This window comes from Myiozetetes cayanensis, unplaced genomic scaffold (assembly GCF_022539395.1).
Source record: "Myiozetetes cayanensis isolate MyiCay16 unplaced genomic scaffold, myiCay2020 scf9, whole genome shotgun sequence".
Classification (NCBI taxonomy): Eukaryota; Metazoa; Chordata; class Aves; order Passeriformes; family Tyrannidae; genus Myiozetetes; species Myiozetetes cayanensis.
The window spans coordinates 7,733,299-8,021,656 of record NW_026088185.1 but is presented as its reverse complement, the minus strand read 5'-3'; the positions used below and the strand labels follow the sequence as shown (position 1 = coordinate 8,021,656).

At 42.2% G+C, this 288,358-nt stretch overlaps 2 protein-coding genes and 1 long non-coding RNA gene across 3 annotated transcripts; 2 read left to right on the top strand and 1 right to left on the bottom strand.

The window, feature by feature from the left end:
- Positions 1-19,636: 19,636 nt before the first annotated feature.
- On the bottom strand, positions 19,637-71,615 carry LOC126652904 (uncharacterized). The gene is made up of 3 exons (XR_007632069.1): positions 71,522-71,615; positions 21,573-21,671; positions 19,637-19,769 (listed from the first exon to the last, which is right to left on the bottom strand). It is a non-coding gene; the product is annotated as an uncharacterized LOC126652904 (long non-coding RNA).
- A 23,521-nt stretch (positions 71,616-95,136) lies between these two features.
- TMEFF2 (transmembrane protein with EGF like and two follistatin like domains 2) lies at positions 95,137-221,844 on the top strand. Its single transcript, XM_050340121.1, has 11 exons — positions 95,137-95,575; positions 97,014-97,123; positions 103,110-103,239; positions 106,013-106,039; positions 169,271-169,367; positions 189,000-189,148; positions 190,271-190,330; positions 213,374-213,497; positions 215,050-215,208; positions 220,085-220,171; positions 220,574-221,844. Exons 1-11 carry the CDS (start codon positions 95,398-95,400, stop codon positions 220,668-220,670), a joined length of 1,218 nt encoding a protein of 405 aa, XP_050196078.1. The 5' UTR covers positions 95,137-95,397; the 3' UTR covers positions 220,671-221,844.
- Positions 221,845-248,455: 26,611 nt separating this feature from the next.
- CAVIN2 (caveolae associated protein 2) lies at positions 248,456-259,084 on the top strand. The gene is made up of 2 exons (XM_050340122.1): positions 248,456-248,885; positions 256,489-259,084. Exons 1-2 carry the CDS (start codon positions 248,493-248,495, stop codon positions 257,281-257,283), a joined length of 1,188 nt encoding a protein of 395 aa, XP_050196079.1. The 5' UTR covers positions 248,456-248,492; the 3' UTR covers positions 257,284-259,084.
- The last annotated feature ends 29,274 nt before the right edge of the window (positions 259,085-288,358 follow it).

The following is a 288,358-nucleotide window of genomic DNA, read 5'->3' as shown; positions in this document are numbered from 1 at the left end:
GGAATTCATCTGTGGTAGCAGACGACTCACTTTATAACTACCTGCCTATGCCTCTTGCTTTTTAAGCAAGTCTACCTTAGATCCACTTTCTAGCAGCTCTTAGCAAACACCACAACATCTACTGCTACTCTTATTTTACTCAGGACTTTGTAATTCTTATCATACCCAGATTGTGCTTCTGTTGGCAGTGTCATCCAAACCCATCAGAACCACCTCGGTCTGCGACCCAGGGTGAAAGGTGCTGTGCAGCAACTGAATACAGCTGCCCCACAAATTAAACACGTTTTTGGTTATGGGCAGCAACAAGAAATTGATTCTCATTTGCTCCTTTTTTCTGGATACTCTGTAAGCTTGAGGCTCTCACCAAGTTCCTTTGGGCAATCAAGAGAGCCTATAGATATGCTGTTGCTTATTGGGGCTATCTGGAAGCAATGCAGACCTCTGTTGTCCAGGAAGTTGAAAATGAAGAATTTTCTATCCCTACTGAAGGCAGAAATGTGGCAGAAATTGAAGGCAAACAATGTCTCCTGCTATTTCGTACTCTTTGTTTCCGTTCCCTATCAGGACTGGAATAAAGAACCAAGCTATAATTATAAATTTGCAGATCAAAAGTGATTTCAGTTATTAGTCATTAAAAAAAATTTCAGTTTAGTTTTGGGAAAATGTCAGCATCAGCTGTCACTTTGGCTGCTCGATCTCCTCCTTACAGCTGGAAGCTGAAGGAACAGCACAGTACAGTGCCTTCTGCAGCATTGCCACAGCAGGCAAACATTACCAGGCAGTTATTCTCCAATATTTTTTTTTGACATTAAGTTCAGTACAATAAAGTAGTACAAGGTTAAAGGCATCATAGGTGTGATGGACTTGTGAAACCCTGTAAGGAATTTGTATAATTCTGCATCTCGCCCATCTCGTGAGGATGTAGCAAACCTGCCAGTTCCACAGCAGGGATTCAGTGGGCTGGAGTCCACTCTTATTAAAATTCTCATTGTACTTTTATCTCAGATTTTTTTCTATTTTGACTGTTTTTTGTTTTGGCCACTCAGGAAAGGCAAACTTTAAGTGGTAGTATGTATATTGGCTTGGACACCAAATTCTGACTATGTCAGAAATTATGCATTCAGAATTTGGACAAAATGTCAAACCCACTTTGAATTTAACAGAAATCTCAGGGTGTTTTGTTATAGTAACCATCTTCTCCAGATCCTCAGGCTGCAGCAGACCTGGCGAAGATGCTCACTCAGCTGACTGAGCTCTTTGCCATGGCCGCCCGCTCTCGAATTGCAGCTGTGTCTCAAGCCAAAGTCCTGTCAAGTCAACAAGTCAGTGCCATCACTTTCTTCACAGATTTTAGGTAGAGGAAGAATATCAGGCAAAACTGAGGCTAGTGGAGGTGGTTGAAATTGTCCCATGAAACAAAGGGACATGCAAGTCATGTGTGGAGGGGGTGAGTTCGGTGGTATGTATTTTTTAATGAGGTTTGAAAAGAAGTTGGGTAACCAGCTACAAAGGCAGGTTTCTAAAGCAGATGGGTATTGAACTGAAGCAAATACAGAGCAGCTGTAGGCATTTTCAGTGATCTGACTTTCAAAAAGCTAGAATTAAACATCAATTGCTAAGGCAAGAACCATAGTGATGATCCACTATTGCTGGGAAAATGTCACTCTGTCTTCTCTCTGCCTTAAATAATGGCTAAAGGGAGTTTGGAGGGTGGAAGTGTGGAGTTCTCCACCCTTGCTATAAATGATTCCTATCTGTAGCAGAATGCCTTTGCTTTTGTAGCTTTCATTTGAGAAAAAAAAGGTGCTTTTTTGCTACAGGTTACATTTTTTAAAATAAAACTACTAACGTACCCGAAATGTCTGCTTACAGTCTCACACAGCTGACATCCAGAGATGCTTAAAAGACACAGTCTTCAAAACTTAAGATGCCCCTGATGTAGACATGAAGTTTACATTTCTCCATTTTGCTGTGTAAAACAGCCCCTTTAAATGAGAGCAGATAGTTCTTGATGCAGTGGTACTGTAGATGCTGGCAGCTGAAACAAAGAAGCTGCCCAAGGAATAAGGTTAAGATATAGTTTGCTGCCATTGTGTAATTCCTTCAGGCAGATGTAGACTGGAAGAAGGAAACTGCAGTGGTAGTGCCAGGCCAGGACCACGCTGGGCAAAAGGAGCCTGAGTCTCAGCCAAAGCCCTTTGCCAATTGCTTCATTCTAGGGAGTGGAAACAGACTTTATAAAAGAGAAAATTGTCTTCTATGTTGCTGAGCTATCAATAATGACAGTAATTGCTATGCAAACAAGCTGAGAAGCACTTGTTTCCAAAAGTATTTTTTCCTATTTTGAAAGTTATTTGATGATCTCTACAAACAGAGAAATGCTTTTCTCCACCTGAAGTTTCTTAAGATGCTAGCCATGCTTGAAGCTGTTTAATGTAATGCTTGAGGGGGAGAAAAAGTAAATCAATGTAACTATTTGAAATCTGACATAGAATTCAGTTCATGATTTACTTGCTGTAGTAACCACTCCTAAAGGGCATTCTTTCATTTTGACCACCTGTTTCTGTTCAGAGCTATGAACTCTGGCATTAGAGTTCAGTCATCTTTATTAATGCTTTCTGAACCATACTGGAAGACATCCTCATGCTCAAAATATGACCAAGCTGTGTCCTACCCTATTGCAGCTGTTGCTGGAAACACCACCCTGTTAGATCTTCCTGTGTTGTGATTGCCTAATATGACTATGTCAAAACACTTCGGGTTAGTAAAAACTCCTGTTTGGAGGATTAATGCCATCTTGATTGTTATGACAGTATGGAAAGGGGAGGGCAGCAGTAACAAGCCTGGTAGGCTGTAAACTCTGCTGGGATGGTGATTTGTAGCTAGAGGCAGTCATTTCTTCACAGAATCACAGAACATTCTTGGTGTTGCTCAGCTGAAACAAAGCCATGGGACCATAGTCTGAGGCACCCTGTGAATACATTTCCATGTGCATCAGCCTGTAAGTTTTCCCCTGAAGGTTAAGGTTCATACCAGCTCCTCTTACAGCCAAAAGGAATTTTGACCTTTCTGATAAGAATATCCTTGGATGCTTTGCACCGATGAGTAGTTGCATGTGCATATCCAGAAGACTGTTGCAATTGCATTGTAAGTGCAAATACCTCCTCAATATATCCTGTACATTTTCAAAACTCGAAAGACAAAAATACAGCCCAGAGGATTTTGCCCTCTGTCTCGTTTATGGATGTAGATTTTTCTTTTACTATGTTAAAGAAAGTCTCTAACCCTTCCAGCTGGCTTTAGCTCATTGCTTTCTGCTGCCTTTCTTACTGTAGATGTTCTTCTGCTCACTTCTTCCTGGCATACACTTTCTCTTAGGCTGAGTTTTAATTCTTAATCATATGTCTTTTACCTTAATTATAGTAGGAGAAATCATGTCTCCAGATCGACACACAGAAGGAACCTTCCATACACCAGTGATCTTTTCTTATGTTCAAGGCTCAGCTCTTCCCGCAGCACTACCAAGATCTCTGCTTCCTGCAGGCTCATGGGAGTGTCTGTGTTGGGAAGGCAGGGAAAAAACTGCCAGGCAGCAAGCAAGGAGGAGACAACAAGCTTGTGAAGAAAAGAGAGTGAAACCTGCCTAGTTTTTTCTCTGAGGGAGTCTTAATTTTGCCAAAATAAGAGTAGGTTTTAGTTCATTACTACATATGGCTGTGCATTTGTATGTATTTAAATATACATGCATACTCCCAACAAGTACATACACACTCTCAATATATATGAATATGTGTGTATGTGCATTTGTGTGTGTATATGTGAGAGCTCTCCTGTAGGCTTCATGGTGTTGCTTCCTGTCCATTGCTTTCTAAACTTTCCCATCTTACCCCAGAAAAGCTGCAGGTAACAGCTAAGGAGACCTGTAGTTAGAAATAGCTTCTTTAGAGAAATAGTTGCATTGTACAATATGGTGTAATATAAAGACCACTAAAACAATATTCTGTGAGCTTTGTGTTGAAAGCTGGTAGAAAAAAGCTCTTGTTGACATCTAGAAATCTTGAATCAATCCATTTTTGGAGGCAGAGAGATGAATCTCTGCCTGCTTTCCTTCTGGGCTGTGTACTTGTTTCGTTTTTAATTTCATCTATGCTTGTGTTTTTTAAGCAAATCTGCCTGTCAGAGCTTTAAATCAATACCATTACAGCCTTACTTGAAGGTAAACTATTTCAAGAGGCTGGCCTGCTCTACCATGCAATTATATCATGTGCTAAGTGAGTGAAACTTTCAAAGGTATTGAAGGCTTCTGGGTTTGTGTTTTTCTCTTCCATTTCACTAGACGACATCCACTGATAATGGCCTTACCGTGATGGGAAATTAATTGAGAGAGCGTTTCTACACTGCCATAATTTTATCATCCATCCTATTGCTGCTATTAGCAGGAATCCATAACCCCATGGGTGTTTTGAGAGAATCTCTTAGCAGAAGTCACGGTGTAGAGGTTACATGCTTAGCTCCTTCCATCGGCTGGGTGTCAAATCACTGTCGGAAAGAAATTACTGGTGTATTCATTTTTTTAGCTTCTAACCTTGTGCTGTGGGGCAGGAGATGATTTGTAGCGAGCCACTGGGGAGAGAAGAGTGCTCATGGCCACCGAAGGCTTCTCTCACAAAGGTACTTAGCAGAATCGTTGTGCATTAACAGGGATGCACGCGGCAGCATTTTTGATCTAATGCCTGTTATAAAGCGGTGTAAGGAAATTATACCTTCTGACTCATCGTGTTGTATGTATCAGGATAGTAAAATAATCATGTTCCAGTGGATTTGTTGATTAAATTGTGTTCGCTGAATTTCCCCATGCTGACTACTACAAAGCAGGTTTTCTTAAATCCCCAGCAGCAAACTAGACTTTCTGAGTTCATAATACTGACGATGTAAAATAATTCAATTTTCCTCAAAGCCTGTTGTTTCTTCTTTCACATTCTTGAATTACTTTAATAAATCTTAAGCTACTTTATAAAGCATACTGTTACTTAGAAGAATGGGTTTGGAAATGGTTGATGTAGGCTCTAAAGCTTCTCCACTTATCTTGTGACTTTCTCAGGTATTTTGCTCATTTTCTGAATGAAGTGCCCCTTTACCCATTCTCCTTCTCCATGGTAGGCCAGTAAATTGAGGTAAAATAGTTTTGCTCTTTTTTTCCCTTGTCACCTGTAGCAAAACAGTAATAACTCTGTGAAACGGATCATAGCCAAGATTGTGGCACGCTCCTCAGCAGCTATGAATGCTGGGACTTACATTTATGCTCACTGAAATGTTATAATTACCGTAATGTGAACTTAGGTGAAAGGTGAACTGTTGTGAAAATTTCCCTTTTTTTCCTTGAAACCTACTGCTTTTAAATACATACTGAAGAACATTGAACTTTGGATTTTCTTTCCTTTTCCAATTACTTTCTCCTCTTTTCTACTTTGCCATTAATTGGGAAAAAGAAGACAGGTGGGAAAACTGCAAAAGAATAGGTTTTTTATTATCTGAAAAACACCTGGTTTTTTCATTATTATTATTTTTTCCCCTTAAAAATCATTCCTGACCCTTTAATCCTTAGTTGGCATTTTTGATGCATCAGGTGGGATTATTGCTGATCTCTAGCTGCAGAGATCTCATGATAATTAAGCAGTAATCACGTTTAATTTTTCCTGTGCAACCAGTTGACGTGACTGAGTGCACGGAGGATGCAAATGACTTGTGTGAAAGTGAGATTTTGCCAGCTCTTGTCTTCGAAGTGGAATCACAGTTTAAATACAACCCTAAAGATGACGCTTCCTCCTCTCCCCTTTCTTCTGCGTGACATTTTCTCTCCAGAAAATACTTACCTCTGTTCAGATTCCCCCGTGGGATTCCTTTTGATGGCTGCTGTAGCAGCAGGAGTCAGTGTGATGAGGAATTCAGGGACCCAGAACGAGCAGCAGGAGGTGTGCTCCTTTACTGTGTAGAAAGAGAGCTCAGGGTGCTGCGTTTGCAAGCGAGGAACTGCCTCTGCCACCATTTGCAGCTCTCCCGAGGTTTTCCCCTCCGTGGGCATCAGGGGGCAGCTGCAGGGCACCGAGAGAGAGAGAGCAAGGCTGCGAGCAGACCCCGACCTGGGCAACCCGACTGTGCAGATCAGCAGTTGGTCACTGGCAGGAGCAGTGCTTGCCTCTTCTCTTGTATCATTCCTCACCTGGGTTAAAAAAATGTTCTTCAAGATCCCTCCCCGAGCAACCTCAAGGATGTGCTGTGACTGTGTGTACAACAGAGTAGTCCTGTGCCTTACTGAGGCTGACCAAAATTCAAATAACTATTGCAGGGCTAGCATAAATGCAAGGGAAGAAGTGGCCTAGAGCTACCTAAAAACTTAATCTTCTGGACCACATTTTGCAGTAATACTTTTATCAGAGGGAAAATACTCTTGCAAAATGTTGGAGTGCATCTTTTAGAAAGGAAAAATAAATCAAAGAAAACCAGAGATGAATCATCCCTACTGTTATTTTCCCTATAAGGTTACCAGATCTTCTGGGATTTTGATGACTTTTTTAAAAGGAGATTGCAGGCAACTTTTTCTTATGTCACCTGTGCCATAGGCTAAATGCAGTACATAAGAAGAGCAACATCTTGTTGACTAAAACATACCAAAAAAACCCCAAACAAATAAATGCCATCTTGCCTTTTGTAAGCACTGCAAACAAATGCTTACAGAAGCAGAGGGTACATACTTCCCTCTGGTTTCCTTTACAAGAACATAGTGTAACCACCTCATAGGTTTGGTTCAGAGAGCTCCTGCCCTGTTGTTGCTATCAGAGAAGCTACAATTACTCAGCACCTTGCAAGCTTTGCGAGTGTGTGAGGACATCAGAGCTGTTACTGGGCTTGGAACCACAAACATTTCACCACCTGAGTAAAGTAACGTGATAAACTATTTGTGGGACAAAAAGGGAACTGAAACCTTCCAGGACATGAGCCCTGGAAACGTATCAGTGTGGTGGTGCTCTCTTCATTACTTAAATGATAACTTTCCAGTGAAGTATCTTTGAAAGGAAAGGAAACTTGCATTTTGTTTTAGGGATAAAAAAAATATGCCTAAATCCCCATGTTCTTTATTTGCATCGTATTTATTAGATTTTTACTTTGTTACTCTTGAAATTGTTCGTTGCTCTGTCAACTGTTTGCTACAAGGTTTCCCTTAAGGGAAGATGGAGATTCATTTCCATGATCGCGTATCATAGTATGAATAAGAGTTGCTACACTCCAGTTGGCAGGTAGGGAATATTAGTCAGTAATGCTGGAATATAATTGGCTTTAGCTTCTCATGTTATGTCACTAGATACAGCTTCATTCTTGGGGAGCTTGACCTGAGAAACAAGGACGTATTTCAAATTTCAACAGGATTAACTCACTGCATTAAGGGGCTTTGATAGAGTTCAAATGTTGCTATTAACCTAAAACTACCATTTTTTTTTTCTCCGAATAATCAGTGGTTTCAGTGGTGACGGTTATTTTTGTTGCTGTTTTGTCTTAAGACATTTAAATGTTGACAGTTTTGATGGGCACAGTTGGTTTACAAATATCCCTTAAGTTTTATGCCAACCAACACCTGGACTGCGTAGTTCAGGGGTAGTTACTGTAGCTCTTAAAATAAATAAATAAATAAGAAGCAACACCCTTTTAGTCCTCCTTTCGTAGCAGGAGTTATTATTGCCTTCATTGTTGCTGCATTAAACATATGTTTGAATATGATCTTCTAACTTTCATTGCTGTTGGGTTAAGAACACAAAGAGCATGCCCCCGTCCTGATTAGCTGCTCTTGTAAAGCAGTACAAAAAAAAGCAGCAATGGTAATTTCTCAGCTCATTAGGTGCATATTCATCTTAATGGGGCATCAAAGTTGAAAACTATAATGCCTTCCTCTCATTTAATACTCCAGAGAACATTCACAGTAACCACATGAAAGCAAAAAGGATTTGAACATTGGAGCTGCAAAAGTAGGTGCCTTCATTCCCTCCAGGCAGATAGAGAAGAGAGAGAAAACTACTTTTTATCCTCATCCCTGCCTAACTTGCCTTGCTGTGCTAGCCACTGGTCACTAGGGCTGTGTGAATAAAATGTTGACTTCTGATAGTTTTCCTGGTAGGTCCGATTTTAAACCCCCAGTTTGCAAAGGTTTGGTATCAGCTGAAGAGCAGAGTGTACTGAAACAACCGCCAGAACTTATTTTATTGGTTGTGGGTGTGTAGACCCTGATACAAAAACCCTTCATTACAGTGGAAAACTCTCGGTACCTTGAAACATTTAGGTAAAAAGCCCCCGTCTTTAAAAATATTATCTTTGCATGAAATAGTTGTGCCAGGTTAAGCTCCAAGCTTTAAAAAGACACCGCTTGCTGTGGTGTAGGTAATAACTGTGCCCAATTCATGCTATTTACTGAAACAACAGCTTTTCCAGAAGTGACTTCTAAACGTTGTTTCAGAGCTCGTGCCCAGCATGAGTTTTTTGGGGGTGTGTACAGATGTCACACTGAGCCTGTGTGAATGCCACACTTCCTGACTTGACTGTGTGCGTGTGTGTGTTTGGTGGGGGATGCTCTATTGGCATCCCACTCACAATGCACCAGCATATGCCATTAAATTTGCTCCTGGATGTAGAAGTGTTCTGCAGTGTGCTGGTTTGAGAGGCACTGGTGTTCTACCTCTGGCAGAGCCACAGAACAGCATATAATCTGTATTATGTGGTCAGTGATGTAGGATGCAGTGTATTGAAACGTTACTGCATGCAGCCACTATCTCCCAAACCCCAAACTGTGAGTAGATTTTGTTAGCTTCTCCTAGCCCTGAAGTGGTGGGCTAGGTAAAAATAACTGCTGGTACCATGTGTGTTCATTCAGGATGGCAAACAAGCTTTTTTTCCCAGATTGGTGAAGTTCTTGCTTTCTCTCAGTTCTACCTCCCACATTAAGAATGGAGAAAGGCTGTTTCTTCTCCAATACCTCTTCTGGAACTAAAGGAAACATTCAATATAGGGCTATATTTCATTAGTGTGTTTTATTTAAAAGGTAACTTTTATGCATGTAATTCCTACAATGCATTTATGAAATTATATTAATTTAGTGAAATTTTAAAAATAAACTGATTACATAATTTAGAATATTTTTGGTAGGTTATTAGTAGAATAGAGGATTGAAAAAAAATGAAGAGTCTTAAGAGGTTTTGAAGTAGATGAAAAACTACTACTGAAACAGAAATACCAGGAAGTTCCTTCAAAAACAGAATGGGAGAAGACAGGGTGGATCCATCCACTCCAAAAATATGAATCAACTGGACAGAGCAGAAGCAGCAGACAGAAAGCATAAGTTCCTTGTCTGATTAAGATTCTCTGATTTCAGTGAAGTTTTAGGTGTTTATGTCAGCTGGGAGGATTTATACTTAAAGGGGGTCAGAGATTAGTGTTGATTTTACAGGGGATGGAGCAAAATAATATGAATGAGGGGGCAAAGCAAGCTCTGAAATGCCTGTGGGTAGGATATTCCAGTTTGGGTGTGGGTTAAGGAAAAGAAGGGCTGATGGAAGTGAAGGAGCCTCTCTTTGAGAGTGGCTATGAGGCAACCTCCTGTTCGTATACAGAGCTTGGACCTCGGTGGACTAGGTTTTGTTTTTGAAGTCTTGGTGTCTTCATTTTCTCAACAGTATTTGGCTATGGAGGCCTTTGAATAACAAATATTTTGAGAAAGCAAGCTCTTAGCTCTAAATTATTGAAGAGTGAGGGAGAACTGCTGTGTTCAGGTAGAGAAACTCTATTCTGTGAACAACAGCAGAATGTACATGTACAGTTATGTTGCACATGTCTGGTGTTTTTCTTCTCTTTCAGCTTGGCTTATTGTCTAGTTTAAATTTTTTCTGCATTGCTTGTGCATTATATTTTTTATTAGTAAAATTGCAAAATAACCTATTGGTTGGTGCATCACTATGCTTTAGAGAAATCCAATGATCTGGCAGCTGTGTTCTGGTCATCATGCATGGTCGTCATGCATGTTTGTTATATTAGCAAAGTCTGCCATATTTCAAGGTTCTGTACTGGGTTTCAGAAAACAACGATTGGTCTGCATCAAAACAGTTGGCATTTGAGCAGGATTCAGCTTGGTCACTACTATCAGGATGCTTTATTTTTCATGAAGTAATTTTTCAAGCTGCACTGAAACAAATTCTGCTGGATTCATCTCTCGTGGAGGGATTCCTGGGGGCAGTTAATCTACAGTGTTATGGAAGAAGTAGGGAGACCTACATATTGGTTCATTTTGGCCTCAAAATGATAAAAATTTAAACTTAGTGGCAGGTTGTTCTGCTCAAATCATTAGTGCTGTACTGATTTAAACACTAATAAGCAATTAGTCTGTGTACTTGATGAATTTTGAAGTCTAGTTAAAAAATTTTAGCTTAGGTACATGAACCTGTTTTTTGTAATAATAGCTTGGCTTCTGGCAATGGATGTGTGTGGATCTGAGCACAGAGAATGCCAGCAGCACAGTGGTGGTACAAGGTATAGAGACTTGCAGTCTTGGGAGTCACAGGCCTTTCTTTTAGGACGAGAATACCAAAACTTGAAAGAATCATTTCCTATCTAAAACCCAAACACAGGTTCCTCCATGAAACCTACTAGAGGAGATGGAGTGTTCCAGTCCTCCTTTAATAAATAAGGGATATTCCATAACTCACACTGCAAAATACATTTTCTCATGAAAACAGGAGTCTATAAACAAGCAGCCACCTGCTCTGTATGACCTTGCAGAGGGTCTGTTCTTTCCCATCTGCTACCCTGTCTGAGTAGTTGCTACAGCTTTTCCTTCCTTTCCCTGTGCAGTATTTTTTAAAAATTGAGCTGTAATTAGGCAAGAACAGTGCTTAAACATTCTCCCTCTCACAGCACCGGCTGTGGCATTGGGGTACTAGAACATGAGTTGTTCTTGACATCAAGGGCATGGGTGGCAAAGGCTTGCATCTCATTTATAGGTCAGGCAGAAGCAAATGTCAATCCCAGTTATATTTATCAGCTGGAGGACAGTAAGGGCAGCTTTTTTAAAGGAAGGTGAGCACTACTGGTGTGGCACACGCACCAGAAATGGCAGACTTTGATGGCTCAGCAGCACTCAGTGTTTCTGGCAGAACCAGCAGTTTCTTTGGACAAGCACAGCACACAGGTGTCCCTAAGCTGTGACTTATAAACTCCCTGTGAGGTTTCACTAGTTCTTCTTTCCTAAATGGCTGGAAGAAGTTAAATGGAGAAAGGCCCATCAGAGGAGATGAAGATAAATCTTTGTTTTAATGAATCTGATGGTGAATCTCCCATTTTTTTTAACACAATGAGACCACAGTTTGGGTGAGCTGGTAGGTAGGGTAATGACTAATGTCTGCATGCATCACTACCAGTGTAAATGTATTCCCTTCCTTCTAAGTAAAATGCTTATTTTCACAAATTAGCACATTGTTGTGTTTCATTAATGTTTCCCAAGTATTCTGAAGGCAGAGTGATGACAAGCCACTGACAAAAAAATCAGAATTGTAGGAATTTAAGCAGGCTAACTTGTAATGGAGAGAAGGAAAAGCAGAAAACCATTTGTACACTTCAGCTGGGAAAGCAGTAAAATACTGACAGAAAAAAATGCCCATGCTGGTACTGCAGGCAAACCTGCTAACTGAGCTCCTAGCACCAGAGGCTTGGCAGGCCAGGCTGCTGTGCTAAGTACATGTCATTCCTACTAGAAGGTGTCATTTTTGTGGCTAGTCTCCGTTTTTGTGGAGGCTTTTTTTGGCCAGTGCTTGCGTTCAATGGCAAAAATCATCCGTGCGAGAACTCTACAACCAACAGTGACTGCTGCTTTCAGGGGAGCCCTGTTCTCATGAGGCCTCTACATTTCAGCAAAAACAGAGCAAAAAGGCACACACAGTCCTGTCAGGATGGCAGCAGAAAATCAGGTAACAGGACCGAGCCCTCACAAAAAGGCCCGTTACTTGTCAGTAGGCATCCATAGTAAGACATCAAAGTCAGCAAGTCCGTAAGTGTGGAGCTTCCATCCATGCAAGCAGGTCACGAGACTTCTAGCTCTGGGGTTTTTTTGGTGTGGGTTTTTTTGTTTCTGGGTTTTGTGGTGTTCTTTGTAGGGTGTTTTATTCCTAAGAAATTAAAACATGTAAGAAAATGGAATTCCATGTTTTAACTGCTGGGTACACTTTAAATGTGACTTCTGCTTTGACTTGATTGTCTGACAAAGCAGTTCTAAATCCTTAAGGATAAATGGTCCTTGGTCCAAGGACCCTTCTCTGAAACAATACAAATCAGTCATTTCTATATTTCTGAAAATTACTCTAGACACTATTAGATGCCCAAATAAATAAGGGCTTTACTTTAGGTTTGTATTTTATTAACATAGAACTATAAAGGTTCCATATATGTTTGCAGAAATTATTTTTCTATTTTTACATTTCTACAGTACAAATCATGAAGGTCTTCAGTTTGCCTTCATTTCATGAGACAAAATACATAAATGCTTTTTGAGACTGTATTTAATCTGAGTCAGCACTAATTGTGTTGTCTGAATCAATATAGTCTGGAGAGAGTATTGTGAGAAAGGGAAGGACACACTGTTTAATAAAACTGGAGCTGGTCCTCTGGCTTGCTAAATCTGCATAAAATGCTGAGGCAAATATTTAGACTACAAGTGGGTGCCTGCTGAATGAAGACACTGCACTCAACTTCTTTTCAGAGATTTATTTCTCTGATTTTCTTTATCTCCTTCACAAACAAAAGTTTATCAGATAAAGAGAAGCATAAAACTAAGGATGAGTGAGTAGACTGTACACCCTCAGTCTGGTAAGCCCAAGGTGATGTCCTTCCTACCTGCCTCTTCTCTTTATGCCTGGCTTGTTAAAACATTTGTGAATTAAGACAATAGAGAACCTGCTTTTGTGGCTAATCAAAAATCTTCAACTGAGAAAGAGGAGGTATCTGACAGCCAGCTGGAGAATACTTGCTGTTCACAATTTTTGTGGTAGGGGAAGACACGACACAGAAGGAAGGGAATTGGGAATTGGAACTAGATGATCTTTAAGGTCCCTTCCAACCCAAGTCTTTCTTCTATGAGCTACATATCAGCAAGGAGCTTCATGAGCTTTTCTCCTTCACTGCTTTCTCCTTTCTTTTTTTTTTTTTTTCTTTGTTTTTCCATCTCCCTTCAACCTGCTCCTCTGCAAAGGCAGAGCGAGGGTTATAGGCAAGGCTCCAACCCTGCCATGTCCTGAACTGCTCGTGGGGAAGAGGCTGTGATTGGCTCTATGCAAATTTGTGCTTTGCAGGCCTGCATGTGTGTGTGCACTAACGAGCATCCCTGCCTGGCTAATACCTTCCTGACCAGCCCACACTGCTCATCAGGTGCTGTGACCACTCAGAGTGGCTTTCCTTCACAGAATCTTTTCGTGGTAAGGCTGTTTGCCAAAATGTCACACCATGTCTAGCTCTGTTCTGGCCTGTTGAACTTTTTCCTGTGCTACTCCACCCCACTTCTCATGTCTCCTGTGAGCCATGGCTGAGACAATACAGGAGACATCTGGCATCAGCTGCCCATGCCACAGCTCAAGCATGGACCATTCCTGTGCCCACACAGCAGCAACTGTGGATGCTTTCCATGGAATAAAGAAAAACTCAAAGAATATATTCCAGTTGTCTCCTAAAGCTCTTCTCCAGCTGAACATTCTTCTGTAATTATCTTCCTTATATAATAACTATGGGCTCCTTAATTCAATCTACAATTAAAAAAAGAAGTGGAAATGCTTTTTTTTAAAAAAAGAATACTCTTCAGCTAGTTTTATTAAGGCTTTGTTCTTCCTTTAGATTTAATTTCATCATACTTCTTTCCTAATTAAAATCCAGTTTATTTTCCCCAAGTTGTAAAAGACAAAAGATCACTTTTCTCATTCACTAGACTAAATTGGATTTCAAAAACAGAACACTCTGACTTTTTTGTCTAATAGGATTTATTATACTATTTTGTATAATCATTGTAATTAGGAATTGTGTACCACTGTTTTAACAAAGCTTCCAGTCAGAAACACTGAAAATCTTACGGTTCTTACTCATTATGACTGAACCTTACTCTGAGCCGCTTTACTTTACTTAGACATAGCAAATCTTTCATGTTACCTTTTTTCCCCCCAGTTACTTGTAAGCAATTTATTGGGCAGCCCTCTCTAAAAGAACATCCTATCACATTTTTTTTAAGATATAAACCAAAGTTCTCAATCCCTTTTTCCCCTAGTCTGTCCTGATGTTGGGGATTGCTCCCAGTGCAGGATCTAAATGCAGGACTTTGCCCGTGGCCTTGCTGAAGTTCAGGAGGTTTGCACAGGCCCTCTCCTCAAGCGTGATCCCTCTCTGGATGGCATCCCTTGCCTCTGGAGGACCTGCTGTACCACTTGGCTTGATTGGAAGGACAGAGGAGACCACCATCTGTGCTCCTGCTCCTTTTAACATTGCTGTGAGGAATACCTTGTCTCTTTTGGTGGTTCTGAGCTGTCTTGTTGCAGTATCACTAGCCACAGTCTCCCCAGAAAAAAACAACCTGCTTACAAATCTGGAATTCTTCTGAAATATGTCACCTGAGCCCCCAGGCTGCTGAGTGGGCATTCACAGCCACCAGCTGTGACCACTGGGGCTCCAGACCCACAACCAGCAGCGAAAAGAGGGGCCTGGTGTGGCACTTCCCACCTTTGGCTGTGGCTGCAGCTGCCTGCAGGTTGCTGACCCGGCTTTGTTCCTCTGGAGAGAGCTGCAGGCCCTAAGCAGTGTCTGAAGCCCCCGGAGCCACGGGTACAGTGGAGGCTCAGACTGTTTCTTTATTACCACATGAACGAACCCAGCCTGCTTGGTCTCCCATAATCATCCCCAGGTCCCAGCCATGACACCAGTGGCACCAGCAGTGCGTGCTGTGGTGACATGTACCAACCCCACAGCCGTGAGGAAATTCCTCCTTCAGGGCTGAAAATGTTGCGTTCCTTCCTAAAAACATGATGGTTAAAGTTCAACATGTGTGCGATGCCCAGCTGTCCCTTGCCATGCAGGCATGCACAGCACAGGCATGCTTCGGCTTTGTTTGAAACAAGAAAATGCACAATGTGGTCATTTTCTCTCTCCCTGGGACACTTTGAATGCAGCCTGCATGTATAGTACAGATGTGTGAACTCACTGTTCTGAACTTCCACAGCTGAAACGAGAGTCTAGACACCTTATTACTATCTAAAGAGGCACTTATTCGTGCAGGTCAAATTGATTTGAAGTGTCCACTCCTCATTTGCAAGGCATTATTTCTGAAGGGATAGTTTGGGTTATTTTTGTGTGCTGTGTTAATTTCACACGGATTCGCTACTGAGTAGGTAACTTCAGGGTTTGTTGCTGCAAACCTGCTCAGTGCTGGGAGCAGCAGCTGGGAAGTCAGCACAGAATCCTCGTCCCCTTAGCAAGGATTAATGCTTTTGTGTAACACCCGGCTTCCGCTTACAGAAGCCTGTATGTAATGAGATGGTGGAACCTTTTCTAAAACCTTGTTTCTGATGGATTGCGACTGGGGTTTTGTCATAAGACCTCAGCAGGCATTGTTAGTAATTAGTATCTTTATATATAATCCTTAATGATTTCCATATACTGTTGTAGAAACTGTGTGTTGGAGGCTGGTGAGTAATCCGTGTTATTGAAGATGCATATGCACTATAATTACACTGTTCTCTCTAATGCTGCAGGCAGAAAAACATATCAGGTAATGACATATGCGGATCCTGGTTCCAGTTTGAAAATGAAGAGTGCACCATCAGCCTGTTATTTATGATACTTGAAACTGGTTTTCCAAAGTGTTAAATGTGCTGGTGACTTCCTCCTTTTGAAGATCTAATACTCTTATCTTTGTTAACTATATCTTTTGGATGCTGGGTGTTCCTGCCAAAGAAGACATTTCAGAAAAGTTGTACTGGATGCTAAAAGTCAGAATTTCTGAAATCTAAATGACCAAGAAGGCTTGTAAAAGTTGTCCTTGCTTCAGCTCAACGTATCTTGACATAACCCTAAGGAGAAAAAGAGATTCTCATTCATTTAATTTGTGTAGTTTCAAAGGATGAAAGATATCAATAAGTAATATTTCAAAGTCACACAGTTTTTCTTACTGGCCTGATTTTTGGCTAAAAGCAAGAAGCTATCTGATTGAATTTTGAACTTTTTTAATAAAGTGGGAGGATATGAGAGTGGTGACCGCAATGCATTTGGTTCTGGGAACACATTCCCCAGAATGCTGATAATAAAAAAAATGAGAAGTCATGGAGATGAGCAATGGAAAAAAATAAACCAGAACAAACCAACCCAAAGTGGAAGAATTAAAGGGGAAAAAAAAGGTAAAGTTTAAAATAGCCAAATATATAACATCTAGATAATGACAATTTTGGTTCTAATTCAAGAAAGCACTTAAAGTTACTTAAGTGTTGCACTGAATGAGAATGCACTCCTGAGTTGAAAAGCAAAGGAACTGGTAGCAGTTTAAGTGTCTAGCATCCTGTCCCTGAGGTGGGGAGAGAATAACTTGGGGACATGTAAATATCGAAATCTACATTTCATCTTTGTAGAATAAGATTTTTGCTGTTTCAAGTGAAACATTTCTTTCTTGGGACTGTCTAAGGTAACAGAATATGATAGTACTAAACATTTTCTTGGGAATAATTCTGACCTAGCAGGGAAATCAATTTATTGACCCCAGAGATTTCCCTGTGTTGTTTGCTCAATTGGAACACTAAAAAAATAAAACTGGGAAAGCAAACTGGCATTTGCAGAAATGTGAACTCACTGCTATTTCAGTGTTAATTTTCACTAATGATTTTTGAAGGCTGTTGGGTGAGAACCCTCCCTCTTCCCTTCCCCCTTCCAATTGCCCTTAATATATTATTATCCAATTTAGCTCCCCTGTCAAGGGAATCTTTTGCTCTCTGATCTCTGCTGTAAAAGGAATGAAAAAGCACAAGTAAGCTGACAAAGTCTAAAGGACCAAACTACACTAGGTTCATGCATAATGTAGTCATCACATCTTCTTTTAATATTACTGAGTTCATATGATATTCAATGCTCACACTCAGAAGAGATAGAGACATATCTATTCCTTACTTATGGATATTATTTCTATGTTAATGAATTCTCTTTCCATCAACAGATAAAAACTCGGGAGATGGAGAATTCCTCTCAAGCTCTCTTGATTCTAAAACATTTTATGTAATTACCAATATATTTAGTATTTAGTTTTCTCAGAATGGAAATTTTAACATAGCTCTTGCATACTGTATTATAATACTCTTTAAAACTTCAACTTCCACATGCAAATGTAAGCTAAGTAGCATTCTGGATTAACAATTAAAAAAAAAAAAGACAAGTGAAAATAAATTTAATTACAAAGCCAATTCACTTCAATAGCATAAAAAATTGATCTTATGTAACTTTAAAATGTACATCTACTGCACTAAGTCCCAAGGTGGTACAGTACTGGTAAGTATGAAGTAGGCTTATTTCAGCCATGAAGGAACAGGCCATGCAAACTTCCTAAAGCACTTACTGCTATAAGTAATATGAAGTGTTTTCTGGAATACCACTGGAAGTGTTTCCTTTGGATAGATGCATTTATAAACAATTAACAGTGGGGAGTCTGCAAAGAGATTCCTTCTGTTCCTTTAAAAGTGAAGTGGCTGTGAAGGAAGGGTAGTGATCATATATATATAAAACCAACAAAAAAACTGAACTAAGAGCAGTGAAGGGGAAAAATGCTTCTGTTCCTCACTTCAGTTAAAGTCCATGTTGAGAGGAACATAGCTACTCTTTGTTTGCCATTGCCGACTGCCACGCTATCAGACTGTGATTTCTTTTTAATCAGCATCATTTAAAAGGAAACAAATCACCATGTACGAGCTAATTCAGTTTGATGAGAAACCCAGGATGACAGAAGGGGATGGAAGCGTTACAGAAGGATGTACTTCTGAGTGACAATTAAGTTTAGTGCTCAGATTAGCCAAAAGCAGCCTAGTCATCAGCTGATGCACTGCAAAGCAAGAAGACTGAAAACATTAAACAGCAATTTGCTTCTATGGAAAAATAAGCTGCAAGTGGCTCCAGCCTTGTTTTTAAATACCCAAATGGAATTGTGCAGATAATAAGGGGATGTGCAAAGACTGGAAAAACTGTGGAGGTTCTTTGCTCAGCTGTGGGTGGGTTGGTGTGAGCGAGGAAGAAACTACGAAATAAAATTTTAAAAAGATGATACTTAATGCATAAGTCTCGGCCAGTAACTCCTTGTTCTGAAAAGTACAAATTAGTGCTTTTCCTTCCATCTAGCTTTGCTAGAAATCCCTAATTTGATGTATTGAAATTGACACAGAAATTATGAGGTGGCTCAGAATGGGGCGAAATCCTCCCACATGATGCAATATGCTCCAGGCTCAGCGGTGACTCTCTCAGAAGCCAGGAAAAAAAATATCTGAGTGCTTGTGTGTGAGAGGATTTGCTCTAAAGGGGGATTCTGTGCTGTAACACTTCTGTACGAACCTGATGTTGAGAAATGTAGCAGCCAGCTCTAACCCATACCACCAGTTAGTGCTTTTCAGCATGAGGAAACACGAGTGGGAGCTGTGCACTCCAGCTGCGCTGCCAGGAAGGAGCTGGAGATGCCTGTTTCCACACCCTGGGGATTGTCACTCCAAAAACTCTCAGAGATCGATCACAGGCACTTCATCTTTGAAGGCTTTTGAGAACAGGTCAGACAAATGTGCCACAGATGGCCCTTTTGAGATGGGGTAGATTAGATGACCTCTCAAATTTCTTTTCACCCTGTTTTCTGTGGCTCTTCAATCGATCTTTTGAGGAATAGCTGGTGCCAGTTTCAAATCCTAAATAGCCTAGAATGAATGAATCTTCTTGATAAAATGTTATTCCTCAGTCCTGCTCCATGTCTTCCAGCCTTTTCTGTGAACAGGGTGTATTACCAGTTTGGCAGGCAAAGCACAGGGACCAGAGAGACAGCTGGTGAAGACAACTATCTTGTGGGTGCAACTTCTTAGGGAAACTGATATGGGGCAATAGAGTGGATTTGGTCTGAAGCACTGCAAAGTGAGGGGATTAACTCTTCCCTTCTCACTAGCTGCAATCCGCTTTCCAAGCACACATTAGAAGACTGGGATTTGGAAGGAAGGTGGACAGAATTTGGGACTCTTTTCTCACACCCACTCAGCACAAGAGTTATCTTGATCAGAGGAAAAGGACCAGTCACCCGTGATATCGCACAATCCCTTTTTATGAAAGCAAATGCGGCAATTTTATGAACTTTCTCTGCAGGCTCTCTTGGAAGCCCACAAAGTGTTCCCCAGGGGAAGGCTTGCTGGAAGAGATGGTTTAGTCCTGGGGCGTGCATAAATGCACATGCAGGTTTGGACTGCAGTGCTTATGCACTGCCTCTCCCCACCTGGTGAGGCAATCCATGGTCTTGGTAGGGTCCAGGTGGAGAAATAAGGGCTAGATAAACATGCCAGATGTGCTTGGAAGGAGTATTTGTTCATGGAAGGGGTAGGTGAAAAGATTGAGCTCTGGGACCGCACTTCCAAGGGAAGGTGGCATGTAGCGGCATAAGCCGAGAGTCCAGCGAGTAGCAGACACCAGTGGAGCGAAGTGGTGTGGCAAAGCTGCAGGAAAAACAGCAAAGAAGTTCTTATACAACCATGATGTAGCCAAATGTAGTCTAAGAAATGTTGCGTCTGGGTGTGAACAGAGTAAAAGCTGCCCAGAGATATGCCAGTTGGCTTGGCTGTGACAAGCTGCTTGTAGTGAATTCAGATGGCTTCATAACCAGCATCTGGGTTACACTGCCCATGTATTTTTAAGCATTAAAAAAACTACTTATAATTTACAGAAACAATCTCCTATTTTGTCAGTAATGCTTCCTCAATATTACTCATTACTCTGTGCCATGTTGAGTTCCTAGCAATTATCCTGGAGCATCAACCAAGGCACTCAACCCATCTCACTGAATAATCTCATTACTGTTTTATTTTTCTTTTGGTTCTCCAGCATGTCCCAAAAGATAGGATGTGCTGTTTTTACAACTACCGTATGCATCTGAATTAGATATCAGAACCATGTGTCTTATTTCTCACTGTAGTCAATAGAAAGGGAGTGCCCATTCCACAGCAGAATACAGAAAAGGGACTTGGCTGTGGCAGGCACCCCAAAGGAACTGCCTCATCCCCTATTGCAAGCAGTGGTGGACAGGTGGAGTGAAATGATGATTAGGCTTTAGGGAAAACTGTGGCCCTCTGACTGGAAAAGCAAAACTGCTGTTCTGGAAGGAAGATGGTGTAGAGCAGGAGCAACTTGAGGACTTGCCTAGAGCAGAGCAGAATGCAAACAGCTCAAGTAAAGTTACTGGGCATAAATAAAAGCCTTTAAACTCCAGTGTGTATGCCTTTGTTTGGGGTAAAGTACTCTTAGGTTAATGTAGTTTGAAGGTTGCCTTACTCCCAGATGAGAAGCACCTACATGGTGGTTTAACAGGCTTCGATATATGCTCATTAACTTTACACTCTTAGTTGGCTCTTCATAAATTTCTGATGTATTGACTCTGTTGGGAGTTCTGTTGCGTTTCTTTTAGTTCTTTGTTGTAGCTTTACTGGAAAACAACAATCTCTGTGATTTCCTAGTGAAAAAGTGAAAAGCCACCCTCAACCCCATTCTAAAAAACAAATAAACAAACAAGAAACCCCCCACAAGCAAAAACAAACAAACAAAAAACCACCCCAAAATAGATTTTTTTTTTTAAGGCAGAAAAGTTAGCAATAGCAGCAGAGACAGCTGTTCACTGGGGACCCAGTGTACCTGTCACAGGAAACGCTGATAGCACCAAAAGAGTGAGGCAGGGTCAGTTGCTAGAATGTGATTTGTATGAAAATACATTGTGTAATTTAAAGGTGCAGTTTTGACGATCTTTATTATTACTTTATGGGGTCTTACATAAAAAGTTGAACTTAGTACTGTGCTAGTAATATTCATGAAATGCTGTTATGAAATGTGATAAAAGTTTATAGGGAAGTCATTACTGTAACCAGGAAGCACTGCCTCTTCCCAAATACCACCGGTGGGAAGGTAATCTCCCTGCATCAGATGAGTCAAGTGACTTCAGGGAGCTGATGCCAACCCAGATACAGCCGTGCTCGCCACCTGAACACTTGAGACTGCGCGGGTCTGGGAGAAATAAAGCAATGGCTTTACCAGGACCCATCAGGAAGTGTCTTCTGCCCCTCTCCCCGGTGGTTGCAGAACAGCGCCGTTGGTGCTGCAGGGAGATGGGGATGCAGAGCCCCGGCCTGGGCAGGGGGGGCTCAGCCGCCCTGAAGCCGGTGTCGGTAATTATTAGCTGCTAATGGCGAGAAAAACCATTACATTACACAATAGGCTTTCCTTTCACACCGCTAATTGTGTGATGAACTTACTTTGGCAGTAAATTGTCGCATCTGCTGTGTAGAGAGATTACACTTAGGGAAATAAAATAAATGCAGTTGCCGTTCCTTTATCCCTGCATGATTGAAGCACTGAAAAAAAAGAAAAAAAAAAAACTTGGCAGATGGAACATAGTATTTGTTAGACAAGGCTTTAGGGGGAGGTGATAACGTTTTTTTAGACAACTGATATAGTAGGAAAACAGGCGAGCTTTCACAAGACCTCTTCAATTTGTACTTTCTGCTCTGATTGCACTTACGGGAGAAGCAACACCAAAGGCCCCAATCGAGGTACATTTTTTGGTGTCAGTGCTAGCTGGAGATTTTTTCTGCCCATGCGCTTCCATTTGCTCCTACTTCAGTAGCTTGATCCCCCCTTGTCCTGATCCTTCAGCCGTGACGAGGCAGCTGTCTGGATCTAGAAATAAATAGGCTGGCAGAGCGGAATGTGGTGTCAGTGATGGGTTGAGCTGCTGCTCACTTTTTCACCGGTGTTTGAGGTGAACTCATTGTCACCCGGGTCGTGGAACCGATCCCGCTGAAATACTACTCTGGCAGCAAAATCAACAAATAAAGAAACGCGGTGTTTGGAATAAAAAGATGGATAGTGTGGAATAGAAGAATTGATAGTGTTAAGTTTTTTCTTCCAGAGAGGGAGGCAACTTTCAGACACTAAGGGACATGAGGGCCTGTGGGGAAAAACGTGTCACCAAGGTAGAATTACTGTGGACACTGTGAGTTTTTGTTCCTGTTTCTAGCCTGTAGCTAGTAATTATTAAATGACTGCTAGCTCTTTCATCTGCTCTGTCCTGAAATGTTCTAGAATTTAACACCCCTAGTCATTTAATCAGTGAAACAGTATTTGGAAAGCAGAACAATGCTTTTTGAATGCATTGCAATATGATTTTTATTGTTTTTCTGTCTTAAGTCTGTCACTGGTCTTCAGCTCTTTTAAATACTAGTTCTCATGATTACCTGCTTCTACATGTTAATTCTAAATAACAGTGCCCTAGCAAGTATTCTGTAAAATTATTCTGGGCTCCAGAAAATGTTCGTTCTTTTCCTTCACTTCTAGAAACTGTTCTGTACTTATTAATTATTTACACTGCAAGATGGATGACACTTTAACAGACCAAAATCTGTTAAAAGGCAGCAGAAAATTTTGTTTCATGTGTCCTTCAGTGCATTAGGAATAAAAGGGAAGGTAAGAAGGAGTAAATTTTGTAGAGAGATATTTATTTATTATTTTGTTGTTCTAAGTAATCTGTACACAGAAATTGGATATTTATGTCTTTATTTAGCTACAAAATGAAGAAGATAATGTTACAATGGTACTTGTTGCATCTTTGGAGATACATTTCTATGGTAATGATGTATCATGTCATAAAGAAAAGAGACAACACAAATAAAATTATACTTCTATTTTTTTAAAATAAATATAAAAGTAAAGGCTGTTTTGGATCTGTATTGCCCTGTTCAAACCAAGCCTTATAATCCTCAATCCAGAATTTCAGTGAACGGAAATGGAAATTTTGACTGAGACATGGACAACAGTATTACCAAAACATTGTTCCTAACGATCCAGAACAGTATTTCTAAAACTTTCAGTAGTATTTTCCTGTGAGCCTACAGTTCCATTGTCTCTATTCAATAGGGGAATTTGCTTTTTCTGGTGCTTAGTCTGATGCTGTCTCTGATATGTGCAGGCTGATTGTCAAAAAATCACAGCGGTCTTTGGGGTGCCTTAGCAATAATCACGAATTGCTTGAGAGGAACGACAAATCTTTTATTTAAATGTCCTCTAGCAAGAGTCCTACTTTCAAACATATGTCTATGTCATGTCAGCCTCTCCTTTCAATACCAACTGCCTGTTTATAAGTCAGGTCCGTAACACTGGGTTTGTGTTGCCCAAAGTCATATTTACACAATGCCTTTGTCAGTTTGATTGAGACAAATGCAGAAAGTGACAGATGGGTTAATGGTCCTACCACAGTGTCATCACATCACTTCAGGAAATGACATCAACATGCAATCATGGTGTGATGTGCTATTACAGTTCATTTGTCTTGAGAACAATTCTGGAGAATCAATGAATGTCCCTTGGTTCACAATCAGCCATAAAACTGCACATCCTGCTCCTCTGAGTTGTTGATGCATTATTCCATGCCTTGGTTCCTGCAATTGATTCCTGAGCCTTAACACTGTCTCTGGAGATGGACAAAAGTCAGACCTACATCTTTTCAGGAAACGTTCCTTTAGTTTCAGTTCAGGAGAAACAAACAAACAAACAAACCAACCAACCAACCAAAAGAATACTCCCCATCCCCTCCCCCACAAACCTTCATCATGAGTCCCAAACCAAATTTGTGCAGGAACCAGACACACCTTTGCAATTACCATTGCAGGTGCCTACTGGAATTAATATTTTTGTACCTTTCTGTGCTCCCAGTGTCCACGGGTTCAGTGAATATTAAAGGTCAGTCATATGAGGAGCAGCTGAGGGAGCTGGGGGTGTTTAGCCTGGAGAAAAGGAGGCTCATGGGTGACCTTGTCATTCTCTACAACTGAACCTCAAAGGAGGTTGTAGCCAAGGGGCAGTCGGCCTCTTCTCCCAAGCAACTGGTGACAGGACAAGAGGACATAGTCTTAAACCGTGCCAGAGGAGGTTCAGGTTGGACATCAGGAAGAATTTCTTCATGGAAAGGGTTGCCAAGCATTGGGATGAACTGCTCAAGGAAGTGGTGGAGTTACCATCCGAGGAGATGTTCAATCTGTGGAGGACTGGATGTGGCACTTGGTGCTGTGGTCTAGTTGAGAAGGTGGTGATCAGTCACAGGTTAGACTTAAGGATCTTGGAGGTCTTTTCCAGCCTAAATGGTTCTGTGATTCCACTCTTCTCTCTCTGCTGTTTACAGTAGTTCCCCCTCACCCTGCCAGACTTTGCATTTCTCTGCCTCCCATCCACTTTAAAGATGCATTAAGAAAGTTTAAGTTCCTTGTGCTGTCTGCAGTAGATGAGTTTCTATTCATTGCCTACTCCCAGCTTGAGACCAGTACCTTCAGTACTAACATACAAGTTTTTTAGCTCAGTTTTTCATCTGTCTGCATTTATACCACTTCCCTCTCATTGAACCACTCCACAATTGAACACTCTGGTATTACATAACTTCTGCAAATAGCAAGGTATTTCTGTGAAAGTGCATTGTGAAATAAATTGTATTGCATTGTAGCGGAGACATAATATGACATTCTCTGGAGGAAACAATTATTTGCTCAATAATGTCCATCACATTCAGCTCTTCAGCTTATGGGACATTCTTGTAAGGTCAGAAGGGTATGTTTCTTGGTAAAATGATTGTGTTCTAACTTAGAATATGCTCTTTCACTAAACACGAAAACTACATAAAACTACAGAAAAGCAGTCTTATCATGCCCATAATAGAAGCGGACTTTTCTCATTTAATTTATTTTGAGAAAATACATTTCCTGCTTATTTTCAAAATTGTTATTTCTAGATGTGGATGTCCACATAAATTAGGTTTCTCCCTGTCTGAATCACAGATGCAACACAGTATTAGGAGACCACAAATTGCAGAAGTTATATTGTGGAAGAGTATCTGTGACAGTCCATTCTTTAAAATTTTTCTTAAATTCTTTGTTTCAGGTCTTCTGTGCATTTACTTGTAAATAAAAATCTGCTATTATTTTATGGAGCCAGTTTCAGCCTTCTTTTTTCTCCAAACAACAAGTGTCATCAAATTGACAAGATTTAAATGGCACGCAGCGAGAGTTTTGTGTTGCCCTGATAAGTTTTGTCAGCTGATCTCATTCAAAAAAACCCCAAAAAACAAAAAACAAACCAAACTTGAGAATATTAGAAGTTGGTCAGTAAAAGGCTCCTTAGTTGTGGCCTCTTTATTAATAGCCTTGAACTTTTCCTGAGCATTAGCTTTGATCGCTAACTGTGTGTAATCACCTACTGGCAGGGGGCACAGTAGGCTCTCGTCTTTGGGTAATGCAACCTTACTGATGTGCCAGGTCAGCCAATAAATAAAAGTAAATTGAAACTGGATTGTGGCCTTCTATCAAAATGCACAGTTGTGTTTAGACTTTCAAGGACAAGGTACATTACATGTAATCAAAAGAATCTGAAAGCACCAAAGGAGTGCTTACCGTCCAGGTGAGCCTTAGGAGTTTCCAGCCTTAGCACTCATTTAAACAGGATTGATGGGATGTTACTGAAGGCAGATGAGAGAAGCTGTGCTGGAAACCCTTACAAAACAACTTGTAAAACTTTGTGCCTCCTTAGCAATGTGTGAAGTATTAAATACTTTTGCAGCACAAATGTTGTGCTTGTTTGCTCAGCTTAAATAACAGAAGAGTACAAACATGAGACAACAAAAATGTCTGTGAGTGGCTTTACAGATTTTTTTTTAATAAATTCTAAAGTCTCTATTAAGCAACTCTTATTTCCAAGGCAAGAATAGTCCTTAGGAACTTAACTTTGACATGTACTTATGTACATAACATCTTCTGTGTAGAACTGAATAGGCTTTTTTTTTCTTTTCTCCCTTCTTTTAATTAATTTGTTAATCCAAAATGGGTCTTAATTAAATCTGGTTGTGAGTAATCTTAGGCACCCTTGCTCCTGCTTCTGTAGGATGGATTTAGGTAAGATCGATGGATTCAGCTTGTGACTTCTCTTCTGTCAGAAGTGGAGATAAAATTAGGTATAAAAATATTTCCCTCTCAGTAAAGTAGTGGCAATCTAACAGGATCTGCTTGGAGCTTTCCTTTGGCAGGGTCAGTTAGATGTTTTAAGAGTCTGTCAGATGATCCCTGATTAACGGACACAAAAAAGATCAATACCTACGTTAAGTAAATGATAGTTGGCAAGTAGATGGGAAAATATCCAAAGTTTAATGTAATTGACCCATATAACATACAAATGGGGAAAAAAACCCTCAAACCTGTGAGCAAGGAGTAGCTTGCTGTGGGCCATACTCAAATACTCTTCCTGCTTACCTGTCTCATCTTTCCTGATGAATCATCCTACTGTGGGCTGTGGAAGCCCCTCCTCAGCACAGAGTGCTTTTCACTTCACATTAATGCAGTGCCTGTCACATATAACAATACCTCTTTGAAATTCTTTTTTACTTGAGATGAGCTCAAGTACCCTGAGCAAAGAAATGTACCTCTTCAATCCTATCTTACGAAGAATTTTCATATAGGCTAATCTAGTCCAAATATGTATATATAATTCATATGGGTTTTATATGCACATTGTACATATCTGAATCTTCTTATCCAGAACTACCCTTCAGTTAAGACCCCGGATTTATAAAGATTGGTTCTGTTGAAATGTTTGTTGTACATTTTCTTGTTATGAAGAAAATGCATTATTAATTGTTAACTGTTGGAAGGAATAAATATTTCTTCATAGGTTCATCACAGACATCCCTAGCATAGGGGTCAGGAGAACCAAGGAAGGTTGATGTAAGGTTAAAAAGAGCAAAATTTTTACTGCAAATGTTTCAATTGGTGTGTATAAGAGTAAATGTTGGAGAAAGCTAAATAGTAATACTGATGGAAGACTCAGCTCCCTTCTGACTCTTATGGACATGTCCCCTGAAAAGAAGTGTAACAAACAATCAAACAATTCAAAACCAGAAATGGAAAATGGTCTGTTACTAAAACTTCACTGGATGTGACCTTCTGCTAAGAGCACTCAAAGTGTTTACACTACCAGATCTAAAAATAAGTGATGGACAGAAAATTGGCAGGATGCTCCCTGAGGTCTAAATGGTGTAATGTCATGTAGTTTGTAACTGCATGGATATTTGTCACTGCAATCCTGCATGAAGGACACACACTGTGCAAACTCTCATTAATGTGTTACATTGCTTTTCAGTTATGGTTGGTGAGTTGAGTCTGATATTTTCCCTTGTCTTCCCTGAATTCATTGTGGAAAGCTGTATGATGCTTTATGAATTACACAATAGTGTCTTCTGTGAAATATGCAAGTACCTGATTATAGCATCCGCCTGTGCTTGACAGCTCCATTGACAAATTTGTTAAAATTATTTTCTCTTTGTGCCCCCTCCAGAATATTATGAGCTGCTTGTGCCAGAGGAGGTCACCCAGGAAGGCCTGTGTGCTGAAGAGGAGCACTTCATTTGCCATCTCATTCATACCTCTCAAGATTTTTAAGATTAATTATTTATCAAAGCAGCTTCTGTCAGGAGTTTGGACAGCACATGTCTTCTTTAATTATTCCTGACATTTTTTCTCCAGTGAAGCACATGGTGAGTTTCTTGAAGAAAAAGATGCTTTGTCTTCAGGATACCAAACAACAGACTGGAGAAAAATGTTTCTCTATTTGCTTGTGTGCTAGCAGTGACTAAAGACGGCAATGTCCTAATATCAGTGCCACAGATCCCTGCTCAGATATTCAGATCCCTACACGTGAGAGACTCCCAACAGCATCAGCAGGAGCTGAAATGTGCTGGATTGACAGTTCTGGATGCTGAAGGTCTTTTTGTCATGTAATATACATTTTAATAGACTAGACAAGACACCATCCAATATAATCACAGTCTTGGTAATGAGAGGGAAGATCTGCTGAGAGGACATGGAATTAGTTTCACCCACCACTGAGATCAGGCATGTGCAAGAGGGGAGGATTCTAGCGGGAAGGCTTCATGTCATCCTGTCTGTGGACTGAATGTGCCTGTTTGAAATCAGCCAAAGTTTTTTCTTTTATTTACTTTAATTTTCAAAAGAAGAATTCAGTGATGCTTCAAATACCTCTCTGCAGAGGAGTCAGACAGCCTGCTTTTACAAAGCAACTACATGCTTTATAATAAGAGATTAATAAGAAATACCAGAACACAGTAATTTGTTTTATTCAATTTTACATTACTTATGACTTTCTGTGAACATTTGCATCGGGAATATGTTTGCAGGGACGTTTCTGTTAGGACCTTAACATAACATAAAAACTCAAATAAACACACATCTGAAGAAGCCCTGGCATCCAAAGGCTGCCATAAACATCCTAAAATACCTTTGTGAGAAACCAACACTAAGGAACATGCTCTTGTAGCAGGTAAGGGTTGCAGCCTCTAAATAGGGAAAGGCAATTTCCTAACTGCTAATTCCTGGGCTTGTTCCCCAAACAACCTAATAATGTCTGTCAGTGAGCAGGGCTAGTGAGGTGGGCCAGGTTGGACTACAGCTCTGCTACAGTAGGAGCTGCCATGATTCATGATATAGGACCACACCAATGAGAAGATTCTCCTGTTAGCTCATAAGCAAAAGCTCATTTCAGTGAATCTTCTGTGAAAGACAATTGGCAAAATACCAACAGTTCTTGGATATGGGTTTTAATTTACCCAAATAAACCATGCATTTTTCACTTAGGTCTAGAATACACATTTAGGTTTTCATTTAAGCTTATTCCTATTCTGGAAATTTAAGCCATTTAAATGCTTGATGTAAAAAGGAAAGCAGGTTGCGAGATAACAAAAGTTGAAAGGGGGGAACCCTAAGGAAGGGCATATGAGAGTAAGGGGAAGGAAAAGAAAACAGCTAAATTAAGAGGGAATATTTCTCCTTTCCACCATAAAATGAGCAATTAAGGTTTTACCGCAAAGTTCCCTTTTACAGCTGAGTTATCCATCCAACCTCCACCTGCCTCGTTAGCTTTGTGTCACGGTTGAGACTATAAATTAGCCTCAGGTGGGCTGGGCAGGCCCTAATAGCAGGCAGCTCTCAGTGAGTAGAAGGCAGGGTTGGTTTCTTGTCTGTGAAAGAAAATGGCATCGAAAAAGGGCAAGAAGAGAGAGCTCCTTCTTTGTCACCTGAAAACCGGTAAGAAACTTTGTTCTTTATGGAATTATATGGTTAAAACAAGTTATACTGATATGTCCAGTTTAGTATGGAGCGTGTGTCTTCCTTCTTGGAATTAGCTGAGGTCCTCCTTCTCTTGCTCACCCTTGTTTGTTTGGAGTGTTACACGATTAGCCAAAGGGAAGAGAAACAAGTGGGTATCTGTGTGCTGTCTATATGGTATGTTTTTGGAGAAGATGGTGCTTCTAGTGTAAAGAGTGAGCTCTGAAGGTGCAGGAATTACTCTGAGCCTTGTCAGAGGGGTATTTTTAGGTCTGCTCCTAAAGGTCCTCTCTGATGTGATCTTCTGAGCATAGTGTGTGTTGTGGTCTCAGGTACAAGGGTGGTGTTCAGTCATTTGTGTGGTGACTGTCTTGGTTGTGTTAGTCAGTGGGATTCCTTGAGCTGCAGGTGAGAATGTCTCATTTTCTGTGTGCTAGAAAAATAAATGTCTTTCTATACTCTTAGTTTACGATGTTTGCAGGCTGTTGGCTCATCTTATTTCCTTGGGTGGTCTGTGGTCCAAAAAAAAGAAAAAAAAAATTAGTTTTGGGAAAAGAATTTTGTTCCCAACAGACTTATGCCCTGCACTCCACCCCACCATTGCCATACCTGAGGTAAACTTAATCTGTAGGTGTTGAGTAGGCTACAGATCAGCTTTATGGTCAGCCTGGGAATGAGGTGTTAATAAAGAGGCTATCAAAACCACTGAAGGCACTGTATTTTCAAGAATCGTGTTTCTTGTGCTGCAGAGCACAGGCATCAGTTGCTGGGAGTGAGGTGTTTTTCAATCGGCCCCTAGGAAGTTATCTGCTCCTCCTGTTGGCTAGAAGCTTTAGTGGTGGGCTGGGGCTCACTTTGCTCTTCTGGGGTTGTCATGGGAAAACCAAGGCTGAATACCCACAGAACAATTCCCTTTCATGCTCCACTGGGGTTACTGAGAACTGCAGGCTGCTGGCAGTAAAAATATCGAGGTATCCTCATTAGAATATGAACCCAATACTTCTGTAGGTATCAAGTCTAAGGTACCCCACTAGTTTTTTTTTGTTTACTTTGGCAAAACCTAGTTTCTCTTTTATAACTATAAGCTACTGTAAAGCTTAGGGCTTTTGTCCATTTTTATAGGTTTACTCCGTATTTCTCCTTGCTTAATCATACAAGTAGATTTTTTTTTTTGAATTCTTCCTCTTGTTATGTTGCGACCAACAGACTCCTTTAATCTGTAGCTCTTCTTCCATATAGGTTGTGTCTGTCGCACCATACACATACGGTTTCTCTAAACCTTTTCCAATATTTTTCTTAGTCACCTCTCTGATAGCCTTAAATTACTGCCCCCTGTTTTAGGGCACTGTCATTAGTTCTTTCTTGGATGAGTTAAACTGTAGACTTGGAAACAGAATTGTTTGAATGTGGTTTCAAAATCTCTCTATCTGTGTGATGGAAAAAGGAAACTTCAGTTCTTCAGAGACTTTTTTCTTTTTTTCTAAAGTACTGATGGAAAAACTCTGTTATACTCTGCTTCTGCTGAAACTAGTTGCAGTGTGAGTAACTAAAGAATCTCCTTTAGCTACCTATTTTAATAGCAAATATTTGACCTTTCTTTTTCCTGTGGGTTTTGTGCAGTTTCTGCACATCTGCGTTCTGGTTCTTTATGATCTTGTGGTGTTTCTTGTGTTGCTTTTTTTATTTTCTTATTTTATTTCCATATATAAAGTGTCTGAATTTGTTTTAGGCTGCACTGTAACAGAACTCTGTTATCTATACCAATAGAGCCCTGCAACAGTGCTTTCCTGCCGAACCATGTTTATCTTGCATACTGTATTTTTCAACAGCAAAATACTTATTTTGAGTAGAAAAAACAAACTCATTTTCTTAATTAACTTTTTTATTGAGGGTTTAATGCATGTTCATTATAGAAATTGCAGCTCTCCTCTGAAAATTGACTGTAAAAGAAAGTTCTTTGTGGGATTCTGTATTTACTGTGCCTTAGCGATCTTCAGATCAAATACACACAGTTTGGTTGTGAAAAGATGCTTTTGTTTCTCTACCTGGCAGCCTTGTGCATTCAACTGGGGCTCTGGCTCAAGCTGGGTTTTGTGCCTTCCCATGCATCAGCCACAGCAGGACTAATTACAGCTTCTGTTTACACCTGCCTCTTCAGTGCGGTTGTGCAGGTGTGACAAAATACAGCTTAGCAACCAGTTCTCCTTGTTAGATGAGGGAACTCAAACCTGCCTTGCCTGCTGTTGTGTTGGCTTTGTAAAACTAACGGGGCTTATCAAGGGGGAACGTATTTTTATTTTTTGTTGTGGTCATAAATATATTTACACTTTAGGAACACATCTGCTAGGCAGACAAATAAGTAGTTGACGCAGTTCACACAGTCACTTTCTGAAAAGCAGCTGTGCAGGGAAATAAACCCTTTTGAATGAGACAGCTGATTGTCTTCTTATCAACTTCTGTAGGTGCTTGCTTTTGGGAGACTGTAGCATGGAGTTGGTCCCTAATTCCCAAACTAAATTCTTTGCATTTTGGAATGCAGAGCTGTATCACAGACCAGGGTTGTTCTGTATTCAACTTCTGTTTGGTGAATACTGTGTGGATAGGCAGACCCAAGTTCCTGCAGTGGTGCAGGGAAGGGAAATACCTTACCAAAAAATACTGGTGGGCTCCAGTAGGAGATGTATGTCATTGAGGCAAACAAGTCTGAGGCACCTGTGAAGGATTTGCTCCTTGGAGGACAAACGGTCCTCTAGCATCTGTGAAGATTTTGGTGGGTGGTCTTTTGGACACAATTGCCTACTCTGTGGGTTAATGTTAATCCAAAGTGGAGATGGGTCAAAGTAAGTCTGTCACAGGGTACAAATTCAAACCTATGTTTACTAAAGTTTTGGTAGACCAAGTAAAGCTTCCATTTCTGAGCTAGCACTGGAACACCATTCTCTTGCAGCCACCGAGACCTTCAGTCATGCCTCTCCAGAGCTGCCACTTGCACCAGCAGACTTCTCTTTCTAAACCAGTGTGTTCAGAGGCTGGACCAGACCCTGTAATGCTCAAGTGCCTGGAGGATTTTTGTACCACTTTGAAATCTGCTATCTACAAAGTAAAGTGAACAGAAAAGAAATCCATTGGTCACTGTTCATCTTTTAAGAAATCTCAATTGTTACAAAAACAGTTGCATCTCCCCACTTCACTCCCTTGAAAATACTGCTGAATCAATTGGGAGGAGAGGGACAAGTGGATTTCTTGAATTCTTCCAAGATGAAATTTGCAAGATTTTTTTCTAATTACATTATAACTACACTTAAATAGAAGACAGAAGTACTGATCATTTTAACGACAGGTTCCTACATGGTTGTTTTAATTGAGGTTACAGTAGAGTCCCAATCTGTGGCCACAATGATTTTGTTTCAAACCCATGGCTTTTTTCCTCCCATACGCTTTTTGCCTTATTTTCTTCTTATAACGTTGTCACGTGTTCACCCTACCTGAGGTTGCAGCTTTATTAAACACCCTCATAGTCCTTCTTGTCAGAACATCTATGTATTATTATTTTCAGTGAAAAACCTGTGTGTATTTTTTATTTAAAGAGGTTGTATTTTTTTTTCTTTTGATTATGAAATTGTAAGTAGAAAGACCAGCATAAAAACACTGACAGGTAATTAATTACAAATGGGTTTCTTGGCACATAAGGAAAGGTTTTAATTTTGCTGGTATTATAAGGAAAATATGATTAAAATACATCAAGAAAAAAAAGCTTATATAGTTCATTTGAACTGTATTGGGTATGAACAGCAGTTTCACACTTCTGTGGAAGATGCTTACCTAGAATTTAAAATGTGTGTCCCTTAACACATGGCTCCTAATGATTTTCTATAACATCTTATGAAATAAACTGCTGTGTAGACTGGGGAGAATGGTTTTGCTACTCAGTTTTTTATCCCAACAGCAGTAATAGGTGGGCATCCACTGAAGTATTAAAGTGTCTCTGTATGGCCCATTTCTCTAGCTCTCTCAGTTGCCAGAAATGCTGGGGAGGGAAAAAAAGAGAAGAGAGAGAAAATAGAGGAACAGTTTTCCATATGGAGACCACCCTTGCGTCCAGCAGTCTGAACTGATGGTTCAGTGCCAGGGCTTTATGTTTAAGAACACAGATCCGTGTCTTTTAAGCAGGTGTCAAATTTAGAAGTCGCTGTGTGTATTTGCACTTCATACCCCTTTATGGGTAACGTCAAGTTCCTCAGGGCCCAGTGAATTTATTATCTTTACTTTTGTCTCTTTTTTGAAGCACAGGGAAGGAAAACTCTTTGCCTTTGTCCTCATCCTCCAAGTTTTCTTCTAGGGCCATGAGCCCTGCTTCTGTAGATGTGTTTGTAAGGGCAAGACCTCTATCATGACTTAATGCTGACAATGAGACAATATGATCAGAAGAAGCCTTTTGTGTGGTTGTTAACTGAGACTGTGTGTTCTGCTGTCCAGGGAGTAGATTAATTCCCAGGCAGTGGTCTTGTTTTCTTCCTTTTGTGGTGTGAAAATATTGTTTTTGTGGGTTAATTATCTGCATGTAGGAAGGAACAAAGGTCAGAAATCTGTACTGATATTCTGAATAAAAGGGAATTTTCTAAGTAATTGCTGAGAAAAGTCAGGAGTTAAGAAAACAAGCTGGACTTCAGGCTCATGCTCACCCTAGTCGCTCTTATTCTGCCTTCTGAGATACTGCTTGTGTAAAGGTCATTAAAAAAAAAAACAAACTAGTAGTGATAAACACAGTCTCCTTGATGTCAGGAGACATGAAAGTACCGTGAAGAACATTTTCTTTGCATTCCTGCTGCTGGAGCTGAAGTTGTTTGTTGTGACTAGGAGTGAGCCACAAAATGAATGAGCTACTGCCTTAAACATGGTAGAATTTAATGGAGATGTGTTCTTAATTTCTCGTACCATGTTTTTTACTTCCTTTCTTATACTTAAGGAGTTAATTTCTAACTTGCTAGTCCCACAGGGGTGCACTGTAGAAGAGGGGAGGGAGATGTCTGAAGAAGGACACAGGTTCGATGTCTCCGTGTTTACAATGGGGATTTTTCCATGCCCGTATCCTGTTCCAGTGTATTTGCTACTTAGAAGCAAATATGCAACATGTTATTTTGGTTTGCTTCTTACATTGTTGTGCACAGCCCTTCATGTCAGAGTATATGGGTTGGAGTCTTTAGAGAATTGACCTTTCCATTACCAATTAAGACCAGAAATTATAGTACTTTTGCTCTGGTTTAAGGTGGCACTTCTGAGAAGTGATTTTGCAAACACTGTCTTAAACAACTCAATCTTTTGATGAAAACTCTAAGACTGAAAGCACTATGTTAATTAGTAGAGCAGCAAATCAGTAAACGTGTCATTGTTGCCTTATCTACTGTCCACCTAAATGAGTTCAGTATTTTACATCTGCATTTCCCTTCTTTACCCCTCAGCCCACCAAGATAAAGAATTTAAGGTCTTCACTGCACTTGCAGCTGTGTGAAGGACAAATTAGAAACTGCTACTTTCTGTGAATACAACAGACTCACGTATTAGAGACTTTTTTTTTTTGAAAATAGCTTTCAGTGGTACACTCAGATAAAGTAATCTATTTTAGATCCATCTTTGCAAATAGGCCCTGCTGAAAAGGCTGACTGCTAAGACTTGTTTGGCTCTCTGAATGAATCTTGCTTTTGAAAAGTGTTTAAAGATTTAAGTTTAGCCCTAGACATCAATTTCCAAAAAGCTTTTGGACTTCAAACAATGAGCTTAACTAGTCTCTAGAATAACATGAAAGGTTGCACAATGTCTAGAATATCTATTGTAAAAGCCTCTAATATCTATAAGTGCCCAATTTATCTCTGGATTTAACACTAAAACTGATGGAATTTTTAAATGAGGAAAAAGTTCTTCTAAAATATAATCATAAGCTACTCTAAAACACTGTTCTGAACCGACTGGGACAGATTTAGTTTCTTACATACCTACTTGCAGTAAGATATGCTACTTGAGGGGATGATTTACTGTTTCTGTCAAAAGGAGCTGCAGTTCCTGTTGCAAAATTGTTAGAGTCTGAGTCTAAAGGGATTAGAAGATTTTAAGTTTAAGCTTTTTAGTGTGTCATTTGGTTAATTTATGGTACCTCTTTTAGTGGCTGTGGAAACGGTCTGCTTTCTAATATGGTACCACTGGTAGTTTTATAGAGAATTTTAATTGTCTCACAGTTAGCATTTTTAACTCTCTTCAAACCCCCTCCTTTGCTCATTCTTTTCCAGAAGTGAGGACTCCAGCTGTTTTACTCTGAAATATCTACTTAATCCTTACTACCATTCCTCATTGTAACACAAGTACATTTTAGATGCAGGGATGAAAACAAGCAGATTTGTCTGCAAATGTCCTCCTTAAATGTTTCCAGTACCATAATAATAAGGAGGCCATAGAGGACTTACCAAGAAGTGGCCGTGTCCCCACCAATGTGGCAATTGCCAGGTTTTCAGATAATTTTAATTTGCATTAATAGAAAACAGAAAGAAACAATTTTTTCCTTGTTTATTGCCACAGCTCTTCGGTCAAATTTGCTCTTCTGTGATGATTGTTCAATCTTAGATGCGATTTAAATGTTTCTCAGCTTCTGGATTTGTCTTCTGAATTAAAGTTATTTCATAACCTGGCACAAGACACCAGGGACTATCAAAATCCTAACCTGTCTTCCTTTCCCTGTAGTTTCTTAAAATACAGACCCTTTGGGTGCCCAGTGCTTCCCGTGGTGGGCTGTTCTGGGTTTGTGACGTGAGTGTGTGTAAAAGGGAGTGATATATTACAGCCTTTCACTGGCTTTCATTTAATTCTTTACATAGGTGTGCTTTCTATGATTCCGTTCTATGAGACTGGGGTTTTTTTAAGCCTTATTAAGATATGACCATTACATCTACATAGGATCACTGACAGAAAAAAAACGTACCTTTGAAAAATGAGTTAAACTTTTTCAAGGCAGTTTGAAATAGAAATTTTTTCACTACTTTTACTTCTGTCATAATCTGCTTTGGTAGACAAAATCTGGATCTGTCACCTTTTCAGCTCTAACATCCACATACAAACATGACTCTCCGTGACATCTCCGAATGGAATTTTTTCCAATAATTATTTGATGGTGTCCATCATGAATTCTGCCAGCTGTGTATCAGTCACTGTACAAAAAAGAGAGCCCTTCTGGAAAGGGTTGTGAGCTTTTATAACCCTCTTGCCCCTCACAGTACTTTGAGATATTGTTCATTGCTGGAGAGGTGGTACTTTGAGGAGCTAATTACTATTTTACATGCTTATCACATGCTTCTCAGGCCCAACATACCTAGTCCCTTTCTAGACTTACAAATCATGGTGTTTTGCATCAGTTTTCCTTGGGAAGTTACTGTTACAAGACCAAGCTGGCATCAAATTACCTATGTGTCTCCTTATCACAGAAGGTTATTGGTGAAATTAATTTCCTTCTCATAGTCTCCAATTAAAATGTAGTTTATCATGATGTACTTTATTGTGACTCACATGAAAAGACTTTAATGGATTATTTTTCAGCAGTGAAAATGCTATTTGTAAGGCTTTGGGTGATTTCATGTGGCACTGCTTATACATATGGGAGGAGGAAGGAAATTCTTGATCAGTTGATGGATTATTTCTAAATTGGCTTTGTTCTTAATGGTACAGTTGCTAATAATGATTTATAATGCTTGGCCATTTTCTCTTCCTTTAGGAACAGATTATAAAAATTGCTGTATTTGAATGTTCTTTTCCAAAAAAAGTTGGATTTGGTTTTTTTAGCACTTGGATTGTCTTTTTCTGTTCAACATATAGATACAGTTTTGTGCTATGAAGGATAACCTTGAAAGCTGCAGTGTCACTGGTTACTGTGAATATATTTGTGAAACCTGAGGAAAGCTCAGGGTAATTATTAGCTATCAGGGAATAATGCTCTGATACTAATAGCAATTTCATAAGTAATAAAGTTTCAAGGGATAATAGGGGCTGTCTTCTATTGGGATTTTTAATCGGCTAAAATAAAAAACAAGTATGCCCTTCATAAGCACTTAAATATGATTGAATCTATTCTTTCAAGAAAAATAATGAAATAACTTTGTATGTTTGAGAATATTCTCAAGAGTTACAGATATAAAATTATCTAAGTTTTAGTATTAGGAGAATTGCTGGGGTTTTGAAGAACATTTGATGCTAGTTTGATGGATGCACTTGATAATCCCAAATCAATTTCTGTCAGATTAAAATAATTTGACAGGTTTAGGTGTTGATGGGGTGGGCGGGACCATTTTGCTTCAGTTGTTCTGCCCAGCTATTCTAATTAATCTCCACTTAATTTAAAGAAATTACTTACTGTATCTGGTAATGAGTTAATTTGTAATTCAATTAGCAGCACCATTTGCAAGCCTTTAATGTGAACAGAAACACCTGCTGAACTGCTCAGCCTGTGTGATAACTGGGAGATGAGAAGAGGAATCTTCCTGCCCTGGCACACCGGGGCGGGTGAGACCAGGCCAGGTCACACCACTACCCACAAAGATGGACTGGCACCACCTGTCCCCGGTACAGCAAAATTTTACTCCTTACCAGTAGCTGTCAGGTGGTGTGGCTGGGATGGGCTCTTTCCTGCAGAGCTCCCTTATCTGGGTCATACTGTAAGTTGATGGAACTCTATGGTATAGGACACCTCATTCCTTGTGCAAGGGTTGTTTTGCCCCAGCTGTTGGCAAGGGAGTGCTCTCTCACTCTCCTGCAACACTAAAATATCGTGTTGCTTCTCCTCACCCCTCAGGTGCTGTGGAGATTTCCAGTAGCCATTTAGTATAGACTTGGGCTTTTGCTTGATTTTGTTTTCTCTAGTGCTCCTGAAAAGGGAAGTTTGGATTTTTAAAAATGTCCTGAGAGCCTTTTGTGGTTTTGGAAAAACTTAAATGATGAATAGATCTCTTCTGCTGTAATCTTGGCCAGAATGGAAGAAAAACTGTGTTGTATTAACTGCTCTCCCTAATACATAACTTATACAGTATGTGTTACTAATAATTTTTGTTACTTTTATCAGAAAGGAGAGGTTTTGTTTTGGAAAGTTTTTAATGAGTCATCATCATCATGGCAAGGCTTCACAAACGAAGATTTGAGAGGGGCTCTACCCAGGTATAATGACAAATAAATAACAGCTCCATTTTAAAACAACAAAACCCTCCAAACAAACAACCCTCTCCCAAACAACCTAATAAGACTAAAACCCCCCACCAAATAGTCTACATATCAGTCACTTTCTAAAACTGTTTTACACCTGGTTGCTCTAATTAATTGAGAAGTGGAAATATGTTCCTTAGCTTTGTGAACCTATAATGGAGTCAAAAAGGTGGCTGTAAAGCCATCTGCTCAAAATGCTTACACAGAGGACCTGGCCCTTGGTAAATATAAATTTTTTGGGTAGGTATGATAAGATGATCTAAAATATGAATAATGACATAATCAGAGTAGGAAAAAAGCAGGTCTTCAGAAAACTGGCACAACAGGAAGGGTGACAGAGGGTGTCATAACACTTAGCTCGCTGGGAAAGGAAAGGACAGTGGAGGGAAAAGAGATCAAGTGTCTGTATTTCCTACTAGACTGTGACTCAGGATGGGATTTAAGCCAAATGACCAGATTTAATGCTTCTAATCACTTTTTTATTCTAAGGTTCTTTTTTTTCCCCTTCATGACTAGCACCATTTAAGAAAAGACCTAACAGGCCAACGTTCATCTTAATTATGCTCTTTCAGGTTTGTGCACGCTCACAATGCCAAGCATTCAAGGCAATCCAAATTTTTCTGCCTTTGGCAAAGGGAATTAAATGCTTGCCCTTAACACTTATATCCTATGTGCTGTATGTCACAGCCCCATTGAAGTAAGAATTGCAATGTTAAAATTGAGGCTTTAGCTTCAGAATATTTTAGATGTTCAGAATCACAAACAAAGGAAGGTAGAGCTCAACCGGCAGTTGAAGGCTAGTAATATATGTATCAAATATAAGAAGTTGCTGATTCCTGCTCTAGTGGGTACACAACTGTAGTGAGTTGTAAACACACACACCTGTGGTATCTGCAGTCAGAATTGCACCAGTTGCCTCTTAGAAAATTATTTTCAATTGAGCATCAGTATGAAATGACAGCCAGCTGGCTGTTGTTATTTTTTGTTTGGTTTTGGAGTGTTGTAGGGACTTGGATGTTTTTGTTGTAAAGTGTTTCCCAGGAATTAAAGCTGCTGTTAGGCCAGTCAGTGGCCCTTGTTATTCCTTTGTCTGATTGATTGGAAGATCTTACTCTGTGATGTGCCTTGGGAGCTCTGTATTTGTTGCTTTTGCAAACAGCAAACATAAAAATCATAAAATTTTACCTCTAAAGTTTACACTGAATTAATTAAATACCTTGGGCAATGTAATTCAAATATCTCAGTATAGTGGGGTATTTTGGTTTGTTATTTGTTTTGGGTTTTTTACCACTGACTTTTATGACTTACTGTTATTTCCATATTCCTAAAATATAGGTTCCTGAACTGGAATGCAGTATTTAGAAATATATTTCCCTTAGTGTGCAACTCAAGGACGTTAGCGCTGCTATAACTTCTTGTCAGCTAAGAGCTCCTCTTGTACAATTTAACTCTGATCCTTAAACAGTCTCTAACTACTTTAATAATTAACCATTTAATATGTTTTTTTCCCATATGGCTGTATTAAACACATGTTCTTGGATTATTGCCAGTTTACCAGGTCAGTGAACCATCACCAGTTTGCCAACTCACTTTTTCATCTTACTGCCAAAATAATCTTTGTCCCCTCAGCAGTTTCATAAGTGTTTCTTGCTATACATGCTTTGTTACTGAACTACATCAAACCTGATCCCTTCAGGAGTCAAGTAACTCAAGTCTGGTTTGTTGATTTTGGCTGTATCTGGTAGTACCTGTACAAGTCTAAGTCTTTAAGTTCAGAAGGCAATTGTTTAGGCTGTTGTGTAGTTCATTAATGTGTCCATTATAAAGATCTTTAATTATGTTGTGAACATCCAAGCTGTGATAATACTGTGGTAAAATACTCACTTGTATCATTATTGTTGCCCTTACTGGTCAGGTCTTTGGCCTTCTGCACTTGAAAAGCAGAGGGAGATTTTTCTCCAACTCAAATGTACTTGCTATCAAATACTTTGATAATCCCATACTAACTTTGAAGTTATTTTGTCTTGTGTTTGTCAGACAATTGCTTCCACAGGATCGTGGGATAATTCAGGTTCAAAGGGACCTGTACTCCAAGCAGTGTTAGATGTGAGACAAGGCTGCAGAGTTATTAATGCTGCAGGGCATTAACCAGTCAGACCTTGAAAACTTTCAAGTGTGGAGACTGCACAGCCTGTCTGGGTCCCTGTTCCTCTGCCTTCATGGTGAAAAGACTTCTCCTATCCCTTTCACCTTCACACAGTTTTTATGAATATCCGAGTGTTTGAAGTTAAAGGAGTTTTTCATAGCCTTTATTCAGCTGGCCTAGCTTATTACTTTGTAATGTTAGTAAGTGATGGGACAACATATAGTTATTCAATCAATGCACAACACTATTGCAAACCTGAACAGGAAGGATTTCGTACAATTTTTCTGCTCTGACACAGAAAGGGGGTTTGTTGTGAAAACATTTTCCATTCAAAAGTGAAGAACTGTAATGTTTTTCAGACAAATGAAATGTTATAATGAAACGTTGTTTTGTTCTGTAACAAGACAGTGTTCTGTATCTTCAGAACAGACATCAGAATGGCTGCAAGTTGATACTGCTGAACACAGTTGTCACTATGCAGTGAGTAGATGCACCAAGCCTAGTTATCACAGAAAGCATGCTGGGTTAGACAACATCAGTTTGCGCTTCAGTTGGCAGAAAAGCTGTGCTGTCCCTGGGGAGTCTGATCCAAGGCAGGAGGAAAGCTTTTCCAGAGCTGAGCTCTTTTCTGGTAGAGGAAATGACATCTGCTTGCATTGTTTTATACCTGTTTTGAGAGTCTCTGCTGAATAGCCGTGTGTGTTGGCGTCCGAGGCTGCCAAACCAACGTACCTCACAAGCACTCCAATTTTACTGTAATCCCTCCCATGTGAGTTAAGGCATAGTCTCTGACTGAATTACTGGGAAGAAAGATGGAAATGGTGTTGTCCTAGCAGGAGCGCTTTAGGAACAGGCAGTCAGTGTGGGGGGTGATACCTGCACTGATCGTAACACACTGTTCTGAAGAGCAGTCCCTTTGTCTCCCTTTGCAGACTTAAGGGGGTGTTTTGGTTTATCAAATATCATTTATCCCTCAACTCTTTCTTTAGTTCTTCTCAATCTCCTCTTCCTTCTAGTGCTGAAAAAAAGCAGAAGTCCACACAGGAAAATACTTGGTGGGTCGTTTCCTAAGTAAAAATCCAACTATGTCACTAAATGAAGGGAGCTAAATTCCAAATAGCAGATAAGTGTTTATAACAATGGACTTTAAGCTATTCAAGCTTCAAATTGCAATTGCTATTTTATAGCAACCTTAAAATAGTGGTGTCCACATTTAAAATATCAGCCCCACTCTAGGGTAGACATGAGGTGTTTTAATGTTAGTGTTTCAGCGTGGACCTTTGTTAGGATATATGAAGTCATAGAGGATGGGTGAAATGGGCCTATAGATTTGCTAGCTTTAATACCTTAAAAATCTTGGTATAAAGCTCAAAGTCTTTGTTCTAAAGCATGTGATTCAATGCACTGTTGCTGCACCAGGTTGTGTGAAACGTGCATCCAACTTGTGTCTTATTTCAAACAGGCACTCAAAGATACTTAAGACACTTAAAAAGTTGAGAAGCAGAGGATGATATTTTTCCTAGTACATCTCCAATTTAAAGGCTTCCTGGGGCAGTATGAGTTTTTAAGTGTTCTGGAAAGTGTCAGGATGGTGTGGTGAGGTTTCTAGGCTTTTTTTGATCACTAGTTAGATAAATACAGTGTTAAAACTGAACTAGTGTTTGTCATCTCTTCTAACCTAATAATTTCTTTCAAAGTTTATCGGATAAATTACATTCTACCTGGGAAATTCAGACTGATAGTGAAACTGCAAAAGTCTCAAGAATGAGACAGCTAAGGTACATGCAACCTAAACTCAGTCCTTTGCCAATAATACACATTAATTATGATTTAACTATTTCAATGTTTTCTTAATTTGAATTAGCTGAAAAAAATGCAGCTTGTTTTTGGAAGACTCATCCAATTGTTCTTTTGTATTGTTTTCATCAGTATAGGACAGAGTTAAGGCTGTTTGGATGCCCTCAACTGTAATTATGCTATTGCAAGCAATTTATGCAGTGTTTACATGCATATAATACATTGTATATTAACTTCATTAACCCTAATGCGCATTGGATCATGTCCAACATTGATGTGTTGCTGAATTTGTAAAATGCTTTGGGATACTTCAGATAAAAGGCACTGTGATAAAGAGGGAGTTAGTAATTACTGTAAGCATGAGGAAGTGGTTATATTTGACTCTAGCCATTGACCCATAACTCTTGGAAAGAAATTGAAAACTAAATGATAGATACTGCAGAGTAGCATCCCATCAGAAAAGCTATGCAATTTCATAGTCTCTAATCTAACTACACAGTTCCAAAGGCAGAAGGTGAAACATTTTTGTCTGGTTACAGTTAAACAAAATGCCGAGTATTTCTTTTTCCAACTTGCTCTTTGTGTGCTGAGCTGTGGGCTCATCTGAAGTGTGTCGCAGACTCCAAAGCATCAGTATGGCCAGCTGCACTGTCTTAAAGACAATTCCATTCTGCAGTGTCCTCTTTCAGCTGTCGTGGCCATCCTTTCTTTGTACTGCCTTGGCACACTGATACACAACACACGTGAAGCACAGTCTTTGTAATCCTTCTAGTGATTTAGTATTGGCATTTATCTTCGTGAAATTACTCATCTAGGTGTTGGCAAGGCTGCAGATTGAAATGGTCAGATACCCAGCAAAACATGAATTTGCAGTGCTCCAGATCTCATGAAATCTGGGCATCATCCATTTGGCTGCCAGCAGTGAAACTTGATGAGCACGAGACAAGCAGAATGTATCTGAATTTTCAGTACAATGTGTCTCAGAAAAACCAAAGCAGGAGGAATGCAAGTGGTTCTGTTAAATGTGTACTGGCTACAACTGAGAGGAGACCTCATTGTGGTCTACAGCTTCCTCATGAGGGAAAGCACAGAAGCAGGCCCTGATCTCTTCTCTGTTGTGACCAGTGACAGGACCAGAATGGCCTGAAGTTGAAGTTGTGTCACTGGAAGTTTAGGCTGCATGTTAGGAAAAGGTCCTTCACCCAGAGGGTGACTGAGCACTGGAACAGACTCCCCAGGAAGTGGTCACAGCACCAAACCTGACAGAGTTCAGGAAGTGTTTGGACAACACTCTCAGGCACGTGGTGTGATTCTTGGGGTGTCCTGTGCAGGGCCAGGAGTTGCACTTTGATGATCCTTGTTGGTCACTTGCAACTCAGAATATTCTGCATTTCTCTGATGTTAAGTGTAAGGGAAGTAAGTGCATTCCCTCTGAGGTGAGGAAGTGAGAACTCGCCTGTCTAATTTGTACAGATAGCAACTATGAAGTAAATCTTACCAGTTTCTTGGTATTTATATTTGGTTTTTTAAGTAATCTTTTTTGCTTTTTAATTGAAGGTTGTTCAAACGCTATATCTTTGTATAGAAAATTCTATGGGAGATGATCCCAGTGCTAACTGTCAGTCACTGAATGTCATGATAGCACAGCCAAGAGCTTTCTGGACAGTAGAAAAAACATAGGAACACTTTGTCTTACATGGAAAAAAGAAGGGGGAAGAGGACATGTCTTCCAAAGACTTGAGGGAGACGATGCTTTTTCAAATGTCAAGTGAAGAATGCTACTCTAATCAACCTGTTTCTGCAAATTCTGAAAATAGGGTCCTGGCATGATGTTTTGTTCTCATCCCTTGAAAGGATCACACTTTCTGTGGCTTAGGAACAAGAATTCTTTAGCAGTGTATTCCTTGTCCCACTGAGGGGTGGTGGGTGCCCTTTGGATGGTAGTTCAGCTGTGGTGCTGTGCAGGGGCCTGAAGGCACCACAGACCAAAAGGGTTGAACTTCCTCTTCCTGGTATTTAATGACTTTGCCATTGTATTGGAAATATTATTTATTATATTTCCTATATTACATAGCAAACATTTGTCATTGTGAGTAATTAACATGTAATAACAAACGTCACAACAAATATATAGTTCAACCACAGAAATATAAACCGTCTCTTTCTTATGGTCCCAGTTTTTTGTGTGCAAAAGCTACTCCTCACTGCTGCAGAGATCACGGTGCAAGTCTCTAAAATGCAAATACCCTTAGTTAGAAGACGATGGATGTCAGAACCATCCCCATAATTTACAGGGCAGTTGTGTTTCTGGACAGAAAATGTCCTTGATGTATTTAAAAACAAAATAAGAAACTCCTCACAGCAAGGAGTTTGAATACTCCTTTCCCAATGAGAAAGAAGTTAAGTGTGCTGTGTGGCACTAAATATAATCTGCTTACAGAGAGGGCATACTTTTGCCAGTAAAGCAATTTATTTAGAAAAACAGACATATCAATCTAAGGTAATTACAAATTGCAACAGGAAAATTAAAGTACGTACCTCAGAGGCACTCTGTGGAAGGAATTTTCAAATAGAAACATACTGGGGAGAAAAATAGAATATGTATTGTTTCTGTCCACAGTGTAGATTAGTTGCTGTATTAATATGCGCTAATGTACATTTATGCACTCCTGCTAATCATATCCAGAGCATTTCTGAAGTAAATAGACTTGCTGTGTTCCAGCTAGTCCTGTTGTACAAAACATAGCACTAATCAAGCAAGTTATCTGTGCAATTAGGGAATAGAAATCACTAGGGACATCATGTATTATGATTTGTCTGCTCTGTTTTTAAGATCCTGAAATGCAAATAGGTAATAAATTGTGTTAGTGATAATTTTTTATTATTTTATCTTGAAATTAGTGTGAGACAGGCACTCAAATGGCACATATTGATAGAAATGGCTGGCTTCTTTCATCCCTTTCCCCCTCCCACTCCCACATGCATGATGTGTTTTTGAAGCACCTAACCCTCCTTCCTTGCCAGAAATACAAGAATGGGGCTACTGTTGGGTCCTGAGCTATCCTAGAGGCAGATGCTTTTCTCTGCTTGCAGCCCAGGGAAGGGAGGGACAGAGAGGAGAAATTGGAGGGAGTTAGGAAAGCAAGTGTGATGATCTGAGCAAAACGCTCTGAAATGCCCTCTCTGGCAGAGTATCTGAGTCTGGGAGAGGGAGAGTGTTCTCAGCCTGGATACCAGGAAGCAAAAATTTGCTCATTTTATTGGACAAATGGCCAGCAGGAAATCTGTGGCAGGAGCTTGAGCGTTGTCTTTCTCTCTGGAGCTCTAAAATTAGTGTAGAATAAAGTGTGCAACAGCAGAGGCCATCAGTGCAAACTGAGTAGCCACGTGTGCTGGATTGGGTGGCCCAGGAGAGTGACAGTGGCAAAACTAACTGAGTTTAAAGAAGTAGGAGATTCTTTGCACATGGGCAACAATCACCTCTTCCACATCTGTTTGCCTGAACCATTCATATTTTGGCTAGAGCACAGGCTTACATTCCCAAAATTACATATTGTGGTTTCTTCTGTGTTTCCATTTCTAACCTCAGAAAACTCTTGTTATAAAACCGCTTCTGCATCCTCCCTAAGGACATAAATTAGGAATTCTAGAACACATTCTGGAAATTGGTAACCAAAGATGGTCCAATCACGTAGGAACAGAGGAGATGCTCACATAGGTAATCCTTTTTTCAAGCAGAAATTACTTAACAGAGAAATTTAATCAAATATCCTTAGTCTTTCAAACAAGTCTGTGCAAAACTGTGATGAAAAGATGGCACACAGGAGGATAGAAGGTCCCTTGTCGAAGTCCTGGAAGTAGGTAATTGTACAAGCAGAGAAGGATCTGGCCTGCAATATTTGTGACCTCAGGTTTTCTTTATCATAGCATATAATTTGTTTTCCATAAAGTAATGAAAATTGTACCAAGAGATAGGTGACCACTAGTAGTTTTGAATCCAAATATTGATATGAGCATGCTGAGTGAATAAATAGTGAACTATTTCATCCCTCTGGAGAGAGGGGAAATTTCTTCTCTAAAGGTGAATAATTTCAAAGACTGAACACATCCCATTTGCTTTTACAAGTAGGAAAATAACCTAAATGTATTTGAATGCACTTTATTTTCCCCGAATTCTTTGCTTACGTTCAAGTGATATAAGCCAAGCATATGTGAGGTCTTTCTGGGGGGGGTAGAGGAGCAATGCCAGTGTGACACAGAGCTCTCAAATATCCAGTTCTAGGAGCTCTGAATAAAGAGCAGTTGTTAAGAGGGTACACAGGTGGATGTGGACAGCAGGAATTTATCCATAGCTCAGAAAGAAAATGCTCTTTTCACATGTGTATTGACCAGTGCATCCCAGGAGTACTTTCTGTCAGGTAATCTATAGATTGCAGACAGATGGTTGCAGGAAATAGAAGTTATCAGTCAAAATATGGTTCTCTTATAGCAAGGTAGAAGCAACTGGAGGTGACCAACTGCTAAAAAATTAGCTGACATGTTTGGTCATCTCCCTCCACTCTTTCCTCAGATGGCCCCGGATTCCTGAAAATATGTGGTGTTCAGATCTGGTTTCTTTGGTGTTTGAACAAAGTGGGATTTTTTTCCCAGCTTTGCAGTAGTAGATAAATCAATAATTGTGATCCTGAGGGGAAATGAGGTAACACTGCCAACCAGCTGTAGCTCTTGATGTGGGAAACATCTGTTGAGAAAGGGATGTGCAGGTAAAATATATTCAGGCTGCAGAGAAAGGGAAAAGTAAGTAAAGAAATAAACTTAGCAAAGAAGTTAGTCAAAACCAGAAAGGAATAAGAGCTGCAGATGTTGGGCAGACTGAACAAGCTGAAGAATGCTGTCTGTTCAGAGCTTCTCTGCCTCCATATTTCTTGTGTCTGCTGGTCTTTGGAATTCTATGGGAGGTCTGCATTTGTTTTCTTATAAGGTTATTTTCAAAATTAAAATTCTGTGATTTTTTTAAAGTGAAAAGAAGCAAAAATATTACTGCAGCTTTAAATATTGCAATGTTTTTGCTATTGGGATGCTATAGTTTATAATTGGTAACTTCACTGTTTAATGTTAGCTAAATGAAAAATTCAAATTGCAAATATTAATCTGAATTATATGTTTTTATTTTTTTAAAAGAGAAAAGATATTTCCACTTGCCACATAAACACTTTATAAGAAGAATATCTTTTGAACTGCTGTGGAACATGCTTAGTTTCCATGAGCAGTCTGTCTTTCAGCATCAGTAACAGAGCACTTAGAGCACTGATCAAGCAACTTGCTCATCAGAGACAAGATTAGCTTCAGTTGATCATATCTCTTGCAGCTTCTGTCTCCTCTCCACTCCTCTGAACAGAAAACAAAAAGAAGGTGTGTTTATACCTCCGAGAAAAATGGATTTCTGCTTCTCTGGAAATGTTACACTTTTGTTTATATAGGATCTGCTTGCAGATGGGGTAATCAACAGTGTCTTCATGTGTGCTGTTCTAGTCATCAGTGTCAGAAGGTCATATTCTCCTTTTCTCTTAATTAGAAACGGAGGGAGAGAGTTACTAAAAATTCTAAAAAAGCTACTTTTTGAAACACCTACCAACCAGTGCTTTATTATACAATCCAGTATGCCCCTACAAAACTCTAGTGCCAGAGAAAAAATGAGACGACAAGATCCTCTCAGTCCAGAAACACAGCTGAACTGCAGCTCTAGTGCTATACAGAGAACTTCAGCTCCCTGTAATATGTGCTGCTGTTGCAGTGATGACCATGTAGTCCCAACTGCATACCTTGGATATGTACCATAGCTCCCTTTGATGGAATAAACTTGGTAATTTTGGGTGAGGACATGGTGTCATCTGAGTGCTTGCTTGGATAGCTTCTGCTTTGTCAAGAGTATCCTGCAAAACCTGGCTGGGTTTTGGTGACACCAGTGTTTCAGCACTCTGTCAGAAGAATATTAGGTCACATCAGAGTCCTCTGGGTCCTATTTTTGTGAATAGAATAACTTCTCGCTGCCTTTAATCTTCTACCCAAATCCTCTTCCAAGCCAAGACCAAGATGTAAGGCTAATGAAGCATCGCTTTTCATGCTGCACCCTCACTGGTTTCTGTAGGTTGCAGTTTTAATGGGTGACAGAGAATAGAGGTCAGTGGAAGAATTCAGGGCCCAAGTTTGCACCAGGATCACTGTCAGTGTACTGCTAGTTGAACAAAATTACATTTTAAAAAAGGAGGGGAGGGAGCATTGTTGTGAGTGGCTTATAGCAGCCCATTTTCGCTGAAAAAAATGTCAAGTTCAGGCAAGGAAATCAGATGAAGAAAATGAAAGTTTACAGGTGCCATGGTTGAGGAAGTATTTCTTTCCATCTGAATCCAAAGAATGTGGAGCCCCATGTTCACAAGCATGAAATGCAGTTGTGGCTAATGCTCACATAAAATTTTGGATGCAGAAGGACAGCAAACTTTAGATTCCAAGACACTTTAAGAAGCTGGTTTTGTCCCTGTAGTTGCTGAAGTTGTCTGTCTTATTTCTTGGATCCTCCCAGTGCAGCATTTCTGAACAGAAACCACAGGATTTGCAAGGCAGTGCAAAATGACACTGGAGATACCAGTCCCAAACAAAGACAGGTGAATGTATGATAGATACCAAAAGGTCAAATTCTGCTCTGACATTTACAAAGATGTCTCTGTAGGTCTTGGTATTTTTTTCTATTATCCCTGTGCTTACGTTTTATATTCATGTTGTCTAGATTCTACAGTTCTCATTTCTGAGTACACCTCTGATTTTAACCATCTGTTTATACTCCTCTCCCCCATGCATGTCTATATGTTAAAATAATTACTATGTACCTTGCTATACCTTTTACCTTTATGTGAAATTATTTAAGGGTGGTAAATTGGAGCACCATGAAAGCATTAATATGTTTATAGAATATTAGGTAAAACCTGGTTTTCTTAGAAATCAAATCCAGTAAAATTCTTGTAGATAACTTGGAAAAACTTGAAAAAGGAAGCTGGTGGAACAACCCTGCTTTCCAGGCACAGCAGCCAGCCAAGCACTAACAGTCATAGCTGTGGAGACCAACATGCAAGGAGACTTGATGTGATGAGTTTAGGGTGCAATAGAAAGCACGAGAAGATGGAGAACCTGTAAGCCCAGGCTGTATGGGAGAAATTTATAAGTTCCTTGCAGGACTTATTTTAATTAAAGATGAACAACAGAGACAGAAGTATGTAGTCTCATAAGTCCCAAGGTATGGCCCTTTGTGGATATCATGGAGTTAAAAATTTTGTCTCATTTCCTAATGGTAGTTAGATAAAACCAAGATACTAACTGCAAAATAAGCAGAAGACCAAGCCTATCCTTAAATGAGAAGTTTTCTCTTTGTATTTGTGAAGGCATCAGTAACTTACACTTCTTACTACTGGCTAAAAATCATGGGATGTGACAGCTTTGAGAGTCTGCATGTTGGGTGTGCTGTCATTTTGACTGTAATTCAAAAGGTGATGTTTGAAGAACTTAAAGATGACAAAGTTAATGCCTAATTTGTTTGGAAATAGTAAAGTTCTTTGTGCCCCCTCAGTTCAATGTCCTTGTTCATGCTCTAAAATATGCTGTTTTAAAGTACTTGATAACATGAAATAATGTGCTGCTTCTCTTTCTCCCTGAATTTAAATCTCGGCCATGGGTTGTAAAAAGATTTTGCAAAATAGAGGGAATTTCAGACTTAAAACTTGGTGCTGTTAAAGGTGGTGGAGGGGCACTCACCTTGTCACAGCTTCCTAAGTGATGGGCAATTGCTTAACAGGGTCTTTTGTGCAGGCAGTATGTTGAAGGCGTTACTGTCACCTCGTATATCTTCCCTTAAGTTAAATTGGAAGGACACATCTGGCTATTAAAATCTAACATCTAAAAAAATGGTGTGAACTGCTAGTGAAGTTCCATGTGAAACAACTTCAGCTGAAGGTATTTCTCAGCTTTTTTTTTCTTCTATGGCAAGCCACAACCCCTTACCTTTAAATGCATTCATAGATGCTGCAAGACAAGACTATGCAACTGAAGTGGGAATAATCCTGTAGTAATTGCCCTGCTCATACCAAGAAACTCAATTTTTTTTCTTTTTCTTTTATTTCCTACCCTTTTGTGGTTTAGTGGTTTTAGGTTCTTTAGCAAAAGCTGGGTCACACAGTATTCATGGCTTTCTTAAAAAAACATTCTAGAGTTAACAGAACCATAGAAACATGAGGCATTCTTATTGTAGTAATATTACTAATCATAAAATAATGTGATTAAGTGCAAATTAAGTAGTAAAACAAAATAACTGAGTGAATAAAAAGATCATTAAGCTGAACAGAAGGTGATATTAGGAGCGTGAAACTACTGAGAAAGAAATGTTATATCAGAGTAACAAATAGGTTCTCTAATCTGAGATCTGTATCTCAGCTTGTACTCAAAAAGCAGTTCTTCACTTGTAAGGGACGCAGGTCTTTAAGTACTCAGAATGCTGTAGCAAGTTCCCCTTCTTGTCTGTGTGAGGCAAACAAGACTGGGAAAGATTACAAAGAAATAAAGGGATATTTGAAGTGTCAGTGATGACAAAGTATGATCCAATTCTGCTGCTGGTCTTTTTAAGTGGAGTGGTAAAACTGAATTTGTATGTAAAGTGACTTTCCCCTTTGGGTTCATCTCCCTTTTTAAAGTGTATATGGAGAATAACTTGTTCCACTGCTGCTGCCTCCTTCCACAGGTGAGTTTTGATCAGAACTCACCTATTGATGTCAGATAACATTTATTCTATTCCACTGGAAATGGCTACGTGATCTCTGCCAAAGAGCAAGTGCTTTTCTTATCCTCAGTCTGTAACCTTACTTTCAGAATTAGCCCCGGGCACTCACAAATCAGATCTCTGAACTGGTGCATCCCAACATGTTTTTTGTTTCACCTGTGAATTGTGAAAGTGCAAACCTTTGTGTGCGTAGAACAGTTTTGTAGTTTTTGTCTCTGACTGTGAGTTCTTTGTGCCATTCCCATGTTGCCTACCTTTTTTTGCTTTTGTGTACAATGCAACTTGCTTCACTTGTGATGTACTGGAGTTTGTGTGTGTTTCCTGCTGGATGAGAGGCTCAACATTTCTCTGATTTTAGTTTTCCATGAAAAGTTAATGACTTCAGGTCATTCTTAAATAAGACTTTATTTGTCTTGACACTGCATTTACTGTAAAAGAAAGAATAGAATATATAACACTTTTCACAATTTGAAACAACAAAATATAATATAGAAAAGGAAAAAATGCAAGTTTGCATAGGTATTTCATTGAAGACAACAATAGAGTAGTTATACAACTATCTGAATCAGATGAAACTTTCTGACTGATAACATATCAAACATGGAAGTTGTAGACCAACACTTTAGAGGAAAAGATGTATTTTAGATTTCAAGACACTAAAGAATATAATTGCTGAGGATTAGATTTGTAACCGAAAGGTGCTATAGTCTTGATGATAGGAAGCAAACCATTGACACAATTACAGAGCTCAAGTAGCTGTACATAACTGCAACCCAGATGCTACAGCACACTTCTAACCACTCAGCCAACATCCACATTGAAAATGAAAATAGCTTTCAGGAGAGGAATGAGGTTCATCCATTCTCTCTGAATAAATACAGTTGTCTTTGCTTGTCTGTCTCATTGTTCTCATCCTATGAACTTATACATATGAGGGCCAGATTTCTTTTCTGTGCAGAGAAGCAAGGCTTGTTCCTGGCTTCTCTAACTCAGAAGTGTCTGTAACAATTTCACCAACAATGAGGAGGTTTATTGAGTAGATACCCACTAGAGGTTGGGCATTTCAATTAGAGAACATCACTCCTTGCCAGAGCCTACCATAACAGATGTCTCATTTTTCTAATACAGTACTGAATTCTCCCTGACATCTGAATTTTCTTCCTGGAAATGCCCTTTTGCAGATATGGAGGCAAAATAAATTAATCTGCTGTGATTTACAGGGAGGAGAAAGGGTCTGAGCCTTTTTGTGTCTAAGTATATAGCATGGCAAATAACAAACCTCTTGATGTCTCTGTTATGGCTGTTGTTTGTTTTTTAAGTAGTAGAAAAGTATTCTGAAGACATATGGAAATGCAAAGCAGTCAGAGCAATGAGAACTATCTGATGGGATATGTGATGAAAAGCAGGTGTACTGTGTAGGAGGACAATGGAATAGCCTCCAGCACTTTATTTATGAGAATGTCCTTCATCTCTTTCCCTACAGCAGACATGTGGCAAAGCTGTCTTTTCAAAAAGTGGATCAAAGAATGCTACCAAGACATTGTTCTCATCTCCCATTTATCCTTCCATGTCCATCATACTACTCATTTATTTTAGACTCTGAGGAAAGTTGAAAATTAATTTTTCTGCCAACTTGATTTCAATACCATCTTCTTTTGCTTCAGATTAATTGGGGCACAGTGTGATGTTCTTAAATAAGATGTTCTATAGTGCAGTGAAAGCAATGGAAAGGCAAGGGGAGATATCCTTTAGTGACAGTACAGCTGGTATGAGTGCCATGGACTATCAAATGGGACTTCTGGTCTTCAGGTTCCCTTCAGTAAAGATCTATTGGTGATGGTCTGTTGGGGATTGTGATCAGCTGGATGAGTCAAAACCTGGAAAATCACCACCTGGGACTTTAATACTGTGATTTATGTTAAGTGAGATAAACCTACACGTAGGTTTGTTCTCCATCTTATGTTCCTTTTTCATGGACTTCTTGCCAAGCAGGCATAGCAACAGTTTTCCCTCTGGTTGAACTGCTGTGAGGTAACAACCAATCAAAGTGTTTGGCGGGCTCTAGCCCAAAGCCACTCCCCAGTTACCACCCTGTTCAACCCCTTCGTGATTATGTATAACCTGTTACCCTATTATTGTAAGAGGATTTGTATGCTCCTTCCTTCCTCCACCCAAGTTCTCGTCCCTTTCATCCCAAACCCTATTTAAACCCTCCATTTTCTTAATAAAGTTGGATCAGCCCTGCCTGTTGCTCGCCCTGCGCCTGCGTCATACCTCCTCCTTACGTAGTGAGATACGGTGTGCTTGCCGCGCAGCCTGTTGCACTCTCTATTTTAGATCACAAGAGAGCAACGAACCCCGAGCTGGTCAGCTCCCCTCCCTGACGACAAACTGCGACAATGGTCCTAAGACAAATAAGTTCAACAGATGTAGGCACAGAAACATAATGTCACTTTATAGTGAAATACTCTTCCCAGAGTCACTAGACTACAGTTTGCCAAGTATTATTTTAGGTGTCCTGTGCACCCTGGAGTTATTTTCTCATGTCATGAGTATGCTGAGATTCATCTGGCAACTGAGTTGAGACCTGGGTTGTCCTTTCCTGATCCCATTCAAATATAAATTTTCCCTGTCCAACCTCTTTTTTTTTTTTTTTAATAGAAGCATGTTAGAGAAGTATCAGCTTCAGAGAAACAACCACTAGTTGGACATTTTCCCTCTAAAAAATAGTCTCTTGTTTAAAAACACAATGAAACCAGCCTTGCTATTATTAGATTCTTTTGGCAAAACCTCAGCTGCCATGTCTCTATGAGGAACAATAGGAGAGTGCGGGGGGAGAATAGGGAAAGTAATGATGAGAGAATAACTAGAAATTGAAGTCCACAGAAATGTAGGAGTTTGGGCTCCTCCAACTCTGCTTTTGGATCCATCTCTGTTCTTGCTGAAATCAGTGGCATGGCTCCCACTTGCTGCAAGGGAATGAGAAGCAATGCTGAACCTACAGTGCTGTCTGCTTTCTGGGGATAGATTTTGGAGACGAAGAGAAATGGAAAATCATCAAACACGCTGTCAGCAATTGTATAATTGACTGTTTGACTGCTGCTGGCTGATAGCTGCAGACAAGAGCATCAGACCTCAACCTGTTGTGCTTCTGCACACCCCTTTGTAAAGATGTGGAACACTCTCCAAGACAAATGCACTAAAAGAAACAGAGTAGCTGGGATCAGCTGTAACCATGGATTTTATGAATGGTTTGTTGGAAAGAGCATTAAATGCTTACATGAGTCCAAATATGAGGTCTGCATTGTTCTTGTTCCAAGCCCACAGATGGATAATTCTCTGAGCAAGAGATTTTCATGACCAACGTTTCAAGCAGTCCTGTTTGCCTTGGACTAACTTTCTTTAAAAAGAGGGGGGGAAAGTATTCAATTTTGTATCTGGAATTTTTTTTATTTCTCTTGGATTGAGCATAAAGAGAGGAACCAAAAAAAAATAAACCAAAAAAGCAACAACAACAAAAAACAAACAAACAAAACCCAAAAAAAAAAAAGAAAACCCCAAGAAAAACCCCAAAAAACCACAAAGTTGCCTGAAGATTCCACCACACCACCCCAGCTCCTTAAAAGAGTGAAATAACACAGGAACCTTTGTTAAATTCAGTTAAACTGGAAAGTGGCAATTGAAGGTTAGGTGGCAATGATTCTTTCATAAAGTGTGTGATTGTCTATGGAAGTCAATGCCACAAGATGTCATTCTAGCTAGAAATGTAATTAAGAACCATGAAAGTGGCTGAAGTATTAATAATATTTGAAATACTTACTTAAAAAAGAAAGCTTTAAGAGACATCCAAGGCTCTGTGATATGAACTCATTCTTAGACAGTAGTGAAAGAACTTCTTGGTTTATCCTTACTTCTCTCCTCTCTACCTCTATTCCTTCCATCACTGGCTGTTGTCCAGCTTGCATACTGAATCACAAAACTCTCAGTCAAAGCAGTCTTTGCCGTTTGCCATTGCCAAAGTAGTTTTCTTTCCCATTTTGGGAAATGGAGCCTGCTCATCATGAACAATAGTCTCAAACACATTGCTCATGAGACAGTATTAAAGTACTTCTCTATGTTTGCCAAGCAATGAGCTATGAGTTAGTGTTCCTAGGTGTTCAATCCTCTATTTTCATTTGACTTCTGATTGCGTTTAGTAGACAATGAAAGCGGTGTGTTGGTGAGGATCCTTTTGGTAAAATCCATTGCACTGACCTGTGGCAACTGCCTGGCTAGACAGATTCTACCTTAGAATGCTTGCCTATGCTTCCCTCACTGTATTTTGGCTTGTTTTGTAATTGGACAAATGAGCCTTCCTAAAGGAAGGTACCTCTCCTGATACTTAAATGACTGTGAAGCTGATGAGCACTTCTCATGAGCATGTTTGATATCTGCCTGCATGCACACTCAGATAGGTACTTTTTAGATCTTAAAATGCAATCCCACTCTAGTGAGTGTTTCACTTTCTCCCAATGGGAAGCTTTTAAATATCAGTATTTAAATAAATGTAAAAACTTCTGCTCATTAATACGCAGTAATAAATTTTAAATGTTCATTTTCTCACTCATGTCCACTTATCACTGTGGATAATGAAGACAGGTGATGTGAGCAGCACTAAAATTTCTGTCTAACCAAAACCAACATGAGGCGTGTGGTTGTAACACTTAGGTGACACAGTGCAACCGTGCACAAGATACCCTAAGCATTTTTTCCCCAGAACTGCAAATGTTGTCTCAACAAAAAAGCTGATATTTTTGCCTGATATTTTGTTGCAGAAGCATCACTGGTAAAGTTTAGAGGTTGCTTGCCCCTTTCAACTGTAGCCTCGAAATACAAAAATGCAACATTGCTATGGTAACAAGCTGCGTCTACTGTCTATAAAAGTAAAGGGCCAGATATTTGTTTCCAAGGATAACATCTTATGTTTAACTGCCTTGAGCACTGCTGACAGGGTCAATCCTTGTTACAATAGTTGGATCTCCTTGGTCAAACAAATAAAAACACTACCTGCTGAAGCTGACTGTGATGCACACAATCATAAATTCTTAACATTGACTGATATTTAATGCTGTAGACAAATGGATGCAGTATCCTTCTGCCCCATCTCCCATGTGAGGTGCAGAGCATTTGTGTTGGTTTCTTATTTGGAGTAATACAGGATGGTGAATTCCAAGTGTCTTGTTGTTTGGTTTTTTAAAATAAAGTTTCACTCCAAAGTCCTTTACCGTTTAAGATGGAAATACCTGAGTGAGACCCAGTCTGGTAAGGATTACCAGGGCTGCCATCTAAGACACTTCACAGGAGTAAAAATAAAATACAGTCATTAAAAAAATGTACACAGTCCTCTGGCCTAAAAGCTCACTGCATTGTGTCCTCTACTAGGATTCCTGGCAACCTTCTGCTTGACCTTCCTGCTGCTGTACCCAAATGCTTCATTTGTGCTGTTGAAGGACAACACATACTTGAAAAAAGAAACATAGGTGGCAAATAGGAATATTTTTGCTCAAATGTATTTTCAGGTATTTAGACCAGACACTATCAAATTACCTGGTTGAGTTGCTGAGTTCAGTCAAAGGTGTGGAGCTGAAAGTCCAAGTGTCTCTCGTCATAACTCTAAGTACTTAAGTATACTAAGCTGGGGAGAAGGATGTTAAGACCTGAGCTAAAGTGACTTGGGCAATAGCCCAAGTTATCCTATAGCAGTGAGATGGGCAAGGAATGCAAATTCCTCTCAGAAAAGGACAGAGGACAATGGAGGAAAGGCATGGAATGGGCATCCAGGGACTCAGAAGTTTTGGAGGGTTTTCCTTTTCACTGGGTGAAAGGGTCACAGTCCTCCTTCCTGTGATGCTACCACTGCTTTTGTGACTTGTAGGTATGCACAGACATGCCTGGGGCTAGGCTGCGTTTCCTGGTGCGGAGAGTTCAAAGGGATATGTAGTGGGAGAGGGGGTTCTCCACTCCCAGGGTGCTGCCCCCCAGAAGGACCTTACAGCAGTACTGGCTCTGACAGTCCACCTTCTCCATCCCTGCAAAGGATGGAAATCCTTCCATCTTGAACAGAGCAACCAAGCACAGAAGGTGTTATTTGATTTCATAAGTGAAGGAAATTAATAGCTGAGGGGGCCAGAACAATGGTAGGTAAAGCAGGATAAAGGCTACCCCTGTGTTTGATGGACTGTTTTGAGAATGAACAATATCAGGACACTGCCATAAGGTCTGACTTTAGGAACATTCCCCTGTGAGCTCCTGGTGGTAAAACTGTGTGTAGCTGCCATTGAGACATTACTCCTACAGTCAGTAAATGCAGTCTTATGACTAGTGCAATGAGGCATTCTATTCTGCTGGGGTTTTTAGCATTATCATTTTATTCCATGTTATTCAGATTTCAAGTTCCTAGTGCTCAAGTTTTCCTTATTCTGAAGTGTTTTCTAGTTATTCTGTCTGTTATTCAGGTGATCTTGAGTACAGCAGGCTTAAAACTTGGTCCTCCCCAGCAGAGATGCTGTTTGGGACAGACTCCATAAAAGAAAGTAATTACACTCAATGCTAAGTATGCACTACAGGGCTTGCTACTATGGCAAAATGTAAAGAACTTATACGTTTGAAGTGTACCGGATGTTTCAGTAATGTTTTAAAATGCACTTGTTGCCAGTATGTCCCTATTTCACAGTGAAAACTAATCCCTGCCTAAGGTCTGAGGGGCATGAAACCATGTTACTCATTGGCTAATAGCAGGCTTCATCCACTGACAACTCAGCCCGTTGATACACAGCATGAAGTGGTAGCTGTTACTGCAAATGGACAAAAAAATATAGGTTTAAGTAACTTATATGGCTCTCTGCGCTCTTGGCGTGCAAGCATTATCTTGTGCAAAGGTTATTCAGGGCTGCTTCATCCCTTTCTGTACTTTGCTTAATTGGAGTCCAAAAGCATTTGATGGATAAAAAGATGCTTCTGCAAGCACATTTCAATTGAGGTCTTTCAGATTTCAGAGAGTTTTCTCCTCCCTTCACCAGTTTATAACAGAAGGCACCTGGGGAGCACTTTTCATTCCTCCAGCCGTCGCTTGTGGGCTGGATCAGCGGTGGGAGGATAAGTCAGACAGCGTTTCTTCGTGTTCCTGAGCAGTTCCCTTTGAAGCAATGATGTGATGCCATTCTGGGGTGATGGAAGTCCTTAGGAAGCCTATCTTCCTATCCCTTTTAACAGACCAAAGGAAATAATTGGTTTGTAATGGTTGCCAACAGCGCAAACACTGTGAGAGAGCTGTTATGTGTTTCTCTGCTAAGTAATCACTCAGTGGGACCTCTTTACCAATTTTGAATGCACCCAGGGCAGCTTCAGGCTCCTTTGTGGCACCCCTCTGTATGTACTCTGTTCAAGCTAGCAGAGTCCATATCACTGCTAAAAAAATAGAATAACCATTGTAATGTCTTAGGCAGCAGCACTGCAGGTGTGTAATGTAGGTCCATGCTTGGTGTATGTGATCTGTGCGTCTCCTCTACACTGACCAAGGGATTGTCAGGGGATTCTTAATCATTAATACTGGCGGAAGTTTTCTTCAATGGTGGTTCAAATGGCAAATTCCACTGAACATCATCTTATCTCAACGTGAACTTTTGAATTAACGCTGGTTACCTTCTGCCTTTCTTACCTTACTAAGTAAAAGTCTCTTCTCCAGTAGTCAACATTGAAGCACTGTATCTAGATAGAATTTTTGCCTTTGAGTGCCACAACTAGTTAAAGAAAATTGTCCACTCTTCTGTGTGCTACTTCCTGAGACTTTGCCATCATTATCAGTGTGGAATATAATGTTTCTTCTGGGTTTTTTTTTTTGAGAGGAAAAGAGGCATGCAGAAGTTTCATCAAGTAGTGTAAGATCTGGGTGTTTATTCTTGGTGTCCTCTATTTCATTTCCACTCAGCAGTAATAGGACGGATGACACTCTCCAACATGACACTGAATGCTCTCAGCTGATCAGTTTCTGGTGACAAAATACATGGTGAGCTTACTTGGTAAGCAGCATGTGGGACACGTGAGGCTTTTGTCTCTGGCAGCTAGATTTTTGGGTGCTACTTAGTTCAAAATCAAGGTTTGGTGCTGTAAAATTAGTCCTCCTCTACCTACTCCTACTTTTTACTCCCCTACCTATTTTAATTGTTTGTTTGGGTGTTTTTGTTTTGTTTTTAAAGTAGCAGCAAAATTTCTGAAGTGGCCAAACAATACAAACTACCTGAAGAAAGCTCTTAATCTTTTTAGATCAGTCTTGGGAATTTGTGGTAGATTTTATCACTCTTTAAATGAAAATGTTCTTCACTTCTGTGTGTTTCTTGCTCTTGAAGTTTCAGTGTGAAACCCCAACAGACTTCAGTGGGTGAATTCAAGCTGAGTACAACGGGTAGAAAGGGGTGTGCTTATTTTGGAACATTTCTCATTGTGGAGGAGAAGAGAAAGGAGAAGGGAGAATGACCTTTCCAATCCTGGCTTTACTTCTTGGAGACAGAGTGGGGGGGGAAAGTGGGGGGGAGAGGGAGAGGATGACATCTAGGTTTGCCAAAGAGCATTATTACAATGAAAATAGGCAAAACTCAATACACAAATGATCTTCCTGTAACTAGTCAGCTACAGGTGTAAATTTAGATTAAATCATGCTTCTCTCGGGGCAGCAACATAGTTTGTGACAGTACAAAGTAATTTTCGTATTTAGATAATTTTACTGAAAATAGAGGGGTTTTGAGACTACGAGCAAAGCCTTGGGGGATTCACTTTATGCTTCTGGGACATGGTGGCTTTTTGCCTGGGGGTCATGTTCCTCTGCTTTAGAATCACAGGACTGTGCAGATTTCCCATCCCTGCCTGGCATTGCTGCATTAAAATGCTAAGGTGAAAAAAGGATAATGAAAGAGCTTGATTTTATTTATTTATTTATTTTTGGGGGTGTGGAGGGTGGTGCAGAAGACAGATACAGAAACAGCATTCCTGTTCATGTGAAATAAGTAATAATTTATGGACTTGTAACTGGGTGGACTTCATTACATAGTAGTAAACGTTGATTCTAATATCTTAGTTGGCTTATGTTATAAAGCCATGCATGTTTAATTGTAGGGTATCATTAAAAGGGAAACTCTCTTCAAAGACTGCACAGGCATTACTGGAAAGGATATTGTGATGTGGGAGAGATCCAGTGGTAGGCATCCAATGGTTTGCTTCTACCTGAACTTAATGGCCGATAATGCATCTTTTATGTCATGTGTAATGATAAATTTACTCCACTAATAGGTCCATATGCCATAACAATAGACCACTGCTCCTGTAAATTCCTCTCTTATGAAAAATTGCTTGTGTATTGCAAAGAGGTTGACAGATAAATTGCTGGATGTTACCATCTTTGGTACAGTGATGAACTATGTCTCCAATAGAAACTGCTAAATCAAAATCTGTTAATGAAGGAAGGAGGGGAAAATAAGAAATTAGGTAAGGAAGAGAATAATTTCCATTTTCTGCTATAAAGAATGGCTCTGCTGGACTGATGATATGTGAAACAATTTTTAAAGATATTCAAATATTAATTTCAAGCAATACACCTCCAAGACAACTGCTAATCCTTTTGTTTTTCCTAATATATGTGCAACGAGCTATTCAAAATATATTGACTATAATCAAAGAAGATATTCAAATAGTTTAGTTTTTTTACAAATTCAGAATTAATTGGAAGAAATCTATCCCATCTCTAAGATCACTGTGAGTCCCTCCTTTCTTACCCCCACTTCCGTTTCTCCTACCTACTTTCATCCTTCCTCTAATTTCCACCCCCAGCATGCAGTGTGGCCTCAGCTCAGTGATGAAATATATTCCAGAAGAAGCTAAACTGGCCTCTTTAGACCCTAGATGCAGATGGCCTTCCATATTTTTTCTTTTAATTAGCTATTATTTAATAATAGAAATTGTGTGCAACCCAAAGCAATGTTGTTTTCAGAGCTTCTGGAAAAATACATTCAGTGAATATTGGCATTGCATTTTGTCCAGATAATTTTTCTGGCAAACGATGGAGAAGGTAGATGGAAAGTGGTGGTTGGACCACTCAGTTGCATTAAAAAACCACTGGTGTAAGAATCCAAGGCTGTTTAAAAAGATGAGAGCAAATCTTGTGAAATTTTCTCTTAGTGTTACTGAAGGTAAAGTGCCCACAGGTGGGGTATTGTGAGGGTAGGGGAAGGAGTGGAATAACAGAGTATTCCAAAATGCCCATTTCTGAATGTGCATTTATTGTTAGCATTTCTCCCATGATTGTAAGTTATCTTTGAAACCTATACTTAGCTGCTGCCATCCATGTATAATATGTACATATATATAGCTTTTCCAGAAACATCTTTTTTGCTTCAGTTTTTTTTCTTCTTTTAGTATTAAAATGATTTAAAATTTCCAGAAGAATTTTGCAATAGATGTCAGAGAGTGGCTATCTACAGTTTGCAAGAAGTTAAAAATATATAATATTTTAAAAACCCTTTCTCTCCCTGTTAAATATTTCCCTTTGTCTTCTGAGATAAATTATTTACTGATAGGTCATCTGACACGGTCTTAAGTAACAATTCTATCCTACTTCCTTAGTTTCAATGAAATTCAGTGGAAATTTGTATTGACAGTGTGTAGTTCACTGAATTTCTGTAGAAGGACACTTGCATATAAGATCTTGGCATACAAGAATCCCCAGACAGTTCTGGGGATCTAATTTTTCCACCATAAATTTACACAAGAGACAGCTGCTGCCCCACACAACTCATGATCTGAATGTCAAACATTTCTTGAGGGACCTGGAAGAACGGAGTGATGTGACGGAAATTGATCATAAATGTTTTGGGCTTAAATCAGCACCTGAGCTTCTGGATTACCTAATCAGTTCCTTAATAATTCAGAGGTCCTGTTTTGTTTCAGGTTGGTCAGAAACAGACAGTGCATCACTATTGGTTAGTGTTAGGGCCACAAGCCATTCACAAATCCAGGCATAACTTCCCAAATAGGGTTAGTTATAGAAGAACGGAGCTTTCTGAAAGAGCATTGCAAAGGGCTACTCGTGGGTGCTGCTGAATTGCAAAATCCAAACTCTGAAAAGTTCATATTTAAGAAAAAAACCTCTTATAAACAACAGTTAAAAATAAAATTTAAAAATCTGACTTCAGGAACAAGAATTGCATGGGACGCTCCCTTCAAATGGGGCAATAGGGCAGCTGGAGGAGGGGAGAGTGCTGGCAAACAGGTGTGTTTATTTTTTGAGGGCAGTTCTCCATGGAGTAGGTGAAGGACCTCTGTAACAGACACAAGGTAATCCTCTGCAGTGGGACAGTATTAAGTGCATCATTAGCACCCGTTATTTTGACTTATCTTTAACTGAAATATTTTAAAACAAATTAAAGATAATGTTTCTTACAGGAGATCTCAGCAGTGAGAAAAGCATAGAAAAAAAAATTGATTGTCATATTTCAGCAGATGGTTGTAAATTTGGGCCAGGCGGAACTTTGTCCGCTATTCCTATTGGGGGCCATGGCTCAGGCCCTGGCACAATGGGACTGGATGGAAAATGGATGACATTTGTCCAGAAGCAAAAATAAAGACAATTATCATCATCATTACAGTCTCATTGTTTTCTGCACCAAAGAAAGAATGTCACAACTGTGGGGTTTTTTGTAAGGGTTGTTATTAGAATTCGACCCTGAGAATATGTGCCAGAACTCTGCTTAAAAAAAAAAAAAAAAAAAAATTGAAAGATATTCATTCTCTGTAAGCAAAATAAAAGCATGAATTTAAAACTCAGCTATCGTCTTTGAAAAGGCACAGTAGAGTTTCTTTTCTGTGAATAACAAGAGAAAGCGGACAATTGCGAGCCAGCTTCTGCTCTGGGGGCTTAAAATCATCTCTGCTAGTGTCATAGAAAAAATCCAATTAACTCCAGTAAGTGTTGGGTCAGGCCCATATTTTATAGGGTATCTTTTACCAGTGGAGTCTATCCCAACAGTTCCAAACACACGGGGCAAAACAATTATCAGTGTCAGGCTGCAGTCTATAAGGGCCACATATGCTTGCCTCAAAACTAAATATGATCTCTCCTTTACTAGTGCAGAAACATATGTCAGCCTTCACTGGGCTGCTTTCCTACACATTGGTTCAAGATTTATATAAAGTGAAGCTGGTTGAAAAAAACACATGGTACTTGAAGGATTTCAGATTTTATAATTATTAGTTTATCACGCTTTGTAGGTAACAGAGAGAAAAGCTGTGATCAGAGCTGTGTGCAATCCTGGTTTTCCTTTCAAAGGAATTTCAGACAATGCTACTGAACTGCATTAGCACTGATTTCTTCTCTTCTGGGGCCAAGGAAATGAAACCTTCAATGGGCTCGAGGGCTGGCAAACCAGTAACCCAAATGTCTTCATTGATTGAAAAGTTCTATAAGCAGAATGAGTAGATTTATTTTTTCATTGCTATTGACAATATAGTAGTAGTAAGGCTACAACACAACAGATCTTATGCAAACAGCCCTTTGGAGGCATAGCTCATAGTGATGATGAGTAAAGGCTTCTTCAGTTGCAGAGCACATGTAGCACTGAGATTCCTGAGTAAGCTCTAACCGAGATAACCTAGATACCACAAAAAAAAAAAAATGGTTTAGTGACCATAGTGTGAAGTCACCTAGCTTTTTTACTTTGGGTTTGAAGCCTATTTTATTAGCCTACTTTCCCGTTACTCTGGCAATAGAATAAACATATAAAAATAAATGTAAGACTTTGAGACAGACGTTGTACTCAGATTATTGTGAACAGTAGAGACCTGCTAGAGGCTACTTAAGCACAGAATGTCTTCTGGAGTGTATTTCTGGTCTTGGTAGCCAGTTCTTTCAGTGCCCAGACTATCCCAATCAACTCCACATGTTTAGCCTTTGCTTTTCCATCCATTGCCCTAACCTTTTGATGACCAAAATGGCTAGCACTGCCCTTCAAAACCCGGGCAAGTATACCCATTTCACCTGTAGCCGGGTTCTCACTCTGATATGTTATTTATCATTTTGGATAATACAAAAGCCAGGAATTCATTACTTGCTTTTAAACCCTGTTTAAATAACAGGGACATGATTCCCAGTCATAACTAATGTTTTATGCTTATTGTGGTTATCCACTCCTACAGAGTGCTGGAACAGTAGCCAATGCACGTATTATTAAATGCATAGCTATTTTCCAGACATTTTTTGGCAAGTCCCACTAAAATACTCTTGAGAATAAAAAGCTTAATTAATTACGCTGAATGTTCAGGCGTTGGATCCAAAATACCACAATAGAGAATTTAGGGTAGGAAAAATATTTGAAAAGAAATCTTGTTATGTTCCTGTTTATGCCAAAAGCCATATAATTGTTGAGCTTTATTTGTGAATATAAAAACAGAAGTTTTATCCCCAAGATCATTTTTGCAAGGAAAATACAGATAATATTTGTCAACCGTAAACAACTAATTCTAATGGGAAGTAAAGACTCTAAATTGATGAAGACATGAGCATGAGATAGGAGTTTATCAAGGAATTGCAGGAGATTCTGCCTGGGACAACACAGAGAAATAATTAATTTCACAGTATCATTGTCAGCCAAAACAAACTGATGATATAAAGAGAACACACTAAAGAAACCCCCAAAAAACAACCACAAAGAATAATTCTAACATCAAAATGTCTTACCAGTATTTCCTTGACTGTCTTGCTTTCAAGAAAATACTGTCCTCTTTTTTTCCTTTTGCTTGTACTCAGCTTCAGGACTTTTTGTCATATTCTCTTAGTTCTCTGCCCGTGGCCTAATGCTAATGGAACTGATGGTCACCAATATTCACCAATGTCCTGGCAAGTGGTTTTGGGTTCAGGTGGCCATTCCCTCTGCAATCCTTCCTTCTTTAAAAGCTGCTTTTTATGTAAGCAAAGAAATGTAATTGAAGTACAGGGGATCCCATTTCATGCTGCCTTCTATTTTATCTAGAACTTTTACAACCTGCTTGAGAAATGTAATAGTCATTTAGTAGTTGTTCAGGTTTTATTTTAAAAGATTTAAATGTTATACCAGAATGGAAGCTTATGTATTGGTGGTATGAAAAACACCAAGTCTCTAGTGTTTCCCATTGATTTCTTCTGGAAAGAACTTAGATTGGATGCAGCTACTACAATGACTCTCATCTACTGTACTGCATATAGAGAAGACCTGGGTGCTGCACCTACCTTATATGATTCAGGCATCCAAACTTGGAGACAGGGAGGAAAAAGAAAAAAATAGGGAGACTTGCTATTAAAAAGAGACTGACTTTTGTGTTTCCTGGCCCAGCTCAGGAACAAACGTGTCACGGAACTGCAGAATTGTGAGACGCATTTTTGTGAGCTAAAGTTCAAACCCATTCTTGAAAACAAACAGCTTCTAAATTTAGCATGCTTTATCTACTCTTTTTCAAGCTCTCTCATTGCCACTTTTCACCCATTAGGCTGTGACATCCATCATACCCTCGGCACAAAGAGGCGAGATATCTGATCGCTTCAGCTGGAGGTGAGGAGGGAGAGCCTGACATCACCAGTGAGTGCCCACCCAGGCAGAGCGCTCTGATCTCACTCCACTTTGAAATATTCAATTAAAATAGGTGTAAAGGATTGACAAGACCCAATGAAAGTGGCTCAATATTTCAAAGAGAAGAACTTGTCACGCTGGGCTGCAGGGTGTGAGAATCTACATAGGAGGGCAAAGAGAAAAAGATTTTTAGTTATAAAATATTCAGGAATATCTTGTCTCATCTGGGGAAAGAGGATAGGAATCTGCTGCTGGAAGATAAAGCTCACACGAAGAGTATTTTAAATTTAAACATATCTGTATTATTCATCCTAACTTGAAAGAAATCAGGCAGTCCCACTGCTTGGAAAGTTGATTTTTTGGTTTTTTGGGGTTTTTTTCAAATCCTGGGTTTAAATCATGGTCACTGTGGCCAGCTTGACACCTCTGGTTGGACTGTTGTGAAGTGAGTGCAAAGCCTCTTGAGTTTGAAAAGGTGAATTTGCATCCTTTACACTCAGGGCTAATTGCTGGCTTTTCAATTAGCAATAAAGCAACCTGAGTTGTTTTTGAAATCTGGTCTACTCAGGCAAAAGGAGGAATATTTCCTCCTCCTTTCTCAGTAGAACTGGCTCCAGGCTGCTGGCTGTTTTCATGCTCCCCTGTTCCCTTCCTCTAATAGTTAAACTGGGTTGATAGCAAGCTTTTAGTTACTCTTGTCATAAAATTATGCCTAATTCTCTCCATGCCCACTAAAAATGCATTTAAAGTTTTGCAGCTTCTGAGTAGGCGATGACAATTTCCTGAAATGACAAGAATCATGAATTTACAATCAACTTGGTATTCAGATGAACAGCCACGAGCTGCACTTGCTCTTGTGAAACGTAAGCAACAGTGTTGTGGGGATTCCCTTCAAATCTCAGTCCTCCTGGTGGTACTTGAGCATCCTTAAGTAGCTGTCTATTTGTTATTTCCAGCAGCAGCTACTCTTTTCTTACATGCTGTAAAGGATGTGTAAGAAGTTATTATGAGAGAGGAACGAGGAATAACTGGAGAATCTTTCTGGATCCGTGGGTAAGGGGATCCAGGAATGCAGCTCAGAAACATCAGCAAGAGATCAGTGAGGATATGCTGTAGCTTCAATGTGCTCCTTCATCACTGGCACAGTTCATAATCAGAATAGACGTAGACCCAGAGAGAAATCTCAGCAAATGCTGGCAGCTCTTCCTCACATCCCCAACAAATGCAAGGCTTGTTTCCTCCATAATTTTGCTGTCTAGTCCTATATGCAAAGCTCTACTATATTTACAGGATGTATAAGTTCCCTTTTTTCCACCCAGCTGTATTGTAGGCCCCACCTCAAATGCTAACCCAGGGATGTGAAATGTGGTTTCCTGATTACTTGCTCACAGACAGCATGTCCGTGTCCTGCTGTATAAATGATTTGCGGGAATTTTTTGAAAATGTCATACACACATAAATCTTGAGATGATTCCTACTCGTGCTGGTTTGTGGGGCTTGTCTTTGTGAATTTATGGTTTACAGGAAACCAAATGTGCATCCTACTGGAAATTACTGGAAGAAAATGCTAGTCTTATTTAACTGGAATTCGGAAAGCAGTTTTTCTAGCACCTTTGCAGATGCTCCTAAAAAAAAGCAGTAGAAAAATTATTGGTACTGCATTTCTCTCTTTCTCCCTCTGTAGGTGGAGCACACCGCCTGCAACCTCTGGAATTCTGTGATTTCTCTTGTGAGAAGTGTTGGTCATTTCCAGCTTGAGTATCTTTATGTGGGCTTGCATTTCAGGGTCTTCTCCAGTGCATAATTCAGGTACCCTCCTCTGTCCAGTGGCGGTAGCTGTCAGGAAATCACACACCTGTGGGTGTTCCTGTCACTTCTTGGGGTCTTTGTGGCTGTTTAGGATCACTCTCTAGGGCATCTTCTCTTGAGATGCCCATCAGGTGCTCTATGTGAGTAGTGGGACAGAGAATCTCCTGACTAAGGCATGAGAGCACAGGTCTCCTCTGTGCACCTCCTCACATGCAGAGCATGGCCTGCAGCCTCACCACTGCACCCTGAAAGAGCTAAGGGGCTTCTCTGACCCAGTGCCTGCTCTGGGTTGAAGCCTGTACCTTGGGGAAGAGAGGGGAATCAGGAAGGGGGGCTGCCCACAAGTGAACTGAGCCCTACCTGCAAGAGAACGGGAGCTCATCAGACCTCATGCTCTGTGCCAGAGACCTGTAAAACAGGCAACAGTGTCTACTGAGAGGTTGCTTTGTAGCCATGGCTGTAACTGTCAAAGCTTTGTGTAATTTTTTTGAGATTTCTCAGTATGTTCCCATTAGAGGGAAGAGCGTAGTGATTCACTGTTACCGTATGCACCAAGAGCAGTTTGCCAAAACCACAGTGGCTGGAAGCTGCTGCCTCCTTCAGGAGGGCTGCACTCTAGTCAGAGCAGTGTTCCACACTTCCACTGGCACCAGACAGCGTCTCTTAAGGTTGCGTAATTCAAGTTGCAGTGTGGAAACGAGGGAGGAATCTGTGGACACATCCACTAAGAGGACTATTAAGGATGTGCTGGTCTGAGCTTTCTCCCCAGACACATTTTTTGGCTGTGCTCCACATTAGGCTTAGCTGAGCTTAACTGAGTTGTTTGTGACAGCTCTCCAATGTTCTCCTTCCTTTATCCTAGCATGAGGGTCAAAGGAAGCTCTCTTCCCCATGTTGGGAAGAAACAGGGTGAGGGGATCAGTTGGTAAAATGCTGCAACCCCTTCAACTCTGGGAACAGTTAGCAGTTCAAGAAGGGGTTGAGATGAGAGCTGAGGGTACTGTTTGGAGGGCAGAAGTTAGTTTTTGCCCATGTTTCTATCCAACTCACAAACCATCAAGTAACTGCATCTTTCCTTTAATAAATGCTTTTTCTCTTCAGAAACTGCATGCTGTTTCACTGTTGAAATCCTTGCTTTTGAAGAATGTGTTCCTGCTATTTCTACAACAGTAGTTTTTTGGCACTCCAATAGTCTTTAGGATGTCGCTACCACTGTGCTGGGTGGGTCTGAGTGGTTTGGTGTTCATACACAGATCTGTGCCTGGCTTCCTCTCCTTATGGTTAGTTCATATGATGGACACAAGGCATAGCTAAACTCTTGTTTTCTGTGGTATTTCAGAACAGCTTTATTCTTGACTATCCAGAGGAATTTGCAAATAAATGAGTCTTACCCACCTTTACAACATAAAACTTCTGTATTTTCTAATATTAAGTGGAAGGCTTTGGTTTGTTTTGCTGTTTAAAGAACAGAGGGGGTCTGGCATTCTGTTAAGTGACCACTGATTATTCATTCTGGACACATTTCCTTGTGTTTCAGGATGGAAACCAAGCAGCATGATTTGAACTGTGTGCTCACCCTCTCTATTGAGTGTACACCCCAAAACATGTGGTGTGCCAGTATTGTCTAGTGCAGCTTGGCAGTAGGGTTGTGGCTACTTCAGGGTCTAGAAAGGGTCTGTGCTTTTGTTATTGTGAGGGAAAGCAGATCCTGGTGTTCTGAAAGCACTGGTAAAAACTGACATAATGGGAGAAGCAATTGTGTCATAGCAACTTCCTTGTCCAGCAATTAAGAGTGGGTGTTCACACTCCTCAGCTTGTCCCTGAGGCAGGGACAGGAGGAGATGAACTTCAGAATATGACCAGCTGTCAAGATGGAATTTATTAGAGACTACTGTTATTAGCTCTGGTATTTCTGTTGACAAACAAGCGTGAGAATCTCTCTTACCACCTCACTCTGTCACAGGAGAGCATTAAAAGTAATTAAGTCTTGAAGATAATCGTTAATTACAGCTCTGCCATATCTCAGAAACTGCTGGTTACTCATCTGTCACAGAGCTGGTGTGTGCTCTGAACGCTCTGCCTTGTTGCCTGAGATGAATAAGGCTGTGCTCTGAGCCAGTGTAGCTGGGTTAGCTCCACTAAAGCAAGCAGAATAAGGTGAGACACATCCAACAGTGTTCTGACTTTTAGACATTGTGTCTACTCCTGAATGTTCCAGCTTCAGTGGACTTTGACTTGGGCCATATATCTACGAGAACGTTGCTCTATAACACCCAGCAGTTTCCATAATGGTAAATTCCCAGGGAAGAAACAAGTTCTTTTTTTTGTTAAATGCACTGTTGGGTTTCAGTTCCAACAGCAAACTAGAAAGGTCTCAGAAATATTCCAGTCAATCTCACAGCATCTTAAAATATCTCTCCCTAATTAAACAATATCCAATTCATTTCTTGTGTTGAAACAGAATGAAGCAATTCATCTATGTTGTGGTTTTGAGCCCATTATGGACAGTGTTTTTTACAGTGTGGATTGAATAAAGACCTACAAAATAAATTATTTCAATTCTTCAAGCTTCATCCTGGCTAGCCTCTCAAAACACAAAATTGAATACAGTATTAAATATTGAACCCTTGTTGAAACTGCTGCATTTGCTATCAAGCTGCTTTATTTTAAGGGCTTTCAATGTAATCTTGAGTAACTTTCAGAAATTTTTACTATTGTTTGACATGTGATCTAATTTGACCCAGCAGATACATATTCAACAATATAAATTCCACCAGGACAAACAGTATATTGGTACTGAATAAGGTTTGATCAGTGTTCTGCTGCTGAATTTAAGGATATTCTCTAGAATTAGATGAAGCTGGCAGCATGGAGTAGTTGGCTGAAGTTACACGCAACTCTACCAGAATGGATTCATGGTGTAACAGTCTGTGTTGCAATATTAATTACTTATTTTACAATTGTTGGAAAGGATCATAAATCAGAAAAGTATGAGCAAAAGTAGTGGAATTCCACATAACTGCCCTTTGCTAACTTTTCTTCAAGACCTTTCCCCATCCTACTTGGTTCTGTAGGCAGTGTCCTAAAGTGAGCTTAGATTGCTGTTGTACTCTCAGCACTCCCCAGCTCTTATTGAAGCCAAATTTATCTTATTTTTTAAAATGTGTTCCATAGTGTGCTCTTAGATCAGGACAATGGTGTTAAATTAGGCAAAACATAATATTTGAAAAGCCTTATTAGGTATGTACAAGTGCTCAAGGAAATGCCAGGTGCAAAGATGCAGTCTGGGGAAGCTGCCATCTACACTCAGAAGTGATGTGAGCAGTGAAGGTTGTGAACGCAGCAAGGAAGAAGCACTGAAGTTACTCCCTAACTCCATGATCCTTCAAAACTTAAGTTTTCCAGAAAAATTCAATTGAGCAGTACTGTTAAATATAGTGTTCTGCTTCAGCTTTTCATTTTGGCTGTGTCTGTTTGAATTCTCATCCAGCCTCCTCCACTCTGTCTGTCTTGGTAGTTTTCCTGCTTCCTTTCCCTGCTTTTGGCGCTCTGCTCCCTGGCTCCCTTGCCAGCCTTCCCCCATACCCTTCCTGCCACAGAGCATGAGAAGGGACTTGCCCACCACAGTGGTCCAGTGAAATGGGGCACTTCTTCCTGGGAGGAGGGGTCAGGCACCACGCAGGCTGCATCAGGTGCTTTCTCTTCGGATGGTTAAAGAGCAGCTATTTCTCAGCCTGTTTCCTAGATTTGGGAAAGAGATCAGGGAATTATAAGGGCTTCTTCTTTTTTCACTTTTTCCCATCCTTCATCTCACAATGCACCCACCTCCTATTTCTTTAAATCTGCATCAGGAAGATAGGCAGGAGGCTGGGGGGAAAAAAAAAAAAAAAAAAAAAAAAGAGTTTTAAAATCATAACAACAGGTGTCTAAGAAAAAGGCAACTTCAGCTGAGGCAGCCTGTGAGTTAAGTTCTGCCAGATTCTTTGTCCATCTCACTTTGCAGCAATGCCCTTGTCTGCCCTGAGTGCAGTCCTCAGCTACTCTTTTCTTTGACTATCCCCACATGTTGGAGGAATTCATGTTCTCATTTAAAATGCTAGTGTTACTGGTTCTGACTTGTCATCTTTTCTTCAGACACTTTTGATACTTGGATGTTTTTTTTCTAGACAGCTCAAGAATCTCACAGTTATGTGAGAAGCTGTTTTTGTTTAAAGATGGTATTTCTCTGGACTTTTTGAAGATGAAGAAAAGTTTGCAAAATAACTTAAATGTTCTCTACAGACAGCAAGGGGGGCAAATCTCTGCTTATTAATATCCTGGAGTTTGATCAACCTTGTTGTTTTAGGCAATGTGACACATACTGGTTTATAGCTGGAGGTTGGGAAAGCTGAGTGCCCAGGCTATTGTCTATATCTGTAAAGAGAAAAATCAAGATCTGACACCCAAACACACTGTGAATTCACTTCCCTGTGCAGAGTCACCTCTCACCTCAGTATCTATATGATCTGAGATACCTTATAAAATATGCACCTAGTTAAGAACTTCAGCAAAATGATCTCCTAAGGTGCATTCAGGTCTGAGGAATGTATTCACACAGCAAGGCTCATGCTTTCTCCCTTAATGCTGCTGGTGACTCTGATGGGAGGGGACTGCTGACCTTTGCAGGTGGAGGAGTTGGACTCTCTTGTCTGTGATGCTGGGAAGTGTAAGCAATGCACCTCACTGACATGGACAGCCTCCCTGGTTCATGCTGTTCCTGGTGATGGCTGAATAGCAGAGCTTTGCAAAGCCCTGCCTTCAGCTGTTCAAGCACAGCAAAGAGGTGACTGTGCCAGTGCCAGGAAAGAGAAACTGCTCCTTACAGGGAATAATTGTCCAGCTGGGAAGCAAGGGGCAACAGGACAGGAACTCCTTGTCCTAAGTCTCATCAGGGCCAGGTGAACTGAGGGAGAGCACATGTTCACTGTCTCATGCCAAAACCCAGAAGAGGCCAAAAAGATAATATTCTTAGTAGCAATGTTCCCTTCCCATAGCAGTGCATTAACTCTGTAGAAACAAGGACTGAGAGAAAGTAACCACCATAATATTAATTCCTTTCTCTAGTGAGAACCAAAAGCTCTAACTCATAGAACAACCACCTTGCTGCTATCTAAGAGAGAAGTAGGAATATGGTGTGTCATGACACTTGTGCTGGGGACACTTTGAACTGAGTAAAGGCAGTATTCTCATTTTTATTGCCCTGATAATTCTATGTCAGTGGACTATATGAATACATATTAAGCAGTGTTATTAAAAAATCCAGCACTTTCTCTCCTGGTAGAATTTATTGTGCTTTGTTTATAGATTCTAACCTGTATGTCTTCAGAGGTCATGTAACATAATCCCAAAGATTTATGTGTCTCTGCCCTCTTTGTGCTGGGTGGGAAATAGAAATCTCTAGGCAAAGACCCTTATGCTTAGGATAAAGAAAGATCCAGTTTCATTATGCCACTGCAGCAGCTGAAAGACCAGAGTCACCGCTGTTCTTCCCGAGCACTATCACTAGTCCATAGACTCTGTCCACTTGTAGTTAAAATGCACTTTGATCCCAGGTCATTCAGGTGGAGAGGGGACACACAGTGTTTTACCTTCACATGCTCCAGCACTTTTTTGCAGAATGGCAAAAACACATTGCTCTAGACCTGTGCAGGCCCCTTCACATCACCAGGACCTTCACCCTAGAAGGGAAACTCAGCGACAGTTCAGCCAGTACTGTTGAAGGGGACTGTGTGTTTATTCTCCTTTATAGGGTTTGTGATGTTCGTGGGCCTACAGTTTTGAGCACTAGCCAGCAACATATTAAGCAATCTAACTAATGATTGTTACAGTTACCCAATATTTTTGCCTCAAAGCAGAGGCTGTATATTTCTTTTTAATAACAGACTTGTGTAGTCCCTAGAAAATGGAGCCCAGATCCTTAGATGCACTAATTCGGTGACTGACATGATTCGTTTCTTTTAAATTATGAGTACTCATGTGGTAGTTTGATGTACTAAGTCAGTCCAATGTTTATTAATAGCTTTCATTTTGTATTTGCTTCCTTATCTTTTTAATAAAGTGAGCATATTACTGAATAAATGTGGTACAGTTTCTCTGATATCACCAAAAACGGATGTGATGACTGAATCATGGCCACAATTAAAATAGAACAGATAAATCCGGAGACTCAACTGAGCAAATCATGAGATTAATATGGCCGATAACTTGTTAAGGGTTATTCAAAAGGTATTTGCTTTGTGGTGCTTTGGCATGAGACAAAGCTGAAGGAGACTATTTCATTTCAGTCCAGGGCTTGAGCTTGTCCTAGGCAGCATGGTGTGGTGACCTAGACAGTAAAGATAACACCAGTTCCTTCTGGTCTTAGGCCCTTGCCAAGTGAGACTGCCCCAAACAGATGGCAATCCATCCTGGTTCATTTAATTTGCCCCTCAGCAGCTTTCTGTGAATCCTCTCTCGTTAAATCTTACTGTTGTTGCAAGTTTCTAGTTTATGGTTCGTTTTTGTTACTTGCCCCTTCCACACAGTAATACAGAATCTGTCAACACAAAGATGCTATTTAAATCCTACACATTAGCATTTTAAATGACATTCCTTGCTGACTGCGGACCATGTGCAGCTGACCGTGGCAAACCCAAAGAGGGGGGAGGAGTAGAAGGAGTTGCTTTTGGGAAATGGTAACAGCTAAGAAGTGAACATAATTAAAAGTTCCCTAAAATGCATGGAGCTTGAAGACACACTTTCATCATGATAAAATGTCATTTAATTTTCTTTGTTTAATTTGGTTTTGGTGTATTAATGTCCTGCGGTTCCCAGGACCCCTGTGATGTGCCCCAGCTGGAGGAGGCAGCATAGCCAGTCTCTGCTGGAAGCTGTCTGTCAGGTTTTTGGGTGGCCTGACCAGGCAGGAGAGGAGAGGCAGTGACACTGATGCTCGCCAGAGAACTGGTGCTTTCCTTCCTTCTGTCCTGCAGTTTTACACAGACATTTCCCAATGAAGTGGCTTTGGAATCCTTGGTGTCCTAAGCACAGTGTGGGGAGGAGGGGACACACTCCCATCACACCGATCACTAGTAGACTCCATATTACAGTGGAAAATCCCATAGTCAAAGAATTTTGTTTGCTGCTTTCCTGCTTAGGTTTTGGTTTGGTTTGGTTTTTTTTTCTTGGAATTGGCTCATTCTGTTGTAGCCAGGTGTTCTTCCAGAAATGCAGATTATGGGGAGGCGATGGGTCCATGCCAGGAAGAAGGGTGTTAATGCCACCACTTAGGTTAATGGACATTAGTTCTGCTGACTGTGAGTCTAATGATCTAATCTGCACAGTCACTGCCTTTTCCTTACAGTTGTTATTCCTCGATCTAAATTAGGAAACTAATAGTTGTAAGATCATAACTTGCTCTAATGACTTTTCACCTAGAATCAGAAGTTGCTTTTGCATGTCTCCAAATAGACTGCTCTTCTAACCAAACAATTAAAATTTTCCCAGCTCAGCTAGAAGCTGAGCCTGTGTCCCTCATGTGAGGCCTAAACTGTATGTAATTAGCTCTTTAATTTCTATTAGAGTATGGAACAGCAATCTAAGGTTCATCAAAGAGAGGACAAATCCTGTAACCTTTACAGGAGCAGTGTTAGTTCCGTGTTAGTGTGATATCAGATTGTGGTCACAGTGGCAATTTACTCAGTAGTAGTTTTGCTGCTTTTTGCAAGGACTCTAACTTCTGATTTTCCTCCAAAATAAATCCCTTTTTCAGAGAGTCGATTCTTGGTGATGATGTAGAGAAAAAAAAACTAACAGTGTGTGTCAGAGTAGAAACCATTCTGAAAGCAGGCAGGAGCCGAGCATGTACCCATCTGTAACATGTGGCTTTCTGTCACTGGAAAAATCTTTTTCTCTTAAGGACAAACCCTTCTTCTGCCCTCATCTCCTTTACCTCACCTCCTTACCAGGAGCAGCACTTCAAAGTGCCACAGGGCAGGTGGGCAGACAGGCTGCAGGGACAGTGGGTCACCAGCCTATTTCTCATTTGTGGAGGCCGAGCCCAGGGAAGGGGCAAAGACGTTCATAAGGCCATGTGAAACTTCTTAGAAATACTTTCCTGTTAACATCTTTTATCGAGAACAGCTGATTGCCAGTGCCCTGGGGAAAGGGTCGATTTAGCTTCAGTAGCTGTTGTGCTTGCCCAATGTTATATTAATGTTTGTCCCTCTCCTTAACATAGGGGGATTGAGGAATGGCACGTGTTGGCTTCTGTATTCAGCTTCTTACTGCAATTAAGTGTTTAAAATATTTTCTTATCCCCTGGTACTATAAATATTTAGACAGCTTATTGTGTGATTATATTTGTGCATGCCTCTTGTGGTACAGGCTGATGAGGATTTAAAAAAAATGTCAAGAAATTGGGGAAAACTGAAAAGGTCCATGAGCTTTTTGCACACTTCCAGGCACATGTTTGTATTGTGTGTAGCACTCTAGGCAGTTACTATACAGCTAGAACATTTCAGAGTTTTCTCTTCCTGCAACAAAATTACGTACTAGTAGTCATTTTTCATTAGACCGCAGTAACCCAGGTGTGCTCTCCATGTTCCAGAGACAAGAGGTGAGTCTCAGTCAGATAAAATCTAGAAAAAATGTAGGCACAGAAACACAAGAGTGGGGGTGATGAGCATGTAGAATCAAATGATCATGGCAAAGGCTGTGAAAAATCCCATCATTTTAGATGCTTGGTTTTCTGTATTAAATTCATTTCTTTTCACCTTTTGTCATTGTGTAAAATCAAATCAGATAAATATACTGCCAATTCATGCAGACTTATTAAACAGGCCTTTAACTAATGACAGCAAAGATATCTTTTCATCTCTCATAGGGAAAAATCCTAGTAAAAATTTAGTTTAAAAAATATAAATGGTGTTTTGGGGTTTCTTTTTTTGCCATTCACCATTGTCATGCCAAGATCAAAGTCAGCCCTTCGTTTCACAGTAGACAGCATCTTTATTTTACTCTAAACATGGATATTGTATGTGTCATGTATATTTAAAAAGGTTCCATCCCAGTAGCCTGTGTTATGCTGTTTCAAGATGTTGGCCTTTGTTTTGTCCCTGTTCTTCAGGGGACATCCAGAGTCATTTGACTGCAATGAGAAGAAATATACTGATACCAAGACAGTCTAAATGGCAGATGAATCAAACCTCATACCTAACTCAGATGAAGTTTATTCACTGCTTGAGTTGGGTATAGATTTTTTTTCTGATCTCTGTGCACACAGATGACTTTTGTTTCCAACAGTCATCTGCTGGGAAAATAGAGATATGCCGTATTTAGCGCTGTCTAACTCAAAGTGCAGTGAAGTGTGTAGAGACATTCCTGTTGATAACCGAGATTTAGGTTGGACCCATACAGTTTTGAACAAAACTCACATTATATTGATTAATCAAACTTGCAAAAGCAAGAACATTGTAACACCTTCAAAATTGCATGACAGCTGTTTGCAGAGGTGGCCTTCCAACATATGGGAAAAGCAGTATCCATCCAACAAATGAACCTGTATTACAAAGCCAAAAAATTGCCTCTAGTGAGCATCCTCTAACCAAGGAGAAGGTAGCTAACTACCAGCTGTTTTCCAGCTGACTCAGAGAAAACAGCTGCTACCAAAACAGCAGTGTAACACTCATCATAACCACAGCCAGGGTTTTTGAAGTGCCTTCTAGGTATAAAGCCAGAACTTAGCAGCACAGCATTTGTAATTTGCAGGCATTGTAAGGAATGGAGCCAACAGGAAAGAAAAAACAAAACAAAAACAAACAAACAAACAAAACCACCAAGGCCAACAAAATAAAACAAAATCAAAAAAAAAACACCCCACATAAACCCCAACAACAACAAAATGTCAAATTCTGCTTGCAGTAGATGCAAAGAAGTGAGTTTATGGGGAAGAAACAGAATGCCACTTCTCGCTTTTCAGTGAGCATATATACAACCAACAGCTGTTGTCTCTGCATAACTTTGTGAAAGATGGGGCTACTTTTCAGAAAGCAACTTATACCAGATGTCCTCAAGGAGTGAGCAATTCAGAGGTGTGATTGGAACCAAACTTTGTGAGCAGAGGAATGATCAGTATTTTTTGCTGGTTTGGTCTTCACTAGTTTGGCTCTGTAGTAGACAATGTTGCCCAGCTATAACAGCGGGGGACGTTCTGCTCCCTTAAGATCCACTTAGCTATTTGCAATCTGCGTATCCTGTTGACCTGCTTAGATATGAGACTGTGGGTAGTTATATCATTAAGTATGTATTTTAAGCAGAAGATGAGTGATCTGGTAATAGGGGAGTGCTTTTGTTACTTTTCACTATCCTCTGCACAACAGTAAGATGAACCATGACTAGATACAGAGATCTCTGGGAAGCCAGTTTATATTCTTTGTCCTGGGCTGCCTACTATATATAAAATGGATAATTCTTTCATTTCATCTAGATAAACAAAAGTGACATTGCTTAAGCATTTGACATGTCAGATTCGGGAGTTCTGAGGTGGGGTGGGTTTTGGTCATTTTTGGTGGGTTGTTTTTTTTTTCTGGAAAGGAAGATGCTTTGAGAATAGGAAAAAATGAAGAGAAAATGAAAAAGATGATCCTAAGTAGAGCAGAATTTCCACTAATTAAAAGATGTTGAACTTTAAAGATAAAATAATTAATTGGGATGGGAAATGAACAAAACCTGTACACTATACTTATGAAGATAATATGTTTGTAGTGTGTGTGCCCAATCAGAAAAGCCAGCTCTGTTCTGCTATTACATCTCACCCCTGAAAACACAGTGCATGAAAAGTGAGTGTAACTCTGAAAGTACGATCTGTGCTTCTCTGCAAGTAATAACTTTTCTCAAGCTGTTGTGGATTAGTGGATAAGGTGCCATTCCCTATGTCTGTGGCTCTTAATAGGTAATTGCCACATATCATTTTGTTTGGAGACCTATTCAAATTTCTTAAATTTGGGAAGTTAATTTCATAATGAGGAAGTCTCGAGAGAAAAGTTACTGTGGATATACCATGGTAATCAAGAGTAGATGTAAATCAAACTGCAGGCAGAGTAATGGTTCTCTGAAAATCCCAGATATCCTGGGATGCTGCCTCTTCAGATGCTTTAGACTCTTTTCCTAAAACCTCATTCTGCAGCTATGAGCTGTTTCTCTAGTGCTTCTCAGGTTTATTATGTATATTGGATCACCTGGAAGGAAACAACTGTTGTCAGAGGATAGCTGGTCAGGAAAAAAAAATTAAAAAAAAATGAAAAACAAGATATGTAAAAATAATGGGGCTAAAATCTAGAAGACTATACCTAAGTGGGAGAAAAGGAGGCCTGTAATAATAATTTCCTAGTTTTTACCAGGCTTAGGCATCTTATTTTTGGTTTTTAGATTCCCTCTTTGTGTGCCTGCATAGTGTATCTTACTATCTGCAGTGTATTTCTTCATACAGGCAGCATCATTGTTCAAATCCTCATCCATAATCACACAAGTGTGTGGAAGAGCACTAACGTATCTCCAAATTTTAGGACAGTGTTCTAACTTTGGACTACCCTCTCAACACATTGTGCATTCATGCAAAAATGCAAGGTGTATACAGCAGCTGATGGCAGCTGGTACAGATTCATCAGTAGGAGGTTTGTCTACTGGTGTTTGGTTTGTGTCTAAAGACCCTTGACAAGGGTCAAAGTTTCACATGGATTTCATTTGTAGTTGGTATCATTAGTTGAATCTCCTCTTGAGGTCCTTTGGTGTTTATTAAAAAGGAGCTTAGTTCAGACCATGGCTAGGGTCTCTGTCCTTTTCCTATTTGTCTACTTCAATGAAACTTCTAGGAATTTAATTACTTTTGAGAAATCTGTGATTCTCTAGTTTGGTTGAAAAGCAGCCAATTAAATAAATAATGTATGAAGGAGAAAAGAGTTGCATGCTTGTAATCAATGTGATCCCATAAGCCCTGTTTCCACTGGAAAGAAGGCTAAGACCTGACCTCCTCACCATACTACAAAGCTGTTTCATGTCTCTAGCAGTGAGGATGTAGCAGGAGCTATCTGTACTAAAAATGAGCAGTAGCTGAAAATGATTAATGGTGCTACAAAGAAAGCACACATAAGAATTTAATACTTGTTTGTTTGAAGTCTGTATGAAGCTTTTTTTCCCTAATGTTTTCACAGTGCACTTGTATGAAATTATTTAGCCCAAATGGGTACATACACTCAAAATACTCAAAGGTTGCAGTGCAGCATTTCTCATGACAAGTTAGTTTTCTTGTGGCTTTTCTTCTCATTAGACGTAAAACAACTGTAATTCCATTAATAGCTTGCAGTCTTGTAGTACCAGTGGAAGTCTTGATTTGAGTGACTTAGCTTTTCTAGCAATAGAGAGATGATCTCATTATCATTCAATGAGCCAAGTAACTTCTGCTGGTTAGAACTGCTAAAATTAATGGGACAATGATGGTCACCATTTTGAGCGCTCCTGTGATTGCTTCCTGAGGGTATTACCTGGGAAGACTTTCTTAACATTAAACACCAGTTACTCTTTTGTCCACTGTTGCATGATAAATAACAGCAAAGTCTGTAATCTTGCTAATCCACTCTTTGCCAAACTGCACATTATATAAATAGGGCAAGGGGAAGACAAACCACTCCTTCCCATTTCTCAGCATAGATCAAGTGAGAGAGTGGGAAGTGATTTCCTCTGTATTCCAAAGGCTTCATTACTTTTTATAAAATGCATCATAGCCTGTTAAGAGGAATGATAAATTATTAAATCTAAATTACAATTCTCTAAATCAATACACAATATACATTCTGGTCACAGTATTTTTCTCTCTTTCTTTACTTACTTAGTAATTAACAAAATTCTGTAATGTGCTATGGCTCTCCTAGGTATTACAAACAGAGAAAGTACGTGGTAATTGCAGTTGAGAACCCCAAGCTAGCTATTTACTTAATGCTGATGTATCTCCATGCTTTGTCACTACCTACAGCAGTGCTGTAATTTTGCTTTCATTTTGTACATTTTCCAGAAATCTTTCTTCTAAGCTGCTTTGTGGTCTTTAACAAACATATCGTTTACAGAATGCAAGAGAGCATTTGCCTCTGGAGCACTGTCCCTCACGGGTGGGGGTTCTTTAGTCTTGGCTCAGTCGCTCCTCCGCAGGTCCTGCTTGCCCTTGGTTGCTGCTGGGCTGGGAATACAGCCAGGGCACAGCACCAGCCTTCATGGCCCTTACATTGCGCTTGCTGCAGAACCTCCTGGCATGGGGGAGGGACAGGCCACATGCTCAATTCCTCCCCCATTGTGAAGTCAGAAATACGCTTGAACTTGGATTTGGGAAGCGTTCCTGAGTTTAGATCCAGCCATGGCTTCCCCACTTCTCTGGGTCAGCTGTAGCCAGCAGAAGTGCCTCGGGGGAGCAATGGTGGGCAGCTCAGGTCTGCCATGGGCAGCTTTTCTAATGAGGCAGGGAGACATCTTTTAAGTCTGTACTGGGTCTGCTTTCTAGCACAGAACAAATTTCTGCAATAAAATGCTGCTTTGCTGTCTTTAGGTACCATACAGAAAGGTAGTGGTGCAGACATACTGTCACTTTTAAGAAACTGTTTTCTCTATATTTCAAGTTGGTTAAAAGTGCTCTTGAAGGTCACACAAGAAAACAGTTCATTTTGATTCTGCAAAATAACCCAGATATGCTTATAACAATAGTCACGAGGATCTCACTAGACCATCCTGACTTCACTCCCCACATCTTTTGGGCCATTTTACGTTCTCTGAATGATATGTGCAAAAGTCATATGTGTATGTAGAACAGATAAATATGATTGGGAGGAGGTCCCGGAGACTGGATCTGCCTCATTCCTCTTACAGAAAAATACTGTGTTATGGCAACAAACTCTTCGCAATGGTTAAGCCTAAGAGAAAAGAATTTGTGTTACGTACAAATAACCTTTGCTCAAAATAAATATTATTGACACAAAAAAGGGCGACTTTCTCCTCTGGGGAAAAAAGTTAATAGTTCTAAATAAAACTTGCTGCTTCAGGTGTGGAAAATCCCCAGTGCTGCCAGGTCTGTTGTACAACACATAGTACATCACCTGTCCCTGCCTAGAGTTAGTCTCTGTTACTGCAAGACTACAGAAAAAAATACTCCATCTGGGTTCGTGAGCCCTTGAGCATTCATGTTACACCACCACATTTAACAAGCGGTGTGAGAGCAGCACTGCTGCTACCGATCGTTCCGCCTTTTGTGCTCCTGAAAGCCTCAAATCCAGGATTATTTTGCTTCATTTGCTGAAGCCATTGGCACTAACCTCAACTCTGAAGATGTGAGATGCTCAGGAATTTCGTATGCAACGTTCACGTCCAATCCAGATTGTTTTATCTTTGTATTTGGACAGAGTTTAGAAGGTGCTAGTCACCTTTCTATCTCCCAAATACGGTTTTTGCCACCATCTAGCATTAACCAGTGTCTTAGATTTGATTGTGCACAGTTGGAAAGCATTTTGCCTCAGTGTTGAAGAATATTTCAGGCAGTAAGCTATTAAGGCAGCCATAATTTAAATTAAAAGAGATGCTTTGGCTTGAGTTTAGGTAATAGACACTGTTCTCAAAACAAGGGCTGAAACCTCCTATTGCCACCTGGCACCTAAAATGGGGACAATGTTGGGGAGTTCAAACCACTCTGATCCCTAAATGTTGTTCAGACAATCTTTTTCAGTTAGTCTTGTGTGTGGAATTTCTGCTTTCTGGTCACTCAGAAAGTACTTGGGGGTTTTTTTTCTCATGGTCCCGTATCTGTTCAGAGGTGGATTCAGGAAGTACCAAGATAAATGGAAGGGTTTTACTTAACTGCTAAGTAGGCTTTTCTAAATCTCCTATGCTGTACAGTTTGCATTAGTTTTAGATTAAGTTTATTTTTTAGATTATCCACACTGGTTCAGCAATCCCTTCTAAAGCCCAAACGATGTAATAAATAATGGCTGAGAAAACTGGGAGCCAGGCTCCATGTGAAAGAATCTTTTTAAGGCACACCAGATGTTCAGAATGGGAGATTGAATCAGGGCATGGGTCCACAAAAGGAGAAGCATAATAAGTGAAACTTATTTTATCAAATTTCTCTTCAAAAATTCCCATCATGCCTCACCACTATTAGAACAGTTCTGTAGGTGAAGCCATGAATTCATTAGATAGCCCATATTTGCTGAACCACCACCTTGTCTTCTACACTTCAAGGTGAGCTTTTCTTTAATGGTTTCTAGTGCTGTAATAAAAAGAAATGAGCATGAGATTCTCTAAAGTTCATAGGGAGACAATAGCATGTAAATCAAGGAGTAACTATATTAGTCATAAAAGCTGGTGGGGAAAAAAAAAAACCACAACAACTAACTAAAATAACTAACTCACATTGATTTCAGTGGGATCAGAATGTCAGCCAGCTTCCTGCCAATGCTAGTACCAGTCTCTGCCTCCTTATATGGGAGGAATTTGGAGGAGGAGGGAATAAGAGAAATTATGGCCTTGTAGGAAAATGAAATCTTTTTTTACATGACTAAGAACTTCTGGTACCCCTACTAAGATGGGAAAGGCTACTGTTCATTGCTGTAATTTACACTAACATACTTGAAGTTCAATAGTTCTTTCTTAAACCTGAAAGCAGCTTGATGCAAGGCTTTGGAGAGTATCATGGGTTGAGTGATCTTCATCTTCTATAAAAATCACAGGTGATGAAACCAAAAGAAAGCAGTTTGATTCTAGCTCAACCCAGCTCAACTTCTCAACTAAGGTTCGTTCTCTTTTTTTTAAGTCTGAAATACAAGACATACCTTCATTCAGAACAGGTGGGAGACCTAACTCATCTGACAAAACTTACTCCACTACTTTCCTTAAATTCCCTCTGTAGCCTGTGGTAAAACTAGAGTAGGAGGAAGCAAGAGGAAAGACATGGACACACAGAAACTTGGGAGCAGGACCTGAAATTAGGAAGTATTGTTCCTCTGGAGGATGCAGAAGGAAGGCAGGTCACTCGGAACAAACACTGGCTGGTGTCAGTACATGCCTCATGCCTTCACCCTTATTTGTCCTGTGGTGGTACATGGTTTTGGCACACAGTGTAGGACAATAATACTATATCATGTTATCTTACTCTACTATATTTTATAATACTGTACTATTGTACATACACTACTGTTTGATGGGGGTAAAATACTACAAGCCTGCATTTCTCTTCCTATTTTAATGGGAAGCAGCAGCTCTACACGTTCACTTCTATAGATGCCTTTATCAGGCAAGACTGAGAGAAAAAGGTATCATTAGTCTAATAATGAGTGTGTGAGCTTTTAGCAATTAGGTTTTCTCCCTACCTTGCTCCTGGAAAGTGCCAGGTACCTATAGGGAAAGAGATTATGAAAGTAAGTTGTATTTTCTCACTAACCTAATGAGTACAGAAACATACAGAGATGGAGTTCCCTTGGCTAATTATTTAGTGAGCAATCACTCTGGTTGTCCCTGCAATGAAACCAAGAAACAAAGCGAGTATAATAAATATAAACTGGTGTTGCTGACCAGGAAAACACGTCACAGTTGGATGGCATAGGCCTCAGGACATGGTATGTGGAAAAATGCATTTAAAGCAGTGGCAAAACCAAATTTAATTAAAATTTTAATAAAATTTCAAGCAGAATTTCTACTTTATTTACTATACGGCAAAGTCTCTGAGTAAATTCATGTTGTAAAAATCCTCTTCCTTATTTTAAGAGTTATTAAATAACTAGATGAATTTGATTGCTTTTGGTTTTGTTATGTATCTTTATTAATTCATAAAATTTAGGCTTGGGATATAATCTCTATCCAGACTGAGAATGAGATTCTCTTTCTCTCTCTCCCTCTTCTCTCTCTCTCTCCCTCTTCTCTCTCTCTCCCTCTTCTCTCTCTCTCCCTCTTCTCTCTCTCTCCCTCTTCTCTCTCTCTCCCTCTTCTCTCTCTCTCCCTCTTCTCTCTCTCTCCCTCTTCTCTCTCTCTCCCTCTTCTCTCTCTCTCCCTCCTCTCTCTCTCCCTCTTCTCTCTCTCTCCCTCTTCTCTCTCTCTTCTCTCTCTCTCTCCCTCTTCTCTCTCTCCCTCTTCTCTCTCTCTCTCCCTCTTCTCTCTCTCTCCCTCTTCTCTCTCTCCCCCTCTTCTCTCTCTCTCCCTCTTCTCTCTCTCTCCCTCTTCTCCTCTCTCTCCCTCTTCTCTCTCTCCCTCTTCTCTCTCTCTCCCTCTTCTCTCTCTCTCCCTCTTCTCTCTCTCTCCCTCTTCTCTCTCTCTCCCTCTTCTCTCTCTCTCCCTCTTCTCTCTCTCTCCCTCTTCTCTCCCCTCTCTTGCAATTAAATGTTATCTACTGTAGTTATACAGTACTAAAAATTCATTTCAATCCTCTATAGAATTTCTAACTGTGAGCATCCCTCCTGGACCCCCTCCCCTTAGGGGTGTTAGTTCATGTGTGCTTGAGAAAATCAACTCTAAATAGACATAGCTCAACTGTTTAGTTAAGAAAATTCGACGACTTAACTACATAACCCCACTGGGACTGGCAGTACCTCTTCTTGCACAATAACAGGAGTACTGCAGAAGCATTATCTCAGCTTTTTCCAGTCTGCTTAAACAGCCCTTAAATCTCACTAAAAGAATTAAAGGGGAATTTCAAACATGCTTTACTGAAAAGGGGTTGCATTTCAGACTTCACTTATCAAAAATAATTAAGCTAAGAACTTTTATATTTTTGGGCAGGTCTGGAGAGACGATACCCCAGTTTCATGCAATCCCTGTCCTGTCACCTTCCCAAAATAAAGTTTGAGTGGTTATTTTGTTCCCGGCATGCAGTGGAAGCAGCTCTTGCTCACTAACCAAGGTGCCTCAGCCCTGTGAAAGCCATAGGCCTCATATCTTGAGAGCCATCTACTGGCACCTTGTCTGTTATCAGCATATTGCATATCCACACACCCTGCTCGGTTACAGAGCTGGCATGTAGCAGATTTTACATCTTCCTGCTACGATGGGAATAAGAACTATTCAGAGAGTCTAAGCTCAGAAATCATCTGCAGGGGATCTTCTTGCACCAGACTCCTCCATGCGCTGTCTGCTGGTGTACAGTGAGTCAGGGGCTAATGCAGGACAGGGGTGGATGACAGAGAACTTCTCATAACTACTGTGTATTTCTCTTGCCCGGCATCCAATAGTAATTGCCTTGCTCCAAAGTTGTGGTACGATTTAGGAAGCAAAGGAAAAACAAGTGACAAGGCTGTACTCTGGTCAGAGTGTGCTATTTCCATAGGAAGCAGAAGCCTTTGCCAGTTCTAATCTGGTTCTTCCATACTCACCAAGCTGGGACTGAGACCCTCCACTAGGGCTGCAGCAGGAGGGGAGTAGACACTTTACGGAGACAACTAGTGCCAGAAGGTCCTGCTTCTCCCAGCAGCGTGGGACCATTGGATAATGATTGGATCAGGGTGCATACTGTGTGCCTCCAAACCTTATAGGATGGGGTCTGGGAGTGGAGTGGGGTCAGCAAAGACACAGAACACCAGCATAAGAAAAAAGGGGTTGAGAGGTTGCAGAGAGGGCTGAGTAACTTTGTGGATGTCACAAGGGCAGAGATATCTTGTTCACCTGAAGTTTGGGCCTCTCAGTATTAGTAGGTGCAAAATTCACTTTTCACATGTTGGGCAGTGAGTACCCAGGATGCTTTCTGGTTTTGTGTCACAGACCTATGAAAAACTACTTTGTCACTATTTTCGAGTACATATGAGTGGTGTCTAGGGCGGCACTCTGCCTTTAATTCTTCTTCTTTTAAATGCAAGCTATTGCTTTGGGGTTTTTTTCATAAGTTACCTTTTATATGTATCGTTTGACATCAATGTTTTAGTTACTGAAGCATCTTCATTTGTATTTTTTACTGTTTTGAGCTGGTATGCCTTCAAATAAAAGTAACTATTATTTAGAAATTGCCTGACTGATCACAAAAAGTGTTTCTATCATACACAAGCAATGACATTTTGAATAAAAATTTAATTACATGGAGTGAGCTGTTTTCAGATTTCAACAATATTTTTCTGTACTACTGGTTTGTTTCATTTAAGGTAAAGTTAAATACATGTGTGACAGCTTGGAAATCAGATGGGAGATTAGTGTGGCTTGGTAGAGTATTATACCTGGCTAAGCATTGGTGCCATACACTAAATTAGAAACAAGATTCGTTTTCATTAGAACATCATCTCTGTGCTTGCTGTTGGTAGTTTGTTGTGTACAATGTCAGTATTGACAAAGCATCCCTTTCAGATCCTGAGATAGAAAATGTCAAATGTGTAACTCTTCTGGGCCTCTCAGATGTGGAATCTACTTTCATAATACATAAATCATTAGTTTTTATGCATGTGTGTGTGTGTGTAAAAATTTCTAAGGGTGCTGGTTTCTGATCCTTGTGCAAATCCTTTTAATGAAATCCTTCAAGAGTCTTAGCACTTTTTCTGTTAGACTTAATTTTTGTTGATGTCCTAATCCCAAGGACAATCAAAAATGCTCCTGCAACCCTTCATTCTCTGACTTGAGACAGGCCCTGTGAAGGCTGCCCATCAGGCTTTCACTGCTTAGTGCATAGGACCACACCACCACTCTGGCATAGCCACTTCGGCACAAGTAGAGTAGTTGAATTTATCTTAATATTCAGCTGGGCTGTACAAGTGCTCTTTATGCCCAAAAGCCTCGTGTGGGACAGGTAAAAGTGTCTTTGGGTGCACACTGGCACCCACACCACGTGCTCAGAAAATATGTTGGGAACATTCACAGTGGCAGTGCATGAAATGCTTAGACATTGCCCATTGATGCTTCTCATAAGTAGGGGCAGTGATGTCATATCTTTATCCCTACACAGAAGGATACACATAGGCAGGCTGTTGTCTGTTAAAATGATTTAGCAATATATCAGGAGACATGGAGCAGGGCTTACAGATATGGGCTGGCACAAGGTGCTGAATACAAAATGATTGTTTATTGTTTCATAATGCATAAAGGAGGAGTGTCAAATGATGTTAGCAGGTGCCAAGTTTAAGAAAATTGTCTTCTCGCACAGTACGTGAAGCTCATGACCACAGGTCCTCCTGGCTGTCATATGTTTTTTGTGGTTCATGGAAATAAAACCTATCGGGAGCTAATAACCACAGGGACACTAACTCTTGTCCCTGAGCAGTCACAGCCTCCATCTGCATGTGAGAGTAAAAACACCACTGTAACCTTGCTCTGATCTCCTACTCTTAGCTAGGTGTCAGAGGGCCCATATGAGATATCTCAATGTGTAGTGCCTTCCATGGGCCTTCAGCAATGCTGCCTGTTGTGTGAAATGACTCTTGTGCTTCACTACACCTGTTGAACAGCTGAGTGGTACCATCTCCCTGTCCTCAAGGGTCTGCTGGAAACAAGCAGAAATGGCTCATACAGCTCCATGATGAGCAGTACCACATCTCTCTCTGGTTGGGCTTTCTTCTGTGCAGATGGACACAGTCCAGAGGTTTCTGCTGACAGCATTGCCACACAGAGACAGGAGGGATAAGTGGGACTACTTGGGATTTGTTCAGTTAAACTATTACTTCCCCTTGGAGCTTTGCAGGAATTATATTTACATAGAAGGATACTCTGCAGTCAGCTGAGGCGAGCTAAATGTAACTTCTGCAAGCTCCACCTTAATGGAAGATGAACCTAAAAGTTAACTCTGAAATGCCATTTGAAAGTGGTGGTTTGCGTCTCTGGGTTGTTTTTCTTTTTCATCAAAACAGATTTACTACCTGCTAGGAAGAAAAGCAACCTCTACAATTCCAATGAGGTAAAGTAGGTAGGAAGACCAGTGGTATGCTAAGGCTGCATTTACTTTCAGATTATAATCCTTTCATGCTCTTTGTCTTAAAAACGACTCTGAGCCCAAAGATAGAAAAAGAAATAATAGATGGATGTTACATTGCATTGGACATCAGTTTCTTTGCCATGTGAACAATTTCTGACGTCGCACAGAAACTGTATTGGTGAGTAGGTGCTGTAGGTTTTCTCCTTGCAGGCCAGTTGTGCATTTCCATTTAATGATGTCCTGGAAAAAGAGCTGCAAAAGTAAAGCTCAAATATCTCCACAACAGTAAAGGTTCCCACAACCACCTCTTTCTGTATCTGACTCTTTGAAGGGCTGTCAAGCCATTTAATCTGCTGCAATGCTGTCTGTCCTGGGAGATGGAGGTGATTTCTACTGCTGGTAACAAAATGTCCAGTGCTACAAAAGTACCTGAAAGAGCAAAGCTAAATCAGTCATGGAAAAACACTGTTAAGTTGGTTAACCCTGGTAGTAAAACAGAGTTATGAATTTCTTTTTCCCCCCAAAGATGTTTTGTTGCTCTTCAAAAATAAACACTGCTGAATAACCATGACTTTATATAAATAATACATTCCCTCCTACAAGCTGCATGGAATGTTAAAATTCCAGAATGGACTATAAAGAGATATATAAATCTTTAGGATCCATGCATTTCACTCCATCTATTAAAACTGAAGGTAAAAGGATCACAGTATTTATTTGCATTTTCCATGCCCTTTGTGCAATTTTTTCTGACATCAATTTCATGTGAGGAGCAGCACAAAATAGTGTTCCAGTATATATTGTAATACTTTGTTCTGTTTCTTTGCATGTGCTGGCATATTCAGTTGAAAGCAAAGTGTAACACAAGACAGCTTTTTTGGCAAAACAGGTCACCAAAGTAGTGGAATGTTTCAGTCAAAACTCAAAGTGTGAGACACATTGCTTTAAGGCAAGTTGTCTTTCAGGCAAAGCTGAGACCTTTCTTCATCTTTATACATGAGAAGTCTTGCTCTGAAGCAGTTAATTACAATGAAAAATATGGCACTCTTTTGTCATTACTAGCCATGAATTGTACTTGGATTATATACTAGTTCAAGTGAAGAACAAGAGCCATATTTCTCTCACAAGTAAGGGAGGGAAGAGAGTCTGTCAGTATGTAGATGAATGCAATCTACTTGTTGTTTATAGACCCAAAGGATCCCTCAGAGCATTAAAAATCCATGTGATATCCAAGAGTGGTATACTTTGCATTGAGATATGTGATTTAGCTGAAAGCTGTATAAAATCTGTAAAACTGCATGTAGGCAAAGAGCTCCCTACTGCCTGTGCATTCGAGTGAAGCCATGTCTGCTTTTCCTGCACACATGAAAAATAGATGATTGTAAAATCTGCTTGAGATTCACAAACTTCTGACAAAAACACGTGTCTAGGCTAAGTGTGCCAACTCTTGGTCAACCCAGACCTGAAATAAGCATTGTTCTTCCATACTGAGGGGAGAAACTTCAGCTTCATACCTAGCAAGTCCATACAGGTTGTGTCCTTTGCTGGTCTTCTGCTGGCATAGTTAACATCCTTTTCTTCTGGGTTGGGTCTTTCAATAGGCAACTGATCTCACAAGACTTTTCTGTTGGGGTCTTTTAAACCAGACTCATTCTAAGTGACCCCAACACTCCATTCTCTTTAGTATTGGCTGGGACCTTATTTGGGCAAGTCAGTTGTAGGTTAAATAGATTTTTTTTTTTTTTTTTCCTAGGAACTAAGACTAGTGGTGGTACCTGCAGCAGCTCACACACAGTGTAACTCTCACTTTCTCAAGACTTGTGCAGAGTGGGATTTGGGATTCTTTTCAGTTCTGTACAGGTGTTTTTCGTAAGCATGCTGCAATATTGTGTCAGCAGGGAAGAGGCTAACTCAAATGTCCCTAGTACTTTGGGTAGGATTTGTTCTTAGCAGCTGTGGAACCTTACTGCATCCTTTTAGTGCTGGCTCAAGGAAAACATTGTTTGTAAATATTAGCTGAGCTGTAAGCCTTTTTTCCTTGATATTCTTGACAGGGTTACCTTCCTAGGGCCTTTAAAGATTTCAGACATGAGCTATAAGGTGTTTTAAAGGTAAGGATCCATGAACTTAGCTTTATAATCTTTGGATAGACAGAGAAGAAAGAGAACGGATGTTGTGTACCCATAGCTTGTGTTGCTGAGGGGGTTTTGGTACACTCATCTGTACCATTTGGCTTCTCCCAAGTTCTGGGAGAACTAACTTTTTGGAATCTGCAGACTTCCAAGAGCAGAACAGCCAAGATAAAATACAAGTGTGAATTACTAAGGTTGCATAATTCATCGCCAGTACACCATCTCCTAGCCAAGCACAGCAGCAGAAGGCATTACTCACAGACGTGGCTACGTGGGATTGGGATCAGGTGCAGTCTGGCCCCAGGCCTCTGCTGCCGGCTGCTGCTGCCCAGACCCAGCTTAAGGAGCACAGTGCACAGCCAGGACAGACCCTGCCCTTGTTTTGAGATCTCTGAGAATCTGAAACATCTTAAACAGCTGCTTTTTGTCTGGGAGCTGATCTCCTCTGAACGGTGGTACACATGGCTTGACCACGTGTATTGGATAAAACTGTATCAGTATCAGCTGCCCTTGAGGCCTCTCATCTGCCTGTTTCTTGTAGTATAAGCATCTCAAAACTGCACAGAAAACTCTGCAAATTGGGTTTAATACTCAAGAGATATAGTCTGCCCTCATCACTTACTAGAAGGGCTCTTCCAAGAAGGGTTGAGATTACTTTTGCTGCTTATCTGGCGTTGGAGCCAAACATGCAGCCACAAGGAACCGCACCAGTGGCTCAATATCATGACCTAAGTATTTCACTGATGTGATGCTAGTCGCAATTTGTACCTCACACTAGCATAACACTGCCTGTGTGGTTTACCAGTAGTAGTTTTATTTTAGTGGTGAAATGGGATGAGTATGTCAGGGAGCACAAGAATGCAGATATCAACTAGCCTAAGTGTTGAAGTATAGCTGGGAATAACATGTTACTCAGAGACTGTGTGTGCGGTGTTGCATTAAGAGGGTAGAATCCTTTGGAGCTAGGAACTACATGAAAAAAATTATTGTACCTCAGTCTATAATTCAAAAGAAATTGCTAGAGAGAATAATTGAGGAGAGGGGCCTCTGGGTCTAGCTGTACAGCCCTTTTGGAACAGACAGATGTATTTTTATCATAAAAATGTTTTTTATAAGTGAAGTTTTCATATCAACAATGAAAACATTTATAAGGAAAATACCAGTGCTAGTCAAAGTAAAAACCATACTACCATGCCTTAAGCAGATTTCCCTTCAGACAGTTTTAGGTTCATAGTTCAAGCATCATGTTGTGGCAATTACAGGACCTCTGGTGGAGCTTGCATATACCAAAGTCTGAGAACAAGTATACAAATAGAGGGGCTCCTTTGTCTCCCCAGGCAGTGCCTGTTGTGTGAGTGGCTGAAAATAAAGCAGGGCAAATTTTAGTCAGAACTGTGTGCCTGAAACTCGGTTGCTGCAGTGTTATACAGCACTCTGGGGAGAACAGGGGCCATAGCTGGGCTTCTGCTGCTGTGTTTAATGATACTCTGTGAATGCTGGATACACTTGTGGTATCATCTTGGGCATGAGTTATTGTGACAGGAGGGACACATCAGAGAGGGTCTAGCTGCTAGTCTGGGAAACACTGACCTAGCAGTTTTATTCCCTACATGGTCTGGTTAAACTGGTTTAAAGATAAGGCCAGTGATGTCTGTAGCTATGTGGAAATGAAGGGGGGTTGGGGTGGAAGAGAGGAGAATGGAGAAAAAGAAGAAAAAGATAATAGAAACTGTGAGACATGGTAATTGCAACCAGGGGAATGTAGAGCAGTGAGACCACATAGAAGAACCAGGGAAGAGGGAAGAAGAAGCAAGAGGGGAGCAAAAAGATAGGAAGGGAGAAGAGGACAATCCCCTGGTGAAGCTGCGTGACTGTGGTACTTGGCCAGTCAGGACATTCTTTCTTTTTAAACACCTCAGTGAACTGTCAGGCAGAGAGCTGAGTTTTAGCAAGCAACAATGGATACGGAAAAAAAGAAACAAAATAAAAAGGAATAGGGGAGAGGGGAAATGTGAAGAAGGAATATGATAGTATACGGAATAACAGAGTGACATGGAAAAGTGAAGTAAAGAGCTGAAGGGGAAGAAAAAAATTGATCTGGCACCAGGTGCTCAGCTGGCAGAGGATCTACAAAGCCCATAGAAGATGAAGGATAAGATTCAGTGCAACCACTAGCAGGCAGTAAAAATTAGTATTTCTTTTTTGCTAGGTGCTGCTTAGGGCATGATTAGTAAATAGGAAACAGCAGGCACAGACTTGTGTGGATCTTCATCAGAGCTTTAGTACATATTGGAACGTGCAAATTGATACCCTTTAATTGTAGCAAAGTCTTCTGGAGGTGCAGGTAGATGAGGTCAATACAGATAGCGGCAGGTGGGCAGAGAGGGAAGCGGATTTAGTTTCATGGGGAAGAAAGGAGGCAGAAGAAAACCTGTTCTAGAGCTTATGGAGAATCTATATGGGAATTAACTGAGCATGAAGTATTCCTTGGCTCCCGTGTAGTGCACCCCCATATGAAGGGACACTAAGCAGTAGTACTGTTGTGTGGATTTGCGTGGACTCCTCAAAGCGTGGTTGCATCGAATATGTCAGCCAGTATTTTTAAAGAGCAAGTTCTAAATCTATAACTTAGGGATCGAAAAGAAGGAGGTCATACTTTCGGGAACAGCAAACTTCCAGCAGGTCCTCCTAGCACGCATTCGGGGGTCTCAAGGCCGGCGAGGGAACCGCGGCTATTCCGGCCCGCTCGGCCGTGCTGCCCCGGAGATGCTGAGCATCGCCCCGCGGGCGGAGGAGGGGCAGGGCCAGCCCAGCCCGCCCACTGAACGCAGCGCGCCGCGGTCCTGCCCGACCCGGCTGCTCCGCGGCCGCTCCCAGCGCGGGGTGCAGCGCCCGTGTCTAGAAAGCGCTTCCCTGCTGCCGTCTGCAGAAATCGATACGATTTTTTTATTATTATTATTATCATTATTTTCCGATCTAACGCGTCCTTGTCGCCGCAGCCTCCCCATCCCGCCGGCGGCACGGCCGCACGCTGAGCACCGGCCGGGAGCGAGGTGTTCCCGTTTACCTGGCAGGTGTCTGTCGGCTGCGCTACGCCCGGGCGGCGGCGAGCCCGGAGATGCACAGAGGAGGGGGCGAAGTTGGGCCGCCCCGAGCCCTGCGCTGAGGCCAGGGCAGGGGCTGGGGCCGGCGGCCCCGAGCACCGACCGGGGAGGGAGGGTGTGGAGGACACTGTGGCTGTGCCCCCGCCGCCCGGGGAGCGAGGGGAGTACCCGCCGACCGTCCTGGCAGCCGCCTCCTAAAACTGAAGCTCCGGAGGGGAGGAGGATCCGCGGCGCAGGGCGCAGCGGGGGAGGCGGCTCCCGCAGCCCCGTGGCACATCGCCGGCTGGAGGCGGCGGGATGCTGCTGCGGGGCTGCGCTCCGCGAGCGTGCCTTAGGTGGGGGGAGCAGAGCAGCCCTCCGTGCCGCCGTGATGGTGCATTTTTCTCCGGCTCCGTCGCGGGGATGGTGGGATGTTGCTGCAGCCCGAGGAGACCTTGGCCGCTGCCTGCCGAGGCTGGGCAAGATCTCCCTCTCTCTCTCTTCTCCCTGCTTTCCCCGCCGTGTTCGTTTCTTACACTCTTCACCTCGCCGGCCCCGTGCCCGCTCCAGACCCCCCAAGCCGCGATGGTGTTTTATTTCCCTAACGTCGCATCCGCGCGTGATTAAACACACCCGCGTGAGCGGCCGGCAACTTCGGCTGCGCCCGGGCGTGTGCGGCGGGGTTGTCACGGCTCTGGCATGCCCGTGCTCCCGGGCGAGCCCTGCCACCTGCAGCTCGGCGCCGGGCGCGGAGAAGCGCGGCGCTGCTGCCCGGCCCGCCACCCGTCGGGGCTGCCCCGTATCTCCGCAGCCGGCGGGGCAGGACGGTGCGCCGGTGTCCCCGTGCCCAAGAGGGGTGGGGTGCGGGCCGCGCTACCCCCGACCCCCTCTCGCCTGTCTCCCCCCTCTCCCCGCGCTGCCCCGGGCGCTGCCGCGGGGGCGCAGCGGCCCCGCCCGCCGGGCCCCGCATCCCGCGCGGCCAATGGGGGCGGCGCGGCGGCGGCACGTGACGCGGCGGGCCGGGACCTGCTGCTTCCCCCGCGCAGAGGGATGCGGGCGGCAGAGCGGGGCAGGCGGCGGCGGCGGCGGCTGCGCGGCGGCGGCCCCTCCGCGCCCTCCCCGCTCCCCGCCGCCCGGCCCCTATGGCAGCCGCTCCCCGCCCCGCCGCCGCCCGCACCCCCGCGCCGCCCCGCCGGGCTCCGCCGCTCGCCCCAGCGTAGCGCCCGGCCGCCGCTCGCCGACCCGCTGCCGCCGCCGGCCGGGGCCCCAGGATGCCCAGCGGCCCCGCCGCCCGTCCCTGCCGCCCGCCGCGCCGCCCGGGGGGCACGCCGCCGCCGCCGGAGAGTTGAGTTAGGAAGTCATGGTGCCCTGGGAGCCCTCCCCGCCCCGGCAGTGCGGCGGCGGCTGGACGCTCTGCGACTGCTGCTGCTGGCTGCTGCTGCCCGCCGTGCTGCTCGTCCTCGCCCGCCCCGACAAGCTGGCGGCCTTCCCTACCTCCTTAAGCGACTGCCAGACGCCCACCGGCTGGAACTGCTCCGGTAAGCACCGGAGCACCCCGCGCCCGGCCCCGCAGCGAGCGTCCCGGCAGCCGCGCCGGGCGCTCGGAGTTGCGCCGGCGAGCCCGGGGTGGGAGCCAACTTCAGCGGGTGATGATGTCGCGTCCCGTTGCGTACAGGGGAATAGCGAAGACGAAAAGTTCCGGGTGTCGGGGCTCGCCGCCGTTCCCGGTGCAACCGCAGACCCGGGGCTCCGCTTTTTCTCGCTCCGCGGCGCCGGGCGCGACAAGCCGCGCCCTCCGCCGGTGCGCAGCGCCGCGGCTGCGGGCGGCTCCCCGGACACAGAGACAGAGAGCTCCGGCTCCGCTGGAGCGCGGCTCTGCGCTGAAACGGGGCACCCCAGCGTGTAACTGCGGGAGTGGGGCGCGGGGAAATGGGGCCCCGTGTGCGCATCCTGCGGGCGGCTGTTCCCGTGCGCACGAACGGAGAGCAGGTCGGGGGATGGACACCGCGACACTGGGAACCCACTGCCTGTTCCTTAAAGTCGGGCTGACCTTTATAATGAGTTTCCTATATAGGTCAGCAGCCGGTCCTTCTCCGATACACCGAATAATTGGGAAATTAGATTGTAGTAGCCTTTTTCGGGAAAGAGTGTTATTTGGGGTACTCTGTGCATCGTATATAATGTGTTAGATCGGAGGGAATTTGCACTGTGAGCTCTTCATTTTAAACATGTAGTGATATGGTTAAGAGCACTCGGATGTTTTTTAAAAAACTCAATGGATTCAGATCTTAATGGGTTTGGAGTTTGATATAGCTGTTTTGTTTAATACCTTGCTGCACACTGTTGGAGTGGGAAGTCAGCAAGCAAAATCTGAGATTCATGCTTGTATTCGTGAACTGAATCTTCAGTCAGATCTGTTGGTTTTTCCTGGAGAAAATGAAGGCAAAGAGCTAGGTTCACTCAGCGGCTTGTGGGGAACCTGGCACTTCTCCTGTTAACTTAGAGGTCATCAATCTTCATTGGAATCAGGCAGACCATCACGGAAAACACACAACCTGTTTGTCTTTATTATTGGGGGCTTTGTTGTGTCACGGGCTGGAGAAATTCCAATTTGGACTTTTGTCCAGCAGATTTGTGATCGGATGGGGATAAGTTGATGACATTTCCAACCTAGAGCCATGAAATAGTATAATTACCGGGTGACTTTTGAAGAAACCAAGTCTCTGAAATAGAAAAAGAAAAAAAAAAAAAAAAGTGTGTGAGGTACTGGGGAATAAGGACTGAGAGAAACACTGAGGGAGAAATAAGAGAAAAAGTGAAAAACTGAGGACAGGGAAGGACAAAATAAAATCTGGACTCTGTAATTTCATCAACAAGGTTATTGTGCTGTGTGCATTAAAATGCAATCATCCCATATTATTCCTCTTGCTAGACCAAAGCTGACTTTTTTTTTTTTTTCCCCTCTTTACATTTGAGGTTACGATGACAGAGAAAATGATCTCTTTCTCTGCGACACCAATACCTGTAAATTTGATGGGGAGTGTTTAAGGATTGGAGACAGTGTGACTTGTGTCTGTCAGTTCAAGGTAAGAAGATTGATATTTCGTTCTCTAATTCGCTAATGAGAATACAAATCAAGGATCTCCCTTTATTACCTATCACTTGGCAATTTATTTCTCTATGTGCAGAGAAGTTAGAGGGAAAACCTGGCAGCGTGTATAAAATGCTGGCAGGAGAACCAACTGGTGTCAAGAAGACGTAAGTTTCTCTTGGAAAACGCAGATGCTGTGGCTTTAAATGTCCCTTCGGGTCTGCAGTTTCAGGTTGTGCATTTCTGATTTCTCGTCTCTACCCTTTTAACAAGGATTTAGAGTCCTTTCTAAATTCATTTCTGATACAGATCATGGCTTATTGTATTCGGAGTTCTGATCTAGTTAAAGAAATGGATCTGTAATGTGCTTATGCAATATTTTCAGGAAGGGCTGCATAGTGACAATGCTTCTGCCTGTTTATCTGCCCAGCTGATCAGATTAAGGAGCAATCCCTCTGTTCCAAAATGATGAACTTCCTTTAGGTTTTATATAGTTTTAGGAGAGCTATTACTGAGCAGTAGGGATTTTTCCTTCTAGTTCTTCTCTCTTCCTCTCATAGCTACGTCTAAACCTGAGGCGTTCTTAAAGTCAGACTATTTCATTATGAAGGATTCCACTTAATATGTTTTAGCCAACTCTCAAAACAGCTGGGCTTTAAACAATGACCTGAATAAACGCTGAACAAATTAAAGGAGTTTTAAGCATGTACCAGCACAGGGTTGTATGTTTGTTTATGCCCCAGTGGTCTTTTGCATTTTAATGTGGATTTGTGAAGTTGTGAAACTTATAATGCTGATTTGAGTATTTACAGTAGAGCAGGCCAAAGAGTGCACAGTTCAAGATCGTGCACATCTGTAATGATTATGTTAATATTGAGCTTTGATAGACTATTCACTTTGAAGCATGACATGTACTGTGTATATTTCTAGAGCCAAATATGTCTTCAGAGAAAAATCCCAAGTGATAAATTCCTTTAAAACAAAGAAGGATTTTTCTCTAATAAGAGCAAAACAGTTGTTTTCTGAAGCACTTGTGTTTTCCATGTGGGGAGAAAATTCTTATTGACCATGGGAGGTTTTTATTCTGTTTGGAGTTTGCATGCAGTTAGAGATTCAATGTGAGAATGCTGTTGTGAGCATTTGCCTTGGCTCAGCATGTGCAGTGAACTAAGGGTTGCTCTATTTTCTCTTTCTAAGAAAAATCTGTAAGGCAGTGAGATGCCTGTGGCTTGTCCCATTGCTTGGTGGTAAGCGAGGACAGATGTTGTGCCATGAGCATCGCTGACTTGGAGCAGCTGCTGAGAGTTATCGGGGCTTGTCTTTGGTCCCGGTTTGGTGTTACCATTTGGCATAAAGCAGTGGACTCATAGCCTGGAAGGAGTGAACTCAGAGTGTCCTTCCTGTTGGCATGGAAGAAGGCACTGGAAGCACTGTTTTCCCAAGGCAAGGTGCTGGTCCCTGGTGATTTTGGATAAATGAAGCTAAGTAAAACCTCTCTGGGCTGTGTCATCTCCTCTTTAAGAGGTGAACACTATAGGTCTCCTGAGTTGAGCAGTTCTATAGGGAGGAGTTGAAACCAATTTCAGGAAATCAGATAATCAGTGTATGAATATGTTAAAAAGATCAAAAGACTGAGTTGGGCCTGCCTGATCACTAGAAAATGGGTTGAAATCAACCGTAATCTTTGGTTCCAGTGGCCTTTGGATCAGGCCCTGTGAACACTTGATGCTCTTTGTCTTGATATGAGCCCTCTGTGGAGCCGCAGGGCTGACTGTGACCTTGGAGGGCAAATTACCTGTGGCTGATCCTGTGCCAGCGCTGCGAAGGACGATGTGGTGCGGGGGGCTTCTGTAGTCGAACGCGAGTGCTTTGATACAGGCAGAGCTTGGGGGGATGTTAGCTTCTCTTGTAACATCAGTGGACAACGTGACAAGCCAGAAAGATATGCCACCCGAGTAGAAAATTAATTTGTAGCACAGTGTCTGAGGCTGGTTAAGTAAGGCAGAGCTGGCCAGGTAATTTATGTCACAAGTAAGGGGGTCCTCCATCAGAACTCAAGTCCCCATTTCAGTGACAACTCTTTGGGGTGATAGTGAACAAATCAAGAGCAGGATCCTCATCGTTATAACTATGTTTTATGTTTTCTTCAGAATTTGCCAGGGACTTTAACTGCAGCTTGAGAGAATAGAGAAGGATGAAAAGCTAATTTTGCCTCCGTACTGATGAAGAGTCCTGGGCTGGTGAAGGCAAAAATGGATAGCAGGGCTGCTGCAATCTTGATTCGGGCTTTTTCAGACCAGAATCACAGATGCATCATGTCTGTCCAAGTGGAGTTAAAATCAATTTATTTTTATTTGAAAGGCTGAATACGATCAGACTGCTATGGAACACCTGAGTTAGGCTTCCATCCCTCGAGAGCCAGCAGGCATGTACTGAGAAAGTGGTTCATATCAGCTGGTTTTCTTGTCGTAGTCTACTGTCTCAGAATGAGACATGTATTGAATCTGAAAACAACATGTTGCACTCTGGTCAGGAAATTCAGACCTGTCCCCAACTCAAGGCAAGCACAGCACAGACCTTGGTGCTGGCAGGGAGGGAAGGCACTGGGACAGTGCTGGCTCCAGCAGTGGGGCTGAGCATAGGGGAAGTCACCACCTCTTCCTTTCCTCGGACTCAGCATGTCCAACAGAAGGGGTAGAGCTGTGCCAGCAGGCGTGTGGTTGGAGACATGGCTTGCTGGGGTCTGCACCTGTCTGCCCAAAGCCATGGGTCTGGTAGCCCGGGCTCTCTCCCCTCTTATATTTCATGAACATATCAAAAAATATACCAGGGTATTTCCATCAGTGTCTTTTCTCTTTAGCCACCAGGACTGTGGACAGTCACTGTTTTTTATGTGAGTAAGGAGTCCTTTTTTTCATGCATGTTGAATCTCTCATGCATGTTGAATGTGTTCAGTGTTTATGGAGCTGGAACATCACCTGTCCAGCTTGCAGCTTTGTTGTATTTCTGGAATATATTTTTGTGCTACTTGGTTCCAGATGTAGGTGCCATTTTAGGGGTAGTTAATCCAGGAGAGCGTAAGGAGGTCAAACTTTTAACAGCATTACCAGGAGGAGGAGCTATACAGGTTACCCTTTTCTTTAAAAAACAAACCACCTACTTTCAGTGCCCAGCACTGACCCAAACACTTGCAAAGCTGGTTTGTCTCTGGCTGTGACAGTGGGCACTTGAGGCTGCAAGTGCTGAGGAAGGCAGCCTTTGACTGACACTTGATGTATTGGTTGCATCCATTTCCCTGTTTTACAACTGTATTTTAACAACTTACATGTATGAGAGAGAAGTGGGCAGTGTGGCACTATGCTGCGAGGTTTAGTGAGAGTTTTGACGTGGATTTTCCTGAGTGCTCCATCAGTCCTTATTTGGGGCATGAAGAATCATTCCTACATCCAGGGCTTAGTCTATTGAGCCCTAAACTAATGGCAGTTCCCAGACTGAGGAAACTGACTTTCAACATCTGATATTCTCCAGTAACAGCAAGAAGTATTTTATGACGGTGAAGAGCTGCGAGTTCAGGATTCAGCACGGTCAAGTGTAAGAGTCTAGCTCTGGTGGGTTGGGAACAACCTGGTGACTAACATCACAACCTTCTCATCAGTGGTCTTGTCTTCTTTCCTGGGTAACTTCCACTACAGTTTCCAGCTCAAAGCCAAGGCAGGATGCATCTGGGAAGATACCATTTCCTTTGTTCCTTGTGGCTCTCACCTTTTTCATCTGAATGCTAGTTTGTCAAAGGTGGTGGTGGGAAGAGTGAGCGAAGAGTGAGCAGCAGATGAAGAAATACACCTTTGACCAGCACAGTTGGATAAAGAACAGGCTTCATCACCTGTACTCACCATGGAGTATACTCTACCTCCACTGGCCAAAGCCAAGCCTGAGTCCGGCAGAAGCCATAGGAGAGATGGGAAAGTTTCTCCCAGGAGAGTTGATACTTCCTGGACTCCTGGTGTCTCTCAATTACATTTTAAAATTGCCAAGCTTTAGAATAAGTTCCAGCCTAGCTCATAGCACCCCTTTCTGTGGATCAGGGCTTCACCACTGATGAAGGGCCATCTGGCCTTTCAGATCTGCAGCTGAGTCAGTGTGAAAGATCGTCCCTTGCTCTGGGTGAAATCAGTGGAGAAGTTGCCCCTGTTTCTTTATTTTTTGGGCAAAGAACCCAACATTGTTTCTACATGTAACAAAGCCTGTTGAGATACTTCAGGCCAAATTCCACACAAATCCGTAGGTGACAAGCAGATAGTGCATCCAAAGCAAGCACAATTTGATGCTTCATGCTTAAAAAAATGTGCACGATTGTGTTAATTGTCCTGGTTATGTATTCCAGATCAGCCTCCAGCAATTGCTGTTGAGCTTCTGGATGAAGTTGGCATTTTATGCTTGAAACATTGCTCAGATTTGGAACATAATGGTAAAAATAGCTTAGAAACACTTTTAATCAACTGTTCGAAATCTCTACAAGGAGGAACCCTTTGTTAAGAGCAGGAAGAGAGAATTTTTAGTATTGTGGCTGCTGGCTTTCTTCTTTATTCCAAGGGAAGAAGGTGCTGGGGGTGGGCAGCAGATTGGGAAGATTTAAGAGAATACAATGCAAAAGGAAAATGTCATTTGTTTTGGCCCAATCAAAATGTCACTCTGACCGGCTATGAATAATTTCTTGGCAGCTGTTTTGCGTGGAGGCCTGCAATTAATGCAATCTATGCAATTGTTTGTGTTAATCACTTCTGTAGTCATTCAGTTCAAAGCATTTTTGATGTTAATATCCCTGAAATTTCTGTTCTACCTTTTACATTGTACCCGACAAACACACCTCAGATACTTTGTGGCATAGTACAGCTAAGTAGCATGTATGATTTCTTTTAAATTTTTATTCGGATTTGGGTAGAGGTGAGCATTCGTAAATAATAATTGTGATAATTCCATTTGTTCTAATTAAACAATGAGGCATACCAGGAGTACGGTAATCACGAGATAATCATATCCCTGGTATAATTACCACGTACAGGGCACATCCAAGTATTTCTAAGCCACTGAGTGTGATTATCTTATGATAACTGCACCCGGTAGGTTGCCCAATTTTTAATATAAAAAGAAATTATTACTTTTTTTAAAATGAAAAAGAGAGGACAAAGCTGTCTCTCAGTGGTAGAGGGAACCAAGAAGATAGTTTGCAGAGCTCAGCAGGACTTTGAGCCAAGGGAGGGATGTGTGGTGTGAGAAACTTCTGCTCTGAGCTCGCTGCAGTGCTGCCACTCCTTCCCACTGGCCACCGTGGGGAGAGCTTGGACCTTTGTGGAGCATCCCAGCCACAGCTCGCTGGGAACAGAAATGTCTCGGCAGAAAGAGGGATGGATTTTGGTCGTAGGTGTCTCGGAAATAGTTTCCCTCTGTCCAGTTAGTTCTAATTATAGATAAGTACTTAAATAGTCACAGATGCACAGGTGGACACTTGCGTGTGTGTAAACAGCCGTCTCCGTGGCAGTGAGGGTGTGTGTGTGCAGGAAGAGGGAAAAGTGAGCCTGTTCCTTACAGTTTGTCTGTAGCCAAATTCAATGGAAAAACATGAGCTGCCATTGCAGATGCAAAGAGCCCTTTGCCTTGCCAATGTTCCATCCCCAGGAAAGCCCCCTGCTCATTCTGGCAGGAAGGGGCCTCTCTGGGGCACTTATTGACCACTTTGCCCACTCAGATTACCTTTTCCCTCGCCTGTTCAAGTCTGATTTGTCCTTTTAAAAATCCCCCCTCCCTCTCCTCTGGCAGCTATAAAGGTGAAGAGAGGAGGGTCAGTGTCTCCCTCTCTGTTGTTTTCTTAGGGTTTCAATACTGGAAGGGTGTGTGGGGAGGAGAGGCGGTGGGCACCCAAATGGGTGCTGTGCCACCTGCTCGTGTGCCTAACGCTGCTGCTCTGTGTCCCTTCCCACCAGTGTAACAATGACTACGTGCCCGTGTGCGGCTCCAACGGTGACACCTACCAGAACGAATGCTACTTGAAACAGGCTGCCTGCAAGCAGCAGAGCGAGATACTCCTCGTGTCCGAAGGGTCATGTGCGACGGGTACGTACAACGCGCTCCAGGCTGCCCATGGACCCCGCTGTGCCCCCGAGTAAAATAACCTCTGGACGGCAAAAGCCATTTGGATTCCTGCTTTGAGTCCATTACGGGTTAATTCTTTGCAATCTTGGGTATGATAACTTCGTATAGGCTCAGGATGGATGATACACTACACCAGTGCCGCTGTTTTGAAGAGTTCAGCGCACAAGTTGATTTGTTGTCTTTTTTTAATATGTATCTTGTGCTCCTGATCATCCTATGCCCTGTGTAGACTTCTGAGTTGTTACAACAAGTTACTGGAAGCGGATTAAGTGAGCAGATGTCTGATAAATGGGCATCTGGATTACCACAAACCTCTCCTTAATCTGGAGAGAGAGAACTGGAGCATTATTGCCTGCAATCCAGTTTCTTAGGTTTTTCCTTATCCTTGTAGGTCCAGATTCCCAGCTTTTATGATTCAACAGACAGGTTGTAATGAGTCATACCAATTTACACTAGCTGATGATTTGGTCCAAAACGCACTTAATGAACAGGTCTGTGCAACAGGTGTTTTGTTCTGGACTCGTGAAAACTGACTGGCATGTGAGATACCTTTGCTTCACTCTGAGCATCATGACCTGTTTATATCTCTGCTTTTATGAAACAGCTAGAAAGGTGAATGAGCAAAACCTGTCAGGAAAACTGAGTTGCTTATGTGCAGGAGTTCTTGATGTTTTTCTTTCGTGTTCAGTATCTGCTAGAGGTGGGCAGTGAAGTTAACTTGAAAAGAGCAGGAGGAGTAAGTCTTTGTTCTTGAGAGAGTTCTTTAAACTTAAAGCAGAATTTTTCCTTGGCTGAGGATGGAGGAGTCAATAAAAAGTACATTAGACAAACTTTTTTCAGTGCTGTAATTTTGTGTTTCATACACCTGAGAGAAAATAAACTTCTTCCCCTTGAAATGCTGTTCTCCTCTGAAGCTGTTACCTGACAATTTTCCAGAAGAAAAAAACATATGCTGCAATTTTTTTGTCTACAAATTGGTATTAAATGGAGCTCAGGCTGACAAAGCCTACTGTGGTGTAGGATTTGTTCAACTTAGTAAATTCTCTCAGCACAGCAACTGGTCTTTTTTTGGTTCAAAGTTTCAGATTAAAGGGATAATTTCAGTGCATTGCTACAACTTTGCTAACACTTGCTTGCCTACTGGCAATGACTGTGTTGGAAGCATTCTCTTTGAAACATATTGCGAATTTCAGAAACAGAGAAGGGATAAAAAAAAAAAAAAAAGGAGGGTTTTCTAAAGTCTTGATCAAGGTCTTTGGCCTCTTTTCTTTCTCCCAAGGAGGAGGCTTAATGGAGAAGGGAGCAGCCATGTGCTAATTTTCCCTATGGGATGGGGCAGAGAGTTGGTGCTCAAGTAACCCCAGCAGAGTCCTGGGCTTCTGGGAGAACTGGCATTGAGCAACCCTCCTGAGGGATCTGGGCACTGAAGGGTAGAGCAGGAGAGAGAGACAAAAGGTCTTTTCCCTCCAAAGAGACAGATAATGCGGTAGCTCAGTGTGGGAGGCAGGTGATAGCAGGCATTCATTTCTTCTTCTGTGCTGGGCAGACTTGGCACACCTGTAAAAGCAGTGCTTCCCAGACCCAGGAGGGCACTCTAGTGAAGACATCTTTCTTTCCTCTTTCCTCAGTAGGTCATTTGGGAAAGAGCATCAGGACAAAAGATGAAATCGGGAAGATTCAGGACATGGTCACAGAGAAAAAATTTCTATTTCCTTTTTCAGCCACCTTTTGCATCTGTCCTATGCAGCCTTGCTGTATAAGTCTACCATTTTAAGGAGTTCTTGCAACCAATTATTTAAACAAAGATTTTTCTTTTTTAATTTTGAGCAGTGATGGCATGTACAAGCCAGTTCAGATCCACGAGACCTTGCTGTCAGTAAATGAGATCTAAGAGTTCATAGGGTAATTGGATCCTAAAGCAGCCTTTCCAAACTCTTTCTATTAATCTTGATGCTGGTAAATGCATGTTCCACTAAGGGGGAGGATAGCATGGCAACCTCACTCCCTTCCCTACAGAAGAAACTCCTCTTATGCATTATTTTTGGTAACCCTACATGTGTGTATTTCTATACTTTGCCTTGCTTAGGAAGTTTCTTAATGAAGCTCTGGGTTTGGCAGTTTTATGATGTTGCACTTTCTAAATTTGTGACTCTCATCGTTCCAGCCAACAAAATGTTGATAAGAGGAAAAATAATGTTGAAACTCAGCAACAACCTTGAGAAAAATGGCATTTTAATAATTTATCTGAAGAGTTTGAATAATAGTCATTTAATGGTTTATTCCAGCTAGTTATGATCTGATGAGATGTCACTGTTTTGCAAAGATAATGACATGAAAATACAATTGGTCTGTCCTCAAACAAATGGGGTTTAAAATTTCTCCTTGGTGCTGAGGACTTAGTAGTGACCAAGTGAAGTAACTTTGCCCAGCTGTTGGGAACAAAGCTTCATCTGTCTTAGTACAACAAAACGAGGCAGAGACTTATGAGGGCGTTGCAGCATTCCATGGCTTATGTTATTTTCGTCTGATATAGAGACTTCAGAAAAAAAAAAAAATGGAGACATGAAAAAGATGGCTTGAGTTAGCTACATTCAGATTAGATCTCTATAATTTTCTCAGGGATGACATCAAAAGTAAGGTATGCTGTAGCCCACTTAACTGAAGCCTTGCTTTGCATGCATGCGGGACATACTGTAGCACATGAATATAAATTTCTTTCTGTTTTTTTTCTCAGATGCCGGCTCAGGATCTGGGGATGGAGGTAAGAGCCGTATTTTAGTATCTCTGTGCTTCTGTGTACACACATTGTCTTTCACAATTTCAGATTTTAAGTGGATATGCTTTGCAATTTACTTGTCGCACTACATATTGTCTTTTGTTCAGCTCTTTCTTTGAAAAAAGTAGTATTTTGCATTTCAGTCAAGTTGGAATCTAATCATGACATGCTGTTTTCTAGGGAAATTCAGAAAGCTGTGTTACTTCTAATAGGACCTGGAATTATTCATAGGTTGTGCTAGGAGCTCTATCTCCATCTACTGTTACAGTTGCACTCATTTGTTTTATGTTTAGGGTAATATTTCTTTTGTTTTTAAAACATGAGCCAAACCCTTGGCTCCTCCTCACTGGAGGATTCAAGCCAAACATTTTGTGGCAACTGAGAGCATTCTTTCAAAGACATGAAGAAATGTCACAGGGAAAGAACAATGTGTTTTTATAAGGACAGCGACAGCAAAACAGAACGGAGAAATAGTCCAAGCCCTTTGTGGCATACAGAGGATACTGTAAAATGTAGGCAAACTAGCCTTTAATTGGGGGTTGTTGTTTGTTTTTTTGTTGGTGTGGTGTTTGTTTGGGTTTTTGTTGGTTTTGTTTGTTTGTTTTTATGTTTTTATTTCTTCACTGCAGTAATTAATGGATTTGATTGTTTGACAGCAATCCTTGGAAGTATAAGTGTTGGGTGTGGCTCATGCCCTGCCGTGGGGTTGGGAATGTGACTTCTGGGTGCTACTTGCTTGGTGAGGCTGGGGGTCAGGCTTCTCTGTGAGGGCCAGGGTTAGTTTGGATAGCTGTGGAAGGTTGTCCTTAAGAGTTACCCTCGTTTCTGCGCAAGCTCCTTAAGTAAGCTCTAGGACCCCAATGGCAGTGGAAGGGCAAGACCAGCACTGGGCTGGGATGCTGCTGGACTCCTCCAGCTGGGGCAGGCATCTGACCTGAGCCAGTTTCTGCTTAAGACACAGACAGCAGGTCTGGGCTCTTACCCAGTTTTATGGCTGGTCCTGATTGGATTCAGGTTTTTTAAACACAATCACGTTATTTGGCAAAATACCACCTGGTCCTTGTTTAATTTTGGTACCCGGTCTATTAGAGAGTGCCATGTGTACATAAAGTATTATTTTTACCTATGAAGTGGTCAACAACGTGAGCATGAGGCACCTGCAAGGGACCTGATTTTCAGATATTGGACTCAGACTGCTTTCTGGAAGTCAGGACACTTTAAAACGCTTCAGGTCTGCCTCACCAAAGACCACAACATAAAATACTGCTAATAATTTTCAAAAAACTTTTTCCAGCTACTCCTATTTTACTCTAAGGTCCTTTTAGGTTGTCTTTCTAAACCATTACACCAGAGAAATTCCTTATTCAGTGCTTATCAGAAATCTGCAGTTTGATTTATATGAATGACAGTGTTTTCATACTAAGGTCGCTTAAGTTTTTTAATGAAGCCATGCAAAACTGTTCATGCATGTACCAAGGACAATAGATAAGATTTCCAGTTTGTTTTATAACGTGAGATTAGCTCAGTTGGTTAGAGCATGGTGCTAGTAACACCAATATTGTAGGTTTGATCCCCATATGGGCCTTTCACTTAAGTGTTGGACCCAAGGATCCTTGTGGGTCCATTCCAATTCAGAATATTCTGTTAAATCTGTGTACTGAGAAGGTGGGAAAACAAACCTGACCACTTTCTGAAAGTAATGAATTCCATTCTCAAAAAGCATAGGAATTTAAAAGGAAGGTTTCCAAACAGTTTCGTTTTAGAAGCTAAGGTTGGCAGAATTCTGATGAGCAGAACAGGACCTGGGGTCTGACTGGGCAGGTAGTAAGGAAGCAGATTCCTGAAGGAGAAAGAACCAAGTTGGTACATGTGTTTAAAGGTCTACAAAGCTGCCTTGTATTATTCAAGATTTAGTAGGTAGCTATGGTGGTTCTTAAAGTACAAAAGTATATTTATGTGCCCTAAGAAGCTAAATCCAGCCAAGTAAATATTGACACTACATCACTCTTTATTAGACATGGTCTTGTTGTAAAAGCTGTAATAAATTTTGGATGTCATCACAGAAAGTCTTGTAAAATCCACTCCAGCAATCATGAGTGGGATATGTTTCTATGAGAAGCCTGAGGTATTAGGCAGTCTTTTGTGACTTCTGCTTTTCTGAAAAATTTCCTTTCTTATGCTTCTCTAACCAGTAGCTGTTAAAAAAGCATTTTTTAGCAAAACTGCAACCATAGGGACCCTCCGAGCCAGCCATACCTCTACCTAATTCAGCAGAGTGGGGCTGTGCTGGAGGCTGTAGGTGTCAGAGGTGCTGGGTATATCTGCAGTGAGGCACCTGAGATACCGTGAGCGCTGGGAGCCCTTAGGAACAGTCGTTCTCTGCCTGATTTGCCTGGTTTCTTGTTCTATTGGAGTGCTGACAAGTCACAGGGTAGCGCAACACTTCATCATTGCTCAGGTGGTTTCCCCTGTGACTGACACCAGTTCAGCTTCCATTGCTGCTGTTCCCTTACCAGAGCTCATCACATGAAATTAGAATTGCTAAAGGGTTCAGAAATAACTGGAGAGGGGTTGGTGCAGTGGACAAATGTAGACAAGCACACCATGTGGTCACACAGACCTCCTCAGGAAACCAGGCAGAGCTTGAACAATACAGCCAGAGGCTGTGTTTTGCTGCTGTGTTTTCCTTCCACATATTTCTACCTGAGTCTGCAGAGAAATCTTCTCAATTTATTGTGTAGGATTTGTGTTTTTTTGCTTTCCTGTCAGGCACACTGTGATCAGAGAGGTCCCAGCTTCTTAGCACTTCAATGATCTTAAGGGCTTTTCCTGAGTTGATTTAATTCTCCTTTATGCAGCGCTAACATACAGAAGTTCCCTAATTTGTGAAGTGATGGGGGAAACCTTAATCTCATTCGATTACTGAGCCTTCAGCATGCACTTTTGGGGCTATCCAGTAGATGGGTAAGACAGTAGGTGTTCAAGTTTCTTTCTGCAGAAGACGTTTTTCCCTGTAAATGAAGACAAAAAATGCAGAATCAAGAGCCATTTCTGTGTTTTGATTGCAGAAACTGGGAGTATGCTGTGGAATTACTTAAAAACCCACATCCCAGAAAGATACTAATCAGAAACGCAGAAAGGATGAATGTGAGAGAGTTTATACAGAGAGTAATTTAAAGAGATTCCATTCATTTTCATCTATGCTGTTCTCTAGACAACAGGGTTTTTTTAGAACCCAATGATTCATGTTTTGGTCTTGAGCAGCTTTATAATGAATTCTTGCTCGTTTCCTAGCTTCCTTCTAAGAGCGACAAACTTGAGATGCAGTATTTCATTATAGCTTTTAATGGGCTGAGGACATCTCTTCTTGGTTTCATTTTCACACTGAACACATCTTTCTCCTCCCTGCATTGTCTGTACTCTCAGCCCTGCTGATTGGCTTTCATTCACAGTCCAATGGATTTACTGTGGGTGACTGTCACACCATGTGTTGCTGTGATCACCAGCAAGGCAGTGCATGAGCACCTACCTGGAATTAGTTTCAGAGCCTCATTCGATTTCCATTCAAGTCCTACTGACTTCAGTGGGAATTGTATGGGCCCCTGGGTACACAGATCTTATCCCAGTTTGATTTTTATGTTAATTCTTTATGATCTATACTAAAGCAGAATGAAAAAAGCAAGTCATAATTCATTAATATCATCATCACCATTTATTTTACAGTAGAATCTAGAGGTCCTAATTATAAGATTAGGACTCCAGTGTGGTACACCCTGATACAGTGAGGCACTTCACAGTGAGGGAGAGAATAAAATCTGTGAAGCAGAGTCTGGATATCCAAGTAAGGCAAAAACTGTGCATCACACTTCAGTGTCCGAATTGGGAATAACCCTTGCCAATTCAGAGCCAAGCCAGTGCTGGGTCTTTTGAACCACAGTGTTTGTCAGCAGACCCATATGCCATCCAGAAAGAATCAGAGATTATGCTACTTTAAACTGAAAATCAACAACCTCCCAAACCATCATTTCTCCCTCTCTCTGCCTCTCTTGTTTTGTGTGTGTATTTTAAGGATAAGCATGTCTTGTTTGTTTGTTCATTCTTTCAATTTATCCCTTCAATCTTATCCTGAAAAAATTGAAGTCCTGCAGCTCTTTGTAGGTGCCAACATGTAGATTTAATGATAGATTTGGTATTCTGGTCTACTTTTCATGTTGACTTAGAGATGTGTGAGTAAACACATACGTATTATAAATCTATATGGGGCAGCAGTCATCTTGGAACACTAACCCAGAGAAAACAGGGAGGAAAAAATTAACACTTTGAATCCTATGCTTTTCTTTTAAGGCAAACCATAATTCAGCATGTATATCTTTTTTTCTTTAATCAACAGGCAAATGACTACTTTGACCCAATTGCATTTGCATTTGTCTCCATGCTGGTTTTGTATGAGTAACTTGAATTCAGCAGCTCTGCTGCATTTCCAGTGATTTCCCTTTCCACTTTATTACAATGTTGATTGATGGGCAGGGCTATGCAGAACACAGTGAATATTGCTGTAAACACTGTCCTAGCAATCACACTTCAGCCAAAATGCACCATAAGGCCTGGAGTGTATATTGGTTTGAATGAAGCAGTGTATAAAATGCAGTGCTGATAAACACACATATATACACATGTTCTTAATACATGGGAGAATACTCTGACTGTTCCAGTTTAACCTCAGAAAGAAAGGGAATTGATATTTTGAGCTACAGATCCCACCCCTTCTTTGCCTGGGTGTAACAGGCTTCTCTCATGTGAATTTAGAATAGATGCTGACCCCAGATACTATCGTCAACTGCAATAAGGCAATAGCAAAGCTTTTCTACTCTAATTTAATTTGGGAGATATAATTTAAAGCAGCATCAGAAGGTACAGAATCACCTATAAGCAACGTGAACTGAGTTGGTAAATACCTCTGGAGGAAATGTTTAAATCTTAAATGATTGACCTGACGGTGGATGGTCAAATATATGTCTCCTTTGTTAAACGGGTTTTTACCTTGTTAACCTCAGCATGGCACTGAGCCCAAACCAATAAGCTCCTTGAAAGGCTGGGTTTATTAGCTCAGGCTCTTCACTGTCCTAACATGATTACATGACTTCTAGTTCAGGGCTGGTGCACATCTGACCTATATAAGAGTTAGGTCAGGAAAAGGCAGTTAATGTCTCTTTGTGGCCTTTAAAACTTAAGAAAGGATGAAGTTCCCATGTGTTTTTGTTGACTACATGAGAAGCACTTGGGCATTCACAAATGCCAGGCTTCTAGGCCCCTGCCTAGAAGGCATTTTGTGCCGGGTAGGATGCATTAGCAGTTTTGGAAATCCTAGGAAGGTATGGAGTTGATGGGAATACCAGCTTTTGGATTCCCCTTAATCTCTCATTTGAGCTAAGTACTGATCTCATCAACCCCGCTTGACAGGTGTTCAGGCAAATCCCCACAGCTCCTGTGAACTTGAAGCTCTCCATGGTTATAGATGAAGTATGAGTCTGGAAGATGCTGGTTTGAGATTTAGTTGCCTGGGTTCTGCCTGCATTTCCCTTGCTGCATCTGAAGTTAGCATGCAAAAATCCAATGAAAAAGGATGTGTTTTGTAACTGGTTACACTGTTATTAATGGGCTGAAGTCTTTCCTCTGTTCTTGGTGTGAGTGCGCAGGTCCCACCCATCAAGCAGGGTATCAACACTGAGAAATACCATGGGAAAGAGTTGACCGGTAGTGAATGATCTGTGGCTCCTTTTCAGCCATTAATGCGAAAAAAAAAAAAAAAAAAAAAAAAGAAGAATAGATGCAGAAGATCCAGACTTCTGTAGGCGAGAAGTATGAATTACGTTCATTCATAGCCTCTTCCCTACATTATGCAATTCTTTATGATTTTTAGCACTTCATGTAAGTAGTTCAGAGCTGCACAAGGAGGTTGTGAATGAAAGATGTTCACCTACATCAAAAAATACTGAGGATGCTCTGGTTTTGCTTGAAGAGTAAAAGCGGCTTTTATGCATCAAAATGGAACAAAAAAAAAATCCAAAATGTGCTGTCTAATCATGTGCAATCTGTAAAGCCACAAATAACTAAGTCATCAAACCATCAAACAAATCCAGTGATACTCCAGCAAACAGATTAAAACGGGTGCGTCCAATCGCAAATACTCATTTACTGGTGTGTTATTGTAAACACAGCAAGAGAGATGTAGTGGTCTAGATTTGTCTGCTACATCTCTGTAAACCTGGATTAATTTTTCTTTTGACTACTGTGGAGTCACTAGAGATTTGCTGTGATGACAGTGAGAGGCAAATCTAGCCCACTGTTTCGCTTTTCTGTGCAGCGAGTTCTTCCATAGGGAAAAAATGGATTTTAAGCTTTCAGATGGCTCTACCATACTTACTACAAACACTACCATACTTACTAAAAACCCCCTTACTTCATGGAGTAAGAGCATGTGTTCAAGCACATGCTTAATTTTTATCACATCCTTAAATGCCATTTAAGGTTTTTTTCTGAATGTGGATGTCTTACTCAAGTGGGATCTGAGGCAGCCTTGGAGTGACCAGAACTACTTCAGATCCTCATTCATCTCTTCATAATATATTCTGTGGTTTAGTGATTGAAGAAGCTGATTCACTGTGAGCTTGCTTTGAACTGTTTTTGGCGTGACATAGGATTTTGTTAGATGCTCTCATGAGATCTTTAAAAGAACAAATGGGATGGAAACTGCCAAGTCTCTCTAAAGGTTCATGTACTTGCTTTTCTTTAACTCCTGCATTTCAGACCTCAGCTGCATCTGGCAAATTTAATATATTCTGCACTGAATATTTAAATTCCCTTTTGTCTAAGAGGCTTTCTTTCCTTTCAAAGGTTGGGAAATAAAACCAGAAATTTTGCCTGCTGTTTTTGAAGTCAGTGTGAACTTATCTTCAGGAAGGGCATGACTGATTACCAGAGACTTATCAAACTGGGCATTGCCACCTACTTTATGTAATTGCACATACAGAACAAGTTTAATGAGTGTGGTGTTAGCCCAGGATTCCAGAACAATTCATAATCAAATCCAGATGAGTTAAAATTTTATGGTACAGCACTACGAGTTCTTAAAATATTGCCCCTAGTCTTTTAGCCCAGGTTTTTTTAATAGTGTTATAGAAAGTGCTTAGTTTTTCACTTAAACCCATAAAATGTTTTTAGGCCTTGTTGCTCAGGAGAATACTTGAACAGAAGCCCAAAATGTTCTACAATAGGGAGATGTCTAAATTGCATTCTGAAAGTATCATTATTCAAGAAAGAAGAAGTCAAAACCATTCCATGTTATTTCACATGAATTTTTTAATTCCTTGGACTTCTTGATCTCATTTGTTCTAGCTGCATGGGAGTTAGATAATGATGGTGCCCTGAAGCAAGGCTCTTTTTACCTTTACAGCCCCAAAAATCTTGCAGGTAGGAGTTTAAAGAGAGCTAGTTAAGGGCCTTTAGTGTTGGTTTTCGGTAAGTCTGAGAACATGGGGAAGTTCTAAAGGTCTGAGAGAATGTAGGTGCGTGGGTATTCCAAAGAGTAAGGTGGGAAAAATCCAGGTATTTATAGGCCTGCCAATCTGACATTGATTGAGGTAGAGCAGGACATTCAGTCCTGGACCTGCTCAATAAAGAAATAAAAGAGAACTAATGCTGAGCAATGTGGGCTGATGTAATAGATCCTGTCAACTAATTGAAATGTTATTTATGAAGCTACAAGTTTACTTGATACACTGTATGTAGATGTCAGTGAAGTATTTGGCATGCTGCTCTATGAAACTATGATTAAGGGACAAAAACCGTGCGAAATTGACATAGTACACAATTAGTGGAATAAAAACTGCCTCTCATGATGTAATTATAAGTGGATTTATTGTTGTGAGATGGACAGCACAGGGATCAGCCTTATGCTATTTATTTGTTTGTTTGCTTTGCCAGTGACATACATGGGCACATACTTTCTTCATCCATCAAGTGCTCAACAGATATAACTGGGGAATAAGAAACGAGTGGTTCAAGGTTGCAGCTAGGTACACTGGTGCAAGAGCAGGCCTTCTGATGTGGCCAAACGCAAAGCCACAACCACAGAGCAAAGACAAGAAAGGAGTGAGTGGGGAAAGGCCACTGGAAACAGTGGTGCCACAAAGAAAGCTGGAGTTTTGATGGTTAGTGGGCTTGTGTGAGTCCTCTGTGAACACACGGGGCAAAGGGCCACCATTAGCCTGGTATATTTTAGAATCAGACTCATGAGCAGGGTTAAGGATGTCAGATTACCTCCACCGTTACCAGAGGTGGTGGCAGTAGCTCCAAAAGTACTGAGAAGCAGGGGAGAGGGCTGTGAGCTGCCAAGGGTGACAAACACTGCTGTGAAAGCTTCGATGCCTTTGGCTTTGTCGAGGGAAAGGCAAGGGCTGTATAGGTCATGATCAGTAAGTACCAGTGTGGGGAACACAAATGAGCAGCAGGGCTCTTTATGCTGACAGACAAAGGTCTAATGAGATGCTGGGCTGGCAATTAAAGCTAGACAAACTCCGAGGGAAGTTTAGATGTGTGTTTGTAAATGAAGGCAATAGCACAATGAAGTAAGTGATTAAAAGTTTTGTAGGATGCTGCATCACTTGAGGTTTTGACACTTGGGTGTCTGAATTGCTCTGCTCAAATGAGGATGAATTTTAAAGTCCGGGGCCTCTGTCGCGTGGGAGATTGCAACATATGCTTAGCAGGCCCTTAATTCTAGGTACTATAAATTAGTTTACACATGAAATAGGCAGAGTTTAGTCTATTTTGTTCAGCAAGATTGCTGTGTTAAGCAGTCTAGAAAGGGACTGATTTTGTGGATATGTTTGTTCATTTCAGAATCCACACAAGTGTTTCTCTCTGCCCTCTCCCATCTCACTGTGTGCATTTACATATGCAGGTAGGGGAAGCAATGTGGGCTTTAGTAACAAGTGGAAAACCTCATGCATAACGCTCTGCTAATTGCTGTGTATTTAGAGATAGGCCACACCATGCTGCCTTTCATCCTAGGACTTCTTTATCTTGCCTGGCACTGGATAACTTCAGTAGCTCCCTATCTCACCTGAGTCATGACAGGCCCCTTTGGGGTTCTCCCTGTCCTGCAGTATTTCTCTGACTCCTGGTGTATTTACTGGTCTACCCTGAGCTGGTGCTTGGAGGGAGTCCTGAAGAGGAGGATCACCAGCTGCCTCTGGAGGATCTGTCCAGTATTCTTTTCCTCCTCATTTCTCCTGGTGTAAAGGGGCAAGATCAAGGGGAGGATCTGCACCCAAAGAGCTCTGAAGTTGCAACCAGTATTGATCATGACTAAATATAATTTGATTTTTATCTGTTACTACAAAGAGCCTCCCTGCATTTGATGTGGTGTGTATGATGTGTTTGGGAGGCGAGAGAGAAGGTACCAGAGCAGACTGGAATTGCTTTGGCTCATACACGTTGTCCGGTAGATTTAGATAGAGAGTCATCTTCATATTTGTTATAATAGGGCCTTGATAAATAAATAACTTATTCTTTTGTACAGTGCCCGAAGTTTTCATCAAAAGAGGAGGGAGCCTGTTATATGAATCACAAGGCCAGTGCAGGACAAGTCTATGCTGTAATTCATTTAGACAAATGTTGAAGTGAATTGATGGACTCAGGTTTTAGATCAGTGGCCTTTTGAAAAATGAGTTGTCCTGTGTGTACAATTTTTCAATCTGTTTACATCTAATTAGCAGTTCAGATTGGCTAAAATTAAGCGGTGTCACTTGTAATGTGTTCAGAGGTGAGGATATGATAAAATAGGCTCTTTTATAATCTCTTCAGAAAGTGGCCTGGAGCACTAGCATAGTGTGAACCAAGGGTGTATGGAAGATCAGTCTGTAATGTGGAAGCAAATATAATCAAGCTGCAATCTCACAAATGTGGTGAATTGTCTAATCATCTTTCTGGTACTGATTCAAAGAGGGAGCAAGTTTTTCCATCATCCTCTCTCATGACTCGTTTTTGGCAGATATACCTGGCTGTCTGGGGCATGGTATTGGGGTGGCCGCCCCTGTGCACTGACATCTTTACCTGCTTCACTATTGATTCCTGCATGCTAGATATTCCTCCCTGGAGAGAAGTCATTTGAACAGCTTGAAATCTAAAAACTCATTGCTGCAATGTCAGGTTTCTAATTCTGCAGCTCAGCTGACAGCTCTGGAAAGTCCCTTTCAAAGGCAGAAAATACAACACTCTTCAGCAGACTTTGTTCTGTCACCATACGGCCCCAATTCTATTTTACTGCTCCAAAGCCTACAGGCTTTCACATGTTTCTGACCGAAAATTCTGCTATTAATATGTAAGCTTCTTGGCAATTAAGCTGTGCTTGTTGCTGCACCAGTGCTTTTAGACTGTGACAAGCAAGCAGCACCCTCTGCATGGCAGAAGCAATTGGGTTCTCGTGCTTAGTCATGGATACACGTCTTAAGGAGATTTTGGCACAGGTTTTCTCAAATATTTTTGAAAGTTTTTGTTAGTCTTTTCTTTTTTTCCTTGGCATTTTCTAGTAATGTGTGGAACAATCTGCTGCCCTTGTGTAGCCAACCCCAAGAAATACAGCATTTGAGTATTTGCAAAACTGCGAGCTTTTCCATGGTGAGTATAATGTGCTGCCTCCAGTTCCCTGTGGCACAGCACAGCAGTGCTGTCCCCTCTCAGCTGGCCACTCAGCCCTGTAGTACAGGACATCATAGTGTGTTGTACCCCCTGCCCCATTTGTGGAAGGAGCTTCAGTGGGGCCGTGACCCACCTTCTTGGTGTCCTGTCTCTCTTCTTAGGACCTGGTGGTGGGTGGTGCACCTGTGTATCTGTACTGGAAATGAAAGCTCAGCCAAGTGGCTGAGAAATTCAGTGGCAGGGTCCTGCCATTCACTCAGGTGCCACAGAAAGAGCAGGAGGGGACCTTTAAAAGCTGGCAGGAGCATTACCCTGTGAAGCCTTTGCAGGCAGCACTGGGGAACCATTTTTTAATTGACAATAGTATGTGTGAAGTGAAAAGTTCTGGTTTTTAGGCATTCGTTCTTACTTGAAAACAGGCATGAGCTGGTACTGGGCAGTATTCCAGAGGATTTTCCATGTTTTCTTTGTGCATATCCATCTACCCTCTACCTGAAGTTTAAGTACCTCCTTTCCATCTCAACTCCTGTGCTACAATTTATAAAGTAGCTTTCTAGACTGTTATATATATATTTGCAAACAATTACAAAAACAGAACACAAGAAGGTTCAGAGTTGATTAAAAAAATGGTAAGAAACCTCTACACATAGTAGCCTGGAAATTCATCAGACCTCTTCATCGTATTTTCCTGTCTTTATCTTTAGGTCTTTGTGCTTTGTTCCTTTTCAGGTTAATTCATAGGAAGGAGAGATTTTGCTTTGTCTTAAATAAGGAATTGAACAGCTGCTAGGGGCAGGGAAAATCTTTCATCATATTTCATTAGATATATTAGAAGTCTTTATTGAAGAGATTATTAGTGCAATGTGTATAATTAGAAATACGCATGCCTGTTTGTTTTAGGGGATACATTGTGGTGAGGCATATAATCTGCATTTTCTCCCTTCCTGTAGAAGTGCTGTGACTTCAGGATCAGGGCCTCATACAGTCATCTCTGCTGTTTCTGTGTTTAATGGCATTGTGCAACTAACTGATGAAATGCTATTAATTTGAAGGGACATAGAGGGAACATAAGATCCTCAAGAGACTCTGATCTGACAGCAGTGAACAGCATGGGAAGCTGTCAGATTGCACAAGTTAGTAAGGTCAGGTTAAATTAGTGCCCCACTACTTATACAGTGGTGGTAGGTGCTAGCATATATGATACAAGTGTCACTGTGTAAATCCCTGCAAATTCCAGTCTTAAATTAGTGGCACAGAGAATTCATTTAGCCGTGTCACTTGTCAAATGGTAGTGTCTCAGAGTAGGACAGGCAGTGAGAATTTTTTGCATTTTTTAGGACTTCGTGTCACTTCTACTGTTTTTCATAAGGGGTTAGACTGGTTCAGCTTGATGTCTCAGCTGGGCTTATGAGCATGCTGAAAGTTCTAGCAACCCTCATCTTCATTACCTCCCATGAGGGGGAAAAATGGTGATGAAGGTGTCATCACGCTGTGGAGACAAAAGTAAGCATACTGTCTGGGTCATGTATGTACATAAAGAGGAGAAGGAGTAGACATTTCAGAGCACCCTGGCCTGGTGACCCTTTGGAGCACGTGCAGGGTATGTCCAACAGAGGTGTCGAAGAAACACAAGGGAGCACAGAAGAAATAATCAGCAGTGAGGAAGGGAAAGTTCCTCTGTTACCTCATGCCCCTGGGTATGATTGCATTGCTATTGTCTGGAAAGATTTAGTGCCAGAGGATTTCATAAAAGACAGTAATCCTAAGGCTGAGTTACAGAACTTCTTTCTTTAAGGTAAGCAGTCACACAAGGCTGGTGTAATGTGGCTCTTAGCAACAGCAGACAGTTATGCCATAAACACCATCGAGATAAATGTAATGTTTACCAGAGGCAGCCATCAGATGATTTATCTAAACCTCAGACTGCTGCTGGCCAGATTAATTTTTGGTATGTTTTACATTGTACTGTCATTAAACAAATACGTTTAGAATAATAATCCCCTCCTAGCCTGAGTTTCTTCAAAGTTCTCAACAGATTCTCCTCTGTTTGAAAGAAAGGCAAAATATGTGTTTTTCAAGAGCTCCTTTGTAATGGCCAATTCACTGTACAGTTTCCAGGCATTGTAGAGGATTAGCTAGAGAGTACTCCAAAGGTGCTCTTCCATTGTCATCCTACAGCTGACAATGTCAACCGAGAGAGAAGAATGTAGGTAAGAAATGCAAATATGCCGGAGTGAAAATGTTGCTTTCTCCTTTGGCTTGTCTTTCAAAAACAGAAGGTATAATTTCTGATCCTTTAAACCTACCCATGAATGAAAGCATGTCAGGGCGTGCTCCAAAACATTTGCCTACCCATGTCTACTCTGTAGAAACTATTCTGAATATCAAAAGTTCTGCCTCTGCTTTTACACTCAGAATTGTAATTAAAAAAAAAAAAAAAAATTCAAGCTTTTAAACCAACCACAGTATCCTTGTGAGAAAAAGAAGAGAAAGGTCAGTGAAGCTTGTCCTTGATGAGAAGCAATCCCAACTGATGTCCAGAAAACTGAAATGGTAAACTGATCCCGGCTTAAGTAGGGCAAGCATGATCAAGCTTTTCACTCATTTCTGGTGCTTCTTGACAATTGCTTTCAACTAGATCTAGTCTTCAGCTAGACTTAATTGAGGTCTTGCTAATGAATTTGTAGGAGTTTACTGGCCCTGGAAGTTTTTGCTGTAACGCACTCAGTATATTGTATTAAAAATGTATATCACAACTGAAGCAGTTTTGTATAACAAGCTTTAATGCAGCATCTGCTTATTTGTGCCTTGGGGATGTGAGACAGCAGCAAACTGCTTACTACTTGAGAAATCAGCACAGCACCACAGGCGTTGCTCTGGTGTTAGAAGTCAGGGCAGTGCCTTAATCTGGATGCAGATCAAATTGCTATGTTGATAATTAGAAGACAATAAACCTGCATGAAATTGAACCAAGATGTATTGAAATCAGGTAGTAATTCTCCTCAATGCTGACTGGAAGTAAGCCATGTCAGAAGGTAACCAGAATGCATTATTGTTTGGCATTATAAAAAGGTCCATTTAAATAGCTGTCTCTCACCTACGGCTATTTAACCTTTTGTAGGTAGGAGCATTACAAGGGAGCCTAATACATATTTTGTGTGCATTATTCTGCATAAATGCGTGCCCACAATTTTTATGTTTCTATGTGCATATTCATCATGAATCAGACTGGGGTCAGTGTATTTCCAAATCATGTCACTGGAGATGACCAGGAGCAGCTGTTTCCAAAGAAGGTGAAAGAAGCTTCATCCTTGAGCTACCCTAGTGGGAAATGGCTCACTGAAACCTACCAATGAATGCTTGGCTCATGAAACAAGATGAGAGTGTAAATGTGAACATGAATGGTCTCATGTAAAGAATTATGTTTGTGTGTGAGAACCAGCTGTGAAGAAACCTAAATGCTGGGGTCTGACGATATGATAATGAGCTTAATATGATAGTGATCCCTTTGCTGAAATGCATCCTATTTCACTGTATGTCCTCTTTTCCTTGGATTCTGAAAACTGAACACGAGACCCTTCGGGATGTTGAGGACCTTTTCCTGTGCTAGCCCTTACCTTGTTTGCCTCTGTCTACTCCTTTCAGCTTCAACTCTTTTGTAAAAGATGCATGTTGTTTTAGGGAAGCACTGCTACTCTTGAAAACATTTTATCTCCCAGCATTTCGACTTGTCCATTTCCTCCCTGTGCTTTTTGTACACAATTTTCTGTGCTAATAGGACATCATTAGTTTTATTTATATTGAGTACTGTTACTAATTTTTAGGTGATTGACTGTGGTGCATTCCCATAACCTCACATAATTGGCTGCAGTTTGCTGTATTTTTTCGTAATGCATCCTTCAAAACAGATGAACTTGTGCTTCTGTTGATCAGTAACTAAAAGGAAGAAGCTAAGGCAGCATTTGGAAGCTCAGAGATACAGTACATCTATGAGCTCTCGCTTGGTCTGATCAACAGCCTTATGGTGGGTTTAATTTGGAAATCATTATTTGGACAAAACTGGGGCAGCGCTACATCTCAGCTGGTCCTGAATAACCTCGCAAACATCAGCCTCTCAGTGTCTGTGCAGCCCAGGCAGCAGATGCACTGTTTATTTACAGACAGATGTAACTGGAATCTCAGATCTGTGCCTAATTTTGCATTGCCACGGTGAACAGTTTTAAAAATACTGTGTGGGCACCTTGCCACCACTCAGGCAGCAGGACAGGAGATACATCCTGTGGAGCTCAGCCAAGGTAACAGCCAAGAAACTTCCCATTGACTCTATTCCTGTTCCCAGCTCCAGAGCACCACTTCAAGTGGTGGTGGCAATACAGAGCAGAGTATTATTAAGAGGAAGTGTCATTTTTGTTTATGGTGTTAATTCAACTATCAAAACCATCAGCAGAAGCCCTTGCTGCAACTGAAGGCATTACTGTGCTGTCCACCTAACCAGACGCATAGGGAGGAGTTTTAATACCCTTTATGCACTCCATGCCAGAGCAGTCTGGGTGTAGGCAAATAGACATGACCAGTGACATTGGCTGCGGATTTATAACTTCCAAGGCTGCAACTGTAGGGCTGAATGTGGTGATGTAGCTCTGCCTGAAACCTAATAGCTAAATTAATCTATCTACCCAGCCACAGGGGTATGTAGGCACTTAATGCTTCCCCTAATCACGTTAATAGTGCAAAAGGAAGTACAAGGGATCCAAAACTTTGATCCCTGAAGTCTGATGCCTCGGGAAATGCCTTTGTTTCTGAATTTATTCAAGCGCTGATGGATCATTTGGTCAGGTGCTCACACAACAAATGAATTCTTGAAAATATGTTAAATGTTTTTCATCCATAATGTCTTGAAAATGAGTGGTGTAGCCCCATCAGATATAATGGTTTGTGCTATTCCTCAAGGGGTTCAGGATTCAAAGAAGAGTTGAACTTTGTGCCTTCAGCTTAAAGGCATTTAAATAGCTGATCATTTTCCTGCTTTGTTCTTTTGGAAGCTCGCTTTCTTTAAATCTAAGGCATTTTATGGCTATTCCTCGGACCAGTACCAGAAGGAGAGAAGAGCTGTGTGAGTGTCAGTGTTTGTATATGTATCACATAATATATGGACACGTAATAAGTAAGACCACGTTATTTATATTTTTTTAAAAAATATAATTTTTAAAAACCAAAACAATTGGTTCATTTATTTTTAAAGCTATGGAAAGCAGGATTGTTCTTTTTCCTTTTTTTTTTTTTTTTTTTGTAAAGGCCTGCAGCAGGCGCAGAGTATGAAAACCCGCATTATTAAAATTGACAATCACAATAATGCTCTAAAATCCACAGGAAGAGGCTCTGATGATTGAAAAGCCAAGGAAATAATCAGTAGTCAAGGGCAGACAGGGTTCCTAAAGGGATTCCAGCTTGTAGAGAAGAAATAATACACCAGGAAGTAACAAATGGAATTAATTGGTTCTTCAAGTAGAACAGTTACAGGAGGAAGGAGGATTATACATATGTATTATTATTTAAATAATGTGAATGAATAGAGGACTCCAGACCTGCGGGTAGCACATAAACACTACTAAGAGACCTTGGGCTGCTGAAATAAATCTGCATTACAACTGGGCAAGGAAAGAGGAGAATAAGGTGCAGCAGCTTCACTTGAACCTATCTTGGCTGATGATGAATTTGTTAAAATGTTAGATGTTCAGGTTTTAAAATCACATTTTTGAACACTGAAAAGTTCCATTAGCTTTTCATTTGTTTGTTTATTCATGGGTCCTTGGTTGCTCAGAAATAAGCAGCTTCAGAGTTGGAATTCCGCAAGCCTGACATTTAAATGGCAGTTTCAGTTGTGTGTAATTTTCTTCTTCGGTCCTTTTGAGAGTATTTTAGTGTCCTATTATGCAGTGACTGTACTAGAAACTGAAGTTGTCTGTGTACAGTGGATTGCACATCCTCTTCCATTTCATCCCTGGCTCAGGGTGCGAGTTCAGTGTGGGAAGCTTGTAAGAACTGAGAGATGTTGTTTGTAGTTGGGCTGTGTGCTCTTTAAGCAAGAAGGTACTGGACAAACATAAAATACTGTTCTAATTGTGAAGTGGAAAATCTTCAGCAAATCTAAAGTCAGAAACTTGTCATAGCAGCTCTACTATTTCCAATAGAGGAAATCCCTATAGCGTCTTTCAAATCGACTCTGTGTGTTTCTCCTAAAAGGCATAAACCAACTTTTTGCTTTTCCCAGCTCTTATAATTAGCAAGGATAAAAATGTTCAGGATTTCAACAAGCCTTTCTGCGGGAGTGCAGATGTGACTCTTGGTGACTCAAACATGTCCCAGAACTTAAGTTACCCTCTATATAATTATTCCAAAGAATTATCCTTCCAAAATTAGAAGGAAAAAAGCATGCAATTACAACTGTAATATTAACATACTTAATGTCTGCCTAATGTCTGAGCATCAAGTCAGAGGCTATATTTTCAAGCAAAATGAATTGGGCCACACAATGTCTTGAACAAAGATGCTAAATATATGAGCTCTGCATCATTTATGCCGTGATTGACCATGGAACTTGAAGAGAAACTGAGGAAAGTTATGTTTCGTTCTAATTACTCTTTCTCTACCCTCTTTCTCCTTTACATATCGATCCAGCTGTTTTGTCAGGCGCAGCAATCTCAGCTCAGCTCACTGTGGGCTGCCGAGGTCCTGCCCTGCCTTTTGCTGGCCTTGCGCTTTTCCCGGCCCCTCGCCGCACGCTCTCCGTGCACCACCCTTCAGAAAACACCTTCGTCCTCTGCTGACTGTTGCAGTGCAGTGCCTCAGCACAGGACCAGGCATGGCCTAAAAGTGCCTCAGGAAGGGGCTGAGGAAGGGCAGCCCTCTACTTTCTCCGGAGGGGCATCAGGGGAGCTGGAGAGGATGGGTGTGCCTGTGTGTGATGCCGCATGGTTAGAGCGGTCTGCCAGCATCGTGCTTGTCAGGCCCACTGCTCTCTCCCTTATGGAAGAATTCACTTCCTAATCAGAGTGAGTGTTGCACCCACCAGACCTGAAGTGTCGTGGGAAATGGGGACCAGGACACAGATCAACACAGAGGTGTATATGTGAGGAACAGCAGTGGAAGAAGAGATGCTGTTGAAAGCCCCGGAGATGCATTTTCTTTAAGGAGTTGGTCAAATAGAAACATCAGAGCCTTTGATAAACTCAGGTTGCATAAAATGAGCATCATTTATGAGTTTTGTGTTGTTTTGGTTTTTTTTTTTAAATATAACACCTTTCTGACTTCCTCCTATTTTTTCCCCGAAAATTTTGTTTTGTGCTTTAGTAGCCAGTTTGACTCCACCTGTTTAAAAAATGAGTTTTCAGATTGCTCAGCCTGATTAGATCTTGCTGGACTTTTGTCACAAGGAGCTGTGAGAGCTGGAGTAAGTGGAGAGGAAGGCATATACGTGGTAGAAAATGTACCTTGCAGAACGGTGCAACATTTATGTGACATGACATGCTCATGTGAATCAAATGTGCTATTTTTACAGCATGTATTAAATGTGAAATTGTGACTGGTGTTAGAGCAGTGCCAGAATTCCTGCCAATGTACCATGTAATTTTATTTTAAGAATGAAAGGTCTTGAATGAGAACCCTGTGTTTCCAGCAAATTTATTCCATTTGTCTAGGGTCAGCTGTGTCCCTAGGTCATTGCCCCCTTTGTGTTTGATTTCTTCCTTATATGACATTTGATTTCATCTCAGAATATGAGCAGAGAAACCTAGGTGGCTTCTGCAGCTGTAAAATCATGTACAGTGCATGAGAATGTCCCCTCTGTGTGTGGTGTGCTCCACATCTCCAGCCAACGTTGACTGAAGTCGCTGGAGCTGTGTTAGCATAAACAGAGGAAGAGCCAAACCCAAGAGGTGTAGTTGGTCAACAGCACCCTTGGCTGTGAAACAATGCCTTCCAAAAGTGGGGTATGAGTTGGGTTGGAACCAATGGTTCTGTGTCCAGTGCAGACCTGGGCCAGGGCTGCCTTCTTAATGCAAGTGTTAGTCTCAGAGCATGGAAAGTAGTTTTTGGATGCCTAACTTGAGACGTTGTGAAGGGACCTGTTTTGCCACAAAAAATGTGAGGCTTCAGAGGAATCATTTCCTTAAAGTCATATCATGCTGTGCTAAGGAAAATGCCTGTCTGTTTTTAAAACATAAGCATGGCTTTGATCCTCCTGCATCAGAATGAGGTGATTAATGCCAGGGACAGACTGACACTGGAGGAAAGGAGAGTCATGATGCCCGTTAGACTCCTGAGGGCCCCCACCAGCTGCCACTGTGTGCTGCTGCGGGGCCAGGTCAGGCAGCAGAGGAGCATCAGTGAGTCACTGCCTTGGCTAATTGGGGTCTGTAAAGTTCAAGTACAAGATGGGATCACTGGGGACGAAAGGAGGCAATACACAGATGATCTCAGCAAAAATAAAGAGTTAGGGGTTTTAGTATTTACTTCCAAAGTGTTTCTTGTTCTCATAATATTCACCTGAGTTCATATCTCTAAAATAAAATTAAAAAAAAAAGTCCCACAAATATAACATGGTTTCAAGAAATTATTTTATTGTAATTATAGCTAATCCAATTAAAGGTGATTTGTAATGACTGCAAATTAATTACAGAAATACTGGATTTAATGAGTGGATTACTATTTGTTTTGATAAAAGAGAAAATGCAAATCCCATGCTAGAGTATTTAGTTCACTTAGATCATGCTGAGCTCAATACTGCTGCATTTACAGCACCATTTGTTTCCACAACTAGGGAGAGCATAGTCCCAGCTGAACGAATCGAGCCAAATATCAAACTCTTTTCCTTTCAAAGAGTGTATCTGTATGAAGGGTCAGACTTGCATGATTTTCGTATAATGGAAATCAGATGCTATATCTGAGATCAGAACTTGGTGTGATGAATTGGGAAGTACAGAAGTATCTCTTTTTCTCTTTTTTTTTATTTTTTTTTTAAGTTTTCAGCTAGTTTTCAGTATAAGCTCACAAGCTTGTACATAGGTTGCTGCTTGACAAGATGCTCCCACATACACACAAGATACACACCCCGTGCCTGCTCTCCCATTCAGCAGCAAGCTGAATCTTTGCTGGCTTGGCTGATCCTGTTTTGACCTGATCCTGCAGCTGGGAGGCTCTGATGGGGGAGTTTCCAAGTTACCAAGCATTGCACAAGTAAAAATGCAGAGTCTTGTTCCAGAGAGGTGCACAGACTTTGGTCAGGTGGTTCCTTAGCAGACATGCCACCTCCATAGCTTTAGATAATTCATCTCCTGCCTTTTTCTTGTCTCATCAAACCTGTCACTTAATTGTGACTGTCCATGAGCTTGTTTTGTTGGTGCCACCACCTCACCATCCACGTGATCCCCTGCACGTCGCTTGGACTCGCTTCATCCTCAAAGTCTTTGCAGCTCTAGTTCAGTCTTTAAGTCTTGATCACACAGCTGTATTAATAGAATTTTTCCAAGCAGCCATCGCTTTGGTTTTGTTATCAAAGGTGATTGACTAAGTAAATGGAAATGAACTTCCTTCCCAGCCGCTCTTGCAACAAATTAGCAATGGTTCCTAAGGAAGTCAGAAACTACTGAGCAACCTGTAATCAAGGTTCTCCTAATGTTGTGTTTTAAGTAGACCCATTATCATAGCAATGTCTTCCTGAAAGCATTTAGACTTCATTACCCCATTAGAGAAATTAACATATTTTAGCTGATAAGCTTCTGGCACATTCAAAAAATTGCAATAACACTGGTTACTCTAAAACATGCTTGCTTTAAAGGGGGCTTGTGCCACACAGGAAATATATAAATAGAAAACCTATAATTAAAATGCCACATTATCTTGTTCTAAACTTAGTGTGTCTTGAAATTTAAATATACAGCACTACTTTAGGATTTTCCAGCAGAATTTTTCCAATTTTATGAACATAGCAGGAAAGAAACTGCATGTGGTTGTATTTCTTCTGTTCTTTGGTTGGTTTTTTTTTTAGAAAAAGAACAGAATTTCAAATAGGACTGTAATAACTGTCTTTTTAATTAAAGGTGTAATACAACTTTTTAAACCAGCCACTGATTCTGCAAGGTAACTGATCATCATCGTAGTGTTCAGAGGAGAGATTGCACAGGAGAACGTCAGGAGGAAATTACAAGGAGAATCAGCAGGGTCAATGCAGAGTCAGTGTAAGCGTGGGTGATTGCAAAGTCAACAGAGAAGAGCGGGTTTATGTCAGAATTTGATCTTGAACAAAAATGAAAAATAACAGAGTCCATAAATATGGATGTAAGGAGACCTTCTTTTTTTGCTTTTTGCAAAAATAGCCAAAATTCAGATTTCTGAATGCTTTCATGGTCAGAAGAATGTATAAAACCAGTTCCTGTGGTTTGGTTCACAGCAGCTCTCTCCTCCAAAGGTCCTTAATGCTGCAAGTACAGCATGATTTCTGGTACAGCCTTTCCATCAGTGGGGGCTCCGGCTGGGGTTTCTCATCTGAATAAAGCTGCTTATTCTCATGAGGCTTGTAGGGAATTAGTATTCTTTTAAAATCTGATCCTAAAGTTGTGAGAGTCATGCAGAGACTGACAGAAAGAGAAAATCAAAAAGTTATTGTGCTTCTCTAACAGTGATAGAAGTGGCATGTGATCTCTGGAGGACAGATTTAACTACAGAAGAGCTCAAACATTTTTGTGTTTGTGGGTATTTGTGGTGCAGGGCTGCCCCACTCTGTTCCAAATCATATTCAATGCCTTGCTGTAATGGAGTTGTGAAAGCTCAAGCTGCAGCCCATATGTCGAGTACTGCACGGGCCCTGGGGTAAAAAGGAAAGCATCCAAGGAGAGGGGATCAATACAACCACTTGATTAACAAAAGGGTGACGTAGAGCATAAGGCTGTATCATTGGACAACTTCTGATTGTAATTACTGTCACCCCTTCCAGGTCATTTCACGGTCTCCCCACGGGAAGAGATTTTACAAGTTTTGTCTTTTGAAGTAGTCTGTAAGTGTTTAAAATTTAAAAACAAACAAACAAACAAAAAAAAAAAAAAAGAAAGCCCATCCTTGTTCCTCATTCATGCACAGAAATCTTGGACCCATCATTCTTTGCACACTTCCATAAGTTAGATATTTTTCTGGTTTTTAAGAGGGACTGCAACAGGCAGAGGGAGGCATGCAAACATGTTCCTGTCTGCATGGGGCATTGGGCAATCTCACACGTGCAGGTGCAGGTTTGAGTGCTTGTGCTACTTAATGGGCCCTGGGTAATTGGCTGCCTTATTAGGCAATAAATGACCTTCGATATGCTTCTGGAAAATTGCATCTTGATTGATTGTAGGCATGCTGTGTGTTTTTGTTTGTTTGTTTCTGCTGATAGGGAACACCCCAGAAGCGTGGTCAGAGGCAATCTAGGTGCCATTCCCTGGGCACAGCTGTGTGATATATTGGCCGAGCTCAACACAAAAGCAGCAAGTTCCCATTCATCAGACTGAGCTTCAAAAGCGTGGCAGGGAGAGAGGGTTGTCTCTGTACTAATGATCTAATATACACTGTTTGTATCAAAACTGTCATAGCGAGGACACTGGTGGGAGTAAGAATGCAGTCAACTCAAAGCTGTGCTTCTGGCGTTATCTGGCACATTTGCAAAATACATCCTCAAAAATGTAATTATACAGAATTCACAGAGGTCTTATGAAAAATATGTAAAGTTGGATGTTTATTCTGATGGTAAACCAACTTTGACATTCCTCTCTATGATGAAATGTGATCATGTGTGGGTGTGTAATGATATGTATTCATACACACATAGGTATTTGCATATTATATACAGACAGAACGTGTATGGAAGTGTATCGGTGCATATTTATATATTTGCTCTCTCACAGATGCAGCAGAGGGGTGATTAGACGCCAAGGATGGTAAATTTTCACTATAACTTTGTAAGGCCAATTGTAATTATCTGGTATTATATCTTAACATAAAAGCTGCCATGTAGCTTAGGCTGAAACCTGCCTTCCTCCTCTGCTCTAAAACTTTGTTAAATTCTGTATTTCAAGAGGGGTTTTGAGGTCATGGGGGCCACCTCACAAATGCACCACCACTGGGTTACCTGCTGTGGGAAGGCCGGTGGTTGGGAAGGGGTCATCTCCTGTCTGTGCTGGCTGTGCTGGGCACAGGACAGCCTGGGAACGTGCTAGGCTGGAGAAAAGACCCAGGTATGGGTAGTACAGCAACCAGAGAGTGCTTCCAAATGCTGCCTTTGGCCTCTCTAGGCTTGACTTTTAGCACAGCATTTAACTTTCGTGGCCTCTGCTGAATTTATAGATGTGGTTATGCCAGGAAACTCTGCTCTGAAAACGCTTACGGGCTCCGCAGAGAAGACAAGCAAGCGGGCAAGGAAAAAGTAGTAGCTCTCCTTCCATTTTACTGCTAAAGAAGTGAGATGCAAGAGATTAATGGATGTGCCCAAGGTCATATTGGAAATCTGCAGCAGAGCCAGGCGCTGAATCCAGATACTCTGCATCCCAGCTCAGTGCTGTAGCCATATTTTTTTCCTGCTAGTATTTAAAAGAAATACTGTTCCTGGAGAGTGGAACAAATCAGAAAAATAAGCTGGTAGTGTGCGAATGAGAAAAGGTCATTTGTCCTATTTCATCACTTTGTTGTCCAAAGATCTAATTACTTTGGGAATTACCTCAATGGCTTTCAATCAGTGCCTGTCTGTCTTAGGTCATTGCACACACCTCACCTTGTCAGTTTAAGATGCTTTTTAAAGACTTTTTTTTCCCCTCTTAATTAAAAAATAATGCTCCTGGCCAGCTCTTCTGCACGTGTTTTTCAAACCTATGCATGAGGCTGAATACTGGCAGAACCAAGCACTTGTACTCCTGACATCTGGTGATTGCTGTGTAAGAAGTGAAGCACTTTTACCTGTAATATATCAGAGCTTTCCACAGATTAGAGATGACTTATAAATTACACTGTGGAACTTCTTCACCCGCAATTGAAAAGTAATCGCCGACGTGCTGGGAGGTGTGGGCCATTTAAGAACACAGAATTTCTACACTGTGCAGTCCCTCATAGCACGTTTTAAAATCAGGAATTACTCTAAATTAGCTTCTTTTAAGATAATGTGTTTCAATTCTGCTATTGCCTTTCACTTTCAGGATCTTTAGGGGTGCATTTATATTTTTGGGGTTTTTTTCTCTGCAGTCACAGAGCTGGGCAAGACTTCTCAGTCCTTCCCCCACCTTCTCCGTTTGTCTGTGTTTTTGGTCCCAGCACCGAAGGCCTTCACAAAACCAGCAGGTATCATGCATATCACAGCAGAACCATGACAATAAGTGGTTCTCAGTGTACAGCAGGTTATGCAGACAGCTGACCTGGAAGAAATAGAAAATCAAAAATAATGGGCTCATTCTCAGTGAAAAGCTCTTTCAGCCTGAAAGATACTTGGGATCATTCCACAAGAGGTCCTATCCCCCTCAGCTTTGTAACTCTTCCAATTCTTTTTTTACACTGACCCAAATTCTGGATGACTGATTTTGGGTAGGACTGTGTGTACGCCCCTGAGTTCTCAGGAAAAGCTTTTCCTGGCCTGGCTCCTGACTCATGCTGATCTCTGCATGGAGAGGACCGTTACCTACTCTAATGCCAGAGATACTGAGGTTTCATGGAAAGACCAGTTACTAGACTGAACAGTCTCTCTTATCTTTTCACTGTACTGCACAAATCTTAAACCACATTTTGCCTTGCCAGCTGTTAATTCCAAGGGAGAGCTCCAGAGGTCCTTCAGCAGCAGGCACAGCTGCTGGCACGTGGCTAGCCAAGGCTGGCTGACCTTCATGGCATGGGGAATTAACATACTGTGGCCCAGGAACTCTGGTCAGGGGCACAGTCTGCATTTTGCAAGATGGGCAAGTACTGAGAAGAACATGTCTTTGCCCCTAGAAGTTTACAATGTAAGTAGGCCAAATCTCAGTTAATGGATTGAAAATAATTTTTACAAAGCTATAATTAGGTTAGATTGTACCTTACCCTCCTTTCTTTCCCCGTTCTGTGAATGGAGTCAGTGACCTAAAAGCTTTGTGCCTGACTCCATCCCTTTGTTTCTATAATTAACAGTGTTTACTTAGTATTTTCCTTACTGCTGAGAGGGACAAAAGCTTCTTCTGTTCCCCTTAGATGCAATTTGTATGATACTGTAGTTATTTAGAATTAATGACAATAACCGTGTCCATTCTAGACCCTTATGCAATTAATCAATCTCCCTCAAACTCTGCACGCATTAATGAGCTCACTTGGGTGGCAGGGAAAACACAAGAGTGAAACTGCCTCATTTCACAACTTTCCCAAAAATGCACCCTCATTTTCTCTTCTCCCCTTCCTTCTTCTCTCTGCCTTCTCTTACTCCTTGTCTGTGCATTCTGCTGAACCTGATCAGTGTAGTGCAACCTGATCTAAGAGCATAGTTGCGAATTCAACCCAGAACAAGCTTAAAGTGGCTTCTGAAAGGAAGGTAGAGAACAAGACACTTTCAGATACAGCTTACAGCATTTATTCAGCTGGGGACATAGAGATAAAAACTCTTCAAGGGAAGAAGTTTGGCTGTTTTCTCAGACTTTTTGCTTGTGTAGTGTTAGGGCGTTAGCTTTCATCAAAGGTCTTAAAAGCTATGGAGAAGCCAGTTCAGTGGTGACTAAGCAGAAGAGCAGCAGGTGAAAGTCCAGCAGTTTTGTGACAGTTCTGTGGCTGGGAGAGGTCGCAGATCTTTATTGTAAGTAAAGTAGCATGGGCTTGGTTTTGTAAGACAGCACCCAGTTCACCTGAGCAAAAGAAACAAAAAAAAAAAGTTCAGCCAGTGAAATCCAGAGATCCAGTCTTTACAGAGCTCTGCAGGGTGCCAAACACCACTTGTCACCCCAGTGGGAGTGACGGTGAAATGCTGACACTGTTGAGGATGAAAGGTGTAAGGGATTTCAGTAGTGCTCTGCTGAGGTCCTCTTCCTTGTTGGCAATTCTGAATCAGATTTACATCAAGTCCTAGACTAGCAAGCCCCAAATTGAATACAGCTGTGTTACTCTGCGTTTCCTTTTTTATGTCAGCAGCTAATTCAAGTTACTGTTGACCAAAGGTCCTTTCACAGTCACCTGGCAACTTCTACTGTATCACATTAATCATCCTCATAAAGATGTGCAGAGGTGAAAGAGCTTTTACCAATTTCAGACTGAAAGTGTCCTTTGAAAGAATAAATGGAATAATTTTGTGGCATTTAAAATGCCACAGTGCCACGCTTCGGTCTGCACATCCTTGGGTGAGTTTAAAATTGTCCTTGCATTAAGCACAGTTAAAGGGTCTCTTCAATGTGCCTGTAACAGTCTGCTGCAATTCACATAAAGGATTGCTTTTTTTTTTTTTCCCCAGTGGGACAAGAGCAGCAATATCAGTTTTGAAACTTCTGGACTGATATGTCAGCTTAGTCCTTTACTCAGCATGACCTTTATCATCCCATATCTCATTAGAGCCACAGATTAGTGATTTGTCTTTTGAAAGATCAAAATCATCATTTCTAGATGCTGTTTCATATCTGTATATTTATATCATACTCTTCCTTGGCATTTCAGTACATGGTATGAAGCATTGGTTTTTAGGTCTAACAATTCTGAGAAAGGAAGAGCAAAACACTAGTAAAATGTCAACATTATTACGGCTTAAAGAAGAATATTACAGTGTTCACAGTCTGTGTGTCTTGTGATGAAGCTAAGTTCCTCTCTGAGAAGAGTACAGTTATTTTCGTTTTACAAATAAGCAATTGAGATATAAATAAGTATAATAGTTTTACTGAGATTGTAGAAGGAGCTTTGAGAGAGCCAGTTCATCCCTTGTAAATCTGACCATATCAGCTAATGGAGGAAGAAGATTTATGCAAGAACAAAGAAAATGGAAATCACGGGTTGTGTGTAAGAAAAGGTCCATAACTGCCCCAGATTGGTGCTTTCAGAAGCGTCATTCTTGGTACCTGAAATTTGGTTTCTTGAGTACTTCCTACAGTGGAGCAGAAAGCATTTTTGTTTCTTAATACTCTTCCTTGATCAAAACTATGTAATAAGAAGTATTATTTGTTTGTGATCACCATAAATACTGATGCATACATGCATTTTCACATAGGCATAGCGGCAGAATTATATTCTGCCATCCGAAGGGATTGTGTATGGTTAACCAAAAAGCACAGAGAATCACAGCTTCTCTCTTGATAATGTGTGACTTTTGATATAATACTGAGATAAGTGAGATGACCTGGTTCTACATTAAGGTGCCTGAAGAGGGAGGAAGCTCCGTGTCTCTGGTCACCCCTGTGCACAGAGCAAGCAGGACTGGCTGGACCAGAGGACATACAGAGCACTGAAATTAGGCTGTTCCTCTGAACTGCAGTGTGCCCTCCAAAGTCTCTTTGTCTTTCTTCGCTGTTGCTACATGGACTTTAGAGATAACAGGTATCAAAGCTGGAGTGCCTGAGGGAGAGAAGTATTTGTGAACACCTATTGCTGTGTCTCTACTGGCAGCTTCATGGGGAGAGGGCATCAAGGCCTGGCCCCTCTCACCATTCTGGACCTTCCTGCCCAGAGCAAACATCTCCCTCACCTCCCCTGTGCAGAATGCCACCTGGGGCCAGCAGATGGGATAGTTTATCCTCCACTGGTCTCCCATATGGTGGTGTGGGGAAAGTTTTGACCTTCTCAGTGCTGCTGTCAGGAGGTTCATGTGGAAATGACTCTCAAGGACTTTGTGATGCGTCTGGGGTTGCCCATGGGACACAATGAGCAGGGAAACGCAAGTTGACATGCGTTAAAGTCAATTTACCGTGTCTGGTAATTATTACTGTACATCAGTGGTACCCAGGGAAATTGAATACAGCTGAAATAGCTAAAACATACCTGTTTGTACAGTGCCAGGCACAGCTGAACTATGGACCTCAAAACATAGCAGGAACCTCCCACATCATCTTTGCCTTAGTCCTGTGTAGGGCATGGTGCAGTCTTATTTAGTAGTGAAGCATCAGCCCATAAATCAGATTACCAATATTGGGTTGTGTATGTAGCAGTTCCCTTTTTCTTGCAACTGATCATAACCAAAGTTGGACAGAAAATAATGGGGTTCATATATTAAATATGACATTTTATAAATGTTCAGCACATTAATTCTCATAGTACAGTGGGTCGTATTTTGGTCAAGCGATAAACGTAAAGGCTGATAGGGAAAACCTATTTTGTTTTTCCTTTTTGAAATTAGATTATTTAGCAAGAACCAAACTTTGTAGTATTTGTCGAACAAAATGCATGGAAGTTTATTAAGCAAAATAAATAGAGGAAAATCAAAATATTTAATCACACAACTACAAAGGAAGGAATGAAACAGCTTGGCAAATTGCATTTGCAGCATGGTAAAATGTGTACTGTGTCTGCATAAATAGTAAATCAGCATTTTTATAGCAATACTTTGTGAAGCCTCGAACTTGATATGTGTAAATATTACAAAGTACAGATATATTTGAATATAAGAAGGTAAATACACCAAACCAAAGTCCAAAATTAGGCAGTCGCCTCCTAATAATTATTTGTAAACATCCTGTTAATCTCAGAACACTCTATTTGATGTTTCAATACTCTGTTCAGCAATGATACATTGCAAGGCTGCATTCAAATAGTCATTAGTTTGGAAGTTTCCGTTGTTAGCAGGATACTGAGAAGATAAATGATGAATTGTGGTTTCCTGATTCCATCTTTTCTTTGCTCCCCGTAGGCCTGCTGCTGTCTCCCCTTGATTTATGCCGGAATCAGAGCTTGCTTTCAGTCTGACTGGTCTAGTCCGAGCGCAGACTTGCTTCCGGGTCTGCGAGCGCCAGGGAAATCAAACCTTTTGGGAGCTGCCACACATCTTGCCTCTAGGGCCTGAGAAAACCTCCATCTCAACACCACTAGTTTTCTCTTCCATGGCTCACAGGCTCAGCTGTCTCTAGAGGCCTGCTCTGGAGATCATTAAAAGCACTGGGAATGCTGATAGTGGCTTAATGGGTCCTTAAAAGGTGTAGGTCCGTTATTATTGAGAGAGTTGTAAATAAATGCTTTGGGAAGGTGGCTTCCATCCCAGCTTCCATCCATAGCAAGGGGTGGCACTTGCTGCCAAGTTTTGTGGTTTCATGGTGGGCTCTGTGGCCTTTTGAATTTATACACAAGCTTAGGATCCTCTACATGTGATTTATTGAAGATCTGAGCTTTCTTTGATTGCTTTTAAGGAGTTTCTCTTACCCCTCCGTGGGAGGAAGCAAGCTGGCAATGTAGTCTAGAAACCCAAGGGGAAAAGAGGTGTGCCTTGGATTTACTATTTTTGATGAAAGGCATTTTTTAAGCTGGATTCATGGTTCCTGGATCCTCTCTCATCAGTTTGAGTGCTTGTCCTTGTCCACTGAGCCCTTGCTCTGCAACCACGCTGCTTTGCTTTCTCGCTCCTCTTAACAGTGCTGGGTATTAAGGTGTTTTATCCTGTGTTCACGCGGTTTACAGTCATCCGAGGTAACTACAAAGAGTGAAAACACAAATAAAAGCCTAAAGGAAGCCTATGATTAAAATGGAGAGAAGCATCTGTGGAAAGGCAAGTCCAGGATTCTCTCCAAATGTCCAGCTTGACAGGAATCTTTTAATTGCAGATCAGACCCTGAATACAGATGTCCTATTCTCTTTCTCTGAGTCTGAACCTTGATAAAGCACTTTGACATGAATGGGTCTTTGGGAATATACAGCAGGTTCACAGTACAAGGCAGCAGTTCCAGCACTGCCTGAGCAGTGGAGGAGCTGATTATTGCTCAGGGCCTCTGCCAGCATTTTGACTGAAGGAGTACAGGGGAGGTGAAGGAGGGTGGAACCTAAAGAGGAGCTTGCTCCAATTAGCAGAAGGCACCTCATCAGGCTGAGCTAAGCACTGAGCACTTGGGGTTAGCTCCAGTCTTGCCTTTCCCCCTGAACAGTTACATAATAAGTGTTCGGAAAAATAACTTTGCTTGACAGAACACGGTGTGTGGGAAATGAACTCATTTCTCATGATGATTTAGATGCCACAGATATTACGATGTTAAGGTTCTTGTTTTGAAGGGTTGCAGGCTTTTAACAGAGATCACAAGGAACATCACGCTTTGGGATTTAACATTTATTCATTCAGTTCGTCAAGTACTGATATGCACATAGTACTTTGTTGCAGGCATCACAGTGCTGATAGTAGCCTGAGGTTATGAACAAGAGATCTCTAGACAGTACAGAAAAGGTTGGCCTTGCGTAGTTCTAACCCAGTTGTCATATAATTTTTCCTTAGATCTGACTTGCACGTTTTGTACTTTGAACAAATACAAGCAGTGCTTTTGTTCACCTCCCCTGCTTTCTGTTGATAAAGGGCTTTACCAATTGATTCTTGAAGCAGCAGTGAAATGGGTGATTTTTCTTTCCAGTGAGTTTCAGCCATGCCAGGACTGTGATAAAATCACCAGAGCCTATCTGTTCTGAACACTGAAGCAATCAAAATGAACTTACTACTAATTTCAGCAGCAGTCTTTGAGTTAAAATTATTAAACACCTTCCATTCCTTTGAAAACATTAACCCAGCCTGGATCTCGTTATTGCAGAGATCGTGCAGTAATCAGAGCAGGGTTTCATCTGAGTTCATAATGTCAGGATTTCACTGGCCCCATTCAGGAGGAGGAGGGGACATGATAAATACGGTGTAACGTTAACAAAACCAGTATCCATTGATTTCAGTAAGCAACAGTATTTCCATGTGCATTTCCTTTTCCCTTGTGGTCTCTTTTTTCCTCCACTTTGAAAGATGTTATAGCAGGTTTTAAAACCTTACAAAAATTCTGTATTTTTTTTCCAGAGAGGTGAAAGTTTAATGTATAAATTTAAACAGAAAAGTTGAATCTCATGCTAATTCCTGGGTGTGGATCTTCTATCAGGAAAAAAGTTGTCTGAGTTGACATTCTAGATTATCCTCTGACAAGAACCAGCTGAGTAGGATCATACAGAGGTGGAAGAGACCAAAGGGCTCGTTATTCTCTGTTCATTCCAGTTCCTGACATGTGTCCTCTCTCTCCACACCCACAGTATCCTATGATAGCTGTTACACTTCTTGTTGGCCTCTGTCTTAGGTCAAACAGGCCACAGTCTTGTGTAATTTTTCTGTTTCCCCTTATCTTCAGTCACTTAGATTGAGAAATTGGAATTCCTTGAGCATGGCTAACTAGAGCTTAGGACAGCACTCCAATAACAGTAGTGATGCTTCTTTGTTTCTCCTGATGGTGAAAACATGTCATCTCAGAAATATTTTTTCACCTGTCTCAGAGTGGCGTCACACACAGATGTCTCATGATCTATCCATCACTGCCTCATTACCCCTGTGCTGTTGCTATATCTGCAGTGTCTCTCATGACTAAAGGAGTTCTCGTCGTTGTTGCTGCCATCTAAATTTGACTCTAAAGTCTAGATGCTCAGGTATCACTGGAAGTTACTTGATACTGGAAGTGACTTTCCTATGGACTTCCACTTTGTTAGTTCTTAGCAAGTCTGTTAACGTCCATCCACCACTTCAGCTAGTGGCAATTGTTCTTCTGTGTCACTCATCTCCAAGGAGGCAAGGAATGCAGGTCAGGCATAGGGTTGCACATGAAGGTTTCTTAATTTTGTCACAGATACTTCCTGATGGATAACATGAACAGTGTCTGTGCTTTGACGTGCACTGTGGCTGTTGCTCATAGGAGCTTTTTCAGCAGTTTGCTGAGTTGAAGGATGGAGCTGATATTGGTTTTTGTAGTCAAGAAGCTGATGATGGTTGATCAGCTGGATCTCATCAGGCTTGTTCTCCATTAATGCCCTTTGTAACTGTACAACACAGTGCCAGGAGCTGCTGTACATGATGTGTTTTCATTTGCACTAAGCTGTTTGGTTTGTTGTTTGTTTTTTTTTTCTCAGAGCTCAGCTCTCTCTATACTCACAGCAACTATTATCCTAAAAATTTTCATGAAAGGTTATTGCAGTTCTAAGATAATTTGATGAAGCAGCACTCTTAATGAAATTATTCACGATAACAATGATCACAGAAATGAAGAAAGTACACGTTGAAAAAATTTATTAGAGAACGGGTAAAAGCAATATTGCTCACATTGTTGCTTAACAGCATTCAATTGCTTTTCATTGCTCGTTACAATGAAATCAATGGCCTTGTTCTCTATCACCTTTTTTTTTTTCTATTTGTGTAAATACAATCTATGTTAATGAATATGATATTTGAGCACATCCAAACTGGTTTGTCTTGGAGACTACAAGTAACAGTTTATTTATAACCTCATCGGAATCAGATCAACATCCAGGCCAAGCTTTTTTCTCTCTCTTTATTAAGAGAATGGAATAACTTTCATACGGTTATATGTATTTTGCTAGAGTAGAAATCATGTAGTGCTGGGAAGCTGATAGCACTGGATTATTTGCTGTGTCACTAATATTTTCAGTAGTGCTGCAAGCTAACCCTTTAGAAATCAGTCAATACTTTTAGTAAAGGGTAACATCTAATTTTTGAGTGCTTTTACAAAATCCACACAGTTGATGAAAGCAGATTAAAGGAGCATGAAATTAGTGGGGCTTACAGCTCTTTATGGTTTGTGAGCTGAACTATTATTGGTCTCCAGACCTGATTCAGAATCCCAATAAATAAAGGCCAAAGTTTCTTATATTTAGATTTTCTAAATAGAAGAGCTTTTAAATTACCTTCTTCACACTAGATGAACACCAAATCTCTTGTACATTTGTGTATGAAATTATCCTCTGTTCTTCTCTTTAAGCTGTAACAAAAAAGAGCAAAATGTTGAATGAACTAACACTTTGGCATGAATTTAAGGGCCAATAGTGATTATTAGGGCCTAGGGAGAAGCGTTCCCCGGGGCCACATTATTGCCTTGATGTCTAATGATGGGCTGGCACTGACTGCATTTGGAAATCAAATAATGCATCAGACTGTTAAACTCCCATTAAAACGGTGGTTTCTAATATGTCTGTGGATTGGAGCTTGCACTACTGTATAAATCCCAGCCCAGAGTTAAAGAAGCAGCGCTTTGCAGGAGCACCTAGGAAAGATAAAGGCTTGTCTACTGATGCAGATGACTGTATTCTATGACTGTTATTTATTATGGTAATATCCATATTGTGTTAAAATCCCTCTGGCTGAAAAAGAAGACCCAGAGAGTTCAAACTCTTAAAGCAGAAAGATGAGCAAGTGGAGGCTGGTATTACAGAAAGGCTTCAGGATGCAAGCAAAGCTGTAAAAATTGTTTGTGGTCATACCTTAATGTAGTAACTTCCCTCTTTCTGCATTGCTGATTTTGTTTCTCTTTTTGAGTATGATTCGTGTCAGAAAATGATGCTCAGAAAGGTGTCATGAGGGTTTATTGACTTTATAGGCCTTCTTGGGAAGCAACAAAGCAATGGACGTAAGGGTTTGTAATATTTGTAAGAGCCAGAGAGATGGGATGGACACCAGATGACCAGGAAGGTGCCAGGTATTCAAACACATGGCAGGGGAGCGAGGAAAAGTGTCATGCTGCCGCAGGAGGTGTAATGTTAAGGCAGTATTGCACTCCTGAAAAAGAGGGGACTGGTAAAAACACTGGTTGGAGAATGCTTTTACTGGCAGAGAGCCTTGTGTGTGTTTGCAGGGTTAGAGAGTTAGGCTGTAAGACAGCATGGAAAGTACTCAAATCCCAAACAAGCAGACGACTTCTAGAAGCAAGAAATGGCAGGTGGTAGAAGATCCCCACTGCTCCCCCACAGCAGGAACTCCAAAAAGTTCTGATCATCAGTGGCCTTGTGCAGGTGGTTTCTGTCTTCTGGGAAAGTGAGAGGTCTCTGGGATTTATTTAATTATCAGGAATATTATTCTTTTCCTAAAGCTGGTGTCTGAAGAACTCTTTAACAAACTGACAGCAATGCATGGTCTTGTCACACACACTTTATACACAAGAATATAAGGTACACACATTTTAGCCTCTTCAAATGAGTGTTCAGGATGTAAAAGGCAGGGTCACGTTAATTCGAGCCATGTGTCTGAAAGGAGGTGCAGTGACAAAAATGTTTTGTTTGCTATAAGGTTTAAAACTCATGCTGCCAAAACCCCTTCAGTGTTTAGATTATCTGCTCTCATGCCAAAATTAAAAAAAAAAAAAAAAGTGTTTCTGATACAATTAGAAGCAGAATAATCTGTGATTCCTAGACGGCTTTGCTAAGCAAGGTTTCCACAAATATGAGAGGATATTGCTTAGGAAAAAAAAAAAAAAAGAAAAGGAAAAGAACATTTTCCAGATGTGAAGTTACACTTACACTTTGACTTCTGATATTGTTTTCATTTAAAAAAAAAAAAATGCTTCCAGAGGCTTTATCACAAAAAAAACTCATTTTACATTTGACGCTCTTAACGAACATGGATTCTCAGTCATCCCTAGATAATTTTAGCTTTTAAATACAATGACTTTTATTCTTCTACCTTGCTCTATTTACAGGTCTGTAATTATTTTCTTTTAGGAAAATAAATAATGCTTCATCTTCACAGTCTGTAGAGATACACAACTGCAATGCCCTACTGGCATTGTCACACTAAGATAAAATATAGCACAGAATTGGATTCCAGAATATGTCTAATATAAGGAAAATGCCCAGTGAATTGCAGCTTATGCCCATTCACTTTCTCTTGCATGGTGGCAGAATAGCTGAGTTGTAGCAGCTAGAGATGGCAGGGTCTGCTGCCATTGAGAAGAGACCCCGTAAAAATCAGGTGTTTGCAGTGAGCCTGCACCACTGGGTAATATACAGTTTGAATCACCAAAATGAAAATAGTTTTGAGTTCTTGCACAGAAGAAATATCTGAAAGTTTTCATTTGCGGCCAAAGTTTTTGCATTGAAAGCCACCCTGGGGTTAAAAAGGACGTTTTTTATTGAAGAAATGTTAAATACTCAGTCAAATTTAGTTTCTTATGGTTTCATTTTTCGTCTCTTCACCAAGAACATTAGATGTGGCTATGCTGCCTTTGGTTGCTGTTTCCATGTTTCGGTTTGAGTACAGGGAGCCAAATGTCTGAAGGCAGCTGTCGGTGCTGCTTTTAATGGGCAAAGCCAGAGTGTGATCTGTTCCATCTCCCAGACCTAAAGCTGCCTTTGTGGAGAGCTGGAGGGTGAACCAGCAAAGCAGACAAGCAATCTGCACAGCAGAGAGTTTCACCTGAAGCCTTTTGTATGCTCCTTTTTTATGTGCTGGGTTATTGCTGAGTTATTGCACTCATACCAAGGTACATAAACGTTGTGGGGTGGTGTTTTTTTTTTTTTCTTCTCCAAATGCACAGCTGTAAAACCCTCCTTGCTGGGAGAAAAGGCAGTCTTAACAACTACATTTTCTTCAATCTCTTTTTGTTTCTGTTTGGTGTCTCTAGCTGAAAAATATTTTAATCATCAAAGGCTTGATCCAAGCTAAGAGAATATGCACATCCCTCTGTTTTCAGCAGGAGCTTACATTCATAAACCGTTTTTGATTAATATTAACACCGGGTTTTAGATTCTCAGTTTGGATGACAGAAGAGACCTTTGAATATAGCTTGGCTGCATTGCCTGCATACTTAAATATCTTCATATATTTCAAGACTTTGAGCAAAATCAACTGTGGGCCCACCGTGGTACTTTTGAGGACTCAGAGAAGGGCCAAGAAGTGACCTCTGATGAGATCTCACGAAAGAGGCAGGGCACCATGATATTATGCAATATCACAGGGAAAGAAATCAGAATGAATCCTTTTAATCAAATAAAGATCAGAGTATTAGGAACAGAAGATAGGAATTTTTATCTACAGGAAATGAATTCCCATATGAAAAATTCTCTCCAGATAGTCACAAATGTATGCTCACTTCCAGCTAGCATGAGAGCAAAGAGCAGATTTGCCACTTCACCTGTAAACAATTAAACAATTGAGAACTCAAAGAACCATTTACCTTACAATGTGTCAAAACCTGAAATTGCTGGCAAACCATGTAAATCTCAGTCCTATTAAGTTCTCACTAGGGCTTCAAGTTTAATGTTGGCACCAAGAAAAAGTAACTGTTGGCAAATGATGGTTCAATATGCTAAGTGTTAAAAGTAACAATGAAGCTATTGTACAGTTTGCTTAGAATTTAATGAATTAACACAAGATAGATCCTGTAGGATAGCTACTCAGTTCACTGATGGCAGTTGAGGTCTTCATGGCTGAGAAAGTGCCCCAGCTTCTCTGAGCTTGATTCATTTTGCCTTTGTTTGATTTAGAATAGTAGCCTTTTTTGAGGCCACGCTACCACAGGCTCTTATGATTTCTTTATCTAATATCCTGCACAAGAAAAGCATAGCCCAAGACTTTCTAGAAGGTCAGTCATAATACCTCATTTACCTAATCAGATCAACACTCAACAAAGGGGCATGAGACAATGAGCTGTGTAAATACTGTTCTGCAGCTGGTAAGCTGTTGTAATCTGCTGTGCGAGGGTCAAAGCACAGAGAAATCAACATAAAAACCAATGTTGATCTTGGTAGATCATACTCTAAGGCTTACTGACACATGCAGTTTTTATATCTGGTAGGGAAGAATGTTGTAGATGTTCACCAATAAGTATTATCTGAAGGTTTGGTCTACGTGAGCAATACTCAAGATCTGAATGGAAGATTATAAAGGCCTTTGGGATTTCTAGTTTTTCCATTTCTCGTTTTTAAAGTACCATTTGTTATCACAATTAAATTCTACATTTTGTTTGTAATGATTTTTCTAGCAAGCAACTGAAAACACGGGCCATCTCTTAACTGAGGGAATGTTCTAAAAGTCCATTTAAAAAAAAAAATGAGTGGCCAAGAGAAATCCAAAGGCATGTGTGGCAATATAAAAATTGTATATAACTTGTTTGCCATTTTTTTCAGCTGGAGATTTGTACACCAATATGAATATTTGAAGATAGAGAAATTGGTGCAGAGAACTTAAAGTATCTGTCGTGTTAATGATTGTATTTAATTTGATTTGCCATGTGTGTTTTTTTGACTTACATGAGATTTTTTCTTTGTGTCACACAGGGATATGTTCTTTCTAGTTATAATTATTGGTAGGATGTCTGATTTTCTCCACTAGAGAATGGCTTGCCAGAGTCCCTTTATTACTTGAGTAGTCCACATAACTATTCCTACTACAGTCCATAGGAGTCGACTGTCATAACTGTGTATTTAGTCTCAATCCTTCTGTTGCACAGTCCAAGGATATATATGTACTGCAAGAGACCATAAAGTTCACGATACATGTTATACTTTAAAGTGATGAAGGTTGCTACTTAGCTGAATTTATCACAGGTCTGTGTAACTCCTTTTGTGATAGTTTATGGTGTTCATAACTTTGAAGTGAATCTGGAAGGTGTACTGATGTTTCTAGACTCAATATAGGTGATGTGATTGTATGTGTGATCTTTCTTGGGATTCTAGAGAACTGAACCTAGTGACTCACTTGGTCCCTTCCAAACACGTTTTTCCTAAGAGAAACAAATTTCTGAGATGGTGGGAATGGAGATTTGGGATTTTCTCATTGGATCTGGTATCAGACTGTTGCTATTAAATGATTGTAAAGGCCACTGTAAGGGGAGAGGTGCTGACTTTCAGACATAACATCATTAACTTGTGGTCATTAGAAAAATCCCATGATACTTTTGAAAAAGTAGAGTAGTTAACCTTGGTGGCTTGGCCAAACTCCAGCTTTTGTAATTGCATCCTGCCTAACTAAAATTACATTGCATACATTCAACTGGATGTAGTATTCTTCACCTTTTACCCCAAGCTGCTGAGTAGTTCTGTTCAATATATTCTGTATTTCAACCCAGAAATGTCTTAATTCAGCGTTATTTGTTTTGAATGATAGTTCGTAAAGTGCTTTGAAATCCTCCTTGCTGAAAGTTGCTGTCTACTGTAAATGTAAATTTTCTTTGTTGCCAGCTGTAAAATCATACAGGATTTGACATCAAAAGATCTATGCCTTGCCCCATTATGATTTGGCTTGAAGAGCTCCTGAAAAACATGGGCAGAACATGCATAACACAGTCATTTTTGCAAGGATGCCGGGCAGAGAGCGTGTATCTTCCAAAGCCAAGCGAGTAACATAATCTACCTACGGATCAATAGAATGCCCTTCAGGGACACTGATACTCTGAGGCAGTTGGGGAATTAGCAACGTGGTGTGCAAATGCTGTGCTGGTAATGACGGTCCTAGCTTTAAAAGAGCATGGCTACGCTTGGAATACTGCAAGAGGTTAAAATTCACCACCCTGGTAGACAACAGGCTTGTCTGAAATGTAACTTTTGTAGGCAGCCAAGGGAAGCTTTTGCTTGTTTGCACTGAAATCTGTCAGGGGAGTTTAGAGTGGACTGTGGTCTAAATATAGTGGAGATTGTTTTCTAAGCAAATCTTACATTTTTTTGACAAAAGTCTTCCATCCATGCATCAAAGCAAGTGCACTTCAAGGGACTTTATCTCTGTAGATAAGGCTATGTGATACAGGAATTAGGAAAGGAATAAAGCTGGAATTAGTGCTAAATCCACAGTAATATTCTGCTGTGAGATACTTCGACCCACAGTTCTTTTCAAGTTGCACTGTGTGCACTGCCAGCCAGCTGTGTGTGCTTGTAATGAAACATTAAAGAAAGTTTCAGGCACCTGAAGGTGAAAATCACCTGTTTATTGTTCTCTGTGTAATATCTACTGTGAGAGTCAAAACCTGCCCATGTCCCCAGAAAGCAAGCAGGGAATTCAAGGGTGAACGTGAAAGAGGAAAGAAAAAAATCTGCCTAGGGAAAGGGGTAATAAAGACAAAGCTTTGTGCTTTGCCCAAGAGTAAATCCGGGATTATTTTCCCTTCAGGTAATTCTCTGTACTTCTCCTTGATTTTTTTCTTGTGGGACACAGGCAGACTGCACCAGCACAAGCAGTGCTGCTCTTGGGATAACTTTCCCTGGCATCTGTGACTTGATCCAAAGCTGACCAAAGCCAACACAGTGCTCCCCGTGGACTTCAGGGAATTTGAGAGTAGAAAGCTCAAGTGCTCCGACAGTGGCTTTATTCTGCTTTATCTCTTTAGAGGAAAGATGCTTAAAGCCACCTTTCATCCAAAAAGTCTGAAAGTTTTCAGGCTTTCATGTGCTCAGACTGGGGAAGGTTTTTTTTCCCTTTTCCTACCTTGAGCCTGTGCCCCCTCCTCATAGGCTCATAACCTGCTCAGTGTTTGATGTATCCAAGTGGTGCATCTTTCTGTAGGTCTTATGTGGAGCCCAGCAGAGCTGCTGCCTACGGAAACGGGGGAGGCATTTTCCAGACAGTGCTGTCTCCTGTCTCGTGGAGCATTGCCACTCGACAGGCAGTATTCTGTTATGTGAGGCACAGCTTATAAATGGCATTAGAGGACTGTCGGGTGTAACAATTATGGCCCAAGGAGCAAGGATAACGATGGCTTTGTGCTGAATGTGGAGCTAATCTCAGGGACCCTTGGCATCAGGGACCCTCGGCACCAAGCATAGTTTGTAGTTCCTTGCCCTGGCAGGAGTGACAGACAGAGGTGACAGCCTGTCTGCAGCCTCCATTGCAGGGGTTTTCGGGAGCAGGGAGTCCCTCTCCCATTCATCATGCTGCTTTCTGGTGAGAGTGGAGCAGGCAGGGAGAGGGGAAGACATGGGCAGTTTATAAAACAAACAGCTTGACCTCTTCAGTCTCTCAGCAGCATGACTGCAAATCTGATTTTAGATCATGTTCCTATATAAGTAGTGGCAGCCAAGTTTATTCCCACAGAGCCAAACCCCTTCTTTAATGGGATGACTTTCCTTCCCTACCCATGGAAGCGTGGTACCCACCCTTCTTCATTTCTACAAATGGTTCAAATTGAACCCACAATGCTTGTTTACTCAACTATGTGCCTAGCTTCGTGAAACAGTGAAATCTGTGAAATGAATCATAGGCAGAGGTGGTTTTGTTTCTTAAATACCATAATTAACCCTTGCTCTTGGCTCTCTTAATAGCCACTTGTATTCAGAGCATGCAAAACTGCTACCCAGATATTGTTGTTGCAGTAGGCCTGGATGTACTTATTATAAACTTATTAAATTGCTGGCAGTATCCTGTATTGTCTTAGAAATGCAAAATTCATAGAAATATGAACTTTATAGTTGAACTTAGTAAGCCAGTAGTTTTAACAGGTGAAGATATATGACCTTATTTAGGTGGGCAAGACATAAATCTTGGTGTAGTTTGCATTGTTCCTCCAAAGCCTGGTGATGGGGGCTCTGGTATTCTTTGTCATTTTATGCTGTGCTTTCCATATGCTCTGGGAGTATAGACCAATTTTCTAGTTACCTACACACCCACCTATTTTTCTCAGGTATTCTCCAACTGCAGCCATGAAGATAAGTTTACATTAGACCTCATAGAATATATTACCCTCCTGAAAAGAGCTCTTCCACATCTAATGAAGTCATGTGGTGTTGCCGTAGTAATTTCTTCTTACCTGTCTGTAGAATGCCTGCCCTGTTTCATCACTGCAAGCCCTATCTCCTTCAAAGCCTTCTGCTCCACACTGGGATGCTAATTTTCCAGAGGAATGCTGGCCAGCAGTGAGAGCATTAACCTGGACTTTTGCAAAGTTGAGTTCAGAGTTTTATTCCCAAAGACTGTGACTGAAACTCCGTGTTCTAGCCCTCTGTAAGGATGACATATGGTGCATAGTCCCATCTCCTACTCTCAGTATGTGCAAAGTGAGAAAATCCAGGTTTGTGGCCCCAGAAAGAAGCCAAGTCTGCCGGGCTCTGGCTGGGCCATGGGAACACACGGCACTGCAGTGTCCACACCATGGGCAGCCTTGGTATGGCCTCCCTGCTTAGTTAGGTCTCTTCATGTGAAATGTGGATAATGATTCTCTTCTCTCTAGGAAATGTTCCATGTAGATACATTCAAATGTAGATACCTTGCAAAAGAAAGCTAGGAACCAAAAGGACAATTAAGAGCCAATGAGACACTGTAAATGGTCTTCAAAACTATCCTCTGTCCATTGCCTTCAGCTTTCCACAACCATTGTTCTCCTGTGTGAAGTTTTTCTTTAGCTCAGGACTCACCTGTCTGCCCCTTCAAGTTAATGTGTGCTTGAGGGTAGGTGTTTCCATGATGATATTGCTGAGTCCTTCTCTGGCATTCAACAGCTTTGAGAGCAGGTGACAGGTAAATGAGAATGTGGTAGCTACATTTTGGTTACTGTAGTCATTCCGGCAGAACAAATATCCTTGTGTTCAAGGGACACATCATGAGAGGATGAGCTCTTTGGTTGTGGATCTGTGGCACTTGTCTTCTGTATAATAATGGTGGGATCTGCTATCATGTAATCAACAGGTGACATCTTTATTTCTCTTCTGAGTTTTTTCTAGCAGATTCTTCATCTGGTAACAGAGAGGTTAGCTTTGAAGCTTACAGATGGCTGCCTAGGAACCATAACTTTAGCACCTAAAATCCCAAACCCAATTAAGACATGAGGATGGGTGATAGAGTATGTAGAGAGAACAAAATGTATTAGCAATAGCCTGAGAACGTTATCTGCACCCCTCAGCCTGTTCTGTGAATCAAGGTACAAAATTACTATGAATCAAGTGTACATAAGAGGTCTGAAAAAAACAGATCTGCAACAATATTGCATGCTCAGTAGATGGTAGGGGTTGTGGTTCACTCCTTCCCATCTAACTCCAAAGTATGAGGCCATAGTGATGTTTCAAATTTGTGGAAGCAATTAAGGAAAAGGCTGTGGTGTCATGGGGCCTGCTCAGGATTTCAGGACTGGTTTATGGGCTAGCTGGAGAGCGTGAGCAGACAGCACGGAAAAGGAGAGTATCAAGAAGGTTTGGCCTTTCACAAAGTATGCACCAGCAAACTATGCATTGAAACATTTTATAGGTGCTGGGGAATGTCTGCTGGCACGAGCCCAGTTATATAAAAGTTATATAAAAAATGGGAACGATGTGGCCAAAGACTCTCTGGGAATAAATCATTGAACTCTGGTCAAGTCTCTGGGATCTCAAGCCAAAATAGTGTGAAGAAGGAATACAGATAGGCTACAGGAAATTGAATGTCTCCTAGAATGACCTGCATCATTTTTTCCATTTGTTAACAATACCTTTGATGTGATTTAGAGCTCAGCTGGTTGGACTATATAGAACCACCCATTTGGATATTGGTAGCAAGAGAGAAGAGTAGCTCGCAGAGACATGGTGTTTATGGCCTGGCAAGGATTTTTGAAACTAAAATGTTTTTCAATGGCTTAATGTCCTCATTGGCTTTGAGAGGTTTCTGAACCAAGTATTAGAGAAACAAGCAGGTGCACTGTTTTACCTTGGCAATGGTGAAAGACCAGAAATTGTTTGGAATGGCAGTTACTCAGATGCCTAGGTTTGCTACTGTTTTAGAAGGATCGGAAATAACGGGATTCAAAGCAAAAGTTAAAGTAATAGTATACTACTGGGTAAGTAGTAATACGTTTCAGTGTCAGTATTTGAATGGGAATTGGTTCAGAGCAAAAATAGCCTATTCCAGATCTGTTAGAGAGGCAGTGACGATCAGTAGGTATAGATGGTGCTGTACAAAATGCAGAAAAGACAGGTACCTATCCCACAGGCACTGGTGACCCCAGACTGAGATGAAGATTTCTGATACTGAGTAATTTCTGTTAATCTATTTAGATTGTAAATAAAAAGTAATCATTAAAAAGACTGTAGTGGTTTAACCCCAACCAGCCAAAACATAGCCCTGTACCAGCCACTGTGAAAAAAATTAACTTTGCCTCAGCCAAAACCTCCACAAAATCTTATGCTTCCAGAGGGAATATAGATGCTCTGTAAATGTTAATATCCAGTCAAGTCCAAATATGGACTTCTGTTTGTAAATACATTTTGTAAAGGGCAAGAATAAAGTAAGTTAGAAAAAAAATGTAGAAGCTGATAGAAAAACATAATGTATTTTTAATTTTTTTTTCTTCATTTCAAATAGCGGTAGTGTGGTAGAATAGCTTAATGGATGTTTTTCCTTTGGTCGGATGCAAGTCCAAGAGCAAAATGGAATCCACTTAAGTAGGATGTGCATATATGTCTTATAGGTCACACACTGCAGGGGGTATTTTAGTAAACCTGACCACAAGACCCCAGGCACTACTTCCAATAGCAGAGAGTGTCTAATGCACACTGTTCTTGAGGGTAATTACCAGGAAATGCAGAGGGATCAATCATACTTGATGCACTGAGCAATTATATTTATTCCCTGAAAAGTCTTTAATGTTCATGGGATGCAAAGTGTGTGAATTTCATTTTAGCACAGAAATATTGTTAGGAAAACAGCAGCACTAATGAAGCAGAGAGGCACAGTGAAAGACCGTGAAGCTGCTCAGACATTAGGGAGATGCTCTCCATAAAATAATCCCATTTTAGATATATGAACTAAGAAAGAAATATTAGTGGGAATTTGTAAGTTGTGAGGAGGTCTTTGGAAAGAACCACCCCTTACATACAGACCTAAACCCTAGAGGGGCAGGTGTTGTGCTTCTGTCAGTGAGGACTCTGAGATGGGAAACAGTGAAGAAAGTGAGCCTAGATCCAGATAAGAAGGTGGGATGCAATGGAGATAGGCTGTGCCTGATTTAAGACTGTTAAGTGCCATGTTCTTTGAGAGAAGAGCGAACCTCGTTTTGTGCTCTGCTTCAGGGTTTGGATATGCTGCTGGGGACTTGAAACTCTTTGCAGGCTTAGCTCCTGCTAAGTGGTTCATTGTGGTTCATTGTGTTGGCAGAACTGTTTTACAGCCATCTCAACCACCAACTGTCAGGGCACTGGAGGTTTCAGTTCCCCTAAAACATCTTTCTTGAAACTAGCACAACGCATGGCTGTGTTTTCCCCCCTTGCTTCGTTAGCTCTTTGATTAAACTACCTGTGATAGTAAGACTGGAAGAGGAGATCTGTGTTTTTGTTAATAAAGTGGTAATGTGGAGCTAGGCAGAGCATCCGGTAGATGCTGGTTTGTGGTGCAGCTGGGATCCTCTCAGGTCCTGCTACCCACCAATCCTCCCCTGACTTCTTCAGCTGTCTGTCGCAGGCTAGTGATGTTCTCACCAAAATGTTGGAGGGTAGAGGATGAGTTCTGCTCTACTTAAAAGCGAGGCCATTAGCAAACTTCATACAACGACAGTTATCATAGAAAAGAAAGGGCCACCAGCTCTGGTTTGAGTGGCTGGGATTTTGTGGCCTGTCCAGATTCCGGGCAGTGACGCAAAAGCCTGTGCTGTCCTCCATGGGTGCTCCAGTTCAAAAGAAACCTGGAAGTGTAGATGAAACCTGATGATTTGTTTCTGATTGGTTTGACCAGTGCGATCAGAAAGGTGGTGCTGCTGAGAGCTGAGGGCAGCCGGAGCTGACATCGGGTGGTGTGGGTTTGCTGCCGCCTTCCCGTGGTGCTGCTGCCAGCACCGCCCTGCCACCCACCACTGGGAAACTGGGGCAGGAGGAGCCACCACCTGTTTGAAATCTTCAAAATCCCCCAATAAGAGATGTGGTGCAGACACCAAATTTTGTTAAGGAAGAGAGAGAACGTCTTATCAGACGGTGGTGGATCAGGAGATTCATGTGGGTTTTATGAATCACCTCTGTCTGGAGGTGCTGGCATTTCTAGTAGTGATATTTAACCAATGTTTTTCCTTCTTTTCTCTTCTTTTTTTTTCCTTTCATTTTTCCTCTTTGAAGTGTCTTTCTGAGATTTTTGATAAGGTATACCAGAAGTTCATCCTCCCACTCAGCCAGGCCAGACTGGGGGGCTTCTGTAGCCTCTCCTGGTGCAAAATGATGAGAAAATTCACGACTCCCATGGCAGGAGCTCATTGCAGTATGTCTGCAAAACATGCAGGTGCTAAGGAATTAGGCAGGCACAGAGCCCATGGGAGTAATGTTAAGGGAAGAGTCGTGCCTGGGGGAGGTATATGAACTAGATCACATACACCACATAAAGTCCAAAGCTCTGTTTGCACTTCACCCTGTCAGTCCATTAATATGATTCCACTTGCAACCTAAAATGGAAAAGCAGCTTAAAAAAAGCATTTTGAAAATAAAGCAGGCAAATAATTAGGCTACAGAGAAGATGTGTCTTTTTTTTTTAAGGTGTATTCACAAGTTAATTCAGGTAGGAAATTATTCTGACAGGTAAAGAGTAAAGTTTACTCCCATGGGCTATTTGTGCTTTATTTAGGGCTTAAATGAAGTGCAAAACCTCACGAAAGACAGAAAATCCTTCAATGTGGAAGGAAACTGTGGAGGTGAAATGTGGCTAATCCAAGGCCACCTTCCCCCTAACGTTTGCGATTGCTGTGCAAGAGGTTGGCAGCCCCCGTTAATCCCAGCCCATGGCACGCTCTGGGACCCGCGTCAGAAAGCTGATTTCTCCAGTACCTCTAGAGCTCCACATATAAATGGACTCATTTAAGCTTGCCTGTGTATGCTTCAGGGGTGCCAGGCTCCCAAGGAAGATAAAATGCCCCTTGGAGACACATGTGGTTGTTTCTAAAACCATGCATTGCTGTCAGTGGGGTTATGAGCAGAGGCAGGCACCCAGCCTGAATTGGGACAGCACCGGACCACTGGAAGCTGCCAGAAGGCTTTTTAATGTGCTATTTCCCCCTCAAATGAGTAGCTTTCTGTTCTTCCGGTGGTTAAAACACGGATACGAGCTATGCACCTTGCACTTACATTTTAATGTGTAAATGTTATTGCAGAGACTGAGGTAATTACCTGGTTGTTCCTTTTACTGCATGTAATTACAACAAAATTCTACGGGGATAGTTTATAGCAACTCAGTGTGAAAATAAGGTACTTGAAAGCAGCGGTTAGGTTAGGTGATGTTTACGCTTCTTTCGCTCTGAACAGGCTTTGCAAAGAAACGCACCCACATCTGCCATATGCTAATTAACATTTTCCTAAGAAATTTTCATGGTGAACACCCAGGGCTTGGTCCTAACCTGTTAGGAGAGAGCTCTGCTCTGCTGAAGTCTAGTGAGCACCCACCTGATAGGAGCTGAAAGCTGACCCCCCCTCCATGAGCTAAGAGGCACATCCTTTTCCCTCACTGGGCTGTATGTCTGAGACCACAGCAGTTCTTGCATTTTAGGCTGGCACATAACGGGTAGAATTTATCCCCAGGGGTTTTCCTGAAGCCAAATTTACACAATGTTGTGAGTGAGAACAACATTGGATCTGCTATTGCAAATAGTTAATATGTGATAACTTAAGACTTTTCCCTACTACACTGGGCAACACCCTTTTTTTCTGTCTCTAGACATGGGATTGCACTGCTTAGCTGTGTTTATATTTCTTAGTTATGTTTGGAGAATCTGGCTGCCTTCTGTCTGATTTATTTTTTGGTCCAGATCCCCTCATCCCATGTCTGGGGGGAAGACACGAGGGGTTTGCTGTCTGCTGAAATAGCATTCATACCATCTGTATGTATTCTGTATGTATTCATACACACAGCTTTACAGCATAAGGGTGATTTCAGGTGGCTTACCTGATCCTTAGCTGCCATTTCAGGACTGAGCTTTCTTGCTTCTTACCTCTATGCTCTATCTACTCAACCAAACATAAAGGGTTTAGTGTTTTTTTTTTTAGCAGAGGTAATAGAGAGAGTCCCATTGATTAGAAGAGGACCTGAATCAGACCTTTCATTTTTCCCAGCTGTCGCATGGGACACATTTATTATTTTGACCTTTCTTCCCTTTTTTTTTTTTTCTTTTTTTCATCAGAATTCACTGTGGACATTTTTTTCCATCATTATCTAAGAGTTTGTGGAAGGAAAAGTTGCATTTTAAAGAGAGCCTGCCTTGCTGCAATTTATTCAGCTGTTTCCTGATTCCAGCTATGTCCTCTTGCTCTAACAGGGTTAAAGAGGTTGAGTTTCCCCAACACTAAGTAGAGAGAAAATCTCAAGATGATCAGGAACCGTGCATGTAATATTCTTAATTGTTCTGTGCATCATTAAAATGTTCATGCATTTCATGTACTTCAGGCTGAAAATTGCCCATTCAGCTTTAACAGGTAATTACAGAAGTGACCAGGCATTCAGATGGCACCCACATGCTTATTGAATATGACAGAAGGATATGCCCACACCTGATTCATTATTTTGTATTTCCTTTCTGAAAGGCTATGTTTTCACTGTGCAAATAGATTGGAATTCTGCCCTGGACCTGACTTCTCACAAAGGAAAAGGGAGAGGACCAAAGCACACCCCACGTGCACCTGGTCAAACATGCAGCACAGGCACTGGCTGCAAGCACTGGAGGCTGAGGAACTTCTGAAGACTGGCTTTGCTGTAAAAGGGCTGCTCACTCCTTGGAAACAGGAGCAGAGGGGACAGACTCTGTGCTGTGTCCCTGGTAGATGAGGCACAGAAAGTGCAGCTCTGGGGGATGCAGAACAACGGTGGCTGCGAGCCCTCTGTGCTGTGTGGCTCTCTGCTGCCACGCGGGCCACCGAGGCTCCTGACACACATTCAGTCGGTCACAGGCTGCTCTGGTTGAAAGTAGGGCTCCCTGAGGTTCCTGGCTTTGCCATCCGCAGATCTGGAGCTGGCATTTGGAGCTTTGTTCCTTCCACCACCTTCTGCCCTTTTCATCAGGGCGCAGTAGCCACAGGTAGCATCATTTTGGCATGAGGATAACAGGCTGCTGGACGATGAGCTGAGTGATAACACTGGAAAGTCATTGCTGACTCTTCTGGGAAATGCAGTGCGTTACCTGCATTTCTGTATTAACATAGATTTTACAACCCAATTAAGAATTAATTTTTTTTTAAGTGTTTTCCCTTTAAAGAGGGAAATGCCTTTTCTCTGAAAGGTATTTTATTGTAATGGAACAAAACTTTGGTAAGTTGGAAGAGATATATTCAAACCACCGTGTCTAAAAAAATAAACTTCTTTCCTGAGGGAAGAAGAAAATGCGTTTGGCTCCCCTACCTCTTCAGGATCAGAAGAGCTGAAGTCTTGTCCACAAGGTCTTAGGTGTGACCAAATCCTTCAGATTTGCAGGAGTCAGAAACTTTTAGAGATTATACAAAAATATATGCTGGCTCTGTGTGTGGGCAGACATCACACACCTTGATGACAGGAAGATGTTTTAATTATATTACCAAGACACACCCTGTAATTTCAGTGGGAATCTGTACAAGTAAAGATAGAGCTGTGTGTACTGTGGGGCCCAGCCATTCCCTAGCTTGCAGAAAAGGGATGATATCATCATAGACATGTAGTTCTGGAAGTAGTTTCAACTGATCATCTCATCCATCCTTCTCTGCTGGGAACAACTATAGTTAGACTGTCCCTTGCTGAGACTTTCCATGGACCGGTCTCAGAAGCTACTTCTGAGCACAGCAGCTTCATCCCAGTGCAACCTGTTCCAGTACATGGTAATTATTAGAAGTTGGGGGGACAAAATTTCCTGATATCTAACTTAAATCTCCTTTGCTGTAAATTATATCAATTATTTCTTGTCTCAGAAATAATGGATGTGGAGAACAATTGATTATCCTTCTTTTTATAGCAGCCTTTTTAACATACCTTTTTATATCAGACGACTAGTCTCCTTTCAGTCTTCTCTTTTCCGAGGTAAGAAAATTCCATTCGCCTAAGCTCACTGCAGGAGTCATGTTTTCTAAATCATGTCATCCCTACAGCTCTCCCTTGGACTCTGCAAAGGTGGCTACTCCTTCTCAAATGCTCTGCTGGAGCATTTCTCTACGTGAAACCAGAGCAGCATCAGGCAGAGTGGGATAAGAATGTCTTGTAAATGTGTCAAAATGCCGGGGGCAGGGGGGAATAAATAGGCATTGAACTAGCCAAAATGTTGATTTATTTTTTTTTAAGCTCAAAATAAAATTTCCAGATTTCTTCTGCATTACACATTTTTTCTGCCAGTTGTCCTGTTTTGACATTTCCTATCCCCAGGAGATTTGTACTGGCAACTTCTATTGTATTAAAACAATCTGGTCCTAGTTAATCAATGTGCAAAGCTCTCAGTCTCTACTAGGCTACATGTCTGCATTGCCTCCTCTAAATCGTTCATGCTCTTTCTGTTTTGGTGTTCAGCCACCCCAGAAGTAAAACTTCTGAGAAAATTATTTACCCTCTCTGTCAAAGTGTAGTGTCTTGCATGTTCCAGCACCTTGTGGGTCTGAGTTTCCTCTAAATAATTGTTCTTACTCTGCCTCAGATTTCAATTTAAAAAAGCCCTAACCCGATATTTACTCAGCATTGGCAGCAATAGACCATTCATGGGATTTTATGTCCTGAGGGTAAATAGCTCATTTCCTTCAATGTTCATTAAAAACAAATATAGTTTGCACCCTTGGTCTCTTCCCTTAAAAATACCCCGAACTTTCCTGTATTACCCACCGGTGAATATTTCATTATTTATTGCTTAATTGCTGTTTCATACTTGGCATAAACGATGTAAAGTATGGGATGGGACTACTAAAGGAATAGTGGTGAAGGGGAGAAACAGACCCAAAACATCAGTGGCTGTGGAAATGGTGTTTCTCACTCGGCGGCGTTCGCTGTCATTAGGCGCGATAGCGAACCCTCTCAGCCGGCATGGTGAACCCTCGCACCATGAAGCACTTGTAATTGCTCCTTTGTGGCGCTGCACCACGGAGAGATGCCATTTTCTAACTCATTTCTATTGTTTTGAAATGAGATCTACAGTCTGCGGACGCGACCTCTTGAAAGGAGCTCCGTAGTTGATCATCCTCGTCATATTTAACTGGGGTTTATAGTGTCCACTTGAGTCTACTGACACAGTGGGTGAGAAAATAGAGAATTAATCTTCTATCACATTGCCTTCTGTAGAGAAATTTCCTAATTAAACATAGCAGAAAATTACTTTAAAAGTAGCAGGAGGAGGGGGAAAAAAAATCCTTCCTCTATTGTGGGCATGGGCAATATTAATTGAAAAATTGTAATTTATTCATGCAAAGCTTCTAACTGCACTTCATGTCCGCGGTGATTTTCCTAACATGGAAATAGCTTTGTCTCCAACAAGGACTTGTGTTAGAAAATAGAAGAATGTACTATAATTACTGTTTTGCTTACGGTTGGTTTGCTTCAGCTTTTCTGTTCATATTTATCTGCGTTTCCAAATTTAAGAAAAATCCCTTGGTAATTGTCTCTTCTCTAAGATCTTCTCACTGTGACAGTTGTCACACAAACTGAGAATTTTGCACTTTAGTATTCTGGTCTATTAGCTGCTAAGAGCACAGATAAGATAATGAGAAATTAAAGTCCTTTTTTTAAACATTTTTGTTTTAAAATGACAACTTTAAATATATTACTCTGTTTAAAAAGAAAAATCTGAGTGTATGGCATGATGGGTAATGATATGTAAATGACCATTCATGCATGAAAATCAGGGCCACAGTTGAATGTATTAAGCAATGACTGATATAATCATTATTTTGGATTTTGCATCGGTAGAGAGGGGATTGCAGATATCAAGTGAATTGCATATTTAAAGAAACATCAATGTGTGTGTAGAATAAAGAATATTTTTGACATTTTTGCATTAAGTATCCTAATGTTATGCTGTTTGGACTTAAATAAGGTCAATATGCTGGGTTTATGCTTTTTATATTATCTCTGGCTCTCGCTTTGGCAGATCCTCCCTTGCCCTGTTTGTACAGCATGCCATCCGAGTGCCAAGTTTGTAATGTCAACTCTTTTCAGCTCCCTATAATGCATTTATCTACAGAAAGCTGCCTGCTGCTCTCATAGAGGGGAGAGCTTAGGGAAAGCCGGTTGCTCACAGTTTTTAAAAAATATGTAAAAATTCACTATTGCTGAGATGCCTTTGTCGCTCCCGCATTTATAAGTGCTTCCCACACTAGCAGGAGGGTGTGGGAAAGTTACTGCTGCAGGTCTGGTGCAGCTGTGAGCTTGAGGCAGCCCTCATCAAGGCTGACACTGGTCCCTAGCTCAGCACATCACAGATGTGGCAGGGCCATCACTTAACTGGCAGTTTCTGTTTCAAGGGTCATGGCAGCTGCCATGTGGGTTGGGGCCGTGGCACTGGGGTCACAGATGAGGAGGTTGATGGGCAACACGCAGGCACCAACACTTCGTGTGGCTGCTCCTTCATCCTCCAGCCCACACGACAGTGGTGCTTCTGCTGCTGCTGCTGTTAATGTGGGCTCAGAGTGCAGCTGTTTGGTCATTGCTGCAAATGTATACAATTTGTATATGTAACTACACCCCTATTCGAAGTAGAGCCGCCTAAATGTAAGCTACAGATACTTTGTTCTGGTGACCGGGGTGGCAGGAAGCGGGCAGGCTGTCTGAAGCTGACCCAAAAAAATGAGGAAAGTGTCTCTGGGGATTATTGTCCGGGAGGTGACAGTATAACTCACTTCTTTGCTTCCTAGCCAGAGCTCTGCAGCTGTTCTGCTTTTAAAGTGCCGCTTTCATGAGGAGACTGAAAAAAATAAAAAAGGGATGACTTGAGAGGGTGATGTTTTCTTGTCTCATCTCATTTTGTGTTATGAACTTTAAAGAAAAAAGAAAATTCCATTTTCGAATAAGAGAAAAATAAGCTCCTGTTATACAGTATCTACATTAACAGATTCCTTCTATCAAAGACAGAAAATAGCTGTGGTACTAAATAAAATTAATGCATCTCGAGTTTGGAGAACATTATACTAAATGTCCATGATACATTCTCTGTCCCCTTCGGCAGTAGCATATGATCAATTTTGCTAGTCTGTCCTTACCTAATTATTGCTGTCGCTAATGAAGGGAAGTAGAGAAAAACATGTCTTAGTAGGTTAATAAGCCATCCAGAAAATTATATTAGCATGATCAATCCTTAATGATTATGGTTTCTCATAATATTAGATCACCTGAAAGGTGTTTTTTGTAGGAAATGTGAGGGGGAGTAAGTATCATTTTGCAGCCATTCTTCCAAGTGTACTCAGTTGGTGTTAGGAGAGAAATGCAGTCAAACTTTGGCTCAGGAGTTTTGCCTACTCTTGAAAACATTGATATACTTAGTGGAACTGGCTTACTTTATCATACAAGGATTTGGAAGGGCAGTAAGTATGAAGGATTTGTTATCTTCCTTCCTTCCACAAATATTTGTGAGTTGATGGTGTGCATGTTCTCTATTGCTTCTTATAAGTTTTTGTAAATAAGGTGGTAGTCTCTGATCAGTCTGAGCAGCTTCCAACCGGCATTTTTCCCCTTCCTCTGTTCCTGATGATACACCTTCATTTGCAATCTAGTATCTGGTTTAGTATCTGTCAGGATTTCTTTCATTTTTTTGTTTTTGGCCTCATTGTTGCTTCTTGAAGGACCCACGTATGCCAGTACTGGAGCATACTCAAGACATGTTTGTTTTGATGAAAACACTTCTCTTAGAGCATGTCCAAGGCACTAAAATGAATAGCAGAGAGGAATGATCCTCAAACATCAGACTCATCAGACTCCCTTTTTTTTTTTTAATTTTATTTATTTAAAGATTTTCCCCAAATTAAACTGAATCACAGTCCTCCCTTTTAATTTGTTAATTACACTTCTGCAATGGTAATGCAATCAGTGGATATAGCTAAAGTGTTTGTGTGTGGGAATCAGTATTAATGAGAAAGAGCATATTTGCAAAGTGTGGGACGTATCAGCTCCTTGCCTTGCGTCTGTCTGCTGGTGTAAGGTTGCTCTCAACTGGGCCCAGCTGAGCAGCGCAGGGAAGCCCAGCTGTAGGAGGAGAAGAGTCCCTCCAGATCATTCGTTCTCTCCCTAGTGGTCCCTTCTGCACTTTCCATACTCAGGCAGGCTATGGGGCAGGTTGGGCCAGGGAGGCCTGCGTTTTGGGCAGCACAGCCTTTGGAGAGCTCGAGCTCAGCAGAGGTAGCACCTTGGCCAAAGCAGCAAGTCAGGGCTCTTGCAGCCTGCCTGCCCCAAATGACTTCGCAGGTGACAAAGCTCTGAGCGAGCTCATAAAAGTTAATCACAACTAAGTGAGAATGAAATCTGGCATTTTCCTGCTGGGCTTCCAATTTTCTGTATATGCAGTATATTGAAGCTAAGTGAGATTAAATGTTTAAACCTTTCGTGCCATATGGCTTCCCCTATATCATAAACACATCTGTAAAATTATATTCAGAAGGGCAACATTGTTCTGGTGTAAATGGATTCAAATTCATGCTTTTCCTCTGCTCATATCAAGGCTGAATTTGATGTGTCACACGCAACCTGTTGGTACTATTAGTGGAGGTCTGGGAGGCTTTGCCTCCCAGTCACGTAAATTCTGAGTGGCAGCACAAAATTAGATCCTCAGTTTATCCACAGACCTGGTCCATGGAGGCTCCTTCTCCTAAATCCTTGCCACCCTTCCAGGAGTGGCTGTGCTACTCACTCATGAGCTCCCCTGCCTTTCTGCAGAGGCTATCAGCAGTGCTGCCTGTATTTCTCACGGCTTTTGTGCAATGAACATGAGTATTCCACTCCATAAACCAAGGAGTACTGTAAGCCAGTGATGGTGCTGCTCATGCTATGCCTCCACCTGCCCACTAATAATGGAAATAAAAGGGGAAAATATGGTTCAATTGTTTTGTTTCCCATTTGTCCTGAAAAGTTGTCATACTACCAGATATTTTCATGGAATTAACTTATGCCATATGTTTTCCTGTTTGTTGAAGGGTAGGGTTGTATAAAAGACAGGATCTATGTTGCATAAATATTACATCTCCTGAAGGACTTGGAGACTTTGCAGCTGCCCTCATCTTAGCTTCTGGCAAATTCTTTAGGTGCCAGCACTCCTGTGCATCCTGAGCTGCAGCAGAGACCCAAGGAGTACTTAGCTACAGCCTTACAGCCTTGGGAAGGCAGAAATACCTTTGCACACGTCAGGAAGGATGTCTTTAAACCAGCTCTGAGACACATTTTCTTCTTTTTTTTTTTTTTTTTTTTTTTTAGTTGTTTTGGGTTTTTTAGGGAATTCTCACAATAAAAGGAGCAAACCCTGGGATGAGCCCTGGTTGTACAAGTTTAGAGAATGAGCTCAGTGGTGACAACTGCAGATCAGGGAGTGCTACTGATGAAATTTTAAATTTTTGTGGGGCAGGAGCTGTGAAGGGGCACTGGGGATCCTCTGAGTTCAGACTGATCACTGAGGTGGTGGAGGAAGAGGCAGATAAGGAGCCATTTTTCATGGTACAGTCTGGCTGAACATGGGTTTTGACTGTCAGTTTTGGCACCCAAAAGTTTTGAGCTGCCTCCTTGCGAGACCCCATTACTGAACAGGACCTTTGTGCTCATCTTGAATTCTGAGCTCCAGGGCAGCTTCAGCTCTCAGTTAGCTGTGTGTCACCTGCATTAGCACCACAGGAATAAACAGAAAGCAGTGTAACATGGAAGAAAAGCAGAGTGGGAGAAGAAAACTGTGTTCCTTTTGTTGAATTCAGTGAAAGGTAAACCCAAGTAATTTTTAGAGTAGAGCCACTTTACACCACACTGATTATGTAAATGGCACATAAACTAAATTGGACTTTCACTTGCTCTGACACTCCCTTCCATTGCCAGAGTGATTTACAGAAGCTTTAGTATAAATTAAAACCAGGACTAGTGTCTGCAGTCCACATTTTAGGATTTAAACCAGTCATTTCCCAAGATAATTGTGGTGCAGTCAAGACTAGGAGCAGCTTCCTAAAATTGGTTAATACCCAGATTTGGGCTTCTTCAGTGGCTTAAATGAAGTGGCATATTATCTCCTCTATAGTCTGCCTAAAAGATAGATTTGATGTCTGCAAGCAAAGACATGAAATTGCTATAGGCTTCCATTCTTATAGCCTGCCACCTATTTGATTTATGTGATAAGTGATCTCAGATGACCCTCCAAGGCACTGAACCATTAGAGAGTTATGTTGCACAGAGATAAGAAATCTTCAGAGATACCTAAATCTTCTTTTACCACTGGGAGTTTCATCTGTTCTGGAATAAAGAACATTTTTATGTATGATGTTGCTATCTTGCTAGCCATACTAATATTCAAAAGGATACACAGACTTAAATCAATAGCAAAGTGACAAAGATCTTAAAACTGAAGTAGTCACCAAGTGAATGCTAGACAGCTCTTTTAGGTTTTATCTTTGTTCCTTTCATTCTGTTTCTTGAAAGATAAGTAGCTGTGAAGGTTTGCATTCAAGCCTTCTGTTAATCTTTCCACCAGGTAGAAAGCTGGCAAAAGCACCCTTTCAGTATGGAAAGCCCTGGAAAGTGGCATCACCCGTTTGGGACTTGCTTGTTGTAGCTTTTGCGAAACCATGGGTTGGATCCTTCCTTTTTCCTTTTTTTTTCCCCTAAATTTCTACAAAGTCGGTGATGCAGGTTCCTCTCTACCTAGAGTGAATGAAAGTGCTTTGGACATCAGGTGGTAAATGAATTCTTGACAGCAGTCAGGGAAAGCACAGACCAGTAATTTCTGTGGTTTGTGTCCCACTGTGGCATCTTTCCCAACAGGAGGCAGCACTGCTGCCTCATATTCTTCTAACTGAACCTCTGTCTAATGCACTAGTTCTTGGTAGAGTTTTCTGTAAGTGCCATGTTACAGCATGTACACAGTCCATATGTTTCAACTATCAAATAATCTTTGCATGGAGTGTTTAGTGCCTCAAGCACAAGGTATCCAGCAGTAAGCTACTGTTTCAGGTGGTGTGGGATGCAGCTTCTGCACAGGCACAGAAGAGGAGGGACCAGAACCAGTCCCTGTTTTTCAGTAGAGCCTGAAGATGCCAGAGGCTTTGCAGGTCTGCAGTCCACAGAGGGGGTGAAGGGGGTTTCAAGCCTGGGCTAGTCTGCTTCCTTCTGGCACACAGGACCAGCCGTCCAGAAGGAGCTCACACTTGACTCTCCTTCTGCCTTTGATGGCCATTTTCTGACAAATAAGAAAAGCGTTAAGACATTGGGTACTTTCCTGGACTGCAGCTTTCTATCTACCTTGACACAGTGCTGAGGTTCAATGATCTGTGGGGCTGGGCCAGTCAACCTGAGGGAGGAATCAGATGTCATCTTTTTTTATTTCTCCTTGATCCTGGAAAAATCTTCTGGTCCTTGCAATTAGGACTACAGTAATCTCCTTCCAGGCTCTTAAATAATGGCCTTGCTTGGTGACCCATCACATTGCATCCTTCCAGCTGTGACCATGTCCACTTGGTTGTTTTGTTCATGCTGTTGGGCATATTGAAATACATGAGAGCAGGGACTGATGCCACAAAAGCTTTGGCAGCATTTCAGACATATTTTTACAGAAAGATGTGTCTATTTCTTGAAAATTCTCCTGCAAGAAAGTGATTTCTCTTTAAAATTAAATTAATGCAAGGCAGAGTTGCCTAGTCCCCATGTGCTGTTTGGCTTTTTACTCAAAGCTGTTTATGAGGGGAAGTTCTTGGCAAAATTAAACGAGCCTCCTCTTCCTCAAGCTGGCAAATACTGTCAATGCTGGTCATCGTACACCTTCATAAATCTGCAGTGTTGGCATCCCACATACACCAAGCAAACATCAAATTTTGTAGCGGGACAGCACAGTGGTGCAATAATCGCAGCTGTTTTATGTCAGCATTCAGAAGGCTTACAATAGGGTTTTATTCAATGAGCCATTCCTTCTGAAACGCCATTAGAGATATTTGCTAGGAGAAACTGGCCTCGACTAATCGTATTTAATTTTTTATCAAATGCACTGTGGGAGCAGCAGGAATATGCATGAGACAGAAATAAGCAAGTGGTGTTTATTTAGAATAAATAAACTTTGAGTAAGAGTTGAATCCGTTCCCTCCTGACCATAGTTGTACAAATGCAGACAAGTCCCTACAGAATTTGGGGGGGAGGGAGAGGTCACATCCTGGTTTCAGACACAGGAGCTGTAGGAGACCTCCAGCTGCACCCGCTGAAAAGAGAACTGCAGTCCACATATGCAGAGGAGGAGAGCTGCTCCTCCGAAACCATTCCCATCCCATCCACTTTTAGCCACCAGAAATGAGGTTCAGAGGGTGTCAGTGCTGTTCATCTCACCAGGAGAGACCTCTGAGTCCCCGGATGGCCACTGGAGAAGGTTCCTGAGGTGTTGAGCTGTGTGAAGCGAGGAGTGCACAGCATTGTATGATGCCTCTCCTCACAGCAGCAGCACCCTGTCTGCAGGGCTGCCAGAGCTGCTCCAGGCTGGGCCCTCAGGTAGGGAAAGTGCCACTGAAAAACTGGGGTGGGTGGGAAAAGGAAAGAAGCGACAAGAGAATGAGAAGGAAGGCATGACAGGAAGCAAGACAATGAGGTAAAAAATAGAGTGCTAGAGAGAGCAGCAGTGTTTAGGTATAATGTGAAACAGGTTTTGTACTAGTTATTTGCTGAACTCAGAGCACTCCCAGGCACTGTTTTCTTGCACTGATGAGACTGTATCCAGGGCAGAAGCAGAGCCTTCAGCACAAGGTGTGGGTGAGCTCAGCACAAGGGCCATTCTCAAAGGTGAGCTGTCCCAGCAGTGCCGCTCTCCTGCCCATCATCAACTCAGCACTGCATAGGAGGGACAAATCATGAATAGACCCTACAAAAGTAGTATTTAAAAATTATAAACGTGATAGTTTCTGGTATATGTTATACTCACAAGCTTTTTCTCCATAGCCCTAAAGCTTAGACATACCTTTCAACACAAATGTATACGTAGAAGCTGAGGTCCTGATATATATATCACTGATATAATCCAGCTGTGATTTTTAAGAAAAAACCCAAAATCTAATCTGAAACTCGCAGTATAAATACGAGAGCTGCAAAACACTGCAAATAGAGTCTGACTGGCATCAAAGCAGTGCCAGGCTCTATCTTACATGGTCTTTAGCAATAAGATAAGAGCACATTTTATCAGCAATCTCTGCTGGCTGGATGCATCTAGTTCCTTCTCAAAAACCCTGTTAGGTATTTGCATCATGTCAGAGTCATCCTGTTAACCTTTTCTAGGTTTCACGTGGCTGAGAATGGTGATGCAAAGGTATCCAAAGGCAGGATCTGGGGCAGTATAAAAACTGGGAAAGAGGATCTGATTTCCTTGGCAGGCAGCTCAGGTATGGCACAGTTTAAATCACATGCCCATAGATAGCAGAGAGGTGGTTTCAAGGACTCATCAGTGGTGATGTGGAGAAGCTGATCAAAGGCCCATTGGTGTGAGGGGAATATTTCAGGTCTCCTTAAGAAGTTCTGTGTGAGGTCCTGAGCTGGGTAGAGACACTGTCTTCTTGTGCAATAAGTAATTTCCCCAAGGTGTTTGTAGGTGTGAAAGAGAGCAAATTAGTATTTATTGAGATGGAGCCAACCAGCAGGAGTAGAGCAGAACAAGGCACGTCAGAGTTTGAATTTATTACCAATCCTGTAGGCCATTTTCCTTTCATTCTAACTGTAATGCCATTCTGAGCCTCAGCCAGACTTCGAGAGCAGAGTCATTCGTGAGTTGACCCCCTGCTTCACACGCTTCATTTTTCTCACTTTGTAGGTTTTGACTGAGCTAATGCTTTGAGGAAAAAAAGACTTATTGATTAGACTGGAGTCGCTTGCAGCATCTGGGCTTTTATTGGTACAGTTTGTGAGGTGTTGTTAGCCGCTCAGTACAGGTACGGGTAGTGTTTGTTCTAACACATTTAGTAAATTATGCTGGCTTCTCTGCCCTGGTTTCTCAGAGCTTTCTCACTTCATCCACTCACCTTCTCACCTGCTCAGAGCACACTTGTTAGGACTGAAGCACGTGGCAAGACCACGTCAGTGCTCCGAAGACTCTCCTGCTCCTCCTCCTCCACTACATTTTTGTTTGCACATTGTCTGTCATTCCGCAATACAAAAATGGCCATCAATTCTCATCTCCATGTGATTTTTGTTATTACTTAGGTGTTATAGCTATAACCAAGCATGTATCCTGTTAGGATGAGCTAGAGGAAGCTTTTTTTGAAGTCCCTCTTTCAACAACAGCAAAGATGTCCCATTATGAGGAGTAAAGTTAGAATCAGTGATGAGCAAAGATCTAATCACATCAATCAAAGGAAGACTACATAATAACAGTCTTAATTCATAATTCATTATAGTCATATTTCTTATATTCAAGTGTGTGGTGATGCTTTATACTGTCTCTTTGTTGTGTTCTCCAGTATAGTTAAAATACATTGAATAAGGGTTATTATAATAGTCCTACAAACCTATGTGAACACTGAACTGAGGCTTTCTTGAGTTTGCCCTATTACATTCAGAGGCATGTTAGCAAAGAGAGATTTAGAGACTTGTGTTTAGCCAGTGTTGCCACCTAATTGTCTCTCACCCTCATGGCTCACCAGCTGCTCTTCCCACTTCTATTTACTCCTCACAGTATGGTCCATTGGGCAAGTTACATGCATGTCCCCTGTGACACTTGGTGTATCAGATCAAGATACCATGCATATTCCTTTACCATCCCACTGGAGCTGCTTTTCTGGAAATTGCAAAGAGTTTATTTCCATCCTGACTTTGACACTTGTCAAGCATCTTGGGAAGACACTGAGCAAGGGTTGCGCAGAAGCTCAACCTCAGAGATTTTGATGTGTGTTTGATAAAACTTCTAAACCACCAGTCCAACTCCCAGCATGAGTCTAGGAAGCTGTGTGGATAAAGTCCTAGCACAATTTTTTGGGATTGTAGCACTTACAGAAGACTCAACTTAAGAGATGAAGTGTAAAGAGAAAGTAGAGGTGTCTACAGTCTACAGGGGGAGCAGTTTGGGGCTTTTCGTTTTCTCCTGATGTTACAAGACATAAGCACAGGGTCAGACCAATCTACTGATGACACTTCTAGTTTGTTTTTTCAGCTAGGCAAACAGAGTAAAATGCCTCAGAAACGGTTTCTTTCTTGTGGGACTTGAAAACAATACAGATCTTCTTGAAATCACAACTATCTGATCTGAGCGCAGTGAGAATACCAGAGAAGGACCAGATTATTAAAACAGAAGCTGTTGTGGTTACCACAGTCCATTGACTCTGTAAATTGTGTGTAGTGCCTTCACAGCTAAGAATTTATATTGCTTAGGAGATTGACAGAGTCTCTGAAGTGACTTTCAGATAATGTTAGTGACCTTCTAACCCTTTTTAGCACATTTCTTTGGACTCTCGAAGTTGCTAATATTGCTAATGCAGATAGGAATTTGCAGCTTAACATTTGCCAGTTGTGTGAGTAATAAATGGTGGGCTGCAGCGATTAACCTCCCCTGAGCCCTACACTGTTCCTGCAGGGTCTTGGTGTCAAAACCTCAGCAGTTGCTAATATGAGAACTACGCAATGTGCATGAGAGGAGGAAAGGAGTTCTCCTTTTCAGAAAAGGAATCCAGAAACTAGATTATTTTTGCTAACCATTTTTTTTTCCGTTGAGTTATGAAAGAAGTGCAAATCAGCAAGTGCAGTGAGGGGAAAAAAGGAAAGAGAGTCACCTTAGAAAATAAGCATCCACTAGTCCTCAAGCTAAAAAGCAGCAGGAAGTGTTGGGAAAATAACTCATTCTAAGATGTCCAGATTTATCAAAGCACTTATCTGCACAGCATGGAGAAAACAAGCCCCTGTGTGTGTCAGTTCTTGGTGTGGGTGCATATGCCAGTGGGTATATTTGTGTAGGGAGAGAAAACACACCTGTAAGAAATGTAAAGAATAATATTATCTGTGGTTGCTGCCAATAGAAAGAGTGAGTGAGATAAACAGCTGTGTTTTTTAATCAGGACTGCTGCACACTAGAACATTTAATGACAAAGTGCTCATTGACTATGGAAAGCTGGATACAGAGCTTCTTCAGAAAAATATGAGGGAGTGACCTATTATTTTCAAGTAGAAATTCAGAACTGCAATGTGCCTCGGTGTGGATGGTCTTCTCTAAATCAGTTACTTCTCTTCAGCATGCTTAGTCTTTCAAATGCCTTTCTTTAATGACTTAAGTAGCTGTATCACTTCTCTTGTGATGTGGAACCGTGTGAGGTCCCTGGTCAAACCACACATGCTGGACAATTATGAATGGAAACATTACAGGGAGGAAGAAAACAGGGCATATATTTTTAATTAAAAGGAAATACAAGGGAAGTGATTTGCAGAATAACAAAATAAAGAAATTAAAGCTCTATTCCATAAAGTATATATTCTCACCCTCCTGAACTGGAGCAATTGTCATGTTTTCAATAGGTGAGGAATGCATGGCTGTTGTAAGAAGTCTTCTGCCCATACAGTCACTTGTTACATGTCCTGCCTAATATCTTAACCACTGGGAATCCCCTGAGAAGATTGGCTGTCAGAGTTATATTCTCAATAAAATAGATTTCTGTATTTAAAATGCAAATGAAACTTAGTGAAAATTGCAGGCCTGGACACAGCTGCAGGGAGGTGGGAGGAGCATGAGCCTCACAGTCAGAATCACATTGGCGGCACATGGGGATGCTAATGGTGTGAGGATGTGGCACTTGGACACCTTGTCCATCCTTGTACATTGGCTTTTATAAAATGTGAGCCTAAAGCATTTCTCAGTTATTTAAGGAAACGGAAAAACCACAGCTCAGACCCTCCCTATAAAGCCTGAGAGTGCAGTAGAACAAAAATCCAACGTGTGTTTTCCTCGTTTCTCTTTAGGTTTTTGGTACATGAATTTTATGGATATAAAAGTGAGCAGATCTGTACAAATAGACAATCACCATGTTCATCATAGGTGGGGTTTTTTCAGTTTAATATAGTCTAAATTCAGGCATGACTGGTAAGAAATTGGTGTAGCAGAGTTTATTCCTAAACATACCAACACTTCCTTTGACTATATTAAGGCAGGAAGAAATACCTTAGACAAGTCATCTACCTCAGGTATTTCTGTGGTCTATATCACTGTAGTATCTAAGCATATCACAATATTTTAATATACTTGTTTCCATATTCTCTGCTGGTAGAAAATGGTATTATTCGCATTTTGACATATGGAAAGCATGACAGAGGTTGCCCAATTTGTACAGGGTAAGGAAGCAAGTTTGTTGAAAAACAGGCATTGGGGTTACATTTGCTTCTGCTAGGGGCAAAAGCCCTTTCTCCTGTAACAGCTTTGTGAAAGCTTGAGATTCTTGTCCTTTCTTGAGTAAATAACAAAAGCGGCCTATTCTGACACAAAAGCTTTTGGTAATAATACAAGTGTACCTCAGGTAGATGATTTGTCCAGTCCACGTCACTGGGGCTTCTGACACCCTTCAACGTGTTCACCAGATTTGGTAGGTGGGACCCAAGTGTGCAGTAAGCCTTCACCACAGTGGTGACTCCAAATGCAAGAGAGATGACACTGCAGAGGCTGTTTGTGCAGATAAGAACATCAGTCAAAGCTGATTGATGCTTAAATTCTGCGTTTGTTTAACAACTCTGCAACTGGTAGAAGGATATCGCTAGGCACAGTGTCTTGGTATAAAGTGGCATCCTTCAAAAGATATCAAAGGGTGTTTATATACTTTAATACAAACATAGATAATGTTTCTTTTGGATCTTTTAACAAACCCCTCTTTTTGGTGCCTACCTTAGTAGTCTTTTTCTGTCTTGCAGTACTCAGCCATCAGTATTTTTTCACAGTCCTCTTACACCCATATTTTTATTTTCCCCTCAGTTCCTTCATGTTTTTGACTTAAAGGGCCAGGTACAAACCCTACACAACTGCAGACATTGGCATTGACTTCCCTGGGTTTCAAATTTAACCTGTGCTGGAGATTGTCCCCTCCTCTGGACAGCACTAAATCTTTCCTGCCAGAGATAGCTAGACCGTGGGGCTCATAACTGTACTTCTGCAGAGAAGAATGTTTTGCCTTTGGAATGGACTAGATTGTGCCACATGGCAGGTAATTTCAAAACATTTTCGAGGAAAGCATCCCCTTGGAGCCATCTCAGGGCCTTCACAGGTAAAGGACATAAGGCAGCATGTGACACTATCAATTCACCTCCTTTGTTGTCCCAGGGAACAAAGCAGTGAGGGACACAGCCTTTCTGGGACGCAGCTTGAAGGGGGTCATTGTTCAAGAGGAAAGAGAAGAGGAAGAGTCTTTCTCTGGTTTTTGACTCCGTAATTCAGGGAATTTATCCCAGACCACCATGGAAATCTCTGTGTTGGCCCCATTCAGAAACACTGTTGGCCAACCGTCAGCTTTGTGAGCAGCGCATTAAGTTGATGCAGCCAGTAGATTTTTCTAGAGCGAGAGAAGTGATTTGCTACAATGCTGTCTTTACTAATGTATATTCTTCTGCTTTCCATCAAACAGTCAATGAAGGCTCAGGTGAAACCAATCAAAAAGAGACATCGACCTGTGACATTTGCCAGTTTGGGGCAGAGTGTGACGAAGATGCAGAGGATGTTTGGTACAGTAATTTGCTCTACTCTTCTATTTTAATGAATGTTGTATTATTTAAAGGTACTGTGGTTTAGAAAGCATTACAAATGTAAGATACTCAATTTTCTGCACCCAGAGATTCATCTCAAAGTGAATGAGGTGGTTGTTATTCTGAAAAAAATGTATAAAACACTCTGGTTTATAATTTTGGAACATGCACAATTTAGACCAATTCTAGAAACACAGTTATCCATTTTGTTGCCATTATAACTTATGTTATTCCATCTGGGGTTTTACAGCTTCATACTTTGGTAAAAATAGAATTGGGAAAAATAATTGACCTAAAGCTTTTCCAGTTAGAAAGTATCATTAGTATTATCATCATGTTAATTCATGTGTGGCATTAGAAACTCTGGGAAATCTGTCTTGCTTTTTCCTAGTTGCTGGAGTTGAAAACCTAACCCTCAATTGTTTGAAAAAAATGAGACTGTACATTTAGACATTTTCTCAATGGAAATGGTTTTAATTTTATTTTTTAAAAAATGTTTCAAAATTATTCAGGTTTTCGTATTATTTTAAACGTTAATTACATAAGCTGAAGGCAAATAATTCTATCTACTCAGATTTTTTTTTTTTCATTTTGCATTTTGCCTAGGAACTGTGCAAACACATATTAGGCCAACTGAGCTAATCATTTCATTGTGGTTTTGGAGCAGCCAATAGATCAAAAAGGTCACTATTTACAGAGTTTTAGTTCTAACATTTCTTTATTGCTCTGCCTCATATTTCTATCTAAGTAACTAAAATTTAGAGAGAGAACAACATAATCTTGAAAATGTTAGAGCTGTTGTCTGTGTGGTGCTTCTAAAGCCATGGGCCTGTGTTAGCTAAAGAATGGATTACAGAGACTGGGGCACTGAGATGTCAATAAAGCAATATGGCCCAAACTCTAACTTGGACAGTAAGAATGGAACAAAGAGGAGTCAGTGACTGAATGGTGAACATGATAAGTGGACCCAGTGTTAGGCAGGTGACCTCACCCAGGCAAGGCATCCACACACTGTTGGTCATGTTGGTTCTAGTCTTTAAAACAACCCAACTAAACAAACCACAGAGTCCTTGCTCTGTCTCCAGCCATCAAAGGAAATGGTGGTTTTGAAATACTGGAGCAAGGTGCATCATGGTTATAGGTTTCAGTAATGTAATGAAACTTGCAAGTAAGAAATTGCCTAATGTTGACTTTGCTTAAGGAAATTACCCCAGGTATTACAGTTTTCATTGTCTCCTTGGCTGGTTGTCCTTGAGAGGTTTGGTGGTGCAGTGTAGAAACAAAACCATGATAAAATTAATATATCAAAATTCACAGTCTAGTGCTCATGTTTTCATAATTAAGTGCACTTCCAAATTGGAAGGCAGGAGAAGAGAGGGGCAAGGAATAAAATTAGCTACAAGATAACATTATTAATCATAAGCACTGAGTAGCAGTGTTTATTTTTTTCCAGAAATAGCTTGGTAAAATTGGCTGATCCAGTGTTCCCACTGCAGATTTTGCACTGGCTAATTCCTCTCCTTTGAAACAACCTGTCTTATTTGGGGTCGCATAATGACAGCAGGAGCTGAGGTTCTCAATCTTTATTGACAGGCCATCTTTCTGCAGGGGAAGGTGCTTCTCAGGGCAGGAAGCAGGGAAGGGCATTTACTGGGAGGATGCCACCAGACAAACTGTTATAAGGCAGGAAAGCTGATTTCCAACCAGAAATACAAAGACCTTGTAAAGCCTGTTAAAAGGTCTGCTTTGAAGTAAACAACTTCATATGCCATAACAGAGCCCTGTTTTCCCATCCCTGCCCCCTGATTAGTCTTGGATAAGCATCTTTCTAAGAAGTGAGCCTCCTGGATGTTAGCTTTTTCATTATTCTTATTTCTAGAATAAAAGCAGATTATGTATGGAGGTTTTAGACCCCTCTTTCAAATGTATGTTAATTGAATTTTCATGTTTGGCACTAGACAGACTTACTTCCCCACTCCTCTTGCCAAGATTTGGTGTGCAGAAAACGTCCTTAAATTAAGCGGGAAAAGACATTCCAATTTATTATTCGATTGCTATTTTTATGTGGATCAAATTTCAGATCTAAGCGGGGCTCCTTTAGCTGTCTCACCTGACTGATGAGGTTTGTGAAATCCAAAAAAAAGGGTCAGCAGCTCCTGGTGGTCCCAGGACCTGTTATTACACAGTGACGAGCCCAGCAACGGCAGTGAATCCACATTAGTCAGGAGTAGTTTGAGGGCTCAGGGACAGTGCCTGATCGATTCCAGGTAAGAGGGATGCAAGCTGGTAGCAGAGCCAGACTTCAGAGAGCTGGGGATGCGAGGCTGGCTGTTCGCCTAATATTTCTAGGTGCCAGAGTAGATCAGAGAAGAGAGCACAGGTGTGATAGCAGATGTGGTTGGGCTGCTGATAATTTAAAGTGACAATTGACATTATTCTGCGTTGTCACAGTCTGTTATTTTGCAGAGCATTATCGCTGGTTTAACTCTTACTGTTTTTTTTTTTTTTTTTTTTTGTTTTTTTTTTATTCATTGCCAGGTGTCACTCATCTAAATTGTGCTATTGTACTGTGTCACCATTATTTTTAAATCTTTTTATTTGCCTAAAACCAGTCAGTTAATGGCTAGACTCCTGGGATTCTGATGGGGGGGGTTGGCACAAGGAAGATTACTTGAAGGGGTAAGATTTGTGTGAACGTTTTCTGGAAAGTATGAAGAAAAGAAACCACTGTAATAATAGGTTTTCCATGGCATGTGAAAGCACACATGTGTTATTATCCTGTTCTGCAGTCAAGTATCATGAGAGCGAATGCAATTTGGCATTCCATTAGTGAATCTCTTTCTCTAAGTTAAAAACAAAGACTGTTCAGTTGAAAGTCTTTAACATCTTGCTACTTTAATATGTGAAAGCTTCTTGTCACTAAGAGGATCGTGTATTACTGGCATTATTCCCACCTTTAATGCATTTTGCACCAGTGGGTTTCATGAATATTTAAAGCAGGGCAGTGGCTATGCCATTTAGCACTGGATTACAATCTATTGGTAAATCAGGCATTTGGTGTTGCTTGCTTTGGGTTTTATTTCTGAGCTGGCCAAGGAATAATTGATTTTGTCAGACAGGGCTACTCAACATAACACTGAGAGATATACCCAAAAGGAAATGAAGAATGAAGCACAACATTTTGAACTGGGGTATATTTAAAAGATCTTCCAAAAAGCACCTGTGGAATACTCACTGAACGTAAACAGTGCTCACCAAATGGAGTGCCTGCTCTCTGCTGAAGTGGCTTAGTTTCAGTACAGAACCACATCAGAAACCTGGACTCCAGCATTAATCTCCTTCATATGACCCACTTAGGAAATAAGAGCACTCCATCCACTGGGACAAGCCAAGGTTTGCACAGATACTGGGCAGCTATTTTGGAGGTCCACTGATGGGTCCAAAGTGGAAGGAGATAAATAATAGGAAAGACCCTTCTGTTGAATTTCCTGTTGGAAAACGCTGACAATAGAGAGGACAGGAATATTTTCTTAAAACCAGATTAAAGCCTGCAAACCTCTGACTTGCAGAGTTAATCAAAATCAAAATGATGAATTGGGGTTAAATATGCATGCTTTCCCTCAGAATTTCAGTATCAGCAGGTCAGCCAGCAACAGTCTCAAAGTGCAGCATTGCCCACAGTAGGATGCAGGTTGCCAGCTGTAAGACAGACATGCAGAGATGTGTGGTGCGCTCAGAGAATGCTTCCCTTGCAGCCTGGCAGTGTCTGAGGAGGTGAAAAGGCCATCTCCACAGAGTGTTCCTCTGCCTACCCCTTCCTCCCTCCTGGAGGTTCCAGGTGGAGGAGAGAGGCAGCAGTAACTCTGGCAGGAGGTGCCTAACTCTGAAATGGGTCACTTAGGGATTTGCATCAGTGATAGAAGTTCTACTGTTCTCTGTATCTCCATCCCACACACCCCAGGGACTCCTCTTTGTCTGGGTGTGGGGTACTGTGCTCTTCCATAGGCATTGTGCTTGTGGTAGGCAACTTTCCTCCCTCTTCATGAGCCTGGCCCACACTGGATGGGCCAGGTGGATCCCAGCAGGCAGGTCCAGCTCAGGAGAAGATGCTGAAGCTGTTCTGTGGGGGCACTGGGCCCCTGATGACCCCAGGCTGGGAGCTTGGGGGAGGCATCCAGGCCTGAAGTAAGGAGCGTGGCATGTTCAGTGTCTAGGTCAGTGGTGAAAGAAGGAGTGTTGTTCCCAGGCATGCTGTGTGGCTGGGTGGTATTCCCACGTGAGATGGTGACACTGCAGCATGATTACAGCAGGTCCCTTGTGTCCTGTACTTCTTTCTGCATGGCTGGGACAGTAAACTCCGCTTACCCAAGGCAGGCAGGCACATACACAAAGCAGATAAAGAAGATGAACTGCCTCGGTCCCTTGTTACATATTTTACTGTTAATCACTGATACATCTAGTTTGGGTAAATGCTCCTATAAGGCAAGTGAACAGTCTGCAGCTCATGAGGATTACAAAACCACATTCTCGTGCAAGTAAGTTGCACTGTGCATGGGAGATGTCTGTGCAAATCATGCAGCTGCCATCTGCAGCAACCCCTATAATCAATATTGCTCTAGCAATCAATATTTATCTTTATTATAGTACAGAAAGAAAACATATGAAAGAAGCTAATGGTTTTGCCAGCTTCTCAATCCACACAGCAATTAGGTCAGTCAGCTTTGGGTCCCTTCCCCCTTCCATCAGTTACTCTCAACCAGAGCATTTGCAAACAAGATGCTGTACTGATATAAAGTACTAAAAGGTGGTTTGAAGTCTCACATACATTACACGGGTATTGGCTGCTTCGTGTTCAGCGGTGTGTATAATAACTATGTGTGACCTACTTGTTCCAGATGCAGAAACAACGAGCTGCTTTAACATCTGCAATGTCCTGAGCATTGCACAGTAGATATATTGCTGTTTTCTGCTTCTTTTCTTTCTCTTTTAGTGAAAAAGTAGATCTTTGTTCGTGGCTGGGTACAACACTTAAACATACAAATTGGACTTGTGGTTCAGATAAACACAGAAATGGAATAAAATCATTAAAAATACACAATTCTGCAAGAACTTAAATTTCTGCTTAATTTGAGATCATACCTAAGGCATGAAGTGAAGCTGCTTCTGCAGAAATCTTCATATGAACCTTAATAGTTATGTCTAATAAGAGGCCAGGCTAGAGTTTGCAGAGGGTAGTAAAGGCACTGCAGCACACAATCTCTGCATTGCACAGCAACAGATGACCAAGCATCTTGCACCATCTTACACTCATATCACTTATCTGAGCCCCAACCTGGTAACAGAGCTACCTCCAGTGCCTACCCGGAAATCAGCCCAGTTCTGTCTCTGGTAACTGCTAATGTTTCATTTGGTGTGTGTTCTCTGGTTAAAAGAGTTTGAAATAGAGGGAAAGCAGCTGACTTCCAGGGTAACTGTTGAGATGCTGTGTGGAGATAACCGTAGAGACAGCATGCAGTGGGCTAAGAGTCAACAATACTGGGAAAAATTTTGCCTAAGCAACTGGACATTGGTCATTTAAGGGTTTGCAATGAAAGACAAAACATGAGGAATGTTAGGCAAAGCAAGATGATACCTACCTGACTGTATGTTGTGTGTTAATTATTAAGCCTGCTCTGAGAAAGGGTTGGTTTGGTGGCTTCTATTGGAGTCTGGTCAGCCAGATCCCACTGCCTCTGGGGTATGAGAGCAGCTTGGGGCTCTGGAAAAAAATGCCATATGAACTGGCACAAAAGTGAGAAAACTACCAAAATATAAAATTGTAGTTTGAACTGCTGTCCGCAGCACAAACAAGAACAATGTTGCAGCTGCTGCAGCTTAGGTGAAAGCATCATGTTAGACTCAGAAAATAAGGACCCCAGGTCAGCATTGCATGAAAGCCACAGTTCCTATCAGGTAAGCTACTGAGATATTTTAGGACTCTTTCAGAGGGCAGTTTCAACCTAAAACTAGCCTAGGTGAAAAAGTAACTTTGTACCCCACCATAACTAGAGAAAGATCCCCACTGACTTCTAAAAGACCTTAAATCATGCCAAAGTTATGTGGCTTTCCTCAGAATGATTCTGCAGAAAGAGGAAAAGATATGGAAGAGAATGTTAACTTTATTTTCAATGGATGTTTCTCTTAAGAGAAGCTTATGGTCCAGTTCTGCATTTCACAGAGAAGGACAAGGGACTGACCACCTTGTATTTCTAAACTGATTACACTACTAGTGGCTTGGCTAGAAAGTTAATGCTTGGGAAAACAGTGTCTTTTTGGCCATCTGGTGAAATTATTTTCTTAACTAAACTCAAATAAAACGTATGTAAAAACCAGCCATTTTTCCCAGTCAGGTGAGTTTCACAAAATTACCTTACCATCTCTGCATCCTTCATCCTTTGCCAAAATAGCCTATTTAATTTTGAAGTGAGACTGATTCCCAACTCCTTAAGGGTGATGGTTTGGAGAATTTGACCTTTCCTTTCTATCCACTGAGTCAATGCAATTCTTCAGAGGCTTATGTTCATTTGAGTAAGTCCTGCCTTTCCAGATTCTCAGGATTTATTTTCTTAATAACATTCTTTAAAAAAAAAAGCAAACTTGTTTTAACATAAGCCAAGATTGTCTGGAGTTACTTATACTTCATAGTGTTTTATTACCAATACACTTTGGAACACTCTGGTAAATAATTCAGCCTACACAAAGAAATTGGCTATATTTTCTCTATACATCGAGGAAGTCTGTCATGTAGACTATATATCACAGCTCTAAATGTTCTCAGATAAATGCAAACCCACATTGTATTCCATCTGTACTACTCACACAAGTAGGTTTTTAGGGACCTTATACGACACATCCATCTCTTATCCAAACACCAGAATCCCTAACATTTGGGTTTGTAATAAAAAAGACATTTTTTATCTTTTGCAATTACAGCAAAACTTGCTGTGTGTCCAGGGAATAATACCCTACACAGTCATAAAGCTTATAGGTTTGGTTTTTTTCCTTGTGCTCCTCTTTTCAGATGCTCATCCAAACTTGCTTTTTAGTTCAGAAGGTGAACTTGCAGTTTATGGAAGTCATGAAAGTTATTCCACTGACTTCAGTGAAACAAAAGTTCTCTCCTAGTTTGATAACTATGGAGTAACTTCTCAGTGGAGCCTTTTGCTGGTAGAAGGGAGAACAGACTCTGTTGGAGTGTAAATGCTCTGTCATTCACACAGTGCAAAGGAATGACTTGGAAATTGTGATGATAAAAGCAGAATTTGCCTTACTGACTGCTTCAATTGCTTCAGAGGAAATATTGATTTGTGAAAAGCCAAAAATAACTTCTGAGATTTTTGGGGGGGTTTCATGTCTTACAGTGCCATGCTCCTGTAGGAACAAGACACAAATTCTTCTGAAATTTAAGGGGAGGAAGGCGTGTAAGACATGTAGTCATCATTTGTCTTAACAATTACTAGTTTGTCAACATCAGAGTTGGAGAAAACTGCTGCAATATTTTAAAAAGCGTGGCTCAAAATAGCCAAATTTTCCCATTACATTTCCACGGCCAAAATACCTACCTGTGTGGTGTGTGGATGGGAGACGTAGGCATGGAGGGATAGCTGGTCATGGCAGAGAAGGCTGGAGGGATGCCTGGGGAAAGGACAGAGGACTGTGGAAGCAGGCAGGTAACATAAAGCTAACCTGAAGCTAGTCCAGTTTGTTGTTTTCTGGAAAGTGGGGAGGGGCTGCAGTGGCTGCCCATGTTCAGGGGCTCAGGGAGAGTTTTGGAGCTGCTACTCATGGGTGGGAGGAAGATTGTCCTCACCTGCCTTCCCTCTGCCTGGCTTTGAGGCCAGAATGGCACACCCAGCATGAGCAGGTGAATGAAATATTTATGTGGTGGGGGCGGCTGAAGGATATATGGGGTAGCAGCTCGTAAGGCATTGAGGTGGTGTGGCTGTGGACTGAGTTCTGATCTGTACCTATCACAAGGGTGCATGTGTGTGGCTCAGCATTGTGTGAGATAGCCACAGCATTCCTCTGTATTTTTGGGAAATGTCCGAATACAACATATGCACATGACAGCCGGGTGGAGAGCAACCACTGGATGTGCCCAATTTAACAGGGGAGGAAATGAACCCAAGGTTTTCGGGAATTTTTTACTCCTCTGCCACCAGATGGGACTGTGGTTTTCAGTCCTAGGGAGGAAAATGTCTCAGCATTCTGAGCGCATGCCTTTGTTTGCGTTGGGAGGAATGTTCCTGGCAGTCTGTTTCGTGCTCTTGCTGTAATACAGGGTGTTGTAAAGATCGTGCCTGGCTCCCGACACTTTGTGGGAGGTGCACAAAAGGGTCCCTTTGGTCTCTGCAAGGGCAGAGCTGTGTGCAGGTGCTCCGAGGCTTGGTTTGTAACCCTGTGGTTACACTGGTTGTGTAACCCCGTGGCTGGGAGAGCCTGGGCTTGCCAGGCTGTGAAAGTGCACATAAGGGATGATAATATGATAATGCACATCAGATATTAATGCGCATTGACACATAATCGTCTGCGTACATCGAGGCATTACAGCTTGAAAGAGCAAGTGCAGAGGCCTTGCAGAGCAACATGCTTTTGCACCTCTTTCTCCCCCCTTGCTTTCTCTTAGCCTTGTTATTTAAAAGTAAGCATTCCTCCCTCCCTGGCCCCCCATTTAGCCAAAGTCATCCCCCAGTGGTAAACTGAGCGCTGCCTTCACGACGGCCTATTTAGTCGCAATAAAAAGCCGATTGGCCTAATGCGCAATCAAGAAAGGAGTGACATTTATTGCTTCAGTTTTATGATGCTGTGAACTGAGCAAGATTTGGAGCCTTACAGTGCCTTCAGGGGGCAGGAGATCACCAGCAATGAATTGTATTTATACCTTTTCCAATTTCCTACCAGCATTTTAGCAATAAATAGACTGTTGTTATTGAGTTTTATGTAAGTATGTTTACAAAAGCAGGGATACAACTTTGTAGCTCAGAATTACATGTGTTGGCTAAATAGATCAGCAGAGAGAATAATTATGTAAAACACTGGGAAAGCACCAATTTATTATCAAATGTCTTAATAGAATGCTTCATCTCTTCCATCCCACTTTATGTTACTATTAAAATAGAACTGCCTCCACTGCAGAAGGTCAGAGGCTCCTTCACACGCCCGTGTTGGAACATCAGGGGCAACGGTTTGTTCACACATCTAAACCATTAAAAATACATCCCATGCATTAAATATGAGCCTGAGGAAAACTCAGTAGTAGCTGACGCACAGGGCTGACCTCAGCTCTCACAGCCCCTGCGGAGCAGCAGGTGTCCCTTCCTCAGAGTCCATCTCCTGCCCTGGTCCCTTCCCACTTGCAGGCTGCAGCTAAAAGCCTGTGTGAGATGTCCCCAGACGCACAGATTTAATTGCTGTCTCTCAGCCTGCCCATTTTGTAACGGAGCTCTCCCTTGTGGAGGAACATGAGTGCCCCAGAGACACCTGTCCTGGTCAGTACTTGCTCCTTTCAAGCAGCTGCAGGTGGATTCCACTGATCTGTGTCCCAGACCTGAAGATGGTTACTGTCATCTTATTAGTTTGCTGGCAGGGATATGTCCTTCGGATGGCACTTCACTTCCTTCAGTCACCTGTCTTCCTTCCCTGGCAGCAGTACTTTCCCTTGGGGCTTGATCCCAAAAGCAGCCAGTCACTGTGGTCATCGTGAGACAGCAAGAGAATCACAGAACATGCTGAGCGGGAAGGGACCCACAAAGATCATCAAGTCCAACCCTTAGCCCTGCACAGGTCCATCTCCAAGAGTCACACCACGTGCCTGAGAGTATCATCCAAACACTTTTTGAGCTCCAACAGCCTTGGGGCTGTGACTGCTGCCCTGGGGGGCCTGTTCGAGTGCTCAGCCACCCTCTGGGTGAAGAACCTTTTTCTAATACCCAACCTAAACCTGCCCTGACACAACTTCAGGAGAGGCAGCATCCCCAGCCACTCCTACTGCCTAGTTTCATACAGCAGCTTTCACCTACAGACCTGAATGGTCTGAGAAAAAATAGGGTTACTGCTGCACCCTCCCTGAACGTGCAGTGATTTACTCTAATACCTGTGGGCCAAGATCTTGTTTCCCCACTGTGCAGGATGACATGAGGTTACCTTGCCTTATTGCTGTCTGTGCAGAAGCTGCAAGCAGTGCTTGAAGGAAAGCCTGGAAGAATCTTCCTAAAATTTTGTTAAATAACTAGACTGGATTTTGTTTTGTGATTGAAGGTAGCTAACCAAGCAGGGCAGCCTGGAGTATGCGGCCAGTTCAGATGGCACTGCCCCAGGCAGGTCTCCTCAGAACCGTGAGCCATACATGGTTAAGGATGCAGAGCAGTTTATGGTGAGCAATATGGTTTTGCACATGTGGAGGCAGTCTTTACATTGAGGAATTCTTTTTCCACAGTTTTCTTCTCATTGTTTTTAGGAAGGTCACTCCTAAGCCTTTCCTTCCCCGCCAGCAGTAGATGGCTCGCGTGTTGCAAGGGATTGGCTGGCAGCACACTGGTCTCAGCTAGCCAAAAGGCCATCATCCCTTTGCTTTCACTGAAAAATCAGAGCTTGCTTTCCATTTTTGGAAGTAACTTGTAGTGTTGTTAACAAAGGTGTCACCTTTTGGTGTTGGTCCCAGATGGTGCTGCAGCTCTTTGTGAGCAGATCAGTCCTTCCAGTTTGAAGGTTCATGGCAAGGTCCATGCCAGGACCTGCAGCTAGATAGTGTCCCATGCTTACCACTGGACATTGCAGGATTCCCACTGGCTGGTTGCAGGCTGAGGTAAAATGCTGGGATTTGTGGAAACAGTTCTCGTTATTCTTCTTGCTTCAAGAAAGGAGCAAACAATGTCAGCAGTCTGAGGCACACAGCAATAAACCGTTCATGAAGGACAGCCTCAAATGTTTACAGAGAGAGAAACAGTCAGCAAAGCTTTGTTTTAGCACAAACTACAGAGACATGAAGGACACCAAGTGTAGGCAAACCATAAAAAGGCATTTATTTTATTCTATGGGTTTTAAATAAACTTCCACGTTAGGTACCTGCAGACACTAGAACTGGCATGTGCACAGAATTAGAATTTTCTTCTCTGGTCACACAGCTAGTGTGAGTGTTCTTCCATGACTGTTCAAACCCAGTCATCAGCCTTGTAATTCTCTGTTCGGTTTTAATGCATCCAATCTAGCAAAGATTGCTTTATACAACTTAGTTCCTTTTAAATAGGAATGATATTTAAAAAAAAAGAAATATGACACATTTATTTTGCCCTAAAGGTGTTAGCATACAATTCAATGTACTGCAGAGGACACCAAAGGCATCAGGAAGCCAGATGAAGGTCGTATTATAATTGGTTCTGTGAAGTGCAAGAAGGAAGCAAAGGTGAATTTTGTGATACCTTTTGTCCAAAACTTAGAAAAAAAAATTATGGGTTAAAAATTAAAGGAGAACTAGGAATCAAATTGCAGTGTCTTGCACAGCAGATTAAAACATTTTTCATGAGCTGCGGTCTGCAGGATGACTTCTTGAAAACTGGTGGAGCATGAGACCAGCTCCTCACCGAGCTCCAGGAAGGAGCCAGGGCCCAAGAACTCTCCCCATGGCTGTAAAGCAAGGTGTCTCAGGGAGCAGTCCAAGAAAATGTTTTGGAGCAACCACCGTGAGCCACCATAAAAATAAAAAAAACATGCTCTGAAAAATCCATACGTATTTTTAAGCATTGCCAGTCAGTCCCTGCTATTAAGCAGCAGCAGTGTGGCAGATGTACAGCGATTGCCCGAGCTCCTGGCTCTGCGCTCCAGCTACACTCCCACAGTGTGTTGCATTTGGTATGCAAGGAAGGCCATCAGTAAATATATTCACCACTTTAGTGCATTTTAGCTTGACATATGTCCAGTGAACAGTATTTTGGGCTCTTGCAGTAAAAAAAAAGCAGGAGGAAAAAAAAATAAAAATATCACCTGATTATTCAGCGCTTCCTTCTGTTATGATGCTTTGGGGTCCTTCAAATCATTTTCATTATGCACTACATAATACTAAAAATCTCTATGCAGTATGCTGATAATTCCGTGCATGGTCTCTGTGATTTCTAATTGTTTGAATAACAGGATGCTATTGAAATGCCATGCAGAAACACTGCATCACCCTGAGGGAATCAAGCTTTTCTCCTTTTGCTCCTGGTGAAGATAAACATTTGAACAGTTGAAATAGGTAAAATATCGCAGGGAAGCCACCGTGCAAAGTAGACATGCTAAAACCCTTAGTGCAGAAGCTGTGCTGCGAAGGACAAAAAGGAAAAATAAATTAGATAAATAAATAAATAAATAAATATTGAATGGAAGGCACTCACAATAAGCCGTGCTTTTTCTTCTCCTGTGATCTCAAAGCAGAAGAGAAGCACTAGCAGGCCCAGGAAAGAAATACCGCGTGCTATTTTTGTGCAGCCATTATAAAATATGTATTGTTTATTGTTCTGCACTGCAGCTGAAGTTTTGCATCAGCCTCAAAATTACAGCAAAGTTTGTTTTTGAAGGAGACATGCACCGTCTCTGTTCTTTAAGCCTCTTAATGATGTTCTTAAGAATGCAGTGATAGGATTTCAATCTCCTGGCAAGCACAGACAGGTTGTAGGATATGATTCATAGAAAGAGTAAAATACTGTGTGCCAGTGTGCGTTATGAATATATTTTATGTATATGTATGTCAGTGTACCTGATGTTCAGCTGAATGCAAAACCAAGCAATGATGCCAGGCAGTTTTTTCTCTTGGCTGGAGGCACCATTGGGTGCCACCCTCTTAAGCTGTGCTCCACATGCTGCAGGGACCCCTGTGGGACACCTGAGTTTGACCAGGCTACCAAAAGTCCCTGGTGACTCTGTATTGAGGGTGCCAGGACTTCACACAAAACCTTTGCTCTCTGTAAAATGGGTTTAATGGTACCAGGTCATTGCTGCTGTAGGGCCGTATGAGATCACTGTAAAGCTTAATGGTGTACTTGGAGATGGGCTGAGGGTCAGAGGCAAGGGCTCATATTTATGTGGTCCTTTTGACACTGATGTGGAAATGAAGGTGTGTGCAAGCCCCCTGGAGCAACCCAGTTTAGCTGCCTGTTGTGTGCAGGCAGCTTTGAGGATGGGTGATGTGCTGAGGTGGGTACAGGGGTGACCTGTCACTGCTCCCATGTAAAGTGCATTTTAACAGGGAGTTTTACAGGCAGTGAGTTTTAACAAGGCATGATACTGCTCTGAGCAGGCTAGCTGAGCTCCCAAAGGCTGGGTCTACCCAGCCTGGTTAACCTTGCCAGTCCTTGCTTAGAGCTAGTTCACGTATCTCTGCGTGGTGTTGTGTTGAGACACATTAAACATACCCAAAGCTGCCTGGGTAAGTGAGCACTCCCACCAGCCTCCTGACACGGGGCTGAACCGTGGTACGGTTGTTGAGGCGTAATGTTAAGCCTGGCTTCGTTTCAGCTTGCCTGCTGGTAATGTCAACAAAGGTGCCCTGTGTACCGGAGAGAAAAACCTTGCAGGAACCCAAATGATAGAGAAGGCATTTGGGACTGATTGCCACGCTCTTTATGCAGGAATATACTGCCAGGTTTGCTTTAAATGGGCATTTAATGTCTTACTTGGAGGGGCAGGGGGCCTGGAGAGGGCCATGCTGACATCCAAAAATTTCAGCTTCTGATCTCCATTTTCTAGTCAGAGCAGAGGAAGATAAGAAATGTCTCTGGTGGAAATATCATAAATGTACAACAACTGTGGTTTTATTTATACACTGTTTTATGGCAAAGGAAAGGCTTTGGGCTTTTGTATGCTGCAAAATGTTGTTGGTTTTTTTCTTGCTTTTTTTATTTTTTGCCTGGAGAAAATATATAATGTTTAAAATGATTGCAGAATGGAACATTACTTTCCCTGTAAAATAGTGCTCGCTGAGACATGGTGGGATCTCACACTTGACCAAATTAGCATATGCGCTCAAATATCAGAGCTCTGACTAGTAAAAATAACACTAGATTTGCATTTCCACATTTTTAGCTCTTCCCTCCCTGTCTGTTTGTTTTTATGCCTTTTTTCTTGACTGACAATTCTCTTTGTGGCAGATTTATTGCTGTTCTGCTGTTTGGACCCTGTAATCAACTAGACACTTGGCTGAAGACGTTAGTCATTTCATTAAGTACTTTTTTGCAGATATCTCAGACACAATTTTCTGTTGCTCTGGTTCCAAAAAGCAAATGACCCATGGCCAACAAAGTCTGAATATGAATCTTTAATAAACAGAGGTAGTAGGAACAATGCTCTCAGGTTTCCAAACAGCAGAGGGCTAATTAAAAGATGTTGAATGGGGAAGAACTACCATTGCCATCTCGCTCATCTGACAGAAATGTGCCTGCATCTGTTCCCAATGAAACCGCTCTTTTGGAAGCATTGTCTCATTTATCCTCCTTGCTTCCCATCAGAGCTACACAGGAAACCTTCCTCGTGCTATGTGCAGATATTGGAGAGTAATTTTTTTTAATTATTTTTCAGTAATACATTGCTGAAAACAAAGACTGAATACTTATCTTAGGAGTAAAGATAAAGCGTAGAGTGGGGTTCTTTTTGTCATCACTGTGTCACTGATGATTATACTCTATTCATGAACTAAGGAAATAAAATTATAGCATTGCCCTACCCTTCATGGGCAAAGAACCATTCTCTCATTTTATTGAGACACCTCCTTAAAACTCAGTTCCTCCCTCCAGGGACAGTCCTTCATAGCCATGAATCCTCTCTTCAGCTGCTTGCTCTCTGCAGGCAAAGGTACTCTCTCTGCCCAGAAAATAATACCATATATTATTTTCAGAAGTGTGGGGAGTTAGCAAACTGCACTCACCTTTGGCTGGTTTATGGACCCAGCTGATTTCACAGAGACTGATTCAATAGAAAGCCAAGTTGGCTTCTCCAGCTTGGCCAAGCAGCCTGCTGCAGCACACCACCATCACTGCTGGGACATAGACCTCTGGCCAGTGTTTTTTCATGGTCAGGGTCTGGGCAGGAGATGACTTGTTTGTGCTCTTCTCTTATTTCCCTGGGAAGGGGAGAAGCATGTTAATCCGGTGAAATAGGGACAATCCCTCACCAAATGCCCGTGGGTTCCCTTGTGCTGTTGAGTACAATCTTTGAAGTTACTGCCTTGACAGAAGCTCGCAGACCAGAGCACAGCGACGTGCACCCCACAAGTCAGTAGTGAGGCACAGGGAAGTGCCTTTCAGCACCTTACCTGCCTGAGGCTCAGCTCAGCTCTGCCAGTTCTCCCACAGGCAGCCTCCTGGGCTTCTCCTGCATGTTGGCTGTGGAGCTGCACCTCTGCCTGCAGACACCTTCTGGTTCATCCTAGATGTGACGTTCTCATGACAGGGCCCAGCAATATCGTCAAGCAGTGCTGCAGGATGCACCTTGGGAAGTTAGCCCAAAATCTTCTGAGGAGGTGCCCAGGTTTTCCTGTTGGACAGTCTTTTTAGTTTGCTTTGTTTATTTTCTTTCTGTGATCACCAGAGTAACCAAATAGATTGCTGGATGTTCAGCTCCTCCAAGATTATCATCATGTGAAATGAAACGGAATAAAATAAAGCATATAAAAGAAGGAGAATTCATTGGAGACTATCACAATGACCTGGAAGAAAAGACATAAGAAAGTGAGCCTTGTTTAATGATTGTTTATGGTGACAGCCCAAATTTTAATCAATTAACATATGAACCCATGACTTGAAAGAGGCACTGGGCCTGTGAGACAGCATTCAGTATTTCTTCCTTTCTCTGGGGAGCTGCAGGGTATCAGCTGACATCCTGGAGGCTCTCTTTCCTCACAGATGCTTTTAAAGCTGCGTTTCTGACTGCAGAAGGCATAGTTAAACCTTACATATGTATTTTGTGTATGCCCTTGGGTACAATTGTATCCTGTGACCCCCTAGGAGACCTCATTGACCTTCTCACAGTGTCTTGAGTCCGAAGAACGCTCAGTCAGCCTTTCTATTTGCCAAACTTTCTTCAGCTCTACACTTAAAACACAGAAACCACATAGATTTATTTATATAACTATAATCAGAAGTCATAGCCTGGATGATAAAATGGCTGAATTATCAAATTACTTAAAATTAGAGGCATACTCAAGTGCCTCAGGGACTGGGAAGCTGCAGGCAGGCGGCAGACCCGCCAGCCAGCACCAGCACTGGGTGCTAGCGAAGAGCAGAACAGGATTTCTGGGCATGGCAAGTGTTGGAGTGAGGAGGTTTCGGTGTCCCACAAGTGCTGAAGATCTAATGTACTCCCTGTGGCCAAGCACGGACATCACATTTTGGTTCTGCTTGTTTAATAGGAGGCAGTCCCACTACTGCATTTTATAATGCTTCAAGAAGTGAAGGCACCTTTACCTATGGCAATAGGATTTCATTCAATCAGATGCAATAAGTGTTGTTCATTTGGTATTTATTCCATCAGTGGTGGATCCCACCTAAGGCTCAGGTGTGCTCTGTCGCCACGTGTGTTAGTGCACACACGTTTGGAGTATGTGCCTCACCTCTTTCCCTGGAGTTTGCTCTTCTGGAATTTGGGGGCATGGTTGAAAATGCAGAACTGCTTGTTCCCCCAGTTTGAAAAAATGTGTTTGAACACTGTCATTTTCCCTGATAAGAGGAGCACTATAAATTAAAAAGAGCCAGCAGCGCAGGCACATTAATCTTCCTGATGCCATCCTACCTTTAGCATTTCCTGGCATATATTTGATGTTGACTTAATTGTGCAGCCTTGAAGTAGGATTTGAGTATATAAGTACAAAAGTAGTAATAAACTGCAGAATCAAGCTAGAAGTTGTCCACTGAAAGCTGTGCAAGGGGTGGATGATGGCACAGATTCTTGCAGCAAAAAGATCAGGGTGACAAGTTTGCTGTAGTGTTTTTTCACTGTCCGTTTAGCCCTGAAAAATCAAGCTTCACACAGGAGATCCTGTAAGGCTGGAGCATTGTGAGCATGGTGTCATCCTGAGGTTGTCCCTTCTTGCTCTCCCTTGCACACAAGTGATCTGACATCAGCACGAGCAGCGTGTGGTTCGTGGTGCTCGTGGGGTGCTTGGGAAGAAAGGCTGGTCTCACAGTTAAGATTTTAGAATGGAGTTCAGAAAAATCTTGCTTCTCACTTTTACTGAAAGAGGTCAGGAAAGCAATTTTGGCTCTTTGTGTTTTGGAAGGCATCAAAAGATGCAAATAAATGCCTGGTGGGCTCTGAAACAGTCTTTGAAATCAGTGGGAGATAGGTCTCTGAGATTTCAAAAATCCCACACAAAGTGTTTGCATGCATCTTTAAGCATTTAAACACCTTTAAAGATATGTCTCTAAGGTGTCTAGCTCTGAGCATAGGTTCCTGCATCCCCTAGGTATTTTTAAAATTGCATCCAAAGTTGCTTAGATTTTCCCCAAAGAGCACCCTTTTGTTGTAATTTCCTCGTTGACTTAATTTTCTCTTGACTTGAAACATAATCTATATTAACCTTCACTCATTTTTGCAGCAAAATGTAGAGAAGTGAAGCTGTTTCTGAGCTGGTTTATTACACAAAAAAAAGGAGCATATGGCTGATTGTGTCCCATCTGAAATGCAAATGGTGAAGCTACGTGGAAAGAATTACTATTACTTGAGCAGTAAATGTTTCCTAATGAAGTGAGTTTGACTAAGGTGGGAAGCTGGAAATGGCTGCAGGAAGAAATGACGATGGTTAATATTTCAGTGGAGCAGAACATTCTTATTCCGCTGATAAGGAGGTTCTTAGGAAATGCACTAGAATTTTTTTTCTTACATTCTGTATGTTTATCAGTGTGGGGAAATTGTTACACACAGGGAGCTAGACTCTTTTCTTCTAGTTATGAAATCATGTAATTTAATTTATAACCACAGCTTTTCACTGTTGGCCTCCTTCTGAGCTGAAGTTTCCTGTATTTTGTGAACACTTGGGGTAAATAGACCTACCCAATGTGAAAGAAAAGTCTAAAAGAAGACTCTGATTTTCATCAACCTGGGCACATTTGTGGGAGTCAGAGGCCAAAGAGGGTGCAGGAGGAATCTGACCCACACTCTCTAATTTCCTCCTTCCTCTTTCCACCAAAGTTTTTTTCTCATGTATATCCCTCTGCACTTCCAGTAGTCGAAGGTGTCCAGATGTCTGCTGCAACTGGGAGGTGGTCTGACTTCTAAACACTTCCTTAAATCAAGCAGCGAGGCTCGAGGCTTGACATTTCCATTACTTAACTTTCCGAAGGGAGAGCCGTGGAGTTGGTGCTGTGAGGTTCAGCACAACCAGTGGGCTGGAGATAGAGCATCCATCACATTACTTTGCCTTAATGTCAGAAGGAGCCGGGAAGAGTTTAGATAGCAGCGTGTGCACAATTATGTGCTCAGAAGAGCTGAGGCAGCTGCCAGGTTAGACCTCTGGCTTTGTCCCTGAGCAAGATGACATCGGTGTTGCTGAGGCTGAGCTGTCTGTTACAGGGCACAGTCAGGGGACAGGAGATTAGCATGCCATTCCCTTGACAATGCCCAAGGGTGTCTGACATCGCTAATGATAATGAAAAAGGAGAAACCTAGAGAAAAAAAGTCTGCAGCCTGCTGTTGATGGAAATAATTAGGTTTCTCCATCTCAGAAGCAGCATCGAGGCTTGCTGGGATCAGGACATGTCCACATTAGTGTCCTACTTCAGACACAGACCAGAGTTTTGAAGTGAATCCCTTTCCCTGTGCTTTGGTTCACATCTCAGGGCAGCATAGGAGCTCACAGGCTGGGTTGTGGTGTCTCTGGAGATGCCCACGAGCAATCTGAGGACAGGGCCACTGCTGCCCTGCCTGCATTTGCCCACCCTGTGCTCTTGGACACAGGAGCCTTCACCCCCTACAGAGCATGTCACCAAGTCAGGAGTGAGTGCTGACCTTCCTGGGTAACACCTGGGTAAGGCTTTTGGGTTGCTGAGTTACTGTGTTGAGGCACAGAGAGAGCACGGTGGCATCGCTGCTACCAGTCTTGGTAGGGGGTTTTGTCCCAGTAGGGTGAAGTGAGGCTTCAGTATCACATCTTTCATTACTACCAGGCTACCTGTAGGTATTTTCAGAATTAAATCATAAACCCACGTTTTATGGTATTACATGTGATGGCAGCACCTGAACAGAGGTGAATTTTGTGGCTCCTTTAATTTGCAGGAGGGCTCAGCAGCTGGATTTATCTGCATATGTGCTTAGGTATTTGGTTTACAAGAGATTACAAGCGGTAATGCTGTGGTACAGTTTTCCACATATAACACACTTCTTTTATCTTTCCTTTTGCTTGCTTTTAGGTGCTGCTTCTCTCTACCCTCATCTCATTTCCAACCAGAAATACAAATGGCCTCTTGACAGAACTTTTCATTTTCATTATGTTGATTTGCATTGTGCAGTCAGGATAATGCAAACACTTATGTTTCTGAGATGTATTTATGATGTTACAAAAAAACTTTCTCATAGTAGCCTCTTCTTTTTTCTCTGTCTTTATCTTTTCAGGTGTGTTTGCAACATTGACTGTTCTCAAACCAACTTCAATCCTCTTTGTGCTTCCGATGGGAAATCTTATGATAATGCATGTCAAATCAAAGAGGCATCATGCCAGAAACAGGAGAAAATTGAAGTCATGTCTTTGGGTCGATGTCAAGGTAACTCTCATAACAAAACTCATTTCAAAGAATGTTTTCAATTTTTGTAAGGAGTGGGGGGGAAGGAACCAGGGCTGACTTCTTATTTGGCACTTCTTACATTTCCATCAGGCTCTTGCAGTTTATATTATAGAGCAGAGGCTGCAGGAAGGGGCAGAACCCACCACATCACAGACATCAGTGAGGCATGAGGAGACCCCCACTCCTAACCCTTCCCATGATCTTCACACAGCAGCAGGGGACTGTTCAGCCCTGCACTGGTTTCAATGTCAGTCACCAGTATTCTGCCCAGTGCAGCTTGCCCAGAGCCCTGTCTTCCAGGCAGGAGTTGGAGCAGGACAGCAGGATTGCCCCTCAGATACATTTTGCCACCCAGGATGGATCCTCTGGGTCTCCCCTAATTGGAACACCATGAAGCAGTCTCAGGAGGATAAAGAAGTGCTCCCAAACACAGTACTTGTCTTGTTTCTCGAGTGACCCAAAATGTCAAAGGTGTCTGGAAGGCAATTTTCCAGTAGCATCTCAAGACTTTCTCTGTTTCTCCATAAATGCCACACTTCTCTGTGCACAGCTCTTGGGCTACTACATCACCTGTAACCCTTGAGTTGACTTTAAAAACCCTATTTTGCTCTAAAATAAAAATGAAGAAAATTTGCCTTTAAATAGCTCCCGTAAATAAAGTGTCTACTGAGGCTCAGACTCTCAACAGCTATTTTCCCCTTAGCTTCTGACCTATAAATCCTGCATACATCTACTTGCAAGGCCATGGTATACAGATGTATTAAGCACATTCCAGTTTATTCCTATCTCTTTAAAGTTAACCACCCTAAGTGGCAGTTCATTTCAGGGTACAGATTAAAACTCCCCAATTACTTCAAATAGAGCAGAAATGACAACTCCTGCCTCAGACTGATATATTTAACCCAGCTGCAATCTGTTATCACATATTGTTAGCAAAAAGATCCTGCTGTTTTCACCTGGCAGACCCAGGAGAGCCTTGCAGCCAGCAAGGATGCTGTTGCATGCAAGTGAAGTTTGCTTTGCCTGGGCACTGGCGGCTGGGCTGGGGGCTGTATCAAGTCCAGGCTCCCCAAGCAATTCAAGACATTTCTTTTCACACAGATAATACCACAACAACTACAAAATCGGAAGATGGGCATTATGCAAGGACAGATTATGCAGGTACGGTTCCTATTCTTGTGAGAATTGCAATTTTCAGGATCTGTGTAAGTCTCTTTTCTCCTCCATTTGCTAAGGTGAGGTGTCCTCATCTTCTAGTATGGTTTTCTCGTTTTACTTTGAGGAAACGCTGTCTTTGTGTTACTTTTACTACAAACTTTGTTCTTAATAAATGGGCTACTTCGATTTTCGTCAATGTACAGGTACTGTGGCCACAAACACCTGTTTTGACAGGAGAAATTAATATTGTAAACTGTTTGCCAGAATTAGCAGACATTATTGAAAGTTATTGAATCAGTTCACTAGATTATGTACCTTTTTGTCATGATATACAGGTTTAAGAAAGTGAAAATCCAGAGCATAGCACAGCTGTGATTCCACGAAATGTTACCATAATAGATAATATTACCTGTCGGCCTTTAACTATGAAGTTAATAAGGTTCTTAAAATGTGGGGGGTTTAAGTGATAAATGGTTTCAATTTATTTAGATGCTACAGTAAAATATGATGGCTGAATAGCCTTATATGGTGCTTGAAATTAAAAACATGTAAATACTAGTGAGGTTTGGGAGGCATTTTTTACACCCTTTGCCGGGGAGGATTGATTTAGAAATTGAACGTGCGTGTGCGCGTGCACGTGCATGCAAATATTCTCAGCTCGCACTGAGAATTAAAGCCTTTGGGAAGGTCTTGTGAAAGTGGGTCGGGTGATGCGTTCCCTGCTGCAGTTTCGTGATATTCCTGTGTTTTTAAAGTATTTAGAGGGAGTAGGTGCGGATCACTGGGTTGACCTGAGCTGCCTGGCTCAGGTGAGACCCAGCTGGTGGTTTCACAGGTGTTAATGTTTCTCACTGGCAGAGTCCTGTGGCAGTGGTTACTTCAGCTGGTCGTCATCTGTGCAGGCCCTTCTGTGCGTGCTGTCCCTGCAGCAGTGCGGTACCTGGCCTTAGAAATGATTGCTCTGTTCCTACTTAAAAGCAGCACGTGATGATTAAAAAAACATAGAGCTCTGAATAAATGATGTCTCAGGGAGGCAGAGGAGTGCGAGCTGTTGTGGGTGGCTGCAGCACGAAGCAGAGAGGGTAGAAATTGCTATGGGAAGTAAATACTGGGATGAATTTCTAAAGGATCAAGGATCCACCTGGTCCAGGTATTTCCTACTGCTAAGGCACCCTTCCATGGGTGAAGAGAGAGACAGGCAAAGAGAGAGAAGTCTTCAATGTCTTTCCTCCAAACTCTTGATTACCCTCAGCTTTTTGTGCAAGGTAGCAATCCATTTTCTTAAAAGGCTGTGAGGAATGAGGTTGTATCCTGTGATGGGCAGAAGATAGGGCCAAGTAGGCCAAAATAATTTATTTTAAGTTAGAAATAAGGCCAAGTGATGTCAAAATCTTTCTTCAGCTGAGGAAAGCACTGGCATCCCCAAGTCAAGATGAAGGCTTGCAGCCCCTTTTCAGTGTTGTACAGGCTGTCCTATGCTGCTGCTGTCTGGTGGACTTGCTCTAGGATGGCAGTGACCCACATCACCTAGAGAGGAGACTGCACATTTAAGCACGAAACAACTGAGTTGTAACAAGAAGGGAGGAAAGGCAGGTTGAGAATTAGGGAGGAGGAGGAGATCACAGTGATGACAAGAGAAAACCAAGTCATGGGTTGTGGAGGAAAAGGTGTGCAGGAGACACCTTCAGCTCAACTGAGAAGGAGGAAGTGAACAACTCTGGCTTAGGAGAGATGATATTTCCACCCACGCTCAAGAGGAGGGATGGTGGGTAGAAGAAAATTGATTGCAGCAAAATGTTTTCAGGGGTTGGGAGTCAAGTAGGGAATGCTGGAGGAAACTGGGTTATTGGGCAGGGAAGAGGGCAGAGCTATGGCACAGAGGAGCACCTCTGTAGTGGACATGGTCTCCAAGTGCCAAGAGGTTAGAAGAGGTGTGGGAACAGGTGGTCCTATGAGAGACGACAGGGGCCTGTGGAAAGGAGACAAGGCACCTCCCTCCCCTAGAGCCGTGAAAGTGATGGAGGCATCCTGAATCAGTGTTATCTCCAGTAGGTACCTCTTTGGCACAGAAGGACACCGTGATTACACCTTAGAAAGCAGCTTCTTGAGGCTTCTGCTGTGGCTCAGGCCCCAATGGGCTTCTCAAGGGTGGTGACTGTATCCCCTGGGTGGGTCTCATAAGGTACCACCCGTTGATTTAACCTGAGCCATCACCTGCACCAGCTGATGTCTTTCTTTGTATTTGTATTTGTATTGCACCTATTAGTCTTGCTTGAATTTTTCATTTTTACATGTGGTGACAGCATGTAGGGTGAAAACTGCCAAGTTCATGCAGGGCAAACCCCAAGCCTCCAGTGTTCCTAAATGTTTGTGACGTAACCCTGCCAGGGGACTGTAGGGGGAAGGAACCGCTGTGTCAAAAAGCTGCAGCAGCTCCAGCCTTTCAGAAATAATTGGTGAAAAGGAAGGCAGCAGTATAAAACTGAGGCTCAGTGAACATTCAAGCTTTAGCGTTTGCCAGACAGGAAGCTCTGTGGCATCCTCATGCTCTTTCAACTGCAGAAACATTTAATGATGGCTATTATAGGAATGTGGTATGTGCTACTTTTTCCCCACCTTCCCATCTCCTCAGACAGGAAATGATGCCCTGATCATGGGAAGTTTTGTGTGAAAAAGCAACAGTTCCCCTGCCTCTGAAGCAATTTCCCCGAGCCTGCGGCTTCCTAGGGAATACCTTTGTTCTCTACCATTTAACAGCACTAAAAATCGCCAAGACTGCGAGCACTACGTGCTTTTAAAAACATTGACTTGTATGGACTGACTTTCCCAGGGGAGAAAATAGCAGTGGGCATAATTGATGTTGTCAATTATGCTAATGCAGCAGTGCCAAATGCTCTTTGCAGAGGCTGTGGTAGCTGAGTGGAGTGGGTTTTTCCATAACCACCCACACACGCTCGATGTGGGGTCCCCGGGAAGGCAGCAGCTTTGCAAACAGCCACAAGTCCCAGTGCCCAGCTGAGTTTTTCCATATCGAACTATTCAAACCGTCTGTTCAATCAGTGTCTTTGCTCCCTCCTGTTCTTGCAAGCCCGTTGATACTTACAAATAAAACACAAATCTTTTGCTTTGGCAAACCAAAAGAGGGCTCGTCGCTTTGGAGTATAAATCTTTGCATTAAGTTTGTATTGCCTTGTATTTTAAGGGCTCTTACTTTACACAGGCAAGATTTGTGCTAGGACTGGAAATGCCTGACTAATATCAGAGGCACCCAAAAAGCAGTATCCCCTTTTTCACCAAAGCAAACCTGAGGAGCTGTAGGGGGCCCTTCTCTGACCCTGTCCTGCCTCTCCAGGGTCACCAGTCCACACTTGCCGTGGCTGCCCGTGTAATATGTGTCAGCACAGTGTCTGCACACTTGTGTGTTTGTGCCTCTGTGCAATTCTGGCCTCTTGTTTTTCTGAAACCCCAAGGTACAGACTTGGGGAGATTTTCGCTCTTTGCAACAAAGGGCAGATTGTTGACTTTGATCAAGTTTTTGCAGTATTATTTGGTTTTAGTCAATAAATAAATGGATGCAGCTTTTCCCACAAATCCAATAAAAATGCACTTCATCTTGCAATTTCCATGAAAGAACATTTTTAAACATTTTAAGTATAATACATGTTTTGGAATTTAGTGTCTGAGTTGAAAGTCCTGTGATGGATGTTTTCTTGAATTTCCCCATTATATGCAAAAAGAAGGCTGTTTCAGGGGCATTTTTGCATTCAAAGTCCAGGCAATCAAGGAGTTTTCATCTTGTTAATTCATTTGCCTATTTATTTTTGTTCTTCCATATTTATATTCTCTTCTTAAGATCTGGATATTAGCAATTATACCCATAATGATTTTATCCTTTCTCATTATCAAATTACAGAGATTTTTTTCAAGCCATTTTGAGCATTATAAAGAATAAGTCAGTATGGATGTGCCATATTTCATTGTTATATATTCATGAAAATTGTCAGCAAAGACACTGACAAATTTGATAGACCTATTCAATAATATCATCTTCCAGGCCAGACAAACCTCCCTGTATGAGCATTGATTAGATCAAGTCTCAGCAGCTGAATGGCAGCAGCGCAGAGTGGATGATGGAAGGGGCAAGAAGGCATTTTCAGCCCAAATATTCTCCTTTGGTGAAAAATGTGCATCAGCAAATGGTCAGTTTGAGCCATATTTTGGGTTCCTTGACAGCTGTAAAGTATCCCTTGTCAGCAGCCTCAGGTGGTGCCTTCTGGGGTCTTGGGTAGTCCCAGGACTCTCTCATAGGCAGTGCCGTGGCCCCTCTTGCCGATGCTGTCGCTGTGCCCAGGAAACACCAACAAGCATAAAATACTGCACGTCTGCTCATGGCTGCTCCATTCCCTGCTCTCCCTCCTGGTTTTCCATGGGATTTCAAATCCACATGACAGCATTGGATCTTTTTCAGACCCCTTTTTGGCCCTGGGGCCTTCCTGACACTGCCAGAGGTGCTCGGGCAAGCAGTCCTGCAGATGGCTGTGTTGCCCAAGCAATCCCAGTGCTCTACCAAAAAGGGCAAAATCCATCTGTGTCAACACATCATCTTCCCTTGGCTGGCACAGGGCTGTGAGATGAAGGCTGTGGGAGCCATCACAGATTCCAAGGATAAAGAAGAGTCTTGGACTCTGCAACAAGTCTCTTTACAAAAGTACAAGAGTCTTGAACTTCAAAATAAATACAATGTAATATTAACGTTTCAGAAAAGAAAACTATCCTAAAACTTTACCAAAACCCACCACTCTGCATCGTTAACCTTTAATCCCTTTGAATGGAAGAACAAGCCATAGCTATCAAAGGAACTGTGAAGGACTGGCTGTGGTGTGCTGACCCCGTACATGTGAGAAGCGCTGGGGTGTGCTGCATCCCTTTCTTCACAGCCTGATACAGAGCCCACCAAATTTAGTCACAGCCATCCTCATTGTCTGTAACAGGCCTGGAGAGAGGCCAGACATCAGAACAGCAGTGCTGAACTTTTATAGTGACTATTTTTTAGGGTTTTTTTCCCCCAGGACTAAAGTATGAGAACTTCCAACTAGATTCCTTCTCCAGATTGTAACATTTTCAAAGTAGGTTACATTTTGAGTGTAAACCACTTGACAGTGTCCCTTTAAATTAAATTTTATGTCTACTACTATGTCAGCCATTTCCTAAACTGGTAAAGAATAATGAAGCCCCAGAGCTTATCTATGGCATACAAACTGTTGTGCAGTTTTGCTCTGCCTTTGTGAACCAGGCTTTCCTTTCTTCTTAATCGAATTAGCAAGTGAGACACAGAGCTGAGCACCATCACAGCTAGAGAGAAACCACTTCCCATCCGCATCCTTGTAAAAACAGAGGGGCAATTGCATCCTTGCATATGCAGATTTGCCTGGCTTTTGATTCTGCAGAGCCCAAGTCAGAGGTTGTCACACTAAACAAATAGATTGTTTAGAAAGAGTTCCTGCTATTCCATGAAATCACTTAAAAATTGGGAAAAAAACCCCAGATTTTAATATTTTGGCAGCACTGTGGCAGCATGAACCCTATCTAGTTGCAGCCTTCACCTGCGCTCACACACATAGGCACGCACACTGCAACCTGGGGGAGAACAGCAGTAGTACAATTGATACATTTCTTTAAAAATGGGAAGCTTTTAAATGTTGCTGCAGTTTTTATTTGCATTTACGAATTGTTATTTGCATGTATTTGCAAGGTTTTATGCAAATATACTTACGTTTTATGCACAGTGGAAGTCCACGAAAGGCAGTAGGTGGGCTCTGCAAAAGCAGAGAACAAAAGCAATCTTGATTTTATGTCAGACCATACAATTTAGGCTTTTTTGGCCTATGACTTCAGGAAAACAATGAGGGCATCTCCCTCTGGGAGGTGTGACCATACTATGCCCTGCATGTCTGAATGTTCTTTAAGACGTCTGATCATTTATAAGTCCAGGGCACATAAACTGAAGACTTTGTAGGAACAGAGCCAGTCTCCACTGACCAGGTGGAGAAGGCATTCCAGTCTTGTTTTGCCTACCTAATTCAGGCACTCCTGACAGAAAAGTTATCAAAGAGAGGAAAAGAGGAAATGTCTCAGTTCATTGTGTGGAACTTGAAAGCTCCCAAAATCAAGCTCAAGTTTACCATTGTGGAAAGTAGTGTAGTGTTTGCGTGGCAATATTAACTGTGTCTAACTTAGTTTAATTTAGGGAGTACTATAACACATAGATAAGAAAGCTGTTTCTATTCTGGGATTCTTCTGAGTGATTTTCAAAGGTGAGAGAGAGATCACTGTGTTCTGATAACCTGGTGGTCTCCAGCCCTTCCACTGCCTTGCAGCTCCTCCACTGATGCTGCTATTCAGAAGAAAATCTAAAAAATAGAGACCAGCTGGTAGGTTAGTAAATCTTACTGCCACTTACTTCTGAATCAGAGTCTGAGTAGCCAGCAATGTCAGTCCCGATTACTCACTTGGCCCCCAAATTTCCACTTGTCTTCGGTGCTTTCTTAAATGAAAACTTGCATCTGCTGCTTTTTGTGATTTAACTCCAGGTTTTCAAAAGGTGGAGTGTGGAAAGTCACACTTCAGCACTCTTCTTTGTCATCAGGAGGACTGGATGCTTTATTTCTAAAACATGAAAAACCAGGGCATTAAAGCAATTGTCTAACGATGGGCACTGCAGCAGCACAGACTACCCCAAGTGCTTTTCTTCTATAGAACTCTCTCAAATTTACATCCTTGGCTCCATCTTGCTGAAATCTGCATAATTTTTTTAGAATAGGAGACAGACACATGGTCGTAGAGGTCACATAATAGCCTCACAAACAAGTCCCCTACCAGGAGGGAAGCTGCAGCACTCCAGAGCGCTGTGCCGTGTAATTTAACAGCACTTACTCCTAACAGTCTTTTCCTGAGGAGCATGCACAATCAAAGCAGGGTTATGGAGATTTTAAAAACAAGAGAAACGGAGAGAGAAATATTGCTCATTTAATCTGCCAGCCCCTAGAGGATACCTCACTTTTTATGGGAGTTCTCCTCTAACTTTGAATCGCATGTGCTAAGCTTGGTAAAATGTTCCTTGGGTTTTTTTTTGTTTTTGTTTTTGTTTTTTTGGATTTCTGGGGTTTTGTGCTTTTATAATGAGATAAATTGTGCCTTTTCATTACTTACGATTTCCCAGTGTCATGCTCATGGAACCTGTAATTGTTAGTATTAAAACTTAAATTAGGTCTCAGGTGAACTGCTAGATGTCTCTTTACCTAGACTGATGTAGCTCAAGGAGGAAGAACATTTCCATTTGTGCCTTTAAAGCTTAACCCTTAATTTAGTCACTAACGAATGTGAATGAAAAGTTGTAGAATTCGTTTGTGCTTTCTTCCCATAATAAACAAATTCAGTAATGCTGTGAGTGAACATTAGAAAGAAAGCTATTTGATTTGCATTAAAGCTTGGTAGCCTGAAAATTCAGTAAATCCAGGCTAAGAATTTGATCTGTAGGAAATAAACAGGAAAACCAAGTTCCAACTTATAACACCAGTATTGGCATGGGCAGCCTTAAAAAAATTCAAAATCAGACAAAGCTATTTTACTGTTTTCAGCATCCCTGAAGCATTTAAGTCCTGGAAATGAATTCAGGTGTAAAACTTCCTTAAAATTTAGGGCTAGGTGGAGGCAAGTATATTTTTTTGTCTGGGGTTTCCATCATAACTGTGCAAAATTTATAAAGCTTGCTCCAAACACTGGCTCCCACTCCTTCTGCTTCCACACAACTCTGTGCCTTACTGGTTGGCTTTTCCCTTTTTCTATCATGTAAGCAGGCTTCTGTAACATTTTGTTCTCTTAAAGGTTGTGGATAAAAACAGAAATTGTATGTGCAATAGAGATGAGCAGACCTGAGTTTACGTAGGTATCCTGACAGATTCTTCCATTTGTGTCTCTGTCCATAAACACAAAATGTACCATTTACATATGTTTAGTCTTATTTGGAGCACAGAAACCCATCTTCATGAGCAAATCTGGGACTTTCAGTTCCTGCTGATCTTTTTGTCTTCTGCTCAGTATCTGTATCTTGTTAAGAAGAAAGGGTGAGCTCAGAGGGAGGTAGAGCTTGCAGGAAAGAAAGAAGATGCTTTCCTGCTTACACATAAAAATGTGATCCCTAAAACTCAAGACAACTTGAATTGTACCTGATTCCTCAGGTTAACCAGGTGCCTTCTTCCTAAGTAGGACCTCTAGTGTCAAGGGATACCCAAAAAAAGGTAGGAACCCTTGGAAAGACACTTTTATGGTTTGCAGTCATTCTAAGTTGTTATGCTCTAGTTAAAGCAACTCCCAAAATTTGGTTTTTCGTAGGTTTATGGAAATAAACCGACGTGATCTGCAGCTGTTGTTCAGCTGCCTTGAATATATGGAATGTGAACCATAATACTTGGCCTCATAGAGCATGTGGGCTCTGCCATTGTGAAATGATTTACAGTTAACAAAAAAGGCCTTTTATAGCTGACTAAATCACATTGTAGCACCTAGTTAATACTGTGTCTTTGCCACTCCTCAGATGAGATACCCCCTACTTGCAGGCCCCTCCTTTGTGATATACCAGCATCAAACAACAGGGATGTGTATGAACTTCTTTCCTTTCTCAACCCCTCTGCCTCCTCCAGAAGGAAGGAAAGTAAAAAAAACAGTATCTGAGACAAGACTCTGTCAATCTTCCCCAAGGAATAGGATAGAAAATTAATCCTGTCTGGATTTGGGGAGAAATTTCCCTCAGCATCAGTTCCATCCTTACTCTGGGTTCCAGACACTTTGATCATCTCAAGAGTCATCCTTGAAGGATGCTCTTCAAGATGGTGCACAGCAGCTGTTTGCCATCCATTACACTAGTTTGAATTAGTTAATGGATATTAAGGAGTACCACAGTGTATTTTTATGCCTAGCAGCTCTATTTTAGGCCCAGTTTCTGTAAATTTGTGTTAGGAATCATAGAGCATTCCCAAGTATTTGAGAGTTAAAGTTATAATGAGATGCTAGAATATCTGTTTTTAGGAAACATCAACATTTAAATATTTGTGTTTGATCTAGTCTGAAATATAAAAAAAAAAAAAATTTATTTTGAAATATTCATAGAACTGAATTTCCTCAGAATTTTGTTTCATGGGATGTTTTGGCATTCTTTATGAAATGTTAGATATCAAAATACCCTGAGATGAAAGCATATGACAGTTGTAATAAATAAGTTGTACCGTAAGGAAAGTTGCTACTTAGAACTGACTGAAACATCATCTTTTCTAGAAAGAGTATCATCATGTCAAATTGCAATACAAACACGAGATAATCTGATCATTTAGACACGTGCAGTGGTAACCTGAGCTTCAAGATAACAAAGGCTTTCACCTAGACTCAGGAGTATAAATGCATCTGGTAGAATGAAAGGAAATATGGTTGGGGAAGAAAAGTGGGAGCTGATGTATTTATTTTTAGTAGACCTTCAGAGTTGGACTAGATGGAGACAAGTAGCAATTTTTGCCTAGTTTAATAGATTTGAGTAAAGAAAGAAAAAACAGACAAATATTTTGCCACATCAGTTTCACTTTGCTGATGTTCCACTTCTTTTCATTGAATACATCTGCTAAAAGCCACATCTTGTACTGATTGTTCAGGCAATGCAACATAACTAATTTTTGAGTTATTTCTTGACATTTAGCGTATGAGACACTGAGACCACTTAAGACAGAAATTTTTTTCTTATAAAAAATAGAAATGGTTTAGAGAAGGTATGAAATGCAGTGGGAAGTGCAGCATAGTGAATATCAGCCGTGCCTTCTCCATACTTCTGTCCATAGAAGCATTGCTGTGCATTCAGAATAAACCCAGCCTTGACAGTTTGAGGTGCACATCTGTACCACCAAGAGCAAGCAGAAGTGCTCTTAATAACTCAGGTTTGAAAAGCACCATTTACCTGCTTAGCAAGGTGACTTCTTACACACTTGGGCTGTCATTTTACCTTGCACCCATGAATGTTAAGTTAGTGTGAAACTCTCCTCTTGGAAATACAACAGCTGTAAACAAAATGTGCTGTTAGAGAACCAGTGGCAGTGCAAGTCAGAATATTATCAGCACTGAATTGAAATGCACTGCTTTGCCTACTGCTGCTGTCACCAGCCTTAGCCATTTTAGACAGCATTACATAATGGCAAAATATTTTTCAGGAGGGGAAAAAAAATTAAAACTCTCCCTATGGGTTTAATCTCCCTCTTATTTTATTCGTGGTTTAAAGCCGTGTCAGGTGTGCATCAAAAACACACCCTCCCCAGGGTATTTAATTTACAATTTCATTTAATAATGGAAATGTATTTCCATCCAGCTAGGATGGGAAAGGATTAAATCAAAAGCACTGTTCTAAAATCAAGTAACAGAAGTGCAGGCTGTTTCTGTGCTCTGCAAATGAAGTAGCCATGGAAAGGCTTGTTATTAGTCTATAATATCAAAACTATTAGTGTTTTGTCAGGCATGATACATGCTAAACATTTTCCTCTGCAGATTGCCTCAACAAGAACTGTGACTGTTTTTAGGCACATCTGGCACTGCGGATTTTTTTCCATCCTGCATTTCAGTGATTTAAAAGGCCTTGGCTGGGCAGAAGGATGTCAGCTGTTTGGTTTAAAATACTGTTGTAAGAGTGAATAAGATTTAAAAAGTCAGTAGGTAAAGTTCTGCTGGCAGGAGAATGGCCACTGAGTGTAATGGCTTTGAGATTTCTCTGTGTGGCTCTTTTCCTACATTTTTATTCTTAGTAAATTTTCCATTTCCCAAAATTGCCCTTTCTTTTCCATTCAACTTCTCCCACTTTCAATATTAGCTCTAGGAGTGAGCACCGAGTTAAAATACCAAACCCTTTGCTTGCGCAAATGCCATCTTTACAGCTCACTTCTGTGGCACTTCTGTGAGACAATAATAACAGGTGCAGGTGTATAAAAATAGTTAAAGCAGGTATTCATTTATTTAAAAAAAAATAGGTTCTTAATAGACTTTTCTGGCTGTGCTGAAGCACACTGGATAAATGGGCTGTGTGACCAGTGATGAGTCTCAGGACCTCTGTGGCGCAGAGAAGCTTATTCTGCTCTTTATTGAAAGAAATAGCAGGGCAGGCTCTGCACTTGCATTCTGTCCTGTCACACAAGGGGAGCCATTGGGGTCTGAAGAGTTTGATGGGAGGTGGACAGGCAACCAGAGCCCATTTGCAGTTCACTTATTTCAGCAGGCAGAGTCTGAGCTGGGTCTTTTCAGGGAAGTCAATTCAAGGACATTGTGCCTCTGGAAGTCTTTCCATTGCAGAGTTTCATGACAGATGGGAAACTGTATCTTTGGTAAAATAGATAAAGGAATATAGCAATTTTTTTCTGCAGTGGTGGTTTATATTGTTTTACCATTTTCTCCTACACTTAAAATTGGGAATAGCAAGGGATATCTCTCCAGCTTCAGGTATGGGAAAGGAAGCATACTGAAATCCTGATTACCAAGTAGGAATTTCTTACATATAGCCTGCTAAAAGCCAATCCTCTGAGCAGCCACAAAAAATTTTAACAACAGAACTGGGCAGATACAGAAAGCAAGGTTGTAAACTGTGTGGACCACTGTGTGGACCCATTGCCATCAGAGTTTTACAATGCAGGACTCAGGGGAGAGGGGTGAGTAAAAATAGAGTCAAACCAAGCAGAATTCATCCCTGAGCAAGTGTAGTGTTTGCTTTGTATGGAGGAGTGATCACGGTTTTGCAACATGCCAATAAAATGTTTCTGAGCGTAACAAAACTTTTCTAAATAGCCCAAACAAAAGCAGTGAAAAGCATGGCTGGCTGAAACCATGCTGTTACCCAACAACAGACATACCTCTGAGTAGTCACAGGCCATATAGGGTCCTGCTCTGGCAACCGAAATAACCAGGATATTCACAAGGGATTTGCCAGGCATGTGATTCAGGAAGTACACAAAAATACCACATATAGGAGTCAAGTATTTTTATTTCAGTCTCTCCTATTTTCTCACACACACTTCCCCCAAATTCTGCAGCTCCTTCTTTAGTTTCCTGGATGAATTCTCTCAGGCAGCATGTTTTTACAAGCACAGATGCTACCTTGGAAAAAAAGAAAAGAGGGAAGGGAGCCAAATGGGTGTCACACTTTAGCTTGGCAGCATCTTACCAACATGTGCCCCAAAAAAAAAGAAAAAAAAAGACTGCTTTTAGTAATCAAAACTGAATATAAAATCAGTGCAAAACTAGGGCTGTAAAACCTTGAGATTGTCAAAAGGACTGAAGGAAATACCTTGTAGCCAAAATGACACCCTTGACCTACTTGTCCACACTGTCACGTACCTGCGTAACCTTTCTTTCTCCGTGCCTTCCATCAAACCTCTCTGACAGTTTTGCTATTCATACTTGCTTTCAGTTGAAATTTTTCAAGTTTGTTTGAAGTGTGCAACCAAAAAGTAGAGTCTCATAACATCCTGCTGGCAGGCCTAAATGTATGTCGGAGACCTTTTCAAACACTGCTTCTCTGTGGAAAACAATCCATTCAGTCCTGGAGTTTCTACTGGAAATTAGGGGACAGCCTGGTAATTGGAATAGGGTGCGCTTTTATTTGCAGCAGTTTCTCAAAATGAAGCTCCTGCTTTGTTTCATTGATTGCCTGCCTGATCTTTGTGACAGTAAAAGCCACACACAGAGCTGAAGGGGCAAGGAGGGATGGAAAATGCAGCTTTGTGTTATGTAAGATGTGTGTGTTCCTCTGAATGTGATCAGGTAGAAACAGGTCATAAGTGAATCTCCTTACAAACATGGAAGCATCCTTTGTTAATCCACAGTTTAACTGCTTAAAAGCAATTTTTATCAGTGAAGTCCTTAAAATTTGGAAGGTCTGCTAGTTGTATCAGTACTTAAATTCCTACAAACCACCTGCATAGGTGCCAAAGAAGGGATAACTTCAGGACACTGGGATTCAATGTGTGAATTGGAGAGCTTTGGAGTTACATTGTTGTAGGGATTGGAAGGAAGAGGAAGAAACTGTATTTGACTTACACATTTCCATAGAGGGGTTGGAAATACCAGATTAAATTTACAGGTGTAATCCCAGAAACACTCCAGGCTCAATCAGATTTGGTGCAAGAGTTAACCTGGCAGGAATTACAAGGCCATAACTTTAGGCACTGCAGTGCCCTGTTTTACTAGTCCTTCAGAACAAACTGGCAACAAAATTGTTGTTTGTAACTCTTATGCAATCTAGCATTTTATTCCATCAGCACAAATGCATATTTTATCCCATTGTGTTCATGAAGGATGTCCTTAGACAGTTCAGTTCCCATATAGCCCTTCTGAGCAATACAAAAGCAGTAGCTGGTCACAGCCTGCCCTAGTGTGAGCCGTGTTGCCAGCCAGCTGTGCACAGTCCCACCAACACACTGAGAGCACTTGCATCCCCTTTCTCCCATTTCATCACCCTCATGGAGAAAAAAATCCATCCTGGGAAGGCAAAACAAATCCTTTTTATTTTTTTTTTTTCCGGGTGGGCCCCAAAGGCTCAGCCCTCCTTGAGCCCCCTCTGAGCACACCCCCAGCTGGGAGACAGGGACATTGTTAGTCATGCGACTGTCCCCCACGGCGGCACCAATAGAACGATCTTGCTCCCTCCACGCATCAATATTCTTGACACCCGTCTTAAAACTTAGGTCATGCATATCCATCTCCTCTTCAGAAAGTGTCAGAAGGATACAAATATCCCTTCACTATTTTTAGAGCCGTATCAAAAGTATTTATTGGCTTTCTGGCACCTCATGCCATTTGTCATTCTTGATGCTATCTACCAGTTGGCAGTGGAGGAGGAGTTAGTTCCTCTAGATATGCAGTGGTGGATAGGTGAAGCTCCATAAGCTAAGACGACAGTGACAGTGACTGCTGACAAGGTTGCCTGTTGTCACAGGTGGGAAGCACCTGGCACAGTCTCCTGACAGGAGACAGAGCCAGGGCTCAAGAGAGTAGCTCATCCTCACTTTGGTGTCTGCTCACCCTTGGGGTATTGGGGATGTGGAGGAGCTGAGGAGCAGGGCCAAGCTATGAGAGAGGAGGACAGCTGATAACTCGTGACTCCACCATCCACTCTGCTTGCCACCAGCACTCCCACACTGCTTGGTGGTGCCCAAAGACCACTTCCTTCAGCACATACCCTTGGCTGCACATCCCAACACAAACATGTACGAGAACAGGGCTTAATCTGTGCATTATACATAATTCATACTGCTCATTCTACGTGGTACATGAGAGGTGTTGAGAGTCTTGTTTTTCCATGCACACATTGCCAACAGGAAGCTCTTCCAGCTCCTCCATAGCACTTACCTCAAGGCCTGGCATTGGGAGGCTCTTTAATGTGCAGGTAACGTGTTCATCATCCTCATGCCACAAAATTGGGTTGTTTTCCTAGCACTGTTGGTTTTTAGAAGGCAATGTATTCAGGTTGAAACTTTGCCCACATACCATCTGCTTTAGCCTTATCTTTCTTTGACAAGAAAACTGAATATATAATGTCCACTTGGCTTTCCTGGTGTTACATAAGGTTGTGGTTTTGTGTTAGGTTTGCAGTTTCAGAGCTCCTCAGCAGCTCTTGCAACATGCTCCTGCTCTTATTTTCAAGTGGAAAATCAGTGACAAAAATCAATACCATCTTCATAGCTATAATGAATGTGACCCACAGCCTTTTTTAGGTTGACCACAAGCTTCCATCATATGTCTGAGGCCTATTCGCAAATATTGATTGGTATTGCAGATTATCTTTAGCCATTTCGTATGAAATCTTAAGGTCTTGCAGATTTGCTCTCTGCACACAGTTTGGTATCAGAGGTACAGCTATAATTCACAGGAGCCGCCCAGAGACAGTATTGATAGCCAAGGTTGCCAAATTAGGAAAATCAGGTGTTTTGGTGGTTTTTTAAGCTGCTTAAGGAGGATGGTTCTCAGACAGCTCCATGTAAGTGAAAGCACTGCTTTGGAGTTGCAGCAGACTCTGTTTACTTGAAGTGGGGAAAAAAGAGTGGAACCTTCATATGCAAATGTATGGCATTTGGAAATGTCATATAGCTGCATCTACATATAAATAAGACACTCTGGAGTGCTGCACTAGCCAGGCTGCTTTGATAGAGAAATTGCATAGTAGGCACACAAAGCAGAAACAGCAGGATGCCACTCCGGTCAAGTTCGGGGAGTTTTGTTCCTTAATCACCACTTAACGAAGTTAACTAATATTGCTGTGTCACTGTGTGTTAGACCAGGAAGGGCTGAATGGTGTGTTGGTGCTGCGTGGGGCTGTGCAATAGGGACAGTGCTCTGAGTCCTGTGCCCCAAAAGATACAGCTGAACGGAGAGATACTCCTTTGGCAGCATCCCTCCCAGGCAGCCTCTGCCTCCTCTGTAGATCCATGCCTGCTTTCTCTGAAGGAGCACCTTCTGCAGCTAACATCCACGTACCGGTGTGTGGTTTCAATCTCTGTTTTACCTGGTATTAAACAGCAAAATTGAAACTCTCAGGGATACTTTTTCAGGAGGGAGGACACAGAGGGGAGCCCTGGTCTGGTTACCCCTGTCCATTTTTGACCCCTTCCAGCTCTGGCACTGATGAGTAGCTGGAGGATAGGCGGATGGGAGGGAAAACAAGTCGTGGGCTGAGCTGTTGGGAGGAATTTCTCATAGAGGGGTGATGCCCGCTCTGATAGTGCTGCGTGGCATGTGATGGATCCAGCATTCACCCCTCTGCCTTCAGGCACGCTGCCTAATTGGAGGGAACCTCACAAATCTCTAAACTGACACCAACTCTTTTTCAAGACAGAATTACAATAATAATAAGGTTAACTCATCGTCTAAGGGCTCTGTCATGAGCTGCCTAAGGAGATCATATGCAAGGAGAGAAACTGACTGTTTCTTTACACGGCTGGTTTCTGAAGGGAGGGGGGATGCTGCTCCCACAGGGCTGTTGGAATCTCTCTTAGATGGGGGAATCTGAGTGAAGGGAACATCAAGCAGCGTGCCAGAAACAAAGACTAGCTGAGTTAGCACAAAGAGGGATTTAATCTGTTCTAAGAATGGGGTTAACGTAGACTTACTCAATCCTGGCACAAAAGAAGGAAGCACAAGCTATAAAGGCCCCTTTACCCAGGTCTTAGGTAAATCCCCAATACAACCCTGCATCATTAAATCACAATCCATGGCAATGATTGCAGGCCTCAAGACCAGCCCCGCAGTGGCTGAGTTAAAGAGCTCTGCCTGTGTGCTTTATCCACAAGAGTATTGTGAGATGGCCTGAGGACAGCTGACACAGAGAGGACATGCAGAGCTGGAGACCTTTCCAGTCTCCTGGACTGGGAAGCAGGCACTGTTCACGGGCAGCAATGGGCTGCTCCGTGAGGCTGCTGAAGGAAGAGCTCAGCGCCTCGTGCTTTTCTTGATGTCCTCAAATCCAGTGTGGAAGAGCAGCATCAAACAGCAGCGACTGCTGCTTTTACTGGCAGCCTAGGTCGGTGTGAGTGGATGAAACGTGGTGGCAGAGAAGTAGAGGAGGTCAGACAAGGTGAAGCTACAGCCTTCCTTACCTCCCTGAATGAAACAATCACCCCAGGGAGAAGCTGAGTCTAATGTGAGCACCTGAACACTGAGAAAATGCTGGATTGGAGCAACGCATTAGCCCCTGTGAGGTTCTGTTTTTTCCTTTTCTTTCAGCTTAGCTGGGTGTTCCTGTTCAGACATGTGAGCAGGGTTGCTACCGTGTACTTGTATCGAGATGCTATTTTGGTGGTTGTATTGCACCTTGTATTGGAGGAGCTACTTGGTATCACCTCCTCGTGTGTACAGGAGCCTTGGCTGCCAGGGACCTGTACAGGTAAGGCCACTGTGAATATAAGTGGACAACAAGCACTAAAAAAACAAATGAGGGTTAAAAAAAGGTTCTGTTTCATTTTGAGCAGACAAATGGTCTTGTTATGTGCAGGAAAATGATTAAGGAGTCACTTGATTTCAATCAGTCTTCTCAAAAAAGGAAGATGTATTCACAGATGTTGTAAATAAAAGTGTTTCTTGATTTCAAAAGTTCAGCGATAGCTCCAGCATATATAGCATAGCCCAGAGATATATGCTGACAAGCTGAAAGTATTTTGTTCTCCATTTGAACATCTGGGGATTATTAGTGTCTTAATTCATTGGTTTCTATTATTAATTGTGGCAGCAGGCTGAATAATTATGATACATTGCTGCAAAGACAGAGCACAATATTTTTTTTCGAAGTGCACTAGGACATCTTGCCATCATCTCAAACATAAAAAGCTCTAGATTATTTTTAAAAAGGAAAGTGGATGTTATCTTATTCCAGGGAACTCATTTGCATAGGGACATTTAAAATTAATAAATTACTGTGTTCAGCAAGCTGATTTTGTGCCTGAGAAAAGAAGTGAATGTAATTTAATTCAACAAGTTCCATTTCTTTTTCCTCTTGGTGAAGCAGCTAATATGGGAAGGGTATTTTTTTGTGCGGTTTATGTGGAAAGACTAGCTTCAAGTTTGTACTTGGAGTGGCTGCAGGATGAATTTAGGCTCAGGCTGCAGCATAGTGGTGCCAGACATTTTCAGCTGACATTTGGTGTCTCACTTTCCACTTGCTCTCAGGGAGAGTGGGCTGGTGAGCTCCCTCTTAAGCAGCAGCAAGCACTTCCTTCGGAATTTTCACTCAACGCCCACCCAAACAGTGATTTTCAGGCAAGTTGCTTGCACACATTTTCTTCATTGTAAGGAGATGCTCTCTGTATTTGTAAAAGCAAGGTTTTAAAAGAAGGGAACATTAAGATAATTAATAGGCTGGCCCTGAGCAGCTGTTCATGGTGTGGCTGTGCTGGAGCACAGCAGGGTGGCTGCTAGCAGATTTGTCAAGGACAGGGTGCCTGGAGCTGTTGAGCAAAGACTCAGGAGAAATCTCTTTTTCTCAGAGAAAGACCAGAGCTGGGTCTGAGCTGGGATTTATCATGGTGGTTCTTCATTACAAGTAACTAGGAAGCTGGCTTAAGGACTTCATCCCTAAGTTGCTGTGAGACCTCAATTCCTGTTGGATGATATTACAGAGGAGGGGAAGTACCAGCAAACCTGCTAAAGCAATTCTGCACTTTCAGAGGGAGCAGCATCATTACCCCCTTCTCCTGACTTTGCAGAGGGACCCTTGAACCATTTCTGCAGACATTCCTGAGCTGAAGAAGCTTCTTTTTACCCCAAAAGAACAGCAGTTCTGACTCTGTGCGAAGGCTACAGATGAGTAACATAAGCTGTCCCTAGACTCATCCACAAGATTCAGATCCCCACCCCTAGTCAATCACTGAAGCTCTTCCACAAAACTCAGGGCATCCCTTACTTTTGCTCCACAGGTTGGTACTCTCTGGACCTTTATTTTGATTTCAAATATGAATTGCACAGCAAGTCTCTTATCATGCAGAGCAGAAGGGCTTTGTTAAGGTCCCAATGCTATGCTCTGTGGCCTACCTTGGGAGAGCTGGCAGGGAGGTAAAAGGAGGGGGAGGGAGGATGTGCTTCCAAAAGGGGTTGAGAAGGTTAAATACACAGATTTGACTCAAGAATCCCTTTCCCCCTTCATAAGTCCTCTGATAATGTGATGTGTAAGGAGTCACTACTTCAATATCAGCAAGAGCTTTTGTCTGCAAATTTGACTGACCTCAGCGGTATTAAAAGATTAAATTATTATGTAAGTCAATTCTCCTTAACCACTTTTCCCAATGAGATAGGTGTCAAAATAGCTTCTGCTGCACATCATTCACCGTCTTATCCCTTATTTGATGACATATATGTGTGTGTATGTATGTATTTTGAAGACTTCCCTTGGTCCAGTGATGACAGTAGGTATTAACAGTGTACATGAGCCTAATAGTTATTATTTCCAAAGCTCCAACATTACCTGCTGTGCATCAGCCAAAATGCTAGAGTGAGAATTTACAGGCTTTGGCCCTCTGCTTTCCTTGCTTGAAATCACCTAGAAAGTCTCACTGATTCCAACATGAGGAATGACAGTTATCAGACCTGCAGAACAAATCGTTAAGTGCCTGGCAGTCAATTTTTGGGCATAAGAATCCTATTTTTGCCTAGATTTTTATTTTAATTTCTCCAAAGTGGATTCTAGGAGAAGCTGTTTCAGGCTCCACAAAGTAGCATCTGGCCTCAAAGCATTTAAAAATAATCTGTTTTGACTAGCATGTCTTATATGATAGGCTATCATGTCGTGTGCTGGCACTAACAAAAGATGTGAACAATATGAAATATCAGGTCAGGTGAAAGATGCAAAAAACGCTGCAGAAATACCAAAGATGTTGGCTTCATCAGCATTGGAGTTTTCATTCTGAAAAGTGCTTCAAGAAAAAGATTTCTGAATACAATTGATCTGGAGGGTGAGAGTGTATTTCTTTTTGAAATAAAAAGGAGAAGCATTTTGAGAAACATGTCAGGAATTTCTTTGGTCCAGAGATAGGAGAGACTGACCCAGTCAGCCCAATTTTTAGCATAAGTTTTTACAACTAGCTTCTACTCTGAGTCCTATCTATCACAAAAAGGTACAAATCTGTCCTTTTGGTGCAAATAAAACCTTCCCACGTTATTGCCAACAACAATGCAGCAAGTGTAATCTTTGAAGAGGAGCTACTGAATTTAACATTACTGAAACCTAACTAAGTTTGAATTTGGTCTGTGTGATTCCTTTATGCATATTGATCTGCTGTGCTTGGAAAAAAGTGGGTAAATTTGTACTTAACTTTCCTCTCTGTAGGTATAAGGTTGGTGGGGTAAAGGGGCTCCTTAGTTTAGTGACACTATAAACTGACTAGCGCAAATTGCATCCAGAACTGAATTTATAAATAATCCAGAATTACAATAAAGTTGGGCATCTTAATTTATTTAATTTAGTATTAATTTTTTAGGATAAGTCCAGTTCTAACTTCCTTTATAACTTCAACATGTTTTTTATTTATATCCTCTCTTTTTAGGATCGATTTATAGTTCTTGTTTCATGGTGATGCATTCATAAGAGTTAGTATTACATCAACAGCTGGGTCACTGAAAAGTGCTCAGATCCTTAAGAATTTAGAGTAGTCAGTTTTAACATGAAGGGACTTTTAAAGCATGTCTGGGGTTTGGGTCTCTATATTGAATCTGAGATGATGTTTTTTGTAATGAGAAAAATAACCTGTTCTGAGGCAGGGAAATATTTTGTGTGCGTTCAAAATGTGCTGGAAGAGGGGAACAAATTAGTCTGAACTAAATGATGCTTTTATTGCGGTCTGTATTTCAAATAACCAAAATGACAGATCAAACTAAATATGCATTTTTCCCCCCTTGCCTTTATGAAAGATCTCTAACTCTTTGAGAGGAGTCATCAGTCAAAAGGAGAGACTAGAGACAATTTGTGTCTAAGTTCTGTGATCTCTTCCTAGCCAGGTGACAAGTGTTCCTGTATGAAGTGTTTGTCCTGTAAATGCTAGCAAACCTTTGGCCATCTCATTTTTGATTCATTAAAGCATTTTCCTTCCCAGTATTATGCTTAGAGGTGTAATTACAAGTTCTGCAGGATCCTAGATTTACTTTAAAATGTGCTAGAGACCTTCTTTAAAGAGAACACGGTTTCTACCCACATGATTGCAGGAAGAGGAAGAGCTCATTCCTCTTTTTACCAGCCCTACTGCCTACACACAGTGAGAGCATCTGCAAGTCCTGGTCCCCCTTTCAAGTCCTGAAAGTCTGTCCTGAAAATAACTATTTCCCTCCATGTTGAAGTGTGCCTTTAAAAAAAAAAAATTAACCAAATAGTTTCATACCCTTTTAACAATAACACTGTTGGCTCATCTGAGAGAGGAGGGATTCTTGCACTGGGTGGTGGTGGTGCACAGATAGCACAGTGACTGAGAAGGAAGGATCAGAGGTACACAGACACACACGTGTGACCATCTCCTGTTCTTTGGAAAGGAAGCAAACTTCCTCTTGGTAATGGAATATATGAAGGAAATGGCGTTATATTTTCCACAAGAGAAAAAAATGTGTATTAATAAGGATCTCACATTTCTTGCTGCAGTTTTCTGGGCAGGAATAGATTTGAATGTGGGCCATAGCAGAGGTCCAGGACACCCAGAAACCATCAGGCATAGTGCACAGGTGATCACCACATGGGTATGGAGTCCCACAAGTCCTGAGCACATCAGGATCTACATGTTTGCGATGGGCAAGTCCAGTGACACACATCACGCACATTTTTCTTGTCTGGGAGGATTTCCAGGAGAAAAAAGGAACATGCATGGATGATAACTGTGTGTATATTTCACATGCTGATAACCAGTGAAAGATACCTGGTGATAGGCAGCCAAAGATGTTTAGCACCAGACCAAATGGTTCCCACCTTTCTCCGGTAGTAGAAATTCCTGGGCAAGCTCTCAAAGGAGGTTGTACCATGTTGTACCATGCCTATAACAACATTCCTCCTGCCAGCCCATCCTGTCTGTGCCATCCCAGAGACAGTGGTCAGCCCCAAGCCCAGGAATCCTCACTGTCCTGTGATGCTCCTGCGCTGTGTGGTCATTAACAGCTTCCATGACAACCTCACACAGGTATCCCAAAGTAATCAGGGAACCAGGAGAGGCAGGCGAGTTTGCATTCAACATACATGCATTTGAAAAGATGCAGTGATGGTCCATAGTGCAGAGGTCCTGAAAATCCTAATGATGCTAATGCTAAGAAGCTAATGCTGGGTACAGGCATGTAGAGGTTGCCCGTCATTCTCGTTTGCCAGGAGCTGGTCCTTGCCTGTTTTCACATAAGGACAACATAACCAACTTTATTAGTGCAAATGGTTAGCAGCAACAGAAAAGAAATTCATTATGAGAATCTGAATCTTGGATCTGCTGCAGACACCTTTCCCAGAGGTGGGATAATACCTAAGCATGCCTGCTGATGGCACGCCTGGCTCGGAGGCAGAACACAAATTGCAATTGTTTCGTAACACTTGGGGACTTTCTTTGGAAGATACAAATGCTTCAACTTATTTGTGTGCAATCTACATTTCCTTAGACATTCATTGTGAGATTTCTCTCTTCTCTTTTTAATTAATCGTGAGTAGATGATACTAGCACAGAAAAAGGATTTTTACCATTCGAGACATCATAAGTATTGGTTAAATTAGGAAGAATTTGCCAGAATTGCCCAGATTAATTAATACCTCAACGCCTACAAAAATCATGTAATTTTATGGCAAGTAACACTCTGTGTTTCAGCCTGTGAAGCCCATGTTGAGCACACATCTGTTTCAAAACTAAATGAAGCCTCCATTTTCCTGGCTACAGGGAGGGATTTTCCAGGATTTGCAGTCTCGGTGACTATTTAAGTGCTGCAGAAGTAGGCTCAGAATGTCAAACTAGTTTAAGGGTACTGGGTGCTGTGGGATGTGGAGGAAGCCAGTGGAGTCTGGGGCACCACTGTGCACACTGATGATAAACTTCAGCTCTGGACTCCCACTCTGCTTCAACCATAAAATTATCTTTCTGTATATGTTCTATTGAATGACCAAATAAATTGTAATGGTATATGACATGCAAATGTCCAGAGTCTCTCTCCTAAGCTTGCCTGGGTTTAAGGAGACAGTCCATAAAGGATAACAGAAAAGATCAGGTATTTTTCATGTGCTATTCTGTCATCAGTTTTTGAATAGTTGGATTATTTTTTCTAGTGTCTCATTTAACTTGACAGCAATTAGAAAAGGACGAGAGAAACCCCTGCAAAGCTTTGCATTAACCAACCTTTTTGAAGGTGCAGACCCTTGCTCTTGCTTCCCATGAACATCTTTCACATATTGTTCTTCTGATTCTCCTTTCTTTAATAGTTCTTCCCACCATTTCACCTTATCCTACATTGTCAGGTTAACATTCCCTTCAACTGTGTTCACAGAGAATGCAAATAAACTGGAAGAAAGTGCAAGAGGGATCTACATCCCTTGTCCAGAGCACTACAATGGCTTCTGCATGCATGGCAAGTGTGAGCACTCCACGAACATGCTGGAACCGTCTTGCAGGTAACCCTTCTACCAAGGAGGGAAGGCTACACACGTCGAAATATTGACTCACAGAAACACTTAATGTAGATCAACTATGGAAAATACTGGCAGCCATGGCCCTTTGTGCTACAAAATCCATTAGACTTAAATTATTCAACGAAGTCCCTGTTTTATGTGGCAAAAGTGTATTGAGTTATGCACAATGTTAATTGACTGTGAAACCATCCAGTAACCTTCAGTTATATTTAGATGTGTTTTTAAAAGCCTTTCACAAAGCTCTCAGGCCATTGCTAGGTAGCCTCCTCAGCCTGAAGGAGGAAAGGAGAGAAGAGGAGTGCCACCAGGGATATGTCCCTGCTGTGGCAGGAGTGGTGCTCATGAGGCAGCTGGCTGGGCCAAAGGTGGCTCCTTCATGTGGGAGGTGATCTTGGAGGAGGTCAGGGCAGGCAGGAGGAGTACAGTGAAAGCATGTGCTTCTGCAATGAATGCCTCCCTGCACAGGTGTAGATATTATTTCTGAAGTCCAACCAGTGGCCTGGTGGCATGAAAAGCACTGTTATTCATGAAGCACCATTTTCCTGAGATACTGGACTGGGAGAGCAGAGATACACACCAGACTTGCTCCCCAGGGCAGATTTTGAAGCCAGCTTCTCCCAGCTCTCACAAACAGCCAGGGCACATTTTACTCTTTGCAGCTGCTGCATTTTAGGTGCTCCATTCAGCTGGAAAATGTCCTTTCCTCAAGGTGCTGGCAGCTGTGGGAATGCAGGAGAGGAAAGGAGTGGAAGCTCCAGGCTTAACCCATCAGGGTTAGCACTCCACTGAGAGATCTGAGAGGAGCCCAAGCCATCTGTCTCTTACCATTGCTGCTGCCATTGACCTGGATTTTTGCATCTTCTTGCTCGGGCTTTTTAGGGGAAACAGGGCAAGAGCTAAAATTAGAAAAATACTGTTTGCCCCCAAAATCACAGAGCAGAGTGGAGATGTCAGGCTGCAGGATGGGAACTGGTGAGCAGCGCAGCAGGAAGCATCGGGGTGGATGGTTGCAGCATCAACAGAGGGGTTTTTTTATAGCAACCAGACAAAATGTAAATGATGTATCCACTTTCAGGAACATCTAATCACATTTCATATGGAGCTTGGATGATTGCTTATCACCTCCTTAGGGGTAATCTGCATAAGGAGCCACAACTAGATGGCTTTTCACCCTCCCCCATCTCCCCAAAGAAAGGGAGAAATCTGAAATATGTTGTGCAAGGAACTAAATGGGTTCTCATTACAATGTGCAAGTAGTTCCACTTGATGCCAGTTATATCTTGGTCCCCTGAGCACCTCCTGGCACTCTGCAGTGTTGCTTACTCTCACAGACCTTGGTGACTCTGAGGACCTGAAGTCTTCCCTCTGAGAGGTTGAGCAGGCATCAGTACTCTCTCTGTGGGAGTCCATCCTGCAAAAAAGCACATAAGCTTATTCTTAGGCCACTGATTTTTATTTCTTTTATCAGCTATAATTTTTCCAGCGTTCTTTGAAAGCAGCAGGTGTAACCAGAAAAAATACTTTTTTATTTCAGATGTGATGCCGGCTATACTGGACAACACTGTGAAAAAAAGGACTACAGCGTTTTATATGTGGTTCCAGGTCCAGTGCGATTTCAGTATGTCTTAATAGCAGCTGTGATTGGAACCATCCAGATTGCTATCATCTGTGTTGTAGTCCTCTGTATTACAAGGTCAGTATCTCTGGTACTTCGCAATAGAAAAAGAAAATACTTTTGTTTTTCCTTGTGTGTGCACTGATTATACAGATTTCTGCAGTGACACTACTGATAACAAATGCTATTTAATTCACCAACAAACAGGAGATATCATCTGGTCCAGCCAGCCAGTGATGCTTCATTATTATGACTGAATTTTTACTTCCATCTTAATCAAACTTTGGTAGCAACGGTGCCTACAGCAAGTGAAGTTTCCTATTTTGTATTCAGATACTTGGACAAATATTGTTCATATAAATAAGGGGGAATATAAATACAGCAGCTGGATCAACACTTAATAAAACTAATCATATCTCCATCTGGTTTCCTCAAGGGCCCATTCCCTTAGTCCTAATCAGGCGAAGCATACAAACTTTTAAGCCTGTTTGCAACCCCGTTGATTAAATGATTTCATTAGCCTTGTGTGCATGTTCAAAGGCACCGCACATGTTTTAGGATCTTCACTAGGTGGTGGCACACCAAGCCACACGTGGTGTGCTTGTTTGGGGATTTTTAAGTGCAGAGGAAAGGGTTGTGTGTTCAGAATGACGAGTTCAGAATGAGAAGGGGAAAGGCAATTCTTCCCCTCCTGCATGTGCTGCTCTGCTCCCCCGCTGAACTGTGTTACTCTCAGGGAGGGCTTGGGCTAAGTTCTGAATGTCAGACGTCTACAGGCTTCTCTCATGAGGTTAAATTAATTCAGCTAGCAACCCTGGTAAACCACTTTTTAACAACTAGTTTTCTTTAAAAAAAAAAAAATTAGAATGTCAGGTATCATACCTCTGCATAAAATAAAATTTCTAATGTATTTCAGTCCTTATGTTGCACTACCTGGCTGGAAGACAAGTGTAACATTTGTTCCTTGAAAAGAAAAGCAAAATTCATAAATCTTTCTCTGGCCTAAAGGCATAAAACAAAGCCTCTTTTGGCCAAGCTGAATCCATCAACTGAATGGCAACTGCCGAATGAGGTAGTAGATTATGGTGGTATTCACAGAGGTAATTCAAACAACCAAAAATATAGTGTGTTGTGAGAGAAAGAAGGTGGTGTGGTAACTGATAATGGAACAAATGCTGTGTATAGTTTTGTCAAACGATTCTAGTTTTGTCACCTTGACACAGTGAGGCAGGGTACTTTACACTGAGGAATTCAGACGGTGAGCTCTGAGTGATCTGGTACTGTAATGCAAATTACCCATCACACTGTTTTCGTACAGAGACAGTACCTTTTCCCACACACTTTGTAACTAAGTGAATTTATGATCTTTTGACTTTTTTCTGTAATGCATGTAATTACTGCAGAGCATCCTCCATCCCAGCATAATGATTTGAGATACATTTGCAAAAATGTACTCTTAAGTGGCCTAAGAGAAATCCACATGACAAGAGACTGTTGTGGCAGCATATGCATAAGTAATTGAGTTTTTGAAGTAGTCTGCTTTGGAGAACCTGATTGTACTGGTTTGAACTCTACACCCTGAATTCTTGAAAGTGCTGAAACCACCTGCCAGGTTCCTGGGAGAAAGAAGGGAAACTTCACTCAGAGGCCGCTGTGGCCAAATTCTTTGCTGCTCGTTTCAGTGCAGCTTCACCTAATTAATTTATCAAATGACTTTGGTGTACTGGGTCCATTTGAGCCACACAAAACTACCATTTTTCTGGTAGTTTTCTTCTAGCTGTCATTACTGCTGTTGCCCTTAAAATCTTGCCTGTACAGTGGTGCAAATCTACAGCGTGTCCTCCATTGCTTGAAGGCTCTGAGCAAGTGCTGGCCACTTTTAGGGCCATTGTCTCACAAACACTTTAATCTGAATAAATGGGCTGTGCTGCTGACGGGAATGGTTTTCCTTTGCTCATTCCTCCACCTCCTGGGCACAAGGAACCTGGTCAGGGAATAGATTCAGCTGAAAATACAACCAGCAGAACGGATGATTCGTTTTTAAGTGACTCAGTTCCTGGAAGAGGTTGGCTTGTCTACTCTTCACTAATGCCAGCAATAGGAATAAGCATCTAAGGTGGAGAAGCAGGGAACCAGAGGCCAAGACATGAAACAGTGAGGCACAGTCCCTCTGCCCAAGGATTTTTAGCTTAGAGGTAAGGCAAAGAAAGAAGCAATGATTAAAGTGAAGGAGAATAGTAAATTAAATAGGTATGGCCTAGTATCATAATGATTCTCAGCAGTTTTCTTTTCAGCTTTGCATTTTTAGTGCTTCCCTAATGTTTAGTCACAGCAGCTTATTTATGTGAAGAAATAACTTGATTAAAAATTAATGCATAACATGTTTTACCTGCTATGAATCACATTGTGAGTAACTCAAGCTTGTGAGAAAGCTTCAGTAGAGGGAGGGCAGGCAGCCTGGCTCCAGTACCTGGTTTACATTGATGTAACTGCTGTGTTCATAAATGAATGCATCCCACACACAGAGCACTACAAAGGACTTTTGATTAAAGAGTTAAGGACCAAGGGAAACCTGTCACTCAGTTTTAGCAGATGATTAAGTCTAAAAAGCTGGTTAAATGCAAACACCCTTCTTAGGGAACCCAGCTGCACTTCAGACACAACCTACCTGTTAAGCAGTCTTGATGTTGGTGCTTGGCCCTGGGGCCTTCCCAAGCTCCCATCGATTGGTAATGTACTGTATTACACAATTAAAACATGGGCATTTTTGGTTAAAAGATGCTTTTTCATCATCTTAATTGGAGTAATCTACATTTGAATTGATTTCTCTTGACCTTGAACTAAGTGACTGTGTAGATACTGTCAGTGTCAGTTTTGAGAAAAAGCCCGTGAGAAGCTCATCTCCTTGCTTCCAACCGGAGCAGTTGGTATCCACCATTCCCTGTGACTGCATGGCTGCATCCCCTGGGATTGCTGACCATCCCGACCATCCCCCAGCCTCCTGGTTCCTCCGTGTTTATTACAAAACCAGTCTGGTTTTGTAAGAACAGGACTTTTCCCACTCTGGCTTCCCCGCCCCTGGTTCCCCAACCTTGCTCTCGTGGCTGAGCACTGGGGCAAAGCAGGGCTGCGCCTTCTACTGTAAATCCTGATCCTCTGGGCTTGGGAGGAGTCCCGGTACGGGGAGTCCCGCAGCGGGAGTGAGCGGTGCTGCCTCTCAGCGTGGCAAGGTGTCGGTGCACTGCCAGGTCCTGCTGTGCATCTCCGGCTGAACGGGCAGGAGAGGCCGCCCGGGGACAGCCGGGCTGGGAGGCTGTCAGCGTGCACATGACACGCGGCTCAGTGAATCAGCCCTGTGTTTGCCAACAGCGGCTCCCTGACTCACTCGGAAAGTTTGATCGCCTTTTTAAGGAACTCGCAGGGAATAATGAGTTCCCCGTGAAATCACAGACCAGCTAAAGTCTGCCTTAGCTCCATAATGAAAGCTCGGCCGTGACCCCTGAGAGCACAGGGGATGCTGACAGATTTTTCCTGGAGTAATGATAGCAGCCTACTTCACTGCTTCTCAGGAAGGAACGGTGCAAAATATACTGCACAGCCATACAGCTTCTCGTGAGGGGGTGGTCCTGGTGGCTTAAAAGTGAGGCAAGTCAGGACAGTCTGACCCATATTTTGCTAGACACTTATATAATTGTATTTCACCATTTTTAAATGCTACGTAAGTTCTTACAGTCTTGTTTAGCCTTTCAGTTGGCGTCAAAAAACTATAGCATCAGTCCCATTCAACAGGGGAGATAAATGACCTTTTTTATTTTAAGGGGTTAGTAAAAATGTATTTCACTCTATTCTGCTGTTAGTTATCTGACACAGAGCTGAGGGCAAGGGCTTTGAGCTCCCGCTATACTGAGAGGGTGGGCTGTCAGTGGTGCATAACCCATAAGGTTTCACAAGGTGCTCCAGGAAGCCCTCCTGTAACAGAAAAACAAATCAGCTCAACACAAAAGGGAATGTTTGGAAAAACGTGTCAGTATGGTCTGGAGTATTGCAAGGCCTCTTGTCATGCCACTCCAAGAGGGTGTTTCAGTCTCTCTTGTGTAGCTGCCCACAGTTTCTGCCATCACCTCTCTTGGCTTTCAGCTGCTTAGAACTTCCTCTGACCTCCACCTGGGGTTAAACTTTTCTGTGCTTTCTACCTGAGGATGCCTTTCCATGGAGGGAAGCAGAAATATGCCATTAGCTTTCGGGGGAAACACTGCGCTGGGCAGCATCCCCACAGCTGTCCCTGCTGCAGGGGAAAGGTTGAAACACACCCTTTGCTGAGGAGCACCAGAGGTCCTGATGCCAAAGAGGTTTGCTTCTGCAGCTGTCCAAAGGAATATCAGATTTTGGGCTTTCCAGTGAAGTTACTTTCTGCCCTAAGCCAAGCAGCCATGTCAGGAGCGTGGCACGGGGTAGGCACCTGTAAGTAAAGTAGCTGCTCGCTCATGAGCAGCTCATGGAGCACTTCCACAGAGACTAAGAAGGACTGGGGAGACACTTAGCTCTTCGGAAAGGCAGCCCCTGTGGCCACTCTGTAAACACTTTACAGACCTGGGATGCCAAGCAGGTGAGTGTGAGACCATCCTCGATCTTCCACCTGCGCCTCACTGCAAATAAACCCGTTATTTAAAGATGAGTGATGCAGTGCAGTTCGGACTGTCATGATGCAGCAGAGTGGCCACTGCTCAGAAATCTTAGCATTTTTCTTGCCATATTTTTGTTCACAGTATGCTTTTTGGGGTTTGTGGTGGCTTTTTTTTTGTGATGCCATTGCCGTTAGCCAGTCCTTTTTGTATCACTGAGGAGGAAGTGTGTTGAGCGACAGAGGATGCCTCTCTCACCCTCACGTCCCTGCTGCCACCCTTGAGTAGATGTGTTGTTAAGAGCCGTGTATTCTCACAACTCTCTTTTCCAGGAAATGTCCCAGGAGCAACAGAATCCACAGACAGAAGCAAAACACAGGGCACTACAGTTCAGACAACACAACAAGAGCATCGACAAGGTTAATTTAAAGAGCGCATGTTTCCACAATGGCAAAACTAACTGCAGAGAGCTTGGACTACAAAATACAGTATTATAGACAAAAGATTAAGACAAGATCTACACATGTTGCCTTGCATTTGTGGTAATCTACACCAATGAGAACATGTACTACAGCTATATTTGATTATGTATGGATATATTTGAAATAGTATACATTGTCTTGATGTTTTTCTGTAATGTAAATAAACTATTTATATCACACAATATAGTTTTTTCTTTTTCATGTATTTGTTATATATAATAAATACTCAGTGATGAGAAAAAAATTGCCTTTCTTAAATTTGCTGTATCTCATAGCTCTGTATAGTCTTGGGATGTTGTATATGGACACTAACAAATCTCTTTTTCTTTCTTTTTCCAGTTCTAGTGGCAATTTTGAGTCTACTGAACTCAGTAGTAGGGTTTTGAGTTGGTCCAAGATCAGCGACAATTATGGATGTGGGAAAGGTGAAGAATAATTTAACCTACATTGAGGAGGGATAAAATATTTCAGATCCGGAGTCAACTACATTTCATCAGCCTTCTTCTCCCATACCATCTATCTTTACTCTCCCATAGCTTAGGAAGTCTTTGGCTTCTAAATTAAATCCTAACCGAAGGGGAAATGGAAATTCTTGGCAACTGCGATGAGAGTGTCGGGGGTAATGCTTCGATTTGGGAGGGAATTAGGTGTCTGTCAAGGTGAACCCTGCGAGAACACTTTGCAGAATCTCCAACTCTGGTCACTGGAGTGAGTGAAAATTGCTTCTCACTCTTGATTGAAAATTATTAGGTTAAAAAAGTTAATAACATAATAACAGCTGAAATGCCAGTCCCATTTGTACCTCGTGAACATGCTGATATAATTTATTTTTCCAAAGAGAAGGTGAAAACCACTCAGAAAACACCTTATGAATAACTTTATGGGTGACCCTACTCCATTAAATGTAATGAACCCAAATGTTGGCTATACCTCAGGAAAATAAGGGCATGTATTTTGTCACATCCACATGATGGACAAGATGCAAAGTTATTTCCATGATAGCTGAAACTCTCCAAAACACATTCTTTCGAGAAGGTAATTCTGCTCTACTTTGTGCTATGAATTTTGAAGATGGGAGAGTGAGGCTGAAGGGCAGAGTGTGGTAACGTCACTCCTGCTGGATAACATCCACTCCACTAATTGACTACCGCAGCACTAGTCACACTAAATAGCATAATTGAACTAAAAAGCCCTTGTAACGCTAGTCAATGTGCTGCTCCTTTCCAAAGAGACTTTGCCGAGGCAGAATGTACCCAAGATAAGGGTTAGGAGTATTTCTCACTGTCATCATCATGTAAGAAATTGCATTTGGGTCAGAATCAGATCTGGGGTTACCTGGGATGATGTCTCATAAGTGTGTTTCCATTTCCTGCTTCAGCATCAGTCTGGTCACTCACAACAGTCACCACCCACCGGTGACAGTGCACCCGACCTGGCCTCCAGACATGGGTGCAGTGGTACTTCCACTCTAACATGACTTTTGGTCTTCCCCTCCCTCCCCCAGCCTGCTTTAAAGTGAATCCATTGCATGATGTTCACACGGTCTCAGTTTTTGTGTTGTTCTGGGTTTCTTGGCTTTTTAAAGGTAATAAAAGGCGATTGGCAAGAGATGCTTCCAGGCACCTGGTCTGTGCTGATTGATGGGAGTGGGAGTGTGGTGCTTGCACAGGCAGCGGGGCAGATGATGGCACAGGGCAGCTCTCTGGCTCTGGGCTGCCAGCCCTGCAGGGACCATCTGCTCCCCAGAGCCATGGGCTGGGCTGAGGCAGAGGGAGAGGGGGCTGTACAGCCACCCTCTGCTCCTCAGCCTTCAGCCCAGCTCTCTGAGTCTTGTTTTCAGATTGGAAGAGTGATGGTGTGGGGCAGGAGCAGAGAGGCAGCAAGCAGGCGTGATCCTGGCCCACTGCACCACAGGGACATTTCCATGCTCAAACCCACTTGTAAAATACTCCTCTCTGTCCCAGTCCTTACTGGTTTTGTGTCTCACACTCAAGCTCAGCAGGGGTGGTCCAGCATGCAGGGCAGCCAAGGCACAGCAACACTGTGCTGCAGAGGTTTGGTGGCACAAGATCCCTGCTAGGGAGACTTTGCAATCTCTGGTAATTCATAGCTGAGTGGCTTTATAACACCCCTCTTCAGATCCCTCCATCGGCTACACCTGACGCAGAGACTCAGAACTTCAGCATCAGGTTGAGGATTGGGTTGGAGGAGGCAAACGTAGCTCTACCCTGCAGACACCCTCCCATGCTTTGTGCTTTCTGAGCGAAGCGTTGGAGTCCTAACAAGCGTCAAAACTGCAGATTCTGAGCCGATTCCAAATGTCAGTCCCCCCACTGGGACTATCAAGTCTGGACTGTTTATTTCGGTCGCTTACATTAGATACAAAAATCAAATGTTAACACATACACACCACCATGTAGCTATAGCAATAAACCTAATTAAAAAAGGGAAGGTTTGGCCTGGCCAAAAATAACACAGCTTCGCTTAGTGAAAATAGGAGTCCAACCCACTGTCTCTAAACTTCAAGTGTTATGTGCCTTGGTTTTACGGAGCAGTGGCACATTTAATCCCCTAACAGCCCATGTTTGCCAGGTGTCATTAGCTGCTTCCCCAGCTGCAGCGTCTGTCACAAAGCCGTGCACCTCCACAATAAGGCTGGTGTATAAGTACCTGCTGTAGACTGGAGGGCAGAGAAGGGAAAGGGATTTTGGTTTTAACACACAGAGGGCAGGTCCCACCTCTTTGGGCCTTTCAAACTTAACCTTCAGCATGCTGGCATGGACATACGGTCTGAAAATAATAGTGTCTGTGTACATACAACAGGAATGAAGATTTCTAACAAAAACATTTGCAGAAATTGTACCAAATGTAGCAGCAAATTTGGACATGTGGACCTGGGGTTGCTTTTTCCTTTTATGAAGTCTGGAAAGTGCATCTGCTTGTTAGATCCGTATGCTGGCCAGAACTTGAGATAGGGCATGTAATGACCTGGCCAGGTGAAGCCATGGCTGTGGAGTTGTGCCAGGTGCCAAAGCAGAGCTGATGTGTTGCTGTTTGTCTGCTTCTCCATGCAAACCTACACCAGCAGGAACAAGGTCCCTTGTGATGCCCATGGAGATTAACTCAGTCCTTATGTGGAGGGGACAGTAATTCACATATTTTGGCTGTTTCATAGGCTTTTTTTGTCATGGAACTGGAGCCCCTGGTGGTCTAGTGGTTAAGGGCGCGGCACTGTCACCGCCGAGGCCCAGGTTCTATTCCCGGTCAGGGCCATTCCCAGGCAGATGGAGCTCATTAGCCCTTAAAGGCAACCCATCTACATCCTGAGGACCTCGCTGCCACCGTCCAAGCTCACTTGGCCCCGGCAGATGAACCTTAGGATTAAAGGGTGGGCTCAGTTCCGCGCACACTGTGTCTCACCTAAAAAATCCAATGCGCAGGCTGGAAGGTGCGAAGACTGGCCATTATTATTATTTTGTCATGACACTTTGACAACTGTAAATAACCTCAACTACCAGCACACACCGACTTTACAAACCACACTAGATGTACAAAACCACTGACAAGATCAGTAATACCACACTTGGTGCAATTGCTTAGGGACAATACACACCACCAGTGTCCCAACAGCCTGCAGTCGCTGGCCTGGCTGTTGTTTTTAGCACAGGCCACACCACTTGGTAAAAAGAGGTGAAAATAGGACTGTTGGCCCCCTCATTCCCTAAGGTTGTTTCTTTCAACCTGTAACATTTCTGGAGCAAGAAGCTGTGTCCTTATTTTGTACATGATGCATTTCACACAACAGCATCCTGACCTCAGTCCTCAAAATAAAGCCAGGTGTGCTCTTAGCATGCACTGAGTGCTGGCGAGCAGAGCTCACCCACCCTCCCCAGCCTGGGATGGTCAGATGATGTTCAACCCTTTCATGCCTTTGGACATTGTGCTGGATCCCAGCCCATAAGAAAGTTGCCTGTAGCTACCACATAGACTGACTGCAGTGAGGGGGTGACCCTCTCCTTCTCCCACCCCAAATGCTGCATTACAGGACAGGCACAGCTCTACTCCTCGCCATCACGATCCTTAAAATTACATCTGATCAGACATTCATTATCATTCCCTTTCATCCAAAGATAATATGACATGATTTACAGAACATTGTCATCACAAAAATATTATAATTAATGAAGGAAGGCTGGACATCCTATTCTAGCTGCTTTCCTGCCCCTGCACAATGAGGAACCGTGATCACCTCAACCAAAAAGACAGTGGGGCAGTTCCTCTTTGCTGCCATGGCCATCAGATGTCACCTCCTCAGGCAATGCTAGGTCAGCCTGGCTTTGCAGAAGTTCCCTGGGTGCCAGCCGTGAGGGACCCATGCTGGCAGCAGGGATGCCCACAGATCCATGCGTGCATCCTGCCTGCGGGTTAACCGAGAGGGTGGGTGAGGGTGGGCATCGTGGATCGCTGCCTCCCATTTTCCAGAGGCAGCTCTCAAAAAGCCTCATCTTCAAAGAGCTCTCTAAAGCTTCTTTGAAAACAAAATGATTAAAGGCTATCTTCCCTCTCATCCAACATCAGACACATCGCACGCCGCATCCTTGCCTTCACCCCTGATTATGCATGCAGCTTTTCTGCAGCTCCCAGTTTTGCGTCGGGATGGAAGTTACAACCCCGAATTAAAAGCGAAGTTCATTACCACACTTCAAAGCCAGCACTGTACCCCGGCCAGGCCAACCCTTTTTTTTAATTTATGGGTGTGTGGCCAGGCTGGAGGTCTGGGGGGGTGGTGGTTGTAAGGTGCTTACAGCCTACCTTGGGTTTGTAAGGTGAGCTGAGGGCAGGAATGCCCTCATCTAGTGCTGCTGGTGGGGCTCAACTGGACTTAAAGGGACATAGACATAATGCCGGGCCATTACATGTTAAGTTTTTAGAACCTATTATTATTCTTACTATTAACGACAACAACAACAATCTATTAATAATATTTTATCTGTATTTCTGGTCTCAATGGGCCACAGCCTGGCTGACAGAGCCTCTTACACTGTTTCACATGGGAGCCAAAAGTCTCATTTTTAGCCCCACAGGCACGCAGTACCTGGGATGCTGCACCCTGACAGTGACCAATGCACGTGTGAGCAGGGGAGGCAGAAAGTACAGAAACACCAGCCCCTACCCTGCCAGCCCTTGGGCTGATGCTTTGCCTTCAAACGCTTGTAATATTAGGTGGGCTTAATTTATTTTCGTTTCAGTTTAATTAACAGTTTTGTCACAGCAGGAGGGCTGTTAAAAACAAAGACTCATCAAAAAAAAAAAAAAAAAGAGGTGGGATTTTTGTCAACTTTTCCTCTTTTGTTTTTTTTTTTTGCTTTATTGAATGAGAGCCACAAGGCAGTAAAATATTCCGCAGTCTCACACAGCAGCCGCCAAGCTGCAGAATAAAAAAAGCATGTGAAGAATCTGCTCTATAATGCTAACGAGGTGGCATCCACTGCACTTTGTCAATAAAATAGGAGGCCCATTTTGCTTGGCTTAGGAAGCACAGACACCCAGGTAGGAGCCTTGATGTCAGTCCTTCTCCCATTTGATCTAACCTGTGTTGTGGGAGCTATGAGCCAGCATGGCTGTTCCTCAGTGGGGGCAAGGGGTCGGGAGTTGTGTGTCATCCCACCAGTGCCCAAGCCCCACAGACACAGAGGTAACCCCAAGCCCTGTCATTCTCTACCTCACTTTGCTGGAGCCCTGGCACCTTCACCTCTCATCACCCCAACGTGAAATAAAAATGATTGGAAGGTGAAAAAATGTTAAGAAAATACAGTAACATCTCATTAACTTGCCACGAGAGGAACTTTAAAAGGGGTTTGGTTTACATCGGGTCACTCAGAAAAGAAGTGTAATTATTCAGGATAAGATCCGGCTTCTAAATGCAAATGCGGGCGACAGCCCATCAGCCCCCGACGGCAGCGGCAGTTTTACAGCAAGGAGCTTTCAGCAGGAAAGGGACGAGCAGAGAGGTGAGGGAGAGCCGTGTAATGTAACCTGAATTAGCAGCTATAGATAGTGCTTCCTGCATGTTTTACATTTTCAAATAAAAAGAATCTTCTTGTTTAATGGTTAATAAAAAAGATTAGTGCTCCCAGGGCACGGATCCTGACAGATGCTGACTGGGCTGGAGGGACCAGCTACAAGGCACAAGAGAAGATGAAACCAATGATTTTTTATTTTTTTTTCCTGTGGAGTACATCACTACCAGCATTTGCAAGTTAATTTGTAACATAATTATATGTTGCTTCTGTCACAGAAACGCAGCACGTGTGTAGGGCCAGCGGCCCGCCACTGCCACCAGCAGCCTGCCACAGCCCAGCCAGCACTGCTGCAGAGAGGAGGAGAGGAGCAGCCTCCACAGGAGCGGCTGAGGGCTCTGTGTGTGTAGATGTACCTGTCTATACATATAGATAGGCACACGTTTGTTTGTATATATACCTATATATATATATATATATATATATATATATATATATATACATGTGCACTTATGTGTATATTCATAGTCATATACACACACATATAATAAATACACATGCATACATATAAAAATGCAATTCTATATAGAAAAATAAATTTATATATATATATATATATGTGTGTGTGTGTGATAGGTACCCTAGAGGAGAGCAAGCTGACTGCCCTGCAGCAACATGCTGCTTCTAAGCCACCCAGCCTAACAGGCCTGAAAATCTTTTCCCCTGCCCAGCTTTCCTGTGCAGCTCCCAGCACTACCATGTTCCAAATGAAACCAAAACCTGCCATGCCAGCCTCTTGGCAACATAACACCCTCACTGTGAAAGCTGGGTTGACTTTTCTTTTCTTTTTCTTTTTAATTATTATTTATTTTCGTGTCATGCCATGTAGACCATTATGGTCAGTAATAGTTTTCTAAGAAATAAAGTCTATGAAAGTAATTGTTGGGAACAAGCTGCAATGGCAAATTGCTGAGTGGTTGCCATAGTGCAGGAGCACAATTTGAGATTTAATATCATTACTAATGATATTTACTTGGCCTGCAGGAGAGAGTGAGACTTGTGCTCTCTAAATGTCATTTGACTGCTAATATGTCAGTGCCCACACCCAGCGCGGCCGCAGGAAGGGACCTGCCGAGACCGGGGCACCTCCTGCCCACAGGCAGGCGATGTTGCTGCTGGTGTCCCCTCCCCAGGCTGTGCCAAGGATCCCCCATGTGGCAGGGATGGGGGCCCCCAAAGAATCCCCACACACGTAGCAACGATGCTGGGGCTCAGCTCCCCTCTGACACCCACGGGGCACCTGGAACCAGACCCAGACTCCTGTTTTTCTGTTCTTTTTCAGTTCATCTGCACAGACTGCAAGTTCAGGCTTCCTTTCCCGCTGGGCTTCTCCATGGGAGGGGGAGACATATTGCGTTGCTGTAAAGTGAGCCATTTAGTTTATTAAACGCTGTTAAGGGTGCCCTGAGGTCTCTGCACATGTGGGACCATCAAGAGGGAATCGTTATTATTATGGTTCTTATTAGTCATAGTCATTTTCCCAGCGATACGTCTCATGTCCAGATGTCTTCCCATCTATCTCTTAAATTTTGTGATGCCAGCGCAAAACTGTTATTAAGACAGACTAGCACAAGTCCCACTTCACACAGTGCAGGAGCAGAACATCCCTGCAAAAATAAATATATATATTTTTAAATTAAAAGACAAACGAAAGAAAGGGTCATAGTTGGCTAAAAATGAATTGCGCAGTGCATAAAAGAGACAACAGATTAGAGAAGATAATGTTTTAGTTTAAGTGTTCCATCATTATTAATTCATTTGGTGCTCTTTATGATAATACCAATCATTTGGAATTCATTTGGTGTTTATGTGGATGTCATCTCGACTCCTGCAGAAATTCCAAAGTAATTCAGCATTAATGTGCTATTAAAAATTGTTACCAGCCACTACCTTCATTACTATACCAGCACAGCCTAATCTTTCTTCTCTCATTCTCTAAATTCAAATTCCAGTGTTTATTTTGCTTTTATCTTTATTAGGGTTTTAAAATGTAATGCTTCTATTTAAAAATTCTCCTTATGCTACATGAGTATTGTCTCTTTTTTTGACAGCATCAAAATTATGCAAATAAAAGAGAGGGTTAATAATGATTTTTCATTTTACTACTGGCATGTGACTGAGAAACAACCAAAGAGGCTCCAGCTTATCATTTACAAGAGTGAATTTACCAAGCTGGTAGTTACGCGTGTAGCAGATAACATTGAACCAAATCTGTGTGAAATACCACCTGTACCGAGTGGAAGTCTTTGTTTTTTGGGCACAGTAGTGACCCAGCTGGGAATGGGATGCAGTTGCCACAGCCCTCCGAAGGCTGCAGGGTCCCCAGGGGGCAAAGCTGCCACTGATGACACTTTTCCCATCAGTGGAGCATCCTTGTGCTTCCAGCTGGGGAACAGTGGGGTGGCAGCTGCAGAAATGGATCCAAACCCCAGCAATAGAGGAAAAAAGGCTGCATTTGCGTGTAACACTTAAAAAAAAAAAAAAAAACACACACACACACAACCCCACACACACACACACAAAAAAAAACCCACAACACACAAAAAAAAAAAACAAAACGAGGAGTTTAAATGCAAACCCCTTGCATTAAAAAAGAGCTTTAATTAGGTTTTGTAGTCAAGAACTTGATGGTTAGAAAATCCCAGATTGCTGAAAACAAACCAAACCAAACAAGCAAACAAAAAAAGAAAATCCCAAGTCCGGGGTCAGTCCCTAGCTGTGCCTGTCTTGTTGTGCAACCCTCTAAATATATGATCTAAACTATTTTTCCCCTGGATACCTGCTTCTTTGAGCCACATACATACAGTGGCATACTGTGGCAGAGTGAAGTCTGGGCTTGGCAGCTCTTGGCATCCACAAATGGAATGCTGACCTTGTAACCAAATGACACTCTCTCAAGGTGGTTTCTTTTAGCAAATATTACTTGTCTGAAATTACAAGCGACCACAGCCCCATGAGTATGTGAGCAAAGAAACAGGCGTGGGGATCACTAGTGCTCTGCAGCCCAAAGGAAGAGGAGAATACAACACACAGCTCACCATCAATCACTTTAAACACATTTTTCATGGAAAGGAGAGCTGAAGTCCTCCAGGTGCACAGTGAAAGCCCATGGGCAGGGTCAGGTCAATAGCCGGGCAGCACAGGTGGGAGAAGGGAAACAAGGAGGGTTGGTCACACCATGTGACAACAATTACCTCTGGCCGGTGGCAGGGAAGGAGCCACCTGGCTCCTGGTCATGGAAAGGGGAGATGCCACTCCCATTCCCTGGCACCACCTGGTCCCAGCTGGGTCTGAGCATCCTTCACCCCTCACGCCAACTGCACAGATTTACATAGAGAATAAAGCCCCTTGCAGAGGAATTTTCCACTTAATCAAAATCCTGCAAAGAATATGAATGCTTATAGGTTAAAGGAACTTGGCAGCTCTTACTTGTCTGTCATGTCTTTAAGGATTGCCATTAAGTCATAAACGTGACAAAGATTAAAGAGTTTATTAATGTTATTAGAGAGTTGAGATAAAATGCTATGCCTTGCAGGGTCTCTCTCCCTCTCTCACTATTTAATGAAAACATTTTCATCACTTTCTGAATCTATTATACCAAGCATTCATTTCAGGAGTCCTAAGATGATTTTATTTTAATTAGAAAAGATGTAGCAACCACCTGAAAGTAATACAGTTGAAATACCTTGCCACAGTTCCCCTTCTCACTGCTGCCAGCAGATAAGAGTTTCTCCAGCCTTGCCATAGCAGCAGAGCAAGCCCAGGGTGACCGAAGGAGCATAGGGAAGTTCTGTAGCATGGCAAGACCATCATCCCTCCACTCTCTACTAGCAACCCTGAGAGCCAGCAGCACCTCGACCCAGGCCTTGCAAATGGCCCTCTGAGCATCCAAAGCCACCACACTGGCCAAGGTTAAGGGGTGATGACAGCTGCTGTATCCACAGGTTGGGCATGGGCTATGTCCCTGAGGAGCAAGCAAGGGGTGGGAGCATCTTCTGCAGGCACAGGAAGACAAACTGAAATTGCCAGTGGAAAAAAGTAAGTTAAGGAAAAGAAGCCTAAGAAAATGAAAAAGGGAATTTTTGATGACCTGTGAAAGGAGCATTATCCTCTGGAAATCTCTAGCAACTACTCACAAAGACAGAAGAACAGCAGCCAAAAGCCCTTCTCAGTATGGCTGCTTTGACTTTGGTGGGTGCTACACTGTGGCTGAGTTTTAATCCATGTTTAGAACAGGTTCAGTCTTTTGATGTTAAAGAGTAAAAATTAAGCAACACTGGGACAGTTACATTTCTATGTGATCCTTCCTTTTAAACTTTCCAACTAACCCAATTTAATTTGTTAATTTATTCTGTAACCTGATTTACTGTTAATTTATTGTGGTGAGTAAGATATCCCAGCTTTAAGTTCCAATTAATTAAAGGGGAGGGCTTAATGTTTTTGCTATGCAATATCTTCATGCCATATTGTATTCCATTTTAATGCCACACTGAAGCATTGCCAAAGTTTATTGCCACTAACAAATACAAATCCATACATCTGCAAATTAATTTCATGCACACAGCATATTGCTTTTTCCAAATGTACCTTTAAGAGGGCAATATTTGCTATAGCACGCATCACTTGTTGCTTAGCAACAGCCATAGCATCACTTGAGGCAGTTTTATCTTAAACAGGAATGTAAAGCCATGGGATGTGGCTGTCCACCCCATGCCATACATCCCTGCAAGTCCTGCTCACACCTGGGTTAATAGAGCCAGGCTTTGCTAAATTTTGGTTTTTTAAGAGTGTCTGATTTTAGGGATCTTAAAAACAATAAAATAATCCTTAGCCATTAAACTGACTTTAAGCAGCACTCCAAAACTTGGTGCCCCATTCTGACCACGCTGGCAATGCCAACACAAGTCTGAATGAGCACAAATTGTTCAGGTTGTGGCTGCAATGCTGCCGGCTCAGCATTTTGCACGGAAGACTTCTAAAAAATTTACACATAGTTTGTTGCAATCATCTCCTCAAGATGAGAACAGGGAAATCAGATTATATTAAGACCATCCTGAGGGTGTCCTGAGGCTGTGCTAGTCTTCCTGAAGCCCAGGGAAGCCCCTAGAGCCAGAAGCTGTCAGCTCTTACCTCTATTCTGGTGACTAGTGGCACTGTGACAAATGCCCTTTGCAGTGGTGTGTTAAGTCCCTATGCCCACTCACCCATCCATCCGTCCGTCTGTCCATCCATCCACATCGCTGTGCCTCCTCCAGCTCCTCCCCTCAGTGCACTGCCTGCCAAGCAGCTCTCCAGCGTGACGCTCCTGCCTGCCCTCTGCCAGCCGTGGGTGCCAGCCAGCTGCTACCCTGGGCCAAAAAAGTGGCAAGTAAATATCCCAACAGCATCCATTAGCCCTGCCTTTGGCGGCCCGAGCAGAGGGGCCCGCAGGCTCGGGCCCAGGTTTTTAAAGCTATTATGCCGTGACTGTAGGCACGGCTTATTCACAAAAGATGAATGCAGGGTTTGCAATCAAGGGGAAATTAGCATCTCCGCAGGCAGAGAGAGTGAAGATGCGAGCCAGCCAGCACTGCCAACAACCTTGATTCTGTTTTTGGCAAAGCTGGCTGGCTTGGCAAACACAATGGTAATGAGATAAACTGAAATACCAGGCAACAGGGCTGCTCTTTGAAGTAATTATCCTCCAGGGCAACAAGGAACAAGAGGAAAAGGTTTTTAGAGACATGGTGTGGATGCACAGGGAACATTATTTGCATTCTTGGAGTCAGCCCTCGGTTTGCAAGGCTCTGGTATGCTGATGCCAAGCAGCCAGAGGAAGGGCAGGAAAGCCCCAGCAGCAGGTACAGCAACAAGGCAATACAGACACAAGAGGAGCTGTGCAACGAGCATGGCAATGCTGATGTTAAACTCCTATTGCTCCTGAGAAATGCCCATCAGGGCAGCCATGCCATTCCCAGTGCACCGAGAGGCTTCGTTTCAAGCATTTAACTTTCAAAAATGTGTATCCATCTAAGTGGATGGACTGGGCTAGAGACAAGGCAAAGGATTAAATAACACGCTGTCAAATCTCTCAGACGGGAGATACAGGTGAGCAGCAACTGGGATTTCGTCTGGCAGGCTCTGCAATGTCACACACATGTGAGAAGAAGGAAAAGGCAAGGCAAGGAAATGGTTATACGTGGCACAACATGCTCCCTTGGGTTGCTCGTGACTAACTGGGTAAGCTGCTGGCATTTCCCTATTTGGGACACTTGACTCTAGTCTAAATTTGAGGTCTTAAGATTATTTTTGCAAGTAACAAGGTAACAGTTGGCATCACCAATTCCCCATGCACAACAGATTTCATTCAGGAGAGGCCTGGGGTGAGAGCTGCACCATCAGCAGTTCCCCTCTTGCTCCTTGAGCAGTCAGGTGGGATGGGGAGCATTTCCCCAGCCCAGGTAGAGGGAACAGGCTGGGTATGTCCCACAGCTCCTAACTTCCACCACAGACAGTAGAGCTTGTGTTGATACTCTTTCAACACTTATTAATTAAAATCTGTGAAAAAACATACAAAAAACCAGGTGAAAGCTGTATTATTTTTTGCCCACAGTCCTGAGGAGGAGGGAGCCACCTGCCCAATTAGAATCATAGAATAATAGAACAGTTTGAGTTGGAAGGGACCTTTTAAAGGTCATCTACTGCAGCCTCCTGCAATGAGAAGGAACATCTTCAATTAGACCAGATTACTCACAGGCCTGTCTAGCCTGCCCTTGAATGTTTCTAGGAACTCCTGCTGGACCTTAGAAACTTTTCCTTCTAAGGAAGAGAAGAACCAGAGGGTGAGGCCTGGGTGTGCTTCCTCAAATCCCTAAAAAGAAAAATTTTTTTTAAAGAAAAATTGTGCAGGAACACCTCCAGGGGAGAGCTCACAGCTCCTGCCAAATGGTGATTTTGGAAAGAAAAACCCTATGCTAGGCAAAAGTCCCTCTGCAGAGCAAATAGTCCCTGTTAGAGCAGAGCCAACCAAGGTAAAAATGTTTATTACAAAGGAGAATTATAAGAGAGGAGCACTTGAATCCAGAACAAAATGTAAAACAGGGGAAACAAATGTAAAAAGCTCTATAAAAAGTTTTAATGGATCCTTTCGCATGTGGAATGGCATTTTAATGTGATATTTAAAAATGTTTCTTTTTTTTTCTCTCTCTTTTTGGCTTTTAGGCAGACCATTAATCTGAGGGGCTTTTTTTTTTGCCTGCAGAGTAGTAACACTTCATAGCAGGCACCTAGCAGATGCCTGCCGGTGGGCAAAGCACAGATGGGGTGGAAAAAGTCAGGGCTCCAGGTTTTGCAGCACAGGCCTCCCAAACACCACGCACCCAGGGAGCACTCGGGCCTGTGGGAAGCTTTGCTGCTGGTTTCAAAGGGAGTAGGACCCGGGACGAGTTTGGTGTGGAGGGACGAACAGCCGGCACAAAATGGGGGTGTGAACATCTCCTGCTGCTTACAAATGCACACAGATACAGCGAGACAGTCCTTGCTAGAACCTTCTTCTTTCCTTATGCCAAAGACCTACTTTCAGGATTTGACTGCAGCCTATGCATTTCTAACACCTTAAAAGTCTCAATCTCTGTGCTTAAATATCTTTGGCCTCTTGCTGACCTTTCTGAATCCCAGGAACAGGCATTTCTTCTTGCTGATGCAGATCCAGGAAATTGTTAACTAAATCCTAACTGAAAGGCAGAAAAGCAGATAAGCAGGTTAATCCCATCAGACCCTGGGCTCCCTCAGACTGCAGGTTGAGCCTTTGCTCTGCAGACCAGCTCAGCAGTTTGCTCTCCCCACTCTTGGCTGTGTTGCACGTGCTTCTCCAGGACTGGGAAGTGTCCCCACTTTCCAAAGAGGGAAATATTTTGCTGCCCTAGATTCACTTTCTGACATCTGTGGTGCATGAAGTCAGTTTCTGGCTACTGCTCCCATCACAAAAGACCTTGCAGAAGTCTGTGGAAAATGTACTAAAAGAAACACACATGGTTCAGGTGGTGGGGTTTGTGTGTATTTGTTAGGTTTAGGGTGTGTAAAGCCCTCCCCTCCTCAAAATCCTAATTCTCCATGGAAATATGTGATGTTACTCAGCCAGGAACAGCCATGACTTTTAGGGATATGCTGATGTTAATTAAAAAGGGTAAATGCTCTCAAATGCAGTAGCACTATATATGCAAAAAGTATCAATTTTTATGCCTTCAGAATCTCTGCTCTGTTTACAAGTAAATCAAAACAAAAAAATATGAAGTAATTTTATATAGAAAACTGTAGTGTCACTTTTGTCTGAATTGGTCTGCTTTCTCAAGAAGGGGTCTGGAAAACCAGTACAGGGGGAAAATGAAATCACAGCCACTCACTCATTAATGAAACAGCAACAAACTCATTAAGAGCAGCGACTGCTGCCGAGGGTGCCCCGGCTGCACCAGCTGCTCCGCACAGCAGAGCCCTGCTGGGAGCCCCAATTAGGCTGATGGAGCTTGCCGGGCAGGCGGGGGGCCAGCCTGCCCCAGCAATTTGGAGGAGCTGGGCCCATGAGGGACTGTCACAATGACAGAGACACTATTGGTATTACAAACAACACTCAGGTTCATCGCAGGAGCTGCTGCAGAAGGAACCCCCACGGAAAAACAGTCGGGAGGGCAAACGTGCCCATGTGTATCTGCAGAGCTTTTTCATAACTCACACACCCTGACCCCTGTCCCCTCCACCACCAAAGGCTGGAGGTCTCAGATCTCCCCTTTCCCCCATTTCACACCCCCCTCTCTGCTCCTAGGCAATTCTCCCTGAGCCTGCAGGCAGCATTAAAATCACAGGTAGCATGGTGAGAGTGAAGAAACAATGAAATTGGTTGGAAACAACCTAAATAAACTAACTGTCTTGGCGGTTAGTTTTGCCCCCTACCTATCAGGTTTGCATAGAATCGCTCTTACTGAGTCTGCTTTTCACCACAAGAGATCCAGGCATCGCTTGGTTTTCCTGTATTGCAGTTTCTGGAGCCCAGCCCTAACCTGAAGGACAGCTTGGCACAAGCTCAAAAGACAAGTGGGCAACATTTCAGTTTGGAGTCTTCTAAGCCCATGTCTGAGAAGCTGACAAGTCTCGTTGTGCTGGAGGTGGTAGCCTGAAGGTCAAAACCCAACCTCACATCCAAGAGTGAAAAAGTAATTTTAGAAGAGGGTGAGTAACATTCAGGACATTCTGCTCAGAAACGCATGTGTGGCTGAGGTCATGCCTGCAGGACAGCCTGGCGAGTTGGCCCTGCTCTCCTCAAAGCTGGGAGAAAGGCAATCCTCAGAGGACAAGAATACAACATATGTTCCAACAGTATTATTTTTTAAATGCATTTGCTCTACCAAATGGCACTTAAAAGCCATGATCAATGTCATTTCTCCCTCAGGGAACTCAAGTGCTTCACCCCAACACACGTCACCTGCTGAAGCAGTCACAGCTGCTGTGCCAGGGGCTACACAAACAACACAGGACCCCCACATGCCACAGGTCCAGCCAGCCCAGTTCCTCACCTCTGGCTTCAGTCAACAGAAGAGGGTAGGAATGTTGGATCCCCCACCAGGGCTCCTCTGATGAACACCTACTGCTGCTGACCTTCAGCAGTCACTTACAGGCCCTCTTCCATCAATGCTACTGGGTTGACACTGGGGAAAGGCAGCCTGGGGACTTTGGGTGGACAAATGCTGTGCTGGATGACCCACTCTCCTTTGTGCAATAACAGCGAGTGCAGGGGCCTTGTCTTCCCTCTCTCTTTCTCTCATGACCTCCTGACTTCTGATCACCTGTAACTAGGGATTTACCACAGCAGGAACTTCTCCCTTCTGCTCCTGCTTCTCACTGTTAAATTAGTTCAAATTTCAGACTCAGTATTTTCCCTAAAGCCCTTCCTGATCCTCCCAGTTCTTCTTGTACACCTCTGTCCTGTCTTCCATCAAGGATGGCTGTAAAGTGACTTAGCAGCATTACTTCACAAATGGTATATGTTTGCTCAGTATTAAAATTGGTGTATATTAATGTTGCCATAATTAGTACTTGAATAAAGTAGGCAAAACCCAGAATACTAAGAAACACTAAGCTGAAAAACAGGAGTTCAGCAGCACAGCTGAAGTGCTTCCAACCCTCTCCTATCAAAAATAGACAGTGAAGGAACCTCTTGACCATGTCCTTATCTCACCCTTAAGAGAACTCCAGGAACTAGGATGTTGGTGGAGAGCTATGTGCTTTACACAGCAGATTGTGAGAATATTAAAGCTTGGTCCAATGGATGCAGGATGTATTTGTGTATTACTTATTGCAGAGGTACTCTGAGTTACACTGCCAGAGCTTCCACATCATCCAAATTCATCCATATCAGGGTATGAGCTCCCTGTGAGTTACTAGAACCCACAAAGTTCCCATAAGGGCTAGAGAGGGTTCACTCACTGGCTTGATCTGCCCTCCCATGTCCCCGTACCTTTGGTTGCTCCATGGAAGTATTCAGTGTTTCTAGATGAGATTTTTTTCCTGGTGCATATCAACGTACTCTGATGACAAAATATGTTAATCATAGCATGGTGAAGCAGCAAAACCAACAGTGCTACACACTATCCTTCACCAAACTAAGACATACCATCCTGTACTAAACCTCTGGTCCCATCAGAAGAGTGTCAGACATGGATTATCCCTGTGTCTGTAGCACTTTTTGTAACCATTCTCTGGAGGGAATAGCAGAAAGGCAGTAGCTCACTGAGCAGCACTCAGAGAGAGAAAATAACTCATTCCAGAAGATCTTTGGTGAGATCAACCATGTGCTGGCCATCAGCCAGGATTTGGTGTCTTGCCCCTAATTAAGCACCACATACTAGCTGTACCCCACTGCTCCCTTGTTCTCCTGGCACAAAGAAAATTAATAATTCTAATATGGTAGGGCAAGGATTTGCAAAAGAAGAACACATCATGGACTCTGATTTTGTTGGAGATACCCAGCAGAATTTAGCAACAACCTTTGGTGATACCTAAGACTGACTGACCTGGTCAATTGGTGACACCACTCTGAACTTGATTCATACTTTTGATGAGAAAACCCTGAATTCAGAAATAAATACTCTGAAAATGTTTTGACATTTTCTCAAACTTTGTTTCTTACCTTGAATTTTCCTAGAAGGGCACACACAATAGATTTTAGACATTCTCTCCTTACCTGGTAGTCTCTCTTTGTAACTAACGGAGATATTTCCTTAAAATGCTCTTTAAATTAAGTGCTGAAAAGCCTCTGCAGACAACCATCATCCTTCACAAAGAAAGTGTCAGGGGACACCAGCTAGCTCTTCTAGACACTGCTGATGGTGAAACCTCTCCTCCCACCGTGTTTGGAAATTCCCACGTGTTTTAATACACCTGGAAAGACTGCTGGAAAGTGGTGTTTGCCCTTTAAAAGTAAAAACCTTTCAAACCTAAAACATAATTACATGGATTCCACATGAAGTGACACCGGTAATACGCTGTTAAATAGAGATGTGCAAACCAACAGACAAAAATGTTGAGATCAGAAACCGACTAATCCTAAGAAGCCATTTTTACAGGAGAGATAGAGGAAAGAGGGAGAAAGGGAAAATAACCATAGTCTGAATAATATCAGAGAGTAAGTAGTGGGAGGTGCAGAATTAACCTTTTCCTAATTAATTACAAGCTGCAAGGCAAAGGAAATCAGCCAGTTGAGAGCAATTTCAGCGAGACAGGGATTTCAACACTTGAAATACTTCGGCCGTCCTTTACGAGCAGGAGGAGAGGAAGGGAAGCGGCTTATGTCAGGGGAGGGGGGTGAGATGGAGCGGCGATACTGCCCTGGTGCACCAGGCACTGCCGGGTCCGAGCCGGCCAGCTCCGGAAGGACCGTGTTCCCAGTGACGGCGGGGAAGATTTCATTACAGGATGTGAGCCCGCATTCTAAACAGGGTTACTCGAAAGGCAATCAAATTTTTGCAAGAGGAAAATTATTCGGGAAGTTGGACTTCAAAAGGCTTCTTTAACCTCCTACAACCTAGTATTTCATATGCTCTTACACTCAGCCCTTAATTCTTTAAATATTACCATATTTAGTAACAGGAAAAGATGTAAAGTAATTTGCTGAAGGTATTCAGGGGAGAAAAATTAATTTTTTTTGGTTTTCAGTCTGGAGCTGCACTTCTCAAATCACTCACCAACTCACTGCAAACCTCCTGCACCATCCCTATGGCACACACCTTAAATGCCACTTGACCAGCAGCATCTTTTTTCTTTGTTCCTTTTTTTTTTTTTAAACTACTTCATTTTTATTAACACCCACACTCTTACATCTCAAGACTGAGAGCTCTCATGGACACAGGATTCTCATAAATGCGGATATGGCAAATGGCATAGAGACGATTCGGGTGGAGAGCAACGCTCTGCTCTGTTTGCCTGGTCCTCTCAGACCTCATTAAAGCTGCAGAAGGTGCAGACCTGCTGTCTGGCACAACAATGTTGAATCTGGGAAAATATACATCTTTAAAGAATGCTGCTTGCTTCTTTAGATTGTGCTACCTTGAATTACATGCTGTCTCACTACACAAAACTGTTGACTGATGTGATGATAAACAAGGGAAAAATACTTATCATCATTAAAAAAAAAAAACAAAAAAACCACCACACAACAGATGAAGAGAGAGGATGGAAAGAGTGCTATGTTTTAATGCAGGATTTAGCTTTGCTTTTTTCCCTTACACTTCCCATTCAGCTGAGTGTTGTCCAAGAGCACAAGATAATTTTCAGAGTCCCTTAACTGGTATTTTTCAACACGAATCAACTAAAGAAGCCAGTATTTCCATTCATATTAGTCCTTGTATTTGCATGTAGCTAATTTACAACAGCCAGCTTCTTTCTATCTGTGCATGAAGGTTAAAAGCTAAATAGCACTGAGAATCACACTACAGCATCTTGCTTGCCTTAACCCACTGGGGTATCCTCAGATGCCTGGAGATCAGTCAGGAACAAACAAACAAACCAACCCGCCGTAGCACTGTAAAGCAGTACACTGCAGAATAGTTGCTATGATGTCTAGTGCTAAGAAACAGAGTTATTAGTGAAGCTCTGAGGTTGGGCAAACATGTTTAGCAGTCAGGAACAGGCTTGTTTTGTTCTTCTAAATGTAATCCTTTTTAGGACACACTTTACTAAAGTGAAATGCCAATAAAAAATTTTTTTTATTTCCTTTTGGGGCCTATAGGTTTTATAAAAGGCACTTTATCTAAGGAAAAAGAACAAAAACCTGATGCTCTATTTCTTCAGTTACAACTTTCCCCTTTCATGGTCTTCCTCACTCCCATTCAGTATTGGATTTGTGACTGTTCCTCCTGGCAAGCAATGAGGAATCTGGAAGGGGAGATTCTATGGAGAAAGTATGCTAGGAGAAAAAGCCCTTCCCAGATGAAGATTGATTTTTCTCTGCCCTTCTTTCAGCAACCTCCAATGCTGTCGGAAGACTCAGAGGGGAAAATCCAATAGGACTGCGCTAGCAAAAATCCTACATTGAGGAAAACCCTAAGCTACATGAGATAGATACCCATGTTCCCTTCCTGCGCCCTAAACCCCCAAGCTCCCTCCATCATCCCTTTCTATGTGATGAAGAGCAGAAGAGAGGAATCTCCACTCACAGGGGAAGCTGTGGGACCCGAGGACCTGTCTGTGGCTGGCATTGGGTAGACAGGGATAGGTACAGTTGCCACTTTGGAGAATTTTTAGTGAAATGATTCAAGCAGCACCCTGTGGGTAGGAGATCAGGGCGAGAGGCAGTTGAAAAGCAATGGCATAGCAGCTGGTTGGTTTGGAGGAGTAATTACGGGATGGAGTCTTACACATCTGGGTCATCACATCCATCTCAACTGTGTACTAGCGACAAGGCCATTACTCTTCAACAGTTCCTTGGTGGCAGACAGGAAATGCTCTGCAGGTCCAGACCAGTTTGTAGTGCACTGGTCTCCTCCTTAGGGTACCCCTAATGACAGGGACTAATTGATCCTTGCATTGGCAGAGTGAGCAGAGATCTCAGGGCTGATTTGATGCACAGCAAGAGGGCAGCCTGGAAGAAGGCTGGGATACTACCAGCTTGCCTGCCACATCACTTCTGCAGCTACCCAGAGAACAGAATGTTCTTTAATGATCTTGTTCAAACACACTCGACAGTGCAAAACAAAACAGACTTTGGCAAAGGCTCAGTAGTAGCTGAGTGCACCCAGTGCAACTGCTTCACCATCCTCTCTCCCAGGAGGAGTAACCTTTACGTGGCTGCAACCCTGGACTGCAGTTACTGTCTGAGAGATCTCCAGAAAGCCTGTGGACAATCACTCCTTACTAGATAAAGATCCGTGACCTAGAATAAACCTAAAGTCTTCGTAGGGAAAGACATATACCCAATTTCACAGAGGCAGCAGCCTCTCAGTGCATCTGGTGCAGGCAATGGGGAACTTTCTCAGATGACAGCCAGAGGAGGTACACAGCACCAGGGTTAGCTACAGGCTGCTGCAGGGCACAAGCAAGCGATCATCTGAACCATTAAGCAGCACCATGGGTTCAGTCCTGCAGCCAGTGCATCTAAATAACTCCTGGTGAACTGTGTTCAGGTTAAAAACCAAGTTCACCCTGCTCATGGCTTTGATTTGAACATGGGTTCACTGCCTGTAACCCAGAGCATGACAGCATGCTAGATAGCAGGTCTGAAATCCTTGGTGCTTGCTGCATAAACAAACTAATTTGCAGCCTGACATTTTAGCAGTGTCCTATGTAGATGACTTTCTGCTTATTCAATACTTCCAAATAAAAATGCTTAATGCCTGTGAAGTAATAAGTAAGGTATTAATACTGTGCACCATGGATGCTCAGTACCTGATTTAACCTTCTTTTTTCTTCTAACCTCAACAGGGGCTCTGAAAAAATATGCAATTTTTTTACAACTAAGTTAATAAGTGTTTTCAATCACTGAAAATAATTACTACCAAGAACAGACAGCAGTATGCACAGGGTATATAAAAGCCTGTGAGGGGAGAGAGAGAACAGGTGAGAGAGAGAACAAGAGGGAAGGAGAAAAGATACTGTCAAATACCTCAGAGTCTTTCAGCCTAGATTTATGCTTTTCACATATAAACAGTTTTCAAGGTATTCCTCTGTGAAGAGGAAGAAGCCCTGGAGGTCCAAAATGCACCCCACTTTTTGGAGGTTCTCTGACCCCAGCTCTCCCAGGGCCCTGAGGGGCTGGTTTCTCCCTGGAGCTCTGTCAGGCCACACTGATGCAGTTTTCACAACAAACTCGCTGGTCAAGACAAAAGTTCAATCCTGTTTTTTAATAATTTGATTTAAACACTTTTTCATTTACCAAATTCACACAATTTTCGATACGTTTGGGGAGGTTGTTTTTCTTTCCTTCTCCTTTCATTACCTTAACACAAGCATGCTAGAGGTGACCTCTACAAAAGGATAAAGAAAAATCCGAAGAGCTGAGGTGAGCAAAAGCCAACACTAAGGCCAGGTGGCCCCTGACAGACCTGTTTGACTATTTCCCGTATTGTTATCATGCTCAGCCCCAAGAACCTCACCTCGGCCAGGTACTCAGCAATGAGCTCTGGGATGTGCACCCAGAGTCTGTTGTTCTTTCATCCTTTTCATGCCATCATGTCCCATCAGCGCTGTTCATCAGAAACAGTAACTCAGGTTGACATCATTCCAACCAGAGATGGGAGCTATTGAATTATCTAAGGACAAACCTAAATACTAGCTTTTAAAGGATAACTGATCTACTAAAAGCAAGTATTGTTTTGGACGTGCCACGTCATATTTCTCACGCTTGGCTTTGCATTGCACTGTTATCTCCTGCCATGTCATCTGAACAACATGAAGTTGCATGGCACAACATGACAGATGCCTCAGCAATGAAGAGAGACACTCTCTAGATTTCAAGTCCATTATAGCTCATCTCAAATAAAATATTCAAAGGATATGAATTATGGTGTGTCTGCAGGCCAAAAGAAACTCAGGTTTCCCAAATTATCTGCAGAAAACAGATCTCCTCAATTCACCTACTTTTCACATAATTAATGCTCTGCTTCCATTAAATGCTATTTCATTATCATCTTATTCCAAACAACTTGATCACAAAGTAAGGAAAGCTCTTCTTTCAGCTTTTTAGCTATAATAACAATTCTGGATAGAGATAGACTCTTTTTAAGCACAATACTGATCATAATCCCTGATTTACTGTTGGAGAATCTTCCCTCCATTAGGAAGAGGTAATTACCTCTTCTTACCTTAGGTAATCTCCATAAAACAACATGAGAACACTCTGCCATTCTTCACAGGAGCAGCCCATCCTTGTCCTTTCCAAGAAGGTTGTTCTCTTAAATGTTCCTTGAGAAACTCTGAAAGACAATAAATCATTAAGAAAGTATTTTAATAAAAAGTATCCTAGAAGTAAGCATCCATGCGTATTCTGCTTCAAATTATTAAAAGCTTTCTAATTTTTATTCTCCTTGAGTGAGAAGGAAAGAGAAAGCAGACAGGTTATCCTGTCTGCCACTGAAAACTACCTCCTCTTTTTCCAGAAATATCCAAAAAATGTTTCCATTCATAGCTTCTGATCTGAAATTGGGGAAAACAAACAGCATTTTCTTCCAAAGAACCTGGCACTTTTGACGGAATTTAGAACACTGGTAAGTATTTCAATCACACCTCCTAAAATCCCATCTTCCATTTTTTTAACAAAAACAACAACAAAGCCCCCTCTCTCAAGCTCTGGCTCCCTGGTCCCTGTGACCTTGATCTTCACAGCCACCACAGAGGCTTGGCTGTGGGAGTAGGTTTTGAGGATGAAGCTGGTTGTCTGGTCCAAAAGCATAGCCAGTTCCCTGTAGGTAATCATGGCCCATCCTGCAGATCCTGCCATTTTTCATGTGCTTTTAATATCACCTCCGTATCTTTTTTAATGGAGCTGCTCATCCTGCTCCATGCCCCACATATTCACTAGAGGAGTACAATACACTGGCAAGTCCGGTCTGACTGGCCATATGCTGTTCAATTTGTAACTGCTGGTGTCCTGACCTCACTTTTGTCCAAGCTGATAAAAAGTCCAACTGAGCAGCTGAAATATTCTCTTTTATCTGAAGCTAAGGAAACTATTTTTCCCCCTTTCGCAAAACTTAATTTGCTTTGAAAAAAAAAAAAATGCAGTTTATTATTGTGCTCCATTAATGTCTGAGGAAATACACAGAAAACGTCTGGTACATATGGTATTTTTATGTGGCTTATTTTTTTTCCTTGTCTACAAGTCTGCACAGAATCATTACTATTTGGCGCACAGCAAAAGGAAATCTCCTGTGCACAACGTGATTTAGTCTGGCCGATAAAGTGGAAGTGGATTTCTTTGTTGCATATTAAGTTCTGCTGGATACCATTTGCACAGGAGAGTAAAACTGCAGTTTCATGTTTTTCTGTGATGATACATTTCCCATCAGACACACGCATCTCCCTCTTTCCCCAAATATTAAAGTTTCTCCCAGCAGTGACTCTTCAAATTTCCCATTCTCACATATTGGCTCTCCAAAGACAGTTACTCTCGGCACAGAGTTGCCAGCCAGGAGCCAGGCACGGAGGATCCCTCCTAGCGGGAGCGGGCTGGATAGCCATTGGGACAAACAGAGTCCTTGTAGGGAGGGCTGGATGCCCTGCCCCCCAGCAACAGTGCTGCAAGATGGGATGATCTCTTCCTGGAGCCTCTTCCAACCAGTACACCGAGGATGCTGCTGCATCCTCCTTCTGCAGCCCCCATTTCACCAACCTCCCTCTCTTCCAGCAGAAGTCCCAAGCCCCACATGCTGCCCAGATTCTAAAACACCTTGGGCACAGGTTTCCCTTTGCTCACCTCATGCTAAATAGCCCGTGTACCTGCCACACTGTGTGCTACCCCCCGGGTTGTCTCCCTCATCTAAGGAGCTGAGAAGCAGGAAGAGATTTCTATTCCCCAGCTCAGTGCTTGCTCCTATACACAAAACTCCACATCACATCTGAGACGCTGATACCTTCTCAAAATGTTAAGTACTAGTAACTATTGCTAAAGGAGAGGCCATCCACAATCCACTGCAGTTATTGGCATCCATCAGCAGAGTTGGGTGAGTTGTACTGGTCCAGATTGGCTGCCCAGTGCCAAAGACAGTGCAGTAAATCAGTCTCTGCTTCTCTAACCCATTACATAATCTTCTCTAACGCTTTCAGAGCACCACACAAACTGGGTGCTGCTGGTGAGACTGGCTCATAACAGAAATACAATTTTATTCTAAAAAAAACATTGAAAGGGTTGATGGACTAATTTCTCTGGGCTATGCTTCTGGAAGGAGCAGCCTGTGGCTAAGGGGGGAGATGCCTTCCACTGGGACAAATCCTATGAGCATTGTTAGCCTTGCTGCCCAATAACACAAAACTCGCTCAATTATCACACGTTTAATAAACCAGCCAGTCCAGCCTCCATTTCCCCAGAAGCTTTTAACCAGCTTCAAACAACTCTGGCTGAATTGCAGAGGTTCCAGTGGCATGACAAATGTCACTGCGACAGATGGAGCAGACCATAGGGAGGGAAATGTCACTGTGACCCAGGAACAGCCCTCAGAGAAACCCTTCAGCAAGAGGCAACCAAATTTCATGTCTTCATCTGCCTGCTGGGTGCAGACACTGCTGGACCTGGTGCCAGCAGACACAGCACCACTTCTTCCCATCCCATGTCCCATCCACATTCTCTTTTCTCCCTTGTCCAGTCGGAGCAGACATCAGCTGCCTCAAGGTATCAGCCTTCCCATGCTGGGCTCTGCTCTCCCACCTTCCACAGCTCTTCTCATTAGCCAGCCCTTCATCTTCGCAGTTAGATGGCCACACCTCTAAAGTCACTGGTAGCTTGGACAATAAAATTCAATAAATTGAAGATGACCTGTATGGTCCCTGCTTTTCTTCCCCCCCCCCGTCCCCCCCCCATTAATTCCTTTCTCCTTCGTTTCTTGTCATATTGTTTTACCTAGTACTCCATGCCTAATAAATTATCAGTAATGCTCCAGCATCAAACATTTATTATCCTGAGCACCACGTGAGTAATGAGTGACTTAACCTCCAATTTTTGTCCGTATAATTCACGCACATTGATTTTACATGAAAAGAACTCTTGACTTACATTGGATGACCCTGATAAATTTAATCTCTTTAATGCTTCTTCTTTCTAAATAAATGTAAAATGTTTTCCTCTAGAAAGTTTCTCAGCAGTAAAAACTGTATTGAAACTTGGCAAAAAAACTCCTCCACTACTCTGCCAAATTAATTAATAAAATTTAAAAAAACCCTCAAAACCCTGCATAAAAATTCTCCTATTCCTCCAAGCGCTGGCAGCTCAGCCAGTCTGACAGTGTTGTTACAAATGTGACAGGTAATCAGAGCTGACAGCTGGTGTCAAAACCCACAGCTGGAATTTAGCAGCAGACTGGGAGAGGTACCAGTCTGGGGCCATCTTATTTCCTGATCTCATCACCCCTCCTTTCCCCACAATGTTGCCTCAGGGCTGGTGATCCTTGCAAGCAGCAAGGCTGAGCAGGGAGCACAGGGGTAACACAGAACTTCCCAAATCGCAGGAACCCTGGGGAATCCTCTGCCATGTGTGCCAACGGGCCTTGCAACTACTTCAGCACTGCTGTCCCTGGCTTTGCTTTGCCGGGTCAGAGGAGCAGCCAGGAAACCACACCTGAGATTTTGTGCTGGTTCCCATGGGGTGTCACAGCTTTTCCGCAGGATGCACACAGAGCTGGGAGTTTTAAACACTCAAAAACCTGCAGAACCTTTGCAGGAGGCTCATAGCAGGAGCCAGGAGAGTGTTTCTTTAGATTCCAAAGGCAGCATACCTCTCTCCTCCACCACACAGACATGTCAGGTACAGCAGAAGGTTGATGCAAAAAGGGCTCAGGGAGACAGGCTCTGAAGTGCAAACCAGAGACAGGCTGGAAAGGCAGCTTGGCCAGCAGCTGGGACCACAGCCAGACCAGGGATTCACCACAGCTCATCAAAACTGAAGAAAAAATTCATTTGGAAAATTAAGAAGTTATGTTGCTACAGGGAAGATATGTAGCTGGGTATGGATGCAGCTGAGTTGCTCCATGCCAGAGCAAGGTGAGCTACTGCTCTCTACAAAAATGCCTCCTCCTTGCATCGGCTCCACTGTCCCAGCCAAAAAGAAGGGAGGGAGAGAGGAAGCAAGCTGGGCAGGATCCTGTACTGAGAGGGGCAGACACTGGCAGCCCTTTGGAGACACGAATGTCCTAGGAAGGGCGTGTCAGGTAAGTGCTGCCAGGGAGAGCTTGTGGAAACAGAAGGGTTTTGTTTAGGTTGTGCCTTTAAAATATGTCCACTCCCCTCTCAGCCTGCATATTTTACAATCTCAGCATACTTTCCCTGTGCACAACTCTGGCAGACTCAGTGATTTTTCTTTTTTTTTCCCGAAGTGAACTCACTCACAAATGCATTTTTCAAGCTCCCACAACTTGAAGAATAGAAGTTGCAGCCTGGAAAAAAAAAAAAAAGGCAAGGATTAAAAAAAGGTAAAATTGCAGAACACTCAGGGGCTCAAGCATGTGGTGTTTGAAATTTGCATAATTCTTCAGTCATTGATTTTTATTCCTTTTCATGGTAAAATGATGAATTACTTTTTTTCTGTGTACAAAAGAAAGGGCAGGGATCATGGCCATTTGGACTCCAAAGAGAAGTTTTTCATCTACAGGATGCAAGAAAATCATGAAGGAAGAATATACAGCCAAATATTAGAAAATACAATACCGAAATATTAGAGTTCTATATACCCAAGTATTAGAAGCATCTGTGTGGCAGCAAGAAGTCCTGTTACCAAGCAAATATCAAGGACAGAGAATAAAAAGAAATTGACTGTGCTTGAGAACATCAGAATATGGATGAGCTACCTAAGTTCATGAAACTTTGCAACATTTTCCCTGATGATAACAGCTTATGTATTATTCTGAATAAACAGCTTAGTATTTCTTAATGCCAAATAGCTCCTTTTGGTGCCACCACACCCAGTTTACCACTACTCCCCTGTAACAGCCACTCTAACCTCATGATTCTGTTTTACTGAAGAAACCAGTCAGAGCAACGAGAGTGCCCAGCTAATCTCCACATCACAAGCAGTGAATCAAATCTCACAGCACTCCGTCCACCAAGTAAACATCCCATGCAGCACCACACTGTTGTTTGGGGTTTTTTACTAATAAAATCCAGAATAGAACAAGTCATCAGCTAAATTACTATAAAAACCAGTCATAATAACAACATCGATGAGGAAAAATATTTACATTAATAAAATATCCCCGTAGTCTAGTGTTGCATGGGGTGCTCACTCAGTGGAAGGAGTGATGTGAGATTTGATTCATCATGTGTGAATGTTTTATAAAGAAATTATTATGACAATTATTACACATTATTATCAGTAGGCTAATATAAGAATATACTAATATTATATTGTGTATTGTTATAGCACATTAATATGTGATTGATGCAATAATTGATATATGGATTACTGTAACAATTTACTTTTTAGAAAGCATGTTAATATACAGTTGTCGTAATAATTATTATATTGATTATAGCAATAACTTAAACACTTTTAATTAGTCTTATTAGTCGAATTCCTTCAGATTATGCGATGGGCTTTAACTCAAGCCTACACCCGCAAACTCTCTCCCGGACCATCACACCACCAACAGCTTCTTCTGCCTCCCTTTTTCCCAGGCCCTTCTGAGCTTTCCTCCCAGCCCCGCTCGCATTTCGCGGTATCTCCTGCCATCTACTGATGCTTGCGAGGAGGCAACTGGTGGTTTTCGCGAGGTGTGGGGCGAGAATACGCCCCTGGCCGTTCAAAAAGGGAGGTGAGACGGGACGCGGGGGAGGCACCCGAGTCCCGGCCGCGGTGCTGGCCCGCCCCGGGCGGTCCCAGGCTGCCCGGGGCGGAGCGGGGCGGGCCGGGGCCGGGCTCTGCCCGAAGCCTCCCTGGGGGAGGAGGGAGGCGCAGCCCTTAATAGCGGCTCAGGCAGCCGTCTCGTCCCGTCCCGTCCCGTCCCGGTGCAGCCATGGGGGAGGCGGCGGGAGGCAGCGCGGTGCCCCCGCTCCCGCCGTCGGAGGCGGCCGGCGGGCAGGTGAACGCCCTGACCGTCCTGGCCCTGCTGGAGAAACTCGTCTCGATGCTGGAAGCGGTGGAGGGTCACCAGCGGCAGATGGAGCAGAGGCAGCGGGGTTTGGAAGGGGCGGTGCGGAGCATTCAGGGAGACCTGGGGAAACTGTGCCGCAGCCACGGGGCGACGGGCGAAGCGGTGGAGAAGCTGCTGGAGAAGTCTCGGAAGGTGTGCGCGCACACCCGCGCCGTGCGGGAGCGGCTGGAGCGGCAGTGCGACCAGGTGCGGCGCCTCGAGCAGCACCACGCCCAGCTGCTCCGCCGGGACCGCTTCAAGGTGCTCATCTTCCAGGTGAGAGGCTCCGCGGCCGCCCCCGCTCCCCGCAGCGCCGAGCGCAGGCTCCCCGGCCCCGCCAAGCTTGCTCCCGAACGTGAGGGAAAAGCCCACCTCTGCTAACTCCTCCTAAACCCGGGGAAAGAGCTGACTGTTATGCTAACTATTAGCAAACTTGGAACACAGAGCTGTCTTTTTGGTAACTGGGCAAACTTGGGAGAAAACCCCTCTTTTCGTCATGTAAAGAGCCGTCTTTCATACTTGGTAAATTCAGGGAGAAACGCCCACTTTTACTGTTGGCAAACAGGGGGGGAGCATGTTTTGCTAACTGTTAGGAAACCTGAGGGAAAAGCTGTCTTTTTTTCCTCTTGCAAACTTAAGGGGAAAAGCCCTTTTTTTTTGCTAACTTTTAGCAAACATTGGGAAAGAGCCCTCTAACTCTTGGCAGTCTTGGAGAAAGAGTTGTCTTTTGCTAGTTCGTAGTGAACATGACGAAAGAGACCTTGTTTTGCTAACTCTCAGCATACCTGGAAAAACAGCCACCTTTTATTCTCAGCAAGTGACGCAAAAGAACCATCTTTTACTAACTCTTGGCATACTTGGGGAAGAGTTGTTTTGCTATGTGTTTTGAGGGGGGGTTAAGTAAACCTGAAGGGCCCTTATTTTTTTTGCAAACTCTTCGCAAACGTGAGGAAAGAGCCCATTTGCTAACTTGGAATAGAAATGCCACTAAAAACTGCCATTGCATCTGCCCTCAGAAGCAGGAGAGGTGCAGTGCTGCAGCTCCCTGTCCCCTCTTGCCCTGCTTCACTCTGCGGGCTGATCTGGCCTGTTCAGGGATGAGCTACAGATTCAGCTTAAAAACTCAGCTTCCTGGGAGTCCATCCAGTGATAGCGGCAGTTTGCATATTTTCCCCTTTTTAAGCAATGGTCTGGGTAGAACATGCCGTGAGCTTTAACTAAACACAGGACATGACTTTCACATATTTAAAAAAAATAAAGACAGATCTCCACAAATCACTGAGGGAGGGAAGGAGAGCAAACATGGGGCAGAAGTAGTCACAGTTCGGGTACATCACCAGTACCTCATGCTAAACATCTTGGCGTTACATCTGTCAGTCACTAACTCTGCTCCTTGGGTTGTTGGGGTTTTTTTTCCTATTTAACCCATCCCAAAACAACAGAGTATAGTGCCTAATTTTTAAAAGCTGGCAGGCCTGGTTAGTGCACAGGGAATTCCCCCAGAAAGGAAGCCCCCACCTCCCTCCTTATTGTTCTCCCAAATTACAGTCCAGGCTTGTCAGGCCAGAAGAGGAGGAGCCTGCAGCATGTTTCCACCCCAGAAGGAATGTGGAAATTATTCCAGGGACTGGGTAAATTAAAAGACACATGTTCTCTGCAGTTCTGCAACTAATTTAAGATCCATTACTGTATGTCAAAACACTGCCATCTCCCAGGCCCCACTCGCTAATGACTGGCTCCCGCCTCCAGGTTCAGAGACCTTGAACACTTCCCACAGGGTGGTGCATCACCGAGGCCTGGGGGAAGGCAATTTTGTAACATTTCTGCTACCTCTGAGTGTGAGAATGAAGGCCTCGGTGTTGCATCAAGCGTCTTCCTCCAGGTGACATAATGCAGAGAGTAAAGACAAACAGAGCTCTGTGAGTGTGGGACAGATGATGTTACCTTGGGTAGGGCTCTCCAGTGGCAGCAATTTGTAGGCACTGGGTGAAAGCAACAGTAAAACTCACCCAGAAGGGTTTGAGAGGTAAAGCAGTGTCTCGACAGGGGAGGGCTGGCTTTGCTCGTTTCCTGATACTAAATAGTATTCCAAAGCTAAGGCCTATTTAAACCTCTGAATCTTGCTGGGTCCTAAAGTGCACAAAACCAAAACAAGCAGCACAGGCCTGTGTCCTAGTACAAAAGTTGAAGAAAATTCACTGCTTCTCCACTGCCCATCAGTGGGCTGGTACCTTTGGACAGCAGATCTGTTCTTCATTGCTTTTCTGGGGATTTAGGTGACTCTGTTCCCATCTCTCACTGGAAAATATGTTCCCACAGTGTGGGAAGATGAACTTAACCAATCCCAAGCCAATGCATATCAGGAACACAAGTTTTAAAAAAGAAACACTGTAGTCAAATTCAGTTTAAAATAAAAAAATAAATAAATAAATTAGCAGTCAACTGGGAATTGCTCCTGGAAGTGGCCTGCTGCTAAATGGCAGCATGGCCGTCTGGAAAACCAGGGTGTTTGGCAGAGCTCCCTGCAGCATGGGAGAGTGGCTGGGGTGGGCAGCACCCAGGGCTTTCTCCAGTGGAGGCTGGGAGGAGCTGGGATTTCCAGTCGGAAGTGGCTGCACCCAGAGGGGTAGTGGGTACTTGCCAGGCTGTGCCAATATGCCTGCTGCTGACCTGGACAGGTGCCTTACCTGCATGCCCATGTCCTTGGAATCTCTGGGCAGGATCTCCTTTCAAGCTGGAGGAGGGACAACCTGGTAGTCAGCGAGGCCTCTACCTTGCTAGGATAATTGTACAGAGGAAAAAGCAGAAGGCTGGCTGGGTTTCTGTCCTGCCCTGCACAGGAATCCATGGAAAAACAATTGCAGGAAGGAGAAGTCACAGCAATGAAGCCATATCGACGCCAGATCTCTGTAAAAAAAACAAAAGGGAAATCTGGATGTATGAGGCTTCTTTTCAGCTAGGGGATTCTTCTTTTCCACTGAAAAAAAACAATCCCAAACTTCACACAGCATGTTTCTCATTAGGACTAGCTTTTCCAGCTTAGGAAGACAGCTCAATATGAAAATAAAAATACACATTTGTGATTCAGTTCTGCGTTCACCGTATACCCTAAACTCCTTCATACTTGGTGGGAGCACTGAGCACAGCCAAAACACACGACTGAGCTCCAGCTCTGCATTTTATGAAACCGTGCTGCCACGCTCCAGCATCAGCTTTCCCTCAGCACACACACTGAGAATGAACTGCATTTAGAGAAGTTCAGCTATTTACATATTTTCCATTAAAATGCTCTTAGTTTTCTCTTCCTAGACTGCATATATTTCTTTAATTGGTGACATATTTTAAGGGAGCTCCATTCCAAGTATTTGAGGATGAAAAATTTTATTACAAATGACACAGCAATTTAGCAAAACACTGAAGTGACTGTTTTAAAAATCCTTGTTAAGCTTTGGCATTGTTCCCCTCTGTTTTGTTCTTGCCACATGACCAGCTTTTTGGTTCTGGTTTGGTGGGGGTTTTGTTTGCCTTTTTAGCTGCAAAAGCAAAATGCAAGATAAAAAAAGCTCATGCTTAATTTTTCAATTAAATGTCATGTTTACTGGTTAAATGTCATGCAAATGGGACAGATAAGTCAAAATTGCAGCTTGAGGTCAAGCACACTAATATTCAGGTCCCTTTCAGATGCTGCTGTTGGGAAATCCTTCATGTAAAATGAAGCAAGAAGAGGGCACAGGAAATTAGCCATTTGATTGTATCTAGTTGTTTGGGTCACTGCAATAATCTTTTGCAAAAGCAACTTCAAACTCAAAATGAACAAGTGAGGGAAACAGAAGAATTACAAGCCAATAATGCTGTTATCTAACTACTGTGTTTCCCACTGGAGCATTGAAGGGAGAATACTCTGCTATTGATTAATGACAAAATTACCTCACATGGCTTGACCCAGCTGTGCCGTGGCAGGTCAGGGTGACGGTGCAGCCAACGCCCCAGCCTGCACAGGACATGCGAGTGGGTGGGTGGCAATTTCCTCCTCCCTGCCCTCCTCCCTCCCCATGGTGACATCCAGGTCTGAAGAGCATGTACTTGTCCAAAGGTGGAGCTATAGCTGGCTTTGGAAGGATTTGTCCTGTTTTGACCTATTTTGTGAAGGAAAACAAGTTTTAGACTAGTAATCATTTAGGCATATAACAGCATCTACAAAGTACAGAGGAGCCTGGACTGCAAAATACCATCTCTCCTTCTTGAAGGTCAGGGCCTCCTACAGCAAATCTAACAAGAATTCAAACCAAAGCACACTGATTTCCCCCATGCAGCATCAGAGATTCACCACTCCTTCAGTAAATTAACTGTCTGTTCATTCAGGTAATCCAGTTTTGTAAGTACACTGTTATGGATCTTATTCCCTTGTGGTAAAGGATAGGGATGAGATTATGACCTACACAAACTTCCCAAGAATGGCCAATCAAAGCCACAGGGAAGGCACTGATTTTAACTATGCAATTATTACTAGTATTAGCTGTTTTACACAGAGAACTTCCACAATTCTATTCATCTCCTACATGGAAAAAACAAAATTCAGGAGCTAGCTACCTACAGTCAAGCCCATCTGAACAAAAAAAAATGCAAGTGCTGTTTTTGAACTCAGATGTGGAAAATACAAAGATGTATTGCTTTCTTAGAATTTTAGATTAGATCAGGAAGAAAAGATCAAAGTTCTACCTTTTTTTTTGCATGGAAAATAGTTAATGCAGTTTGTAACAGCTGGCATTTTTCAGTGTATTGTTCTAGTCTTCCTAAATGAAATACCAGACTGCTTGAAAAATGTATCAAAACAAAATACAGCTGTCATATAAACTTGTTAGACCAAGAACTTATCAATAGCCCACTTACAACATGTTATCAGTAACCATGTTTGACATAGAAATGTCTGTTCCACCACAGAGCATTCCTGCTATACCAGCCTTGTATTTTCAAAGCATTTTACTTAATTTATTTTCATTTGCATTTTAATAGTTCCTGTGATCCTAAGGTCTTTTAGAAACATGGCATAGGAAAGCATGTCGTTCCCATTTTACAGGAAGACAAATAGATGCCCAGAGGCTGATATTTTCCAGGGCCATGTAGGAAGCTTAGACAGAGAGGTGATTACTTGAATGCCAGTACTGCCTGATAGCCAAAGATAACCAGATAGCAAAGACCACTTAGGATCTGCTTTTAATTGAATAATTATCTCATTATTATGTAGTATATTTTTGTTTGTTCTTTATTCTTTATAAATATGGGTAGTTTGACAGTCTCTCTTCTACTCAGTCAGAAATTTGATAAAAATTGAAATCAGATCTATGTCCATATTCTTCTAGACACTGCATGCAGTACTTCAGTTTAATGTAAATAACTGTAGACAGAGCTAAACTGACCTTGAGAAAGGCTGCACAGGCTCATCTCTGGTTCAGATTGCACTGGGATCAAGTCATATGACACCACTTTCCTAGATAAAATACTTTAAAAGTTACAACCCGTCTTTACTCATTAAAATCAGAGTTTCCTATAGCATTCAGACACTAACACCTGAATGTTCAGATGTCTAAAATTGTGTGGGATTACCTAGGTTTGGAAAGAATGCTCTAGACATGAAAATTATGCTTTATACTGAGTTTTCGTGCTCTGGGGAATAACTCAAAGCTGCACCCTCTCATGTAATCCACATTTCATTAACTGCAGTGGAGAGAAAATATAAATACTTGTCCAGCAGTTACAGCTGGTTTCACTTAAAGCTGGGGCAGGTTTCCTTTGTTTTGTTATCTTGGTCAGTGTTGCTGATACTTGCGACAACATTATAGGTGTCAGGAGAAGAGCGTGGGCTTTATTAGATGTTCCACTGCAGGCAGGGGGCATGTAAAGGTTTGTCCATGCCAGTGTATCCAACTGAGGCCACTGGCCCAAAAAGGTATGCAGAAACAATAGAAGTAAAGCATATACACACTGTCAAACAGCTATCCGTTTCTTTTATACTTTTCATTATTATATCTTTGAGGGATATTAATCAGCATACTTGAATCACTGTGTATGTGATTATATAGTGTGTATATATAGTATAAAGTAATTCTGCCCATCTACAGTGCATATTCTTTGGTTCCAGAAGGGCTACAAAGTAGTCAGTACTACTTCCTTTTTAACAGAATTACAGAATCAATTAGGCTGGAAAAGACCTCTGAGATCAAGTCCAACACCACTGTGTCAACAAGACTATGGCACTGAGTGCTGTGTCCAGTCTTCCCTTAAACACCTCCAGGAACAGTGACACCATCACCTCCCTGGACAGCCCATTCCAATGTCTAATCACCTTTTCTGTGAAGAAGTTCTTCTTAATGTCCAACCTAAACCTCCCTGCTGCAGCCTGAGGCCATGTCCTCTTGTCCTGTCAGTGGTTGCCTGGGAGAAGAGATGGACCTCCACCTGGCTACAGCCTCCTGTCACGTAGTTGTAGAGAGCTATAAGGTCCCCCCTGAGCCTCTTCTTTAGGCTAAACAACAACCACAACAAAAACCACAACCACAACATCCTTATACAGCCTTGACAGCAAATTTAACCCAGGGCACTGTTCTCTGCAGTGATTACAACTGTGTGCTCAGTCCTGAAATAATGAGAATGAACTTGGAAGTGTATATGGCCTTTCTTCCCCTTAACTGTACACTCAGGCCCACTAGGGACAGATCTGAGACTATTACAACTGTTTCACTCAGCACTTACTGCTTTTTGTATCTAAAGATAAATATGGGGGGAGGGCGGCGGGGGGGGAGAAAACCCTTCCAATCCACGTGGCTAAGTGAAATGGCATGTACACTCTCAGAAGGTGATAAAAACAGTAATGAATAGAGACTATGCTGATCTAAGGCTCAACAGTGCTGAAAGGAAAAGGGAGTGTGCGAGGAGCCTCATTTTCTTTGCATGGGCAGATGCCTGCAAAACCTACCGCAGAACAGAGTGTTCATTGTGCTGCCTCTGAAGTGCTCGGGGTAGCAGAGCTTCTGCACTCCGTAGTTTCAGACACCCCTCATTACGAGTTGCAGCTTCTGCCCTTCTTTAGCCTGTTTTGTTTTCAGAAACCTCCCTTCTTTTTATGTCCTTTCTTCATACTTTTCCTGTTAGCCAGGAGCGACTACTAGTGTTTTCTGTGTGGTGTAATGTCTGCTTATTTCTGTGTACCATAATTTTTTATTCTTATGTTTCAAGGAGTTGTTCTATTGATATTTTAATATTTACCAACCAAATTTACTAGCTTCTTTTTCTGTAAATAGCTTTAAAATAGGATACACTCTAAACATCATGGACTGCATGGTGTCTCAGTATCAACAATCAACATACATTTTTCCAGAAATACGGCAAAAGGGCTGGTTGCATTTGCCATCTGAGAAACCTCCCAGATGCAACCAACATCTCTGCAGAGATATTCTCAGTCTTTGGCTGGAGAAACTGAAAGCTCTGTGGGGTTATGTGACTTCTGTAGGTCTACACAGGGGTCTGCAGTACCACCTCTTTAGCCACCATACTTTATCTTCTACCCAGAGAGAAGGTGTACAACTTTACAGCTAAACTCTTACTAAAGAGCATGTAATTTAAATGACAAAGAATGGGATTTCCATCCTTCATACATTCCAAGTCACTCTGAAAGAGAAATCTCACAGCTCATTAGTCTTAAACTTTACCATATAATGATTCAGTGGACTTTGAGTGGTTCAATATACTAAAATAACAAGAAATGTTCAGCTTTCTTCATCTCATCATTGGGAGGGGGGGAAGTAATTGTTCAGGGTTGTGCTTTGGTTATTAAATATGGGTCACAAGAACTATAAAACTCAAATATTGTCGGTATTTTCAGGAGGAAAATGAGATCCCTGCCAGTGTTTTTGCAAAAGAACCTGTTCCTAGCATTACAGAAGGAAAAGAGGAGCCTGTGGATGAGAACAAAACATTGGAAGAAACCTTGCACACAGTGGAATTGGGTTCAGATGATGAAATGTTTCATGAGGAAGATGATGTGGATGACAGTGCAGAAGAGAAAACAGAAGAATCAAGAGCTGAGAAACTTAAAAGGTCCAGCCTCAAGAAGGTAGACAGCCTCAAGAAAGCGTTTTCCCGCCAAAACATCGAGAAGAAGATGAACAAGATCAGCACAAAGATTGTGTCACCTGAACGGAGAGAAAAGATCAAGAAATCACTTACTGTGCATCATCAGAAGTCCTCTTCTTCGAAGAGTTCAGGTTTCAAAGTATCTCCCCTCACATTCAGCACGAAGAAAGGCCGCGAAGGAGAAAACCCTGCAGAAGCCGAAGACAGACCATCGGAAACTGCAAGCAATGACCAAGCTGAGAATGAGGATGAAATGTCCTTTGCCAACATGCACTCGGATATGACACCCACCACCTCACTGACCGAGGAGGGCAAAGCAGGGGTCGATTCTCTAGAGCAGGAAGCCAGAATGGAAGGGAAAGCCATGATGAACAACAACATCGAGCTGTCCATCGTTGAAGATGACGATGAAGAGTATGGGATGCCTCTAGAAGTTTCTAGCCAGAAACTGTATGATGAAAGAAACAACCCATTTAGTGAGGAAATGGAACAAGGAGAAGAAAAGGCCCAAGCAGCTGTCCTGCAGGTAGACCATACAGCGTAATCATCCTTTGCCCTCCTTCGCCTTCCAGCTACGCACGGTTTTACTGAGGCTAATAACTAGTTTCAGCTACACAGCCAGCAGCAGCAATTAAACCTCTTTCATCCTATTCTCTGCAGCGGTAATTTATTGCATTGTGTTGGAATGCAGAGTAAACAAAGTCAGTGTTGCTCTGCTGTAGGCCGAGTCACTGGTGTTTATGAATTTAGAGATGCTGCCAACTGGTGTAAGAGACTAGCGGGAAGAGAGAATGTCTAGTGGAAGCAAGCTGGTCAGCTGGCTGTCTTACACTTAAGGTCAGAGGAATGCATGGAGAGTAGTCAGAATCTAAACATTTCTGTTCTCTTTCCTTCTCTTAGTATTTCACAGCACTGTGAGTAGTTTTGTATGTAAATGTAGAAATACCAATGCGAACATTTGATTTCAGTTTCCTTGCCATGCTCCGTGAATACTAATAGCCTCGGTAACTGTGCATACGTGTAGTTTATTTGGGACTTTGCTCCACAGCACTGTAGGACTAAAAGAGCAGAGTACTTAGAGGGCGAAGCAAAAAATTTGGTTCCATCCAGTGGGGGTAGATTTTTGCCAGTAGTCTCTCTCTACTCACTTAGAAGAAATTACTGTGTTTTGGTGGAAACAAAAAGATATTTTTCAATCTACCAGAGTTATGGAAATATATTAATGACAAACATGAATGTGTGATCAGTTGCTGTACCTCTAAGGGTTCAGAAATTGAAAAAAAAAAAAAGAAAAGAAAAAAATAGGAGTTTGGTAGAAACATGAAGATAGTCTGAAGAAAGTCTGAAATGCTATGAAATGTAAAAAGAGCAAAAACAAACCCCCACAATATTAAATCTATGTTCCCAGCCTAAAGTATATATACTCCGATAACACTAGTTAATTCTTAGTCTTTTTAGCAATACAATATCAAACTTGGCACCTGCACAACTTTGTATCTCAGAGTATTTTGAAAATAGCATAATTTATCTTTTTACAAATTATTTCATATATAGAGCTATATCTACACAGAAGAGTTAGATAATTACAGGGATGTAAGGACAATCATTTCAAAAAGGTGAAATACCCTTTCAGGTATGTCTAAAGGGAACAACGTCTTATGGATTGAACTTCATGGCAGGGATGAGTTTACATAAGTATGAGTCTGCAGAGCCACAGGATTTGATTCTCTGCTAATAACTTTCATCAAAGTCACCTACCTGCTCTCAAAGTTAGTAGTCTGTAATTTTTCAAGAGTAATTGAAAATGAGAGGTTGCAAGGTAGTTTGTTCACTATGAATGTTCATTCCTGTCACTTAACAATGGTAAGGGGGAAGGGAGGAAAGGGAAGCACAATACCCACAAGTTACCTTACATCCTTGGTTGTTTATGCAGTGGGTTATTTTTATTTTTATATATATATATATAAAAATTCTACTGATACTTAACATTGCACTAAAAGGTTGCTTCCTTCAACTTGTATTTAGAACCACGAATTACACGGGAAATGAAAGCTACAACAGAAATACCATTAGGAAATAATTTACAGGTATTACTCCTCAGGGGTAATATCTGTAACCAGAAAAACACACTGGAAGTTAGTCAGTAAGAGCTTAGTGTAGGCGAGTACTATTAAGAGTTAAGCTCTTAAGTCTATGCTATCATATAGGAGATACTGTTTCTAAGAAAAATCATGGTATAACTCGTGCAGCTATGTTTTTATTTTGTATTAACTACAATGGATTTCAATAATTTTTACTTGTAACTAACTACAAATATGACAAATAAAAGCATAATATAAAACACAGCCATGTCAGTGTTTGTGAGAAGGAGTCTGAAAAGCTGGCAAAGATGAAATTTAAAGGTCAAGCATTTATTACTTCAGTTCATGTCCCCACTGTACCTATACCATTTTCTTTCTCATTCTATGCTGTTATTTGGTAATGCAAACACCAGTGCTTTACTTTCCAGATACTTACCAGATTTCTAGTCCATCTAAATGTAGCCAGGGTCTTTCCAAAATCTCCTAGCTCCATCTGCATTTTTTTAATGGACTGCAGCATACTCCTAACACTTTAAAGAGTCCTGAAAGCATATTTATATTGAAGTCTATATTCTGTTTATGCACACAGATAAACTCATGTCTTCTAGAGTGCCACATAGTCTTTAGCAGGATTAATTTTACTGACAGACCGAAGAAATCACGTTTAACCTTTATGTAGCAGCTGTCAACCTCCCACAGCCACCAAGCACTTACCAGGAACTCCAGCATCATGTTTACATTTTGCTTTCAGATATGCCCCGTTTGTTTGTCCTGCTAAGCTTTAATTCAAACAATACCCCTGGCCATGCTTTATCCACTTTTAGAGATGCTGAAATGAATCCCATGCACAGTGTTCTAAAAGAGTATTACAATGCTATCCAGTAAAACCATTGGAAATGCAGATACTGAGCATCTGTGAGAATTAACTCAGATATCCACTTCAGAATACAGTACACACACAGTCATCAGTTGCAGGACTAGAATTGAATGTTTTCTCCATCACAAGTGCACATTTACAAGGACAGGTGGGTCTGTAATCCTAACAAAGAAAAGAAAGCATGTTTTGCAAGAGAGAAAAATGTTTACTCAACTCATGAATGTCTGCTTTTGTCCTATCTTATAAACCAGAGGATGAAGCAAGCTCAGGACCCCAAGATGTCCCCCAAGATGTTTCTTCCCCTTGCCTTCCATTCTCAAGACCTGACTGAAAACATCAGTCTGCAAAACTTACTGTTTCAGGGAGACACAACATGGGACCAGCAGCACTGTATTCTTTCAAGTATCTCAAGTATGTGCCTGGATCTTGTCATGGTGGCAGATGTCAAGCATATGCACGAGTATTCCATGATTGCGCTGACAGGTTTGTCTACATAATTATTTTTTTAAAAACTTGCTTGTTTATGCTTCCTGACACAGTAACAGTGAGCTCCAGTTGTACCATTATTTCTTGGAAGACATGCACAGATTCAGAGTTTGACCTCCACTGAAATCGGCGGCAGCTTTGCACAAAGAAAAAGGGCGTGATAAAGCCCTTATGGTATAAATATTTAAACTAGCAGCACTTAGCTGCTGCTGATACTTCCATTTTCACTGACAGAAAACCAGCTGACATTTCTATGCCCTTTTAGGGGAAAGAGCAAAGAGCATCCCATTGACCCCCCACATGCTAATGCACGAGCCAGGTCCTCTGTGAAAAGGCACAGATACGGGTTTTCTGGACCATTCACTGTCAAATAAAAGAGTGCAGGTCTGACTGAAGCATGTTCTGTCTCTAACAGACAAGAAGAAAGGGAAGAGGAAAAGAAGCAGAAGGCAAAATGTACTTGGATAGCCCTTTACATTGATGCAATGAAAACCCTTTGTTATTGTAGACTGTAATGCCAAAAAGCTACGCGACTGATGACTGATAGTCACACACTTGAAAGAGAGATAAGCTCAGAAGAATTAGTGAAGTAATGGCAGTTTGTTAGAGGGCAAACTGTTCACAAGGGGCCAGCCCAACCCTGAAAATCAATGAAAAGCCTTCAGCTGGCTCAAAGGACCCTCTGAGCTGTACAGTGGTTTTGGGCCACATGTCCAGCTCCTGTGAGCATCAGTAAGAGCTGAGTGCATAAATGCAAGACATGAGATCTGTGTATCTCCCCAATCCAATCTGCTTAGCTCATCAACAGAACAAAAATTTTTACTGCCATCAGCACAGCAGATGCAGCAGTGTGGCAGAAAGGAAGGCTTTGCAGGGTGCATTGTGAGCAGAATTTCAAGCTAAGTTCAGACTGCAAGGTCTATGCTGTCAGCAACTGCATATGATGGAGCAAGCATAGCTCCAGCTCCTGAAAACACAGGTACGCAGATGGAAAAGTTCTACTGTGTCCCACTAAGACACATGCCCACTCTGCGTGTCAACAGGAAGGTGTCGGGTAGTCTGATTGCAGGCAAAGAGAAAGTTTCACCCATAGCAAAGCGAATCTAGCACGCAGCTGCTTGGCCCCGCTCCTGGTCAGGGTTTTGCCCAGGCAACTAAACAACGGGCAGGAAACAACTGCCAGAGCCGCCCGGAGGGTGCTGACTCAGCACGTAAGTATCCACCTCGCTCTGACTCACAGCCCTTGCTTTCCCAAATAAACGGAAAAAGGCTGATAGCCACTTTCCACGACTCTAAACTGCCCGTTGCCGTGGCTCTGTTTCAGGATCTGTGTTTGAACCAGCATCCAACCCCAGGCTGAGTCTAACTGCACGCATAAAGAAATTTTAATCAGCATGCTTGGAGCCGTTAGTGGCTGATCTTTCCTGCCCTCCTTTTGATCAAAATGTCTTTTTTCCTTTCCTCTCACTCCACCGAGTCATTTGTGTGAGTCTGAAGTACACACTAATTCAAATAAGGAACTCTCTCTAACTGCACGTTGAGAACCGATAATCAGTGTCATCTTTAATTTTTCTTACATGGTTATCCCCTTTAATGGAGTGTGCTGCAGTAACTGAGAATAAATCTGCTTTAGGTTAAGCTAGAGATTGTTATTTATTTTTCTTTCAGATCAGAGATTAATATTGCTGTATGACCATTGGTACTAACCTCTTTTTCCATAGCAACACTAAAGAGAGCATAAACTATGAGTCATAATTTCTCTCTGGAGGACTTTTTTGTAATTATGATCATTCCACAGTTCCTAAAATATGTTAGCTGATATATAGCTCTGGTATAACAGCTTTGATTTTCCTTCATTTGAACACCAAGGCAGAAAGAAGAGACCCACTATTTATATTTCTCTGGCTGGACTAAACACTACACAAAGTATCAGACATCCATTATTCATTATAACCATGTGGCTCCTAAAAACTCCACAGCAATGTTTTCCCCGTAAAGGTGGAACAGGTTTACTTGCTTTCAACAACACTAAATAAGACTGACCTTCTAAAAGAAAACTTGTGTCCTTCCCCACATGCTTAGTAAATTGGGATCTGACAGCTGGAATTGATCCAAACTGGAAACTGTATTATACTGTGTGGCAGAAAGGTTGCACAGTAGCATTACTCCTCTGCCTTTAACGTCTCCAACATTTCCTCTGCCACTGAACACAAGAGACTGTCCAATTTCAGTAATAACGGTGATACTCTTCACTCCCTTCAGTGAAAAAAATCTGGCCTTGAGACAACTTGTCCCTGCAGATCTCTGGAATATCTCAGCAGATGATCACACCTGATCATCAGAACAGATTGCATGATTTTGTGTGTGTGTGTGGCTGTGTACTACATTTCTCTTACAACACAGTCTACTGAGTACTGGTGCCAAGTCCCCAGAAAACCTGTAGTGCCTGTTGCAGGAGAATTAGCAAACCCAAGGACACACACATTCAGTCAACAGTCATAATCCAAAACAGAGAGAGAGAGAACAAGCTTGTATCTCTTACTGCTCTGCAGTGAGATCCCCAACAGCTAAACAAAGCCCAGACTGCACCAACAGAAAGGATATACTGTTCAATCTCATCTTGCCAGTATGAAACTGCACATACAGGCTCAGGCTTGTGCAGGCACACAGTGAAAGAGCAGAACATCAACTAACATAGGATCAGTGGTGCTGCAGACTTGTCTACTCTTTCCTAAAGGTTTGCAGAAAAAAGCCTGAACCTTCAAATTCCTGAACATAGGGAGCAGAAGGTCATTGCAACTCACCATGCCATCAACTCTGGTATTGTCTTCTTTACTCCCTCGCATTAGGCCTCGGCTGGGTAGAAGTGCGGGTGATGTGAACTGTGATGGATACTGAAAATGTGCAAGACAGTGTTAGGAACAAATAGCACACAAGCGATGTCTACACTGCACACCTCATACACATACTCATTTAGATCAAGTACCAGACACAGCCTAACTGGAGAAACACAGCACCATTCAAGCAAATTTATCTTATTTCTCAGGAGCTGCTTAGCTCCTGATGTCCTACACTATTCATTTAAAAGGAGTTTCAGCATCTTTTCAGTATGCTGCCAACTACAGTTATATATACCCTTATATTACTTGTTCCTTCTGACATGCCTGTAGGCAAACGAGCCCCATGAGGGTGACAACATGAGCTGCATTAACCAGCCACCTGGTCCCTGAATCATTACAACTCAACACAGTGCCATGAGAGACACAGAAGGAGGGGCAGAGGGAACATCTGACTAGTGGTAAACAAATAATGAACACACAGAAGTTGTCTGCATCTGCAGAGTCAATTGTCAATTCCACACGATCACAGTGGAAGCTGTACGCACTGTGTGACTTCTTCTAAATAACCGTCATTTCCCTTCAAGGTTTACCCTGATACTGCTGATGATGGTTGGAGATGGAAAGTCAGAGATCAGGTTATGACTGAAAACGTTAAGAGATGACACGTCATGTAAGACCTGTGTAAATAGGTCCCAGGTAAATTTGAAAAGAAGGGGGTTTGTGTTGGCATGTTCAGGCATAAGCTCTTTAGAAGAATGCCTGTGCCCTCTGCATGCCATTGCACACCTCTCCAAAGGGAAGGCAAGCTGCAGGACAGTAAGTATGCATTTCTGGGTTAGGCTGAGCAGCATGGAGATCTCAGTTAAAACAAGTTCAGATTATGCAGTAGCTCTTAAACACCATGTATGACATAGATATGTAATATATATGACATCCAGTTTCAAATAAGGTGAGAACCTGGAAATGTTTTAATGGATTTTGGAGTGGCTGTAAATTCTTTTGCTAAAAAGCATAGATCCTACAAATCTAATACTAAAAAACAAACCATCAGGGTTTTTTGGTTTTTTTTTTTTTTTTTAAATCAGTTTCCATTACTTCTAACTGATACAGTAGTTGACATCCAGCTAGGAGTGGAGGGAGACATTAAGACAAGAAGTGTGTGGGAGGAGGAAAAAATAGGAAAATGTGGATAAGAAATGAAACAGTGGGATGTGCATTAGAGAAGGAACGTGTGAAGGAAGGAGTGAATGGGAAGGGTGGGGAACTGGAGGAAGGAGCTGAAAGGTTACTGAGAAACACTGGCAAAGTGCCCAGAACAAAGGCCTCAAAAGAAAGGATGGGACAGAACGAAGAGGCACCAACAAAAACTGTGGAAAAAGTTAAAACAAGAGTCAATAAGGTCTACAGCTCAAAAGGATGGAAATGAGAGTAGGGAATCAGAAGCTACTGTGCAACAGCTGCCATGCAAGAGACAAAGTGACCAAAGAGACAGTGAGCAAAGAGCACAATATTCATCTCTCTACCTGCCAAAACGTATTGCAGAGGCAGTGCCCAGGTTTTACAACTAGAAGTGACTTTTACTGTGCAATGTTGTCAGTGCTTTTTGTTTTGCTTAGATTTTTCTGTTTGTGTGTTTTGTATGAGAAAAGTTCTTCAGGAATAGGCAAAAGCAACATCTTGCACATATCAAAATAGCTCAGCCTGAGCCTGCAGAAGCCCATGCTGGGAACAGAAACTTCCCAGGTCTGCAGCACAAGCTCAGAGATCACCACACATTTGCCATCTCTACCTGCTTCCAACCAGGCTTGGGGGGGAGAGGGGGGAAGCGGAGACATGGCTAACAGCAGGATGGGGTCTCCCCCTGTCCAGACATTCAGCTAATTCCCCACTGAGCCCAGACCTCCTGCAGATGAGGAGGAGGCAGGATCTGCTAGAAGCACTGAGGAACTCATCTCCAACAGCTGGATTTCACTGACAGATCACTGAATCCTAATCCTTCGCTGTAACAGAGCCAGTGGGATTTCTTTGCTATTGCAAGCAGGTTTTCGGGAAAGCAAACCCAGCTCTCCTCCACCAGGCCTTACCCCCTTGCTTTGCCAAGAAGTCTTCTATATTAAGATATGAGGCAGCCATGCTGGCTGGACCATTTCTCCTTCATGCTTGGCCTCCCGTGGGAGTTGCTCCATTCTCACATATCTGCTGAGAAACAGCTTGTTCCTTCTGGCTTTCCTCAGTTTCTTTATTTAGTGGTGCCTTTCTGCCACTTCACACAGTGGAAGCCAGGTTCTGCTCTGACTCCAGAACAGGCCTACCCAAGTCCCCTTCTCACCATACATTCCTCAAAACAGAAGTAGCTTTCCCCTGTTCCACTCCTAATATCTCCTAAGTTGTTTCTTGACATTTTCTTGTACTTTTCCAGAAACTCTCCAATCTTCTATCTCTGATAAAATGAAAGGCTCTACTATGAATTCCTGCTAATGGCTGCAGATTAATAGGTACTGGGTTTTTCATACCTATCATACTTGGATCATTTTCTATGCAGAAAAAACAAAATGCTGATGAGCTTTGGAGACAACAGAGGGAAAAACCTGGATTAGTGTTCTAATCTTTAAAAGGAAAAATGTCTCCTCACCTATTTGATTGCTGCATATCCACTATTTAGTACAAGGATTAATGTGCTAAAAAATATTTGGTATTCAAATCTCATTAGTTGTGAGGACATCTGCACACCTATCACTCATTTTATAAGCTAATAAAAAAGACAGAGTTCCTCAGAAGCTTTCCTCCTGATATTTCTTGAAGTACCTATGCTATCACAGTATTCAGCACCCAGCCTCAAAACTAAACCGTTTCAGACAGTCCCCTTTTGCATGATGTGACAGTAGTCAAAATCCATGCCAGCAGTGAGAGACTAACAAAATCAGTGTTTATAGAAAATCAGGGACAAGAGAACTTGAACTGGTGCTTCTTGATCCTATACGACCTACTCAAGCTGCAGCTCTAATAGGAGTAATTTCACATTACTGAGAGCGTTTCACTTTATAACGATTTCACAAAATCACTTTGCAAGCCTTTCACACAGAGTTTTGCGCAATATTTTTCAGGCAGAGACAACGTTCACACTAAGACAGACACAAGCCCGTGCTTCAAGCCAACTGGAAGACATGTTAAATGTCAGATGTTGCCCCAAGCTAATATGCCACATCTCTTACTAGCTCAAACGGGGCACTGCACTAACTGCATCCATATGGTGCCTGGTCAGCTCAAAATGCAGACAGGGTGAGATCATCTCTGCCTGTACAATACTCTTGGGTAACACAGAGAGCTTTGCCTGCATGACCAATGCAGTTGCAGGGGGTATTAATCCACTGTTGTTCCATTAATGCCTAATCTACCTCAAGTAATAGACTAAAATAAATCTTTGGACTATAATTAAAAATAAAACAAAAAATCTGGTAAATGTTCTACCTGTAATAAGTACTGAAGCCAGAGACAAAAATATCAACTCAGAACTCAGATGATTTGGTTGTTATAGCAGAAAGCACAGCAAAGACCCCTCTCCGATATCATCCTACTGGAGCAACCTGAAAGATTACTTTGGTTCTATAAATCCAAATCATCAATAATACAGCACTTGGTGTCTGCTGTCACTTTCTCTGTACGAGGCTCAATATGAGAGTAAAGAAGAGATCAGCTAAACTCTGCAGGGGTTTTCTTCTTGTCTAAATCCTCTGGGAAAAGGAGCATGAAATATTGCCTGTGGACTCAGTAGCAAGGCATGTGCCTGCCCCTCCATGACACAGGGCCCCATCCACTGGGGCCCTGGGCAAGGCTCACAGCCACATTTATCACCAGCAGCAGTTCTCCTGACATGGCTCTGCCACCCACATGACAACAGGGACTTGAGGAGGAAAAAGGGGAAAGACGATTTTCTGACATTTCTGAGATCCACAGAATTCAAGAAACTTACAGAGAATAATAACTTTATGTAGGTAATGATGAGACTTTAGCCTACTGCTGTATCCTGTGATGGAGAAGTTTTATTCTTTAAGATTATATATTATTCAGTGAGTTCTGTCATCTTTCTTCACATACTATTTTCACTCAATAGTGCAGCTGGCCAAATACTGCAAAAAAAGCATTAGCTGAAAAAGTTATTTGTCAGGAAATAAGGTTTCCTCTTCTCTACCTAATGCATTCCAGCAAGTTCCAGCTACATTGCTTCCTCCCAGCATTTAACTTGACAAAGCATGTGGTGAGCCTGGCAAGAACCTGAAAACCTCAAATGTTCATGACTATCAGCATTAACAGTTGCTATTGTTCTTATCTCAATAGTTAAAGCTAGCCCTTAGTATGAAATGCTTTTTTACTCACTACTAGAAATTTCTTTTTGCACAATAATCCTCTTTTCGTGGCATCACGATATTTTCAGATTTTCACATTCAGCTTTGAATGCTTTATGAATACTGCCTGGTAAAGAAAAACATACTATGTTTAGTGTGTGTCTGTATATATATTTTTATATATATATATATATCACAGTTTCATTCCTAACTGTATTTAACAGTCATCTTTGTTGTTGTTCCTTTCCCCAGGTGCATTACTGTGGCTACTGCCTTCTAAGTTTTTTGCTTTTATTTCCATCCATATTTCACTACCAGTACTACCATGATTTGCATCAGAGTGTTTTTCACAGGCTTCTACTAACGTATGTTAAACTTTGCAGCCACCCAACTACAATTATCTTTTTTTAGAAGTTAGTGATGGGGGAAGGTGGGGTTCTGACATCCACCAGCAATGACATCCTGGAATTCTTTGTTTTACCTTCGATTTATTTACACTTACCCTGACCAGATACTAAGAGTCCTTATGTTGCTGCTTGCCTTCAAATCTGAGTTTGTATGTAACATAGTCAGAAGTGCCATTTTCAGAAACGAAATCATCAGTGTTTAAACTCATCGAGAGGTAATCGTGGGGAGATTAATTCTACTTATGTATATGTGGATGCAGTTTTGGAATGAATGCGCCGAAGCCAAGGTGGCTGTGTAAGCTTCTGTCTATGCTCTGTAGCAGAGAAGAGTGTGGACCAGACTCCCTTGCACAGCCTGGCTGGGATTGCAGAATTCTTCTTTGTAGGAATACAGAAGCCCTGTTTGAAGTTCTCCAAAAGACGATCTCTTTAGTACCATCAGGACTCAATGCTTGCCCTGAAAATCCAGTTGATGGATTCAAATCAACTCCAGAATGCTTTGCATCTGATTAAAACCAAGATCTCCCTCTTTGCTATAACCTCCCCAAATACTTTAAATACGTAAACTAGTTTTTTAAGAGAACTTTCTCTGAACACAGATTGAACACACATCTGCAAGGCATTTCTTTGGATTCAAGGTAAAGTACCCAGATAGTGTTCTGAGGAGTATGATATACAATATCTTAATTCTCACTCAAACAGTTCCTGTTTATCTTCAGAGAGGACTAACTCAAATATTAGCTTTTGGATTTGATAAGGGCCACATAAAACAAACACTGATGCCTGCATCATAAAAAAGCTGGCTCTCAGCCAGATAAGTGGAGCTCTGCCTACAAGTTAAGTATTACTATATTCAGGCTGTGCTTGCAGTGGTATTTTCTTCTACTGCCTGCATTTTTTTCAGTAGTGCATAAGCATATCTAATAGAGTAGCTTACAGGGAGATTTCAATCACCCCCTGCACATGACAAATGAGACATTTCTTATGGCAGCTCAGCTGCACATACTACTCCCCTCCCTCCTGAGAACTCCAGTAAGAACCGCGGGCCTGAGACGTGGCTTTTTTGCTCCATTATCAGTCAGTCATGAAAGACACAACACTTTAATTGTTTTCTATCCGTGAGATAATGAATTACTTCTCTCTCTAAAACAAAGAGGCAGCAAAAGGAGGAACATGAATACTCATTTCCTTTTCCAGTCAACAACTGTCAAAAAATATGACAGTTGGAAAAATCAATGTAAAATTTGGTAATAGCTTGGCACTTTCAATATTGCAAAAATTCTCACCTAATAATCTCAACTAATCAGCCTTATTAAAGCTGATTGGTTCCTTGAAATTAATGGTGCTTCCTGTGGACTATGCTGCTTCTCAGTATGAATTAGACAAGCAAAAAATCCCAGTGCTTTACAAAGAAATTTTGAAGTAGATCTACAGTAACTCCCAAGGAGTTTCTTCCGATAAAAAAAAAAATAAAAAGGCGAAACCAAGCTCAGCCAGCAAAATAAAACAGAAAAAGAAAGGTGAAAAAAGGTCACACTTCACAGAAAACAATGAAAGTTTCCACAGGCATTTACCAACTTCCTTACTCTGCACCATGCAAATGTTTAAACACACTCCCTACTAGATGTTCCAAAAGATAGCAAATAGTTCCCTCCTTGAAGATGACTTTCACGTCTTCTCAAACCTGTGTTTTACTTCAGTATTTTCTGAAACCACAAGCACAGCCTAAATAGTGGCAGAATTTGCCACTGAAATGTTCCACCTAAATGCAGCAACACTTTCGGATCTTGGCTTACAAACTCCTCTTCCCAGGACTCAGCTTTCTGCTGCTCACATCCTGAAGGAAAATGCTGAAAGGAGTTACACTGCTCAGGTTGGCCATAAATAGCAACAGCTCTGACATTCATTCAGGAGCTAATGTATTTTTCCATAAACCTGGAGAAAAACACCAAACTTCAACCAGTCCCCTTTCATCCCAATCCTGGTCATAATCAATTCCCTTCACACAGGGCTCTGAACTGTGACTGTGGTTCTCAGATAATACCGCAATAAAGAGTAAATAGTGGAAACAACAACAGGTTTCCCTCGAGAGGGTTGCATCCAGGCACTTGCCTCACAGCGATAAGCGAGCATCCAAACAATCAGATGCACAGACGGCGTTGCTCTGAGAACAGTTCCTGTGTTCCCGAGTCTCATGAGAGGTAAAGGAGATTTCCCTCTCTAGGGCCATTGCTAGGCATGCGCACTTTCCTGAACTCTGGCTCACCTCCCGCCCTGCCCTGCTCAAACAATTCAAAGGAGAAAATGCCAGAATAGGAACAGCACAGCTCACTTGTGCACTATTTGCCATAGATTAGCGTGCTCTCTCTCTAACCAGCCCCCAGGTTCTACTCCATTGGCTGCACCTGAACACTGCCACCTACGTGGGAAGCACTGAAAAGGCTCATTGCTGAGGAGGGTCAGCTCACACGGAAAAGCAGCACCATTTCAGAAAAACTAGTGCTAGCTTAGAGCGTAAAGTAGTGAGAAAGGATGAGTACTGTTTTTTCCCCAGGCAGGCAAGTATCCATTAGAAAACTATTTCCAAAGGTTTAGGATAGACTGTGATACCTGCCAGGTGATATAAAGCCCCGAGCATCCTCAGCAGATCTTGTTCCACAAGCAGGTAAATAAGCTTCCCACAGCTGAAGCAGCACAACACCCAGCTTTTGACTCCCATCTAGTAGAATCACCCAGGAAGCAAGACATACTTTGCTTAAGGGTACAGAAGGCCAGTTCCCAGAGGAGAGTTTCGTTTCCTGCTTTGGGAAAAGTAAATAGGTTGATTATGTCTGCTACAGGCTCATAAATCCACATCAGCTGCTGCCTCAGGGACAGGCCATTGCTCCTCTGGGTGATTTGCTTCCCCACTTAGAGAAGATGAACAGCTGGTTACGTATATCACAGCTCTAGCAACACACTTACCCGTAACCTTATGCCACTGAAGGAGCAGGTTTCTGTCACTGACACCACAGGAAAGCAGGAGGCAAAGCAGAAGCAACTTATTTTCTTTTGCACCAGCTTTTTCAGTCAGAAGATAAAATGGTAGTCAGAGTGAGCATCGGTAAGTTGGCTTCCCAAGTGGAGCCAGAAGCAAACCAAAGAGGACAAATTTTAAGCCTGCTTATGTAATTGTAATTTGTAAAATAATTCTAATTTGCACACACAGTAAAATAAACTTATATACTAGAAAACAGCATAAGCCTAGTAAAAACAGAATCTGCACTGAAGATAGAGGGTTAGTGCAGAAACTGCGCCTGACAACATACGAGCTTCCCATGTAGTGACACAAGGCTCCAGTGGCAGGGCCGTGTCACACAGCCAGCACTGCTGCTCAGGATGAACAGCACCAATGGTGCTGTGAACTTCAGACTCCCTGTGGCACAGCACACCCTGTAACCCACCCCAATTCAGCCACAGGGGCAGCCTGTGTATCACCTTCAGGCAAGAAGCAGCAACCTGGGCACTGCAGTGAGTCACTGCCTATGTTCAGTCATCTGCATTCCACATTGTCCAGTGCAGCTTTCGACCCCAGGGTTTTGTCTCCAGGGTCAGCCTGAGCTTTAGGGAATCCAGTGTCAGCTCTTACAGTACAGACATAAAGATTAATCATCATGAACAGATTTAGCAAAAACAGGTCATCACAAAGCTTCAGCAACTACACAGCTCTGAATTTTTCTCCAACAACACACATAACTCCACAGATACAAGACAGATGTACCCACTGAAGACTGAGCACAACATGAATTAGGGTAACACTGGCATTTAATAACTTGGTGCTTATAAGAATTTTTTTAGACACGCAGTTTTGGATGCATATGGCAAGTTTGCAAGGAACATAAAGTTCCTTTATACTGTGGCAGAAGCATTATCACACAAGTTCTCAACAGTCTGTTTTTCCTTTCATAGCTGGACGTGTCAAACGGACCACAGCCAGCAGATAAGAAATGCCTACAAAATCAAAGTGCAGATTAGAGAGGCAGCAACAGCAGCTGAGAGAACCATCTACTGCAGCTATGAGACAGATCAAGGGAGCTGAGAAAAGCTAAGTGCAGTTTCAAACTTTGCATGACATTCAATCTACTACATAAATATATCAGGCATTGCAAGGCTGTGAAAACACTGATTTTTCTTCCCTGGTTTTTAGTTTTCTTTCCTGGACTCTGTGACATCAGCTGTGGTCAGTGCTGCCACTCATGATGCCAAAAGGCATGAACATAGAGCAAAAATAATTCCTTCAACTTAGAGGGGAGTGTTCATGTATCCATGTTTGTGAGAATGCATGCATCTGTTTTCAGCAAACTGTCACAGCAATATTAAAACCCAGAACTATTAATATGGTAGTGCTCTGTAATTCAGAGGCATGCTTGACATATAAATCTTTCCTTCCAAGATACACATTCCCTGGAACTAAAACAGGTACAACCACGGCAGAGTTTGCATATCCAGGAACAAATTTATGTCACGCAGAGTCAGTGTAAGGAATGCAATAAACAATGCATGGACAAGGCCTGCGGTATTTTCCAGTGCTTTAGTTACAAGTCAGCTCTCATCAGGGGTACTAGCCAAACACTTTGTGTAAATGAAGTTATGCAATATGGAAGTGGTTCCTAGTGGAGACCCAAAAAAGGCCAGGAGATCATGAATTTCCCTACCTCACACAACACAGGGTTCTGATCAGGCAGTGTTTGCCCACACTGGTGAGCACCTGAAGTAGCAACATCTCCCACTGGATGAAGATCAGTATTTATGGGTACTCTGTGGGCTTCAGGCAAGCAAAAATGCCACATCTATGGGAAAACCAAAGACAAGCATCTGCTGTCTGGAAACACGTGGGCAGAAAGCAATACCAGCTAGGGGAACTTAATTCCCTTCAATAATGTATTGCTTGTTAAGCCAATTGATTTGTGTTTGCAAGTGTAGAAAATTAGCTTATTAGGCACCAGGTAGTTTGGTTTAATTTTCCTGAATTTCCAGGTGGGAATTCCAACCAGCATTTAATGAGCAATCCCACTCAGTTTGAGCTGGGTCCATGCAGCTGGATGCCAGCCAAATGCTAGCAGGGGCTTATCACATCTGTGTCAATATCACCTGACAAACAATGCCCCATAACAGCAGCTAACACTGAAGAAACTTGTAACAGCCATTGAGATTTCGAGAGCACAGAGCCTTGCAATTTTATCTTGCCTTTTTTCTACTTAGGGAGAAGCACACTCTGAGTATGCATGGCAGAAATCAGACCATGCATTTTTTTATTTTAGTGTCAAAAAGAATATTTAATTAAAAAAACTTAAAGACCATCTTCCTCTTCTTCAACATTTTAGTCCTTCAATCTCTAACAATCCCACCATTTGAAATTCACTGTTTCCAAAACACATCTTTCTTCCTGCTATGAGAACAGCAGCTCAAAGTGAAAATATCAAGTGAATGCAACTGTGTCCCTGACATCAAAAAAGGAACACAATTAAGAGTAAACAAACAAGATGTACATGTCAGTTATCCTTCCCTGAAAAAGAGCAGTATGATGCACTGAAGTCCATAATGGTCCTTACAGCACCCCTTCTTTCTGCATAACTTGAAATACTGCACTTTCAAGGACTGTATTTACCACTCACAATAAGCTAAATAAAATGGGTTGAAATTAAATTGCCAAATATAACAAGACATGTTATTGCACCTTCAAACATCCACCCCATTTCCTGCTCCATCTCAGTGTGGTTGCAGACACATTAAGCTGCAAAGATGAAACTACTACAATGTACAGACCATACAAGAGCTAACAAAAACATCCAGGGTGCTATTGAGTTTCAGTAGAAAATCTTGCAGCACTTAAAGTATCCACCTATTTTTACCTGGGATTCTGGTGATTAACAAAGCTGTGAATGTCAAATCCATCTAACTCACTCTGAAAGCACAGGAGAGGAACAGGTTCTTAGCACCACTTACTGAAACAATACAAAAGTAAGAATTATTATTATTGCTAGTTCCACTATTTCACTTCAATTCAACTGAAAATCTGCCCTCTGATAATACAAAGGTGACTCAAGTGCCTCAGAAGAAGAAACAAGTGGCATTTTATCCAGCTTAGCTTATATCATACCTTGCAAGATGAAACTACTAGAAATCAACTTTCTTTGTATGCCTCATATACATAGGTGCCTCCTCCTCCCTTCCCCACAAAAGAGTCAGAGGGTTATGAATATCAATTAAGATAAGAATATGGTACTAAATGCCTAACATGCCTCACTCTGTACTATCAATGACCACATGCCCGCATGCCAAAGCATAAGGCCAAAGCAGGAGACAATGTCTGCTTCAGTAAAAAGCGTGTAGTTGGGAATTACCTTCCAGTGGAAAATATTTAACCAGATGGGAATGTTATTTACATGTGATGCTTCCCATTAGCGGCGACTAACATTTATGGTATGAAATATCTTCTTATTACAGCACATGCTTTTAATATTTAGTAGCACTTTTTTTTTTTCCCCCCAGCCTGTACTTTCAAGTCATCTGTGCAAGAACCACTGAACTATTATGGTCTGGTGACCTGCTTAGCACGAAGCAAGGCGGCAGCCAGCAGATAAGGAAGGGAAGAGAGGTAGTCACAGGGACTGGAATTCGTCATTGTGTTATGATTCACCACTAATTTATGTGGGATGCTGCGTAGCACAGGCAAAATCCAAGGACGCATAGACGCATTTTCTTTTCTGCATATAGGTGGGGCTCAGTTCACAGGATTTCCCCTTCCTCTGCCGTTACCGATCTTCAAGGTTGCTTATCCGATAGGGAACACGGTCTGGAAAAGCTTTGAGAAAACCCACTTTCCACCCCGGCTAAGGGCAGGTCAGCGCTGTGCCCCCGGGACAGCCCAGGCTGCCAACGCCTCAGGACAGCAGTTTTTTGGACTTAAAAAATTTAGCATGAGTCAGTATGTGCTCATATTTTCCTCGCAGGGATCTTGTGCTTAAAACTACGGCATGTCCAGAGCATGTGCCCTTTTTTTTAGAGCATTTATTGCACGCCCACCAGCACGAAACCCTGGCACGGCCGTTCTGCAGGCAGGCAGCGCCCGGCTCCCACACCTGGGAGCTCGCTCCACGCCCAGCTCCCAGGGCGGCCAGCACCGCCACCTCTCCCGCTGTGCCATGGAGCGTGGGGAAGAGGCCATCCCGCTGCCACACCGGCTGCCCGTGCCGTAACAGCGGGGCAGAAGGGGCGGCCATGGCCGTGAGGCAGCGGGACCCGCGGGCAGCACCGCCCCCTGGCGGTGCCGCGGGCCGGGCCCTCCCGCCGGGCCCTCAGCCGGAGGCGAGCCCGGGCGCGGCCCCTCGGCTGCCGAACGCGGAAAGATTTTTCTCAGAGAGGGGTGTTCTCTGATGTTTGCACACTCTCAAGCCTCATCAACAAGAGGGGAGGTTTAATCCGTGAAACAGGCGACAAGCCGGCAAGCGAGGTCTAAGCGATGTCCACGTATCAGACAAATTACTTGCGAGTAGAATTGCCTTTTTAAGGTTTAGGGGCTCCACATGTTTCAATGCTCTCAGACCTAGGGGGAGGTTAACAAAGCTTGGGGAGGAGGATGCCCACTGACAGTGGGCACAAAGCACGCAGAATTTACAGGTCACCGGGACATTTGGCAGAACCCCCAGGATAAGGAAGAAACTGCTAAAGCCACCTCAGCAACTGTGCTGAATCAGATCCACCTGGGTAACAGGTGATTCTGGCAGTGAGAGATAGTGACCACCAACTCACGGACCACTGACCCAAGAAACTACCAGCCCAAAAGAAGAGAAAGGCCAAGCATGAGAACCGAATCATTAACCAATAGAAAATGGAATACTAATTAATAAGAGAACAAGGTAACTACTAGCCAATGAACACCGATACTTTTGCTTGCTAAAATGTATAAACAGTGAAAAGTTTTGATAATCATCATACTGGCTTTGTGGATTTACCACCCAGCACCCCTTTCTGCCCAGAACTGTAAATAAATCAAACACCTCCACTCTGTGTGTGGATGGGCTTCTTGCACGCTGGGTGAAAGAACCTGTTTGGGACAACACCTCCACACCTTGCTTGCTCCCATTGCCCAAGCTCTCTCCAACAACAGCTGCCCTGCAGGCTGATCCAACTCCAAAGAAGGGCCAGGATGGATCACCTGGATGCCTCCTGCTCCAGATCTCTTCCTCAGCCTGTCCTGTCTTGCTCAGGCTGCAGGCTGGCAAGGCAGAAGCCCACCTTACCATGGTGGGCACTAAAAGGGCTAAAACCACACAAAAAGTCTAAAAACAACTCTCCAGTGTCTGTCCATCCACATTCCCCTCATTAAATGTCCTGTGAATACAGCCCTGCTGAGAGAGCAGCTTTCAGAGCTGGTCCGTTTTCTGGCTGTGCTTCAAATCCTGGTTGAAAGCAATTAAAACTGCTGGTGTGGCGCTGAGCTCCCAAGATCCAGCCCTTTTAGTAGGTCGAGGCTGGCAAGGCAATGCCAAGAGCATGTCCAGGAAGCACGTCCGTGCCTAGGAGCTGTGTACAGACAGCCTGGTTAGAACGCAGTACAGGATTACACCTAAGGAACCAAGAGAAATAGTCTCACCTATGCACTGGTGAAGATGAGAACGTATTCTTCCGTCTAAGCTTAGGTTGTCCAAATTCCACAGAACTCAAAGGAAAATAAATGTGGAAAGAAAAATCCCTTGTGCCTGTTTCTTCCACCTTGTCCTGTCCATCAAGTTTGTCCCTGGTTTAATGGTACCAGATGGTAGGACTAGACAAAACTTGCATGAGCATCCATGATCATTTCATGTTTCCCTTTTTAAAAAGGAGCAATGATACATATTTTGCCTTCAGCAAGGCTTTCGTTGCAGACATAATCATTAAAAAAAGAAGGGTACATGACCTACAGTGCAGAAGAAACTCTGTCCTCAGAGAGCAATATCAGTGGTTCACTGTCAAATTGAAAGGATATTTTCCATGATGATCTGTCTTGGGTGACTTGAACACTTTCATAAATAATCTGGATGATGGAAAAGAACATGCTTACTAATTCTGCAGATGACAAAAGCTTTAAGGAAGTTTGAAGACAGAGATAGAACGAACATGATTTTGACAAAGCAGAAGAGCAAACAGTTTTAAAAATGTAACCCAGTTTGTAATCAAGTGAAGAAAAATACAGTGGCCTACACCTAGTAAAGATAAGCACGTATATGAAACAGGGAAGGGCAAGGCAGTGGCTCAGCAAAGCTTCTGGGGTGTTTGTAAGGAATCATGAAATTAATATGTGTTAAAGTTCTGTTGCTACAAAAAGAGTTAAATCATAAAATGCCGTATCTGTAAGAAATCCCTATGGAGCAACAATAAATGCAAACCCAGCAGTCCTTAGACCTTGGCTGAAATAATGCATTTACAAAGCTACAGGCCAATTGGAGAGAGCCAAGAGTGTCAAAAGAACAGAAAACATGACATGATGTATTTGTCACAATTCTTTCAGCCATCCTGCACACAGAAAAGATTGAATGAAAACATAACTTCCTGTCAGATACACAGAGGACTTTCCAAAACTAGGGAGGAATCATTTAAGTATTATATCCCTAAAGGAAGGGGGAAAAATAATGACTTCAGATGTCAGTAACAAGAGTCAGAATGAACATCAAAAGGGGTGAGTGAGTGCTCTTTAACAGAAGCTACCACAAAGCTCTAGTGAGGTTGCCTGGGGAAGCTGAGGAGTCGCCGTCATCAGATGCTGGTAAGAACAGGTTGGATAAATTCCTACCCGGAATGACATACCTGTAGCTGGATGAGGTGGTGGGACTAGACCCACTGCAGCACTGAGCCTCCAGTTCTGTTCCCTGGCAATGGTGCTGAGTCAGCCCTCCCCAAGTCACATCAACCATCCACTCGGTTTTTTGCTACCCTCTGCTTACAGGAACAGAAACACCCAGTCAGTTTTAAGAGGTTGACCAGTCCTCCAAACAGCACTGCTTAAAATACCTCCTTCCCTCCCAAGGCTATAAACAATCTGAGCAGAGGAAATGCAGAACTGGAGTTAAGTCTCTGACTGTCCATAGGAAATACAAAATTATATACTCTGACTTGAGGAATTTATGTGAATCCAGTCAAAACTTTCTGAAGTGGATGCCTCAGATCAGGCCATTAAGTCCCTACACAGAAGCCTAAATCAGTGGCCTCATTTTCAAACACACACTGAGCACTCAGCAGCTCCTGTAGCGTCTAAGAGGAGACGGTGATTGCTTGTCACATCTGAGAACTCGTGCCACTTTGGCTCTAAAATGTGGACATGAAAGCAATTTTCTATGCAATTTTTCACAGTCCTAATCCTGGTGTTTTGTGAACACTTTCCCTAGATTTTTTTTTCCCCTAGGCCATTATTTTCTTTGTAATGTAAAAATAAATATTTCACATTAAAGCAACTCCAAAGCTCTAACTTTGGAAATCTTCAATGGGTGCAGAACTTCAGGTTGAGAACTAGAGCACACCAAAGATTTTACCATATCAAACACAGTTCGCACTCCCACATCCCTTCCTGCATTCATAATTACATTCTGACTCACATCATAATCACATTCAGATCCCAGTCCTGCTTTGGAAATTTCATGGCTGCAGGCAGGGTTGTATCTTCCAATGCATAGTACCCACCTTCAGTTAAGGTGTGTGGAATCATTATTGCCACAGCCAAGGAACTGGCTCCTCACCATTTGAATGAACCAGTTACTGCATCTGGACTCTTGGTTGCGAAAGCCTGGTGCAGAATCCTCAACAGCCTCTTTAATAAACAGAGGTGCAAAAAAAGGAGCACAGTTCTAGTATCAAATGGAGAGATTTTTGTCACTGTCACTCTGAAAGAAATAATGCTGGGTTTTTTGGAGCTTAGCAATAGAACATTTATGCTGTATCTGTAAGAGGGACAAGATTACCTACACTTACAATAGAACAAGAAAAATCAATTTTACTCCCAAACTGTGTATTTTATGCAAAGTGCATCAAACACATGATTTGGGGTATGCTTCAAAACAGAAATTCCCAGCTTTTTACAAAATTCATCCTCAACAAACTGTAAGAATATATTTCAAGAATCTAGAGGAGGATGCACAGCCAATAGCAGATGCTTGAAGCATTAATTAAAGTCAGAAATAAGGGAAAAGGACCCACTAAAAATCTTAATCTATTACACTATGGAGCATATGTGTTGGGATCACTGTCCCCTAACTTCAGGTATCTGTGCAAGGCAGGATTCTGGATGGGGCAGTCACCCTTGGTTGGCACCATAGGCAGAGGAACAAGCACATGGTATCAAAGTCAGTTTAGCCAGGGTAGCAGCCTTCCCACAGCAGGGAAAGGAGAGCTCCTATTTGTTTTAATGACTGGTTTGCCTTGGATTATCAGTTGGCTTCCTTTAGTCTATTGCATTTATCTCAGGTTGTTTATTTTAGAGGGTTGCAATTCATACAGTACCAAGTTTTCTCTCCTTTACCTTTCCTCTTTCCTCTTCATAAACCTTGTAAACAGTTAAGAGATTTATAGGGAGCTACACCCATACCAGAGAAAAAGAACCCTCACCTGATATTAGCTCCTTAGATTTCAGCTATTTTAAATGAAGAACAAGTTGATTACTAATCCACATATAGTATATTAAAGACATATTTCTTAAAAAGCTTTATTTTGTGTGTGTTTATGCTGTCCTCTTATTTTCCCAAATAGAAATCCAAATATCCTTGAACCATGCTGAAACTGGAAACATAGCCAATAAGTACCTGCTGAGCTCTCTTGGGTCAAATGCAAACCAGCAACAGCATCCCTCATTTCAGTAATTTCCCCCTCACAACTATTAAAAGCATGAGACTTCTCTTATCTTCACATTAAAAATCCTACAATGAAAAGATTCCCTTCCAGTGGCTAAGTCACCCCAACGTGCAGCAGCTATAAATTTGGAAGCTGTTTCCCACTCTCACGTGTGACACCTCCAGCTTCTCAGGATAAAGTCAAACATCACACTGCAGTCCCAGCTGCTTAATCAGATTGACTAGGAGATGGTGTCCACATGTCTGAGTGGGACAGATGGAGAAAGCCACGTGCCACCAGCACAGGGGACATGCAAGGTGCTGCATTTCCACACATCTGCTCGAGCCATCCTGCACACTGCTGACACAACTCCCCTCTTCGGCATTTGAGAAGGCAACAACCCACAGAGACAGTTAAAAACCACCCAGTCTTACTGCCTTCTGAAAACAGATCAGCGACTGAAAACAAACCAACAATGGAATCAACAACAGCAGATGTCTGAAGAGCTGAAGATGCAACACTTTGGCAGGAGACTAACAATATTAACCTTATTTTGGGGGGGAATTATACATATTTTGAGAAGTGGCTTTCAATGCTTCATTTCTTACCAAGGAGGGTTTTGCTACTGTGAATTCTCTTGTCTGAGGCTATAATTATTTGGGTTCAGAGAAAGAAGAACCATAAGTGGGCTTCTTTCATAAAAATTTGGTTGTATTTCGAGGTGAATAAATAAATCCTAAACCAATTATATCTATTAGCTCCTCCAGTCAGAGATGTTCAGAACAATATAGGCAAAGCTAATATAGATAGTGGTAAGACAAGGCATTTGTGTTTACCCTTAAAAGCAAGTTCTACATACTGAGCACCATCACCAAGGAGTTGCTTCGAGCAGAAGGAGAGGGCTCGTGGGCAACTCCAGCCTGATGTCAGAGATCAGTCCATGCAGAGCAGCCACCACACAGACCTCTTGAATATCTGCTGTCAGCCACAGGAGGGCAAACCGAGCCCAACCAAAGAAACCACAGTAAAGCAGCCAAACCAAGGCAGGATCATGCTAAAGGGGAAGAAGGTGTCAGGACCAACTAAAGGAAATACAAACTGCTTCCAGACATCCTTCAGACAAAAGGGTTTTTTTCACTTATTAGCAGCAGGAGCCAGCTCAGGAGAGACCGTCAGGCAGCGTAGAGAGGAGCAGCCTGGCAGGGCTGCCGGTCACTGGCAGAGGGTTCTGGGGACCTGACTCCCCTTGTGCAAGCCAAGTCCCAACTGGCAGCTCTCTGCATGCCAGAAAATCAGGCCCAAAAACCTCAATACATGTCAAGTCGTTTGCCAATCAGAGCACTACGCACTGATTTCAGAGTAAACTTATTTGGCCATCGCAGACACAGCGGCTATTCATAATTCACCCTCTATCAAAAACAATTTTGTGATTTGAAAGAATAGTCGTTTTTCATAAATGCTGGCATCTCCCCAGCAATCAGTGAACTTCCTGGCAGCCAGCCAGGCACATCCACTGGTGGCAGCAGTAATTCCTTCTCATCATAATGTTTATATGTGCATAGATCTGAGCCAGGTGAATTCACAATACACAGTAGAATGACAAATGTATCACATACAGCAAAGGGTTGAGAAGGTGACTCTGAATAATTTTTTTGTCACTGGATGAAAGCATGATCCAAATACACAGTTCTCAAGGTTTCTGAGCTCCCAAATTTATTGCCAGGTTTCTGCTAGACCTCAGCCCTTTACTTTGTCCACAGATTTGCTTCAGTTTTCATTAAATAGATGATAAAGGTAACCAGCGTATTATTTGTTTTGTAACTCAGCTGAAAATTTTTTAAACACTCTAGAATTTTTTTAAAAAGTAAATCTTGTTTCTTTCCTTAGAAAGATAAGACAGATCATTCCCAGCTTTGCTGTAGACCCTGTGGGAAATAAAAGGTGCTTATTCTATGCACTTTTCATCCTAGTTTAGAGCTGTTTTATATAGCTTTCTTTTTTTCCCCACTTGGACACATTCTCTTCTCTCACTATCAAAAAATCAGGTCTTGAAGGGAGGGGACCCAACAGAGCACAAAGGATGCTCAGTGTTTTAATTTATTCCTCGTGTGCTCACATCACACAGAGGAAAAATTACTTCAACACACAGGTGGCCATGACCAGAAAGACACAAGGCTGCCTCCACTTTCACTGGTAGTGCACTTTAACCAGGGTGCACTCCTTTAAATATGCGTATGTCAACAGCCATGTCCAAAACAGCTTGGCTAAAAATCCATGTCCTTCACTCTAAGAAAAAAAAAATGTTTCAAATGTAAAAGTCATACGAAACAAAAAAACTTTTCAAAATGATCCTTTCACCCTGAGATATATCCCAAAGAGGCAAATCCAGGGGAAAATATTCTTTCATGTCACCTTAAACATGGGGACAGCTGAGAACAGTTGCCAATAGCACACCAATATTATCGCCCTGTTTTCTTCCAAAGAAATCTTGGCCTCTAAAGCCAAAAAGCTTTAAAATGAGGGGTTATATATATTTTTCTTTCATAGGCCAGTTACACCACCCTGATGAACATCCCTGTGCTTTTGGACCAATTTTATTTAATGAAAACAGTCTGATCACAAGACTGGAAGGTTGAGCACTAAGGAAAATACTGCTCGTCATGAGACTCCCTTGCAAGAGAACAGGGGTGATATTGTGAAGTGCAGAGGTCCTTAAACATAGAGCCGGTGTTTCCTATCTGTGCCATTTGCCTGTTTGTGCAGGAAGCATGTGCCTGGTTTCTCCCCTTGGGTGGCAGGCACTTGAGCTTTGCATCTGAGAACTGAATTTGCAGTTTCCAGGTGTATTTCAAAAGGAACTTGAAAGATCCTCTGCTTGTCTGCAGGTATTTCAATCCCATCAATCAGGTAGGAGCTGAACAGCTGCTACATTAAAGGGAAAGACCACACGTCAGAAGCAGAAAAGAGGAAGATGTTACAAGCAGACCTGAGCAAAAGGCAGCTTATGATTTAGTCATGAGAATGTAATTAGGGGTGTAAGAGCACTGGAATAACCTAGAAGGTACTTTCTTTGAGGACTGCACCTTGGGAAGGCAAGAGGCTCTGCTGTAAATGTGTGCAGGATCCATGTCACCTCTTCTTTTTCACAGATCCCTGCTAACTTCCAGGGCTCCTACAAGGAGATGGGCTGAAGTAGGACCTCATGAAGGAAATTGGTGCCACCATGCTTGTGTCAAATTAAATCTGGAGAACAGCTGAAGTAATAGGGAAGATTGACTTTTACAACACTTGGGAAAAGGTATTAAGCCTGCAGTAGCCTGTCCTGATACATTCAGGTCTGCTATTAAATTGCCCCAGTTACATCTTCCCAGACAAAGATTTTTAGCTCACAGTTCAGTGGGGCTGCAGACACGAGAAACACTTAAGGTAAGAATGGAAAGAAGGGGTGAGGCAGCAGCTGAAGGACCAGGGAAGTGCTACTGGACCATGGGGTGCAAGAACATGCACGAATGCAGAACAAAAGAGCATCACTTCAAAATGATGGGAGGCCCAGGAACAGCAGTCAGAGATAACAGGAGTCAGCAGGGGAAGGAGCTCAGGTCAGACAGAAGCAGGGAGACTTTGGCACTGGAAAGTTTAAGTGACAAAGAGAGATAGTGGGGGTTAGCAAATACAGGAAAAGAAGAGGAAGTCAGAGTCTCTTTATACAAGGCTGTTTTGAGGAAGGTCAAGTTCTTTGCATTTGGTGGGCGGAGGGGGGTGGATAAGATATATCTTTTTAAATCCTTGAGCTGCTTTTCGGTCTTTTGTGTAAACTTGGGTTGAGTTAATTCACTATTTGCATACAATCAGTTTTTGCTGCTAGGTGGTCATATTTGCCATTTTGAGTCTAATTAATCATTAAGGCACCTAGAGCCTATGTACCGACATTTGAGAAATTCAATATATAAAGGCAGGCTTGCTTTGCTTTGTGTCTTTGTTGAAAACAGGCTTGCTAGGCAGGGACAGATCTGACACCACCCTAATGCTGCACACTTATAACCTTCAAACCTTGACAATCTGGTGTCTTTATAAGAATTTCATGTGCGCACTTCTAAGTCAAACTGTATACTCAGAATATCTTCACTGAAACAACTCATCTATTTGGTGGAGAAATAGGTTTTAAAAAGCCAAATACACCACAAAGGGTGTGAGGCTGTAAAAATACTTCCCTGTCTGTACATGCTTAACCAAGGAGCCTATGATAGGTGCTTTCTCAGCCAGTCATAGCATGTGAGATGGGCCTCTCCAGAGAAGGATTCAGCATCAGGGTCAGTTTTCTGAATTTTTAGGACAGCAAACAGACTTTGGGGAATGGTACAACTCAGGGACTGACATCAGGGTAGAAAACCTGCAGCTATGGGTTCAGTTCTGCCCATTTTTATATGGAGCAAAATGTAGTGTCTGCTAAAGCGAGGTGTTCCCAAGGGGATGGGATACAGTCAGTACAAGATGGAGGAGGTGTCCCAAACCCAGCTGGACTCATCCCAGCAGAAACCTTGAGGCGATACCTCACAATACCTTTCCCAAACTTTGGGCAAGTCATGAAGCATTTTCAATAAACACTCATTGGTCATCTAAGCAGACAACAGGAAGTCAAAGGATGACATTTGTAATAGAAAGGTCTGTGAATATCAAAACTCACAATTAAAAACTCAGTTCTTCCTGAGTGAATCAGACAGAGGAAATGAGGCACATTTCTTTTTAACTCTGATTTACTAGAGCTGCACTTTGCATTTTTGCCATTACTATTAAAGTAATAGTTTTGATTGACAGGAGCTCATTTTTAATTAGCCAGATCAACCAAGGCACAACATCAGCATTTCTGAAAGCATCTGAAAAAGCAGCCTACTTCTGCGAGAAAATCTTATTTCCATTTGAAGATTAAAGGTTCTAGACAGCAGCAATATGTTTCTATCTGCCATTTCAAAAGGAAGACTTGAAAACACCATGCTGTAGCACATGAGAGATTAAAAGATACAGGGAGTTATCTCACAACCAATCCTGCTTCTCATAGGTCTTTATTCCTTAATCCTGTCCAGCAACAGCCTTTAACAAGACAGTATAACTGCATTAATCAAGGATTATTAGCAAGAGATCTTAACTCCATCTTAACTTCCATATGCACTCCATGTTTCACCAGAGAATGCCATCATCCCTGAATTCAGCAATGAGAGAATCACACACCATTAAGTGAAGTGACCCCTCCTGCTTGGTGAAGCAAGTCCTGTGGTGAGCCAGAGCAGGACCTGCCCAGCCAGCAGAGGAGCTGGGGACAACAGCAAGGTCTGCTCCTGGCCTACAGCAACTGGAGATCACCACCACTTTTTCCTGTGGCTTGACTTGAATAGCAGCAGGAGAAAGCTGTCATCCCATTCAAAACTGCTGCTGGGAGGAGGAGGGAGGGAATGAATTACAGAGATACCAGAGCATGATCTGCCTTAACTTTGCTCTTCCATCCTATGTGGGAAAGGCCTTAATTAATTCACAAACGTAGCAAAGCGACAACATAGTAGAAAACTGTCTAAACCATGCTATCTCCACTACTTCTATCACCAACAGTGTCTTGCTGTTTGAGACATTTTTAACCAAACAACATTTTCCTAAAGCTTACTGCTCTTCCAGAAAACCTTTCTGCTAGCAGGTATACTGCTTTCAATTAAAACTACTTGGGAAAGCAGGCAGGGAGGCACACATACGTACCATGAGTTTTGCAAATCAGTGCCACAGTGACTGAAGGGTACCTGAGTCTCCTAGTAGTTGCACCTAATGTTCTTGCACCACATCAGGACAAGCAGAAGCAAAATGTGCACTGCACTGAGAACATGCCTAGCTATTTTTACACCCAAGCCAGATGTTTTCATTTTTGATGAAAACAGTCCAAAAGAATTTTGTTTGTTTGTTTGTTTCAATGTGAAACAGACACAGTCAAAAACCTGGAAAGCCACAGAAAAGAGAAATCATCGTTCCCTGGACAGCTGTGACAGGGTGACTGCCAGCTACAGTGGAAACAAAACCTTTCAGAAAATATTCTTGCAACTAGACTGTACCACTTACATTTCTCTCTCCTCAGCTTCATAGTCTCCTTACATTAAGCACTGGGGCCCTGAGAATTATTTTTTTCTGCTGTTGGATGGACCTGCAAACAGCTATCCATAGGGATCTATTCTGAAGAAAAAGCTGAGCCAAATATTTCCATGTAATAGATTTAGACTCCACAACCTCAAAGTTAACCAGGAAACACTAGGACAGATTTCCTCTAGCAGTGGAAGTCCTGATAGCCTCATGGTCCTGCACACCACTAACTCTGCCTCTCTGATTTATACCAGATTTCCCAGACCTGCAACACAACCATTTGCAAACCTTACAGGACATGTTTACACTCTGACTGGCAAACTATGCAATTGCACATTCAGCGTGCAAGGACTTGTTAGACACCCAGCTTTGGTTTAAATTCTCTTTTTTCTATATTTTTACCAGCCATAGCTGCTTTAAGCTGACACCAGGGACTTTGTCGCTTCTGCTCAGCATCAGCAAGGTTTTCACTTTCCATCATAACTACTTAATGGCATGCAGAACATGGAGACTAACAGTCTTAATTGCTTTGCTGTCCTCCCAGAGCAGCCTTTGTTCTCCAGGACCTCATTTTGAGCGAGCAGGCTCACCCTTCCCAGCTGCAGTAGCTGGGCTTGAGTGAGGCTGGGGAGTCACTGGCAGCAAACCTGGGGCTCTCACTGACATGGTCATTACCCTTGGGGGTTCACAGGCAAGGCCTGTTTAAATGCCACCTGCCAGGCACAGCCCTGAGTGTCCCTGAAGTGATGCACACAACACAGCACTGTTTTAATACTGGCCAGGCTACTTAGAAGGGTTATATTTAAGACTCAGCCTTTCCTTACACCTGGCAGTGTTCAGCTTTCCCTTCTCCAGTCCCACTAGCCTAACACATGTACTGCAATCTTTGGAAAACTGCTCCAGATTTCCAGAAACCGTAGCAAACTGGCACCACCTATCGACACGACAGAGCCATTGGTTTGGGGCCAGAAACCCAGCACAGCAATCCAGCAGTGCTTCATAATACTGATTGTTGAAATTAACTTACTTTCTCCTTTCCATTTATTTCAAGAACTCAAAGACAACACCTTCTCCAATTTAATTTATTCTTATTGCATAGGAAACTCTCAGCTTATCCCCTACCCTACTGACCCTGCAGGGAAGGAATGCCCATCCCTTGTGCAGGTTGCAGACAGCCCTAGCACCTCAACACCACTGAGCCTTTCCTGCACAGTTCACAACGGGCACCAAGACATTGCTATCATCAGAAATACTATGTTATATAAAATTTTCTCCCAGTGTCATCTGTCCTCCGTGTGCAGCAGAGAGCTACAGACACCTTGGGAGGCTGTCCCAGATGGTGACATCTGCGGTGACTTCTTTGAATACCAGTCACAGCTGAACTGTGTGTTCATGAGTGCTGAACACAGCAGAGAGCCAGCACCATGCCTGCCAGTGACCAAAGGATGCTATTTCTTCCTCACCTCTGACCACCACTCCCTGCCCTCAGCTCAGGGTCTCTGCAGAGGAGGCACCCCAGTGACCTGACAACACAGAACAGCCTCTCAAGGCACAGGGCTGGCGTGACCAAGACAGATATCAGCCCTGCCCAGGGCACAGAAGCTGGGAAGCTTTTCTTTTGCTTTTCCCTGGTGTGGGAGAGGAGATGTCAAACACTCTCAGAAAAAAAAAACTCCAAAGGAATACAGGGTTTCTGGCTAGGCTCTTCCCAAACGATTCAGCTGCTATTCAGTGTGCAACCATGTTTTGACCACAGAAATGGTGTATTAATTCCCCTGTAATGCACTGAGCTTCCTGCTGTGGGTATTGTGGATTTGCTTCATATTATAACAATTTTAACTTGCAGGCTTCAGCATTACCAGCACACATTACACTTCTACTCTTTTAAAGCTGTGTACCCGCTAGGAAAAGCTGGTTCTATTCCCGTTTTCCCCATTATGCCTGGCCCATGCTCCACTCCCTACCTGCTCTGAATTCTTTTCCAATAATCAAATCAAGAAAATGGTGTCAGCATTTTCAGATTAGGTCGAGATATCTATGACCCTCAGGGATTAATTTCATCTTACTCATAAGAGGAATACAGAGGAAAGAGCTACCATATGAACACTCAGGATTTGAACAGCACCTCCCATTCTTCATCACGAATTAATTTCTCAGACACACACATTAAGTTACATCAATTCCTCTGCAGATAAAGAAACAGGCAATACCAACCAAATGAGAATTTGTCCAAAACCAGTAAAATGCATGGTGTTGTAGGCAAAGACAAGTTGCTGTTTGCTCTTTTTGGTGGTGGCAACCAGAGAGGAGATGTGACAGTGCCATTTCATAAATGCCTCAGTGGCTTCAATTCAGTTATCTCAATCTCAGAAATTCTACTTTTTAGTAGAAATCTCAGAAAATCTCCTTTTTGATGCTTAGCAATTAGGTGGAACTTCCTTTCCTGATTGAAATAACACACAAATTCTTCCAGGACAGTCAGGACCTGGGGAAAAAACAATGACTTGGGAAAATTTGGTAGCTTGGATTTCGAAGTTTAAGTTTGAGTTTTATTAAGGTGTAAAACTGCTTCAAACCTGTTATCAATTAGGAGGCAGTTTCCTGGAGAAAGCCAGAAGTACAATCCAGTTCTA

Coding starts and splice junctions, on each gene's coding strand:
- CAVIN2 (XM_050340122.1), top strand. CDS start 248,493: ATGGGGGAGGCGGCGGGAGGCAGCGCGGTGCCCCCGCTCCCGCCGTCG. Junction 248,886..256,488: donor TCAAGGTGCTCATCTTCCAG/GTGAGAGGCTCC, acceptor CGGTATTTTCAG/GAGGAAAATGAGATCCCTGC.
- TMEFF2 (XM_050340121.1), top strand. CDS start 95,398: ATGGTGCCCTGGGAGCCCTCCCCGCCCCGGCAGTGCGGCGGCGGCTGG. Junction 97,124..103,109: donor CTTGTGTCTGTCAGTTCAAG/GTAAGAAGATTG, acceptor CCTTCCCACCAG/TGTAACAATGACTACGTGCC. Junction 103,240..106,012: donor CGAAGGGTCATGTGCGACGG/GTACGTACAACG, acceptor TTTTTTTCTCAG/ATGCCGGCTCAGGATCTGGG.